Genomic DNA, 260788 nt, shown 5'->3' on the forward strand with positions numbered 1-260788 from the left:
TGAACAGTCCGGGCCTCTCAGAACACACACCGAGCTGGGATCAGCTGCATTCAAGCTCTCGTTCGCCTGTTTCTCGCAACCAAACCGCTATGACTCAGCACTAACAATCCCGCAGAAACAACTGGTCAGCCCTTCTGATCCTACGGAGGTAAATGCCAACCGAGACTTCATAGGCAGTGGCCACAGGTTTGAAACGGGGCTTGGGAGAGACAGTCAGGACCCACCCGTTGCATTGGTCACCCGGCAAAGGGAATGAACTGTCACCATTTGCATGGGATACCACCATGACAGAGAACTGACGTCACCAAAACGCGGAGGAGGAGATAAATTCATTGAAACCAGCGGCAACAGGTGTATAATCCCCTAGCCTTTTCTCTCCACACAGTGGGGAAACCTTAAGGGCCCCTCCCTCATCCCAGCTCTCCCGTGAGCGCGATAGCCAGACCAAGGGAATCAGGAGTGGCGCGGGACTCACGGGGCGGAACTCCTGGCTACCGCTCCCACCAGTGCTGACAACTGAGGTCCCTTGCACCAGCTACCGGGGGCATGGCTACTGGAGGGCAAGCAAATTCGCTGGAGGTTCTCAGCCCCAAGCTCTACAAACTTAGGGTCCGACGGAATGACAAACAGGGAGAGTGTGCCCAGGTGTTCATGAAAACAGAGCTCCCAGGAGCAGCAGACCTGGCCTGGCGTGTAGCTAATATTGTGGTGAGCGTCACCAGTGAGCGGGGCCTGGCTTGAGGAAAAGAGGGGAAGTGTATAGACACAAGAGAAGGCCCTAGGCACTCAGGATTGGAGACCCGCCCAGTCTGGGAGGAAGAGCTGCTGCACAGTGATTGGTTACCGCCTATTGAGAGGAGAAGCTTGGCCCAGTGGGCAAAGCTCCACCTACTGGAAGAGAAGTTAATCAAACTCTAAGACTGCATTTATTAATTTTTTTTTTAGAGAGAGAGAGAGAGAGAGAGAGAGAGAGAGAGAATTTTTAATATTTATTTTTTAGTTCTCGGCGGACACAACATCTTTGTTGGTATGTGGTGCTGAGGATCGAACCCGGGCCGCACGCATGCCAGGCGAGGGCGCTACCGCTTGAGCCACATCCCCAGCCCTTAATTTTTTTTTTAATTTGGGTTTTTTCTTCATTTTCATTTTTTTGTTGTTTTGTAAATATTTTTTTAATTATTTTTTAAATTTTTTTATTATTTTATTTTTTTAAATTTTAATTTTCATTTTTTTATTATTATTATTTGTCTTTTCATTTCTTTTCAATTCTCTTATTCCCCCTTCCTTGAATTCTATCTGCTTACTCTCATTCTCTTTAGTGACTTCTTCCCTTCCCTTCTAATACCTTTTCTCCAACAAGCATCAAATAAATTTATAGGAGTAAATAGTAACTCAGCAGTCAAACAGAACCAGAAGTAACATGAGCAGCATGAAAAAGCAAGGAAGAAAAGAAGTACAAACAATGCAGGACAGCCTAAATATTCAGGAGGACCTAGAGCCATCAGAAAAATGGTCATATACGGAATTCAAAGAAAACCTTACACAGATGGAATGGAACCTTAAAGAGGATACGAGACAGCAAATTCAAACAGTGAAAGAATACATTGAAAATGAATTACATAAACAGATAAAAGAAGAAGTTAAACATCTTTATCAGGAGATAGAGATTATAAAAAAATCAAACAATAATTCTATAAATGAAAGAAACTATAAACCAAATTAAAAACTCAAATGAGAGTATCACTAACAGAGTGGAGCAAGTAGAAGCCAGAACGTCAGATAATGAAGACAAAATATATCATCTTGAAAAGAGTCTAGCCAACTCAGAAAGGCAGGTAAAAAAATCACGAGAAAAACATCCAAGAGATATGGGATAACATAAAAAAACCAAACTTAAGAGTCATCGGGATAGAGGAAGGTATAGGGATTCAAACCAAGGGAATGAGCAACCTGCTGAATGAAATAATTACAGAAAACTTTCCAGAAATAAAAAAGGAAATACATATACAAATTGTAGATGCATACAGGACACCGAGCATACAAAATCACAGTAGACCAACTTCAAGACACATTGTTATGAAGATATCCAATATACAGAACAAAGAGAAAATATTAAAAGCTACAAGAGAAAGGAGGCAGATTACATTCAGGGGTAAACCAATAAGGTTAACAACGGATTTTTCATCACAGACGCTGAAAGCAAGAAGGTCATGGAACAATGTATTTCAAACACTGAAAGACAATGGATGCCAACCAAGAATTCTGTATCCAGCAAAATTAAGCTTCAGGTATGACAACGAAATAAAAATCTTTCATGATAAACAAAAGTTAAAAGAATTTGCAGCCAGAAAACCAGCATTGCAAAGCATCTTGAGCAAAACACTACAAGAGGAAGAAATGAAAAACAATAACCATCAGTGGGAAGTGCCTCGGTAAAGACAGAGGGCGGGGGGGAAAGATAATCATGGAGAAACAAACTAAATTTTTTTTTAAAAAAAGGATAAATAATCAAACATGGCTGGAAGTACAAACCATATATCAATAGTAACTCTAAATGTTAATGGCTTAAACTCTCCAATAAAGCGACATAGGCTGGTATCATGGATTAAAAAACCAAATCCAACAATATGCTGCCTCCAGGAGACACATCTGATTGGAAAAGACATACACAGGCTGAAGGTGAAAGGATGGGAAAAAATATACCATGCACACGGTCCTCGTAAGCAAGCAGGGGTGGCCATCCTCATATGGAATAAAATCGACTTCAAGACTAAGTTAATCAAAAGGGATAAGGAAGGACATTATATACTGTTAAAAGGAACCATTCACCAACAAGACATAACAATTATCAATATTTATGCACCAAATAATGGTGCTTCGATGTTCATAAAACAAATTCTCCTCAAGTTCAAGAATCAAATAGACCACAACACAATAATTATGGGTGACTTCAGCACACCTCTCTCACCATTGGACAGATCCTCCAAACAAAAGTTGAATAAAGAAACTATAGAACTCAATATCACAATCAATAACCTAGACTTAACTGACTTATATAGAATATATCAACCATCATCAAATGGATATACTTTTTTCTCAGCAGCACATGGATCCTTCTCAAAAATAGACCATATATTATGCCATAGGGCAACCCTCAGTAAATATAAAGCGGTGGAGATAATACCATGCATTTTATCTGATCATAATGGAATCAAACTGGAAATCACTGATAAAAGAAGGAAGGAAAAATCCTACATCACATGGAAAATGAACAATATGTTACTGAATGATCAATGGGTTACAGAAGACATAAAGGAGGAAATCAAAAAATTCTTAGAGATAAATGAAAATAGAGATACAACATATCAGAATCTATGGGACACAATGAAAGCAGTTTTAAGAGGGAAATTCATCGCCTAGAGGTCATTCCTCAAAAAAAGAAAAAACCAACAAATAAATGAGCTCACACTTCATCTCAAAGCCCTAGAAAAGGAAGAGCAAAACAACAGCAAATGTAGCAGAAGGCAAGAAATAATTAAAATCAGAGTGGAAATCAATGAAACTGAAACAAAAGAAACTATTGAAAAAATTAACAAAACTAAAAGTTGGTTCTTTGAAAAAATAAATAAGATTGACAGACCCTTAGCCATGCTAACAAAGAGAAGAAGACAGAGAACTCAAATTACTAACATACAGGATGAAAAAGGCAATATCACAACAGATGCTACAGAAATACAGAAGACAATTAGAAATTATTTTGAAAACCTATATTCCAATAAAATACAAGATAGTGAAGACATCGATAGATTTTTTAAATCATATGATTTGCCCAGACTGAGTCAGGAGGATACACACAATTTGAACAGACCAATATCAATGGATGAAATAGAAGAGCAATCAAAAGACTACCAACAAAGAAAAGCCCAGGACCAGATGGGTATACAGCGGAGTTTTACAAAACCTTTAAAGAAGAATTAATACCAATACTTTTCAAGTTATTTCAGGAAATAGAAAAAGAGGGAGCTCTTCCAAATTCATTCTATGAGGCCAACATCACCCTGATTCTGAAACCAGACAAAGACACCTCAAAGAAAGAAAACTACAGACCAGTATCTCTGATGAACCTAGATGCAAAAATCCTCAATAAAATTCTGGCGAATTGGATACAAAGGCACATCAAAGAAATTGTGCACCATGATCAAGTGGGATTCATCCCTGGGATGCAAGGATGGTTCAATATACAGAAATCAATAAATGTTATTCACCACATCAATAGACTTAAAGATAAGAACCATATGATCATCTCGATAGACGTAGAAAAAGCATTCAACAAAGCATCCCTTTATGTTCAAGACATTAGAAAAACTAGGGATAACAGGAACTTACCTCAACATTGTAAAAGCTATCTATGCTAAGCCTCAGGCTAGCATCATTCTGAATGGAGAAAAATTGAAGGCATTCCCTCTAAAATCTGGAACAAGACAGGGATGCCCTCTATCACCACTTCTATTCAATATAGTTCTCGAAACACTGGACAGAGCAATTAGACAGACGAAAGAAATTAAAGGCATAAAAATAGGAAAAGAAGAACTTAAATTATCACTATTTGCAGATAACATGATTCTATACCTAGAAGACCCAAAAGGGTCTACAAAAAAACTACTAGAACTAATAAATGAATTCAGCAAAGTGGCAGGATATAAAATCAACACGCATAAATCAAAGGCATTTCCGTATATCAGCGACAAAACTTCTGAAATGGAAATGAGGAAAAACACTCCATTCACAATATCCTCAAAAAAAAATAAAATACTTGGGAATCACCTAACAAAAGACGTGAAAGATTTATACAATAAAAACTACAGAACCCTAAAGAGAGAAGTAGAAGGAGATCTTAGAAGATGGAAAAATATACCCTGTTCATGGATAGGCAGAACTAACATCATCAAAATGGTGATATTACCAAAAGTTCTTTATAGGTTTAATGCAATGCCAATCAAAATCCCAATGTCATTTCTTGTAGAAATAGATAAAGCAATCATGAAATTCATATGGAAAAAATAAAAGACCCAGAATAGCAAAAGCAATTCTAAGCAGGAAGTGTGAATCAGGTGGTATAGTGATACCAGATTTCAAACTATATTACAGAGCAATAGTAACAAAAACAGCATGGTACTGGTACCAAACCAGGCGGGTGGACCAATGGTACAGAATAGAGGACACAGAGACTAATCCACAAAGTTACAACTATCTTATATTTGATAAAGGGGCTAAAAACATGCAATGGAGGAAGGATAGCATCTTCAACAAATGGTGTTGGGAAAACTGGAAATCCATATGCAACAAAATGAAACTGAATCCCCTCCTCTCAGCATGCACAAAAGTTAACTCAAAATGGATCAAGGAGCTTGATATCAAATCAGAGACTCTGCATCTGATAGAACAAAAAGTTGGCTCCAATCTACATATTGCGGGGTCGGGCTCCAAATTCCTTAATAGGACACCCATAGCTCAAGAGTTAATAACAAGAATCAACAAATGGGACTTACTTAAACTAAAAAGTTTTTTCTCAGCAAGAGAAACAATAAGAGAGGTAAATAGGGAGCCTACATCATGGGAACAAATTTTTACTCCTCACACTTCACATAGAGCCCTAATATCCAGAGTATACAAAGAACTCAAAAAATTAGACAATAAGATAACATAACAAATAACCCAATCAACAAATGGGCCAAGGACCTGAACAGACACTTCTCAGAGGAGGACATACAATCAATCAACAAGTACATGCAAAAATGCTCACCATCTCTAGCAGTCAGAGAAATGCAAATCAAAACCACCCTAAGATACCATCTCACTCCAGTAAGATTGGCAGCCATTATGAAGTCAAAAAACAATAAGTGCTGGTGAGGATGTGGGGAAAAGTGTACTCTTGTACATTGCTGGTGGGACTGCAAATTGGTGCGGCCAATTTGGAAAGCAGTATGGAGATTCCTGGGAAAGCTGGGAATGGAACCACCATTTGACCCAGCTTTTGCCCTTCTCGGACTATTCCCTGAAGACCTTAAAAGAGCATGCTACAGGAATGCTGCCACATCGATGTTCATAGCACCACAATTCACATTAGCTAGACTGTGGAACCAACCCAGATGCCCTTCAATAGATGAATGGATAAAAAAAATGTGGCATTTATACATCATGGAGTATTACGCAGCACTAAAAAGTGACGAAATCATGGAATTTGCAGGGAAATGGATGGCACTAGAGCAGATTATGCTTAGTGAAGCTAACCAATCCCTAAAAAACAAATACCAAATGTCTTCTTTGGTATAATGAGAGCAACTATGAACAGAGCAGGGAGGAAGAGCAGGAAGAAAATATTAACATTAAACAGAGACATGAGATGGGAGGGAAAGGGAGAGAAAAGGGAAATTGCATGGAAATGAAGGGAGACCCTCGTTGTTATACAAAATTACATATAAGAGGTTGTGAGGGGAATAGGAAAATATACAAGGAGAGAAATGAATTACAGTAGATGGGGTAGAGAGAGAAGATGGGAGGGGAGGGGAGGGGGGATAGTAGAGGATAGGAAAGGTAGCAGAATACAACAGTTACTAATAGGGCATTGTGTAAAATTGTGGATGTGTAACCTACGTGATTCTGCAATCTGCATTTGGGGTAAAAATTGGGAGTTCATAATCCACTTGAATCTAATGTATGAAATATGATATGTCAAGAGCTTTGTAATGTTGTGAACAACCAATAAAAAAATTAAATTAAATTAAAAAAAATAAAATACTCCTATAGTTGTAAAAATAGTTCAGTTTAAGGGGCTATTATGTAGCTCAGTGGTAGAGCATTTGTCCAGCATGCATGAGGTCTGGGTTCAATCCCCAGCACTGAAAAAACAAATGACATATGACATATGACAATAACTTATTATTATAAATCACATGATGTAAAAATCTAAATTCTTTTTAGAGTGTCTAATTTCCATAACACCCCCACCAAATTCTTCACTCTTATTTATACATTAAGTTTTTATACTTCCCCATACCAAGTTCTGGGCTATATCTAATTAGTTGGGTTTATATTTATTCTTCAATCAATACTACACTATTTTAATTATTTCATTTTTAACTATTATCAGGCTGGAAATGGGTGAGAGAATGTGATCCTCTCATTAAATAACCATATTCTCATTAAATAACCATATTTTCAACAACACTTATTCTTATCCCTTTTTTTTTCTTTTTTTTTTTTCCCTAGACAGATTCTAGCGTTATCTTTGTAGTTTCTTAAAAAGTGCAGTTGAGATATTAGTTAAAATTTGATTAAACAAAATGATTTATTGGGGGGGGAATTGAGATCTTTAAAACACTTAAACTTTCTATTCAGGAGGAAATAAATAAAATTTTCTAACATCCAAATAATTTGAGAACCTGGCTCCTCTCTCTTCATATTCTGTATTGAGCATCTGTTTTAATTTCCAAAATGGTTCCCAAGATAGATATGACTAGCAGAATGAGGTTCACATAATTATGAATAAATAAGTTACCCCTTTAGTTCCATGACCAGCTGTCATTGTCCCTATTGTCAGGGACTCAAAGCAATGAATTGCTCTTAGTGAGGGAGGGTAACATTTTCTTTTTACTCAGCTTCGATTTATATATTGAAGTAAGATTTAGTTGTGCATGTTTATGTTTTTAAAATATAATTTAAAACAGATATAAATCTTAAAACCATTAGCTCATTAACAAAAATTCTGGACTCGAGTAATACACTAATAATAACATCAAAAACAAGGGAAATTCAGAAAGTTCCAAAACCCAGGGTTTAAAAAGGAAAATAAAATGAGTGAATGATTATAAAAATAAAAAAAAATATGTAATCAATGTTCAAAGCACTATTTTTTTTCTTTTTACAAGTCACTATCCTTTGCAAGGAATAGATAATTGCTTTGAGGACCTCCAGTAGCTTCCACTGTACCCTTCCTCTTCAGCTTGCTTATTACATGGGTCAGTGATACAAAGAAAAATTCAATTGCCAGGAATATTCATTTGAGACCAGGGACCAGAGAAATATTTGTAGAAATGGACTCTGGGATCCATTAGTCCTTTTATAAGGTGACTTAGAGTAGAACTCGGCTTCAGACCATCTAACCCTCATAAGATCAATACAGTGGTATTTGTAGGAAACAACAAACTCGCATGGGTTAGGACCCCAAATCCAACAGACTCTCCTCCCCAGTGTGGGTATTTCTCTTTTCCTGAGTATAGTCATATTGACCACAAGTCCCTTTGGGGAAGGAGAAGGGGAGATTCATAATGGACACAGCAGAACCCTTATTAAGGGGGGTATTCTGTCTCCTCTTCTTTCAGTGGATTCCAAATCTGGAAATTTGCTCAGGTCCAGAAATGGGTGAGAGGATGTCATCCTACTGTGCAGTGGCTCACATAAAGCCTGTTTACCAGACCTGGAATGTTTGGGATAAAGCAGATTCAGACTTCAGTGGGTCACCTGTTAAATTAATTTCTGCGAACCCATGATTAATTTACTTTATCTGAGCTCTTCCTTTGGTGATTTCTCTAACCAGGACTACTGATCCCACCTTACTCCCTATTTTAATGACTATACACAGTCTGCTGCATGGAACCCATCAATCTAGTATTTCTCTAGCAATCAGAATGCTTTTGATCACCAATGACAGAAACGCTGTTTGAAAAAGCACAATCAATTAAGATGAATAACAGTAATGTAGTTTCCCCTTCCTCACCCTCACTTAGCTTTCCAAGGTTTCAGTTACCCATGGTCAACTGTGGTGTGAAAATATCAAATAGAAGTTTCAGAAACAAATAATTGATCAATTTTACATTGGAAGCTATTGAGTCATGTGAGGAACTCTCACACACCATCCTTCTCCATCCCACCCAGGACTCCAATTATCCATACTGAACATGCTGGTTAGGCACTGAGTGGACTGTCATGATGTTGCAATGCTTGTGTTTAAGTAAGCTGTATTTTACTTAATAATGGCCCCAAAGCAAAAAGAGGAGTGATGCTGGCAATTCAGATATGTCAAAGGGAAGCCATAAATTGCTTCCTTAAAGTGAAAAGGGAAAAAAAAGAGAAACAAGAAAATTCTTGACTTAGTAAGGGTTGGGGGAGAAAAAATGCTATGCTGCTAAGAAAAATCTTCTGCCCAAGAAATTGTGAAGAAGGAAAAAGAAATTTGTGTTAGTTTTGCTGTCACATCTCAAACTACAGAAGTTATGGCCACCATGTGTGATAAGTACTTAGTCGAGGCGTAAAAGGCATTAAATTATAGGGTTCGGTACTATCTGTGGTTTTAGGCATCCATTGGCGGTCTTGAAACGTACCCTCTGTGGGTAAGGGGGGCTGGTATTACTTATATCCTACACTGATAAAAACCTAGCAAGGCTGAGGGCTGGGATTTTGGCTCTGCAGTAGAAGCTTGCCTGGCATGCACGGGGCCCAGGGTTCGATACTCAGCACCATATAAAAATAAATGAATGGAATAAAGGTATTGTGTCCAACTACAACTAAAAAAATAAATATTGGGAAAAAAAATAAAACGAGCAAGGCTGAGGGTTTCTGGAAGCAATGTTTTGATGCTAAGCAGCTCTGCTTTTCTCCAGTTATCAGCTTCATTTTACCCCTGGCAGACCTACGCAGGGATATGTCTAGATTCACAATCTGCCTTCCTGGGGATCCATCAGTATTGTCTACCTAAGCACAAATGGAAATGTCCTAGGAAAAAAACTCCAAATGATCCAACTCGAATTGCTGAGCCCAGGAGTGGAGAACCCAGCTGTCTGGTGTGGACCTCAGTACCTCTCTTCACGCTCTAATACTCTGACATGGGAAAGTGACTTAGCTCTCTAAGCCAAAAAGCTCTCATCTTAGGGTTCATGTGAAGATTCAATGTTAATTTGTATAAAGCACAGAGACCACTGCCTGGCACATGTAATTGTTCCAGCATGAATCTAGTCTCCCCTTTGGCCAGGGAGAAGATCCATTACCAGGGAGAAGAGCATGTGTAGTCCAGATGTTGCTGCTGAGAGTCTCTAAGAGAAGAACCCAACTCCCTCCTCCCTTCACATGCACATTTCTGAAACAAGTATCTGCACAACTGCATAACCTTGAGTCCTAGCAGAGCCTCTGTTTCTATCTGGGAGAAAAGAGGGGAGAACAGATGTGGCCAAGACTCTTCAGAAACTTAAAAAAATGTCCACAGACCTTATACAATAGTAGAAGCAAAAGGAAATGGCTGAGTCTGTGGCTGAGGGGCAAGCTTCAACATGAGGGCACAGAATGAGAGTGACAGCTCCCCATACAGATTCACCAGGCTGGGAGAGAAGCACTGGGTAGGTCCAGCAAAAGCAGACCCTCCTACACACATAGCAGAAAGAGAAAGTTAAGAAAAGATGGTTGGAAGCAGGACTGCAACTATATGTAGTAACCTTGCCTACTATAGAACAGGTTCAGGACCTGTCCTCGTATCTGAGCAATCAGATTAGCAATCCCTCAGTTAGGGGAGAAAATCTGACATTTTGTAGTGCAATGTTATCTTATTTTTTGCAGTACAGGGCATTGAACCTGGGGTTGTTCTCCCACTGAGCTACATCCCCAGCCCTTTTTATTTTTTTATTTTGAGACAGATTCTCCCCAAGTTGCCCAGACTGGCCTTGAATTTGTAATCCTTTTGCCCCAGCCTCCTGAGGACCTGGGATTATAGGCCTATGCCATAAGGAAATGAACATGTAGAGGAGGAATTATGTTCCCTCTGATGTGGATAAGAATGTTCACCCTGAGATCAGATGTTCAAAATATGCAGTCCATTTCTAGCTCATGTAACCCACTGAATTCATAAATCTTCTGAATTTTATGTAACCCTATAAACCTTCTGGCTAGGAGAGGTGGTACATGCCTATAATCCCAGCGGCTCAGGAGGCTGAGACAGGAGGATTGCGAGTTCAAAGCCAGCCTCAGCAAAAGTGAGATGCTAAGCAACTCAGTGAGACCCTTTATCTAAATAAAATTTAAAAAAGAGTTAGGGATGTGGCTCAGTGGTCAAGTACCCCTGAGTTTAATCCCCAGTCCCCCCACCCTCCTCCCCCCCCCAAAAAAAAAACCCTTCTGGTACTATATATGAAGTATTTTATGGATATCTCTTTCCCTGGAGGAAGTGTCTATAGCTTTCATCAGATTCTCAAAGTTATCCCCAACTCAAATAATATTAAGAATTTCTGCCTTAGATCCAACCTCCAGTCACTTCTCCAATCCTCCAACTCTACTCTGATGATCATGGCTTCAAACCATTTGCTTAGAAACACAATCCATCTGATTTTTTTTTTGGTAGCATTTGCAGGGCAGATAACCTTTCCATCTGGAGATTTTCTTTCCTTGACATTTTCAAATTCTCTAGTTCCTTAACCTTTGCCCTTCTTCTACTCCTTTGGCCATTCTCCTCTCTATTTTGCTGGCCTCGTTTAATCTGGACAGCCTCGGAAAGTGGATGACACTAACATTTGACATCTCTCCTCCACGCTCCCTTTTCTCCTCACCCTCTCTCCCTATGGCAAACCCGTCCAGTCCTAGAGCTCCTCATCTCCCCTCTCTGCAGAGGGCTTCTAAACCTCTCCTGCAGAACCAGTTTCTCCCAGCTCTAATCCTCCTTCATCAGTTGCCCACTGAGCACTTCCACATGATTCTTCTGCTGACTCATGAAACTGAACAAGTCCCAAAGCAGACTCCTGATGAATGCCCGACCCAACTCTCTCTTCCAACTCTGCTCACCACATGGCTTTTTCTCTGACTCTTAGGATTATCACTTTGGAGGCTCACCTTCCTCTTCTCTTCCTCTACCATGCCCAGTGAATTGCCAGATCCTATACATTCTGACCCTACAGTGTCTCTTGAATCTATTCTCCTTTTATTAGAAGGAGACATACATTCTCACTCTTACCATTCTAATAGCAGCTGTGGTGATTGTGACAGAGAATATTCTTCTCACTTTGGCCATGCTATGAGCCTCTGTGATGGCATTGCTTCTTCTGGTCTTTACTTCACCAGTCCCAAGCCTTTCCAGAGAAATCTTTCTAAAGCTTAAAGACTTTTTCACTTTTCTTCTCAAAACCCACCAACAGCAGTTTATCTTTCCAAATCGCATGAGAAATCACCTTGTCAGTCATACTACACTTTGTACAACTACTACATACTCTTTTAACCTGGGTTCTACACAGATATGGCTTCAAATTCTGACTACTTCATAATCATGCAACTTTAGGAAAAATTCCTCAATCTCCGCAAACCTTTTTTTCTCAATCTAAAAAAATGGAAATAATAATAGTATTTATCCATGGTAGGTTGCCGATAACTGGCAGATCCTAAATCTCCTGCCTGTCAAAATTTGTACTGAATTTTTCCACTCCTTGAATTTAGGTTGCTCTTATGACTTGTTTTGGTCAGTAGAATATGTGGAGGTAATCTTGTACCATTTTCAAGCTTAGATCTCAAGAGGCCTTGAGGATTTCTCTCTCCACATGTGAAATGCTAGGCCACAAGATGGATGAACTCAAGTCAGACTTGTGGAAGAGAACCACAGCTCTAACTAACTGCCAATCACTGGACATGTAGCCAAGGTCACCTTAGGTTATGGGCTCTAACCAATCCACTAGAAAGCCCAGGTGAGATTAGCTAACATATCTCCCAGATGAGCAAATCCCAACTGCCAACCCACAGAATCGTGAGCTAACTTAAGCCTTTTTTGAAGTGGTTGTTATGTAGTAAAAGTTGACTGATACATCAGCTCAGAAGGTTGCCAGGAGCGCTCATGAGTCATTCCACATAAACTTGTGTGTAAAACGGTTTCTGACCCAATGAAAGACTGGATTAATAGCTCACCACCCAGGCTCCTTGGGCCCATGTAACTTGACCATTCACCATTACCTCTACTCGTTCTATCCTTACCTCTGTACTTCACTTGCAATACCAACAAAGATGTTGTATCCGCTGAGAACTAAAAAATAAATATTGGGACTGCAAATTGGTGCAGCCAATTTGGAAAGCAGTATGGAGATTTCTCGGAAAGCTGGGAATGGAACCACCATTTGACCCAGCTATTCCCCTTCTCGGTCTATTCCCTAAAGCCCTAACAAGAGCATGCTACAGGGACACTGCTACATCGATGTTCATAGCAGCTCAATTCACGATAGCAAGACTGTGGAACCAGCCTAGATGCCCTTCAATAGATGAATGGATAAAAAAAATGTGGCATTTATACACTATGGAGTATTACTCTGCATTAAAAAATGACAAAATTATAGAATTTGGAGGGAAATGGATGGCATTAGAGCAGATTATGCTAAGTGAAGCTAGTCAATCTTTAAAAAACAAATACCAAATGACTCCTTTGATATAAGGGGTGTAAACAAGGACAGGGTAGGGACGAAGAGCTTGAGAAGAATATTTACAGTAAACAGGGATGAGAGGTGGGAGGGAAAGGGAGTGAGAAGGGAAATTGCATGGAAATGGAAGGCGATCCTCAGGGTTATACAAAATGTCATATAAGAGGTAAGGAGGGGTAAGTCAAGAGAATACAAATGGAAGACATGATTTACAGTAGAAGGGGTAGAGAGAGAAAAGGGGAGGGGAGGGGAGGGGAGGGGAGGGGAGGGGGGATAGTAGACAATAGGACAGACAGCAGAATACATCAGACACTAGAAAGGCAATATGTCAATCAATGGAAGGGTAACTGATGTGATACAGCAATTTGTATACGGGGTAAAAGCGGGAGTTCATAATCCACTTGAATCAAACCGTGTAATATGATGTATTAAGAACTATGTAATGTTATGAACGACCAATAAAAAAAAAAATAAAAAAAAAAATAAAAAATAAAAAATAAATATTAAAAATTCTCTCTCTCCTCTCTCACTCTCTCTTTAAAAAAAAAAATGTTAAGCATAATGGAACCTACTTCTCTCTCCCTCACTAATGTCTCATCCATGATTCAAGCCTCATCTTAAATACCCACTTCTTCATGAAAACTTTCTTAAATCTCTAAATGTATAAGAGATTGTGGAAAGAATGAAACTTTGAAGCCAAACAGACCTAGATCTGAATTCTGATTCTCCACTACCCCTTAACCCAGGTATACAAAGTTGGCTAATATTTTAAAAACTTTCCTGAATCTTATCTTCCAGCCCTATAAAATGAGTTGATGTGAAGACTAAGCGACAATACATAGCCTCCAGTCTGTTGGTTTCCCCTTCCCTCCTCCAATCCCCACCTCAGAGCACAGAGCATGTACTGCATTTGGTTATAATTTTGAGTACTTATTTTATACCCTACTTAGAGAGAGAGAGTGCTTTATTTATCTTGGAGTCCCATACAGTACCTTATATGGTTATTTTCACATGGTAAACACTCAATAAATATTTATTACTTTGGAATTTTTTAAATTGCCAAATTACACAAGCAATGTCGGTGGAGGGAAAGCTCCATTTTGCTGGGTGGTCAGGGTAGAATTTATAGAGGACTTGGATTCAAACTAGGTTTTTTAAAATGGGAAGGATTTGGAGAGGTGGAGAAGAGGGAATTCGAGGAAGATAGGGTAAGATTAGCATGGATGGGGAGGGCAGTTAGAATCCAACAGTCTGACTGCAGCTGGGGACTGAGGGGCACGGCTAGAAGACAAAGCAAGAAAAGCAGAGAGCAGCCTGCTTCAAAGAGCAAGGCAACTGGATTTCATTCTGAGCAAGAGATTGTTATTATTATTTCTTTCTCTTTAAAAAACTATATTGGCATTATAGAAAACAAAGAAAATGCAAATAAACGGAAACAGAAATTAGAAAGTGTGTATAATCCCCTGAGGCAGGGATTACTGTTGTCTTGGGAGAATAACTTTTCACCACACACACACATACCTTTTATTTTAATTTTTGTTTAATAATCAACGGGTTTTAATTTCCTAAAACTGAAATTGTCTATGGTTCTCAGAGCTAAGCTTCCAAAGCTACATAGTCAGCGATTTTTCAGGAGAGTCTAAAGGAAGGGGCAAAGAGAAGAGATAAGAGATCTCTAATAAGAAGCTGGGAAAAGGCACTTCTCTGTCCTCTCAGTGGGTTACTAATCAGATCTGGTGGCAACACCTAGGGGACCCAGTCGGGGGTGGGGGGTGGATGGGAAATGACACCAGAAGGAACACCAAAGCCCTGCAACAAAAGAAAGTCATCAAACCCCAAACAGAAGGGGGAAACACCCAGTGCAGTCTCACTGGGGGCAATCATGGGGAAGAAGGGGGTGGAATGGGGAGCACATAAAAGGCTGGAAGGATTAAATTTTTGTTGTTGCAATTTTCTTTTATTAAATCATTTCCTTAAAAAATGTGTTTTTTTTTTTCTTTTATGTCTGGGGGACTTATGTGACTGTAGACTGGGCTTGAGCTCTGTGGGGAGAGGGAATAGGGCAGCTAGGGGTCTTCCCAAGACATCCCATCTCTGACCCCAGAGATCTAAAGGGGAACAGACTCTCAACCCTCCACCTAAATGGATGAGGTCAGCTCTTCAGATCGCATGTCTTTGGCCCAAATAATTTGGAAACCCCAAAGTCTTTTGACAATAAACCACAACTCTCAGAACTCCTGGGGTCAGCAAAAGAATGGGTGTTGTCAATCATCAAGAATTTCTGGGACCCCTTCCCCCAAAGCTGCCCCACTTTCCCCAAATGGAGGCAGCTGAGAAAACAGGTGTGGGAGCAGGGGACAGGAGCTCAAGAGATGGCCACCTTCCTGTTCTCTCCCCTCAGTTTGAGGATTGCCCCTCCCAAGCCCCAGGAACCACCCCTGCTGTTCATACTCCTTCTCTTCCACTCCTACCCTGGATCTTCACCCAGAGGTGCAAAACGCCTAGGGGCGGGGAGAAGAATGTTGGGAGGAAACAGGGGGCCCAGGCCTCAGTGGAAGCTCTGGGAACCAGCTCCAAGAAGGAAGGAACACAATGGCCTCATCTCATCTTGGGGAGCAGAAGACTCGGCCCTGACTCAGATCATGAGGGTATGCAGGAACCTGGAGGTGAAGGCCAGCTCAATCTGGGGGGCTGGTCCTAAAGTATGGATAATGAATGGAGGAGAAGAATGGGTTGGGTGGGAAAAGGGTTCCCAGTTTGCAGGCCACGGCCAGTTTCCCTAGTAGCACCCAGATACCAGCAGGAACAAGGCAAGGGCTCCTCTTGAAACACTGGGGGCTACAGACTATGGGGGAGTCTGGGGGGCGGGGTGAAGAATTAATAGTGTGGCCTTGGCCTGGCCTCCCCCAGCCAGTGCTGGTCTCCTGGGAGAACCCACCCTGCCTCCTAGGTGGGAGGCTGACTACTGCAGGTCCTTCTTCTCTCTGCAGGTGGCTACACACCCTTTTTAAACTTTAACTTTTGATAACTTCAAGATCACAGCTAAGACACAAAAGCGCTTAAAATTTTTACGTTTCCTTTACTAAAAGTTTTCAAATGCTAACATTTTACCATGCTTACTTTTTTGTTCTCCTTTCTTTTCTAAACCACTGAAATAAGTTTCATGTATGAATTCCAATTGCCCCTAAATACTTTATTGTATATTTCTTAAAAACAAGGATGCCTTTTTCCTATATAACCAAAATACAGCCATTAAAATCAGAGAATGAACATTGGTATAACCTACCATCTATCCATAAAATTCTTCAAAATTTGCTGATTGCCCAATAATTTCCAGGAACCAATTCTATATCCTGCATCACATTTTGCTGTCATTTCTTTTTAGAGACTCCTTTAATCTAAAATAATTCTTCAGTGTTTTATTGTTTTTTATGACTTTGGCATTATTTGAAGAGAACAAGTTGGAGCCCTTGTATTTGCCCCTCAGCTTATATCTATCTGATATTTCCTTGTGATTGGCTTCAGGTTGTATAATTGTGTCAGGAATATTCCAGGACTGATGTCAATCAGAAAATGACAACGTCAATGTACCTCATTATTGGTGACTGAGTGGATCACTCAGTTAAACAGGTGTCTGCCAACTTTCCTCAGGGTAAAAAATCACTATTTTTCCTTTGTAATTAATAAGTATTTTATGGAGAGATTCATTGAGACCAGGGGATATTTCTTTCCTTGTCAACATTTAACTTACTACTAGAGCAACCCATGCTATTTCTTGCCTAAATCAACACTCACTATGATGATTCTCAAAGAGTGATTTTCTAAATTCATCACTCTTTACACTGGTTGGCTTTAAGAAAGTTTTCCTATTTGTCTATCTATCTATCTATCAGTACTGGAGATGGAACCTGGGGGTGCTGTACTGCTGAGCTATATCACTTGTCCTTTTTATTTTGTTTCGAGACAAGGTCTCACCAAGTTGCCCCAGCTGACCTCAAACTTGTAATCCTCCTGTCTCGACCTCCCCAGTAGCTGGGATTAGAGGTATGAACCACCATGCCTGGTTCACAGTCATTTATTTATGTCAGTATTGTCACATGTATTCTAATTTCATTTGATGAGTTATAATCTGTTACTATCATTATTAATTTTGGTGCTCACGTTGATCAGATCTGATCTAAAGCTGTTCCTTTGACCTGGTTCCTGTGTTCCTTTGACATGTTGCCTAGGTTCTTTGAGTAAGCCCTTCCACAATGTTTTCCATTGGGGACTCAATTACATAAATTTTAAGAATAAAATTTATTTTTACTTTATTTTTTTAATGAATTAATTTGTTTTGAGGTGCTGGGGATGGAACCCAGGGCCACAAGCATGCTAGGCAAACACTCTGATTGGAAGCAAAAAAGGAAAGAAGGAGAAGAGGAAGCTCTCCTGGTATGCAGAGAGCATAAATGTGTGCCTCATGCTAGCATAATTAAAGGTAAATAGCAGGTATTTGCAACCCACAAAAGGTCTATCAGGCTGAGGCCGGGGCTTAGAGGAAGAGCGCTTTCCTAGTATGCGTGGGGTATTGGGTTTGTTTCTCAGAACCACATAAAAATAAAATAAAAGTATTGTGTCCACCTACAACTAGAAAATAAATGTTTAAAAAAAAGTCTGTCTCCCCAAACCTCTGCAAAAATTGCTAAGAACATGGTCTGATTCATCATATATGCCAGAAAAGTAAATTATATTCCAAATTATTTTTATTATTTTTCTAAAATTTTCTTTCTCTACAAAATTGGAATTGGCCACCTCAATTCAGTTCTCCCATTGACTTGATTAGAGCATTCAGATCATCGCAAGACTAGAACAAATTTGAAGAGACTTGATTTAACAGTAAACACAAGAACATTTGTCAGGGCATTTTGCATTCTTTTTTGTTATTAGAAGTTGATTTTTCTATTGGAAAGATTGTGGTGTGAATTATTTTTTGTTTGTAGATTTCTAAAAGGCTTGGCATGTGTCAAAGATTTCTCAGCGCTACTTGTGTTAAAGACACCTGTGATGCTACCTCTCCAGGCCAAGGTACTCTCAGTAAATGCAGAAAACTATTTTATTTATTTATTTATTTCCGTGTTGGGGATTGAACCAGAGGTCTTGTGCATGCAAGGCAAACACTCTGCCAACTGAGCTATATCCTCAGCCCCAGAAAACTATTTTTAATGCAACATTTCATGACAATTGTGCATGTCCATTAAAATGAAATTAGTCTGGGAGGAAGTTTGTGAAGGCACGAGGCTGAGTACTAGGGAGACTATGCCTCTGAGGACCTTTGCTCCCTCTTGGCTGAATGTGACCAGAATATTTCTTTAGTGGATACCAGAGAATAATGGAAGTTTCTCAGAAGACATTGTGTTCTAGAGTGGGACAAGGAAGAGAAAGTAGATCAACTAAAACACTGGCCCTCAAAGCACTCTAAAAACCCGTAAATAAAAGAGTAATGAAAAAGAATGAGCAATTAGAATCATGTCCATGGCTAAAGGACTGCTCATTATGAAATACTAAGCAGCTCTCATTCCTACAGTACATCCTAGACACGTCTCTAAGGCCCAGGGAGCACGTCTTCAGACTCAGCTGCTTTTCGCACCTGGTGGTAACCATGGCTTGGCCAGCTGCACTTCCTTCCCAAATCAGGTATTCCTCTCTGCAAGTCCCCCTCAGCATTCCAAGAGGATTTCCAGTGCCACTTCTCTGATCCATCCAGGCCAGAATGATCTCTGCCATTTAGAAATCCCATTGGCACCAGACTTAGGAGGGGATCATTGAGAGCCACCTGAGGGTCTGTCCACCACAGATGCATCTCACAGACACAAAGATTTAAAAAACCCACAAAAGTTTAGACCATAGGATTCCATTTATGTGATGCTCAACAGTAGTTTGAATGAATTCATGGTAATAAAAGACATGATTCCTGTTACTAAGGAGGAACAGCAACTAAGAAGGGACATAATGAAGACTTCTGAGGTATTGGAAATATTTTAGATATGGGTGGGTAGATTTTGACTTGGTGGTAGCTACATGAGTGCTGGTGTTTGTAAAAATTCATTAATTGCACACTTAAGATCTGGGCACTTTATGTATATTATAATTAATATAAAATTAATTTAAAATTTTCTAACATGCCATATGGACAATTTAGCAGAGTCTGTAAGAATATGGCTTTGGAATAATACAGTCTTTGGTTCAGATAATTGTATCATTTTACTATCTAAGAGAAATGTCCATTACTTCATATCTGTGAGTCTTCCTCAGGGGCTAACTGTAAGGATACAATGAGTTAGTTTTATAAAATTCTTGATATATTGTTTGGCAAAGAGTACAATATTCTAGAAATGGTACGTATTATTAGCAGTGCTTACTATTACTATATTAATCAGTTATTAAGTTATTATCATTAGTTAATAGAAGTATTAGCATTATTGAGGATTATCAATTGATAATTAATTGTATCAATAAAACATTTGTATTCATATAAGAACAGAAAAAGCATTTGGGAAAGAGAATGATATCTTAGAAATGTATGACTAGCAAAAGCAAATTTCCTCCATGAAATGTAAATAGTGCACATCATCAATTAATCAGAACATTCGTTTCTTCTGAGTTTAATAACTCAAAATCCCTCTGAACAAACCATGTATGATGTGGCACATGCCTGTAATCCTAGCTACTCAGGAGGCAGGAAGATGGCAAGTTTGAAGCCAGCCTGTAATATTGTCAGAATGAATGAAGTTTTGTTTGTTTGTTTGTTTGTTTTTGTTTTGCCATTATCTCAAAAGTTAAAAAGTTTGTAAAAGGCCCAGGGGTGTAGGTCAATGGTAGAGTGCTTGATTAACCTATGTGAGACTCTGGTCAAAATAAGAAAATACAATCCTTTCCAAAATGCACTCCTAGCAGATAATACCTATCAAAAGGAGATGGTAATAGAGATGAACCTCTTTATCAATGCCAGACTATAATCTAAATAGAAGGCAAAGGTAGTATGCAATTGAATGCTTGATAAGCCTTCTCTGATGATGTATATATATCCTGTAAGCTGTGTGATTAACTGTCCTCATGAAAGGAGAAAGTATAAAGGAACTATAATTTAAAGGAGTTTTCATTAAAACTAAGCCTTCAAGCAGATAGTAACACCAGGATCGTTGGTAACCAGAGCCTTGGATATAGGGCAAGGAGCTGGTGGGGTTTAGAAAACCTGTAGCTAAGTGTGGCTTTCCATGGAAAAAGTGCAAATAAGTGCAGAACCTGGAAACCAAAGCGCAAAGCAAGACTATAGGTCTACAGCAGCTTAACGCAGGAATAAGCCCAGTAAATCAAAGCCAATTTAATGTTAGAGCCAGAACAAGTAGCGAAGCCAGGGCCAGGGCATATAAAAGAAGCAAAGTCAAGACTGTCATTAGGCCCCAAACTGGGAAGTCAAAGGAATCAGGAAAACACATCTGGGAGGGCCAACAAAAGTGGACATACTTAATTTGAGATACCTGCTGAACATCTAAATAGAAAGAGCAAGGACATTCAGATATTCTAAACTGATGAGGCTGGAACAGGAGAAAGACTGCCAAGGTACAGAAAGGCATAGCACTGAGTCAGACTTCCTGGGAAAACAGACCTATGACTGAGCCCTGAGACCCTCAACATATCAAGATCAGAAAGAAAAGGAAAAGCAGAGGACACTGAAGAGAAGAGGAGAAGCCACTAAATTAGGAAAACATCAGTAGTTGATGGGCCAAAAAAAAAAAGAAAAGAAAGAAAAAAAAGGAAAAAGTGAAGAAAATGTTGTCAGGAAGTTGTCTGAGTGCTATCAAGACATCAATTAAAGGCTAAACATTTGCTGGGCTGGGGATGTGACTCAAGCGGTAGCGCGCTTGCCTGGCATGCGTGCGGCCCGAGTTCGATCCTCAGCACCACATACAAACAAAGATGTTGTGTCTGCCGAAAACTAAAAAAAAATTCTCTCTCTCTCTCTCTCTCTCTCTCTCTCTAAAAAAAAAAAAAAAAAAAAAAAGAAAGAAAGAAAAAAAAAGCTAAACATTTGCCACTGCATTGTGCAAGGTAGAAATCACTGACCACCTTGGCAAGGGCTTCTCCAAAGTCTTAATTAGAGTGAGCTATAGAGAGATCTGGAGTGGCTGGAATTAGAAGAGAAAACACATCAAGAGTTCAATGAACTGTGAAATGTCACATGTAGAATAATTTTGTCACAACTGGTCATTATGGTAAAAATTACTTAACCTTAGTGCTTAAGGCTTGTTGGTGTAGATAAATTAATATTTAGTAGATAAAAATTTTTAGTTTACGCGGGTGTGGTGGTGCACACCTGCAATTCCAGTGACTTGAGGCTGAGGCAGGAGGATGGCAAGTTTCAGGCCAGGCTCTCAGCAATTTAGCGAGGCCCTATCTCAAAAAAAAAAAAAAAAAAAAAAAAAAGGTTGGGGATGTGGCTCAGTGGTTAAACACAGCTGGGCTCAACCCCCAGTACCAAAAGGAAAAAAAAAAAAAATGTCAGGGGGGTGTGGTAGCACTGATCTGTAGAGGCTGAGGCAGGAGGATCACTTAAGCCCAGGAGTTCCAGCATGGTCTGGGTAATATAGTGAGAACCTATCTCTAAAACAATAATATATATATTTAATTTTAAAAGATGGTAGGTTGGTGAGAGGCAGAGCGCGACAGACACAAATCTTACCAACACATTAAGATTACAAAAACGAGCTGAGGGTGTAGTGGTAAAGCACTTGCCCAGCACACGTGAGGCACTGGGTTCAATCCTCAGCATCACATAAAAAAAATAAATAAAATTAAGTTAAAAAAATAAAGAATGCAAAAACAATTTCATTTATTCCCTCTGTTCCAAATTTCTGTGCTTTATTAGGAAGTGGCTGGGAGTGGTTGACAGTGCAGTAAATGCAAGAAAAACAGGTCTTTAAAGTGGAATTGATGCGTATGTAGATGTAGAATTTGTACATTTGTAGGCCCAAGTATAAACACAAGCAAAAATTAATCATCTTCAAATTTTCTTTAACATTTGGTTCATTAGAAACCATTGCATCTTCTTGCAGATATTAAATTTGATAATCCATCTAACAATTGGCAGGACAAAGGCAATTACAGACTTTTTATGAACCCACATCATTTACTAAAATATTGTTGAGACCCAGGTATATTGGTTGTCACCTGTCATCTCAACTACTTGAGAGGCTGAGGCAGCAGGGTGACTTGAGACACAAGTTTGAGACCAGCCTAGGCAATATAGCAAGACCACCGTGTCAAAAACAAAAACCAAAAAAAATTTTTTGTTTTGTTACATGCCTACTGTAAGGTCCTCTGAGCTAATAATCTCTACTAGTAAATGTAGTCAAGTTAAATATTTCATTGCACAAAACTCAGAATATGTGAGAGACTTTGACCTTGTAATTTTTTTTTTCTGATGAACTTTAAGTTCCTCAGCGAGACAAAAGGAAAAAATACACTTATATACATCAAACAACAACACTTCTCAGTTAAGTAAGTCTGTTTAGCTTAAATTTACTCTTTAGGGTAAATACCTGTCAGGAATGTCCTCCTTTCCCCCATCTTCCAAGGCAAGCCTTGCTTGGAAGATAACTTACCTGTCTGCTGGTGTTAGAAGGGTACCTGGTCCCCATCTAATTATCTGGGTCTTTGCCAACCTTGGACGCTGGTGGCTGTTCTGTTCTTGTCTCTGGCATCTGACTGGTACCCACTATGGCAGCATTCAGCTAAAGAAACATCTGGTCTATTCAGGGATGGCTTCAGCTGATAGTGTCCTCATGTATTCCTGTCTCTGGAGCTGGTGGCATCTTGCTGCGGTCTCTCAGATACCCCATTATACATGCCCTCCGAGAACATTCCCCCTCAATCTCTAGGCTTTAGGAATTGTACAGAGGCAGAACCAGGGCACCTCTGCTTCCTCCTGGTAGGCATATCCCACAACATGTTGGGGAGCTAGTGGACATGATTATGTCCAGCTATCTTCCGCAGCTTTTTCTAAGTCCATAGGAAACCTAGGAATACTCTCCTTGCCAACCTGATGAAACCAGGGAGCTGTGGCATCTCCCATCTTGCCATGCCTTTCTGCCATATCTGTCTTACAGCTCAGTGGTGGGTCCTTCCCAAAGAAACAAGGACAAGCACCCAGATTTATGTCTCCATAGACTCACCTGCTTGTTTTCCAGAAACTCTCCAGCCCCGCACACTGGGGTTTCAGGCCATAGCAGGCACATAGGTTTCACCTCCTTACTTGGCTATACTCCCCTCCTCCAAGCCCCTACTTCTCAGTGCCAGGAGAACTCTTCTTAAGGGCTTTGCCACAATCTCCTCATCTCCAAGCTGATTTATATGACCCTTTTCCTGAAGTCAGAATGGCAAAAGAAAACTGATAAAACAAGAAAGAAAATCCCCTGGGAGATGTTTTTTGGGGGTTTTGTTTGTTTGTTTGTTTTTTTGTTTGTTTGTTTTAGGAAACATAATTTTAATTTTCTCCAAAGAACTGAATACATGAGAGATTTCATGTTCTCGTGGACCTTGCAAGCTAATCAGAGAGAAGAGCTGGTGTGCAAAAGATGGAATAATGCACAAACTGCCTGCAAGTTGCAGGTACTGGGGCTGCTCAGGGGTCAGCTCAGCTGGCTGGAGAGCTGGGCTGGGTGGAGGGCAGCAGAAGAAGCCTCTCTGAACCCCACCGCTATGGAGCAGCAGGCCTCCATCAGGTGGCAATTCAGAAGGTTGCCCAGGGCCTCGTTGGAGAACTCTGAGCAGCTTTAAATTAACTTGATTCTTTTTTTCTTACTGAGTGGTCCTGCCTTGAGCTGAAGGAATTTGGGGGCAGACAGTCATTTTGTAAACTGATAGATGCAAACTGACTTGGCCCAGTGGAAAATATCCGTTATTACTCGCATAGTACTTTCAGCTTAAATGTTAACAAACATGGAACACATTCTATTTAATGCTTTTCCAGAAAGGAACTTGAGCTTTCAAGGTCCATTTAGACTTTTTCCTATGAAGGAATGTCCTTGTAGAGAGCTATGTGCCTATGGCTTATATTTCAATCATTTTTGCTTAGGAATTTGTTAGTGTGGTGATTGCAGTTACAGATATAACCAAGGCAATTAGATTTCCTTACTTTGATAAAAAATTAATTCTTCTGTTTGTATTTATTCTTTATTCACTGAGTTGGGCTAATATGTTATAATGGCTAAAAGGAAAAAAAATGAAGACAATATGTATGCCTATATTTACACACATAGCGCACATATGTATTATGTCTGTATTTATATGCAAATACATGCATGCATAGTGTCTCTCTAAATCATAGGTATGTGATTACCTGTGTGTAGGGATGAAAAACACACATTTCTTTGGGTAAATGTAAAAGTCCTGAGTTTCATAATGAGGATCAAGCAACACACCCCATTTGATGCAAGTATAATGTTTTGTGTCTTTGAACTTTTGCTTCCTTTAGCCTGAAATGTTCTTCCAATCTCCCTCACTTCTCAAACTCCAACTTCAAGAACCAGTTCAAGATCTACCCCTTCATTATGCTGCTAATGTGCTGAATTTCACAACAGTATTTCTTGTAAGTGTGCTTTCATTATTTTATATACCTGTCTCCCCTCCTAGACAATGAGCTCTTTTGAGTACAAGAACAGGTTCTCATTCATGTGTGCTTTGCTCCAGACCCTAGCCCTTGGGCACATACTAAGCACTCAATAAACATTTTATGTATGAGAGAATGTGGTCCTTGAATAATAATTAAGACTTTGATGTGAAGGGAGGTAAAGGGCTCCCCTATCCCAGGGTGGGAAGATACCTTGAGGAAGGCTGGAAACTTTCTCTAAGGCAGAAGTTAAAGGACATCAGCCTGCTATGGGGAGGCATTTGGAAGATGGAGGCTACCTACTTGGGTAGCAAAGAGTGAGGTCATAGAATAGCTTTTGTGACTAGACCTTTGGAAATCAACATGGTAAAATGATTACTTTTTGAAAGAAAAAAATCCAGAAGATGTTCAAGCTTTTTGAAAGTTGGATATAAAGGCAGTAGTTTGGAGTGGAATACTGTTCACTTACCCCCTGACCTTGGCAGGTTATATAACTTCTGGGGTCCTCAGTTTCTTCAGAGGAGGAAGGAGAGTAGTAACTGCCCAACAGGGTGAGGAAGAAATGAGAAATTTTATTTAATGTTCTGTGTATGTTAATTTGAATCAGAGCCTGGTCAGGGAAACTTCAACTGCTTCCAAGTATTCAGCATAGAGGAAATTTAATGCAGGGAATTAGTTAAATGGAGTCTGGAGGAACTGAAAGCCAAAAAAGTATGGTGAGAAAATTCAGAGATCCACAGCAGCAGGAAGCAACCCCCATCCGGAAAGGGAGAGGATAGTGCTATGGAGCCTGAGAGCTGAGGTCAACGAAAGAAAACCATGTCTAGCAAGAACTGGAACTGTGGAGGAGACGCACCTGTTGTCAGGAAGATGCCAACTATAGTGACAGGAGAGTGAGAAATACTTTGGCTCCTTCGCCCTCTGTCCTGCCTCTCCTGATAGAAAGCAAAGCAATGGTGCTGAGTGTGGTGGCGCATGTCTATAATCCCAGCAGCTTTGGAGGCTGTGGCAGGAAGATTGTGAGTTCAAAGCCAGCCTCAGCAACTTGGCAAAGCCCTCAGCAACTTAGTGAGACTCCATCTCCAAATAAAAAAATAAATAAAGAGCTGGAGATTTGACTCTGTGGTAAAATACCCCAGGTTCAATCCCTAGTACCAAAAAAAAAAAAAAAAAAAAAAAAAGCAAAGCAAAGCAGTGTATAGGAATTTAGATAAATGGAATTCAAACCAGACACACAATTCATTAGCACAATCAGTTGGAATTGGTTTTGGACATGAGATACAGAAAAATCAAAATGAGAAGTCTCAATAAGCTGGACATTTGTGTTTCTCATGTAAAAGCTCAGGCAGGGGATTTAGGGCTGTTATGGCATTTGATCTTGTCAGAGACACGGGTGTCATCCATCTTGATACTTCTTCATGTGCCCTGGAGCTCAAGGGCCCAAAGGGTACAACTGTGTTTCAGGAGATAGGATGGTGGCATGGACAAAGAAAAAGAGAAGAGCACCTAGATATTGCCTGGTCAAGCAGAGAATTTTGAAATGTAGATTATGACTCAGAAGGGGATCATTACATCAATATAATGGTTAACTTTAAAAACATGAAAGAGACAATATCAGAGTGTACCACACAGAAGATATATTTCTGCTTAATACTTTTGTTTCAGAAATTTAAATGTGAGTGTGTATGTGATAAAGACATAATATACTCTGTATCTCTTATGACAAGAATGCCATAAAAAAATCAAAGCCACCAATGGAACAGAATAGAAGACAAAGAGACACACAAATACAGTTATCTCGTAGTAGACAAAGGCACCATAAACGTACACTGGAGAAAAGATAGTCTCTTTAGCAGGTGGTGCTGGCAAAACTGGAAATCCATATGTAGCAGAATGAAATTGAACCCAATCTCTCAGCCTGCACAAAACTCAACTCAAAGTGGATCAAAGACCTTGGCATTAGACCAGAGACCCTGCACCTATTAGAAGAAAAAGTAGGCCCAAATTTCCATCACGTCAGCTTAGGAACTGAATTCCTCTACAAGACCCCTAAAGCACAAGAAGTAAAATCAAGAATCAATAAATGGGATGAAATCAAGTTAAAAAGCTTCTTCACAGCAAAGGAAACAATCAAGAATGGGAACAGAGGGAATTGGAGTTGTGGCTTAGTGGTAGAGCTCTTACCTAGCATGTGTGAGGCACTGAGTTCGATTCTCAGCACTGCATATAAATAAATGAATAAAACAAAGGCCCATCAACATCTAAAGAAATAATAATAATAATAATAATAATAAATGTAAACAGAGCTGAGCATGGTGATGCCTGCCTGTAATCCCAGTGGCTCGGGAGGCTAGGAGAATCGTGAGTTCAAAGCCAGCCTCAGCAATTTAGCAAGGTCCTAAGCAACTCAGTGAGACCCATTCTCAAAATAAAATACAAAAAAGGGCTGGGTATGTAGGTCAGTGGTAAGTGCCCTAGTTCAATCCACAGTATAAAAAAAAAATAAAGAATGTGAACAGAGAGCCTACAGAATGGAGAAAAATCTTTGCTACCTGTACCTAAAATAGAGTATTTAATCTCCAGCATATAAAAAGACCTCAAAAAACTTAACAACAAAAGACCAAATAACCCAATTAATAAATGGGCTAAGGAACTGAACAGACACTTCATAGAAGAAGAAATACAAATGGTCAAAAAATGTTCAACATCTCCAGCAATTAGAGAAATGCAAATTAAAATTACACTGAGATTCCATCTCACTCAAGTCAGAATAGCAATTATCAAGAATATAGGTATCAATAAATGATGGAAAGGATGTGGGGAAAAAGGTACACTCATACATTGCTATTGGGTCTGCAAATTGGTGAAACCACTCTGGAAAGCAATATGGAGATTTCTCAGTAACGTTAGAATGGAACCACCCTTTGACCCAGCTAGCCACTCCTCTGTGTATATCCAAAGGACGTAAAATCAGCATACTACAGTGACACAGCCACATCAATGTTTAGAGCAGTTCAATTCCTAATAGCTAAGCTATGGAATCAACCTAGGTGCCCTTAAACAGATAGATGGATAAAGAAAATGTAGTACATATACACAATGGAATATTCCTCAGCCATAAAGAAGAATGAAATTATGGCATTTGCTGGTAAATGGATGGAACTGGAGAATATTATGCTAAGTGAAATAAATCAATCCCTAAAACCAAAGGTAGAATGTTCTTTCTAATATGTGGATGCTAACACTCAACAAGGGAATGGGGAAGGAAGAATAGAAGTTCATTGGATCAGACAAAGGGGAATAAAGGGAAGGGAGGGAGATGGAAATAGGAAAGACAGTAGAATGAATTGAACGTAACTTTCCTATGTTCATATATGAATACACAACCAGTGGAACTCCACATCATGTACAACCACAAGAATGGGAAGTTATACTCCATGTATGTGTAATATGTCAAAATGCACTCTACTGTCATGTATATCTAAAAAGAACAAATAAAAATTAAATTAAAATAAATTAAAAATAAATAAGTAAATATTCTTTAAAAATTCAAAGCCACTGGTATAAAGAAAGTTTCTAGAAACTGCTCCGCTTCTGTTTCATCCCACTGGGTATACAAAACTGAAGGAAGGGCTGGGAAATGTGCTCTGTTATAGGAAACCATTTTACAAAAAAAGCTGGGGGAGCCTGGGAGTATCTGGGTATGTAGTTCAGCAGTCACATGCAAGGTCCTAGGTTTACTCCTTGGGACCTAAGAGAGAGGGCCTTCATATCCCCAAATACCTGGGAATCTACCACATTCACAGCCATTATTGTCTGTTGTTATTGTCACTATTGACAGTTCTTGCTGACTAAAAACCAACCCCCTCAGGGAGTTTAACACAGTGATGATAAGTTGGTGCCTGAACCCACAAGGTCTGTGGGTGAATCTTACTTTGCCTATTCGTTTTCTCCTCTACAAAATGAGGATAATAATAGTGTCTCCTTCATCAACTTCTTGTCAGCACCAAATAAGGATGGGAATCCCTGTGTTCAGCAGACACTGCACATGGCTCTTAGGAGGAGGTCCGTGGTGCCAGCTGTGGACATCAGCCCCAGAGCCCTGAGGCAGCATGTGAGGGAGGGCATCAGGGCAGAGATGCACTGTTCCCAGCCAATGTCTAACTGATCCAGAAGTAGTTGTCAGATTTATAGTAAGCCACCTCTGCTTATAGAAGTAGATAGGATTAGGACAGTAGAGAACAGCAAAACTACCAGGAACTTCTCAGGAAGAAAGTAAAGGGGCACTGAAAGGGTTGAAACAGAGTTGGGGTAATAACCCCTGACAGGCCTGACATATGGGGAACCCTGCATTCATTCATTCACCATTGGATGAATGAATGAATGAATGATCAAAATAAGGAAGCCTATGAACAGAATTCCTTTTGTGTGTGGTGGTGACGGTAGTGGAGCAGGTGGGTATTTGGGATTGAACCCAGAGATACTCTCCCACCAACCTTCATTCCCAGCCCTTTTTATTTTTTATTTTGTGATAAAATCTCACTAACTTGCAGAGGCTGATTTGGCAATCCTCCTGCCTCAGCCTCCAGAATAGTTGGGATTACGGGCGCTAAATAGATTTTTGATTGTGACATAAACTTAACTTTTCTCCTGTTGCTGATGTGGTGTGGAAAGACAATGTTATATAAGTAAGAAATCACATTTATCTTGATTGTGTATTCCAAAAGAAAATTGTTATTGAACTCTTCATTAAAATTGCACAACTTTTTCTCTTACCGTCTACATATTATGATTAGTCTTTTAACACTAATTAAACACCCGCCATGTGCTAAGTGATAAGCAGAACATGCGAATAACATGGTTTTTGCTCTCCTGGCGATGGGGAGAGAAACTCAGCAGAAAACACAATAGGGTGAAGATGAATTTGACATTTTAATATTAATCTTTACTGGCTAGAACTTTGGGAGAAAGTTGCAAAGCCTCCTTATATGGAAATTTTTAAAAAGGAATAAATTTTTGCCTATCAAAGAAGAAAACATATGGTTTATATAGTTTTCTTCTGCATCTTCAAGGAATATCATGTGTCTAAAGAAGAGGTCATGTTAGGTACGACATGTGTCCCACATGGCCAATTATCTGCCTGAACCCTGTGAGTATGCACTATGGTATTTCTGTAAACACTTAATAATCCCCATGATGTAGTCATTCATTCATTTATTCACTAATGTATTTATCCATACATTCTTTAATTCTATAAATGTTGATTAAGCTCCCACTATGTATCATTTGCTGCTGAGAGATGGAATATTTAAAAAGCTTCAGAGAAGTTGTTTTTCCCCTAAGGGAATGGACTATCCTCTAAGAAAGCATGCAAGGGCTAACATGTGCCATGCAGAGTGAAAAGGTGATTCCTGGTGCAGGCTAAGGGAGCATCAAGAAGTGGCTTCTACCTTTGCTTGATTTTCCCGGGGTTGGGGGATGTCCAGCTGTTATGATTTGGATTTGAGGGGACCTGCAAAATCTCTTGCTATTGCAGAAATATTCAGATAAAATTATAGGATTGTGAGAGCTGTAACCTCATCAGTCCATCCTAGTTTGAATTGACTGACTGGACAGTAACTTTAGGCAGGTAGGGCATGATTGGAGAAGGTCAGTCACTGGAGATATGCCCTGGAAGGGTGCATCTTACTGTGGCCCCTTCCCCCTCTCACTCTGTGCTTCTTGACCCCACTATAAACTGACCCATTTTCCTCCACTAGGTCTTTCCACCTCACCTTGGGTTTGGAGCCACCCATCCATGGACTGACACCTGTGAAACTATGAGCCCCAAATAAACTTTTCCTCCTCTAAGTTGTTCTTGCTGGTTGTTCTGGTCACAGCAACCATAAAGCTAGTTAAAATAGAAATTGGTATTAAGAGTGGGATCATTGCTGTGACTTACCTAACTACAAGTTTCAGAAGCCCTTGGAAATGGTTTGTGAAAGGAATTTTTGAAAAGTTTGGAAAGGCAGGCTGGAAATTTTTTAGAATGTTGTAGGTAAAACCTAGTGAGTGATTCTGGTGGGAGTTCAGAAGAACAGAATGCCAATAGGAATGGAGGCTCTGCTCATAATGTTTCAGAGGGAGTGAAGGAATAGTCCTCCATTATTGGAAGTTGGACTAGAGGCCACTCATAGCGATGAACTTGTTTATTTTTTTCCCTATGTCTGGAGATTTTGTGTGAGGCTGAAAAGTGATGGACTAATTAATCTGGTGAAGGAAATTTCAAGGCAGCATGGTATTCAGTTAGTGAATGGATATTGCTGAGAACTTTTGGCCAGGCTTACTATAAGAATCAGGAGCAGAAAACAGAGCTAATGGATATTAAAACTTACAGTTTTGCCAGAAAAAATATTTGCAAAACTGAGGCCTAGGAAGTTGTGCTTGTTGAAGTGATTATATTCCCTATAGAGATGCTAAGTACTCTGCACAGGAGAAAATAGGAAAGATGCTTTGAGAAAACCTCAGGAGTTTGTAAGAACACACCATTGTAGGCTTAAAGGTCTAGAAGAGAAAATTCTCTTAAGAAGAGATCATGTGGTGCCCTGCTCACACAGAGGTCTTAGAAAGTTTTTGATCTTACTGAGGTCCACAGGCACTCAGAGGCTGCTGCAACTATGATATCAGGGGGCCCAGATAATGCACAAACTGGTAGCAAACCTGCATCATCCAGGTGATGCTGGTTCTGCAGGAATACAGGATGCTGAGTTAGAGTGTCATGAAGGTTTCCACCAAGATTTCAAAGGAAGGGATGGGAGGTCAGGAAAAATGTACCCGGGTCAGAGTCCTTATAGCCTATGGCCCCATCCCTACTTTCTATGCCCCTACTACTCCATTTTGGAACTGGAATATTTGCCCTGTGCTTCTGTATATTGGATATATGTAACTTGCATTTGAATCTTACAGGGGCTCACAGCCAAGAGTTTGCCTTCAGTCTCAGAGAAGACTTTCAACTTGGAATTTTGGACAATGCTGAAACTGTTGAGACTATGGAACTCTTGGAGTTGAACTAAATACATTATGCATTATGAGATGGACATGAACTTTTGGGGGCCAGGAATGGGATGTTCTGGTTTGAATATGAGGTCCCCCCAAAAGTTCCTATTAATGCAGAAATATTCAGAGGTAAAATGATTGAATTATGAAAGCTGTAACTTAAGTAGTCTGTCTTAGTTTGAATGGACTGACTGGGTAGGAACTGTGAGGTGTGGCTGGAGGAGGTGGGGTCATTGGGCATATGCACTGGAAGAATCAGGAGTCCTGTGGCCCCTTCCCCCCTCTGCCTCTCTCTGCTTCCTGGCCCCACTATGAGATGAGCAGTTCCCCACTGGGCCCTTGCTCCATGATGTGCTGTTTCATCGTGGGCCCAGAACAATAGAATTGTTCGTCTACGGACTGATATCTCTGAAATCATGAGCCCCAAATAAACTTTTTCTTCGTCTTTTTTTTTTTTAAAGAGAGAGTTTTTTAATATTTATTTTTTAGTTTTCAGCAGACACAACATCTTTGTATGTGGTGCTGAGGATCCAACCCAGGCCGCACGCATGCCAGGCTAGCACGCTACCGCTTGAGCCACATCCCCAGCCCAACTTTTTCTTCTTAAAGTTGTTCTTGTTGGGTGTTTTGGTGATGGTGATGAAAAAGCTAACTTAAGCACCAGCTAAATCTCCAAAAATAAGAGATCCTTAGGTAGGTAGGAAAAAGAGATTCCAAGCAGATGAAACAACTGTGGACAGACAGGGAAGTGTAGAAGCAAGACATTATAGTCAGAGATTTGAGTAGCTTGTTTCAACTGATGTACAGAATATAGGTGCATGCGGGCAAGAGGTTGGTTAGGGAAACAGGGAGAGATGTTAGATCTAGATTGTGCAAGTCCTTGTGTTATTAAAATTTTTCATTTCATCCTGAAGATAATGTGGGTTCACTGATAAATACATAATGGAGAATAAAATTATTTAATCAGGTTCAAAAAAGAGAACTAACAAATGAATTTAATTTCAACCTTCACACCCTCAGGTTGAACTTTGAATCCACTCTCATATGAGAGTGGCCAGGGAGGAAGCAGATCTGCCCAGTCCGTGCTATGAGTTGAGGGGAAGGATGACTAGTGCCAGAGGGTGAAAAATCCAAATGTGTGTGAGGGGAATACTGAAGGAGTGGGTCCAACATGGCTTATCAAACCCAGGAATGCTGAAGGTGAGAATCTGGAGTCAAGAGTGCACTTAAGTGGACCAGGGAAAACAGGAGTGATGAATGGCAAGTGAAATGCAAGTTCCTCTGGACTTGTTTGGAAGCTTCCCAAGGGTGTTAATATAGTGCTGGCCAGGGCTTACTCAGGCACTAAGGTTTCTTGAGCCCTGAGGATGTAGGTGAAGTCACAGTACATACTGCAGCAGGTATTCTAGAATTCCTCAATACTGTGGAACAAATGAGCACTTATCTGAAAGTGTGCACCATAGTGTCTGCCTTTCGTAAATTTCCTCACTGGTTGTTACCTGTTTTTGCATCTGCTGATTCAGCATCTGTCTTTACCATGAAGCTGTAAGCTGCTAAGGGTATGCCTTGCTCCCTAGTATGCAGCAAAGTCCCTGGTGTGAGTCAGTGTTAAAGAATTTTAAAATCTGAATTTAGTTTAAAATCTGAATCTGGTTTGCTCCATTTACCATAAAGTTACTCATATAATAACTCAAGTTCAAGTTGGCCAGATGACATTGATAAAATATAACGTTTATAGCATCAATGTTTCTGATCCTTCAGGTTATTTTGTGGTTAAGTTCCTCTAGGTTGGCTTTCAGATGTGTGCTCATAAGCTCACTTTTCTGAATATTCGTTTCCTTCATGAAGTGGATTTGATCATAATACCAACCTATTGCCATACAGCATCATAATTTAGAGAGATGACCTGGATTTAAATAATGACACCATTACATGTTACTTCTGAAACTTTGGGCAAAATTTAGTCTTGTCTTAGACAGCTTCGTTTTTCTAATTGGTACAAAACAGGTTAGTTGGAAGGATAAAATAAAACAAAGCATTTAAAATGCTTGGGCTAGTGCTAGAATTTAGAGCTCAATACATGTTAGCTATTGTTACTATGACTCACAGAGTTGTAGGGATTAAATGTGATCACTCCATTTAAAACACAGTATCATGCGTAGAACCTAGTAACAACTCAAAAACTCAGCCATTAGTACTATTTCCATATATAGCTATAATTTCACTATTCAACTAGTGCCTGTGCGATTCGTTTGCTTTGTTCCTTTTCTCCTACTGCAGCCCCAATATAGGGTTTGAATTTTTCATTGCTGTTTCACTTTGTGTATTTCTGAGTCTTGCCTCCCTACCCAGTGGAAAAAAATACCCAGAGAAAGTAGCACAGTGTCTTGCATACAGCAGATGATCACACCACAGTTGCTTTGCTTTGATTTACTGATTTTTCTACTACACTGAAACTTCTTTTTTAAAAAATTTTAAACTTTGGTAAGATGAAAAGAACTATGCTGCTCATGAAAGGAAATTATCACTTGACTTCAACATAAAGAAATGAGTAACTGATAGTTAATTCTTACTGTGTGTGTGTGTGTGTGTGTGTGTGTGTGTGTGTTTTGTTTGTTTTTAGTACTGGGGATTGAACTCAGGGGTGCTTAACCACTGAGCCACATCTCCTGATCTTTTTATTTTTTATTTTGAGACAGTGTCTTACTAAATTGCTCAGGGCCTCGCTAAGTTCTCAGAGCCTAGCGAAGTTGCTGAGACTGGCTTTGAACTTGCCAACCTTCTGCCTCAGTCTCTGGAACAACTGGGATTACAGGTGTACACCACCACACCTGGTCTTGCTTCTTGCTTTCAAAGGTTACCCAAGTTATGTTTAAGTTATGACTATTGTGTTTATTATAAAGCCCTGAGGAATCTGGCTGAAGCTCTTGGTGTGTTTTTATTTTTTTGTTTTAAATAAAAACCTATATGAGACATTTCCTTTAGAAATTTCAATGGCCTCTTCAGAAATATTTAGGTACATTTTCATTTTTAAGTTTAGCCACTGAATCTGTGGATCAGGATCCCTGTCTTAAACCCATCATCTGCAAATTAAAATGTAATCTTTCTAAGTCACTCTCCCACTTAAAAACCCCTTATGCCACCCCGTCGCTGACAGGAGAAAGTTCAAGTCCTTTGGCCAAAAATCAAGCCTTTGTCTTTACCAACAGCCTCATTTGCTGCCTCTTCCCACTGATGCTGTAGAAATCCCAAGTTTCTCATTTTCTTCTTTGCTTGTATTGATCTTTGTATATTTTTGGAATGCTTTTCTCTTCTCCAGGGTTGGTTTTTTTTTTTTTTTTTTTTCTTTCCTCCTGACTCATACCTATTTACCCTTGTTGACACTCCTCAGCTGTCATGTCCTCTAGGGATCCTTCTGTGACCTTCCTACTCAGTTACATTAAGTGCTTTCCTCCTACCTTCCCAGAATAACAGGTACCTAACTGCCTCTCTCAATCTTCCCATATTATTTTATTAATTCAGCAAGTATTTCTTGAGCATTTACTATGTGTCGGGCACTATTTTATACACTAAGGACATGTTGCCAAAGCACACAAAAATCATTGCCTTCATGGAGCTTAAAGTAAATAGAATAAGTAAGCAAATCTCTATTAAATGAAACCACATAAGAACAATGAGAGGAGGGGTGGAGGGAGTTTCTGGATAACAGGGGTTACAATCCTAACTGGAGTGGCCAGGGAAGATTTCCCCTCACATTTGAGCACAGACTAGGTGATGTGAGGAAACAATTTTCCATGTTTTTTTTTTTTGGGGGGGGGGGCTTTCTTCATGCCTAGTGAACAAGGTAATAACTGCTCTTTTGTTCTGAACTATATTTTCAAAAATGTTTGCTTAGTGAACAGTCTTGCCAGATAGAGATAGTGTCTCTCTTTGAAGCAAAGGGGAAATTTGCTTTCTGTCTAGTACATTAAAGATATCTCCTTCTAGGGCAGTGGGCACTTTTGTTTGCATTTCATTATAGAAGATTCAGGTTATCTAAGCTTGGGGTTCCACTCCTTCAGTGCTGCCTGCTGCATACAGGTATCACCTGGCTCTCTTCACATTGCCTGTGGGAGTCAGACCTTGGAGCCTAGGCATGGATGCTGATGCTCTGGATAGTGCTGTTGCTGTGAGCACTAAGGTCCTTTGTCTTTAATGTGGGAATCTCATGTCTTCTGTCAGCATCCAAGAGGCTGTAGTGGACTGAATTGTTGACTTGCAAATAGGGTAAAAAGTCTCAAGTCCTTCATGGTTCTTGACAATGAAGTTCAGATATTTGGAGGAAGAATGTTCAAGACACAGGGAACAACAAGTAGTAAAAAGGCCCTGAGATACTTGCTGTAGATAATATCATCTCTTAAAATTCTCTTTTAATCCCAGTGGCTTGGGAAGCTGAGGCAAGAGAATCATGAATTCAAAGCCAGCCTCAGCAAAAGCGAGGCACTAAGCAACTCAGTGAGACCCTGTCTCTAAATAAGATACAAAATAGGACTGGAGATGTGGTTGAGGTGTCAAGTGCCCCTGAGTTCAATTCCTGGTACTCTTGGACCACCTCCCCCATCCCCCCCAAAATTCTCTTTTCTGGACACTGAGGTGCACACATGTAATTCCAGCTACTTGGGAGGTTTGAGGCAGGAGGATCTCAAGTTTGAGGCCAGTCTGGGCAACGTAGTGAGACCGTGTCTCAAAATGAAAAATAAAAAAGGGTTGGGGATGTAGCTTGTGTCAAGTGCCCCTGAGTTCAATTCCAAGTACCAGGGGGGAAAAAATTCTGTCTTCCCCAGTGACTATTAAGTTTTTAAGGACAAGCAATTGTATTCATCTTTATACCCCTAACATCCAGCAAAATCATTGGTACATAGCAAATGCTCAAAAAGTGCTTGTTGAAATATATAGGAAAAAATAGTGATGCTTTGGATATAAAGGTGTTTCTTATGCCAGGATCTATGTTGCCAATTACTTTGGATTGTCTTTCCTTTTTTTTTTCCAGAGAGGTACACAATAAAATTGGCAAAAGAATTGAGTTTGGGGACTGGAGTTGTGGCTCAGCGGTAGAGCACTTGACTGGCATGTGTGAGGCCCTGGGTTCAATGCTCAGCACCACATATAAATAAATAAATAATATAAAAGTTCCAACTAAAAAAATATTAAACAAAAATGAATTGAGTTTGAAGTCATAAGTTTCCATCCCAGCTCTACCGATTAGTAGTCTGTACATATGGTCAAGTTCTGTACTTTCCTGTGAATAGATTTAGAAAAATCTTGTCTTCTCTGTTTTGATACTTAAATGCTAGGATATAAGAAATATACTAAGGGCTCAGGAATGAAACATTGCTTGCCATATAGTAATACCCAACCCATGGTAATGTCTCAGAAACTTACATCTACTACTGTTATTCCATCTTCACTGGTCCCCAAATGGAAAGGAAATGGGAAATATGATGATTTGCAACATCTGCAGGAGAAATATGAAAACAGAGAGGATCTATTACAGGATTCAATTTAGATTATTAGCCATTTCCATTTATTTAATAATAAATCATAATTGCTGCCATTCATATTCTCATAGAAGTTAACAACCCTGTGCTGAATTCTGCTGAGTTACTGGTTCCACTTTTTTGAGCTCCCTGAGTTCCTTATTAGTATAGTTTGCAGTCACTTATTGTTTTGTATGGGAGGTTTGACAGCAATATGGGACTGAGCATTCATTGCTAACTTGGGCCTTTTTTTTTTCACCCCAGAGTATACAAAGGAGAAACCTGGTGGCTTGGAGACTCCATTCCATATTTTGGGAAATCTAATTAAGAGTACCTCAATACAGTTTGACACAGAATTTTTCTTGGTGAATGTTTCAGTCAATCATTATGAGAAAGTGAGAAAGTAGCCTGTCACTGAATAGCTTTCCACCTCCTACATGTAGAAGAGCAGCCAGTTTAACGAGGACTCTTGGTTCATTCTTTGTTGCATTCAAGGAACAAAACTGTCAGTGCAGTTTTTTTTTTTTTTTTTTTGCACAGTATTAGTGATTCATAGCTTTTCCTAAATTTTTTCCAATTTTTGATTCATCATTTCTTGAGTTTCTTACTCCAAGTGTAAAACTGTGCTAGAGACTGTTCCAGTGACCAAAGTAGACACAGTAACTGAGAGTTAATTGTGCTGCAGTTGGTGATAAACCACACCTGGAGAAACATCAAGATGGGAAAACATTTGCAGATAGACAATGCAGGGCTTCATGTTCAATACTAGAACTTGGAGAGGAAGCAGATAGTGAACTGTTATCTAGCTTAGTCATGAGCAAGGGCTACAGGAGCAATCTGGGGAGGAGGTAAGGCCATTAGAGAAGTTTCATGTTGGCCTATGGTCTTCTTGTTGTGACCCTTTTACCATTTTTTTCCCCTCCATTGTTCCATTGCTCAAATAGTTGCATAGTTAATAGTGTCCTCTTTATATAGAACAAGCAATTGATCCTTTGATACATCATGACAAAATGGGGAAAGATTCTACTATTAGTTGAACATGTGGATTGGATTTGGAATGGGAATGTTCTGAAACAGAGTTAGTTTGGTCTTGGTGATAGTCTCTGTAATGGGTCACAGGTCCTGTGCACTCCACTCTCCCTTCCCTCTCATTGGCTTTCTTGGCTGATTTTTGTGCCATTGTAGGTCCTACATGTTATGCTAAGGGCTTTATGAACCTTTTCACAAAAACTCTGGGTGGTATAGTTAATGCAGAAACTGAGATGTAACAATCAAAGGCATGGGTGTGGAATAGAGATTTCCAAAAGAACTTTAGAGTTCTTGCTTAGCATGTGCAAAGCCCTGAGTTCAATCCCTAGTAGTACCACAGTTGGGGGTGGGGATAGTAAAGGTTCAAAAAGAACTATAGAGTGGGGAAAAAATGATAAAGGATTAGAATCTCAAAAAATACCAATACTCCAGAGGAGCAATGGAAGAGAAGCCATTGTGAAGGCCTTTCAGGAAAGTTTAGAAATTTGTGACAACTTTGGATCAGGTGGAGGTGAAGGGATTGGCCCTGCACTTACACTCCAGTTCTACTAAGTAAAACAAGCATTGCAGATACTAAATGATGGTCTGTAAGATTCTGATGTGCCTGTTACATGGGGATATAGGGTTGAGAGTGTCACAAAATGAAAACACACTAATATAACTCAGAATACTGACTGAGGAATTCACAAGAGAGAAACATCAGAGGTAAGCTGGACCAGGAAAAGCTTACAAGAGAAGGTGGTTTTTACCATAATATGATCAAAAAATTAAGACAGAAGATTTCACTGTAAAGTGAAGAGAGCATTAAATCCCAGGTTCTAGTCGTGGGACCATCTCTGGTAGGTAGCCCTAGGCAAGCTCTTCAATCTTTTTGGACATGACTTGGTTTTCTAGGAACTCACTAACTCTAAATTCAGAGTCCATGGAGAGGAGAATAGCTGCTTTGCATAAACACTCACATAGTGCCATTTACTTGTATCAGATGCTTTCAACAGGTGATTTCTCAGAGGGCCTGAACCAGGAGTCAGGAGCAAACAGGAAAGCTAACCCTGCCTGCCCAAGCTTGGGAGAACAGGTATTGTGTACGATGAGATCCGGTTCAGTTTTGGTTTTGCTTTGGCTCTTGATGGAATCAGATGGTTCATTTTTTCCAAGAGAGACAGAAAGAACAGTCGGGTTTAAGAGCAAGAGCCTTGGAGTAAGACTTGTGTTTATATTCTGGATCTGCCTTTTGTACCCTGCATGACCTTCAGCAGTTTATTCCACCTTCTTAAGCCTTAATCTTTGTTACCTAAAATTTTGGGATAAAGATATGTACTTCTAGGGAGGTCGTGAGGATTAAAGGATAATGTATACAGACTCCAGAGCACAGTGCGGGGCACACAGTAGCTAGTTACAAAAAGAAGTCGGTTGCTTCCACGAGGGCGAGCTATTGTTAGTAAGAACCTCGAAGAAAGGGAGTGAACGTTCAATGGCAGTTGCCGCTTTCCCAAATCTCTGCCAGGCCGAAAGCCAACGTCCTAGAACTTAAAGGGACTTTTGACGGGTGGAACCTAGAACGGGTGGGACTCCGAATCTCTCGCGTGGGCGGAGGTGGTGACAGCGCAGGCAAGGAGGTGTCTCTGTGTCCCGCCACGAGAAGGTCCAGCGGTCCCCTTCCCTCGGGAAGTTGGTACCTGAGAAGAGGCTGTCCTCGGGGCCCCCAGCGTCTCAGGGGCCGGTGCTGAGGCGGGATCCAGAAAAAGAGAGGAGGGGCGACAGGGGGACTTTCCCCGCCTCTCTCCCTCGTTCCATAAATCACCGCAGCCACCGCAGCGGCGGAGCCGGGAAGTGCACGGAGCCAGAGCGCAGCGTGGTGGCACCAGACACCTCCCTTTCCCCCACCTCTTTCTCTTTCTTTCAGTGTGCGTTTTTTAAGCCTCTCCTCTCCCTCCTCGTTCTGTGGCTGCCCCAAGCGCGCAGCCGGTCGCCGCTCCTCCTCCGGGTGCGATCGCCCGCCCTTACCGCCGCGGCTGCAGCCTCTTTGCGCCTGGACTCGGGAAGCGAAAGCGGCGCGGCTCGCGGCTGCTCCTGTCGCCCCACCGCCGCCCGCGCACCCGGCCTTGGGCGCCTTTCCGAGTCGCCCACCGCGCCGCGGAGCCCTGCGGGTGCCCCGCGCCCTCAGTGCGCTCGGGCGGCCGCTTCCTCTCCCGCCCGCCGCCGCAGCCTAGCGATGGTGGCCGCCCGCGCTCCCGCGCTGTAGCCGGGCGCCCCCTAAGTTTGGGAGCCGCCGCCACCGCGGCGCAGAGACCAGAGTGCAGAAGAGGAAGAAAGTTTTGTGGGGTGCGCCAAGCGGGCCCTGGGCGCACCTCCCGCTGCTTCCTTCCCGCTTCCCCACGCCTGGAGCCGGTCGGCGGGGAGTGGCCCAAGGCAGCATGGCCCGCGAGCCGGAGGAAGAGGAGACGGTGGGGACTGCAGCCCTGGCCCTCCGCTGTCCGGGCTCGCCTGGTTGGGCCGGGGCCGGGGCTGGGGCGACCCGGCCGCCGCTCTGGCTGCTCTGCCTGCTTTCGTGCTGGCTCCTGGGCGCTGTGGCCAACGCCGACTTCTCCATCCTGGACGAAGCTCAAGTACTGGCGAGTCAGATGCGGAGGCTAGCGGCCGAAGAATTGGGGGTCGTCACCATGCAGGTAAGTGACCCCCGCCCCTTCGTGCACCGGAACTTGCCAGGTATTCTGCCTTTCCTCTTTGCCCAGGGCCGACCCTCCTTTTGCATGCACAGAGCTCCCTGTCCTGCCGGACTCCTCTGTCCTCTGCACAGATCCCAGACTACAACCAGCTCCTCTTGCATGCACTCATCTACCCCTCTTTCTCCTCTGCAGAATCCCCTGCCCTCTCCATGGAACCCACTTTCCCCTGCACCGCTCCCCTCTTCTGAGCACCAGATCATTTTTGTCGGCCTGAATTCTCCGGTTTCCTCGCACCTTTTCCCCTGATTTGTGCACGTTTCCTCAGCAGGCGTGTTTTCACCCTGCCACCCCTGCAAACTCCCCTGTTTCTTTGTGTCCCCATCCCGGAGCACCAGGCCCCTCCTGGCTTGGGCGATTTTCGAGGACCCCACCCCTTTCACAGCCTTGTATGTCCTCCAGACCAAGGCGCACCCCTGGGCGCCGGAAGGGAAGGTACTAGATCTTATACCCCGTTGCTCTGGGCCACCCTCACTCACATAGGAGGGCTGCCCCGGAGCAGCCTCCGCGCCCCCTTTCCCCTCCCGGATGCTTTGGGGGAGGGGCTGGCCTGATAGATTCCCGGCTCTGGTCCTGGTGTGTGTGTGTGTGGGGGGGGGGACTCTATTTGTTGCTTTCCGCTTTTGCTGCTTTTTGATTTTTGTTTTGTGTGTGCCTTTGGGGAAAAAGGGACAAGGGAGCAAAGTGAATAGGATTCCCATTTCTCCAGATTGTTTACCGTGGCAGTCCTCCCTAGAAGAGGGGCTTACAGAAAAAAAATTGCCCGCGGCTAATAAGGAATCCTGATGATGTTACAAAAATAACCCAGAGTAGTAAAAATTGCTCTACAGTAACCACCTGGAGATTCTATCTCGCCGTTATTTTAATCGTCTTGGCCGAGAAGGCCCACTCCATTAGGAAAGGTTGAGATGACATTCCGAGTCTGAAACCTTTGCTGTAACATTCTTACTACAATAACACCGTTCTCTTATACACTACATTCTAACAATAATGGTGGTGAATGGGGTCTTCGAAAGAGGAAGTTTCCAGGAATGTGTTCTTGGAATAGGTTTCTAATTTCCATCCTGCTGTGACTATTCCATCTCCCAGGGGCTAGGTATTTGGAATTACTTTGGGATTCAGGTTTCTGACATCTACACACACACACACACACACACACACACACACAGACACACACACACACACACACACACACACATATATATATATATATATATATATATATATATATATATATATATATATATTTAACCCCTACCCCCATCCCAGGCTTCTATCAAAAGGATGCAGTTTTCCTAAAAACAAGCTCTACAGACCTTCCCTACTGTAGCAATGATGATTGGATTTTTTTAAGAGTGAGGGGAGGTTGGGTAATGGATCATTTGCTTGAAAGGTAATTTTACATTTATTTGCAGACAACTGGCCCTGAAGTGCAATAGAGTCAGATTTTCTTCATTTACATAATAATAGGTACACTTTTAAGAGACACCATTAAACTGTCCCTTTCTATGTGTATCTTTCTGGGTCTGGTTCATTTATAAATTTTTTTCCATGTGCATTTTCTAAGTTCTTAGGAGTGAAGTGACTTTTTTTTTTTTTTTTTTTGGAAGAGAGGGAAGACTAGGGTTCTCTTTCCACTGGTGAGTGTTTCAATTCAGAACACAAACAGAATTGTGTTTTCGAACAGAGGCACCTCTTTTAACAAAAGAAATTTAATATACTGCTGTTTTCAACTTTTCTTTTAGAATTAGGTGGCATTTGCCTCCTTCATCCCATCACTGGGGCCGTTCAAGGGATCTTAGGGTTTTCCCCCTTCCTTCTGTAGGTTAAGGAGTTGCTTTTGCTAAGATTCTGACAGCCGTTTTACTGTTTCTCACCCCGTCCTTGACAAAAGGTGAAATCGGATCCCAACACATTGTCATTCAGGTAGGGATCCAAAGCAAATGTAGTTTTAAAAGGCTTCCCTGTTGAAAAGGAGACACTTTAGGGGGGGGGAAAAAAACCCCTCTGAACCATGGGGGGTTTGTGCCCAAATGGCCCTTTATCTCCTCCCAACTGGCTTCTCTCAAACACCTTTGCAACCTCATTGTGGAAACCGACCTCCTGTGGACAGGGTTTTGTCTGGCAAAATGTGAAGTGGCTTCTTTCCTTTTTTGAAAGAAGATGCACATACTGTATTTAAATTCCTCTTCTTGAGCTGTACATTGATCTGCCACTTGCATTTCTCTGGGAAAATCGGGGAAGTCTCTTTTTAATTTAGTTAGACTGCCAGCATTGGGAGGGGGAGAACTTGTAAAATGAACTATAATGCCGTTTGGATTTCTAGCTTTCAGGATAAAGACTGTGAACCTCACATTCTTCTCTGTAAACCTTTGGGCCTTGTTCAGCAGATTTGAAATTAATGTGGGGTTAGTTGCCTAAAGTGTAGATTATGTAGCCCTCCCTTTTGGAATGTTGGCTTTTGCAGATACAGAGCTAATCAGTGGTTACAAGGCAGATAGCCCCATCTGAGCTGGGGCAGACTTCCACACAAAGATGAGTGGGACAGGAGCTTACATCTCTTTGCAGTGGGGGGAGGGGTGGGGAGCCTTTTTCAGTTCTTCATTTGACCTTGACATTTTAGTACAGTATGATCTTTCTGATCAGCACATCATTCTACTTATTTATTTAAATATATGTTTTTAGTTGTAGATGGACACAATACCTTTATTTTATTTTATTTTTATGAGGTGCTGAGTGTCTAACCCTGTGCCTCACATGTGCTAGGCAAGTACTCTCCTACTGAGCTACTGCCCTAGCCCAGCATCTCATTTTATGATAAAATTTCTGAGGCCAGTTTATTTGTAAAAAGCAAACTTTCAGACTTTTAAAGAGCTGTGCTGCAGAAATTCTCCAAAGACATTTATTTATTTATTTATTTTGGTTTGGCTCTACCAACAAGTGAACATCCCCAGCCTTTTGTATTTTTTTTTTTAATTTTGAAACAGGATCTCACTAAGTTGCCCAAGTTGGCCCCTCAAACTTGTGATCTTCCTGCTTCAGCCTCCTTGAGTAGCTGGGATTAGTGCCATAGGCCATGATACCCAGCTTCCAAAGACAATTTTTAATTTTGAGAAATTGCAAAGTAGCACTCAAGCCAGGCTTGTTGTTCTGTAGCAGTTAAAATGGTAGCACATACTGCTCAGAGGAGGTTGTGAGTAGTAATTCTACAAAAGCAAAAATGAGGATGTCTTTAGCACCATACTTTCCCATGATATGGTTTTTATGCTTGCTGATAGAGAAGACAGTTTGAAAAGAGGTCTATCTTAAAATTTTCTTGGAAAAGTTTTCTAATAAAGGCAACCTACTCATGTCTTTTGTTTTGTTTTTTATTCCTTTTTAATAATGGGCGAAATTTTTTAAAAAAAAATCTTCAGACAATTTGCATCAAACAATTTTGCCAGTGCCCTGGGAAAGCTGCCACTGAATGCTACCCCCAGGCAGCAGACATCCATACATCATGGGTAAAAGTCAAAAACCTAATCATCATCTCCTCAGGGGTCCCAAGGAGTGAAGCCATCAACACTGTAGTCTGGGGAGCACAAACTGTGTCCAGGGTGACTTGTTTCTGCCTATTCATTCGTGCAAGAAGTTTTTATCAAGCAGCATCTCCATTCAGTAGAAAGAAACCCTACATTAAGTATCTGGAGGCCTGTGTTCCACTGTTGCCATTTGCAAGTAGGGTGATTTCATTTGTAAAATTGGGGATGGCAACTCTTCCTAGAGATTTGCTTTGTGGATTTAACGGAAGTAGAGCATGCGAAGTCATCTGTTACGTTAAGCTGAGGCTGAGAAATGTTGATGGATGTGGTTGCTCTTAAATGGAGAAATAATCATTGAAAGCTTACTGAGCTCTATGCTAGGTGTTCAGGGGGTTTGCAAGGAAGTGTTACAGCACAGACGTTTAGGAGTTTGGCTTCTGAAAGAGGGGGTAAGATTGCACAGGTAAAACAGTCAAGCAACAATGCCTGCTTGTTAGAAGGCATATATGCCTTGGGAGTCATTTCACCAGGCACTTATAGGGCCCATTTAACATTATATGACAATACAGGCTTCCTAACAGCAAGAGCCTGGCAGAAGGCCAGTGTGCCCGCCTTGGTGAGGGCTCTAACACACTCTGCTGGGCTGGGCACACTCAGTATGAATTTGGCAAACACACCAGCAGGTGGATCAGACAGACAGCTGCTGTATGGGGCCTGGGAAGGGAAGGGGGAGGAGAAGCACGAACTGGAGCTTCATCTCAAGTTGAAGAAAGAGCAGCAGCCAGGACACAGAGTGACTTCAGGAACTAAGGGATCAGCTGGGCAGACATGTCTATTGAAAATAGAAAGCAATGTTGTAAATAGTGACTCCAACTGAATGTGAAAAAGCAAGTCCCCAGTGTATGCAGTAAAACAGCAATACAACAATACAGAAACTCAATGTTTGCTTTTGCATATGTCCAATAAACTTTTGGGGGAGTTCTACTCTGAGAGATCTTGAATTAGACTGTGCTAGTGTTAAATGGTAACCAAGATCTGGTACATATCCTTCATCTTTCAACTAATAATGAGAAATAGATACAAGAGGCATTATGATACAGGGGGATAGCAAGCGGCATAGAGGCAGTAGACAGAAGCAGGTTAGTGCAGTGGTAGAGAAGGAACAGGATGACCACAGAGAAACCTTGCTTGAGCCCTTCTGGAGGTCAAGGAAGTCAGTGACTTTGCCCTTGGCCTTTTCAGTAAAATGTCCACATGTAAAGGGTAGTTCAGAAAGCAGTGGCTGCAACTTTAGATGTGAAGGGTAACCACATCAGCAGTCATCAGACATTTCTAATTCTGTTTGGTGGCACTAGACAAGGTAGTTGGTATATCTTGAACTCAACAGGAGAGTGGCTCTGATTCTTCCCATATTTCTCTGGGCATTTACCTGGCATTTCTGTGGTTATTAGACATAAATGTCTTGGTGACTCCAGTATAACTGGAAGCTGAATTGTTGTCATGTTTAAGTAAGGTGCACATTGTCCCTGGTCTCATGTATACCATATCAGGAATGGTGTGGTTTTGAATGAATTGAATGTGGCTAAGCAATATAGAATATTTCAGGGGATTAAAAATCACCTATATCTGTAAATAATTCTATGATTCTCTGCCTGTGTACAGTATCACTCTTAGTGGGAAAGCTGACATATTGCTTTCTTCTGAAATTGAATATTTGGAGCAGGAGAAAACTGAAACCAACCATTAATAGATAACTCTGAGTTGAACTTGGCAAAAATAAGCCCCCTGTAGAAAATATATTGAATGACTTATGATGGACTGTCCCTGTTGTGCTTAATCTTTCTTTGACTTCCTTCTCACTATTGCCTGCATTAGCTGGCTCGGTTCCTTGTGCTTATTACATTTTCCCTGCCAATAGTACTTCAGTCTTGGAAAGTCTTGGGGAAGGAGATGGTTTCACACTTTGTAACATGCTGGTGTTATTTTTGGTTGCTACTCGAAGAGGTGATTCCTTGAGCTTAAGTGGATGAGTAGGCAGGAACCTTTCAAAACTCTGGAATTTGGGTATTAAGTGGACTGAGATTTATTTTGGATCTTCTTGAACCTGGCATAAGAACTTATTGAAATTCAAAATATGAAGGAAAATAGGGACACGAATTTTGACTCAGCTGGTTATTCATTGTGTGACTTCTGGCATATTTTTGAATCCCTCTGAACTTCAGTGTCTTCATGTAGTTCAAGGGGGATTTTTTTTTTTAAACTGGGGGTTAAACCCAAGAGCTCTCTATTTTTGTGATCGGGTCTCTTTAAGTTGCTTAGTCTGGCCTTAAATTTGTGAACCTCCTGCCTGAACCTCTTTAGTAGCTGGGATAATAGGTGTGCCCTACTGTACCTGGCAAAGGAGAAATATATCTTAAAAGACAACAATGTCTAGCATAGGGTCTAACATGAGAGCAGTCAGTAAATAGAAATAGAAATATGGGAGAAGTCTGTTTAGTGTTAGTGCACAGAACATGGAGTTCAGCAAACCTATCTCCTGAGTTTGAGAGAAATCTAATCTTTAAAAACTTAACATTTCAGTGTGGTCAGTCCCCTGTCCCAGTGTTTCTAGAGAGCAGTGCAAAAACCTCAGACATCTGGTGCCAAACCATCCTTTGAGGTTTCTGAAGAAAATATTAGACCTGCTATTTATAGTTATTTGTTAACTTTTAAACTTTTTACAAACATTTTTTTTAAATATGGAAAGGTAAAGAAAATAATGTAAGACAGTACATCTGTTTCTTACCCATCTTAAACAGTTATTAGCTTTCGGTCAACCTTAGTTTTATTTTTTTCTCTACCTCTGCCTCCACCTGCTTTTCCCCTTCCCCCAGATTGTTTTGAAGCATGTTTCAGATATCAAAATTTCAATTCTTTTTGTACTGAGGATTGAACTCAGGGTGCTTTGTCACTGAGCTGCCTCCCCAGACCTTTTTATTTTTTTAATTTTGAGATAGTCTCAGTAAACTGCTGAGATTGACCTTAAATTTGCAATTCTCCTACCTCAGCCTTCTGTGTAGCTGGGATTATGGATGTGTACCAAATTGCCCAGCTCATTTGTGTCATTTTAAAATTGCATTCTTATTTCTATATTTTTCATGTTTCATTTTATAAATGGTGTTTGGTTCACTAGTGTATAGAATTTTCAATTGATAATATATATATAATATATATATATATATATATATATATATATATATATATATATATATCTCCTTAAATTTTTTTGAGGGGGGGTGGTACTGAGGATTGAACTCAGGGACACTCAACCACTGAGCCACATCTCCAGCCCTATTTTGTATCTTATTTAGAGACAGAGTCTCACTGAGATGCTGAGTGCCTTGCTTTTGCTGAGGCTGGCTTTGAACTCATGATCCTCCTGCCAGGTTATCCTTAAAATTTGTTATGGTGCTAGGCCTGAACAAAACCACTGTATCATCTAGGCCTTTATAAATAGCTAGTACCTTTTTAGGGGTGGGGGGTAGGAGTGTGCTGGGAAATGAACCCAGGGCCTACCACTGAGCTATGAGAATCTCCAGCTTTTGAAGAGCTAGTACCTTGACTCAGCAACTTCCCCAGTCTTCCAGATGTGATGCCAAGATTCTCTTGAAGCTCCTCTGGATTTCTCCCTGCTGGGACCTTCTGACTGTCATTTTCATGCCTGTTTCCCCGTAAGGTTGTGTAGTTCCTTGTTTCCTTATAGCTGTCTGGCAGTCTGGATATATGTTGATGCATCATGACCCACATCCTCACTTGCTCCTGTTCCATCCCCTTCCAGAAGAGGCAGGGTGAGGAAAGAAAGAGGCAAGATAAGCTATAAGTGGAAGACAGGGGAGGACTGAAGAGGAAGAGCTGACCTGTTCAATGTTTGTCTTCTAACCAGGCTGTCAGCAGATGTTCACAGGCAGTGTTGGGGTGGGGGAGGGGTCCTCACTGCAGAATCAGGCCAGAAGACTGCAGGAGTCACAGGGGGTATCCTGTGCCTCCCTTGGGAGCTCCTGCCTCATCAGGGAGGCTAAACCAACTTGACTGGTTCAAAACAGAATATACAAAGAAATGCCAAACTATGGGAGACAGAGTATTTCCAAGTTTGCTAAAACTAATGCACACAGAGGTCAGTTAGACAAAATGAACGAAGCAGGTATAGGTCAGAAGAGAGAGGTGTTAAATATTATCAGCCAGAGGGTTACAAGCCAGGGCAGCAAGAGGGCAGGTACTACTCAGCCTGGTGGCAGTCTGGGGCCAGTGTTATTACATCTCTTTGTTTTTCAAGAGAAGCAGAATATCAGGTTTTTATATGAAGTCTCTTGATTCTTAAACTATTGGCAAGTAATTCAGATTTAGGAGGGGGGGACCCTACAAAACTATTGGGGCCAAACCAAACATGTCTGCATGCTGGATGAGGGCAGAGGCCACCAGTTTTCAGTGTTTGGGTTAGAATTACTCAGTGGGTTCTGGAAAGTAAAGCTGTTGCTTAGGCACAGGCCATGGGGAAACACATTTCTATATAATATAAAGGAGAACTTTGTGAAGAACAGCTCTAAAATGAATTGCCTTGAGAGATGAGCTCCTTGTCATTATAATTACTTCAAATATTTCCTCTAAGTTTATTTTGTGCCAGGTACTATGTTAGACCTGTGATATCTACCAGTTAATTTCTGACATAATATGATTATGAGACAGGAGGTTCCAGATGCTTGGAGAAGTATGTCAGGGATATTAACTTACCTGGGATGAGGAGGAATTCGAGAAAGCTTTCCTGGAAAGTGGAATGGATAGAAATGGGTTGGTCAGAATGGAGTTCCCAGAAGTCTCCTTGTGGAGGGAAAGTGTAGCACCTTTGAGGAATGGAAAGATGGCATTAAGGTTTGGCCTTCAGAGAACTGAGGGTAGGAGGCATGAGAAGAGGGTGGAGAAGGAGAGAGAGGTCAACCTGTGGGATCCCTAGAATCTTCCTACCAGTCAAGACTTGCTTTAGGGCAGGTTTCAGAACACCCAATTCCCACTGGCTTGAACAAGAAAGAAACCTACTGCCCTGTGCAATTTAACCATCTGTGGTAGGTCTTTGGGCGGTCTAGATGAGGCCTCCAGGATGTGGCTAGTACACCATTTCTCTCCCTTTGTATGCCACCTTGTTAAGAAGATTCTCGCCTATTCAGTATGGTGAGAACCATGTTTCACATGGCTGGCAGAGGCTTACCAGGTAGTTGAGAACTATTTGCTTCTTGGGCTTCAGCTCTTTGTATTTAGAAATGTTATGCTTGGGGAAAGGAAACAAGAATCTGGAAAAAGCTTAGAAACCCAGGAAACACCGCAGAAATGATTTAAGATGCAAATATTGTTAGTAATCATCAGTTGTTAGAACCTGTTACTTTTCTGGGTTCTATGTCCCTGAGTCCAGTTCAAGAAGGAAGCCCAAAGATAGGCTGTCTGACCGCCCACCTGCTGAGATGGATCCCCCAGGCTTTGTGCCAATCTAAGCTCAGCAGCCCTGCTCTTAACAAGCCTTTTCTCCCTGAATTGTCAGATCACTAGGTGCCATGAAATCTGGGAGGGACCACCCTCATTTTACAGTTGACCATTGTCTGGAAGCTGAGACCCAGTGAAAGTACCTCTCTGGAGATTATACCAGTCCAGTAGTTAAGTGGTGGGTTTGGACTCAAGGTGTGATCTTAGGACTTTTGTTTTATTGAGTCTTTTCATGATATTAAACTGAGGGAACCTCTTTTTCCATTTCCTTAGGTTGGGAAAGGGAACCTGACTTCATAGTATACATTCTTATTTGTGCGTGTGTGTGGTACTGGGAATGGAACCTGGGGCCTCCTGCATGCTAGGCAAGTGCTGTACCAATGAGCTGTCCTCTCGGTTCCCACATTCTTCTTTTGAAAAGAAAGTATGCTTAGTTATTTTATGGTTGAGAATTTCAAGCTGATAATTTAATCTGACAGCTGACCAGATTAGATTTTTTTTAAAATTTTAAGTCTTTACTTAAATACCTAAAAGTCAGTGAGCCACTAAAGAAAGTTCAAGCTTCTGAGACTTGTAGAATGTTGTTAGATACTTTAAAAGAACACGTTTAATTGGTCAATGACTATTATTGTGAACCTGTATTGTCAAACTAATTTTCTTATTACAAAGGGAAAGCATTTAAAGCTTAAGAAAAAAGAAAGAAAGAAAAAGAAAAAAAAGAAAAAGAAAAAAATTGGGGGGAGGAGCAACTTTGGTTGTTTAGTATTTGTTTATGTAAAAATCCACAGAAAGAAATCCCACCTGTAATTTTCAGCCAAGTTCTATTTTGAAATTGGATTTCATGACTTAACAGCTCTCTCCCTAGTTATTAGGAGTATGAAGTCAGAGTCTCTCTCTCTCTCTCTCTCTCTCTCTCTCTCTCTCAATCTCTCTCTCCTTGCAATAATATTATTACTTTGGAGGAATTGTTTATTTGATTTAACAATAAAACAAAATAAGTGTGATTTGAGTATCTTTTTATCTTGCCTCTTTTTTCTGAGTTCAAAGATACTTTTCCTCTACTTAATATTCACATAGTCAACTGAGTTAATTACTGTTTGAAAAGTTCCAACAACTAAATCCGAGAGTAGATCAGCTGAAAAATAGCTTATGGTCCATATTTCCTTGGAAATATTATGCTTTATTGCAATTGCAGCGTAGCAGTCAGTGGAGTAAATTCTTATCTTGTGAACAATAATGTCTTGGTTCTCTTCCAACTGTAACAAAGTCCAAGATAGCATACTTTTTTTGCTTGATTCTCCTTGAATTATTTTTTTAATTTTATTTTTTGCATGGAGTATTTTTAAAAATACTTCAAGGTCCTGGTGGAAGGTCAGTAAAAATGGGCAAGTCAGTGAGAACGAATCTGAATTTTTAATTAGGCTTTGAGTTGTTGCTTCAAAGTGTGGAGACATCATTAGTGATGTAAGTCTTGTTGCATTAGCAGAGACTGACATTTTACTTCAAACGCAGGGAGTGCAGCTGTCCTGTGCAGATAAAAGTTGCCAAGTGCGGAATAGCAAGGTGGATTGGTAGATAATTAGCTGTCCCGCATTACTGCAGTGTGGAGGAAGCCTGCCAGTCATGGGCAGGAAGGAGGAATTATTAGCAGGAGAAAATCCAAGTGTGTCATAAAGCAATTTGGAATCACTTCAGCTGTGGCAGAGCTGATAAGGCTTAAGTTAAGGGAACAACACAAACTGAGTCTCATATATGATGGCCAACTTTGCTTGCTTTCTTTCTTTAAAAATCTTCATTCAAAAGAGGGATGGCCAGAAATTAATGATCCATGAATACCCCAATTCATGAGTCCACCCCAACTTCATTTATAAAAATAATCAGCTTAAAAGAGTCATCATATTTCCACGTTATTGAAAAGAAAATGAGGATTCTATAGAGGAAAAAAATCACAGAGAAGCCATAAAGACTTGGCAATTACTATGCTGTATATAACCATGAAAAAAAAAAAAACAGTTGGAAGTGTATCACTTCTCTGATACAAATGTAAAGTATTTATAAGTGGTTTGAGGATTTTTTTTTTGATCCATGTTAGTGGACCATATTAAAAACAACAACAACAACAACAAAAAAAACCTCTTCTGTGATAATCAACTCATCTCTGAGAAATTCCTATTGGAATTCTAGTCCATCCTCAATCATTTGCTAACTCATAAAGCTTCATGAGACCTTCGTGTCTGCTTGGGTTGGTCTCTGTGTGGCCACCTTTGTCTTAATCCCAACCACTTTATTAGTGTCTCTAAAGCCAATGCCCCCCTCCAGTGGCCCAGAGATGGGGTAGTTATGGGGTTAGGTGCCATGTCTTCTCTGAATGAGATGTCCTTGGCCATTATAGAAGAGAGCCAGTTGTATGCCTTTTGCTGTTTGTTCTGTCCCCTTACTGGGAAACTATTAGTCACAGAGTTGTTGCTATCCTTGGTGGGTTTGGAGGAAAACCTGGAAAACAGGTTTTTGGTTTGGCAATATTGGCTATTTGATCCAGAATTGACTTCACTGATGCTTCTGTGGAAGGGGGAATTGCACTTTTAGTAGACTTGGGAAGGACCATACTGTGTACTGATTGTGATTGTTATGGATGTTTTAAATTTGAGATCTCTGGATATAGTGTCAATTTACCAGAAAAGAGACTTGGAAATTTATTTTTTATTTGCATGCGTGTACATTCAGATGATAAAGATGGGCAAGAGTTACAAAAATGAAAGCACATACAGATGAAGAGTTGTCAGAGTCTGAGCTCTTACAGGAAAGAGCCCAGACATTTGTCTGTATAGCCTCGGTGTGGTTAGCACTGTCTGTGACATACTGGGAGTACTCAAAGTCGGGACCACAGGAACTGCCCAGCCATTTTTAAATGGTAGACTTTGTAACTTTGTAAGTTATTGTAGCAAAAAAAAAGAAGGACTTTGTAACTTTGTAAGTTATTGTAGCAAAAAAGACTTTGTAACTTTGTAAGTTACCTTTTGCTACTTTTAGCAAATTACCTTGGGCTACCATTTAATGTGTTAATTTCATTACTTCCTCCAGACTTATTGTGAAATGTCTATGACCCTTTACTTGCTACTAAAGATTTAAAATGTTTTAGATAAATAAAAGTACCTAGAGCAGTATCTAACACTAGGATTCCAAGTAGTTATTTTGGACCTGATGTCTAATTTATTTGTGGTAGAGAAAGTGGGCTACATTTAGAAATGTAAAAAAATAATTTTTTAAAATGTGAAAGTACTTTAAAATTATATATATGTGGGCTGGGGTTGTGGCTCAGTGGGAGAGTGCTTACCTTGCACATGTGAGGCACTGAGTTCGATCCTCAGCACCACATAAAATAAATAATTAAATTACATAAACAAAATAAAGGTATTGTGTCCATCTACAACTAAAAAATAAATTGAAAAATTAAAAATTACATATATGTGGATCTACTCTATCATAGAGGTTAGAATTTATAAGTTAATTTAACAAATATTGAGCACATACCATGGGCCAGATACTATGCTTTGGTCTTGAGTTTGAGAGAGAGATGATTCCTTCTCTTGTGGAATATATAGACCACTAGTGGAAATACATTAAACAAACAATTACAAATAAATATAAATTATAAAGTTTTAGCAGTGTTGTGAAACATAGGACTTTTAGAAAGACTATGGGGGGGGATAATTTAACAATTTAAGTTGGGGGCTAAGGTTATATCTCAGTATTCAAACTTGCCTAGAATGTGTAAGACATAGGTTTGATCTCCAGCACCTCAAAAAAATATGAATATAAGTTATATTATGTATGTCATTGCTGTGCTTAAAACTCTCTACAGGTTTCCATTTGACTCTCTGAATAAAACCTCAAATTCCAGTGGCCTGCAAAGGGGGATGGGATCTGGTCCCTGCATCCCCTCCTTCCCCCATTCCACATAGTACTATTCTTTGAACACTCCAAGTGTGCCCTGTCCCAGAGTTTTTGAAATTGCAGTTCCCTTGGCTGGAGGGGAAAGAAGGCTTTCTCTCTTCAAAAAGCACTCTCTTGCTTTCCCTCCTTCTGCCTCCTCACCCAGTTCATGTGATGATTGCTCTCCCAACCTGTCACAGTGAGCCTTGTGTTCACTGCTGTGTTCCTGTAGGATAGTGCTTACTGGAGGTGGGTGGGTCAGGGCCACAACTAGCTGGGTGGTGTAGGAAGGAATCTGAAGAAGTGACAGGGAGGAGGAGCCACTGAGGAGGGACTGGCAGTTAGCATTCCAATAGGGGAAGAGCCTCCTGGAGTTGAATGGCCAGGACCTTGGGGTACTCAAGAACTGAAAGAAAGCCACTTGGTGACAGCACATCAACAGAAGGGTGTCATTAAGTGAGAACTTGGATTCTTCTTCCCCATCAGCACAAATAGAGTTCTCCCTTTGGGTCTAAAGAGGTCTAGAAGGTAGGGAATCTGTGGCAGGCCATGTTTCTTTTCCAATTGAAACAAACCAACCTCTCTAGTTTTGTTAAAATGTAAAGTGGAGAAGAATATAAATGTAGTTGAATTGTTCTTAACATATTTTTAAAAAACATTCATGTTTCCCATGTTAACTCTTTTTTTAAAAAAAAATATTTTAGTGGTAGATGGACACATACTTTTTATTTATTTATTTTTATGTGGTGCTGAGGATTGAACCCAGTGCCTCACACATACTAGGCAAGTGCTTACCACTGAGCTACAACCCCAGCTCCCCCCTGTTAAGTCTTGATGAAGTAAATGTCTAGGACCAATTCTGCACATGGTAATGAAATCCTGCACTAAGGATTCAGGTGTTCCTCTCTCCCAGTATATTACCTTTATTTATTTTTAGATTTGTATACAATAAAATGTACTATTTTCTTACAGAAGAAAGCAATGATTCCTTTTAATATGGCTTTGAAAGTTCAGAACAAAGTCCTTGTGAAGTGCATCAAACATTCATTTTTAATTTTATTTTTATAATGGTGGCAAAATACACATAACAAAAATTTCAACTGTAACTACTTTAAGTATAAAATTCTGTGCCAGCAAGTACATTTACATTATTGTGCTACCTTCACCACCATCTGTCTCCAGACCTTTCTTATCTCCCCAAAACTTAAACTGTACCTATTAAACAACACCTCTTCATTTCCCACTCACTCCTGCCCCTGGTAACCACAGCTCTACCTTTTTCCATAAAGGGATTTGACTATCCTAGGTGCGTCATGTAAGTGGAATAATATAGTAATTGTCCTTCTGTAAGTGGTCATTTCACTTCGAGTAGTGTCTTCAAGGTTCATCTATACTGTGAACGTGTGAGAATTCCCTTTCCAAGGCTGAAAAATATTTCATTGTATGTGAATACTGCATTTTCTTTGTTCATTTGTCCATTGATGGCACTGGAGTTCCTTCAACCTTTGGGCAATAATATTATGAATAACATTACTGTGAATGTGGCTATACAAATATCTGTTGGAGTCCCTGGTTTATATCCAAAAGTGAAGTTGTTTCTATGGTGATTTTATGTTTTTGTTGTTGCTGTGGTCATTGTTTTGTTTTGCAGTCCTGGGGATAGAACCCAGGGTGCTTTACCCCTGAGCTACAAATCCAGGCCATTTTACAAATTTCATCTGGAGACAGGTCTTACTAGGTTGCCCATGCTGGTGACCTCCTGCCTCAGCCTCCCAAGTAGCTGGGATTAAAGGCATGCACTGGTCCCAGATTTGTTTTCTTAATTTTCTTGATAGTGTATATGAAAATATATCCTTGTTGCACAGTTCTGTGAATTTAAAAAAATACAGTCATATAACCACCACACAGATAAGAACCACAAGAGTATCCCTGACCCTCAAAATGGCCTGGTGCCCCCTTTGTAACCAGTCGTTCCCGATCTGGAATCTTTAAAAACCACATGTATATTCTCTCATCCTTTTCCAGAAGGCCATATAAATAGAAGCATTATGGTATACATCTTGAGTCTTAGCTTCTTTCTGTTAGTACAGTGCATTTGAAGTTTATCCATGTTGTGTGTATCAATAGTTCATTCTTTTTTATTGCTGAGTACTATTCCACTGTAAATGGATAACCACAGTTATCCATTTACCAACTGAGGAACATTTGGGTTTTCTGTTAACAATCCACTATTAAACATCTACTTACAATTTTTTTTGTGTGAATATAAATTTCTATGTCTCTAGGGTAGAATTGCTGTGCCCTATGTTAAGTGTATGTTATACTTTATAAGAAACTGCTAGTCTATGTTCTAAAAGGTTTTGTGTCACTTTGCTTTCCCCTTAGCACCATCAGAATCCTAGTTGCTGCATAGTCTTACCAAAACTTGGTAGAGTCTGTCATTTCCATGTTAACCATTATAACATGGATGAAGTGGTATCTCATTGTAATTTTAAAAATATCACGTTAATAGCTACCTTTTTTATAGCAATAATATTACTATGATAGTTTTTTCTTATTTTTATTCAGATTAGTTTTTTCAAGATTAACTATTACTAACAATTTTGATTTTTAGTATGGTTGGATATTTCTGATTAAGAATGCAACAAAAGCATTTTGGATTTTGGAATATTTGCACATAAATGATAAATTTTGGGGATCAGACCTAAGTCAAAACATGAAATTCACTTATGTTTCAAATACACCTTGTAACATAAGTTGCTTAGAGCCTCATTAAGTTGCTGAGGTTGGCTTTGAACTCTCGATCCTCCTGCCTTAATCTCCCTAGCCACTGGGATTATAGCCATGTGCTGCTTAGTTTAGCTCCAAGGTTTTTTGTTTAAATTCTATTTGCTTAGTAAATACAATTTTAATCACTAAGTTCTTCCGCATCACTGAAAATATGCACTTTTCTTTATCCTTGGGCATCTTGAATCATCTGATGTTGAGGGACCCCTTCAATGCTTGTCCTTTAGTTTTGTTCTTCAATTTTCGCCACCTGGAATGCTATGGCCTGGCTGGGACTGTCAGAAGCAGAAACTTCCCTTCCCCTTCATCTTCACTTTCTTCTACTTTCTCTTCTCCTTCCTTTGTTCTTCTGGTTCAGGATTTGTCTCCCCCTCTTCCTTCTTTGGAGGCTCACATTCTCCGAGCTTACTTTCAAGACAGGTGTAACTTAAGTGTCCATTTTCACTGCATTCATAACACTTGGATTTATCAAAGTAGTTTCTTGTACTTTAGTGTGACTTCAGCCACTCTGCCATTGCCAGTAGCAGTGCTTGCCTTTATCTAGCAAGTAACTGTGGTTGTTTACTGCTCCAGTGCAGTTTTGTGTAGTCTTTATCAAAAAATAAAATAAATGCAACCCCTTTCTCCTTCCCAGTATCTTTGTCTTTGGTTATAATAGCACTGAGTGTCAGGGAAGATGAGAGCACAGAACTTGTCCCTTCTCCTGCCATTTAAGCATCTCTAGTCCTCCAGGGTCCTTTTAACCAGATGCCATTCGTAGGACTTTTTGGAGAAATGGCCCGTTCCAAGGCTGGAGCAGGGTGGATACCAGATGAGCTTGGAATGTCTTATAAACTGAGGAATATAAGAGTTGATTTTACTTTCTAAAGATATTTTTAGTTGTAGATGGGCACAATACCTTTATTTCATTTATTTATTTTTATGCAGTACTGAGGATCGAACCCAGTGCCTCATACATGCGAGGAGTGCTCTACCACTGAGCCACAACTCCAGACCTCATTTTTACTGTTAATGAGATGAATAATGATGCTGCACATTTTTTTCAAGAGTCTTCTTGTCATTAATATATCTTCTTCTTCTTTTTCTTTTTCTATTTTGGTGAACTGTTGCAACATTAATACATTTTTTTTTGAAGAGTGATTTTTTAAAAATTTTTTATGAGTTCTAATCAGTTATACATGACAGTAGAAAGCCCTTCCATACATTGTACGCATATGGAGCAGAATTTTTCGCTTCTCTGGTTGTACACAAAGTAGAGTCACACCATTCTTGCAATCATAAATGTACCTAGGGCAATGATGTCATCTCATTCTACCATCTTTCCTACCTCCTTATCCCACTCCCCAACATTAATACATTTTAAATGGGGTTTTTGTTGTTAATTAAAAAAACAATTGAATGATGGTCTTTACAATTATAGAGTTATACAGTGACCACCACCATCCAGTTTTATAACATTTCTATCACTCCCAAAAGTTCCAATGTGCCCATTTGTTATTGTGTTTTGAGTGTATATGTATATATGTATATATGTGTATACCTATTTAGATGTAAATATTTCCCTGTGAATGCTAAATCCTTCCATTGTAAATTGATTTTTTTCCAAGTGACATTCTCACAGGAAATTTTGATTCATTATTTAAATAACAATGACATCCAATATTAGCAAGAATAAAGTATAATCCAAGATATATTAAAACCTCGATAAGAGAGTTGAAGATTTTGCAGCTCTCATTTTCAAATAAAAATAAAGAATTTTTTCCAGTTTCGGGTTAACTGTTGGTTTTTTACTGCTCCAGTGCAGTTCTGTGTAGTCTTTATCAAAAAATAGATGTAGATTCTTACACGGAGTCAGCCAGCCAACCTGTTAGAACTGTTGTTTGGCTCTTGTACCAGTTCACTGAACAGAGTCCCTCCCTGCCTTTAGATATTCAATAGACATAATGTCAGCCCCTGACTCCAGTGAAGGATCAGGCGTAGATTCATGTGTTGTTCACCAGAGGCTCTTGGGGGAGCTGATGGGTGGGTGAACTGAGGCTGGAGCTAAGGAAAGAGGACTGCACACAGGACCCTGTGGAGGGAACGGGGTGGTGTTTGAGGGGCTGAACGAAGGAGTTGAGGGAGGATGTCAATGAAGGAAGACAAGAGAGAATAGGATCACTGTGGAGACTAGATTTTATTCTGGCAGAAATGGGAAGCCATTCCAGGGTTTCAGGCCCAAAAGTGGTGGGGTTGACTTTTGCTTTAGAAACAGGCCTCTGGCTGGCTCCATGGCTTTCTTCTCACTCTCCTCTAGCTATTGGCTTTGCTTACAATAACATAAGTGCAGCAATCCCAGTCCTCTTTGGGACACATCACATTCTTCAGAGGAGGGTGCCTGTCTCCCCACTCATTGAAGAACACCTCCATTCACCCTGATTGCACCTTAATGAATACAGCAGGATGGGGTTCCATGTGTTTAAACCACAGTACAATCCTGGAACCAGAGATCTTAGATTTGGATCAATTCCACCCACATTGGACTGCTGCATAATCCAGTGATTTGTACAGCAGCGAGGTATCACAAATGTTCACTGCAGTTAACACCGTCACCGTCCAATCAATGGCAGTAGAGTATAAGGAATGATCTTGATTGTTCTGACTTATGTTTTAGTTATGATGGACCTCTCTCTATCTCTATCTCTCTGTCTCTGTCTCTTTGTGGCACTGGTGATTGTTTTGTGTAGTCTTTATCAACAGAGGTTTTCTATCACTGAACCACATCCAGCTGATGGGCTATCAAGCACATGTTACCATACCTGGACAGGTTCCCCTCTCTCTCAAAACAGAACAAAACACCCCCCCCCCAAAAAAAAAAAATAGTGGGCTGGGAGTGTGTCTCAATAGAGCACTTGTGTCTCTGTAGAGTACTTGCCTAATAGTCTCTGAGACCCTGGGTTTGTTCCCATCCTGCACATACATATGTGTGTACACACACACACAGACACACAATTAATTGATTATAGACAGTTCCCAAATTAGAATTATTGACTCATGGTTTTGTTTTGTTTTGTTTTTACTTTAGGATGGTGCATATGTGATATGTATTCAGTAGAAAGTATACTTCTTCTCTTATGGATCTTTTCTGGGGTTAGAGGTATGCCATAGGATAGTGTACTGATTCTGGGAGCTACAGTGAGCCACAAGTCCCAACCAGACATGTGATCTAATCATGAAGGCAATCAGCCAACAGTGCACAGTGTAACATGTTGCCAGTATTTTTTTATATTGTATTTTCACATCCCATCGTGTCTCCAAAATTCCCATCTGTGTGTGTACATGAGATACTCAACACTTTGTTACAAAATAGGCTTTGTGTTAGATGGTTTTGCCCAAGTGTAGGCTAAGAGTGTTCTGAAGTGCTTCAAGCAGAACAAGCTAAACTATGATATTTGGTATGTTAAATCTATTTTTGACATAATTCAATTTATGATGACTTTATCGGGATATAATCCCTTTGTAAGTTGAGGAGCATCTGTATCTTCTGAGTATTTGTCATACCTAATCTCAAGGGAGTCCTGAGACATAGTACATACATGATGATGTTAAGTCAACAATGAGTATCTGGGATAGCTTAATCCATTAGGTTAGTGCAAGAATCCAAATCAATTAGTTTAAAAGGCAATTTCAATACTTAACATATCAGAATATAATTTTTAACTATTTATAAAATGATTATGGTTTGGAATTGCCTGTTTACATTTTCTAAACATTATTACAGATAGAACTTAACAACATAACATGTTTTATAGACAGAATCATGTTCTTAACTATGTAGTGGCAGATACTTTTCTAATCTGGGTTTTGCAAATTTCCATTTTTTTTTTTGTTTTCTATCAATCTCTCTTTTCCTATCTCTAATTTCTTGTTTGATTGTGACTGTCTATGATGATGTTCAAAAAGTTACAAACAGATTTGCTACTTTAGGGTGTAAACTTAACCTACTGTTGTTCACTTAGTTATTGAAACTAAATAATAGTTAATATATTTTCAAATAAATGAATACAAATTTTATTTAATTTTAATAAATGATTTTTAAGAATTGTACAGTTTCCAAAACAATTAGTATCTCTTTTGTACATTTATGTTTTGGTCATTTATTTAGAATTCATTGTATAGGGGTTCTCATTATGACATAGTAAAATATTTTCAAGGAGATAAAGTGTGAGAACTTTCCTTTTTAAATTAATTTTTCTCAAAGTCCATTTTCTATTTGATGTTATTCAAGAGTTAATATAAGACTTGTAGGTAAAAAAATGCTTTAGTTAGAAATTATTGTGGTTTTTGTTGTTGTTTGTTTTTGTTTTAATATCCCCAGCACTTTTTACTTTTTATTTTGAGAGAGGGTTTTGCTAAATTGCCCAGACTGGCCTGGAAATTGCCATCTTTTTGCCTCAGCATCCCCAGTTGTTGAGATTACAGGCGTGCACCAGCATAACTGGATAATCATAAATTGTATTGTGTTGCTATTTCCCAAAATACCTGATATTGAATGAAAAGGTGAGAGGTCTGCTAACTAACTGCATTGTTCTCCTATTATTCTTTCTTTCAGCTCACTTGAAAAGTGCTTAAAATCTGTCAAGCAGTATGGCTTATTCAGTATTAAGCACATCCTTGGTATCTGTGGGGGATTGTTCCAGGACTCACCACAAATACCAAAAGTCAGGGACACTCAAGTCCTGTGTATAAAATGGCATACTATTTGCATATGAACTACGCAAATCCTCCTATATATTTTAAATCATCTCTAAATTACTTATAATACCCACTATAGTACAAATAGTTGTTATACTGTATTTTTGGGGAAATAATAACAAGGAAAAAACCCCAATTCAATATAGACACAATTTTTTTCTAATATTTTCTCTTGCTTGGTTGTGTCCCTTTATGTGAAGCCTGTAGTTCTATATCTTCATTTCATTAGTATCTGACTTTTACACATTGGTTCCCTTAGTTATTATACTAAAAAAATATTATCTAGACACTGGACTATTCTTATATTTATTGTCACATTAAAATTCTATAAATGCCTTTTTTTCCTCAAAAGCATTCACATCATGACATAATACTATTAGAGACTTGGGGGGGGGGGGCTAGGTATGCAGTGGCAGAGCACCGACCTAGCTAGTGCAAGGCCCTGAGTTTCATCCCCAACACCGCTCACACACACACACACACACACACACACACACACACACACGCCCTGGGTTCATCCCTAACACCACACACACACACACACACATACACACACACACACACGCATGCACGTCCTGGATTCATCCCTAGCAACACACACACACACACCCACACACGCGCGCCCTAGGTTCATCCCTAGTAACACGCACACACACACACACCCTGGGTTCATCCCTAGCAACACACACACACACTCACACACACACACACACACATACTCACACAGTGTTTTGTGGGGGATTTACCAATGATTTTCACAATAAAACAGTCCAAGCAGGAAAATTGGGTAAATACTGAAATGAACAAAGATTCATTTAACATAAAGCTTCATTTAATGTGTACTACCAGCCGAGCATTCTGGGAGATGCTGAAGACAGTCACCCAAACACAGCCCTGATTTTCTGGAGTGAACATTCTGCTGGGGAGACTAGTTGGCAAGCAGGCTGAGAACAGCAGGGGACGAGGGTCAGTTCAGAGAGATGATTTGTAAACAGTGCTCATAACCTTTGCTTCGTGGATACAGATAGGTCATGTGCCCTGGAGGACCATTTCTGGGGGATTAACTCTCTTCAGGCTAGTTTGTCTCGAGCTGTATTTCTTATTTATGGCATTTTTAGACAACTCACAAGTGGCCTGTAAACAATTACCATGCTTCACTCTTCCTCTGTGTGTTTCCTGTAAACTCTCAACTTAAGTTTTTTTCTTTCTTTTATAGCTCAGCTGCCAGTTGCCCTGAGACTTTCTCCATTCCACACCCCCCTAGGACTGCCCTGGCAGGAATACCTACCTTCTGGAAGGCTCTGTGGATCTGCTTTTGAAGGAGGCATGAGTCCTTCAAACTAAAAGCCATTTTTAAGTAACAGAGGCCTTCCCTGAAGGAAGCAGGGGACATGAATGGTTCCAGCAAGCCCCAGTTTGCAAACACGGGCTTCCAAAGCTCATTTAGAAGTCTGTTGCTTGGAACAATATTCACTCAGAGAGGTTATAAAAGCAGACCCAGTTCTCAGGCCAACTCACAAAAGCCTCTTCAGAGAAATGGATTTTAAGCCAAGCTCTCTCACTGTCCTTATGAACCTCAAATTCCTCACTGAAAAAATTGGGGATATGCTCATCATTGTTGCAGGGTTGAATGAGGAGATTTGTTAGATTATCTAGCACAATGCCTGATGCCAGAGGTCTCCAGAAGTGTTAGCTTTTTTTCTTTATGTGCAGGCAGATATTACTGGTTCTTCAGAATTAAATGTTCCACTCCTCACTTCTGAATTTTGAACAATTGGTAGGATCATAGGTTTGTGGGGTTGAAAATTGAGTAGGACAACTCTCCAATGTCATTCAAGTGGGAAAAGAGGGAAGTGCTATAATACAGGTAACTACCATTTATTGAGCATTTACTATGCTGTAATGCCCCTAATAAGTACAGGTTAAATACTGGCTAGTATCACGTAACTCAGACACATGTCAGTGGACCAAGCTGCTTGCCTAGTGTGTGTTCCTGATTGCCTTGGCTGAAGGTATAAATAGCTCCAAGTTCTTTCAGCTTAGCCCCTGTCCATCAGTGAAGAATGATTATTTGGGGATATTTTTTGTCTGTCACTCAGCAGTTTCAGCAAAAAGATGCATTTCAAATTCCCAAAGGGCAAAAGCGACATTCTCTCTGGTTCCTGCAGGTCTGACTGGGCCTGGTTTCCTCTTGAAATGCCTCCCTGTGATGTTATGACTTAAAAGATGGAGGGCTGTTTGATCCAAGCCCGGGATTTGTTAGCTACAGGGTTTTTGTTAATAGAAAACACTCACACACCTCTAGGGGGGAGAAATTAAAGCACATACTTCCTTCTCTCTGACCTCTGAACCTTTGCCATTTACATCAAACACTCTCTGGGAGAGAACGCTAAGTTAATAATCTGTGATAGTGCCCTGTCTAACCGGTCTCAATTTCAACTTGGCATTTTCTCCTCAAACTGATGAGTTCCCATCTCTGGAGATGTGTGTGTGCTCCAGAGGTCTAAACAGAGGCAATGTGCTTGGGAACGCAGAGCATGGCTCACACAGTGTTCTTCATGCCCCAGGATTCAGAGTTCTCTCAACTTTCAAGAATTAACTGTGCAGTGGTTGTACAATGGCCAAATGACGTGGCCTCTCCACACCTTGATTCCTTTATCTGCAAAATGGGGATTTTACCTAACCTTGGGGGCAGTTGTAGTAAAGACTAAAGGAAAGAATCTGTATGAAAGCACTATGTTCTGTGCTCTTTAGTTACAACCTTTTGTTCTCAGGGGAAGTCAGCAAATTGTGGTGAGAAATAGGTCCAGAGCAACATTTGCTCTTTGAAAAGGTAGGCCTAAAAAAGCACCGGCCCTTTAACTTCCAGGACACTTTCAAACCTGTGGGGTTCTTGTGTAAAAATTTAAAGACAAAATTTAGAAAAAGTTTGCTTAAGTGATTTTTAAAAAAGTTATTTAACCTGTTAAATAATCAGTAGAGACCAATATGATCTGACTCTAATATTAATAATGCCTTAAATTTGCTACCTTGCTTTAGGGCGTGGGCAGGGGTTACTCTCAGCAGTCCAAACTGTAAATGTTCAGAGCAACAAATGTCAAGGTCCTTCTATCTAGTAGCCCAAAGCAGTGGAAAAAGAGGTGCCTTTCTTCAAAAACTGCTCCCTCTTTTTTTTTTTTAAATTAATAAAAACTAACAGTGAGACACTATGTTTGCTGTATTAAAATCATGTACAGTGTACACCAATTGATTTTCTTAAAGATCTTTTATTCACTTTTTTGCTTGGTTTTTTGCTGCTCTAGAGAATGTCTACAGAACTTCACACACACTAGGCAACTACTTTGCCACCAAGCTACATCCCCAGCCCCTTTTTGTTTTGAGACAGGATCTTACCAAGTTGCCTAGGCTGTCCTCAGACCTGTGATCCTCCTACCTCACCCTCCCAAGTAGCTGAGATTACAGGTGTGTACCACTGTGCTTGGCCATTACTTTTCTTTCTTGACTATAGGAACTCAGAAATTCCCCCTGAATATATCTCCATAAATTAAATAAGGGGGGAGATTTTTTTTTTCTTTAGAAGTTTGGAAACAGAGGTAAAGAAAATCGGTTCCATCTAGGCAGTATTATTCATTTGGAAAAAGAAGAGGAGGATTGAAGAAGTTACCGTATTCCTGCAGTAAAAACAAATCTGTATTTGCGAGATATTTCTTCTCAGTGAAAGTCCATTGGCAATCTTTGCTGCTTGCGGAATAAGGACATTTTTTATAACTTGTGAAAACTCTGGGGAAAGGCAGCCTTCGTTCTGATAGCATGGCGTTGGGTGCTGTCATTGTTATTACACATGCCTTTGGTCAGCAGCGTTGTACCTGGGTACCCCCTTTTTCAGGCTTTGTTCATGTGTCTGTTCGTGTCCTGGCCAACACCAACTGGATCTCTGCAGTCCAGTCTCACAGGAACACCCTTTTCTGTTCATCACAGTGCTTCCTGGGGGTGTCCTCCAGTTCTAAACCCTCATCCTCTGCCACACACAGAGCCACTGGCCTCCTTCTTATCCAGAACCTGTGCTGATCCTAGCATGCTGTGGTGGCACCCTGCTTATTCAATCTTTTGAGTTATCATAAATGCAAAAAAAAAAAAAAATAGGTAGCATCTGCTGCTGGGGCTCCCTGAGTGTATTTATTGTCCACTTATCTTCTACCATAAAAGTGATCATCAGGTCCATTTTTTCTTAGCCTGGCTTCTTACTGGTGAGTCATGGAAAACACTGGTTTGAAGAGGGCACTGTGTTCATCCATGAGGGGTCAGCCCTGGTGTTGCCTTCTCTAGATGGTTGCCTCTGTTTTTTTTTTTACTGCTCCTTTGTGACCCCCACAGAACTGTGCCCTTGTCCTGGTGAGCTTCTTGGGGGTGGAGACTAAGTCCATTTTCCCTAAATGTTCAATACCTTCAAGAGAACCTAGGACCAGAGTGGGTGCTCCGTCAGGGCCAAATGAATTAGTGAATTTGGAATCAAAACCTTGGGGAACCACCTAATCTCTCCAGATCACTTTCCTCACCTAGTACAAGGGGGTAAATAATACTTTCTTCACAGAGCTGTTACATCGAACCAGATATCTCTGAAATCCTTTTGTGAATTATAAAATAATCTATCATAAGAATTTGGAAATACTTGTTCAGCCTTCTTGTTTTATCTTTTCCACATCTAGGTAAGAGGACATTCTATGTATTATTGCACATGAGCTTACTCTTTGGTAACATTGATCCCCAGGAGGACGTAATCATAAAGAAGTAACCAGGTGAAGAGCTTAGTCATTTATTAAGCCATTGATAATCTGGGCACTTCGGTTAATATATTCTGGGGAAATGTATCATACATTTTATGGGGAAATTACTTATTACATTTTGTACTTCCCACTCCATAGATTTGAGGGACAGGGAACCATTAGGCCTCTCTTCTCATGACTTACACATTGCAAGGAACATTTCCAAAGTGTTATGGCCCATAACCGGGCCGTGTGAGAAAGTGTGCCAATGTCTGGAGGCATCCTTGCAGATACCAACTAACTCAGCCTGCGAGCTGCAGCAGCCTCATTGGACATTTTATCTACACCTTTCTTTCCCTGGGAATTACCAAGGAAGGGGGAGGCTCCCTGCTACTCATTTTAAATCTTCCCTCTTCCCAGCCACGCACACCTTTTCTCCTCCCTGCAGTGGACTTAAACACATTTTTCGGGGCTGCTTTAGTGAGCTCATGGTCCTCATAATCTCCTTAGAGAAGTGTATGCACATTAAGGGGACGTATTTAATAGACACAGCGCCTCTGTGAAAGAATGCTTTGTGGAAGGGAGCCTTTGTGTATTTCTCCATCTCGCAGCAGTTCCTGGGGCGCTTCCCAAGTCTCCCTGACACTGAATGGCAGGGCTGGGAAGGACCTTGCTCCAGAATAATGGGAGGGGGCGCTGGGGCAGGGGCAGGGAGGAGGCCAGCATTGGAATGCGGAGACCATGGTATTGGCTCTCCAGGGTTGAGCATCTTAACATTTTCTCTTCTTCTTACCCCCAGCTGGGGACTTTGCATTTTCAATGAGAGCCCCTCTACCCTGAGCTCCAGTGAAAGTGGATCACTTTAAGCCTGCAACAATGATGGTTTCTTATCCTCTTAGTTAATGCTTTAGATAACTTTCTTTTAGACCAGGTAGGGGCTTGTAATGTGGGACAGTGGCTCTGGCTTTGCCTGGTAAGGCATGTGAAATTTTCTCATCTCTTCTAACCATCTCTCCCCATCCTCCAGCTTTCTCTTAATTTTAAATAAATCTTTGCATTTGTATATGTGGATGTGCAATGCTCTGTTAGTGTCCTATCATGAACAGCTGTCAAAGAGAGAATTTACTTTTAAATGATAACATCCCCCACATCTCAAAGCTGTTAGACAAAGGGATTACACTTTCTCTTCCCTTAAATTTAATTTGTAAACTCCAGTCTAGACGTTGACCAAGGGAAGCTCTTTAATTCACTTATGGTAAAACCACAAAGATTATGCCTGATAATGGTTCCTCAAATATTCAAGAAAAAAATATTCTCAATATTTTAAAGATAAGACTTAGCCGTAGTGCTCATTTGGGGGGCACCTTTCAAGAACCAGGTTAGAATTTCTCTTTTTAATGCAGATGGCTATTGACTTCAGATAGAGTAAATATTTTATCCAAGATGTGAAAGTCACAAAGCAGTAGAAGTGGGATTCAAATGTAATCAGCCTCTGCCTGAACACTTAGGTTAATTACATTAAATGATTCAGCACTTAATGAGTCCTGTAGTATTTGCTGTTTGCTTGAATCTTATTTCTTGGTGTAGAAAGCTCTGGAGAATATAAGCATGGGTTAATAGAGAAACTGTGTTTTTTGTGCCACTCAGTCAAGAGGAAATACTTTACAGATGCAGCAGGGAAGGCATGTTTGTGCATCTCACTCCTCTCTCCTAAGGAGGCTCGCTGCTCAGGGAGAATGGAATAGATGTGGAAGCAATTTGAAAACCGGAAATGAATGCACATGTAAAGTTTTATTGTCATCCCCGATAGGATGGGAAGAGAGAAAAGGAAAGAAAACCTGAGAACAGAATGCTACATTCCAATCTCAAGTAAGTTTTTTTAGTAAGCAATGTCTACCGTAAATTCTGAAATTATTTCCTGATATATTTGGAAAAGCTCTCCTGTGTACTTGAAGTTGATTTCTTCTTTACTTTCTCCTTTGAAATAGATAAAGTGACTGCTGTTAGGGCTCACATAGTCTCTTTGTAGACTTGAGAGACTGTCAAGGGCTTCCTTGTGAAGTCCAAGTGATTTATTGTGTGCAAAGGTGTATCCCCAGTGTACTGGTTCCATCTACCTAGATTAAGTTTGGTGGATAGAATCTGTCCTCAGTTGTTGATTGGGAAAGACACACATGAACAGGAAGAGAAGTAATACAAGGCTATTTTTATTTGAATTAGAGCTAAAGAATCATGCTTTTTTGTTTTTTTGACCCCAAGTTAGTATAATGAGCTTTCAAAGTGTCCCTAGTAAGTACTAAGTCACCATCTTCTTCTTATCAGTCTACTTAGTTTTCCCTTTTAGCTTTCCTACAGGTTTATGATTGTTTCTCCCCCTTTGTCCATTTCTTCTCAGGATTGTCATTTACAAGGAAATAGAACAAAAGTTGAAATATCTAATTCATTTCTTTAAAATAAAGAACATGTATGGACTTCTCACCCTTTTTGTTGGCTGGGACATTGGTAGCTCTATTTTAGTTTTACTATAATATATTTGAATAGCTTTGAATGTACTGCCAAAGGCAAGAGGGCACTTAAAACCTTTGCATTTTATAGTGATTTGTTTGCCAAGCTGGCTGCTGTCCCAGACAGTGCATCCCTGAACATGGGTGGTGGTGAAAGCGACTTGATGTTTAGTGTTTGTTTGAACCACATTGAGAGTAGGCTTTGAAATATATGGGATAGTTTGCTTCTGCTAATGAGCTCAAGGTTCTATAAAGGATGCCAGGATTGTATGAAATTGCCCCACCTTAGTCTTACTGGAAATATTTTGATTGCTTTTTTTTAAAAAGCTTCTTAGTACTAGTAGGATTTAAATTACTCCTACCTGGAATATCTGAGGCATTGTATGCTGGAGAGTGGAGAAAAATCTAGTAATCTTTGAGCTAGGAAACCATCTTCTGCATCTGGCTCTACATCTGGCTGATCACTTAGCTTCTCAGTGATATGGTTTCCTCCTGCAATCTACTAGAACCCTTCCTGGTCTAATTTCCTAAGATTATGTGCGGACTCCAAGTTTCCTAGTCCCTTATAGCCAAAGGCATCACACTTAAAATACTTGTCATACTTGAAATTATGGTAAATCATAGTGTGTAAAATTCACTGACTTGAGGTGAAAATGGAATGAACCGTTATGGTTTAGATACGAGGTGTCCCCCAGAAGCTTATGTGTGAGATAATACAACAATGTTCAGAGGTTAAATGATTAGATTATGAGAGGTGTAACCTAATTGTTGGATGAATCCACTAATGTGGATTAATTTGATGGTAACTGTAGGCATGTGGGAGTGTGGCTAGAGGAGGTAGGTAACTGGAGTCATTTCTTCGGGGTTTGTATTTTGTCCCTGGAGAGTGAATCTTTCTCTCTGCATCTTGGTGCCATCTCTTAAGCTACTCTCCTCTGCTGCACCCTTCTGCCACGATGTTCCACCTCACCTCACTTTGGGCCCACAGCCATGGAGTCAGTCAGCCGGGAACTGAACCTCTGAAACCATGAGTCAAAATAAACTTCTCTCCCTTCACATTGTTCTTGTCAGGTTTTTGGTCACAGCAACACAAAGCTGATAAAACATGTAGAGTAAATTTCTGTTCTACCTAATAAGTTTTACTTATTTGCTTATATTTGCGGTACAGAGAATAGAACCCAGGGGTACCCTTCCTCTGAGCTACATGCCCAGCCCTTTTTATTTTGTACTTTGAGACAGGGCCTCACAAAGTTGCTCAGGCTGGCCTTGAACTTGTGATCCTCCTGCCTCATCCTCCCGAGTTCCTGGGATTACAGACATAAGCCATCATGCCCAGATACCCAATAAGAATTTTAATAAAAGAAATGGTATGCTGGGAATTGAGAATGAAAGTAAAGTAAGCCAAGGTCTCTTCCAGCTGAAGCAAACTGGGAAAGCTTTACTCATGGGTCAATTTATGGGTCAGTGAAATCAGATGCCTTGGAGTACCTTCCTATAGGATAGTCATGCGTGGAAGCCCAATTTCCTCGAAACCTAGTTTTTCTCTTAGAAGTTATCTCAAAAAGAGGGGAAAAAAATGAGCTTCACTTAAGTGGCTTCCTGTCCTGGGTTTCCATGGAGAGAACATTTTCAAGATTAAAGGACTCTAGCTGTCATTTTTGACCTGAGGGGTCTTAAGATTTATGTTTCAAAGCAGGGTGGGAATTGAGTTCTTTTTTTTATTTTCTTTTATCATGTGTGTGTTTGTTTGGACAAATTTACTTTTTCTTCCAAAAAATGCTGAGAATTGAACAATTATCAGCCTATTGGCTACTGTATGTATTAGCTTTGTCATAAAGAGAGAATAAGAAATAGAAATATAGCCTGTCAGATTTTATAGGACTTGTGTCACCAAAGTGAAGGCAGAATTTTTCTTTATTTCCCCCTGTCACCTGATAATACTTGCAGGGCTTTGGTCAGTAATGATATATATATATATATATAATATTTTTAGTTGTAGATGGACACGATGCCTTTATTTTGTATATTTATTTTTATGTGGTGCTGAGGATGGAACCCAGTGTCTCACACATGCGAGGCAAGTTCTCTACCACTGAGCCACAACCTCAGCCCATGTAATGGTCCTTTGATCAGCCATTGGTTCAGCCAGTATTTTCTAGCACTCATTCTGAGCTTCACAATGCCTCCCGAGGACCTGGGGTACATAAAGAACAGGACACAGGCTCTGCATTTGCTCACTGCTGGCGGGCTGGGAGAAGCCTAAGAGTCCTTCTCAGTTTTGAAACTTCATTTCCAATTAGTTATAGCCAGCAGTGGTTAGCAAGGAAAGTAGGGAAGAACAGAGGAGACCCTTAGCCACCAAGAATAAAGTTTCAAAGTCAGGTGAGATTAACATGATGGATGTGAACACCAAGGCTATTTGGAGTCATGTAGTTCAAGAAAAAAATACCTGGGAGAGAGCCTGGATCAGCTGAGAGTCAGCCCTGATGGATTCTCCTGCTTATTTGTACGTTCTCTGCTCTCAGCAAAGAAGTTACCCATGTGAAGAAAATAAACCCAAACAACTAGGTAGCAGAGCAGCAGAACAGGCAGAGGCCAGGAGAGTGTGGACTGGATCTCAAGTCCTTTGACATGACTCAGGCATTCTTCTCTCCAGAATGCCCTCCCTGATTCTTTGAATAGATCCCCAAGTGAGACAGTAGTTCACCCCCAGAAAGCTGGTTACACATAGTTCAGTATAACTTGTAGAGGGCTACCAGAGAGAGAAAGCAGAGGAAACTCACATCAGCATATAGACACCGACTAGGGCAGCTTTTAAAATCATGTATGTACGTGGTTCAAGAATCACGTATGTACCTAGCACAGTACTGCAGTTCAATAAATGGAACCTATTCATTTCTCCTCTGTATTTTCTCACTAACTGAAACCGAAATATACTTTGTCCTATACAACATTCAGTATAAATTTGTATTTGATCGTATTTCTACTGTAATACTTTGTATTTCTTTAATCATGTTTTCCTGAGATTTCCAGAGTTTACTGAAGCTTCATTTTTGCACTGGAAGGTGCCTTCAAGGCTCATTGCCTTTTTTGAAGAAGAGGTATCTGAAGTTCAAAGCAAAGGGTTGTTTTTTTTTTTTTTTTTTTTGGCTCACGTTTGCTGAAATAATTGGTAATGGGACCTAAATGAAAAGCCCAGTCTCCTGGCATTTGATCCAATGACACTTCCGTCACCTCTTGGTATTTGAAATGCAAGGGAAGGTTTAGTTCCAGGCCTCAGCCTCTTGGATATCAAGTCTTGCCTACAGAGTTCATTATTCTATTTAAGATACTCTCCCTGTCCCTCCCTCCCTCCCTCCCTCCCTCCCTTCCTTCCTTCCTTCCACTCCCTCCCATCCTTCCTCTCTCTCTTTCTTTCATTTGAGATCTGCCTGTTTCAGCCTCCTGAACAGCTGTGAAACACTGTGCCTGGCTCAAATACTTTCTTGATTCTCTGATCTCTTGTCTCGGGACTGAGAGCTACAACCCAGTTGTCCACTGTGTCTCATGGTCTTAGGTAGGGTGTTGACTATATAATGTAGGGATGATTGGAGTGGTTTATATTAAAGTACATGAATTATTTCTCTCCCTTCAGAACTTGAAGGAATGCCTTAAAAGGTGTGAATGACTTAAAGCCTCCTTTTACCCAGCCCTTACAGGCTTATTAAATAGGTCAAGTTCCCAGTTAGTCCGGAATGTACATCACTGGAAGTTCTGACCCACAAGGGCTACGCACCAGTCCTTATCAGCAGTGTTCACGTGTCTTGTGTTTGGTCATGATAAGATTCCAGAGAGACTTTTTTCCAACTGCTTTTTGTACAACTATTGGTCCACTCTCCCAGACTGGGTGTGGGATCTGATGTCTTGTTCAGTCTCCTGTGTGTGCTGATTACTGTCAGTTTTCTTGGCCATTGCCTTAAAGGCACCTACGCTTCCATAAAATTGCCTTCTAACAACTTGAATGACACTCTTCCTCAGTCACTTATCTTCATGTTCAAAACTTTTGACAATCCATTTGGAAGAATAAGAGACTGAGAGTAACCAAAGAAGTACTAAGCAAGAAAAGCAAAGCAGAAGGCCTCACAGTATCTGATCTGAAATTATCCTATAGAGCTATAGAAAACAAAAAGTATGGAATCGGCATTAAAATAGACATGAAAACCAATGGAACAGAATAGAAGACATAGGGACAAATCCACATACCTACAGCCATCTGATATTTGACAACTGTGCCAAAAATTTATTTTGAAAATAAGACAGCTTTTTTTTTTTAAACAAATGGTGCTTGGAAAACTGAATAACTATTTGTACAAAAATGAAACTAAACCCCTATATCTCTCCCTGCACAAAACTCAAGTTGAATTGGATCAAAGGCTTAGGAATTAGACCAGAAACTTTACAACTGCTAGAAGAGAACATAGTCTATACTCCATATATAGGCTCTGGCACGGACTTCCTTAACAAGACTCCCAAAATGTAAGAAATAAACCCCCAAATCAATCAGTGGGAAGCCATCAAACTAAAAAGTTTCTGCACAGCAAAGAAAACAATTAAGAGCACGAAGAGAGAGCCTACAGGATGGGGGAAAAATTTGGTCAGCTATTACTCCAATAGGAGATTAATATCCATAATATACTCAAAAAAACTTAACAACACCCACCCTCCAATAACCCAATTAATAAATGTGCAAAAAACTAAATAGCAGTGTCTCACAGGAGAAACATAAGGATTGGGGCTGTAACTTGCCTGGCATGTGTGAAGCACTGGGTTTGATCCTCAGCACTACATAAAAATAGAGTAAAGGCATTGTACCCATCTATAACTAAAAAAATAAAAAATAAAAAAAATTAAAAAGAAGAAACATAAATGGCCAATAAATCCATGAAAAAATATCCGAGATATCTAGCAATCAGGGAAATACAAATGAAAACTACACTAGGATCCCATCTCACTCCAGTCAGAATGGCAACGATCAAGAATATGAACATTAATAAATGCTGGCAAAGATATGTAAAGAAGATAAAATTGTACATTGTTGGTGGGACTGCAGACTAGTACAACCACTCTGAAGAGCAGTGTGGAGATTCCTCAAAAAAACTAAGGCTGGAACTACTATATGGCCCAGCTATTCCACTCCTTGGTGTTTACCCCAAAGATCTAAAATCAGCTTACTATAGCCGTACAGCCACCTCAGTGTTTACAGCAGCACCATTCACAATAGCTTAATTATAGATTCAACCCAGATGCCTGTCAATAGATGAATGGATTAAGAAATGATGGTATATATATTTACAGGGCAATTTTACTTAGCCATAAAAAAGAGAGCATTTGCTGGTAAAAGGATGGAAATGAAGTAAGCCAAACTCAAGAAACTCAAAGGTTGAATGTTTTCTCTCATAAGTGGAAACTAGAATAAAATCAAAGAAACAGGGAGAGAAGGATAGGATCACATAAAGAGCCAACCAAATATAAATGAATAGATGAGCAAAAAAGAAGTCTAGTAAAGGAAGGAGAATGGGAGAGGGGAGGATGGGAAGAAAAAGGGAGGGAAAAGGGGGGGAATCATGAACTGAAATTGATTTCCATGCATATATGAGTTTTCCTGGGATAAGCCCAACTATTACTTATAACTATAAAGCTCTAATAAAAGAAAAGAAAACTGTTGGCAAGTATGCAGAATAAGTGACAGAAACTCAACAGCAGATGAGAAGCCAGGAAGGAGAGTGGCGTACACGCTGCCGAGCACCTGATTCTACGGAGCCCAGAACTCTGCGTTGGAGTTGGAAGATGGAGAGGGCATATTGTAAATGGTCATATTAGATACACTGGGAGAAGCATCTCATACCTCCTTGTACCTATCATAGGTAGCTTGAAATAACCCAATCCTCAGTGCTTTGAAATTACAGTAGTTGTTAGACACACTGCTAGTTCTTATTGACTAATACATTAATAAACTTATAACTTAAAAATATTTTATGATGGTTATTCTTTACAGTCCTGTGTGTTTTAGTTTATGTATTTCAACTTGTGATTTTGAGAAGAGATTCACTGTCCTTGAGTTCTATGTACAAAAAAAAAAAAAAAAAAACCCCTAGGACTCTCTGACCCAGGATGGGCTGCGGCCACAGAAGAATCCCTGCATCTCAGTGATTCTATCACCTATTTTTCATTTAGTTAAAAATGCCTTCTAAAGACTGAGGTGGCTTTCCTTGACCTTGAAATATTAGTGTCACAATTTGTGACCTCCAGGTTTGCTCCAGAGAAGAAGGGAAAACTCACTCTTTGTGTGTTAATGGCTTTGGCTGGGTAATGACACAAGTCACTTCTGATCACCAGCCCTTGGCCACAGTTGGTCACATGACCCCACCTACCTGCAAACGAGCTGGGGCTGTGGCAGGGTATTTGGTAAGTCCAGCAGCAGCTCCAGATCTGTTTTGCAGTAATTTACTTTTCATGGATCCAGAGGGGTCAGCAATTTTCAACCTTCCAGGTGCCTAATACATATCTATATTCTAAATAATAACCTTGATTAGACATGTTAAAATAAAGCAACCACAGAAGTGAAATTTCTATGCATGCTAGTCCAATATTGATGTTCATACACTAATTATAAGAATCAGCCTATTGTCATGCATATAATAAGAGTTTACTAGAATTCTATAATTAAACTATGCTTACAAATTAAGATTCTCTATTCCCTCCTCCTGCATTTTAATAAATAAAAAGAAAGATGTGGTGGACTCACGATCATTTTATTTTCTGGGAAAGAAATTAAAGGGAAAACAGTGAGTTATGACCAGAATATTAAAATGGCCTTGCTACTCTGACTATATCTCTACTCTATTCCTTGCTTCTCTTAAAGTTCATAACCTCTCCTCCTACCAGCTCCATCATTGTTTTATGTATTGTTTCTCTTGGGAAAAACCCAACTTCAGTCCTCATGACCAGAGGCCTTCCAGCCTGGTTGTAGCTGCCTTGGTTTGTTGTAGTAAGTCTCACTACCTACTTCTTTGAACTGATTTATGCCTTCTTGTGTTGATGCCTTCAGCAATTAATTCCATATTTTTAACTACTTAGAAAATACTATTCAATTGGTTTCTAGAAATTACTTCTACTTATGGAAAAAAATAATTTCTGGTTAAATTACTTCTACTTCTGGCATTTTGTGCACATAAAGACCAAACCATAATAAGTATAATGTAAATACCTATGAAATATTTCCTACAAGTAACTTTTTCCTGAATTAGGGATTTTCTCCCTGAAAGGTATTGAAGAATGAGTGTTTCACTTTCCCTGAAGGCTGATAAAAAAGGAACAGGAGCGGTTTCCAGTTAGAAGTCATTAGCATCATCTTATATTTTTGCTTTTTTTTTTTTGTTTGTGGTGCTGGGAATCAAACCTAAAGCCCTGTGCATGCTAGGCAAGCACTCTGCCTCTGAGCCACATCCCCAGTCCTACTATCTTAATAAAACATTGTCAGTCTCTTAGGAACAAAAGTGTAGATTTTGAGAGGAGGAAATCATGTGACTAGGAGAGATGTTGTGGATAGGCTTGGCCTAAATGCCTCTTTGCTGGCACTGATTAAATAACACAATGACTTAATAATAGATTAAAAAGTTCTAGAACTCAGGTTATCATTGCTAAAAAGGCATCCTCTTTTCCCTTCATGTTTCTTCTATATAGAATTCTCTAAATGGCCAGGTGCAGAGGTACACATCTGTAATTCCAGCTATTCAGAAGGCCGAGACACAGGAAGATCACAAGTTCAAGCCAGTATCTGCAATTTAGGGAGACATTGTTTCAAAAGGAGAGTATAAAAAGGGCTGGGGATGTAGCTTTGTGGTGGAGTACCTCTGGGTTCCATCCCCAGTACTAGAAAAAGAAAAAAAGAATTTCTCCAAACATCAAGATGGATATAAGTAATATGAGGCTTAGCTTACTTTGTATAGTATTTAAAGTTTATTTGCTTTTGGATGTTTTCTCAGTTGTTTGTTTTCCTTTTTAAGGCTACGAAAAAGAAACAACCAATTTTTTTTCTTGTTTTGAATAGAAAAGCCATTCAACAACTAAGCAAGGGTAGAAAGCATGTCAAGTAGATGCCTTTCCCACAGTCGAGCTGTGAACTTATTCTGTAATGCACACTTCAAGGCTGTCTTATTTAAGCAAATCCTCCTGAGCCCTAAAATTGATTTGTTGTATTGCTTCCACATTTTTTTTTTGCCAGCAGTTATTTAGACAGAGCTGAAATGTATTAAACACTAGTTGAGCTCTCCATTGTCCTGTCTGGCACTGTGTTTCCATCCTTAATGTTCACTGGTACACATTAGATCACTAAGGGGCTCATTAAGACTGAATTCCAGCCAGGACTTCATCTCCTCCACACATGTTCTTGCCTGGTATTACTTGAAGTCTTTAAACTCCACTTTTCTTCATGAGTGCACATGTGCACACACATGCACGCGAGTACATGTCATGTGCCGCACACACACACACACACTTGTGCATGTTTTGTTTACAAAGCATAGATAGCATAGAATCTTTTCAATTATATTACAGTTGTTTTTTCTGTTATACATTCTCTTATGTTGAGGGCATTTCAGGTTAAAAAGGAAAATACCAACTGCCTAGTTAATGTCAAAATTGGGGTAAAATAGAATAGATAAGGAGAGGTTGAAGTTTTATTCTAAATGGAAGAATATTGCATAAAGTGAACTGTAATTAAACTCACTTAACCCGTAGATACATTTTCCAAATCAGAGTGACAGACAGTCTTGAAACTGACCACTGAATTACGGAAATTGAACTGAAACAAACCTTGGTTTATTGCATCAATCAAAGTACCTTTCTTTTCCCATTTTGGGCGCATTGATCTCCATATATTCCCTGGTGTTAGTGGGAAAACTTGGTCAAAAAGGATAATTACTTTTTTATTTAGTTGCATACTCTTCAAAAGGCAACAGCAAGTATTCATTAATTTCCATCTGATAGAGCAGAACTTTTTTTGTCGCTAAACAATTGAAACAGGAAATGACCCAAGATACAGTTTCCATGACACCCTGTCACTTGGATCCAGTTTTCCAGAAGATGAAAGACCAAAGCCGGCTTTTGATAGTGAGTAACTAATTGGACTGGCTGATAGTGGGAGTTTTTTAATGTGAAAAATAAAGGAGAAAAAACTGGAACAGCTGTGTTTTGGTACAGTTGTCTAATCCCCAGATAAAACACTCCAAGGACATTGAAATTGAATAGTGCCTTTAGTTGAGAGGAAAAATCTAAAATCTGTCAAAGCACCAGCTTACTTCAGAGAAAATGCAGAATATATTTTATGTGGAAAAGCAAAACAAAAACAAAGAAGGAAAAATTTTACAGAGCAATGATACTAAGTAATGCTTTTTAGGAATTTATTTTTGTTCGCATAAAATATGATTCCATGTTTTTCAGATGCACTCTAGCATGTGAAAGAAGAGATGACATTTTTGGTCAAGATTTTCAAATGTGTTTCTGTAGGGTGGTGGGTAGAGTTTTGTTGGGAGGTTTAAAACTATTGGTAATTTATGTTGAACAATTGGGACAATTAGAAATCTTTTTTATTGACCAGTGTCCCCCATACACAGTAAATTTAAGCTTCAATTGTCTATATTTTGCAACTGAAGGGCCTCTCTAGAGAATTAAATGTGACTAAGCCAGGGGTTTGTTAGACTAATAGGTTCAATTTCCTATATACTACTGGAAAGATCTTTGGCTGGGAAACTTAGATTCTAATTCCTGACCTTGCCAGGCCATCAAGTTCCAGGACCTGAACCTCTATCACTATTTCGCTTTCTGTTGTAAATGAAGAGGTTGGAGGTAGCACTTGCAGCTCTGTCTTTCTGTGTCCTTTTGAAATGCAGGCCAAGTTTTGACAACTCTAATATAAAGGGACCACTGATGAGCACAATAGAAATGTACTTGAAAAGGTTCAAATTTTTAATATGAAGGAAACACCTGTTTTAGATAAATATTTCACCAAGAGACTAATATCATACATTAGAATCGTGTTTTTTTTTTTTTTTATACTTGAACCTTGGACTTAATACATTTATTACTAATTTACAACCTCTTTGTTGTGGGTGTATCAGAACCCTATCACTCTGATTTTTGCATTTGGATTTACGTATTGGGTTTAATTCTTTCATTTTATGTATAGGTTCCTCTTAGTTTATTTTGCTCTCCCAAGCAATGGGGTAGAAATGGATGTCTTTAGGAAGCAAGATATGGTAGTGAAAATACAAACTTATCTGGACATAACCATGTGCAGATTACCTATTACATAGCTCCTTTCCATATTGTACCCATCTTTGGGTAGACTGCAAGTTCCATGAGGCCTGGGACCTCCTGCCTGCCCTTTGAGAAAGTCAGTCACCAGCACTGTACCTGTCCCAGGGAAGGCACTAATTAGATGTTTGAATCATAGGATTGTGAAGACAAAGTGATAGGATGTTCACAAGGCACATCTAGTAATTGTTGGGTAAGTGGTCATAGTTCTTATTTGTAGTTTCGTTTCCATGAATCAGTCTTTTAGGATCGTGTTGATTTCAAAAAGCAACTCTAGACACAAGATTTCCAAATTTTTCTGTGGGGGAAAAAAATTATTTTGCCTAGTCAGAAGAGCGTTTCTTTTCTGGTTTGTAGGTCCTCAGTCTTCTGGATCCGCATCTCACTAGAGCTTTTTCTACCACCACCAACACCACCACTCAGTTTTAAACTCCCTATGTCCATGTGCGGGAGTTGCCTCCTCTTCTCCTCAAGGTCGTCATACCCAGTGGAGGGGGGGAAGCAGTCAAGTGCATTGGTGAGCCCGTGGCCTGGTGTTACTGTCAGGGTAGTTGTCTTACAAGGTCTGGAGGGAAGAATACAGGAGATTTCCTCCATGCACCCCTGGTGACCACAGCAGAAACTGTGCTTTCCGGGGACTGCGCTAGACATCCCTGGGAAGATTCGCCTCCGGGGCCCTTCCGCTGCCCCGGCTCCTGTCCCAGCCTGGGACCCCGCCCCTCCAGGGAGTGCGCCCCTCCTGCTGCCCCTCCTTTTCTTGGCAGAGTCCAGCACCCTTCCTTGCAGCCTTGTCTCCATCACCTCTTTGGACCCTCATCCTGCTTGAGACTTTGCCTGGTAGTGGGGCTGCATCGAGGCTAGTGGACCAGCTCTTTGTTACCCCCTGTGGCCCATGCACTCCTCCCCGCCCGGCGCCGCCCAGTCCCCACTGTCCACTTTTCTCCGCCTTCACTGCTCTGTCTGCCCTTTGTTTTCTGGGCGGGCCCCTCGCCTGCCCCTTCTGCTCCTCCTTCCCAGGAACTCTTTAGGGACAGTGTGACCTGGCTGCCTCTTCCACCTCTGCATCCCTTCCGCTCCTATCCAGTTCGGCTTGCTTTTTATTTTTTAACCGGGTTACAACGTGCAGGAGACGATATGGGGTGGGGGAGGTACTCTTTTAAATGGGGCAAGGAGTCTCATGCATATCAAGATGGTGCCTTGAGGTCCTGGGAGTCACTGTGTTGATTCGGTGTTTGTCATTTTGCCTACTCCTAAGAAGTGCCAGGTGCCAGGGATTCTCTGTTAGTGATAAGCTTACGTGCCAGACTAGGCTGAAGCCTGTCACTTGGTCATTTAACATGTAATAAGCACTGGGATGTGCTTGGCACTGTGTTAAGCTCTGGGAATTAAAAAAAAAAAAAAAAGAGAGAGAGAAGCCAAAGTTGCTGATCCATGCAGAGACAGACAGGTAGTACTATATCATTGTCATTTATTGAGCACTTGCTAAGTGCTCAGTATTCTTATCTGCATTACCTTATTTAATTCTCACAACCTTTCTTGGAGGTCGATGATAAGATTGACTCTTTAATTAGAGCTAATGAATGAAAGAGCCAGCATTTAACCCCCTGGGCTCTTAAATACCACACCCAAGAAGAGCAGTAAAAGGTCACCATAAAGTGAATGCTTACCATGTCAGGTTGTGTTTAAATCAGTTTATGTGCAATAATTAGCTTAATCTTCTCAACCAGCAATGAGTTAAGTACTGTTTTTTTTAATACAGAGGAGGACTGGAAGACTAAAGATGAAATGACTTTTCATAGAACCACTACTAATGACAGTAGAACTGGGGTAAACTTATCAGGCAGGGTGAAGTGGTTAGAAGGGGAGGGAAGATTTTTTTTTTTCCCCTACTTGGAGGGGTGAGGGGTGGATGTATTAAGAAAGATCCAGAGAATGTGACTTTTAAGCCTAGCTGTGGCACAGAGCATCTGTTGTACCTTATGTGATGGTTTTGCTTCTTCCCAGTATACATTTTGATTTTGGATAAAAGATGTTCTTGAATGGTTCCTAGAAAGTTGTTTCAAATGCCAATAAAGCTGTTTAGGATTCTGGCATGAATTTTTCCTGAACAAATACTTTGAATTGCCTGCTCTTGTTCAAGCAGCTCCATTACTATGTTTTTTTGGAGCAATTAAAAAAGTAACAGTTCTAAAGTGGTCGGACACCATTGGTAGACAGGAGTTGCATTTGCTTTTGGGTTCTTTCTGTGATAGCTTTTAGGGAACAAATTCAACTTTCTCACCTGAAAGGTGGAATTAATAACTCTACCATCTCTCTTGTGAGACGTGAATCCTAGGAAGAAAGGTAATAGAAGATCTTTTTCCCTTTTCTCCTCCTCCTCCTCCTCCTCCTCCTCCTTCCTCCTCCTCCTCCTCCTCCTTCCTCCTCCTCCTCCTCCTCCTCCTCCTCCTCCTCCTCCTTCTTCTTCTTCTTCTTCTTCTTCTTCTTCTTCTTCTTCTCTCTCTCTCTCTCTCTCTCTTTTTTTTTTTTTTTTGTGGTACTGGTGATTGAACCCAGGGCCTTGCCCATACTAGACAAGTGCTCCAGTGTGCTGAACTACATCCCCATCCCTTTTTCTTTTATTTTGAGTCAGGGTCTCTCTATGTTACTCAGGCTGGCCTTGAACTTGTCCTCCTGCCTGTGCCACTATGCCCACTTATTTCATGCATCTTACTTTGAAGGTTGTTCTTGATGTGTTTGGATCAGAATAGGACACTTTTGAGCCACAGCCACTTCCTTCAAGGGAGCCTCTCTTCATTTCCCTCAGCCAGATACAGTTTCATTTACTCTACTCTTTGTGTCTCTGGTTTGTCTCTTACAAGAGTTGTGCAGTATGATCGTATCCACTTCTGTCTGCCTCACTAGATCACGTGTTCCTTGGCAGCGCCTATCCAACTCATCTTTGCCCAACTCATTGAGATCACTGTTGAGACTATAGCAGATGCTGATTGAATTGAATTAATGGGTCACCTGGCTGATATTAAAGTGGAAGACGATGTTTTACTTTTTGTTTCTATCCTTTATTCTCTGAGGCTGAAAAGGAACACCTTGCACAGATGGGCAAGGAGCAGAGGTTCTGAGGCTCCAGGGAGAGCTGAAGTAGGAACCTGCTGGCAGCCCAGGAGACAGGGAATGTGGAAACTCAACTTGAATTCGGAAGATGAGCCAGAAATAAGACAAGAACAAGCTTTTAGGAGCAGAGAGTGAGAGAGGAACTTGAGCTCCACCAAGAAAATGACTTCTTTGGATAGGTCAAAAATGTGATACTGGGGCTGGGGATGTGGCTCAAGCGGTAGCGCGCTCACCTGGCATGTGTGCGGCCCGGGTTCGATCCTCAGCACCACATACCAACAAAGATGTTGTGTCCACCGAAAACTAAAAAATAAATAAATAAATATTTTTTAAAAAAATGTGATACTTAGAGGAAAGGGCACCTTTAAAGAGTCAGGAGACTCCAGTCCAACCTTAAGTTGTGTGCATGGGCAAGTCATTTAAGGGTGGAAGATTTGTGTCATCAGCTTTAAGGTGGAAAAAGTAATATATACCATCTTCTTCTTCCCCATGTCTTTTTGTAGGAATTGCCCAAGAATGCCTGTAGAAGCATCCTTGTATTAAGTGTAAATAAAGCACAACTCAAGGGTTGTCCTCTGCTCCCTCTCTTTCCCTTCCCAATTCTGTTTTTTTCCATCCATGATTGGCAACAACTCCCCTCATCTTTGCTATTCAGAAGGCAAGCAAAGAGAAAAAAGTTCTCCTGTTTTCCCCTTAAGGTGTTTATTGTTAACTATAAGAGAAAAAGCAGAGGACATTGCAGAAAGATAATACTCAGAGTTATACAGACTCAAAATTCAATGAAGCTCAAACTTTGTTTGTTCCCTCCTTTCTAACAAAGTGTGGGTGAAGAATGTTCTCTGCTTTTATTTCTGCGTGCCGGGGCTCATCATCTCTTCCAAGCACCATTCTCAAAGATCTTATGGCTTCCTTCACGTTGGTGTCTTTCATGCCTGTGGTACGCGCTCCTTGAAGCAAGTGTGGAGTTTTCATTTTTTAGAAATCTCCAGACTGGGTAATAACAAGTTCACTGGGCCTCGGCTCTGCCCAGAAGGGAATAATTGCAAAGTAAATCCCAGGCCATAATAAAGAATTGTTGAAAGCACGCCATCTTTAATCCCTTTTTGGCTTCAGCCACTTGTTATTAAAAAGGTAGATTTGAATCAACTAAAGATGAACAGCTTTAGTTCATTTATCTTTCTTGGCTTAAAAAAAATGGGTAGGAAGGAAAGGGGAATTAGGGTAAAACACTGAAGTTATTCAGTGATTTTTATAAGATCTATTTTTTCTTTGACCATATAATCAGCTCTAGTGGACTTTTTAAAGTGGAGAAGTTTTGTTAAATCTCCAAGGATAGAAGAAAAACACTACAAAATTATATATAAATTGAAGTTACAACTATGAGGTAGACTTGTGAAAGCATATTTTTAAAAATCCAGACATATTATACCTATTTTAATTTTAGCAACGTTTGCATTCCCTTCCAGTTTATCAATGAGGTAAATGTAAGACATAGAAAATGATCTTCAACCAATACTCTTAGATGTATTTTGTCTTTACAACTATTGTTAAGTTTTTTAGTTCAGAATGATAAAGAAATGATAGGTTTCAGGGGAAAAAAATCTTTATCAATTCATTTTTGACATCTTGCTGAAAAACGGACAACCCAGCAAGCCTATGTCCCTTTCCCATACACACAAAGTCATGTTTATGACAATATTGAAGACAGATTGCAACATTCATAGAAAACCTGCACTTAGGGTGCCTTAGTGTGCTAGTTAAAATGGCATTTTAATGAAAGTCAAGAACCAGGAGTCCTAGTTGGACTCTCAGTGCTGGCATTTGTTCAGCTGCACGAATCTGAGCAAATCTGTATCTTGTCAAAAGACGTGAGAACTCAGTGCAACTTCAGATAGTGATTGCTATTATGGTGGCCCTGCATCTTAGGCATCCTTTTGGCTCTGGAGGCCCAGAAGCTGCTGGGCGAGGACAGGTGATACTCCTTTCTGCCCCACAATAGCTAGGGTGACATGTGTGTTACTTTCTCTAGGTGAGCAGAGACTGTTGCCCGTGACTTTGAACATTCAATAGAAATTGGGTGATCTGTGATCTCAAATGTATGGAGAAAGAGAAGATGTTATTGACAGATCAGCCAGCTGTCCACAGCGGCCTTCTTGTGAGGCCATTTTGGTGGCTGGATCTCCTGGACAATGTCCTCAGCTACCTAACCTCACTAAACAGACTGAGTGTCTGCTTCTTGTTGCGTTTCTAATATCTGTCTGATAAATTACTTCTGATTAAGTTAATTTATATCTTGATAGCCCTTGTGAAACTTCTGCATGATTATTGTGTGATTAAGATGAGATGGTCCAAATTGGAATGCTCTGGAACTTGAAGGGTATTCATTGCTTATTATTCCTGGTTGAGAGAGAAATCTATGGAATTAATATGGCTGTGGGCACACCTGGCATTGAGAGTATCAAAGAAAGGCCACACTTTTGTGTAGGAAAGGATTTGATAATGGTTCCCATCCTTATAGTGGAGAATGCATGTTCCTTTTACCCATCTGTGTGTGGCAGGAACAATGCCTGTTAGATGATAAATATTGGGGGTTACTCTTCTTATTTATATTGTACCTAAGATCTTCATAGGCACTGCAGGACATTAAAGCAGACAGAATGTGACAGTGTGGTAGGTAGGATTGCAAATGAAGGAGAGCAGTCACTGTTTTTTTTTTTTTTTTTTTTCTTATTTAATGTTACTTCCCCCTGTTTTATAGATGGGGAAATCCTTCCTGAGAGGAAATCTTAGTACCTTGCCCAGCCTGTGTTGCAGGTAATCACTTTAGGAGAGACCTTTCCCTTATTCTTTCTTTTAAAAAAATATTGGGGGACAAGTTCAGCCAGTCTGTCCCTACTTTATACTGTTCATTTCCACCCACGTTTTACTTTCTCCGTTTGAAACTTAGCCATCAAGATAAAGTATGGATCTGAAGTGTTGACCTAGCTTACATGAAATCATGTTTTTGGAGAGCATGAATATCCCTCACTTAAGAATTCTCCAGGGTCTTCAACTAAAAGTGAAACCTGTACTGGTGCCAGTAAATGCCTTTTGTAGCCTTGGAAATTCAAAGTGATTTATCGCTTGGTGGTAATAACTGAAGGCCTCCATATACAAGAAAGGAGTTAAAGGTAGAAAGGCCAAAAATAACAAGTATAACCATATGGCTTTTTTCAAGAGGTATCCATATGGCTATCTAGCTAAGAGGGCCTCTTGCCAGCTTGACTGTGAGTTTTCTTTTTTGTAGTGCTACATAAAACTCTTTAATTTCTGCTCCTCACACTCCTTTGAAAACATTGAAACAAGGAATGGGGGAGGCAGCAGAGCTGGGATCATAGTTGGCAATAAGATTATTGGTACTTTCTCAGCAACAAAGCTGTGTGATCTCGCCTGTTTGTATTTTTTTAGCCTCCAGCAGTAGATTAACCTTTTATGATGGTGCCTAAGTTCAAGTCTGATGGTGTCAGCTCATGACCCATGCTTAGCCATCTTCTCCAAGCATAAAGCATGAAATAGGCTGTCAATGTCCTGATGAAATCAGTGTATACATTAGTCCATACAGTATCTACACGTATGAATGACAAAATAAGTGGCATAATTTGGCCGGAATTGTCATTTGTTCCTAGAAATTACAATTAGATAATCTGTAATTATTCTGAAAAAATAACATGAAGTCAACCAGATCACAAGTTCCAGAGCCTCGTATTTTCTTTCTTAGGTGCAATGGAGATAGAATTCCCATGTCTAACCTCTCTGGATCTTCTTCTTGGTGTGCTGGTGTCCATGTGATTTTGGTCATATTACAGAATTAAATAACTTGGGAGGAGAGTACCACTCACAGTAATTAACCAATATAATCTATGTACTTATAGCAAAGAAAAGGAAAAACTAGGGATCTGGATTAATCTGAATGCCATTTTCTTGGATTTTTCCCCCTAATGAATCTTCTATTCCCATTAATGCAAATCATTTAACAATGTTAACTTTTAACAATTCCTACTCATCTTAACTGAACTAGATAATTCTAAAAATAATTTCTCTGGGATACACTTTGAAAACAGAATAGGAGACTGGGAAAATTACAGATGCTCCGGTTATATTGAAAACAGGAAATAATACAAACTACCATTTTGTGTGAGAGGCAAAATTTAAATTACTCCAACAGTTACCTAAGTCTAGACATATTTCTAATCTGATTGGTTTGACATTTGTTTAGGACCTTTGGAATATAAACCAATGCAATTAAAGACAAAAATGAGTTTTTCTATCATTGCAAGTTTGAACTATTGCAAAGCGTTTTTCCCTTCTTAAATCATTTTGATTATTAGTGTTTGTGGTGGTTTGGCTTCCTCGTATGAAATAATGTTATTATGCAACAGCTGTAGTTGTGTTGTTGGAAAGCATGCCAATTCTGCTCAGATTGAGCCGCAGGGACTGATTGTTAGCTCCCTTGCTGCCTTGGAGAGAGGGTAATGTAAAATTAATGTATGAGGAAAGGCCTGTTATCTGACACAATTTGGGGATGCAGGTGGTCTGAAGTGTTGTACAGAAATTAAACTAACATGCTAATCTGTTTATGTTTAGGCAAAAGCAGCTGATATTCACGGCTTCAATTCCATTGCTTTTAATTGTAGTAATTGGGAGGCATTGATTTTACTCCTTCCCTTGACCAACCCTACTTCCTGAACTTAAAGCATGTATAAAACTTGAAAATTTTTAGATCTTTTTTCATTTTTGAAATGTAAGGTGTGCTTCATAAGGCTGCAGAGGAAGTGGTGAAAAAGATTGCTAATAAGATTCTTACATGAATCTCTGAGAAAATGCTGATTTATTTAAGCAGGTTTTTTTTTTCCTTCATAAGAAGCATGTAACCTAAACCAACACTGAATATTTGCAAATTAATTTTAATCCACAGGTATTGCAACACTACCCACCCCGACCCACCTCCTAATCAGCAATGCAGTCTCAATTTTTTTTAATTTTTTGGTATCAGGGATTGAATCCAGGGGCACTTAACTGTAAAGCCACATCCCCATTCCTTTTTATGTTTTTATTTTGAGATAAGGTCTTACTAAGATAGGGTCTTACTAAGTTGCTTAGGGTCTTACTAAGTTGCTTAGGGCCTCACTAAGTTGCTAAGGCTGGCTTTGAACTTGCAATCCTCCTGCCTCAGCCTCCTGAGTTGCTGGGATACAGGTGTGCACCAACATGTCCAGCCCAATTTTTAATATATGTATCTTCTTTATGTTCCCCCCCCCCCCCGGTGATTCTGCAGTTATCACTCTCCACTCTCATTTTAGCCAAAGCAGTCAATTTCAGTATTAAGTGTCCTATGATATCCAGTGTATAACTCAATAGTGTCATTTCACACACATTTCTAGAATAGCTGCTTTGCACCTCTGCCTCATCCTTGGACCTGGAGCCTGTCTTACACTGTAATATACCATATTATTATGTTTGTAACCCTAGCACCCAGCATAATGCCTGGCACATACTTGGTGCTTAATAAATGTTTGTTCATTTACCAGATTCTAACAGTGAGTGTCACGGTAGAAAGAAGGAAAGACCAAGCAATGAGCTAGACACCATGTTCTGTGTTTTCATGAGCATCTCATTTAATCCTTAAAATAATCTCATATGATAAACATCATTATCCCTGTTTTTAGGATTATTAGCCTCACATTAATCTCAGAGTTGATTAGGAGAATTCTGGGTTTGAGCTCCAGTTTTTATCCTCTGAGTTTTGTTCTTCCTGCTCTCTCACAAGGGGATATTCTATAATAGAGAAACACATCGAGGGAAATTTTGTCATAAGGATTTCTTTTAAATCCCATTGAATTCATAGGAGCAATGCCTTTTTTGTCCTTCAAATCCTTTCCCTCTTAAACAAAACCATGAAACTTGTCTAGAGCTGGATGAGAGATCTAGCATTGGAGTTAGTTGGAGCCAGACCTGTTTTCATTCTGACTTCATCACTTAACTGGTAACGTAATCCTAGATCAAGTAATTGAAGCCTCAGTCGTGTCGTGTAAATTGGGAATACTGTTATAAGTTCATCTATTCTGAAAATCCAAAATCCAAAATCCACAACCCCCCCCCCCGCCCCCAATCAGCAACGCAGTCTCAAATGTTTCCAAATCCGAAACATTTTGAACCTGACATGATGCTGCAAGTGGAAAATTCCACACCTGGCTTCATGTGACATGTCACGGTAAAAATAAAAGGGCACTAGAAATATTGTTTAAAATTACCTTCAGATTGTGTACAAGGTGTATATGAGAACACAAATGAATTTTGTGTTTAGACTTGGATTTTGTCACCAAGATATTGCACTAAATATATGCAAACATTCCCAAATCTGAAATACAAAACACTTCTGGTCCCAAGATTTTTACATAAGGGACAATTAACCTGTAGGACCTGTCTCATAGGTTTGTGAGGATCAGGGTTTGATATAGAGAAAGCACTTGTACCATTTCTGAAGCATAGTAAATGCTGAGTAAATGCTAGCTGCTGCCAATGTCAGTAAAGAGATAACATTTTATTCATTCATTCAGCAAATATTTATTATGCTTGATCTTAGCCAAAAGGGGAAGACATGATCAGCAATTTTTGTTTGGTGCTGGGGATCAGCACTCAGGGCCTCATGTATACTAAGCATGCATTCTGCCCCTGTTCTACACTCCCAGCCCTATCATAATTTTCTCTCTTTCTTTTTAATGCATACTGGGTGCTAGGCACTTTCTGGTCCTACCAATTCATCACTTACTAAAACAGACAAAAATCCTCTTCTGCATGGAATTTACATTCCAGTCACATTCCATCAGGTAGAGCTAAGCAACAGACATAATGAATACTGGGAAATAATTACATGTTGGAGGATAGCTAGTCCTAATAAATAAGAAAGAAGTAAAGGAAGGTAAAGAGAATCAAGTGGGTGTGGCAGGATGACTGGGGGAGGCGATGAGGTTACAATAGGGTATCTACTATAGGCCTCACTGAAAAAATGATATTCGAAGAGAAGGGAGTTTACCATGTGGGTAATTCTGGGAGATCCTGGCAGAGTGTGGGTGACCTGCAAGGAGACCAGTGTAATAGGAGAATGATACGAATGGTCACTAAGTCCTTAGAGACCACTGGGAGAGTAACAGGGAACCATGGGAGGGATCTCCAGCAGGGGAGTCACATGATCAACTTTGGATTTAAGTGGGCAGTCATCACCACCAAGAAGCTTCCCCTCAGGAAGAGGGCCCTGTGAGTAGCACCTTTACCTGATCACTCTTTTTTCTCCTATTAGCGTAACCCTTTTACACTTTAAAGTATATACCACCACCCTAGGGTAGCTTGCCCTGCCTTCTCTATGTCATTGATTGAACTTGGCAGTCCTGGGGCTGAATTGGTTGTATTCCTTGGGAAACAAAGGAAATGATTAGATCTTAAGAGGGAAGGAAAGTGGAGTCCTGTGGTAGCACAGCTTGTGTTGCTCTTTGAACATGACTTGATCTTTTGCAGGCTTCTCTTACTGAACCAGGAAGCCTTTGTAGAGGATCCTGGGAGGTGTTGGTCTGGTTTAGTGTCTTTTTTTTTTTTTTTCAATGTTTGTATCTTCTTAAAGGGAGGATCCATTATGCGGTAGGAGGAAAAGCTTAAGTGTAGTAATTTGTCAGCCCACGACCTATGCTTAACTTCTCAACTCCAAGATAACAGCCACAGATGTACTCTCAGCCTCATGGGGGTGGTTTTCTGTGCTGCATTTCCAGTGAGAACCAAAGACTCTTAAGCCCAATTTTCAATATCCACTTTTTCATTGATGCTCTGTCATTTTCAACCAGGTTCATTTATATTCTCCCTTCTTTTCAACACAATGCATTGGAAAGGGTGATGTGTAGGGAATAGAGGGGACAGGAGTGGGTCATGATGTAGCATGTAACACAGTGACACTTGGGGTTGAAGGCAGAGGATCTAGATCTATGCCCAACTTTGTCAAAGTAACTGTGTCACTATGTCGTGTCTGAGCCCGAGTTTCCATGTCTCCAAAATGGGTTGTGTCACATGTATCCTTTCTGACTCATAGGAAAGGGAAAAAATGAGGTATACAGATGTCACCAACTCACCACTTTGTAACTCCAGATGCTGGGAACCACTTTCAGTGACATTACTGTTGGCAGAGAGAAAAAATGAGATGGTTCTTGTTAACCTTTTGTAGAGAACATCAGCATGCCTAGTATTCCTCTATTGCTTCACTCCCTGGGAGTTAAAGCGTTGGCTTCTTGTTGTATTCTGGAGCCCCAAAGATAGATAAGAACCTGGTCTGTGTTTTCATGTTCATGAGATGTGCACCCCAACAGGGCTTGTCCTCTAGCTAGGGTGACTATGAATATCTCTGTGCCCCTCACCATGACCACTTTCCTCCATTATGTTAATCATTTGAGGTAATGTCAGAGATAGTTGTCTCTTTATTGTGTTAAAGCTTTCACAATTGAGAGTTTACTCATTAGCAGAAACTTCTTCTTTTTTTTTTTATCATCTCATTAGCCCCTTGTTATCCATTTGATAACAAATCCCTAAAGGAAGAATTTGCTCTAAAATCTCTGGCCAAACACTAATAGCTTCTTGAGCCTGATTGATAACCTTTCTCCCTTTAGCAATGGAAATGTGGGGAAATTGCAGATGCTAAATAAGTAATCTGGCTTGGGGCCAGAAGGCTGAGGTGTGGGAGCCTTTGATTGAGGCACAGCCAGGGACTGCTGCAAGGAGAGTCACATCAAATACCCTGGGGAGATCTGATTTCAGCTATGGAAACCTGTGGAGCACCTTACAAAGATTATTCATCTGCTCCAGGCCTTGGTCTCCTTATCTCCAAAATGAAAGGATTGACAAACTCAGTAACAGAGAACTCATTATTTTATTTTAATACTTTAAAACATACCTACCCAACTTTTTGGTAAGTCAGAATTAACTTTTTTCCTTCTAGCAAAAAGAAAGTTATCAGTGACTGCCCATTAACTGTCAAATCAGATCCCCTGAGTGCTTCACGTTAGCTAGAATTATGACACTGGGTTGGTATAATTCGAGGCCTAAACTGAAAACTTGACATTTCAGTTATTTTATGAAAAGCACATTTTGAACTTTTAATTTCATTTTATTTTTAAAAAATTTTAAAATAACTTTCTTTCCTTTTTTATTTATTATGTAGTTCTGAGGATCAAATCCAGTGCCTCACCTGTGCTAGGCAAGCACTCTACCACTGAGCTACAGCCCCAGCCCTCATTTTATTTTTTAATATTGCAAACAACTCTCCATCACTCCCCCCTGTTGTAAACTAACCTAAGCCAGTTTGTTTAGGCACAAGTCCTAGTGGTTTAGGGGGGGGATTGATTGTGATAACAGTCAAGTGGTTTAAGGGGAGTGAGGTTTAGCTACTATCCCACAACCTTGCCACCTAGTTACAACTGGTTCTGAGACACAATTCTGCTATACGAACAGCTGTATATCAGCCACTGGCCACAAAATTGTCCATGAAAAAATGACTCTATATGCTTAAAAAAGTCCCAGGTCTCATCTTTTAATTGCTGTGATTACAACTTTTTCCTTCCTTCCTTCCTTCCTTCCTTCCTTCCTTCCTTCCTTCCTTCCTTCCTTCCTTCCTTCCTTCCTTCCCAATTTACACTTACAGGCTTGCCAACATTCTGGAGGAGAGTTCTGTAGTCCTTATTTGTCATAACTGTCAGTACCTAGCAACTAAAATTCCTCCAACTATTCAGGGGACATACTTACCAAGGTTCTGCCCTTATTCATATAAGGAGAGGTGTATCTCTATGATATTCTGGCCAATTCTCTTACCTTGAATATATCTTTAGTTCCACTAGAAAGGGTCCATTTCTTTGACTCATGAGGCTAGCAAATAAGCCATGCATTTCCCAGACACACAAAAATCTACTTCTGACATTCACTTTGCTAATTGATTGACAAAGGATGTAGTGTTGATTAATGTGGATAATGGAAATATTTGCAGTGCCTCCTTCTGTCTTATGAACCTCATGCTTAGAACATGAGCTTTCTATGGAGAGCACCTTCCTGGAAAATGAATTCCTGGTATTTTCTTCTGGTATTTTCTTCTCCCTTCCAGGTTAAAGAATGTTACATCTAGGCTGCAAGAGAAAGAGAAGACTCTTAGTAAAATTTGGAATGATTTGTACCCTTTCTATGTCACAAGTGCTAACACAGTATTAAAGCAAAAACACAATTATGAGATCCTGCTCTTTATTGCTGCTTCCATCCATCCCAGTAGTGTAGCTCTAAGTGTAGCAGATGAATTTAAATATCACTAGATATTTGATGATATTCTGGAATTGCTAATTTAGTGTGCTCATGGTATTGTGGTCTTTCTCTTTTTTTTTTTTTCCTTTGTTAGGATTTTTACAAACTAGTTATAGATGAATGTGTTAGTCAGTTTTTTATTGCAAGACCAAAATATCTGGCAAAAACAACATAGAGAAGAAAAAGTTTATTCGGGTTTCATAGTTTGAGAAATTTGGTCCATGGTCAGCCGACTCCATTACTATGGACCCAAAGTGAGGCAGAATATTATAGTGAAAAGGCATGGTGGAGGAGAGCTGCTTAGGTCATGACAGATGAGAAGCATGGAGAGAGGGAGAGAGAGAGAGAGAGAGAGGGAGAGAGAGAGAGAGAGAGAGAGAGAGAGAGAGAGAGAGAGAGAGAAAGGTGCGACTGACAAAATATCAATCCTACTTCCTCCTGTCACACCCCACCTGCCTATAGTTACCACACAGTGAGTCCACTCAAATTATTAATCCATCAAATGGATTAGTTCACTAATTAGGTCGCAACTCTTATAATGTAATCATTTCGCATCTAAACACTTCCACATAAACACAGGAGATATTTGGGGGGAACACCTGATATTAAAGGTGAGGGAATGCCTCACCTTTAATTTTCTCCAGAAATAATTTTAGGTTGGGGAAAGTAGTCATATGGAATGACAAGGCTGACTACAAGTTGGTAATTACAGAAACTAGGTAATGGATGTACAGACATTTATTATAACATTTTGTCTTCTTTCATAGGCATTTCATAATTTTAAAAAAAGTTTTGGTTTTTTTTAAAATATATTTTTAGTTGACAGTGGATCTTTTTATTTTATTTATATGTGGCACTGGGGCCTCACACATGCCAGGCAAGCGCTCTACCACTGAGCCACGACTCCAGCCTGGGGTGGTTTGTTTTTAATGTAGCAGTGGAAACATTCGAGAGAGATTTGCATTAGGAGCTGAACTTTCTTGATGTAGAAGTGAGTCTCTCTGAGTTTAGATGGGCTTGCCTAGGCTGCTTTGTTTGTTCTGTGTGTTATAGATGCAAGGGTATCCGTCATGCCCTTTGTTTCCTAGTTACATAAGTTTGTTTTTTTGAAGCTTTTTTAAAAAAATCCCATGATTTTGTAAATCTTTGCGCTTTTTAAAATGTAAGTTTATATATAAAATGTAAACTTACAACGTATATGTAAATTTGATAACGAGAGAAAGTCAGAGATATTCTCTAGGGAGTGTGGTCATGTGGGCTGTATTCTTTTCCAGTCACTGTTTGCACTGTCTGTAGTAGACTCTCTCATGCTTTATTCTCTCGTGCTCTTTCTAATAGCTAGAAACCTCAGTAAATGGAGTATATGAGTCTATTTATCCAAGAACAAGATTCTTGCATAAAATTGTTACAGCTCTGTATTCAGATGACTAAAGCTTTCAGGACAATGTTGAATTGAAAAATTTGTACAAAAAAAGGACACCATCTGGAAATTATTCTGTGCTTTATTCTTGGTTTTGCTAGTATAATGAAACATGAGCATTCCAACTTCTTTCGATTGTTAAACTTTGTGATGTAAATGGTGCCAGGCTCTGAAAAGGCTTGTAAAGGTTTCTGCTGACTTTTTGTTTTTGTTTTGCATGCTTTCTGCGAAACTCTGTGCACTGCTTTAGCCAAAAGGAAGAGCAGCTCTGAGCAGCTCTGGGTTGTTCTACTGTTTTGAAAAACCATAAAGTATGTGAGGGATTATTGGTCACTATGTAAATGATTTACACTTAAGAAGATTTCCCCCTCTTTCCAGAAGTGAGCTCAACATCTAGTGTTTTGTGATATTGGGTCCATGCTGACCTTTATGAATACGTTCAAGATCAGATAAGCACCATGTGTTGGGGTTTTAACCCTTGATGATGTGACATTACCCAGATTATACTGAACCTCCATTCTCCCTCACTCATGGGAGGGTGAGGGTGATAGGACAGTAGAATATCTAGCACTTAACTTTGTAAAGCACTTAACTTTGTAAAGAAGTACTTTCAAGTACACTCTCTTTGCCTTTCTACCTCACTAGTTTGTGTGACTAATGAGAGCTAGTAGGACATTAATACCAAAAGCCAGGAAGGAGTTCTAGAAAAGAATGATTCCCTTAGATGGCTTTCCAAATTGAACTGGGGAAAAGAAAGAAAGAAAAAACTCTTAAATGGCATAATTGGAGGGTTATCTTTGGAATAGTTTCCTCTTGCTCCTCTCCTCCTCCAATACCTTTTCTTTTTCTTTTTCTTTGTTACTTTTTTTTTTTTTTTTTTTTTTGAGAAAGAGCCCTACTGTGTTGCCCAAGGTAGTCTTGAATTCCTGGGCTCAAGTATTCCTCCTGCCTCAGCCTCCTAAGTAATTGGAACTACAGGTGCAGGGCACCATATCTGATTCCTTGGAATCTTTTTAATAATGTTTTTAAATTACAAATTAATTATAACAACAAAGACCCTGAGGAAAAGGGTAATGAGTTGATGATAGCTTTATTTATTATGCTTACTACATCCCTGGCACTTTCCTTTCTGCTTTGTTCCCCCTGCCCCAACACACACACACACACACACACACACACACACACACACATAATGTAGCCATCTTATAGGCAAAAGAGACTCGAAGATGACTGAGAGTAGTCAAGTAAGTAGCCTGAGGTTGCATTGCTGGTGACCAGGGAGCCGGGATTTGAACTTCATGTGATTGAAGAGACCCAGCTACATCTCTCTACATCCACACCCAGTACATCTATAATTCTACCACCAGTCCATAGTCTATGCAGATGTCTCCTCACTCATTGCCCTCTGCTTATGATATATATTATAATATCAAAATATCATAATATCACTTTGTATTTTGCTTTATGAAGCTTCTTCAAATCTAGACAAGAAAAAATTCAGTGTTAGGTTTCCTACCAGGAATGACATTGATAAATTAATACTCAAGGTCACAGACAGAGGGAATAAAAATATGAACCTTCGAGGTTTTAAAATGACAGAAGTAGTGAAGAATTTTTCAATGATGAATATATAGTCAAAGAATGTCAACGCAAAATTTACCCCAAGATTTGAGATTAATCTATGGTCCTATTTTTTTCTTTCCTGTATGACAAATGGGTTGTCTGAGAAGCCTTGGCTAGTTTTTACATGCTTGTTCTCAATGCAATTCACTTATCTCCTTACCCATCTTCTTTCTTACCACACTGTGTTATTGATGATCAAATACAGCTTGAAGGGCTTCAATGTTGGGAATCATTGTAGTTCTTCAGTTTCAGATACAAGTCAGACATTAGTAGGGCTGACTAGCATTTGAGTATTATCCCAAATACAAAGGTCTTCTGCACCTAATTGACCCCACATGTGCAGTGTGCTTTGATTGGTTAGGTTTCCCTCTGGACCCTAAGTTTCCATTTGATAATGACAACAAAGTATGCTTCTGCCTGCTTATGACACTACAGGATGAGACCTGTGTGCAGGGAAGAGAATGGAAGAAGTAGACCCCGTCTGACTAGGTAAAACATTAACCATTGCTTATTTTATTTGCTGGCCCAGAAAAATATTGGTGAGGACAAACATACTGACTATAACATTTTCATGTGGTTATGAAATTCTTAGAAATGTATGCAACAATGCTTTTTGGTTTTGTTTTTGTTCTGGGTGTGTGTTTACTTTTAAATTTTTTTTTATTCCTTTTAAATGGACAAATGAGCCAGGAACCGGAAAGAATTGCATCTGTATTAAGTGCTAGAAGGTCCAAATAAAAACCTGACCCAGTATTGCTCTATTAGATTTATGAACTATATTAATTTCTGGAGATTTAGGGTCAAAAAAATGGGAATTTGAGTTTGAGATCAGATCATTTTGAACAAGCCATGTTGGATGGCAAAGTAGGTGTAGTTGCAATAGAGTGTCCACATCGTACCCCTCCCACCCCCCACCCGCCAGCCATTGGTGTGCACATCAAGGAAGACTATGTGACATGGTCATTTTGTTGTAAGTCTTTCTGTGGTGTAGGTGTTGGAGCTGTACTTCCAGTGCACACAGGATTCCAAACTATGGATGGTTTGTCCCCTCTGCTGCCCACTCCGACCTTTTCATTCATCTTTAGCTGGTGAAAAACTGTTGAAGAAATTATTCACTTTACCAAAACATATGAGGCCACAGGACTGTGAGTGCCAAAAAAAAAAAAAAAAAAAAAAGCAGTTTGAGAAAGAGATAAACAAAAGTAGCTAATAAGAATAACAACATTATTCCCAGAAGAAAAGAAGGTTCAAGCCTGCTATAACTTGCTGTGGAATCTGCGTCAGTCCTGAGAGGGCGGATTGCCCTGTAACAGGGTTTCTTTTAGACTCAAGTTTAAAGAGACTGGAGGTGAGCGGAGGGCATTAGTGAAAGAAGCAATTAAGTTAAAGTTTCAAAATTGATGAAGTGAAGCAATTTCCCATTCCTACTAATGTGCAAAAAGCTCTCCAGATTTATTTATTTATTTTCCATGTAGGTCAGAGAGTTGTTCTTTTCCTCATAGGTGTCTGGAGCCTTGCAATATGAGAGCCCCAGCCCTTGGTGAGAGCATTTCTTCCATCTTCCTTTCCTTTTTAACTCTTCCATTTAGCTGGAGGGGCCTGAATAGATTAATTAGTGGAACTTTTTTAGGCACTTTGAAACCTTGGGTCGGTAGTGCAGATCTGAAATCAGTAGAAATGCCTGATTGCTCTTGTCAGATTGAGGGGGGAGCAACAGAGAGAGTTAGAGATGGTTTGGGATTTTAAGGACATCTGTGGCAAAATTGATGCAAAAGACAACTTGATTCTTATTAAATGTCACAAGATGGGTGACTGCAGGACAGTGGAGCAGGGCGGGGCAGATGCTGTCCTGCTTCCCTGTCCACCTACCTATCTCTGCAGAAACGGTTGCAGATCAAGGACCCATCAAAACCAGAATCACCAAGTGCAACACAGGTGAAATCTAGACTTCAGTCCTTGTTAGCATTTCCAAAGCGTGCTGTTTACAGTTACCAAAAGCCACTAGATTCTTGATTTGAGCCATCAGAGCAAATCTGTAGTTTATCTCCTGACTTTGTAAGAGACAGTCCTTTCTTTGGGAAGTCTTATGATGGCTTGTTTTGTGCTGTAACATTGCAAACACACTTTACATGGCCCCACTGTGAAATCATTTTGTATGCTAGCATTTTCTGAGTTTTTAGGGTCTGGAGGAATAGAAAATAGAGATTTTCTATTCTACCTTTTCGTTATACTTTCTTACATTCTCCTTATTATCAGCATTTAAAACCAATTTCCTTTCTTTGAAAATAAAGTACATTTTAACTGCCGTGTCTACTATTGGAATGAGTTCACAAACCTATAAAATATATAGTGTGTGTGTGTGTGGGGGGGCAGGAGTCAGCAAGTACTGAAGGTGGTCTATACTTGTTGACCCCTGACAATACCTTGGCATTAGAATACTTGCTCCATAGAAAAATGAAAATGGGTTTCCCAAGCCCCCTTTGTAATCAGGGACTGACTGGAGCTGTGCTGCTCAGTTGTCATTGTATTGCTAATTGGCCCAGGGCCTGTGGAACCTCACTGCCCAACTTCTGCTGTGCTGACTTATCACACCCATCCTAGATGGTAATGTATGTTGCATAATGCTGGATGAATTCTGGAAGGCGGACTGGGATGAGTTTCTGAAAGATTATCTCCATTTATAATGTGAGCAGCACTACTTTAGAATTCTGCAATACCTAATAAGCCTGGTATTTAAAATTAAATCCCTTACATGGTCTAATTATGTAGATCGATATTACCTCAATGTCCTAATGTGAGTTAACTTTAAAGACCTTTTTTTTTTCTCTCTCCAGTTTCTGAAGGGAGGTCCAGCTAATTTACTGCAAATGAAACAAGGAGTATTTTTGGAGGACTAGGTTGACATTTAGCATTCTGGTTTGAAAACCCTCTGACTGCTAAATATTTAATGTGCTGCAAAGCATCCTTAAAAATTAAATATGAATGAGTTTTAGAAAACCTTGCAGTGGTATAAAAAATTGAGATTTTCCCCCCTATTTCAAGTGTGTCTGCCTAGGGAATCTTAATTATTTTTAATGAAGATGACATTATGTATTTGATCAGCATGGGGACATCCTAAATAATGAAGTTAATATAAAGAGGATTCTTCTGAATAATATCACAGCAGAGATTTACTTTGAATAAATTTTTAGTTTTGTCTCTGGAGGTTAATCACTCTACCTCCTTTTTATTTTTTGTTTAAAGTTAAGAGAGAGAGAGAGAGAGAGAATGCCTTTGTTGCAAAGAAATTTTCCTAGGTTTGTTGTTTTGCTATTAAGTAGAGTTTACTCTTATAGATTCATGAGATTTAGAGTATTACAAACATTTTTTGTAGGATCTCTGAAAAATGTTGATGGTATTATTCAAGAATAACTTTGTTGACCTTGATTTTTATGATCACATATATTTTTTTTTCTTTGAAAAAAATCCTAATAACTGGGAGACTCTTGAATTATTCTACAATGCCAGCATATGATGTTTGAAAAAAAATCTTTCCTTTATTTTCTTGTCATACTTTCCTGCCTTTTATTTGGTTATTATATTCTATTCTAGTTGCAGCCTGTATTATGAATTGGGAAAATGGGATTTGAATTCATGAGTCTATAGTCTGAAGTTTGCTTTTATAAAAGTGTAAGCTATGTATGGTGTTTCAAACAATGTTTTTAATTAAATTCCATGAATTTTTCTTGAGAAACCCCCCTTTTCTAAAAGGGGCTTAAGTCTGTACCTTGTCTGTTTGCAAAAGTGGGGTCACTTCTGTGAACTTTTTTTTCTCTTTGCAGTGATTACCGAGAATATTGCTTATTTCTCTTTCCTGTTTCTTTCATTTTTGACTAGGTAAAACTAACACACTCAAAATGGAACCTATCATTGCTGGTCCTGTAATTACCCAGCTTTCGAATGTTTCTGGCATCTTCGATGCACTTCTCAATACTCCACATCCAATCTACAAGTGAGAGCTCCAAAATGCCTCTATTTTCCTTCTTTATGTCCTACAACCATAGCCTCATTCTAGCCCTTCATTTCCCTCTCTCTGGGTTTATTTTTAAAGTTCTTTATTGAACAACTCAGCATGTGCTGGCTACTGACTCACAGTGATAAATAAATTACCTTATTAATACTAACAATAGTCTTAGGATGTAGCTGGTTGGGTACAGGAGGTGAGGTTGTGTGCCCCCGGCCACTCAGCTAGTAATTAGGAGAGCTGAGGTTTGAATCCACCACTGCCTTTGGCCCTAGTACTCTATTCAGTCCTCTATTATGTTTTCATTTTCAATAGGCCTCACTTCTATCTATTGCTGCCAAATTGTTCTTCTACAGGCCCAAATCAGATCACTTCATCCACCTGCTCTATAACATATTTTATAGTTTCCTTATCACTTTCAAGTCTTCCAGGTTTTGCCTTCTAGGAGTTTGCCCAAATCCACTTTTTTATCCTTTTCATCGTTTCTGATTGGTAAAGATTGACTGGCTAGAATAAAGCAAAACAAAAGATACCTTCCAGACTGACACTGATGGTTCCTTGGCTAAGACCCTTGGTTGTTTCCTGACTTACACAGTGCCTGGCCTGGCCATCAGATCAGATGGCCTTTGTGGCCAGGGTTTGACATCACAGAACTCTTTTACACTGAAAATTACGCTCAGCGTTATTCCCTGTGGTTTAATTAGAAGAGCGCTGAGTGCTGCTTCAGTGCTGAGTTCTGGGGCTGGTACAACTTCACATTATCTGGGGCCAGTTAACTTTTCCAAATCCCAGCCTCCACACTGAGTCCCATCATTCCCTCCTAGAAGTTTGAATAGAAATTTACAGATCAGTGAAAACTTAGCTCTGAGAAACAGCATTGGTTTTGAATATCAAGGTCATTGACAACATCTTAGAAATCATCTGAAATGGAAGTTAAATAGAGAACACCTAAGTTTAAAAATAGTAAAGATAGCCTTATTTACATGATGAAAAGTGATCTCATGTTTGTTGTCACTGTTGTGTGATTGATTGATTGATTGATTCATTCATTCATTCATTTTTGGTACCAGAGATTTAAACCCAGGGGCACTTAACCACTTAATCACATGTGGCTAAACCACTGAGCCACATCCCCAGCCCTCCCACCTTTTTTTATTTTGAGAGAGGGTCTTGCTAAGTTGCTGAGTACCTCACTAAGTTTCTGAGGCTGGCTTTGATCTTGCAATCCTCCTGCCTCAGCCTCTTGAGCCTCTGGGATTACTGGTGTGCGCCACTGTGTCCAACTGCTGTGTGATTAGTGGATTTTTAAAAAAATTTTTGTTTAGTTGTTGATGGATCTTACTTTATTCATTTATTTATATGTGGTGCTGAAAATTGAACCCAGTGCCTCACATATGTGAGGCAAGCACTCTACCACTGAGCCACAACTCCAGCCCTGATTAATGGATTATTAATAGTTCCCATGGAATGGTCAATTGAAGAGAATTAGCTTGGCTATATATTATTTCATTCTCTACTTTTTTAAGGAAGGAAGAATGAATTAAAATCAGTATTTCTTTCTTAAGCCTCATTCTCACTAACAGAACTTTGCTTGAAAAAAATTTTTGAGGAAGGCTTCTTGCAGGTAACTGTGTGTTTGTCAGCCAGTTCTGCGATGCAGTGCGTCTGCTCACTGCACAGAGCACTTCTCTGCTGGCCTTGTTCCTTAAACTTGGAATTAATGCACTGTGGATATAATGGAAAGTGTTCTTGTTTCTTGTCTGCCCCACTTAAAGAACACTCCAGAAGTCTGTAAATCAGACAGCTACTGGGGAATCCAGCTGACTGCAGTTCAGTTCGAGTATATACCACTGACATTAAGCTGATTTCACCTGCGTGCATTTTCATAGTGTTTATGAGTTCTTCCAGGTTCCTGCATTATTACTTCGGGTTAAAGAGATGGAGGAGGGGGAATCCAGGCAAACATCTTTCTTAATAAAAGCCACATCCCAGGACTCTTGATTCTGGCAAATAGCTCTGCCTTCTACTGTCCCTTTGATTGTCAGTAGTTAGTGAACATGATTGTGTGTAGGTGGAATGGTACATGAGAGAGAGAGAGAGAGAGAGAGAGAGAGAGAGGGTGAACCTGAACAATTACAAAAGAATCCCTTTGGAGAACTTATTTGGGGAAGATTAACAAGGTCAGCAAAACAATAAACTGTCAGAATAATATCTACAAATGAAGATGTGTTTTGAGTGATTCTCAGCTTGTTAATCTGCTTATTACTCCTTGATGTCTCTTTGTTTCTCAAAGGCAGAAAAGTGTTTGCCACACCTGCCCAGGCTGGGCGTGTTTCTACATGGACCGGTTGGCTTGGTGCTGCTCCCTCTGGTTGGAAAATCTTTCATGTTACAGTTTAGGTGAATGCCAGACTCATAGACTATTACCTAAACCCTGGCAGCTTATGTGGGATACATTAGAAGGCAATACTAGACCATATATTCAAAAACACCACCATGCACTGGGAAAGTAAAGATGAACAAGAACCAGTTCTTGCCTTCAAGAAATTCATGGAATATGAGTCAAGGGGGAAACCCTAGATATGTAAATGGGGATACGTCAATGGGAAATTGCAATGCGTTTTAAGTGTTAGAATAAAAGATCAGGAAAGATTTTTCCAAGGAGGCAAGCATTAAGGGAGACTTACTGATGAATTTACAAATAAACTGGAAGGAAGACAGCCTCTTGGATGATGCTTTGTGTTCCAGTTCCTAGTAGGGTATGGTTTTCTCATGGTGACTGTACAACTTTGTCCCTCTGAGTTGAGTGCCTACTACTTGCTGGTTCCAGGTGCTAGAGACACTATGAGAACAAAACAAAGCCCTTATGCTCACAGGGTATACTATGGTGAGACTGACAGCAAAGAGGGCGTGGCAGATATGCCAGGAGCTACTGGAGTTGCTATTTTGAATGAAATGGCATTTGAGCAGAGTCCTGGTGGTAGGCTGGGAGCAAGTCTACCTAAAGGAGATGTTACAGAAAGAGGAATAGGGAGTACTGGGACCTGCAACTGGAGAGTACTGGGCAGGTATAGTAGCAACCGGGAGGCAGATTGTGTCTGGGACGGATTGAACCAGGAGAGAGGGCTGGGAGAAGCTCAAACGGCCTGCTTCACAATGGTGGAGCTTGAGAACCAGGGAGAGAACTTCAACTTTTAGTCTGAATTTGTTGAGAAGTCACCTTGGAGTTTAGGGTCTGGAACTGACAAGAGCCTTGGCCTTAAGAGTCAATCTACTCTTAAGAGTTCACATCTTAGCCCTGCTATTTGATAGCTCTGATTGTCCATGTATAACATGGGGCTTATGGTTCATACCTTGAAAGGTTGTAATGAGGATCTGGAGGAATAAGTAAAAGCAGAAGTAGTAGCAGCAACAGTGGTAGTAGATAACAGTCAGAGGATCCTTTACAAGTTAAATGGCATCTTTTGGAGGGAGAGGCAGGGCATGAATGTGGTGAATTCTGTACATATATGATAGTTATTTGAATACAAGCTTGAGTTCCTAAGAGACCCCCAAAAGAGACCTTGCAGACACTGGGCAGTGGTGGCCATATATGTGAAATACTCTAAAAATTTGGATAGCCAGGATTCATCCTTGTGTGTTCACTGTAACTGAATTTTCAGAGGCTGAGAGTGGTTCAGCCCACTTCTAGTTTTTAAAGCTGCTAGAATGTTACTAAATGCAGGTATGTTGCTATCATTGCCAGCATCACCATCATGCTCATTATCTTCCTAGGTACCAGAGGACCAGAGACCAATTTATATAACTGGTACTGAGTGCCTACTCTGTGCTCCTTATCATATTCTTCAGGTAGTAACTAAGTCCTCACAGTTGTGATTATAAAGTACATATTGTTGAGATGCAATCACCATTAAGAGTGTACAGTTCAATGGTTTTTAGTACATTTTTAGATTTGTGCACTGATTACCATGATCTAATTTTAGAATATTTTATCATTCCAAAATGAAAAGCTGTTCCAGTAGTAGTGGTCCCTCCCTCAAAGGTAGATATTATTATGCCCATTTTTTACAGACAGAAATTTGGAAGCTCTAGGCGTCTAAGCAACAGGCCTCCAAACCCACAATCTGCATGGAGCTGAGAGCCAGAGCAACTTCCTGTTTCCAGACCCATGCTCATGCCTCCATACCATGCTCCTTTCTCAGAACCAAACCAAATTAAATATTTATTTGCTGGGGAGAATAATTTGATATTCTGGTTTTGTTCAGTAGTTTTAGATAATGTATTTTTCTTTCCTGTTCCAACTGGCATTGTGGTATAAATAAATACGGTTTAGTTTTAAATTTGGTGTGTAGTGAAGTCAGATTTTAAAAATGACATGAGACATTAGCATGGCAAAAAAATAAATAAATAAAAATTAAGAGTGGGAAACTAAAAGCTGGGAGATGTATGTATTTGGTCCTGTCTCTGGATGGTGACCTCTTATGTACCTTCATGAGGGCTTGATTTCCTCTTTTGCCAAGTGTCTTTAAGTAATACCAAATCTTTTATTTATTCATTAAATATGTATTAGATTTGTGTTGGTGAGTATTCTAGATATTGGATATTCAGAGAAAATGACAACAGTTTTAATACTGACGGTGCTTAACTATTCTAGCTGATTGCCCCATTAATTCTAGTTGCAAATCTAGTAGGTAGCAATTATCCTGTTCTGCCTCTGTGGTCCTAGAGGCATGTTGCTTAAATTTCCATGAGGAAATTGGCTCAGAAGGCTTAAATAATTTGTTCTGAGTCATAGATAGCTGAAATCCGATGGTTCCAAAACCCAGTGATAGTTCCCATATTAGGCTGCCTCTCCAAATGAGCGAAGAATTGTTTTTGCCCTTTGTGAGGGTGGCTACTAAGGCTTATAAGTAAATATTTGCACTAAAACATGAAAATAAATATCCAGTGACAGTACCAAAGGGGGTTTAAATTTTGAGTCTGTTGGGTAGGTCTGGGAAGACCAGCCATGGATACTATTTGAAGTGTAGCTGATATTGCATTTCCCCCTCTCTCATATCACCTTAATATGTACTAGTTGGATTATTAGACTTCTCATCTCCCTTCTCCAGATACTGGTTCAACTCTGAACAAAGGAGTTATTTGTTGAGCAATGCTAGATTGGGAGGGACCAGCACTTCTGCAACATATTTCCCAACTTCAGCTCATTTTCCTGGGCTCTTGGGCATATGCTCCCAAAGCCTTGGGCTGAAGTAAACTGAAGATTTAGAGTTTTCTCAGATAGGTGTTCCTCCTAGCTACTATCAGTAATCAAGGGATAAGTCCCTTTCTCAAGGACTCTATTTGCATGTGATTTTCTAAAGAAACTTAGTTTGTTCAGACTAGGAACCAAACATATAAAGTCATGGGTAGCTGCAAATGTCACAAATGGATCTTCAGAGTCAAAGTCATTTACTGAAACTAGTTTTGGTAAAGGTCTGGTCACCTTGGAAGGCTTCAGAAATGCTGATTTGAAAGAGTTCCTTCTTTTTGAAGGATTTTTTTAAAGTTACAGTTTCTTGATCTCTGAAGGTATTTAAGAAATAAAGTGCTGCGTATTTATTGAACTTCACAAAATCCCTCACAGGTTGCTATTACTATCACCTCCACTTTACAAATTAAGAAATTAAATACAAGTCTAACCTTTTCAAGGCCAAAATTACTGGGAAGTAGCAAAAGAGGAATTTGGTTTTTTTAAGTCCTTTCTACCCCGCCCCCTCCTTTTTTTTAGCCCTAAAAACCTGAAGAAAACTTCTACCAAAAAAAATTTTTTTCATGCAAATATTGCAATTCTGAACCCAGAGAGCCATCATTCAACCAAGATGTTAGTTAATAATTATTGTTGAGAATCATGGCATGTTGTACTGGAGGCTTCACAGGCAAGGACTGTTACCATGGTATTCAATATGCGTGACAGGCACCCTGCCTGTGAGATCTTGAAATGATACAGTCAGGAGGACCTGGGAGACATTTTTTATGTAATCTAGCATCACATTTACTCCATAAAGGCTAACTGCTTTGATTCATGTCCTAAATTTCCACATTTAAACTCATTATTTTTAAGAATGAATCTATTTAAATTTTCATCTTAAAAAATGTATCCCATCAATTCTTGGCCACTCTCTGTGCAGCAAATTTCAGAGATATATCTATAATTATGTAACAATTTAATGTAGATTTCATCAGAAAATAAAAGTTTCTCCAAACATCCATATGACAGAAAGTTTTTAGCATTAGTAGATTTCCAAAAGCCTGAGAACTGGCATTTCAGTAAAATTCTTGCACAATTGTAGAGTAGAAATTTTAGGCTCACAGTATTTTATAGAATCTAACTTAGTTTTCCATCTTATGAGTAAAAGAAACTGCTTAGGAAGGTTAAGTGACTTCCCCAGGCCAAAGAACTAGTTTGTACCCAGTTTTAATTTGACATTAGTTGTTAAGATTTGTGATTAAGATTTGCTTGATTGTTTGTCATTACTGATTGTACTGAAAAAGCATCTATTTAAATAAAAGAATATACCAGAATCATACTTATAAAAACAGTATAAATAAACAATTCATTTGAAAAACATCCCAAACTGCGCAACTGCAATTTCATTGTAAATTTCAACAGTTGTTTTTCATTAACTTATTTTAAAATTGTTTTAAACAAGTATTTCTCATTCTGATTCCACAAGTCCACCCCATGCAAGCACTACAAGGATTGCAAAATTGAATAAAACAGTCCCTAAGAGGATGTTGTAATCTTACAAGGGAGATAAGACATGTGGGAAACTCCAATTCGAGGTCCTTCTCACACTAGCAGATGATCCATTCATTTGGTTCTTAGAGTTGTCCTACATACTTGGGATGCTAACCCCTGATTTTCTAAATGGACTAAAAATTTCTTTTTTCTTTAGGAGAGGGCTTAGGAAAGTGGGTCTATGGCTCTGAGCATATGGAATGTAAACATTCTTAAAGTACCTATCTCATCATATGACTCTCCAGTTAAGACCCTTTGAACGTCTCTTCATTTCTTAGCAAATGTATATTCATTTACAAAAAAATATGACTAAGTGCCTACCCATCTGCATAAAATCCAACTCTTCTTCCTGGCTTGAAACCCTCCACCACCCATCCCCATCCATATTACTCCATTTAGTTCAGGTTCATTTCCAAAATATCCCCTTAAGATACTTGACTTTCTGTTACCACGTGTGATTGACATCATAAGTACTGGCTTCAGATGCTGTCTAGAAAGTGAACTTTTCCAGGCAGGAAACAGTGTTCTTATCTTGAAATACTCGGGCCAATGCTTAGTGAGCCCTTTCTAAAGCTCTTTTGAGGCCAAAGGGTCTAGAATGTAGAATCCATACAGACAGTAGTTTTTGTCTGTTAGGCTCACTCTTGACTCCCTCCGGTCTTGAATAGTACTTGGCCAAAGTAGGGACTTCATAAATATTTCTTTATGGATGCATACTATGTGCTAGGCCCTCAGTGAATTCTTCAAAATGTTCTTCAAATGTTCTTTCTCTCTTTTCCTATTTAAAACCCCACTTCAAAGTCAAGCTCATGTCCCATTTCTTTGGAATTTCCCCCTCTGCTGAACTCTGACAGCAACCTGGGTCTATGCCAAGCAACGGAGTTCATGCCAGAGTCTGTATTACATTGTTCACTGTTAATTCTTCTTCAGTTTCTTCATTAATGTCTTCTCCCAATGGGAGCATGAACTCCTTAAGGGCATGGGACCATATTTTACATGGTTTCCAATTCCTTCAGAAAGGACTTGATTGACTCAGATATTAATTAAACATCAGCTGTTTAAGTCTGGAAGGTAAAATAGTTCAGTGTTTCCATTCCCTTTGTCCTTAATGAATAGATTCCCTGGGACCTGTGCATTTGGGTGGGTTTTTACATACCCAGAAAACTGAATATTGAAGGCTAGTACGAATAAGTACTACCCCCAGAAAATAAATGTGCAAGCATTAAATACCTCCTTTAAATTTTTTTTTTTTTTTCTTTCAAGGTGAGTCAAAATTTGTCTCAATGGAGATCTGGAGGTGTAAGGGAAGGAATTTGAATTCAGGAGAGTAAAAGTAAGGGAGTGGAAATTTGGCACCATCTGCAAAGCATTTGGGCAACTCGACTTTCCATTTCTGAGAGGTTGCCGTGTGCACTGTCATGAATGTTGCTTATAGTCAAGTTACATTGGCTCAGCTGAATCTTTCTAACATGTGGAACTGATTTACTTGCCTTTTCCCCCCTCTTTCTCCCTTTGAAAACCAAAACAACAATAACAACAACAACAAAAACCCCAGTAACCCTTCAGAAGCTTTATTGTATTTGCATTCAAGGAAGTATTTCTGGCGTGTTTTGCTGGCCTTTGTTCTCTGTGTTCATGTTTGCCTACCCCCCTCTCCTGCTTTTTACCCCCTCTCCAGCTTTTGAATGCTCCAACAGGAAATCAAATGATCAAGACTAGAAACTTTGCTTGCTGAGATGATTGCCTTAGATTTTCCCTGCTAAATCAGAGTGCAGGCTGTTTCTTTTGAGGGATAGAGTGGCCCAAAACAGGCAGCCCTTTGTAAAGGTGACACTTATCACCAACTGGTGACTCTGCCACATGCTTTCTTACTATTCAGAGCTCATGTTGGTTTGAAGGGTATTGAAGGCCATCAGACTAAGGAATTCATAATTTCAAGTATCCAAGTGGCTGTGTGTGTGTGTGCACACGCGCGTGTATATGTGTTAGAGCCTAAAGGAACTGGGAAGGAAGAAATTGGGGAAAGGACTTTGATAATACAAAGAGAGTTAATAGATTTTTTTATCTTGTTTTTTTTTCTTTCTTTTTTTTATTGATTTCATTTTTTAAAATACACGACAGCAGAATGCATTACAATTCTTATTACATATATAGAGCACAAATTTTCATATCTTTGTATATAAAGTATGTTCATGCCAATTCAGGCAAGCGCGCTACCACTTGAGCCACATGCCCAGCCCTGTTCATGCCAATTCATGTCTTTATACATGTACATTGTTTTTTGGGTTTTTTTTTTTCATTAAAATTCTTATTACACATATATACCACAATTTTTCATATCTCTGTATATAAAGTATGTTGACATCCAATTTGAGTCTTCATACATGTACTTTGGATAATGATGTTCATCACATGTACTTTTCCCTTTTTGCTAGCTGGTTGAATAACCAACCAAAATGTAATAATGATCCATGTGATTTAATGTGTAGATTAATGGGTACACACATGCTTTTCATACTTACTATGTGCAATACAGAGCTTTAAAGAATCATGGTATGGACCAGTTTTCAAAAAACTTATAAGGCTAGAACCTAGAAAACCAAAACACTTGAAGGAAATAAAGTAAAAGTAAACAATATTATTTTTTTTTTCCTGAGCAGTCAGGCATCAGGTTTTTTCTCCTTCATGTATATTTAAATTTTCTATAGTGAATATGTTTAATTGTGGCATAGGTAGTCTTTGCTACAGAAATTTATGGAAAGGAGAAATTGCCATTACCACCATCTCCAACTGAGATGTGGGACTTAAGTTGGTAAATATCTATGCAGGTATTTTTGGTTTCCTTATATCTACAACTATCAAAGAATGACTGTCATTAAGAGCTTATTTTTTAAAAATTATTTTTAGTTGTCAATGAACCTTTAATAAATATGTGGTGCTGAGAATCGAACTGAGTACCTCATACATGCTAGGTGAACTCTCTACCACTGAGCTACACCCCAGCCTAAGAGACTATTCTTCAAGGTTAAATATGATAAAATAGAATAACAGTATAATAACTATAATAAAGGTGATGTGATACATGTGTGATATTTTAAAAACACTGTATAAATTCATCTTTACATTTATGAAATGGATGAGTTCATATATATACATAAAACCTACCATCTGACAGATGTAAGATCTATGTAAGTATTAGCTATGGGCATTATTTATAGCAACCTTAAAACAAAATAAGGAAGTCTGTGGGAGCTGGGACATGTGTACCTGGAATACAGTTGATTTGTACAAGGTCATCCATTGTTGTCACTGATTAGTTTTGTTTTAAACTCCCAGTGTAGGCCTCTTCCTCTGCCATGGTTTTCAGTAACTAAGCATTTCCCTTCATTACAAAATTGGAATAGCCCTCTTTCTTTCCTGGCACTGTGACATTCAAGATCTAATTTTTATGGTGAGAGTCAAATGTAAGCACCTGCATTTACTTTCTCCACATGTTCTTGCAATGGTGATCCAGTGCAAATGCTTCTTTCTAAAATCTACTTATATCTCAGAATGTAGGCCATGTTCTGAATTTGATAAATCTTTGAAAAATGGTCTATCTGTTATAAGGGAAGTATGTGTTCAGTTTTGAGATGGGAGAAGAAGGAAAGAAAATAAGAGTTTAGAGTCTCCATGCACAGACAAGCCCTATTACTATTTTGGCCAATGTCTCTAGTTTCCATAAGTTTTTCTCTATTAGAATGATCTTTGCATGGAGGACTGTACATAAATGTTAGATTAAAGCTGGCTTTGCATCCAGACCTGGCCACATACTTACTAATGGTCAACTTTGGACAAGTTAAACACTCAGAACCTTAGTTCTAAGGACTTGGTTGCTACTATGAAGGATTGTTGTGAATGTTGTAAATATTGGAAAGTGTGTTGTAAAGCACCTGCCCCTTGTCATATCCATAACATTATTATGTGTAGCACACGGGCACAAACATATAATTAGGACATTTAAATACTGATTTTAAAATTCAAACAAGAACAAAAATTATTAAAACATGCATTTAATAGCTACAAAATATGCTTTTGATTGGCTGTAAAATAATCAGTTCCCTGTTGTTGTATATTTGGGTTACTTTCAGTTTTTTCTTTTTAGTGGTAACTTTCCAATACTCTTACCAAACTATTATCTTGAGCCACCTGTATCCAGAATTAACAAGTTCAGAGATTTAAAAAATGACCAAGATTTATAAGACCACATTTGTGACCTCAGAATGCACAGTGATTGCTTCCTCGGAGAACGTCATTTCTTCTGGGCCTTCCATATGTGTAATGATGTGAGGTTAAATAGTCTGGTAAAAATCAGACAGTGTCCAATCTAGGCAGGGAGGGTGCTTTAAAACCTGGTAAAAGACTATTCATGGGGTACATATAGAGGAAAATAAAGCCATGCATGTTTTCTTTCTTGAAACACTTCAATTAAGTTCCTTTTAATTCCGTTTCCAGTGATTTTTTTTTTTTTTTTTTTTTTAGTTTGTTTAAATGACAGTCTTTCTCTTTTAGTGGTTAGCGCTGGCCAACTTCTTGAGATAACAATGGTGACCTCTATTTTTCTCCCCTTTGGCCACAATGCCTAGAATCAAAGGAACAAATCCAGAGCAGAATGAAGCTGTTAGTGAACTGCCAGCCATATGGGCTGGCCACAGAGACCCATAAACAGCAAGAGAATACACTTTGGAATAAAAACTCAGTCCACATTTTCTTAGCAAAGATCAGGGAGGGAGATCAACAGAATCTCGTTAGCTTGTCGAGGTATTTATTTCCTCGCTACGGTATTTTGCTGTAGCATTCATTTAAATATCTAGTTAAAATTTGGCAGGGCTATTAGTGGAGTGGAGGTGGGACTGACTGTCTGGACTGATCATCTTATTAAACACTCATGCAATTGTTCCTGTTCCAGCAAAGTGAGATTCTCTTGCCATCTGTTAGGCAGGCTCAATTAAATAAATTTGGGAGGGGAAGAGATGGTGGATGGGAGGGTGTATCAGCAGAGTGGGCAATGAGGATGGGGAAGGGCAAGGGACAGCCTTCAGGAGGTGGAGGGAAGCAGGCTTACAGTTCCCACTCCACCCACAGGACAGAATGTTTGTCTCCCTGACCCCTCCTTAAAGTAAAAGTAAGAGGAACTATATACATTTGTTACTATTTTTCTCTTTAATTTTTTAACTTCATTTGAGTTGACCATAATCTTTTGAGAAGGGGTGGAGGCAGAGCTTAAGAAATGAATAGAAAGTACCAAGGGTAAGCTTGATTAAATTGTGTTATATACCTTTAGAACATTCAGGTTGGATAAAACTCAGGTAAGAATACCTTTTTTTCTTGTTGAAATCAGGTTTGTTCAGTACCGTTGGATGGAATAAGTAATGTTACATACTTAAAGATTGATGGAGCAATTAATATGTAGCCTCAGGGAAGGCTCAAGAGACCTTACCTCTAAATTGCCAGGTGACTCTTCAATCAGTACAGCCTCAGTTCCATTGGGATTAGGAAGACAGTTTATGTTTTTCTTTGAATACTTAATAATAGCCAGTTAATATTTTTTAAAAAAAATTCTTTTCTTTTTTAAAATTCAGTTTTAAAAATATATGATTGTATTTGAGTAGAGTATATTTTAGACTGCCTAGCATATATGTTAAAAGTACATTTGTTGAAGTCTAGTGTAATTATAAAATGTGTACAAAGTTAAGTGTACAGCTAAATAAATTCTCACACAATCCAGGAGCCAGTACCGAGATGGAGCATTGGATCATTTCAGAGTTCCAAAAGCCCCTTCATGTGCTGTTCTATTCATTCTCCACAAAGAGTAACCCCTATCCAGATTTCCAAGAGGATAAATTAGCTTTTTTTGGTTTTGAATTTGACATAAGTGGAATTATACACTCTGTATTCTACTGTCTGGTTTCTTTCACTCGATACTATTTTGTGAGATTCATCATGTTGATGAATGTGGCAATTGTTCATCCTCATTGCTGAATATCCTATTATGAGAGTGTATTGAATAGATCACAATTTGTTTTCCTGTTGCTAATAGGACTTGGGTATTTCCTAGGTTGGAGCTATTATGAATAGTGCTGCTATGAACATTTTTGTACTTTGATGAATATATGACCACATTCTGCTGGATATTTACCAAGGATGGGAATTGCTGGGTCAGAATATGTGCATTTAATTAACTTTAGAAGATACTTCCAGTTTTCCAAAGTGTTTGCATTAATGAGAGAAAGGTCAGTTTTGTCTTCAGATCAGAATATTCAGTTCTCATGAACATAAGAATAAGGCATTGTTTTCTTTTAATTATGGAAATCAGTAATGAGGATTTATTATTAGAAATTCATTCATTATTAGAAAGATTTCCACTGTAAAACTCCACATCTATTTTAGTGATATTTTTACCATACAATAAACCATTTTTACTTTTAGTATTTGAGAACTGTTTAAAACAGGAGCAATGAATGGGCAGTGGTGGGCAGAATCTTTGGCTTTACTTCTAGGGATTTGTAAACCAAGGACAGTTTTGACTCCCCAAGGGTTCTGTGCAAAGTAAGAGCTCAAGTTTCTGGGATTCTTTTTGGTTCTTCAGGAAGTTTGAATAGGGAAAGTAACATCTTGGAATAGAGTGCAGACTACTCACCTGCCGCCCCTTCCCTGAGCCCCGTTAGTGGGAGTAAATCATCATAGAGGACTGAAGAATCTGACCTGTTGGGATTACTCGTCATTTTCATGTTTTAGGAAAACTCTTCTTTTCCATTTTCATTTTTTTAGTCCTCTAACAACCAGGTCTAGAATAACCTCAAGATCACCAAAATGTAGGCTAAGTTATATAATTTTGAATTCCTGGATTTTACATTACCCCTACCACACTATAAAAATCCCACTCACATTCTGTTTCTTCTATAATTCACATAGCAATAAAAAGTATAAAAAAAACTAAAACCTTTGTCTGGGACTTTTTAATTGCTTCTTGACATAGACCTTGCTTAAAATAAAATAGGTATAAGGAAATCAAATCTTCATTTTCTGTTCTACATACAGGCATTAGGATTCCTAGAGTATACTGAACAAAAAGGTATTATAAATAAAAATTTTAATAGTTCAGCTAAAAGCAATGCCCATTTTTAACCGAAGACCTTGGTTCAGAACTCAGCACTTCAATTTTTTTTTTTTTTTTAACCTGGGATATATTTTCTAACCTTTGAGCTGTAGCTTTTTGAACCTGTGAAGTATGGTTTCAGATCCCTGCCCTGCCTACCACATACAGTTGTGAGGAGCAAATGCAATAATTCATGTGAAAGTGTGAATCATAAAAGTGCTAAGTTTTTGAGAGCTGAGCTTAGTAAGCAGGTTTTAAGAAAGAAGATTACTGTCCCTTGACCTAGAGCACAGTGGAAATTCACTCTGTACCCTGAGATCTTGTGCACATCCATAAGGCTGACCTTTTAACCTTGTACCCACCATGGCTGGTTGGAACATGTCTAGTTGTCCTGGCTTCTCCCTAAACTTTTGAAACTTAAACTAAACTCCAATACTGAAACATGGGGAAGGAGAAGGGACAGAATTTATTTGCTTTGGTGATAGCACCAAACTATGACCCTAACATGTTATTTTTCATTGCCGGGTGATTAGAGGGTGGTGCTTTCATCTTGGACTTCTTAATTGCTTTTAAATTTTTCATTTACTCAACCACATTTATTAGGTGTAGAGAATATAAAAATGTTTACATGCCATGAAAGGATCTACATAAAAATATTAGTCATCATAACTGTTAAGATAATAAGTAAAATAGGATTTGGAACAACCTCATGGACCCATTCCCAGCATGTATTCTTTAGTACTACTGAGTAGTTTATCTTTCTTTTAACAAAAGGAGATGAAGTATCTGATTTGGCCCTTGTGGGTATTGGCTTGAGCAGTGGATCTGGTTTGCTTCCTGGAAGTAATCCAGGCCTCATTTACTAGTAACTTCCAGGAGGACCACCTTCCAAGTTAGGACAGGTACTGTGTTCATTAGGATGTCACTGCCATAAAAAAAATTAAAAAAGAAATTGATTGTATTTATCAAGATGAATGTAATCATTAATCACTACTCCATCAATCACTACATGAACTATGTTACTCTTGGTGCCAAACAATTTTGAAAATCAAATTTTATAAAAATATTGAATATTTTCTGGGAATCTGAGTGGTAATGACATAAGCCCAGCCTCCAGAAAATTGGGAGTGCAGGTGTATAGGTTCATAATTCCTTTTTCAAAACGAGAAGTGTTTTATGATTCAGAATCCTGATGCCCATTGAGATCTGGAGTAGAACCATATCATTAAGTGCATTAGCTGGTGTGTACATCAAAATGAATGACTTTGTGGTTTTGTAAGGGCTATAAATACACATCAATTCTCATTAGCATTTATTATCAGGTAAGTTCAGGATATGCCATATTTTGCTAACAAATATATTACATAAAACTTGATTTTCAGAGCATTTGGAATTTTGGAATACACATAGGGATTGTTGATCTACCATAAATCATGTTAGCTCCCAATAGGACTAATTTTTATCTGTATAAAGCAACAAGCTAGAAAATTCTAAGACAGAGAACCAGATCTGGAACCATACTTCCTGGCTTCATATTTCAGTCTTGCCAAGTGATTTTGAGCAACTTCTTTAAATTCCCAGGGTCTTACTTTTTCATCTTTAGAAACACAGCACTTTTTAAATGACGATTAAGTAAAATATGCACACAAGACAGACTATGTGCATTGCACTAGGCTTCTAATAAATACACTTCTTTCCTCATCTCTATAATGGAGACAATAGCACCTATCACAGATGTGTTTTGAAGACTGAAATAAGTAAGTAGATGTGTAATGTGCCTAGATGTCCATACCAGATAAGCACTCAGTAAGTATTAGCCAGCATTCTTATTATGAATATTACAATAAATCTATTTAAAAAATCCTATCAACAGAGTCATTTTTGAGAAAAGAAATGTACAATCTGTTGAATGAATGAGTGGCCTACTGGAACATGATGGGTGGCACCATGACGATTCTCAATGATAATTTTCCAAGCTGTGATTCCATTCCTGTCTTTCCTAAGTTTATTTGCTTCTCTTCACCTTGTATTCCCCCTTCCCCTCCCAGCCCCGGCAGCTTGATCTTTCTTCATTTGCATTCTGTTTAGATTGTACAGAGCTTGATGAACTTGGCACTTATCTTCCTCACCACAGCCATGCAGGTGTGTAAGGCTGCCTGGGAAGCCATCCCAGATGCTGACAAACTCTTGGCAACAGGATAGAAAGGAAAAAGGATATTTTGGCTGACAACTTCAGATCTGACTCCTTACTCATCTGGAGAGTTCAGTGGTATCTTTAAAGCTTTAAGATAGAGGATGCGGTTGCTGATCTCTTTTTGTGCCTCCCATAGAGGCCTATTACTTGGATTCTCCTTTTTCAGTTAGTTGTACTTTCATCTCTTGGGATTGCCCGGTTAAAGCTACGGATTGGTCATGTCCTAAGTCTGTGAAGACATGTTAGCTGCAGGCGGTGTGCCGAGGAGTAGGAAGGTGTGAGGTAGGCAGGGGCTGCTGGAAGAATGTGTGTGTTGTGTGCAGTGGCTCGGCCTAACATCTTGGCAAGGCTGTCGTGTTTCCTGGCATGTGAGAACTGGATCTTCTATTAAGGCCACACATAGTTGGCAAGCCCCATTATGTTACTCTCCCAAGGGGGTGCTTGAGTAACGAAGGTGATAGGTAGGTAATATTGGGTAGGTATTGGCTGGATGGGGCCATGAGAGAATGTGGAAAAAATCCTTTTTAAAGAACTTTATTGCATTAGATTTTAGTGTCTGTAAACAATTACAGCATTCAGGGAGTGCAGGATTTAAATGAGAAACACAACTTTGTCAGATTATACCAGTCGGATAAAATGGCATGGGCTCCGGAAATCTATAATTAAATGTATTTTTTGAAAATGAAAAAATATAGTGTAACATCTGGTTTATTTCACTACAGAAGTGCCTGGGTAATGCTTATGTAAGTGTGATTGACTTTGGCTGATATTTGAGTTCTTCTCTGTAAAATTACTGTATTTTAATTAAGTTTTTTTTTCTACTTGATTCTATTTATCTTGTATGTAATAAATTACTCACATACAGAAAATGATGTCTTATTTAGAAAATCTAATGATGGTTTTTTTTTTTCTCTTTTTGTTGCAGCGGATATTCAACTCCTTTGTTTACACTGAGAAGATCTCAAATGGAGAAAGTGAAGTACAGCAGGTAAGAGCAGTAGAGCACTTGGCATTGCCCAACTTTGCCTGACTTTTAGCTGTGCTTTGTTACTCTTTCCTCACAATATCCACCAGAGGTTCCCTGTCACTCTCATTATATGCTTTTGTGGACATTTCATGCATAAGGATGAACACCTTCTACTTGAATTTCAGCGCAATGATTATGTGGAAGGTTTTCTTCTGTTCGTGTTATATCTTGGAAATATTTAATCTCTTTTGTCTTTAACATCTCTAAACTATTAAAAAAATATTTCATCTACTGTAGAAAATAAGTGCCATGCTTTGGAATCAGACAAACCCCACATGAAATTCTGCGTGTCCCTGATAAACAAATTTTCTTTTTTGAATCATGGTTTCCCAATCTTAAATAAGGGGATCATAAAATCTAACTCTATGAGGTTGGAGAATTAAATGATGTCAAATTAACTGAGAATGAAATGGAATCATCTGTGTGGAAGGTACTGGCATAGAGGCAGCTCATTAGATGTTGGCTTCTTTTGTTCTTTCTTCTTTTCTAGTATTTTCTCTTTGCTTCTTTCCTCCCATCTTCTTTCATTGCTCTGTGGAGTCATGAAGCTTTGAGGCCAGATTCTATTTACTTTATTTATAGCTGGCTTCAAATGGACTGCCTCCTAAATTAAAACAGTGTTGGTGAACATGGTCATAAATAATTGATCTGTGCTAGAAATGAAGAGTGGGAAAAAGGAGTTGGTTTTAATTTCAGCTCATCTACCAACTTCATTACAGTATGTGACTGTCAACTGGTCATTTGAAGCTAGGTTTGAAACTTAAGTAAAAGACAGAACCAAGCTAAAAACCAGACAGTGGTAAGGTGCTTCCATAGGATAAAAAAATAACCATGGTAAAATGCAAAATAACGTTAACTTTTGAAGTTTCTGTCCTTATTATATTCGTGGAGAAAAGCCTGACTTGATCTGAACTTCAGTGCTATACAAGAAGAACAAGCTTTGCAAGTGTCATTAGAGTGAGGTTATTTATAGGACAGTTATTTATTTACAATGAATTACTGTGGTTTCATCTTGAAGTTCAGCATTTCCTGTTCATAGACACTGGCATTTTTATTGGTTTCTGCAGGTTAAATTTAAAGTAATCATGCATATAACTTTTTCTTAGCTTTAGATATTTTTAAATACTGATGTCTTGAGATTGTAATGAATATGATGTGGTTGGCTGCACCAAGTCTTATTTTCATAATTCCTCTCTTATTTTTATTTCAACAAGCTAAAAAGTATTTTAGGATCATTAAATCTAGGAGGGTTTTAGAGGAGAAGATTGCTATAAAAAGCGTGAGGAAACTTTTCTGTAGACCGAAGGCCATTTGATAACCTTTTAAAGAAACTGATCCAGGGATATCACTTTTGCCTCTTTCCTCAAAGTAACAGATACAAGTTTGTACTTTGGCTGTTTTTAGTTGTGAAAGCTGCTTTGTTTTCTCAGACTGATGCCATTGCTTTACTTGTCTAGCTATGAACAAGTTTGGAAACCTTTAATATAGAAATCATAGCAGCTGATTAGCACTTATAGAACACTGGCATGAAGGCCATTTCGGTATTACCATCACATTGATGTTTACAATGTAATCTTGAAGGAAAGAGATTATCCTATCACAGATGAGGAAACTGAGGCTCCAAGAAGTAAAATAAGTTACCTTTAGTGTCAGGACTATGAAGTAGGAGAGCTAGTTTTTGCCATGAGTTTGACACAAATTTTTGTTACCTGTATTTTTAAATTGATAAAATTTAATTTAGAAATGTATGTTTTCATTCAAAAGAGAAGTCTTTGCTGAACTCTTTATCTAAATAAAGAGGGATTATCACGTAGTCATGTGTTCTTTTGTCTTCTCACCATTGGTTAAAAAGCTCGCTCTTAGACTGAGCCAGGAAATACTTACTTTAAAAAAAAAAAAAAAAAAAAAAACTTTTTTTTTTAGTTGTAGATGGACACAATATCTTTATTTAACTATTTTTAAGTGATACTGAGGATTGAACCCAGTGCCTCACATGTGCTAGGCAAGCGCTCTGCCACTGAGCTACAACCCCATCCACAAAAGTACTTAACCTTTAACTTCTCTGCAATTTTGCCAGTCCTAAGCTGAACAAATGGATCTTAGGTCCCTTTCCTATCTAGAATATCGAGATTCGTATATAATTATCATTTTTATTTATCCTAAATTTTAATATATTCAGATTCTAAATAATTTCTTCTCTTCTGACATCGTTTCTAGATCTTTTCAGCACCGCAGTCACTATAACAACCACCGCCACCACCTTAACTGGTTACTTTTGCGTAGCTGATGAAAAATTTGCTATCTGTTCATTATGATAAAAATTCTATGGGTATCACCATTTTATAGTGAGGAAACAGATTTCTGATATCAACTTCACATAATTAAAAACTGTCCGTAAAACTCTGGACTCCATGATCCTGGACAGCAGTGAGGATGAAATCTGTGGGGAAGTGCCTACCTCCTACACTTCCCATTCTGTAACATGTTCCCCAACACTCACACTGTTGTCCCCTTTGAACTTCAGAACACCAGGAAGCAATTAAGCTGGCTTTTTAAAAATTTGGGAAATCTTTTCATACATGTAAAGCTATGTATAAAACATATAGGTATAGGAAAAGAAGTACACTAAAATGAACATCCTAACCTGCTACCCAGCTAACGAAATAAAACATTAACAAACAGAAAGCCCTTGTGTCACCAAAGGGTGTCTTTCTCCCAGAGGCAAGTTTGTTCTGATTTGTTGTTGTTGTTGTTGTTGTTGTTAGCCATTTCCTTGTACTTTTTGTGTTTTAATTTGTTTTATTCATCCCCAAATTAATTTTCATTTTGGTTATTGTTTTAGTCAGCTTTCTCACTGCTATGTCCAAGAGACCCGACAAGAACAATTTTAAAGGAGGTAGCAAAACTTCCTTTGGTAGTCACAGTTTCAGAGGTCTCTGTCCATAGATGGTCAACTCCATTGCTCACGGCCTGAGGTGAGACAGAAAATCATGGCAGAAGGGTGTGGTGAGGAGGAGAGCAGGTCAGGACATGGCCACCAGAGAGAGGGAGGAAGGGAGTTACGAGAGAGAGAGAGAAACTACTCTAACACTGTGCTCTCCAGGGACAAAATATACACCCCAAAGTCATGCCCCCAATGACCCACCTCCACACCCTATCTACCTACAGTTACCACCTATGTCCAAATGCCCTAAATCTGTGTGTGTATGGACAGGATGACTGTTCAGTTCAGGTTCAGTCACCTCTCTGAAGCAGAGAGGTTTTGAGTGTTCTTCTTGACTGGACAATGCCAGCTGCTTCCACAGCATTTCCCATGGGTTACTTCCCTGAGACCCTTTTATAAATGTGCTAATCTGCATCTTCTTCAGTACTCCTCCATATATCTGATTTTGAATCTTTTGCCAATTTGAAGTGTCTTAAAGAGTGTCATGTGAGTTTAGTTTGTTTTGTTATGATTATTAATAAGGTTGAAATGACTTTTTACATGTTAGTATACTTTTATGGATTTTTTTTTCTTTTTTTACTTTTTCTTTTCTTTTTTTTGGTGTGTGCATGTGTGCACATGCATGTGTGTGTTGGGAATTCAACCCTGGACATATAAATTCTAGGCAAGTGCTCTATAGCCACAGCCCATTTTGTGTTGTTATGTCAAATGTCTATTAAAACCTTTTTCACTTTTTTTTATTGTTGCTGAAATGTTTATTTTATAAGTGCTGTATATGTTCTAGATCAGTGGTATCCAACAAGAACTTTCCTTGATGAGGCTGTTCCATACTCTCTAGTACAGCCAGCCGCTAGCTACTGTGACTATGGGTCATCTGAAATGTATTATCTAGAGCTACAAGTAATTACATTTAAAACTTAATACTTGACTTTAAAATAGCTATATATGGATGGTCATTATCATTAAATTGCCTTGTAGATGTGTTTTATAAATGTATTCTTCCATTTTTTAGCTTGTCCTTTACTTATTATTAAATCTTTTAAAAATTTTTTATTTTGTTGTTGACGGACTTTTATTTTATTCATTTATTTATATATGGTGCTGAAAATTAAGCCTGGTGCCTCACACAGGCTAGCCAAGTGCTCTACCATTGAGCCACAACCCCAGCCCCTTACTTTAATAATATCTTAAAGAATTGAAGTTTTAATTTTGAATCAATTTTCAAACATCTGTCTTTCCTTTTGGTCTCTGCTCTCTGTGTTCTGTTAAGGAAATTCATTTCTACTCTCAAAGGTATGAAAGTGTTCTGCTATATTTTCTTCTAAAATGTTCACCTCTCTCATTTAAGATTTATCCACCTAGAATTGATTTTGGTGTTGGATGTGAAGTAGATATTCAATTTCAGCTTTTCCCCATATGTGTTTCCAAAGGTTCTAACACTCTCTATTGAACAGTCCATGCTAACTGTTTATGGTATGTTTCTGTTGCTAATCAAGTTTCCATATGTGTGCAAGTTTGATTTGGTTCCACTGGTCTGTTTATCTCCCGTCATGCTAGTACCCCGCTCTCCCACTGACTTTTTATATCAGATTTTGATATCTGGCAGAATAACACTGTTCTCTCCAATAATATTTCTTGATTTCTCCCAGAGCGAAGACTGGACATCTACCTGGTGTCCTGGGTAATCATTAAAGTAGAAACTCAGTCTCCAGATTGTGCCCTTATTCCTAGACTCTGCAACCAGAGTTTGGCACTCTCTCACTTCTTAGATTTCTTGCTTTCGCTTGCCCCTCACAGTGATTTTTTTCCCCCATTCATGCCACTTCCTTTTACCAATGATAAAAACAGTTAAAACTGCTTGAAGGATATGTTTGAGATACCAAAAATAGGCTAGCTATTCAAAACAGATTATTGACTCTTAATTTGTGCTCAGACGAGGGGGGAAATCATTCTTTCCACGTGTTTGTACGATCTAAAATGACATGAATTTTCTATTCATCAGTATTTCTTCTCCTTCTCTATGCTGGGGATCAAACCCAGGGCCTGGTCCATGATAGGCAAACACTTGACCACTAAGCTACTGCCCCAACCCCCTCTGTCTATCATTTCTCTTTTGGGTTAATGAAAACTAGAGTCCCATGGATTCTTACTCTCTCCCATTATTAATCAAATCTTGTTGAGCTTTGGATTGTGTTTGCACATGCTATATAAAGTGGCAGGAAATCTAAAGTGTTGTTAATATCTCTGGTTAAGGAAGCAAAGTAATTAACACTAATAAAAAACATTCTGTGATTCCTGACTCTTACCACAGAACTCTTTATGGCATATGCATTCCTTGCTTTTACCCATTATTTCTTTCTTTTGGGTTAACCCTCAGAGTGTGGGTCTAAATTGCCTAACAATGTGTTTTAAATCTTTGATTAGTTCACTCTACGTAGTTTTGCTGCCAAGAAAACTATGGCAACAGTCTCAGAAAAATAAAAACCCCTGCTCACATTCTTGCGTGAAACACTGCCCAGGGATTCCAGTTTTGAATATTTCAAGAAATTAAGTTGCATGTGCACATAAACACTACATAAAATGGCATCTGAATCAAGAAAAATAGATTTTTGTACAAATGTCCCAGAGAGTAGCAAAATATACTCCCTACAATACAGAGTAGTGAAGAGGAAACCAAAGGATACAGAGCTTCTTGGGACTTATTTCAAGAGTTTCCTTGGAATTTTTCTCCAGTACTATATAGTAATTATGCTAATAATTGACTTGATGAATGCAATGCCAGGTATATTTTCACAATTAATGTTTCAGAAACTACTGAATTTCCAGCTGCAATGATGATAGAGGACTTCAGATTTTTTGAAATGGAAAAGTGTGGTACAGGAACCACATGCCCAGGAAGTAGGCCTGAGGGCTGGTTGAGGACATTCCTCTAGCCATTCTTCCCCTTCTTCCTGACTTGGTTTTCAGGAACCCACACTTGCTTCCTTGCCTTCTGTGTCACATTGCTATCTTTGTGAACCTTTGCCCTGGTGCTAACATGTCATTTGTCCTCATGGGCTCTCACCTCCTTCAAGTCTTCTCAGATGTCACCATCTCAAGAGTAGGATCATGGTGTTTAAAACTTGAACCCATCCCACTCCTCATACTCCTGATTTTCCCTTCCTCTGCTCTACAATTTCTTTTGTCCACATCATTTATACCCTTTATGGTTATAGGACATTGATTCTATACAACTAGTTTGGAAGCAATCCCTTCTCCTTTACTTTCTGAAGAAATGTAAGATTGGTGTTAGGGCTAGGGATGTGGCTCAGTGGTAGAGCGCTTGCCTGACATGCATGAGGCCTAGGGTTCCATCCTCAGTATCTTAAAAAAAAAAAAAAAGATTCATGGTTGTTTCTTCCTTAGTTGTTTGGTACAACTCATCAGAGTACCATCTAGACGTGGGGCTTTCTTTGTGGGGAGTTTTCCATCATTCAGGTTTTTTTAAATAGATATAGGTCAGTTTGGGTGGTAGTGGTAGTTTTGATTTTATTTGCTTATTTGTTTCTAAGATTTTTGTTTCATTCTTTGCCAGTTTTGGTAAGTTAATTCCCACCCTCCCATACCTCCCAAGAAAGTTGTCCTTTGAATCTAAGTTATCAAATTGTTGGCATAAATGTGTTTATAATATTATTATCTTCTTAATATCTGTAGGATAGTGAACAATAGAGAAAATCAATAACATGAGATGCTGGCTTGCTCTTTGAAATGATCAATAAAATGAATAAACTTTTAGCTAGAAAGACAGAGAATGAGAGCAAATAAAGGAGAAGACTTATTAATGACAACCCAACTTTCCAAACATGACCACCACTTCCTTAATTTTCTGTTGTGTGTTTTCTCTTTTACAGATTTATGTTCTTTCCTTCCTTGTACTTCAGATCAACTTTGCTTCTCTTCTGGTTTCAGTGGGAACATTAGGTCATTGATTTTTATACCTTTCTTTTTCTTTTTTTAAACAGAAGCATTTAAAGCTATAATTGTTCCTCTACGCATTACTTTAGTTACATCCCACAAATTTTGATGTGATATATTTTCATTCTCATTCAGTTTTAAATATTTTCTATTTTCCTTGTGATTTCTTCTTTGTCATAGATTGTTTTGTTCCATTTCCAAAATATTTGGGGTCTTTTGGATACCTTCTTGATTTTTTATTTAATTGCCTCAAAGTCAGATAATATAATCTGTATGTTTTCAGTCTCTTTTAGTTTGTTGAGATTAGGGTTTATGACCCAATATATGATCGATCTTGGTGTATATACCAAGTGAACTCGAGTGTGTATTCTGCAGTTTGGATTGTTCCTTACGTGCACATGAGGATAAGGTGGTTGGTGCTGTTAAAATCATTCTTGATTGGGTCAATCTTTATTTTGTCTAGTCCTATCATTTGCAGAGAAGGATGAAAATCTTAAGCTATAATGATGAACTTGAATACTTTTACCTTTAATTCTGTACATTTCTTGTCCTGATATGTTTTAAGGCTTCATTCTTGTATACATACACATTGAAGATGATCGTGTCTTCTTGATGAATTGTTGAGTTGGGATATCACGAAATGTGACTCTTTGTCTTTGGTAATCATGCTCAGTCCTTGAAGTGTTTTACCCGTGAAGTGTTTAATACAACATCTCCCTCCCAGGTGTGCTCAGTGTTTATATGGTGTGTCTTTTCACAAGCATTTACTTGTGTTTCTTTTGTTAAAAATACATTTCTTATAGACAGCATGCAGGTGTTATTTGCTTTTGTTTGTTTGCTTTTAAAAACCTAGTCATAAAATTTCTGCCCTTTAATTGGGAGTTTGTGGGTAGTGTTAGTTGATATTGTTGAACTTGGGTCAACTGTCTTACTATTCATTTTCCATTCTCAATTTTTTTTCTTAATTCCTTCATCCTCACCCTCTTTCAAAATGTATCTCTGTTTTTTGTTTCTTTATTTGGTTGGCAGTGTTAGAGGTTGAACACTTTATTCTACCAGCAAACTACATCTGTCACCATGAATCTTTGAATTAAAAAAAAATTAATCTTTTTTAGCTCCTTGGCTACATTTCTTCTTTTTAAAATGTATGCTATAGAAATTACTATGTATATATGTATGTGTGTATATCCATCTACCTGTAGATATATTCTTATAATAATCTAAAATTAATATTCTCTCACTTTGCATAAAATCTACAGCCACTGCCACCTTCTATGTCCATTGCCTAACAACATCCTTTGAGCTGAAGGTATCATCTCTATTAGATCTACATATGTGATACATAGGAGGAGACAATGTCGTAGCTTTTGCTTTAACCTGCCATGTTTTACTTGGATGTGGTGGTGCATGCTTGTAATCCCAGTGACTCAGGAAGCTGAGACAGGAGGATCGCAAGTTCAAGGCCAGGTTGGGCAACTTAGTAAGACTCTCAAAATAAAAAATAAAAAGAACCGGGGGTATTGCTCAGTGGTAAAGCACTTACAAGTTTCAATCCCCAGAACCCCCGAAAACAACAAAAAAATCCCTGCCACATTTATCTATTTATTTTATCTATTTTATCTATTTATCTATTTATTTTTAAATCTTTATTTTGTTTATTTATATTTATGTAGTGGTAAGGATTGAACCCAGTGCCTCATATGTGCAAGGTGGGCACCATGCCACTGAGTCCCAGCCCCAGCTCCCCCTGCCCCATTTTAAAAAAATATTTTTTATTTAAAATTATTTTTAAATATTGTATGTTCTTGTATACTTGTTTACAGTGCTCTTCATTTCTTTCTAATGATGTCAACAAAATAAGGTGTCTAGAGAACATCCTATTAATATTTTTTGTAGTGGAGATATCCTTGTGACAAACTCTCTTCATATTTTATGCATTCAGAAAGTGTTTCTACTTCAACTTTTCTCTTGAAGATTGTTTTTTTTTTTCTTCAGATGGAATTCTGGATGGGCAGTTTTTCTTTGAGCACTATCTACTGGGCACCTTAGCGTCTAATGACAAGTCATTGAAAGTCATTATCATATATACTGCATTTTTGTTTGGTTTTATTTTTCACTCCCCTGGCTGTTCTCAAGATTTTTCTGTTTCTTGGTTTTTAGCAATTTGACTATGGCTATGCCTGCCTACCCATGGCAGTCTTACATTTATCCTGCTTGGTGTTTTGTAAGCTTTTGGAATATGTAAATTTATGTCTTTCATCAAATATGGGGGCATTGGGGACGTTATTTATTCCAGTATCTTTTCTATATCATTTTCCATTCTCTTTCTTGGACTCTGACTACATGTATTCTAGATATTATGTTATTTAGTATAAGTTCCTGGGAGAATGCCCTTTTCTCTTTATTCTTCTGATTTTCAGATTAGATTATTTTTATTGATCTGTCTTTAAGTTTATTCCTCTCATCACTATTCTGCTATTAACCTCTCAAGATATTTTTAAAATTTCAGATATAGTACTTTTCAGTTCTAGCATTTTCATTTGTTTCTTTTAAATAATAAACTTCTCTGCTGAGATTTCTCTTTTCATGCATTGCAAGCATGTTTTCCTTCATATCTTTAGTTGTAGTAGCTGCTTTAGAATTCTCTCTGCTAATTCTAATATCTGAAAATGTTTTGAAATTTATCTCTGATTTCTTTTTTCTCAGGAATTGGTCACACTGTATTTTTTTGTTTGTTTGTTGTTTTTTTCTGATATGCCAAAAAAATTGGATTGTAACCTGATATTGTGAAAACTTCAAATTCTGTTATATTCCTGTGAGGAGTATTTTTTATTTGTTTCTTTGATTTAGCCAGCAATTAACTGGATTGGACTCAAACTGAGAAATCTGTCTCTTTATAATGCAAATCTCAGCTCAGTTTATCCTTAGATGGAATTTGTCCAGGTTCAGGATCAGGAATGGAGTTTTTCAAGCTCCAAAGATATTTTAAATCAATTTTTATTATTTAAAATTCACTCTGGTAGAAGCTTTAAAATTATTTTTCTGAATTGTTCTTTGTTAATGAAAATTTTACCTAAAATATTTAACATTTGATGCTCTGTTTCACTAAATGTCAGTCTCTGGGACATACTGAAAAAGAAGTAGCATTATTGGTTTTATAAAAAGATGATATTTAGCAGATGTCAATAATCCAAATAATTTTTTTACCCAGTGTAAACTCAGGGTTCAGTCATGAAAACAAAGTCAAAACAATAAAGCAGAGTCTACCTGAATGCGAGATATGGAGCTAGATGTAGACTTTGCATACAATTATATCACTGTTGCAGAGAAGAATGGTGTGCTGTAGCAGAATTATTTACATGTGGCCCACAAACACCAGATAGCTTTATTTTTTAAAGAGATTATGAATTGAAAGTCAACCTTAGAGACTCTAATCAGTCCTAACTAAGATAACTTTTCAGGATTTTTTTTTTTTTTTAATGTTTTAGGATTTTAGAGCTGGGAGGAACCTCAAAGACAAGGCAAAGCCAGAAAGGTTAAGAAATCCCCCCCCCCCCTTTTATTTTTAGGACAGTCCTAGAAGGAATGGCTTTGGAATTCCAAACTAAAGACCCTTATCTTTTGAGATGGAAAACTCTGTCATTTATTCTTTGGTTTTTGGCAGAGTATTTTACTTTCAGTGCCTACATTAATTTTATTTTATTTTTTTAAATGGAGTTAATTGTCTATCTTGCAAGGTCATTGAAGAGATTAAGTGGTTGGCACAGAGTAAGCGTTCAATATTTTGTTTTCCACTTCCAGAGTGTAAGGTGTGTCAACATAAAGGTAGCTAAAGAGAAGATTGCTTATTCTTTTTCTGTTGTGTAAATTCTCTTGGGTAAGTCCTCAAAGTTCTGTCAACATTAAAAGCAGAATTTTCAAAAGAAAATTATCACAGAAAGGCCACAGAAGGGCCTAGTAGTAACTTTAAATAGAGGTCACACTAAATGAGAAATGTGAAACTGAGCATGGGATTTATAGCTTTGCATTTCCAATATTTCCTCATTTCCACTCTCAGAAACTCTCCACCATAGGAAAGCTTGGTGATGTACTAGACCACAGGAAGAAAAGGGATGAGAAGAGGAGGCACAGAAGAGCTGAGCTCTAGGCACACTTGTCTTTAAATTCTGGCACTCAGAGCCCAGCACTAGGCAGGGTTTAATAAATATTTGTTGAAAAATGACTAGAGAGACTCTTGTGCCTCAACATTCATATTGACAGAATCTGGATTTATTTTGGGGTTGCCCTGCCAAGTGTAATCTAGTGTGGTGGTAGCCTGAGGGCTCTCATTTTGTTTATGATTACCTATTGAAGTATGTTCAAGGCTCAGACTTGTCCAGACACGAGGAATCCCAGAGGTGGGGAGATGGATTCCATGCATTTCCTGCTCCCAAACTTTATTTCCTCCATCTGTCCCCAGGGGATTTGTTCAGGCTGGGTCCAGGTTTAGTTCATCCCCTTACCCAGATCCACGCTGGGCTCTATGTTTATTGTAAGTATCCCTAAATGTTTATTGAATGAGTGAATGAAAGGCACTAAATCAGTAGGAAGGCAAAAGAAAGGTTGAGGGGCACTGAAGCCACCCCGATGGGAAATTTATCATGAATCAGCCAAGGACTAGAGTAAACAGATGGCTGCTCTGTTGAGCCAGAGCCCCAGCAAGTTTACCTGGTTAGATCTAGACTTCCTTGACTAGGAATCACCTAGGTCTGTTTCAACTCTAACTATTCTTGGCCTGACTCTCCAGAAAAGAAGTTAATTTTTAATCTCAGAAACCTTCTTTCTGGGTTACCTATCTGACTGCCTTGTGAATGAGATGATAATCTGTCATTTTGGAATAGTAGTCCTCTAAGAGGAGATGTGATAAGTTATAACATCTGCTTCTCTTTATTGATTTTCTTTGTGCTTTCACATATAGTTTCTGGTTTTATCATTTAAAGACACTGTAAGAAGAGCAGGTATTTTTACCTGGCTCATCTTCCATATGAATAAACTGCATCACAGAGAGTCATTATAAATGATGCAAGGCCTCATAGAAATGGCAAGTGGCAGAGGCAGGATGTTTAACCCGAGTTTTGTGTTTCCTTTGTTTATAATGTACAGGCTAAGATAACAATGAGTATCATTTATTGAACTTATATTATTAAGCACTGCAATTAAATCTTTTCTCACTTAGCCACATACATGGCTTGTTCATTTACATTCTTTCAGTCCTGGCTTTCAGTGACACCTTCCTTAAGCTCATTTATGAATTTTATTACTAGCATATCTCTTTACTTCTTATCATCTCTCTGCTTTATCTCCTTATAGTACACACACACACACACACACACACACACACACACATATATGTTTTGTATCGGGCATTGAACTTAGGGGTACTCAACCACTAAGCCCTATTTTGTATTTTACTTAGAAACCGGGTCTCACTGAGTTGCTTAGCACCTCGCCGTTGCTGAGGCTGCTTTTGAACTCTTGATCCTTCTGCCTCAGCCTCCTGAGCCACTGGGATTACAGATGTGTGCCACTCCACCCAGCTTGTATTTATATCTTTATTGTGTATCTTCCCCTGATAAAATATAAGCTCCATGAGGGCAAGGGAGTTTATTTTTTTCATTCTTTGATCTATACCCCACACTATTAAAGGTTGCTTGGTAAATATTTGTATGAATTAACAATCCTAAAAAAAAAAATACAAGCCTTATCAATAAGAAAAATCACGCATAAAATTTTCCTGTCTAAGGTCATCAAAGTAGATTACAGAACCTGATTCTTGGTTCAATGCTCCTCTGTGTTTTCAAACTTTTGTTTCCTAAGGTCTAAGGGAGGTACTGCAGATGCTATTACAGAACATAAGGGTCAGCTTCTATTTTCTTCACTTTTTTCTCCATCAATTCATCTGACTTGTTGCATTTATTGGAGTTTAGTATGGGATTTTATTTTCTTAAGTAGCTTATTACTTTAGAAAAAAAATGAAAAATTTACAAACTACTACTACATGCCACCCCCTTCCCCCCCCCCAAAAAAAAAAAAAAAACTCCATGCACAATTTGAATTTCAGTTTGCTTTTTATATGATGCAAAAATTTTGTGCTCAGGGAATATTCCTTTTGGTTTGGAAGAGGCAAGAAATATCAAGAATTTTTACTGCAGAGAGAAAAGTTGTGGTTTTTGGTACTTCCTCTAAAAACAGGAATCAGATTTCTTCTTTGGGAAGTTCATCTCCTGCTTGTAGGGATAACATGGGAATAATTCTCTATGTGATGCTTTATAGAGATAGGGGAATGGATGGATAAACAGGACTATGATCTCTTTGAGGAGGCAGATTCTGAGCATACCTCTGGTAAGTGGCAGGCAGGTGATAAATTCAGCAAACATTTGTTGAGGACTTATACACTTGGCTTTGGAGGAAGAGAAACAAAGGGCTTATCCCAAGGTCTTGTTAAATCACAGGAGACATTTGTTCATACATTTAATATATCTCGCTGATCTCTTAAAGGTGATGCCCCAAAGGACAGAGATGCCCTCTTTGGGAAATCTTGGTTATATTCCTGAGATATAGCAGGATGGTGGGCTAAATCGACAACATTTCTTCCAGTCTGGCAGTACTTCCTATTAGGTTTAAGTTACAGATGTTTTTCTAGAATCCTAATAAATGGTGAACGGATGCAAGAATTAGTACCTAAGTAAATCACTTGGCATGTTGGAAAGGATCATTTATTTAGCATAATAGTTTGTGCTCACTTAACAAACATTATTTCATATGAGTCATTAGTTTTTACCACAACCTTGTGATATAAATACAATTATTCTTAAGACTGAATGTTAAGTAACTTCCCCAAATCATACTGAGTTAGGTGATAGGATTAGGATTTTAGCCAAAGTGGTCTACCTCTAAAACTCACATTCTTCACGATGTTTTGAAACTGTGTGCTGGTATTGTGCACATTTTCTCTGCTGCAAAGTCCTCTGTATGTTTTCAGGTTTTTAAAGAAAGGTGGTTTATTCTCTCCTGAGAGTCTTACACATCAACCAACGCAAGATAAATAGTATGTCTAAACATCCTAAGTACTATGATGAAAACTCAGCTGCTAAACGAGGAAAAGATGGAGTTTAAACGCTGAGTTGACAGGGGCGAAACAATGATGGTGGTGCTTTCCGAGCTATGGGCCACAAGCCTTTTAGCTCTCATAAATCAGAAGGATATATTGGGGCCTTATGAGGAGGCCCTATATTACTAATGGGTTGTCCTGCAGAAACATAAACAAGATATAAAAATGAATGAAGCCCTCGATGGCTCTTTTGTCTTTCTGAACCATTCGTCATTATTCCATTATTACCATAACCTGAAGACAGTTGGTTATAATTTCCGTCATTGTGGAATTTCTATTGGACTATTGGGGCTTTGTTTTGTTTTTAAATAAATAGCCCCTAAATAAGAAAATTTAGCTAATTGGGTGAGTGAAAAACTGCAGCTGTTGGGCTAGTAGGTAGGATTAAAGTCTCACGTAGTGCGCTTCTTTTCCATCACACAGGAGATAGTGGAAACAATTTGGCATTGTTAGTGTGGAGCTGTGGTGGCAAATCTCTCTTTAGTACAGCTTCCCGGGAATCGTGTAGCCTTTAGATACTGCTTGGGATTCCCACATCTCTTTCCTCATATGAAATTTTGATGATGATCAGAGATATTTGGAAACTGCTCAGTTTGTTTCTTAGGTAAAGAATAAGGTGGTCCTGACAGCTACTCGTCTCATCATTTAAAAATGACAATTAGGAATTTGAAGTATTTAGCAGTCTTGTTTATGTTTTAGGGAAAGTATTATGAAGCCCATGTCCTGTATCCTTGTATATGTTTGGAAGTTAAAATATGTGTGTATGCATGCATGAAGGCTTAAATTCCTATACTAAATATAGACCAACTGACTTCAAGGGTACATATCATACATTAGCCGATATGTGTGTCTGTTGTTACACATACACACACGTACACTCATTCATTTTAGATAATATTCTCTCCTTAGACACAAAAAGCGTATATGGATTGTTTATTACATATGAATTGTATTCTGTGCATATATTTATACTCTATATGAATAGTGTTTATTTTTGCATTTGTGTGTTTGCTCCTTTGGGGGGTGGTGGTTAGGGATGTTTGGGATTGAACCCAGGGTCTCATACATGCTAAGCATGTGCTTTACTACCAGACCCCCCCACACACACCCCAATTTGTGTAGATATACCTGTACCCACTATAGGAAATGGATTCATTATAAATACTATCACCTCCACACACTATTCTCTAAGGCTTGAAAATTCTGCTGATACATTTGTGTGTGCTGTGATTGCTTTGGCGGAAACCCTAACTAGTTTACCTCCTCATTCCTTTCATTCCCTCACTTTCTGTTCCCACTCTTGGTAAAGAAGCCAGTGAAGGGGCTGGTACTGTTTCTCCAGCAGTATAGGGGACTGGGTGCTGTATGTGGGCACAGCTGGAGGGAATCGGCTGCAGCCAGGAGAGAGGTGGGGGACCTTTTGGGGCAAGTTCTAAAAGGCATGCCAGCTCCCACTCTGATGTGCATCTTTCCTTGCATCCACCGAAACTTCAGCTTTTCACCGAACTCTGCAATCCATATGTGTGCAGATGCCTTCTTGTCATGAAGCAGATCCTTCAAACAAATATGGGCTTGCACTTTATGCTCAAACACTTGGGCTTCGTTTAACTAGAGATGAATAGATGGAGTCTAAGTCTTCATTCTGGAGATCAGAAAGACTTTATCATGAGAAATGACTATTCCACTAAAAATGGAAACAAATCCATTTTATTCACAATTTCAGTATTTCAGGACTGAATAGTATTAGGAAATGCGAATGATTTCTCCAGCCCTTTCCTCACTCTTCACCCCTAACTCCATTCTGCACACAAAACTGCTGCTCCTTTTAGAAAAATAAAATAACCTCAAGCCATCTGTGATGGCAGAATGTGCAAACACAAACGGGGCTCAGAACATTTTCTAAAACCTGGTGAGCAAATTAAGAATGACCATTCCTTCCCTAAAATATTCCTTGGTGCAATAGGAAATACTTTGGTAATGATGTGAAGGCATTAATTGCTGCTGATATGAGGAACCCCTGAGCTGGCTAAATGGTTTGAAACTCTGGACCCATGGAATAACATGTGGTATGATGGAATTGGAAGGATTCCAAGAGCTACAGCTTTATTTTTATATTAGAAGACTGGGCAGGTAGGGATCATGTTGAACTAGCTGTTCATGGGCATTTGTGCTGGGTGTTACTAAGCAGCCTTTAGACCTTTTATATGCTGCAGAGTGCATGCTGGGTCTTCTGTGAAACCCTCACAGAAATTTCACTATCACATCCACTGACTCCCAGGTCAAGCCTGCCATACACCAGTCTCCCTGGGAAGATGCGAGCCTGCATCCTTTGGAAACAAGCCACCAATAGAGAGAAGACATGCTCTGGTTCTTGTGCTAGCAATCTGCCTTGTCATCAGTTAGGGGATGAGAAGACCTTCCTAAATCCAACTGTGAGTTAAGAGAGTGATATTAGATACAGCTGGCAAGGGAACACACAGAATAGATCAGAGAAGGATATAATAAAATTATTGTGGTTGAGGAAAATATCCTCATTCCTCTAGTGTGGAACTCACATGGGAAACATTTCTTTTGTTGTTGTTTCTAGCCAGTCTTAAGAGCAGGCAGTGTGTTTCTCACCAACATTCAATGTTTAAGTGATGTGTGGGGGTGGTGGTGTTGTGTGTGTGTATAGATGAACTTGGACCTCTGAATCTGCCTGTATAGTAAAGGCCCCCACATCTCAGAGCCGTTTGTCATTGCTCAAGAGCTAGAAGGGCCTTTTCTCAGTTGAGTGATAAGCACTTACTAGCTGGCTTACTGATTCAAAGAGAAGACCTGGAGGGAAAGTGCTCCTACCCCATAAGGTGGTCACAACATAGTCAAGATTCCAGTAACATGGATATTCAAAGGTAGTCTTCAATAGCTTAAGAAATCAAATGCTCACAAAATGCTTCATTTTTGCACTGTTTTTCTTCAGTTTTAAAGGGAATCTACATTGTGGAAGTTTATCACTCCAGACATGGAAACGCCTTGTGCATTAGGCTCTGTCTTGCACTCATCTACACAAAGAGAAGTAGCAGAGACATTATCCTCACTGATATAGAGCTCTACTGCGAGTCCTAAGATGGCATAATGTTATACTCCATTGGAAAGGTTGAATCAAGCTAATGTCATTAAGAAAGAGCAATTGGAATCATCCAGATTTTTGCAAATTTTAGAGAAGGTCTCAAGACTGCCTTCCCAGGAATTGCATTCAGTAGCAAAATGGTCAAGGTAAAGAAGTGTTTTGTGTAGCAGAGTTTTGTTTCCTTGCCAGTGTCATCTTTCTATTCTATTGCTGAGCTAATTGACACTTGCTGGCAAGTGTTTGCTCAATATGCTCTCAGAGGTGCCCGTGAAGAACAGCAAAGTGCTCCAAGTCAGGTTTCATCCTTCATTAACACTGCAGGCCAGGCTCTGGCCCAGGCTTCCAGGCGGGTTGGTGATGAGATGTTATTTGCATTGAATGTGGGGAAGGTGGTCTGGGCTGAACTGAAATTTCAGGTTCCCAGCCTCTCCATCTCCAGTGCTTTCACTTTGTGTTGGTTAAGTGACACAACAGATATTAGTACTCTAAATAACAGCCTTTCAGAGTAAGAGGAGAGAGACCGGGTTTGCTTTTCTTTTCCAGAATTGAGTGTGTCTTTCATAGGCCATTAGGGAATTCCTAAGTTTGTGAATCCATGGCATATAACCCCCACCCCGACCCCCCCGCCGCTTCTTCTGTGATTAACATTCTATACAAATTTACCTTGGAAGTTGTGAGATAAATGTTAGAGGTTTATTCTATATGGGATGGCTCCTGTTCTCTCCTTCCCCAATTCTCAGCCTGTCCATTATTTTGAAGGTCACGATGAGGTTGGAACTTTTTTTTTTTTTCTTGTAAAGGGAACAGGCTGAAAACCTTCAAGGCCTGAACTCTTGCTTTTTTCAGATTTAAAGGAGCTCAACAGCTCCCATTACAGAGTGAAGTGAGGAGAAGTGGGCCAGAGCCTGCCCTTCTCATTGTTTCCTTTGTTGAGATCTGGTGGTTAAGGGTAGAGTGGGGTGAAAAGCAGGGCAAGAGCCCATTGAGCTCCTGAGCTGACAACCTGGCTGTCAAGGGGACTGGGAGTGCAGACCAAGACTCTCCTGGAAAACCGAATACCAACTGCCACCCAAACTAGACTCCATCAGGACCTTTCAAGCACCCCTGTGTTGTGCTTCAAGAAAGAAGCTGCTGCTCTCAACATTTCCCAGGGCCCCCCCTCCTCCGGGTCTCTGGCATGTCAGCGCTTGCCTTCTGTTTTTTCCATTGTACTCTGCCCCGCTCAGCTCAAGGGCCCCCACCTCTCACAAGATCAGGATATGTGACCCTGGAGCCCAGACAGCCTTGCACATAAATCTTCCTGGTCCACCTGCAGATTATCTGTCAGCGGCTGCCCTGCTTCTCCCTTGGATGGGCTATTCTCACACATCCGTCAGACAACCTGCAGCCTCCATGGGCGACTGAAAATTCAGATTGGCCCCATTCCACCTCCGTGTCTTCATTTGTCTTGTCACATATCACTGTCTGCTGTGGGCAGGCTCTGCTGTAAAGGGTATTTGATGAGGCCCAAACTCGTTGTGATGATCAGCTGTATCAGGATAATGACTGTCTTAGTTCATTTTCTGTTGTTATAATGGAATACCAGAGACTAGGCCATTTATAAACAATAGAAGTATATTTCAGCTCATGGTTCTAGAGGCTGAGAAGTCCAAGAGCTTGCCACTGTCATCTAGTAAGGGCCCTCATACTGTACAACATGAGAGAAGGGCAAGTGACCACGTGCAGGACATACGAGAAGAATTCAGCCAACCCATCCTTTTAATCCAGAACAGACTTTCCCAACAACAGCATTAGTCTAATCTTGAGGGCAGAGCCCTTGTGACCTAATCACCTCTTAAAGTTTTCACTTCTTAAAGTTATCACCTCTTTTGTTTTTGTTTCTGTGTGATACTGGATATTGAGCGCAGTATCCATGGATGCTCATGAAATTTTTGAGTTTCAAAAGGGACATAACAATGGCCACTTGCCACCAGGATACCTATCTGAATGGGTGTTTTCTTCTAGTCAAGGGTTATAACCTGAACATTCATGTCCCTGCAAGTTCATACTTTGAAGCTCTAAACCCCAATGTGATAGTATTAGGTATGTGATAGTATTAGGTATAGGGACTTTGGAAAGTTCAAATTAGGTTCCAACGAGATCATAAGCACAGAGCCCCATAATGAGATTAGTGCCTTTATATAAGAAAAGACAGAGACCTCAGACCATTTTGTATAAGAGGAGGAAGAGACAGAGATACACTCTGCCATGAGGGGATGCAAGAAGAAGGTAACCATCTGCAAGCTGGGAAAGGGGTCTCAACAGACATAGAATCTGCTGACATCTTGATCTTGGTATCCCCAGCCTACAGAAACAAAATGCTTGTTTTTTAAAAACACCCAGACTATAGTATTTCATTTTAGCATCAGAAGCTGACTAAGACAGTGAGGCTTGGTCCAGAGCAGCAGATGCTACCTGGGAGGCAGACAGACAGGGAAATTAGATAGGCCCTGAACTTTCTAATCAGCTTGCACCAGATATGAACAGTATTCAGGCTAGCTGCCTTTTCCTAGACTCTGAAGGTTTTTCCACTATGCCAAATAATGCATGAGGGCAGATGCATACAGTGATTAATATCTTCAAGTCTCCTCTAGGGCAGGGGTGTCAATGGTAGAATGCTTGCCTAGCATGAACAAGGATCTCCAGCACTGCAAAACAGACACAACAAAAAGTCCCTTCTGCATACTAGGTACCCTACTGAATAAAAATGCACAGTGCAGTGGTCCAAGCACTTGAATTTGATCTAATTATTCTGTTTATCAGCTGGGTTACCTTGGGCAAGTTAATCCATTGGAAGCATCTGTAAAAATAGCATATAGGGATTGCTGAGATGAGGATTCAAGGGTCACACTTTGCACAGTAGCTGGAATATAGTAAACAGTTAATGCTAACTATTACTATATCATTGGTTTATTGGGAAAACAGGGTCTCAAATGAGGTAAGATCAACAATGTGAAGCAGGATGTGAGTGGAGCAGATGTTTAATCCTAGGAAAATTTTGGAAAAGGGGAGCCTGAGATGGCTTTAAAGGGGCTGTAATTGGGCTTTGAGCAGAATTTAGATAATTTAATTTGAGAGAGTTTGTGTTTGTCTGCAATTTGAAGGAGTTTGGAATTAGGAGAAATTATCTGTTTATTCTACTTTTACTCTGTGTGAACTTGGCCAATGCCCTGAGCCTTGATTTCCTTGCTTCTTAAAGTGCAACAGGGAATATCTGATTTTCCTAGCCTCCAGAGTTTTCATAAGGTACAAATGAGACAACTCCAGGAAAAATGCTTTGAAAGTGGAGTCATTATTAGATTCTTAAATTCAGAAGAAGAGGATGCCTGAAGAATCCCAAGCTGCCCGAGACTGTCATTATCTCCTCTCCCCTACACACTATGGTGTGTTGGCCACTCATCTTTTGCAAGCATAGAGAGTGCTCTTTGGAGCCTCCATTCGAGTACCTAAGCCAATTCTTTAAGTTTCCCAAATGAAATCAACTATGTTAATAGCAAATAACAGCAACAAGAGTAAAAACAACAGCCACTACCATTTATTTGGCATCTCTAATACATTCAACACTCTTAAATATTTTGCATACCTTGTCCTACTTTGTTCTCAAACAACTTCGGGAAACAGCTATTATTTTTCTCAGTTTAGAAGCAATCAAGTTGCAGTTTAGTGCAAATTTTGCCTAGTTTCCTTTAGCCCGGAAATGATGGAGTTGAATTTTACTCATATTTATTTGTCCCTAGAGCATAAGCTCTTTGTGCCATTTGCTATTAAACTAAGGAAATATTTTCCCCCAGATCTGATGCCAGTAGAAAGATGAAGATGTGCCAAATGAACAAAATGGCTAATATTCGGGTGGTTCCTCTCCCTTTTCTTCCAGCTGTATTGTTGGAAATTTGGACTCCGCCATGTTTCCCATTCAGGACCACACGTACTTTGTAGTCCAGAGACTGAGGTATAACAATAAGAGTGAACCCTGGTCATCATCCTCTGCTTTATATATTCATTGTTTCATTTGAACTCATGAGAAGCCCTTTAAAAAATATAATTATAATTTTACTCATGAAGAAACCAATGCTATGGGAAGTCAAGGAACGTGCCCAAATTTCCAACTAGTAAGTGGTAGAGCTTTATGTCTATCTGGATTACAATGATTACTACTAACTATTTAGCCAGGATTAAAGAGCATTTCCTATATCCCGTGTACCTGTGTGACAGAAAACAATGAGAAAGTTCTACCTGAAGAACCTTGAATGTGAACGGTGTGATGCTGTTCAGAGATGTTATATATTTGTGCTTGGCTTATACTCAAAATTATTTCTATGTTGCAGACCTTTAAACAATGAAACCCTGACACTTGCTGGAAAACAAAACAAAAGGTTTACTCTCGAGTAATAAGGCTGGAGTTGAAGGAAAGAGGGACCCGCTATTATTAAATTCTTATCATGGCATAAAGGTTTTTGAATGTCAAATGTTAAACTCTTCTACATTCGATAAGAATTTTGCTATGAATCCTGAGTCCCCTAGGGTACATTTCCTGTCTGTGCTTGTCAGCTTCATTGTTATGTATTTTAAATAAAGCTTTCCTTAACATTGAAACTCCTTCCTGCCCTTCCTTTTAGGAAGCAGACATAAATAAAGTGTGTACTGGTCCTTTGCGGGGGTTTTGTTTTTGTTTTTGTTTTCCTTTACCTTTTTCTGACCGTGTGCCCATCCCCCACTCCCAAATCTTCAGAAGTGTAAAGCTAAGGTAAAAAAGAGCTTTCAAAAAGGGGGCTCTGGGGAAGCATGCAAATGACAGAAATGTCTATGGGAAAATTAAGGGAGAGGAAATTCAGCGAGAAAGAAATTCATTGATGTTGTGATGAAACGTTGTCACTGGAGATGATGACAAATTAGAATCCGTTCCCATGGGGACCGTGGGCTACCTACTGATCATTTGACCCATGGCTGGATGTTGGCTAGTCTAAGAATTGACCCAAAAGATGACAAGATGGTTTTAGTCCTGTTGTCTCATCAGCATTCAGGAACCCCTTAGGGGATGAAGGGGAAAAAGGATAAAGAAGGATAAAAGATGAAAGCTGAGCTGTGGAAAGAAAAATGTTTTTAATTACACTGAGGAGGATTGTGGGTCCACCTGTAGCTTTTTTGTTGAGAATGTCCTTTGTTTTCTCCTGTCTGCAGGGATCATGGCAGGATACAGACCCAGAGTCTGTCTGGCCTCTTGGAAGGTTTCACAGTGGTTAGCTGGTCCTCTTCAGTTTAACAGGCACATTCAGGATTTAATCTCTCTGTGGGCTGTCTTTACTCGAGGAGATTCTGTTATGCTTGCCGAGCAACCTGGGTTTGGTTAGCATGTTTAGAAAGATTGCTTCTAAGAGTGTGGTGGGGAGGGGTGGGGGCAAACCCCTGCAGTGGAGCATGGGGTGAGGTTTCCATAGTGAGTCATCATCACACTCCTTGTCAGAGAGGGCAGGAGCTCACCTCTTAAGGCCAAGGGTCCAGGGAGGCCAGAGCACCCCTGCAGACTGGAGACCTTTAAGCTCCACAGGCCTCAGTCTCTTCACTTGGAAAATGGGAATTACACTTTCCTGTTATGATGACAGGTGTGTAATTAAGGTGAAAATCCTGAGGAAAATATTGATGTCTGAAATTCATCTCCTGAAGGAAAGGAACAATATATAAACCTCTGTTCTCTTTCCAGGTCACAAATAGACTCACATTTTTAAGGCCCTTGAGGCCTGGGGATGTAGCTCAGAGATAGAGTGCTTGCCCAGCATGGCAAGGCTGTGAGTTTTATCCCCAGTAAATAAATAAAGACCCTGAGTCATTAGAACAATTTAAGTTAGGTAATTTGAAATAAGCATTATTTTGTGGATTTGGGGGGTTTGGTGTTTTTTTTAACATTTTTTAGTTATACATGGACACATTATTTTGTTTATTCATTTTTATGTGGTTTTGAGGATCTAACCCAGTGTCTCACATGTGCCAGACAAGTGCTCTACCACTAAGCCACACCCCAGCCCAGGATTTTTGGCTTTGGAGGGAATTCACTTTATCACATTTTTCTCTATCCCTTTTTATGTTGGTGATTAATGCTAAACTTCCTCAAAGTACTTGATTTTCATAGGAATTATGAAGAATTCTAAATGAAATCACATTAATTTTTAAAATTCAATTCTTTTTATGAAATAATGGGGCTGCATAGATTATAGTATCCTGCCAAGAATTCCATAGCATTTGTTCAAACAGAATTGAAAAGAAATGGGGAATATAGTTGATTTCTGTGTATTACAGAGAAGCTGTGTTGAATAGAAGTTGAAGCTTGGGGTCTACAGTCAGACTGCTAGGTTCAGATCCCAGCTATATAGCTTTGTGACCTTGAACAAGTTATTTAACCTTCAGTGTCTGCTTCTGGGAAATGGAGGTATGTACCTTATAGAAGGGTGTGTGTGTGTGTGTGTGTGTGTGTGTGTGTATGAGAGAGAGAGACAGACAGACAGACAGACAGATAGATAAACAGAGTCTTCCTATGTTGCCCAGGCTGGCCGAGAACTCACAGGCACAAGCAATCCTCTTGCCTCAGTTCCTGAGTACTTAGGATATAGGACAAGGCCACTGTTCCCTGCTGTAAGGTTCTTTAAAGGGTTAAATTGTATATGCATGTGAAATGCTTTGAACAGTGACTTAACATATAGCACTCAGCAAATGCTGTCAACTGGTTTTTTTGTTTGTTTGTTTTAATAGGAGGCAGTATAGGATGTCACTGCATGAAAGATTGGGGAATTTCAGACTGAGAGGTGAAGGGAGCATGCATGTGAGACCTGTCGTCATGGGTATCTGGACTCTGTATAAGCTGCCTCCACTGAGGGGATCCAGCTTGGGGCCCTGGGGCATGGCTCAGTGGTAGTGAGTGTTCAGCCTATGGAAAGCCCTTGGTTCAGTTCCTAGCATCAGTGGGAGCAAAAAAGCATTCAGCTTGAGGTCAACCCTAATCAGAAAGCGGGAAGAAGAAGTCTTCTCTCCCATCTCTCACCTAACCAAGCCCTCCTCTCTCCCATCAGTCAGACCCACCATCCCAAGGAGCAGTCAATTCCACAGCCAACCCAGGGCCAGGGGCCTCCTCACAATCTCTTCTGTGCCTTACCTGCTTATGTTCACAGGATTTCCTGACCTGTGAGATTTGTTGTATTTTAATATCTTAAATCACCATTACAACTCTTTCTTTCTTTTTTTCTTTGTTTGTTTTAAGATTTGTTTTACTGAGGTGCCATAGCTAAGCAAGAAAACACAGAGGTTTTACAGAAAAGACACTCCTGAGTTTGAATAAGTGAATGACTCTCTCACTTATTTTGTGACTTAAAATGAGAATGCCTGCACTGTAGAGTCATCATGCCTAGTATACAGTAAATAAGTATCTCTATATGATAGCTATTATAATTTTCTGAAGAACCCTGAAGTCTCTTGGTGACCGGAGTACAGTCCGCAGGATACAATCTTGATCATTTTGATGAACTAGATGCAGTGCTTGAATTAGAGCAGCTTTGTTCAGCTTCACTTTAGTATATTTCCCTTAGGATAGAATTTCTGTGTATCCGTGGATGTTTCAGTTATCTGTTGCTGCATAACAAACTGCCCAAATCTTAGTGGTATAGGAAAAAAAAAAATTCTTTATGCTTAAAGATTCTAGAGCTCAAGAATTTGGACCAGGCCCAGCAATGATGGCTTACTTCTGCTCCATATAGTCTAGAGAGACATCAAGGGGAGACCCCAAGGGCTAGAATTATTGGAGACCTTTTGACTCATGGCCAGAACCTGTGCTGAGAAGACTTGAAGGCGTGTTCTTCCAAGGTCCCCAACCAAGCTCGTACTATTGCCTGTCTTGGATTTTTTACAGCATGGTAGCCAAAAGCTACCATGAGAGTGAGCATCCCAAGAGACACCGGTGGAAAGCTGCATGGCCTTTCACTATCTCTCTTTAGCAATTACACAGTATCACCCTGTCTATACTGGCAGAAGCCATCATAAACCTACTCAAATTCAAGCAAGGAGGGAGGATAGGAAGGATGTAGACCCCACTCTCAAAGGGGAGACATGGTTAAGAATTTGCAGCAAAATTTTATAAAAAGTGCCACAGTGCATTTATGGTTCCATCTTGAGACATGTTAGGTCTCCTGGCTTCTACTTATAGCAAAGCAAGCCATATAACCTGTATGGCAAGTTCTCAGTACTACCTTTATATAGCGAAAGCAGCCAATACAATATGCAAACACATGAGTGTGTTCCAATAAATTTTTGTTTGTGGATACTGAAAGTAGGATTCCATGTAATTATTAAATGTTATAAATAGTATTTTTACAAAGAAAAACATTTAGCTGGGGATGTAGCTTAATGGTAGAACTTACCTAATATGCCCAAGGCCCTAGATTCAATCCCTAGCACTGAAGGGGGGGGGGGGAGAGGAGAAAGTCAAGCAATACAGTAAAGGGGGAAAACAATACCAAACAGAATCCCAAACTTTAAAATGTGAGAATCATTCTTAGGTCATGGCCTACATAGAAACAGGCCTTGGACCAGATGAGAATATTTAACTCTTAAAAGATTTGACTTTTTATGGTTAGAATTTACCAAATGTGTAAAAGAAACTCCTGGGCATTTCTTAAGTGAAGTTGATTCCAAATTTTATTGTATTTTAATGTGAAATGGCGAAGATACTGTTTGGAAATTCAGTTCTTTCAAGTATACTTTATCTTCATTCTGTTCCAAAACATTTGTTACCGAGTGATAGACTATACTCTTGATACCTCTAGATAGCCACTCATGATATTTATGTTAATCAGAAGTCGGAACCTAAAAAAAGATAAAGCTTCTTCTTGATGGTGTATCTATAAACATATATTGTTGTATATTCTAAAAATAAATATCCTGTGGTTTTAAAGAAATTGTTCATCATTAGACCAAAAGATAAGCTTAATAACTCTTAGTCATATATATATATGTATATATATATATATATATATATATATATATATATATATATATATATGATTCATGAGGTGCTTTTTGAATGCCTACAGTACTAGATGCTGAAGATACAGAGGCAAACATATATGGCAACTGCTTTTGCAGAGCACACAGTCCAGAGGGAAAACTGGTCATTAAACATGTAATAGCATTAAGAAGCAGTGTGCATTGTAAGAGGGGTGTGCCAGGCACTGGGAGAGTATGTATTAGGTCTTCCAGCTGGACCTGTTGCCTCCCATCCTTAAGCACCCACTGAGTGTGAGAATCTAGAAGAGGACCATTAGATCAGTGCCCGTGCGGTTGTAGAAACCCAGCTGCACATCTACTGATAATGCTGAGCAGTCCTATCTTTGTATTTAAACTATGTTTAAAGGTGTAGGCACCTACGATGGCTTCTTTTGTATTACTTTCAGGAAGGAACAACATAGGACAAAATGGAAATTTGTAAATTTGAAATTTGTTACACCCTCCCCTCCCCCCATGAAGTGCCACTTTGAATGGGTACAGAATTAAAATAGAAGAGTTTCGGAACTGTTAGCTGAATTACACATGGGGATAATTATTTTCGATTTTTCTCTAAACCCAGGTTTCTCAACTGAGACACTACAGATATTCTGGGCTGGATAATTCTTGCTTATGGGAAGCTATCCTGTGCATTGTGGAATGTTTAGAAGTATCCTTACTGCTACCTGTCTACTGGTACTTGTTTCCACTGAGTTTTGACAAGCAAAATTATCTCCCAACATTGGGAAATGTCCATTGGGAGGCAAAATCACCAATGGTCTGAACTAAAATTCAAGTGTTTGTATGTATTACTGTAGTGAGCCCAACAAGGAAAATCTGTATGTTATTAATAAATAGTAAGAGCTGTAGTTCAAGGAGTAGAATAGCAGGTAGACCGGATCATCTTCCACATACACAACTCCTCCTTTGAAAATGATGAAATGAATTTAGGCAACCCATCATCCAATTAAACATCACTTTTATATTCTTTTATGATGTCTGGAAGTTTTTCTAAACTTTATAATTTGTGCAGTTTTTAGGAAGGTTAAGAACTTCCCTTCTTTCATTGAGACTTCAAAAGCTCTAGAATTTCTCTGCAACAAAATCAGCATTTAAAAATTGGCTTGAAAAATAACAAGTGAAGATATTCTGATTTGACTCCGTGTTCTCAGCCTGTATACTATTGGATTGTGCGAGACACATAACCCAAAGGAGATGATTAGTTCTCCTCTAGTATGCTGATAATGAATAGCTCTACAAAACCAATTAGCTATAATTCTATCAGTCATTTCATTTGGGTAACATTTTGTTTAAGGGGAAGAAAAACAACACTGTTTTCCTTGGAGATCTGCAATTAAGCTGTGGTGTTTGATGGGAACAGTGGAGGAGAAAATAGTGTGCTTACCAATTTGCTTTCATTATTCCCACATGAAAGTAAATCATGATAAAGTGTTCTGTTCACAGCAGTTAAGAAAGACATTTGTCCATCTTGAAGGTGTAATAGGCCACAGACAATGCTATTTCTACTTATACATTTTGTTTTATATGGATGTCTGCGTTGTAAAACTCCCAAGAATTGCCATTCACATGGAAGACTGAGAATGGTGTCCCTGGGGTTGTATATATAGCAGGAGGTAGTGAATGTCCTTCCCTTCCATCATGTCTCCTCCTCCCACCCTAAGTTCATGTGAATCCAGAACCACTAATAATGGAAAATGATTCTCCTCTTTTTTTTCTTCCAATCATTATTATTGCTCTGTAACTTGCAATTCCTACTGTCATGCCAACAATAATACCTGACTAGTCTTTTTTAAAAAATATTTATTTATTTTTTTAGGTGTAGATGGACACAACACAATGCCTTTATTTTTATGTGGTGCTGAGGATCGAACCCGGGTCCTGCCCATGCTAGGCGAGCGCTCTACCGCTGAGCCACAATCCCAGCCCCACTGGCTAGTCTTTATTTCCTTTTTCCAGCAAGGCATTTTATGAATAGCTATTAATCCATTTGAATTTGTACACATGACAAGTTTGTAGTACATCATCATCTGTTATGAGAGAGAAACACTGTTTTATTTCTGTCTGAGTTTTCTTCTGCAACTTCGGGGCAGTTTTGCAATTTTTGTCTTAGCCCACATGGTGGAAGAAGACCTTGGTGGGTTTTTTTTGTTGTTGTTTTACCGGAATTTTAACATATGCAGCTTGTGGCACAAATTAATTATTTTATTTGAAGGAGTACAATGGGTCGTTGTCTTGAACTTGCCATTTATTCTGCTTCCTGTCATCCCACAGCTAGCCAAAAAAATCCGTGAGAAGTTCAACCGGTACTTGGATGTGGTGAACCGAAACAAGCAAGTTGTGGAAGCATCCTATACAGCTCACCTAACCTCCCCGCTGACTGCGATTCAGGACTGCTGCACTCTTCCACCTTCCATGATGGAGTAAGACTAACATTCTGTGTTGTTGATGCCACAAATTGAATTGCTCAGTTTAGTATTCAAAATACCTGTGTTTGGCCTGGAGTGGCACAGGCTGGGGAGGCTGATACAGGAGGATCACAAGTTCAGAGCCAGTGTCAGCAATTTAGCAAGGTCCTAAGCAACTTATCTAGACCCTGTCTCAAACAACAACTTAAAAAAAAAAAAAAAAAAAAAAAAGGCTGGGGATGTTGCTGAGTGGTGAGTGCCCCCTGGGTTTAATCCCTGGTACTAAAAACAAAAACAAAAACCTGAGTTTGTTTATTGAAAAATATGCAGTTTGTGTCCTATTATTTAAGCTAAACCCTTTTTACATAGACAAGTGATTAAAAAAAAAAATAAAGTAATGTGATTCAGTGTTTCTGTAGCTACCAGCTTCCTGGATCTTCCTAGTCACCTTTTTGTGTGGTCAAATTCAGGTTCAGGAGCATTGACTATAGATTAAGTATGGATTCTACTAAATTTAGAAAACGACAAATGTTTTTGTCATGAGTCTGGTCTTAAGCCATGAAGAAGATAGTCCCACAGATTTACTTTAAGGGAGAGCTTTTTATCTTTGAAAGAGTAACAAAAAATTCAAAAATCCCACTTCACACTATAGAAGATATGATCTTTAAAGCTCCCAAGGGAAATGTGATTTCAGATATTATTAAAAGAGGATTTTTGCACATTTGAGGATATTTCTGTTTATTAGCCTAGCAGTGTTTCTTTCTGGAGGAGTTTAGGGTCTTAGGATGCTGGAAATGTCATTGGGAAGTATCATTTGTGTAGAAAAACACAGAACTTAAGTTTTAATTTTAAGTTTGATTTGTCCTCTCTTTAGCCATGTGTCCTTAATCTACTTCTTTAATGTTTATTTTTGTGATTAGTTTATCGGTGTTGACAGTCTTGATTATACCAATTTACTAGAGCTATTTATAATAGGTAAAAATATTAACATACTTTAAAATATGAGCATAAATGTTAATAAGTATATATTCTCCTCTTACATAATTAATGCTTTTGAGATTAGACAAGGGATGGATACACGACATCGGTTTTGGGTGGTTAAATGTTGTTTTGCTTCCACAGCAAGTTTTTACTTTTGGATTTTAGGTGGGTTTTATATGTAGCAGAGCATGGTCAACTCATTTTATTTCTCCATTTGTGTAGTGTTAAGATGAATCTTTCTCTGACTTGCCCTGGCTGTGGCCTCAAGAAGCTCATTCTAGTTGTTCTCTAAACTAAATGTAAAGCTTACACAATTTGGAATGATACTGTCTGGGTAGGACATCTACCTCCAGCACATAATCCCCACAAGGCCTGGGATATTTGGAGTCTTTTTTTCTGGAATGAGAACATTAATTAATTAACATAAATTAATCCTTTATTTCACAGGGTGCTGTGAGCATTCAGTGAAATCTAGTATGAAAATACTTTGTAAACTCTGATGTCTCAAATAAACACTAGCCAAAACACTTTTATGTTATAATGTTTCATATGAAGTATAATTTTCATATTGTAGTTTATTTTTTCAATAAACAAACTCAGGTTTTTGTTTTCATTTTTTATTAAGTTTTATCATAGGAACCTACACCTTCTATAATTGGGGACCAGTAACTTAATGTGTTGGACAAGTTTATCTCTTATCTAGAAATGAGGGTCCAATTGACAGGGTTTGAGCCCCCAAGGAAAAAATCATACTTAGGAAAGGAAGAAAATATAGTAAGAAAAAATCACTTGAGTTAGAAATAGACCTCCAACCCCCGGGTGGCAATGTCTGAACATATTTTCAGTTGTCACAACTGGAGGTAGGCAGGGATAGTTGCTACTGGCATTTAGTAGTAGCAGCCAGGGATACTGTTATGTATCCTAAAACGTACAGGACAGCCCTCCCAAAACAAAGAATTGTCTAGCCCTAAAGATCAGTAGCGTTAAGATTGAAAATCCCTGTCTTAGAAGATTAAGAATATTTCCATATATTCCCAGGTAGAACTAGTGCTCTTGATAAGATAGATAGACCAATCAATCGATCAATCAATCAATCTATGGATCTTGAATTGACAACTTGCTACTGGGAAAATCTACCCTATTACTTGCCTACCTAGTGAAATTCTGTTGAAGTTTTAAGAAATAACTCTACAATTGCCCTTTTAACTCTCCCCCGGCCCCTCCTTATTTTCTTTGCCTCTGGAAGAATTACTAGCTCCCTTGTGTTTGTTCTCACAGTAATGTGCATACAACTCTATATAGCATAGAACTTAATGTATCATACCTTGCTGGTGGTGAGTCTGCCTCCTCTGCTGTTTTGGGCAGGAATTACACCTCTTCCAGTTTTACTCTTGGTACTATTGAGGTTAATAACTATTTTTTTGGAATCTGAATTGTTTTAAATATAAGGATGAGCAAGAAGATGCCCAGTCTCAAGAAATGTGTGAGTTATTGAAGGGTGGCAAATCCTAATAGGGCAAATTGTGATACAGCAGAGTGGTTCCTCAAAGCAGAGAACTGTACCAGGCAGGTTGTATCAAAAGTGATTCTGTGAATTTCAAACTATGCATTGTATTTGATCTGGCCATTTGGAGGAATGTCACACAAAAATAATCAGACATGTTCATAATGATAAAGAAAGTTAATGTAGTACCATTTAGAATATAGAAATTTGTAAATTCTCTAAATTTCTAATAATAGGAGGTTGGTATCACTTTCATATATGTAAGATGGAAAGATGTAGCCATGCTGTTTAAGCTGACTTGTGAAAATGGTCAATACACAAACACATGTGCACACACTGCAAATTCAGGACTACTTATATTAACATGTTTTCAAGTAAAAACAGTGACTTTTATTTTGACTAGGTTAAGATAAGAGTTCAAGTCTGAAATAAAGACCAACTTATTTGGCAAAGCCAATCTACCTTTTGGTTACTATAATGAAACGTAAAATGTAGTTTCTGCCCCCAGGAACTTCTCATTTAGTTCAGGTTACTCCAAGAGATCTTTGTGGCACTACTTGAAAGATGTGGACTGAGCCAGCAGATTGGTTTGAGTTTTCCCACTGAATATTGGATACCGCCTTCTCCTCTTGCTAAGAATAGCTGACAGAGCCAGGAACTGCTGTTTAGGGAGAGTTTTATAAAACCAAGGCAGTCCCAAGGGTAAAGCTGCATGATCAGAAGATGTACAAATGAGCAAAACAGGGATCCTCTGGTGACAGGTGAAAGAGATAACTGACAACAGCTGTTTGCAGCAGGAAGTGACAAGTGGGAACTGCCCTTCTCTTTCTCTTCGACCAAGGCTACTTGGCATGGCATAGAGCTCCCTTTCCAGGAAAATATGTGTAGGAATTTTTGAAGTGAGTCCTGAGAGGTGATGTTTTTCCAATGATTGCTGAACACAGGCACTCTCTAAAGAATTCCAGGAGCTCTTCAGCTTTTAAATGAAGATGCAAAAATCAAAAGAGCAGTAAATTGGTGGGATAATAAGGGTAGGAAACCTCATCTAGCTGCCACTGCCCCAGTCCCTCATAAACACTTTTATGGCTCATTCTGTCTGTTGAAGTATCCTGCTGAACACGTCTTCAGTTCATTGTTTCCTATATTTCAGTCCTGCTGTAAATGTCTACATTTTAAATTTCAGGGAGTTCACAGTGGAGTTAAGTGTAGAAAGAAAGAACTCTCAGTCTCACCAAACAGCCTAAAGGCATGATGAAATATAGTGGGTTTTGTTTTTTTGTTTTGTTTTATGTCATAGTTCTTTGACTCAGAGGTTGACTTTGGAAGTCACAAATTCTGAACTTTGTTTTCCCCAAAGTTATGAAAACAATAGTACTTATCTCACAGGGTGGGTGTAGGGGAGGTGTTTTAAGGTTGTATTGAGAGCAGCTTTATTATTGGATTATTATGTGCTCATTCTAATTTCCTCTTTTTTTTTGGCAATCACCCAAATTTTTCTTTTACAGATAAATAAAAAAACTGAATTATTCTGAGTGAAAATACCCACTTGAATGTGACCAATATTGTGAAAGTGGTAGATATGAAAATGATTTTGTGAAAAAATGAGCTCAATATTATTACAGAATTCCTTCTGAGCTGTGAGATATTATAATTCTGAAAGCAAACTCTTCAAACTTTTTAATGCCCATCGCCTGTATCTGGCCATAGGCACATGTATTAATACTGCTCTTGTAATAAATGTAAGCAATTGGACCTCAGATAAAGGATCTCCACTCTTAGTTCTGGATCTTGTCCATCCTTAAGTCATCTGGGCCCTATAAACATTTTTTTTCTAAAACTCAACCCTGGCCCAAAGCTACAATAGCAGCTTGTTACTAACATTTTAAGAGCCTGTGACCTACTGACCTGGCTTCTTCTCCAAATGTACCGAGGATGAATTAGAACTAAAACAATGTTTTTATAAATCATTTAAACCAATGGCTCATTTTTCACTTTTTGTTCTAGGCCAAGCTTTTCATTTCTACTGAGTTATAATCTATATTTGATTTTCTTCACTTTGACTTAATAGTGCATATTGAAAAAAAATAGAATGTCCAGCTCTGAAGACCTGAGGGGTTTTAAAGAGTTTATTATAAAGGATTCTGCCCGATATACCCTGAAGGTTATATTATGATGACAACAGAGAGAACCTGCAAAGTGGCAGAAAATTGATTTTTCAGATCGGTTTGATACTTTCCTGCTCAGACTAGTCAACTCTTAAAAAATTCTTGCTCAGGAGCCTTGGAAGTTAATGATTTTGCACAGTGCCTTGCATAGTGATTAGGTACTCTGTCAATGTTTATTAAAGGAATGATCTGCAGAATTAGCATTCTCTAATATGGAAAAACAAATAGGTTAAGGCTCAAAGACAACTCATTTTCAATGCTATGACTTCACATAGCTTTGAGAGTGGGTTCATTTATTCATGTAACTTAATTAACAGCTCTCTTTGGGTTGGGTTAGTTGATGGCGGCAGCGGGGGTGGGGGTGGGGGGACGTCTCTTGCAAGGAATACACAAACACAGAATTATGCCCAGGGACTCTATCTGGCATGTAGGTATATTTTGTTTGGCCCTCACAGGTGTTTGAAAGTTTTTCAGATTTTTTTTAGGTTTTTAAATCCATTGCCAGCATTTAAACTTGGGGAGATTATATATTTTTAAAAGTCAAATATCTGTGATCTCTTGAAAAATTCACATTCCCACTTGACAACAGTCCACTCTCAAGAAATGCCCCTCCGCTTAGAAGGTGTGTGCTCTCCCATTCACTACAGTTCCCACCAGTCCATGGTCTGAGGTATGACACTCAACCCATTTCCCCAGTTTTTATCACCTGCTTGGCCTATGGCAATATGTAAGTTTGCAACTCTTGATTTTAAGAGTTGTATGATGTTAATAGATTTGACTTAGAAAAATGTCTTGTCCATGTGAATTCCCTGCAATGCCAGCTTGAACTTCCATCTCCTTCTTTCAGGCTTTGAAAACTCTAACCCTTTTGCAGAAAACTAAAGTTATCCATCCCTGAAACCTGGTTTGCACAGAGATGAGGCTTATTGTGTGCTTCTGCAACCTTTGTTCAGTCAGCAGACCCTGCTGATTCTGGGCTTTTATATAAACCAATCAATAATTTTATCTTCCACATTTTTTAAGCCCTTTCTCTCTTCTGTTCCGAATTTCTCCTATAGATGTTACTGCCTGTTGACATTTTTAAAACTTTTGATGCCTTTAATAAGGAGAGAATAAAATAGGATATCCTGGGAAAATGAATTTAAGATTTTTATTCTTTTTTTTTTTTTTTATGTGTCCAATAGAGTTCAGTGATGTTGTCCTCATTCACTTAAGGCTTGTTAACAGCCAGTCTTGGCAGGAATTGGCATTAGGGCATCTAGGCCTGGTTTGATGGGCAAAGTGATATTCTGGTGGAGCTAGAATCAGTAAGCACCTTCTTTCCAAGGATCTGAAGCCAGCCACCTGGAGCTAGGAGACTTCAGCTGAATGATAATTCTCTATGCCCATCAGGGAGACATTAAAAGCTTCACTGATTCCAAAAACTGAAGAAACTCTTGGAACCATTGACAATTGGATTCCTGCTATTTTATAGGGAGCTTTTGAGTTGGGCATCCACAAAGAATTATCCAGTCTCCAGGGAAGGCAAAAAGAACTAATTTCATTTTTAAGGAACCCAAATTTAGAGCATTCTCGGCTGGTACTCACTAGAACTTTCTGATTTGAGGAGTCAAGTCTTGTCACTCAATCTCTTGAGAGCATTGTGCTTCAAACAGGGCAAGTAGCATAGGTTCTGAGGTAAGAATCACAGGCTCCTGGTTATATTTTTCTTGAATAACCACTGTCAGAATCCTTTGTGTCAATCTGGATTCTCCAAAGAAACAAAACCAACAGGGATATTTGAGTGTGCATTCATGTACAGAGAGAGACATAGTTATTTGTTTTAAGGAATTGACTTATGTGATTGTGTAGGCACAAGTCCCATATCTGCAGCACTGGTAGTCTGGAAACCCACAGAAGAGCTGTAGTTCAAGCCCCAAGACAATCTGTTGGGAGAATTTCTTGTTGCTTACGGAGATCATTGTTTTGTATTTTTTTTTTTTTTTAATTTTCTACTAAGGCCTTCAACTTGATTGGATAAGGCCCATCCACATTTTGGAAAGTAATCTGATTTTCTCAAAATTCACAATTTAAATGTTAATTTCAGCCAGAAAAGAAAAAGAAAATCCATCACAGAAATATCTAGAATAGTGTTTAACCACATAACCACATATCTGGATAGCAAGTGATACATCAAATTAATCATAATATCCTTAGAGACAGGATAGAAAATTGAACTGTAAAACCTACTGTGGAAATTAAAGTTTTATTAATCTTCAGATTGACAAGAGGCTGCCAGCTGTTACTCCTAGAAAGTTCTGCTGTGTTCTTCTTTATTGCTCCCTTTTAAAGGTCAATGCTCATGTTAATGAATCCCTAGAAAGGAGTCTCAGTATTTAAGAAATTTTTTTCCCATGTAAATTGGTTATATATCTTGTAACATGATTTAAATAAATTTCTATATTAGTATACCTGGTTCTTTAAAAGCATCATTGATACCATACAAGCCCAAAATAAGTTATTAAAGAGTTGTGTTTTTTTTTTTTAATTTTGACGATTAACATGCTGACTCATAATATTCAGATTCTTATGCTAGGCTCTTTAGGAATTTATAGTAGATTTAAATGACATAATTTCCATTCTTCAGGGACTTAACTTCAAGTCAGGGTTTTTGTTTTTAAACTAAACTCAAAAATGAGCTTTCATTTTGAAGGAGAAAAAACTCTTTTAAATTTATTTATTTAATGTTCGTATGTATTGGCTTTTCTGTGGTGCTGGTGATCAAACTCAGTTGCATGCTAGGCAAGTTCTCTACCACTATGCTACAACCCCAACCCTTATTATTATTATTATTTTTAATCATCTCAGACTCTACCATGCTGGAAATGAAATATCTTAAATAGTACAGAAAGTTTTCTATTCACTTTAAGTTCAGTTGTGATACAGATTATGCAGTAGTAATTTAGTGCTAAGACTAGATGAACCTCTACATTGTGCTACTTTGCTGTGTCAACTTAAGAAGTTCATTTAACTTCTTTGGTCCTCAGTTTTTTTAACTCTAAAATGTGCAGTTTGAATTACACTCTAGAAACCCTTCCAACTCTCAAGATTTATTTAATTTCCTCTAAACATCTTAGGAGGGTTGTTTTTTAACTGGAGCCATTTGCCATTAGAGGCAACTTTTCCTACTGTTCAAATTAGTAAATTCTGAATTCCACGAGGGCACTTGTTTTCTTTCCTTTTTGAAAGTTACCTAGACAAAAAGAGAGATACTATGCAGCAGAACCTACAGAACTTAAATCAATTGATCATTCATTCATTATTTTTTAAGTAAAGCTTTGTGGAATGGTTTATGAAAGAAGTACTTCTGCTGCTTGTTGAAGTAGGGGAAAGATCAGAACATTTGGAGATATGGAGGAAGAGATTTCCTGGAGCAAGGGGCCAACGTGAAGAAAATCCCATGGATGGAAATGGCCAGGAGCGCTGAGATGGACCTGTTTGGAGCAAATGATAGAAGAGGCAGCTAAGGAGTTGAACTGCCTATAATCTGTAATCCCAGCTACTCAAGAGAGTGAGGCAGGAGGATTGCAAGTTCAAGGCCAGTCTGAGCCACTTAACGAGACCTTGTCTTGAAATAAGAAATATAAAGGGCAGGGGATGTAGCTCACTGGTAGAGCACTCCTGGTTTTGATCCCCACTACCATGGGTAGGGGGGCGGGGAGAAGAAGTTGGATTAATATCAGATCATAGAGGATCTTAAATGCTAGACTGAAGAATCTGAATATTGTTCAGTAGGTTTCAGGCTTCATACATGAAGTAAAGGAAAGTGTGTATCCTTCATCATATCTTTACAGTCTGACACATGGTAGATAATAAATATTAGTCACTGAATGAGGCAATTAATTTAAGAATTTTCAGAATGGGAGTAAATGAATGAGACAAAATTAAATGAATTTTACTTGTTAACTATGTAACAACTGGAAGACCTGTCCGATTTCATTTATGTAGGCAGAGAGCAAGAACAGACCTAAACTTGGAAGTTGGTACACACTGTCTAAGGTTTGGAAGAGGCCTGGGGAACTATATGCATGGCGGTACCACAAGCAGGGGGTTATTTATTTGCATTTTGTGTGCTCTTTCCTCTTAGTCATTTGAATTCAGGGACCCTATCAGATTCAAGTTGGCATCAAATACCTTGCTTAAATGGGTCTTGTATAAATACATGACAAAGAAGTTAGTGCACAGTAGCATATGTGAGTTTTTTCCTTAGTTTTTGCCTAACAGCACTGATGGTGCTGTCAGATTTATCAAGGTACTTTACCTCTAGGCAGAAATCAAGCAGTTTTGTGTTTTTATGGCCTTTAATAATGGTCTCTGATTTCATCTGAGCATTATCCAACGTTATAAGCTCTGATATAAAACTTACATTGAAAATTGAAAATAAGAAATATAATCCGTTATACCTTCAGGCGCGCCTAGGACACAAGTAGAGCAGGCTGTGGCAGACTGTGGCAAGTGCGTGAACAGCCATGAAAGACCGTTTCAGAAGAGAAAGAGAATATGATCAGAGGCCTCTGATCATTTTGATGGAGAAGTGGTAGGCAATTACAACTTGAAGAGTGGAGCTTCCACAGACAGATCTAGAAGAATGCTTCAGACCAGAAAACAGCAGCACGTGTCCATAAAGCAATTGAGTATGGTGAGATGGCAGGCCCAGCTGGAGCAGTGGACAAGGGATATACTGCAGTGGGCTCAAAATCCTAGGTGCCTTAAACAGGTTTCTCTCTGTAAACAGTAGATTTTTAAGCAAGAAAAGGCTGTGGACAGGTCTGTCATTTGGGCAAATTAATTAGTGGGCAAGTGAGGAGTAACCAAGACGGAGAGGCAAGTTGCCTCTCCATCAAGTTGGGCCAATTTGGTAATCACCAAGTACTGAAGCTTGGAGGGACAACTGCAGGAAAGCAAGTGGCACTGTGAAACCGAGTGTAAAAACAGGGAGTGCAGAATATGTAGAATCTGGCAACTAGGTTTTACTGGAGGTTTGTGTGAGGAGGAAGATTTTTTTTTTCTTTTTTCTTTTGGCGGTACGGGGGTGTTCAGTTTGAGTGGTGTCCCACATCTGGGACGATGGAACTTAACAGGTTAAATTGAGCATCTTAGAGGATGAGGGTCTGCTACTAAAGGGCAAAAAGAAGAGCAAAAGATTTTTAAGAGGAAAAAGGACTTAGTATGAACATGCTGATTTGGATTTTGAGTTGCATGAAAATCACCCTTCGGAGATGTTTGGCAAACAGTTGAGATTAACATACAGCATCATTTTATTTTCATCACCAAAATATTTTTGCCCCATAACTATGTTATGTGCATGGCAGCTCAGGAGAGAAATGTGTAGACTTATTTTTAATGCATTCTTATTTTAATTGACACATAGTAATTTTATGTGTTTATAGGGTACACTTTCATGTTCTATTACATGTATTCAATGTGTGATGATCAGATGAGGGTAACTGTTATATCTACCCCCAGGAATGTCTACCTTAATGTTTTGTATGAATGAATAGTGGAGTTTTTTTATAAAATGTTTCTAGATGTAATAGCTGAACCAAATATAGGCAACACCTTTTTTTTTCTTTTTCTACTCCATTTTAAAGATAGTGCACATGGATGAAGTAAAATACCTAACTCCACATGTTTTATTTATTATTATTACTGTTCTTATGTGAAATAAAACATTGTGGCTTAGCACGGAACTTTTATGCTTATGACTCTTGTTCTTTTGTTCTGTGTCACAGGTCAAATAATCTGACAAGCTTGGTTCTGGACAACTGAGTTGTGTTTTGTGTTTTAGTTGCAAAGTACAGTGTGACAGTATGACAGATCTTACTTTTTCATGTTGGTCTCCCTCCCTTACCATCTCGCACTCCATTTCCAGTTTCTTTAACAGTTGCTGTTACCTGCAGGCAAAGTAAATGTTACCAATACATCCTTTATGGATAGGAGTGCCAGAAGGACTTGGTTGAGCTCAAAATTCAATGAAGCAGAGCACTTTGTCTTTCTGAAAACCTACTCAGTTACATTGTGTAATTTATATAAAATGAGTAACATGTTTATACCTCAGTAAATACTTTCTTATTTTTTTATTTCTGTAAATATTAATTCATTTACATTACATCCTCTGTGTGATTTCTGAACAACCTAGTTGGATAGGAACTATTTCTGCCCAAGGTGGGGCCCTTTCCATCTTACACATACAGAAAGAGGATCACAGAGATTGTGGTAGAGCTCAGGGGAGTGAGTTTCGTTTCCTGATGCGAAATGTGGTTCTCTATTAATGATAAAATACTTTGACCAAAGGTAAAATTGGAGTGGTTCTTCTGCCATTGAAATGCTGAACTATGTGTTCCTTCTTGGAATTTCTGTTGAGGCTACTGAATGAGCATTCATGATTCTAAATTGACTGAGTAGAAAACCCTTGTAGTCTGGCTAGTTTGTTTCCCAGTCTAAAGCCATGTTCCCACAGCAGTTTGTGTGATTTCTGTGTGTGTGTGTGTGTGTGTGTGTCTGTCTGTCTGTCTGTTTGTCTGTCTGTGTCTGTGTGTGTCTGTGATACTCTGGGTGAGCACCTCACAGTGCGGTAGAAAGCACCTGCCTTTGACTCTGCTGAGAATTTGCTTTCTGGATTTCTCTGAGTGACCTTCACTGGCAGAGGCCTGGGAGACCTGCCTCATGGCTTCCAGCATTGAATTTCACCAGCTGCCTTTTATGGATTTTAGGCAGAGTTGGTTAGGAATTTTCTTTCTTTTAAAAATCTGATTTTTAAAGCAAACTAGCTAGTCAACTAAGAAATAGATCCCATCATAGCTGAAAACCAAAAACCTCCCCCTAAGCTTTTTGTGTGTTTTATTGGGCTGAAATAGCAAAGTGTTTTCAAAGAAGACCTAGATTTAAAAACCATTCTGCTTCTTTCTTGGGACTTGCTTTATCTGGTATGGTGATTTGCATTTCTATCTTAATACTCATTATTTTATTAACTTTTTAATGTTGAGTTAAAGTCTCAGCCCTCTAGGTTTTCTACTTTTATTCATTCAGCAGATAGTGACTGAACTCTTCCCTGGTCTGACCGTGGGCTAGGCCTGAGATGAGGAGGCAGAAGCAAAGAGCTCTCTCCCTTTGTGTCCTCCAAGCAAGAAAAGCATCCAGATAAATATCTGTAAAGTGAGTTGAGGCATTACCAGAGTGGAGGTGACTAGTGGTCAGAGGCGCTAGGTAGCAGCATAAAGAGAGCTTGTGGATCCCACCAGGCCACTACTCCCTGCCTGTTTTTTCTTTGCAAAGGTGCCCTTATTTCTTATTCTTGTGTCTACATTCCAACCTGCTGATGAGGAAGACAGGGATAAATGTTTGACATGGTTGTGGACCCACTTCCAGTTCCCCCTAGATACCACCCTGTGCAATCTCCCAAGCTTTTGTGAAAAACAGATAATACTACCTGTTGGTGTATGGAAGGAAGACCTGAGATCACAAAGTCAGGGCCTCCTTGGTGATCTGCTGTGATGGGGAAATGGTTAAAAAGAAATATGGTTGTCCCTGTGATACTGAGACCTTGCTAGAGAGAGAGGTACTTTTTACTCTGAAAGCCTTACCTTCCAAGGGCATTTGAAGTCAGCCCTTGTTTCCAGACTGGCTGAATTGCTGAACCCTGAAAGTTTAATCCTCCTTACTGATAAGAACAAAAAGAATGTGACTTATCACTCCCATCTCTGCAGAGATGGAAGGAAAAACCATTTCTCGGAACATGATTACACGTTATTTGACAGCTTTTCACTTTGCCCATTAATTTAGGTGTTTGAATAAGTAAATTCGTGGGGTGGGGGGAGTCGAATATCATTGACTTTATAAATGTGATGGTTCCTTTTTGAAGAGATCCTACTCTTACCCTTTTCCTCCACCATTCAAACAGAGTTTAAATATTTGCCAGTGCAGATGTTTGATTTTTATCTTAGTTCTTTCTTTGTTTAACTTTATTCTCATGGGTGGTTAAGTGGAAGATAAGGGGGTTCTTGTTTAATTCTTTTCAACTGGTGTTGCTCAAATATTTGGAGAGCAACCTCTTCCCAGAAAGAATGAGCAGGCGGGAATCTGATTGAATGGAGGTGAAGAGCTGTGTCTCCAAGTCACAGCAAGCCAGACACTGTGAGGCTGTCACTAGGGCCAGGCTGTTTCTAGTGTCCACACCTTCCTTTAGAGGCCCCGGCAGCTACCAGTGAGGGCTTTTGGTCTCCTTTGCTTCCCAGAAAAATGTGTGATGTTCTTAAAACAGCAGCAGCCACCAACTCCATTGAGAGCCTCGTGGGGTTTGTTTTACAGTTACTCCTGAACTGATAGCAGGTTTTGCTTTCAGTAGAAAGGATATTTTTTTAACCTTTTGCACTTGTCTCAGCATTTTAGCAGTGATTAGAAACAAGCAAACAAGTAAAAAATATCCCCTGCCCCAGTAGCCATCATTATGTTAGCTTTGTATATGGACTCACTCGCTTTAAGCCTTGCTCTTCAGAGAAATCCACAGGGATTTGCTTTTTAAATCATTGCCTTAAAAACGTATCCACGAACAATACCGCATTTCACCACCACTCTTGCAAATCCACACAGGGGTGTGGTTTTTGTGCGCTATATGATAAATTGGGCAGGCTTCCCTGGAAATGTTAAGGAAAAATCCAGGATTCAAAGTGATTTGCCCGGCAAATCACCTTCCCTAGGAAATTTAAACAAAGACCAAATAAGATTCAGGAAGTAAACCCCAACTGGTGTGTGTGTGTGTGTGTGTGTGTGTGTGTGTGTGTGTGTCTTTCATATCTTTTTCTTTCTAAACTGGGACTCCACTGCAAAGTTGATTTACACTGTGAATCGAGGCTGAATGAAATCCAATTGGAACTCACTTGAACACTGTTTTGATGTAAGATTCAAAGCTTCTGCAAATTTATTTTATCTTCTACATTTGCTGATCTCCTGCTTGTAAATCCTGTTGAAGGAGAATAAAAATGACTGCAGCCTGATGGGAATTAAATGTCTGAAGTTCAAAGCAGTTTGCACATCAGAGCAAACGTCAATCAAATGAACATCTTGCAAGGCAGGCAGGGAGTGAATTTCTCCATGGAGAAGAGATCAAAGTGGGAGTCACAGTTCTGTTTTCTCCCTCGGGATGCAGTTTCGATCAGTTGTTCATGAAAGTAAATCCAGAAGGAAGTTTTTTTTTTTTCTTTTTCTTTTTTTCTTAAGGGGGTAAGAGATGGAGTTATTTCTCTTGAAACTGAATTTCAGGAACTGGTTTTTTTCTTATGAAAAGTATAGGAAGCAGTTTTAATCCAATATCTCCAGTTTTTAGAGCCAAGGTCTAAAGGAGATTTAGATAGGATTTTTCTATTGCCATTACTTTTTTTTTTTAAAGCATGCATATAAAGAATGAAGTATACAAAACCTCTTAAAGTGAATTGCCACCTCATTGTACATGATAATCTATGATTTTTACTAGTTCTTGACCTTTTCATAAACCTGGAATTATATAAATGTGACTGGCAACTAATATACTTCTCAATGTGAAATCTTTTCATTTACTCCAAAGAGTAATTGACCTGCTTTATAAAGTATCTCAAGCGTGAACTTGATATTTCCCACAGTCTCCAAATCAGGGTGAACAGCATACTGCTTTTTATAAATCACTTTCCTCAAAGGCGCACGTGCATAAAACACATTCCTGTTTTTGGCTGAGGCAACTGTTCCTCCAGGGCCCAGAGGTAGCTAACGAGGATGGCTAAGCGTGTTTCACTCCTGTGCTGGAGTCAAGTAGGGTCTGGAATCCAGACAGAGCAGCAGCATTAGCGAGCGAGAGTGAAGGGCAGAGAGATGATCCCCTTTTACATTTGCTTGGAAGAATTCTCCTCCTAGCCTAGGTGGCCCACCTTTTCCTCCTATGTCTGGACACACTTTTCCTTCTGTATCTCTTAAGCCCCTACTGACACTTACTTCCTTACCAGACTGGCAGGTCAGTGGTGCAGTTAGTGAGAAAAGCAGCAGAGTAGGGCTTGTTTCCAGGTTTTTCATGTGAACTTGGCTGGTGGATGGGTGTGTGTTCCGTGGCTGAGGTGCAGTACGCGTGAGAGAACTCAAAGTCATCCAATCTATTGTGAGATTAAGTAGCTGTTCAATGAATATTACTGAACAAAATGCCCAGAGCCTTCTGGTGACTTAGCTCTCTGCCCTTTCTCATTATTCAATCAGCCAATAAAAATTTATGGCATACCCCACATTCCCAGCAATGTGTTAGACCTAAGAGAGAAAAATGAATTCTCAAGTAACTTACAGTCCCATTGGGGGAAACTAAGACCACTCAAGTACATGAAAGGTTCTAGAGAGAATTCAAGAGTTTTCAAGAGCTCCCTGGAGCAGAGAGGGGTATCAGTTCACAGGGATTCCATAGCAAAATCTTTTGGCATCTCATCCCCACTTAATGCACCTTTATTTGGTAGGTGAGTCAAGCAAAATAATTGAGATAATTTGCTTGTTGTTTACAACAAATCTTTTCAATGTTTGCATATTCACGGGCCTTCCCCTACTAAAATTTGTATGTTGAAACCTAACCACCAATGTGATCATCTGAGGAGAAATATTAGGGGCCTTTGGGGAGTGATTAGATCATAAAGGCGGAGCCCATGGGTAGGATTAGTGTCTGTACAAAAGAGGCCCCTGGGAACTGCCTGGCCCCTTTCACTGAAGAAACCGTGAGAAGGTGTCATCTCTGAGCCAAAAAGTGGGCTTTCACCGAATACTGAATCTGCTAAAGCCACAATCATGGACTTCTTATCTTCCAGAAATAAATGTGGGTTGTTTATAAGTCACCTGGTTTATGGTGATCTGTTACAGCAACCGAAATAGACTAAAGTAATTCATTTGTATTTTGTTGATAAAAGCAGAATCTAAAAACAATCTGTGTCCAATGGATACGACTATGATACTATGATAAGCCCGATTCCAAAGGAACATAAAAATTAAGGGAAAAAAAGTCATATGTTTAAAAAACAGACTCGTCAGCTTGAAGGAGGAAGGACTTATTATCAGCTGGACTGATGGGAGGAATTTGAGAGAGGAAGATGAGTTGAGCTGAGCCTTGAAGAACAGGTGCAGTGGACTGGAGAGTCTGAGGTGGATCCAACAGGAAGTACCTGTTGAGGGACCAGTGTGATAACAAGTGTAGGCTGGGAGTTAGTGGAAGAGAAGGCTCTTAGGTTATTTTTATTTTATTTTATTTTTGTAGTTGTAGATGGACAGAATGCCTTTATTTTGTTAATTTTTTTTATGTGGTGCTGAGGATCAAACCCATTACCTCACGCATGCTAGGCAAGCGCTTTGCCACTGAGCTACAGCCCTAGCCCTGGGTAGATTATTGATGACAAGTACTACATCATGAAACTCTTTTATGACTGACAAATGTTTACTAAGCACGGACTTTTGTTAATGAGTCACTTCCATTTTTATTGTTGTAAAATGTTCTCTTTAATGTTTTTAAAGATGATCTTCGCAGTGAAGGAAGTAAAGTGATCCATAGTAATAGTTCCCCTCGTCTCCTTGGTTCCCCTGAACCAGTTATCATTTCACAAAAGCCCAAGGAATCTAAGCCTCCAGGGTGATCGCAGAGGTCCTGGCCATGGACGCTCCATCCAGGCAGACAAGGCTCTTATGCAAGCCTACCCTTTTCCTGGGATGATTTTTCAGTACCCATCCTGAGTTGCCCCTTTCTGCAAGTTCTCCCTTATGCATCACTTAAATGAGACAGAGTGGTGTGTGACTCATCCCTGGAAAGGAGTTGGGTTGTGGATTCAAGTCTGTCTTAGGTCCCTGACTTGCTATGTGACCCTTAGTGCCATTTTTCTCTACCATGAAAGGGGTTCATAATTTGTATAGCAAAGTTCAGTGGTGAGATTGTGAGATGCAGACATACCTAAAAACTACTCTGTCCTCTTTGAGCCCAAATCAAACTGGAAGATCCTCTGTCCCTAGTCTCTTTAAGGCATACTGGAAAACTGAGAAATTTGCTTTATTTCTAAAAGAATTTTCATGGCAGAAGCAAAGGACTCTTCATCTTGATTTGGAAGAGTGTTTCTTTTTTTCTCAGAGGCTGTCAAAAGTCAAATTCCTGTACCGTACCCCAGCCTCACTAAAATCAAACTCTCCAAGGATAGATCTAGGAATCCACATTCCAGCATGCTTCCCAGGTGACTGTGGAGTAGCTAGAATTTCAGTCATTTATAACCATTCAAATGAGTCACATGCCTGCCTTGCTAAGATTTCTGGATCCTGAGAAGAGTCCAAAAACCAGGGCCAGGCTCCATGGATATTCATGAAAGACCAGCTAATATGAGCACCTACTTTTGACAAGAACAGTGCTAAGTATTATGTACAAAATGATGAGCAAAACCAACAAGATATAGTGTCTGCCTTCCTGGGAAACCTTTCTATTTATAGCACCTGATCTATAAAATCTATCTATAAAAAGTACACAAACAAGCCAGGCACAGTGGCCCATGCAACCTGTAATCCCAGCAACTCGAAAGGCTGAGGTAGGAAGATGGCAAGTTTGAGGCTTCCCTCAACAATTTAGTAATACCCTGTCTCAAAACAAAATACATAAGAGGGTTGGGAAGTAACTCAGTGGTAAGTGCCCCTGGGTTTAAAAAAAAAAAATACACAGAACCATAAATTTAAAGTTGTCTTTTGAGAGAATATGGAAGTACTCTATACAAGCTTGGGAAGTCACCCACTGTCAGAATAGGTCTTCCTAAGGAACTGGTGTGTGAACATAGCCCTGAAGGATGAGGAGGTAAACAGTCAAAAGACCCTTCTAGACTTCCCTTGTCCAATACGGCAACTGTTCTTCAGTGACTATTCATCTTAAAGATTAAATAAAACAGGAAATTTGGTGTCTGACTTAACACTAGTCACATTTCCAATGCTTAGTAGCCACATGTGGGCTACACTATACTGGGCAGTGCAAAGACTGTGCCTATTCATCATCTTGGAGAATTCCCTCGGCCTGCCCTGGTCTAGACCCGGGGTGGTGCAACAAGTCTGACACACCACCTACTTTTGAAAATGAAGTTTTATTGGAAGCCAGCCACACTCAACTCTTTATATATTCTCTGTGGCTGCCTTCCCACTATAATGGCAGAGTTGAATAGTTGCAACAGACCTTATGGCCCAACAAAGCCTAAAGTATTTATTTTCTGGCCTTCTATAAAAGTGTTTCATAAAGAAACTGCCTTTTCATGGCTAGCTAGCACATGAAGAGGAGTGAGATTATGGTGATGCTGCTTTGCCAGCACACACACACACGGGCAGCTGCTGCTGTGTTAATCTCTTCTTTTTTCTCCCCATCTGTGGCTTTTAAGACAGCAGTCTTCTCGTCTAGACAAATTGGAGCAGGTCCAAGGAAGAGCAACTTTGTTGGTGAAGCAACTGTGTCCTTTGAGGCACAGTTCATGTTGGTGTAATTTTGCACTGGGCTAGAGGCTAGACTAAAGGACTCCATGTTTTTCCCCTTTTTGTGGTGCTGGGGGGTGGAAGCCAGGGCTTCATCCATGGTGGGCAAGTATTCTACCCATGAGCTACAGCCCTAAAGGACTGTGAAATTCAGTTATCTCCTTCTTTGAGGTGCTGGGTAACACAACAAAACTTTTAACTTCTGCTGTTGAAGCTGACGTACTTCGTGAAATTCTAGCTTCCTTGTTTATTCAACCAATGTGATTTTAATAATTCATATCTATTATGAGATGTGACCAACAGACAATGGAGTTCAAGATCAAATGGATCTTGATTTTGAAGAGCACCTCTCCTAAGTTATGTGCTCATGGAATTTCTTTAATTACACATTTTACCCCAAGTTTTAAAAAATCCTAATATCAGCTTGAGTTCTCTTGAGTATCTCAAAGAAACTTCAGGAGACCTCTCATCTGAAACCTAAACAAGTTACATGGAAGCTTAAAATCTCTTTTGATACATTTGGATTAGATTTGCTTAAAAATACTCTTAATGACTATATATAAATTTATTGGCCCATGTTCCTCATACATTTTTTTCAGATTGTTGTTTTCTCTTACAAATGAGCAATTGATTACTAATAGGTATTGTTGATCTGCTATGATCCAGAGTTGTACTGCTGTTTTGCCTATGATAGTAGCATTGTACTACCACACTGAAAATCAAAAAAGACCTTGGCCTTATTTGCGTTACCGTCTAGCAGGTACAAGTTCTGTGTCTGTACTGAGAGAGGAACTGACATACATTATTTCTAATCTTTCTGACAGCTTTGGAAAGTAAAGTTTATTATCTCTCTTTTTTCAGATAAAGAAACTAAGGCTCAGAAAAAATTATTAAATTTCCCAAGGTCACACAATTTAGTAGAGACACAGAAGAGCTTCAGATCCAGACTTATTATGTCCCTTTCAATGCTATCTATTTTTGTACTATTTCATTTGTTTTCAAATAGGACAATTTAAAGTATATGGTTTCACAAGAGCTCAAGTCTGAATTTTCATGATTTTAGTCAGTCTGAATTTTGTCATATATTTTTTTAATCCCCTTAGCATTGAATTTGATTTCTAAATTTTTTAGACACAGATGTTTGTTTTTCCCATATTATATTGATATTTTGTTTTGTTTTTAAAGGCTGGGGATAGAATCCAGGGCCTCATGTATCCTAGGCTGGTACTCTGTTGCTGAGTCACATCCCAGGCCTGAATTTTTTTTTAATATTTAAGTTTTTAATGTTAAATTACTATTCTTCTGTTTATTGGCTGAACTTTTTTGTACATAGTATGAACTATTGTATTTGTTGGTTGGTTTTTCTAGATCAGAAAACCCCCAAATAAGCATTGTTAATCTTACTTTACTTTTGTTTCAGATTCGATGGGAACTTTAATACCAATGTATCTAGAACAATCAGTTGTGATCGACTTTCCACCACTGTTAATAGCCGAGCCTTCAATCCAGGACGAGACTTAAATTCAGGTCAGTAATTTGTTTGTTTTATAAGGGTGAACTATTTTCTATCAAGTTTAAGTGGAATACATGTATTGCCTCAAACATTTTCCCTCACATTTTGAAGAAAATTATCACATACCCAAAATTGGATATTTCTTTCTGATAAGTTAACCCTCAATAGAGAGAGGAAAAAAATATCAAGCTGGCATCTACTGTCTAGTTATACATATGGCATGTGCCAAGGACCTTGCTAGACTCTTCAATCCATTATCTTGTTATGTGTTTTATATTTGTATTTTAAAGGTTACTTTAGAGACCTACTTATGTTTGCAACAGAATTGTTGGACTTCATTTGCATTGTGTATTTATAATTTTAAATTGGGGGGTTTTCTGGAAGAATGATGGAAGAGGTTTTCTACCAGTTAATGTTACCACATAATATCATAGATTCAGGTTAAACTTTCTTCCTGTCTCATTGGAACTCAGGTCCACGCAGTGGGAATAACTACTAAGTACCTATGTTTATCTAGCTCCTGACAGCGTCAGAGTAACATGATGTCTCTGCTTTCTTGCCCTGGAGTTCCACTTCATGTTTCTCCCATTTTGTCTTGTGTACACTTGCTGATTGATGGATCTCAGAGCCTGGAGGCTTCACCTTTTTGGAGCTGGAAGAAATTTTAGAAATAATACCAGCCTCAATTTTTAGATATTACTGAGGAAGAAGCCAAAGCCCAGAATGGTCCTAAGTTTTCCTTTATTACTGGGAAGTTGAAGGATAAAATCCTTGAACATGAGAAATATATTTCCCAAAGCCCACTTCTTTTGTAGACATGCAGAACCCAAGAGAGAAGCCATAGGATGAGAACATTTACTTGTAGGGCCCCAACCAGTCTCTGGGAAAGAAATATATAATCATGAGGAACTGTATACACAAACCAGGCAATCTACTAGGTCTGGAAAAAAAAGACTTATAAGTTTTATATTTCTTAGAGATAATAAAACTATAGCTGCTAGATAAATGGTCCAATCCAAATATGCCACGCACGTATTCTCTGGGCCAGTATATAGTAGAGTCAATAATTTTTAAAAAAATTTTGTTTTAACATTTATTTTTTTAGTTGTACTTGGACACAATCTCTCTATTTTGACTTATTTTTTAATGTGATGCTGAGGGTAGAACCCGGGGCCTCACACGTGCTAGGCAAGTGCTCTACCACTGAGCCACAACCCCAGCCGAAGTCAATAATTTTTTAATTGGTCAGAGAAACTGAAAGCCTTCAGGAGCAGGTAAGGTTTACTGCTAGAAAGGAAGATAAATGAGAATATTTTTCAGTAATAACAGAAAAAAGTAGATAAAAGTATGGAATGGCCAAAAAAAAAAAAAATTAAGTGTGGAAGATTTCATAACTGACACCGGGCTCAGAGCTGGTACATTATTCTCCAGGTTCTCAAATTCAGTACTTTACCTCTTTCCCTGAAAAAAAGTTCATTAACACAAGACATGTGACTGGGTCTGAAGATTTGAGGTTGAAGCAGCAATCTTTTAATAGAATCAGATCTAAGTGTGTCCCCAAAATGTACAAGGTAATTTAATATTGTATGTAGTTATTCTTTTTTGCAATTCATGCAAACTTGTGGGATTATTTATTTGAATTAATAAAGAAAACAGTGCATTACATCATGTACAACCACAAGAATGGGACGTTATACTTCATGTATGTATACTATGTTCAAATACATTCTACTGTTATCTATAACTAAGGAAAAAAAAGATATTTTTAGTGCAACTGGTAACATCACAGAAACTTTATAGTATTTCTGGAGAAAATGATTATTACCATAAATGATGAAATATGAAATAGTTTGCCATTGGTAATATAATTTAATCATATTATTGGTAATATGATTACCTATGAAATATACAAAATGCAAGTACAGTTGCCTCCCAAGCAGCACCACCAAGTCCCTAGAGTTCAGCTGGCTGCGTCTGTCTCTACACTGTTAATAAATCTTATTCTTGTTTTCATAATTTGATAAAAAAGAGAGAGACAGAGAGAAAACAATGCATTATTCATTCAAACAAGATCTAGAAGGATCTAGTCATTAGTGATAGTGGGTATATTTAAGTGATGTAACAGTGGTGTATTTTATTTTCTTATTTTAATTAAGCATTCATAGCTTTTATAATCAGCTTATTATAAATCAGCTCCTGATTATTTATAATACCTAGTATTATGTAAATACTAAGTAAACAGTTGCTATACTTATTGGTTAGGGAATGATGACAAGAAAAAAAAATTTTACCTGATCAGTACAGATTCAGTTTATTTCTGAATATTTTTAATCAAAGTTTGGGTGAATCCACAGATATGGCTGACTAACTGTACTTTCAAATGTTTGTTCTCTATTTTGGTAACTAATACCTTGCTTAACATACCTCTGACAACAGATCCTCAGTCTGGTGCTGAGTTTCTAGCAAAGCTCTGTTATCTCCTGGCTCTATGATTGGGACCATAAGAAAGGGCAAATTGGGGCAGGCGGGTGGTGCATGTTCACTTGTGTCCAGAATGAGGCTCCCCTGCCACGGCCACCAACCTCAGTGGGTAGGCCAGACCTTGGAGGATCTGGAAGCTTCTGCAGCCAGGGCCACATCCCCATTTCCTTATTTTGAAGGATCAAATCCTTAAACATGACAAAAGTATTTCCCAAAGCCCAGTTCTCTTGTAGACATACAAAACTCATTCATGCATCATTACTAGTAGTATTATACCTTTTTCTTAGTGGATACAGAAAAAGCAATTTTTTCCAAGCTATTGCCTCTTCTCTACCAATTGGAAATAAATACATAACAATGTGTTCAGCAGTTATTTATTAAGCATTCTCTACATGTTAAATTCTAGGCCAGGAGCTATAAACAAAACAAAGAACAAAATTCAGAGGTTAAGAGCTGTAGATTTTGAACAAATAGACAAGTAAATGCTCAGGTCGATGATGAGGAGTGCCTCTGTGGTTCCACTGTGTCCCAGGTGAGCCTGATGAGAGGAGCCTAATGCTAGGTGTTCAGATCTTGAGGCTTCACCCTGCTGAATGGGTGATGCCAATTATCAAAGCGCTTGAGGCTGCAAGTTGGTCTCATTCTCTCTTTCACCCATGTGATGCCTTCCACCATGCTTCAAGAAGACCTCCAGAAGATCCTGTCCCTGGACCTCAGATTTCCCACCTCCAGAGCTGTGAGCCAAATAAACCAAATAAGTTACTCAGGCTGTGGTATTCTGTTGTAGCAGCACAGAACAGACTAAGACAGATGCTGTCAAGGAAAAATAATTCAGAGTTGAGACAGGGAATGCTGTTGTTTGGGGTTTTGGTGTGGAAACAGGAGGAGACTTACTGTTTTATGTAAGGGCTCATTGGTGAGATCTGAAAAAGTGGGGGCTGTAAGTCATGAGAATAACTGGTGGAAATATATCCCATGCAAGGGTCTTGAGTTAGGAGAATGTTGGGTGTGCTCCAAACTGCAAGAAGCTGTGATGGGGAGTGAATGATGAAGGAGAGTAGAAGATTAGGTCAGATAAGTAGTTGAGGGCTGGATCACCAAAAGCCTTTCCTTACTGGCCATTTTAAGGATTTTTAGCTTTTGTCTGAATAAAATTTAAGGCCATCAGAGGGTTTGATGCAGGGAAACAATCTACTTAATTAGAGCTGCTGTGATAAGAGAAAGGCCAAGATACAGGCAGTTAAGTGAGATGCTTATTAGATGCCTAAGGAGAAAGGACTTTGGACAGTTGGCTATACAGGCCTATAGTCCAGGAACAGGGTCAGGCTAGAGATTTAAATTTGGGACTTATCATGTCTAGGTGTAGTAATACCTCAATTATGGATGGAACTTGCTAAAATCATATAGCAGATGACTGGAGTTAGAAAAGAGAAGAACTCCAGAGACTGTCTTGGGACACTTTGTCACTTAGAGGACTCTCAGAAGCAACCCAAAAGGAATCAGAAGGGACAGTCAGTCTCCTAGGGAGAGAACCAAGAAGAACATCTCCCTGAAGCTAAGTGATGAAAGTGTTTCAGAACACTTTCTTGGGGAGAGATTGACTGTCAGGCAGTCCCAGTAAGTGAGGGTTAGAAACCTGACCACAGGATTTAGCAACATACAGTCACTGGTGAGCCTGAGAAGAGGTGCTGGGTGTAGTAGCAGCATAGAATGAAAGGCTGATGGCGATGGGTTTAAGCTCTTGAGAATGGAGGAGAGACGTTGAAGACAGTAATTGCATGAAGTTTTGCTTAAAGAAAAACTGAAGGGCCTTAGGAGTCCAGAGTGTATTTTTACATTGAACGAAGTTAGAGCAAGTTCATGTGATAAAGGGAATGATCCAGCAGAGAAAAGCTAATGATACAGGAGCCTTCTCCTCGATGAAGTGAGAGATGGTTGCATCACAGGTAGAGGAAAGGAAAAGTCAGTGATTAGAGATGCCCAGAGGATGATAGGTGTAGTGTCACAATACCTGGAAACTGGGGACATTCCTGCTTTAGTAATTCTATTTTCTTGGAGAATCAAGAAGCAATATCATGAGCTAAGAGTTAAAGACCTATTAGCTGAACTACAGTTACATTCTGTTACTAAGATTTAGAGTAAAACTTAGCTGCACAAATGATCAAAACCCCTACAAGAGCTGGGGTACGATTCACCAATAGAGTGCTTGTCCAGCTTGCATGAGACCCGAGGTCAATCCCCAGCACTGAAAAAGTAGAAGAATCTCTATGAAGTGCAGTGTTTGTTGTTAAAGGAGAGTTAAGAGGATTTGAAAACTAGAGTGAAGATGACAGGGGTAAGTAGAACATAGAGACTTGAATTTTGACATTTCTAAGAGCATGACTCAAGTGTAACCTACTGCCTACCAAGAGTTGTTCTCGGCACAGTTGACACAGCTAGATTTACAAGCAGCCTTTGGCAATATTTAGGTATTTAAGAACTGATTTGCTTTTGAAGTCGTGTGTCGCTCTAGCAGGCAGCGGCTGACTCCCAAAGTCCACATACTTGAGCAGTTATTTGTAATATGAGAGGAGTGGTAGGTGGTGAAGGGTGACCTCAGAGTTCCCCCTATTCCTCCTCCTACAGCACATACCCCCTTTTCAGAGCAGAGTTAATGTGCTCCTGGGCTATCACATGTCCGATATTTACATCTGTAAGATGTCCAGCCTCAGGCTCTTTCAGACTGTATATAATCCATCAATGGGCCCCTAATTGATAACACAGTTTCAGATTGCTGTTCAGACTAGCTGGAAACAGACTCACATAAATTATAAACCATTCTTAGATTCATTTATCCAAAACTAGGTCATGTGTTCATCCATTCAACACACATGTGCAGTCTTTTTCTTAAAACCACCCCTGCCAGATCTCTGCTTTCTAAATTGACTCCTTGTCCCTGATTCCATTCAAGTAACTAAAGTTTGACAGTGCATGTGTTATATTATGGTGCTGCTAATGTTTTGCTCAGTCTCTTTCCTGCTTTTATCCCTCATTTCTCACTCTGTCTCTCTCTCTTTTTTTTTTTCTTTAAAATTCCTGCTGAGCTATTTTCTTGTACGTGGCCTGATCCCTAAAGAGAGTTTATTTGAAGAGTCCAAGGAAAGTTGCCTCTTGCTCTCTTGAGTTATGCAATTGAGGTGAGAGTGGAAGTGGGAGTTAGTCTTTCTTGCTGAAAGAAAAAGTGTCTGGACTTTCTTTATTGTGTTTGATTTTTTAAAGAGTATTTGAAGTTACAAACTTCGATCTTGGTAACGTTGCAGTCTTCATTGAGATATAGGATTCATGGGGTGTAAGGGGCATTTAGAAGTCACGTTACAGAGGTAAATGCTACAGGAGGTACAGGTGGGCCCCAAAGGCTATAGACTGCTCATTTCAGTAACTTCAGCACTTCTGTGGTGAGTAATCACTGTTCTCCCTTCTGTAAAATGCACATGGTCCTCGGGCTGGGGTTGTGGCTCAGTGGTAGAGCGCTCGCCTAGGATGTGTGAGGCCCAGAGTTCGATCCTTAGCACCACATAAAAATAAATAAATAAATAAAATAATGGTGTTGTGTCCAACTACAATATAAAAATATTTTTTTTAAAAAAATACACATGGTGCTCAATTTACAATGGTTTGACTGATACTGGTACAAAGGCAAAACTCATTCATTAGAAAATATATTTGAATGTCGATCTTTTTCCAGGATAGCAAGGTGAGGTTTGACACCCACTCATGATGCTGGGCAGGGAGACAGCTGCAGCTCCCGGTTAGTCACCTCAATCAGGAGGAGAGACAACTAAGACTCCACACTGTACTATGTTCCTTAGCTAGGATGTACAGTAGGTTAAGTGTATTAAATGCATTTTTCTACTTAACAATACTCTTAACTCACAGTGGGTTAATCAGGACAGAGCTCCATTGTAAGTCAAGAAGCATCTGTTTATTGAAAATGAACTGCTAAATAAGAATTGGCAAATTTTCCTAGTAAGGAAAAAAAAAAGAACCATGCTGTATCTAAAATAAAAGAACAACACTCAGCCAAACTAGGAATCTCTGGTTCTTTTTTATGCCCAATTACCCCAGCTGCACAATTGCATTAGTTTCATAAAAGATGTGGTAATTACTTATATAACATCTAAAAAACTATTCAGTTTCTCAATTCTTCTACTCCTATGATTTGGTTTATTTTCATCTATTTATGTGTATATGTACACAAACAAGATCAAGTAAAAAACAGAAGGTCCTTTTTTAACCCTGACTTCCCCCCTCAAGTTACTAGTTCAGAGTCTAGTCTGCTTAAAGTTCCTCACAACAACCCTATTTTATTGATTTCAGAATTTTTTGTAACTTTATTTTATTTATTTACATTTTTTAAAATGTGATACTGAAGATTGAACCCAGTTAGGCAAGTGCTCTACCACTGAGCCACAATCCCAGCCCCAATTTCAGAATATTTTAAAAGCTATATACTGATATATATTTATATACATAGGATCATAATGAAGAGAATGTGCTAGAGCACACTATATGAAATATTTTTAGCATATGAGATCATAATGACTAGAGATGATTTTTAACTTAAAAATGTATGTATGTGCACACATACTCATATATACATTTTTACATTTTCTTATATCATTTGGTGATGATTGTATAATATTGTTGAATTACCAGTCCAATTCAGTTTAACACTTAGATTTTCCCAGTTTATCACTGTATGTAAGATGCTTTCAGGCACAGTGGCACACACCTATGATCCTAGCAACTCAAGAAGCTGAGGCAGGAAGATGGCAAGTTCAAAGTCATCCTTAGCAACTTAGTCAGACTTTGTCTCAAAATACAGAATAAAGAAGGCTGGGGATGTAGCTCCCTGGTATTGCAAAAAAAGAAAAACAAAATCCTGGGTAGAATTTAAAGTGACTCCTCTACAATTGTACTTGACTTTTTTGTAGCCATTGACATATAAACCTCATTTTTGCAACTGTCATCCTTTGGTCTCTTAAAATTACTTTCTGCTATTTAGCCTCTTCTCAGATCTTTTTGTCTTTCTTCCAGGGCTGCTTTTCCTCTGTCTCTTTCTCAGGGTAGATGCCCCTACACACCCTCACTAATCGTCACCCTCGTGAAAGTTCTCAGTCAGGTTAACCCACACCCCAGTTTCTGCACGTGCTGCCAAATTCCAAATCTCTAGCTACAGCCCTGGCCCATTGATGAATTTATTTACTAAACAACCACCTTCAGTTTATCTCTCTATGATTATCTTATTGTAACTTCAATAATCAAACAGAAAACAAACTTGCCTCTGACCTCCCCAATCTGGGTCCCCAGTCCTGGTCACTGGCACCTCCATCCTGGTTACACAGTGAATCCTTCCTCCCCTTTTCCACCCTTCAGAGTTGTATTGGCTCAGCTACCATTCCTTTGTGTGACTTTGCTGCATGACATATTCTTATTATAGCATGTTTATTTTTTTCACGCTGGACATCTGCTAGACTTTGTGCTACTTTCTGTTTGCTCCTTTGTATATCAAGTGCCCAATCCAGGTTTTTGCCCATAGCAAGTACACAGTAGGTCCTTATGGAATGTTAAAATGAAAGGAGCTAGAATTTTCTTTATGCTTTTGTTTCTCCATTTTTATGGTGAAGTAATCAAGACTTCTGAAGGATCTCAATGGGGATGGGGGGGGCTGTGATTTTGATTTGTTATAAAGTAGCACCTGATTTTCTTAGCTTAACAGCAAATCTGCACACATAAAGGTCCCAGTATATAGAGTGACACAGGCTCTACAGATGAGTAATAGTCTTCAACATTCATAGGAAACTCCCTGTGATGAGTCCAAACACACTATGTATACAAGGTAACCAGTCTAGTGCCTCTTTATATGTCATAATTGATTTTATACATTCATGTTATTCTTGCCATAGATACCAAAGACAAGTGTCAGCATCATTTTATAGATGAGAAACAGGCCAGAGAAGTCAACTGATCACCTACAGTGAAATACCAAATTCTTGTAATTGACATGGCTAAATATTATGGGTCCTGACTCCAAGTCTAAAGGCCTCCCTATAATAGATCAATAAAGACAAGACATGTTTCTCTATTGCTATGTTTTGCCTGCTGACACTTGAAAATCTTAACATCTAAACCAAACCTAGAATCTCTGCACTCACCCAGACCTCCTTTTGGCCTGTGCTCCATATATCAGTTATGAGCAGTTTTGTTTTGCTGCTTGCCTAAGCTTGAGACCCAGAAACAACCCTGACTCCTTCCCCACTCTCCTTTATAAAAAGCTTCTCTCGGCTGGCAATTGCATGCAGTTCCTGTGCCAGACACCAAAGTAATGAAGACAAAGTTTTTGCCTGTAGAGTTTAAAACCTAGTCGTGTGTATGTGTACATTGGTGGGAGGGGAGTGGGGGAGAAAAGTCAAAACAGACAGTAGGGTGCTAAGTTAAAAAATGATAAAAGTAAACTGGTGCACGTGACTCAGGCCTTGCGCTCTGATCTGAGTCTTACAATGTGAATGGAAATTTCCAGGTGAGACATTTGTAGCAAGTGCATATTTTGAAATCTGAAAATGAGTTGCCAGAATGGATCTTTGTTTAAGAGGGAATGAGCATCAGAAAATAGAGCAGCACTCAGCCATATATGAATGGATCATGTATGTCAGTTTGGGTTTGGTTTGTTTTTGTTTGATTTGTTTATGTTTTTACTCTGAAGGCAACCAGCTGAGGGGGCACTGGAGGGCTTTGAGGATGGCAAGAAGTGTAGTTAGTCTGGCAAGGAGGGGAGATGGGCGTAGACTGTTCTATTCATCCAAGAGTGGGTGGTGGAGAGGGACCAAGGCTTATGCAGGATGGCTGGGTGAGGGTTGAATGGGATAGGGAAAGGGGAGAGTTGGTGTAGACCACTCTTTGAAGATGTTCGAGAAAAGTAGAGAAATCCCTGGTAACTTGGAATATAGGAAGGTCTTCATTGTTTTTGCTGCCATTAATATACTTTTTAAAAGTTAGATAAATTTGAAAATATTTTATGCTAAAGACACAAAAACAGTCTGGGAAGCCGTTTAATGTCTTGGGTTAGTGGGCCCTAACCTAGCTGATGATTTATCTGAGTTATCTTGGCTGCTTTGTTTAAAACAAACAAAAACTATTCTTTGGCTGCCAACCCAGACCCAATGGATCCAAAGGTTGACTTGGTAGAGACTGGAAATCCATAGGTTTCAGACAGGCTTGGGAACGACATTTTTTGTTAAATTTCTGTTATTCCTTTCATGAGTGAATTTGGAGATCTCCTCACCCTTTGGGCTTCTTGTAAGTGTGTCCTAGGACAGGAAGAAGGTAGGACAGTAGATATTTCCTGATTATGAATGATCCAGAAGTTTATCCTAGGTTTTCTGAGCCCATGAGCAGGCTGTCTCAAATGAATCAAGGACAGAATGGACTGGTTAATTTTGTGTAATATACTTAACCTCAAATGGGTATGAAGAGCCCTGAACTTGGGACAGAATCTGAGATTTAAGGATGTCCTTTCCTAACTATTAGTCTAAAATAAATACAAGGAAGTAGGAAAGGATCGCTGAGTTGTTGTTGGGAGCAAATTTGGTCAACTGTCCCTAATTCAACTTGACGGTGGGCATGTGGTGATGCAGTCTCTGGGTCCCATTCATGACTCTTCCCTTTTTGAAACAGAATGTCCTTAGCCATCAAATGGGAATAACGCTACCTCTTAGTCAACCTACACATTCTGACTCTTGCTGGCTAGTATGTCCTGGAAATTTAACCTCTCTATGCCTTGGTTTTCTGAATGATAAATAAAACCTACCTCATAGGGTTGTTGTAAGAAAGAACTGAGATACTGTATTTAAAAGAATTAATAAAATATCTGGTACGTGGTTACGTACTTAATATGCTTGCCAGTCCTGAAGCATCATACAGAGGACCCAGGAGTCTCTGAAATATGGCCTCTCCAGATTACATGGTAGCACTACTCAAGGTGGAAGTGGAGAGTGGAAATTTGAAAAGTAGAATAGGTTATGAAGCCAGGAATTTTATTTAGAGTCCTCAGAGGGTTGATTGACTTCTCCAAAATGTTTGCTATTTCACAGACTGTTCCTGAGAGGTGCTACATAAATTCTGGTCTGTTGAGGATGTGTGTGTGTGTGTTTGTGTGTCTGTTAGGATAGCTCTTGGATGTTCTGTTCATCAGGCTGTGGGAGGTGCGCTGCTTGGTGTGCTTGGCTGAGTATTGTTGGGCTGGGCATGAGAAAGCCTAGAGTTCTTGAGTTGGCACAAACTTTCCACTACAACTGTTTTCTTTTTGTCCCTACCTCTGGTGAATAATATTGAGAAAAACAAAAGTCTCCACCCAATTATAATTGGTTTCCCATAGATGGGGTGGTTTAAGGATTCAAAAAGTCAGGTCAGGAATTTTGGGGACATGGTTACGTTTTGTTTTGACTAGGGAGGCCATGACCAAAGAACTGGTTAGACAACGTGGATGGTAAAATTAGAAGGAAAATATTTGGGGGCTAGAGAATCTGATGCCCATATATTCATATGATTCACAGAAAATTTGTTGCACTATATGCTGGTGAATCTTGAGACTCAATAAATGAGAAATAAAGAGCACCTGAAAAGGGGAAAGGCATATTTTTTCAGCTGCTTATCTGATAACAGTTTGCAGTGGCTATTACGAAATTGTTGGTCTTTGTTTAGAATTAGCATGGGAACTAGAAGAAAAATAGTCAGCTCGTCGAAGTCCTTACCTGGAGAGCATAGAGCTTGCTGGAAAACCCGTTTCCATTTTGAGATATTCTTTCATCAGCATTTGATGGTGCAGAAATAAAAGAGCTCCTATACTCAAGAGCCTTACCTATGGAGGTGCTCTGGGCAAGAACATGCAGCACCCCAAGAATGGTGGTAAGCACCTCTCCACTGTGGCCTCTCTCCTGCGCTCTCACTGCAGCAAGCAGGGGATCTTCCATTGGTTTAATAGAAAGTGTTCTGGACCCAAAGGCAAAAGGTATGACTCCTGCATCATGCTTCACACAGAATGGAGACTCAATAAATATTTGGAAGGCAGGAAGAAAGTGAGTTTACTAAATCCACTGATTGAACTTACCTCCTACCATTTTAACAACTTTATGGTCATAGTTAAGTCACCTCCCCTGTCTCGTCTTCGGTTTTCTCCTCAAAAAAAAAAAAAAAAATCATGTTTTCAGTTTATCACCACACAGAAAACATAGATCAACTCTTATTTTGGAAATAAACTGAGTTAATTTAGATTTTTAAAAATATAATCATGTCTTTTAAATAGGGTTCTCTTCCATGGAGGCTCAATATTCTGTAAACATTTAAAAAATCATAGTGAAGTGGCTTGTACTAAATCTCACTATTTTCAATAGGAAAACTGTTGGAATTTAGATTTCCAGTGTCTATTGTCATGGAGAAAGTAAGAGAAGTGTGTCTGGTTTGAGTTTTTTTAGATTTTTCATTATCCAAACTTACCACAGGTGACTGACTTATTGCTTAAATGGAGATCTGTTGTGTGATTTTGAAAGCTACAAATAAATTTGAAATTTGAATAAAAAAAATCAGTAATTATGTTGAATTTATAAAATATATTTATAACGTTTCATAAAAAAAATAAGTAAAATGTCTGACCCATCATTATGATTTTTATCTAAATCCCATCTCCATCTGCTGATGGCCATCTGCTTAGCACCCTGGGAATTTTCAGTTGGTAGAGAAAGTTCATAACCTGCCAGTTTCTTATTATAGGCCTTTGATGTTTTTGTTTTTAGAAGTATTTTGTTTTTTCCTGAGCTGCTGTAAACTTACTCGTATTGATATAAAATAGGGTCAACACTGAGTACCTTGATATCTACATGTAGCTATTCGAAAGTGCATCTTCATAATAGTGGACCTCATGGTGAAACCTTCTTGATAAGCTGATTTCTAATCCATACGAATATTAAAAGGAGCAAGAGTCTCTTAGCATAAGGTCTTTTTAATCTGGTGATCACAAACCCTATCCCCTCCCAAAGGATTCCTGAATCGAATTAAAGGTATTCATGGATTAATTTGGATGTTAAATAAATTAGGTCCTTAATTTCACTACCCTCTAATTCACTGATTATATTGAGGCAACACTCCACAGTGACTTGCCATACTAGTGGCTGCCATTAAAGAAATCATGACTGTTTTTTATCCGAGAGAATGGTTGCTAAAGATGTCTTGTAGTACCATCATATGCTCATCTTGATTTCCCAATTATGGAAGATAATGGACTAATAGATTGTATTATTCCATTGTTTTACCACAGCAAAATACATGAGGCAGGCTAATGTATACCAAAAAGAGATTTTATTTTGGCAGGGGTCTGTATATAGAAATGGCCTTTCTTCCGGCAGAGCAATGAGGGAGCACGGGGTATTTTATAGCGATGGCAGAGAGCGCACATGTGTGTCTGTATTCACTAGTCAGTCTGTCTCCTTACTCAGCCACCAGTCACGGGGGCACCACCTTGAGGACCTTATCTAATCCTAATTACTTCCCAAAGGTCCTGCTTCTAAACACCATAGTCAGATTTAAGTTTCTGCCTTTAGGTCTCACAATAGAGATTAAACTTCAACACATGAACCCTTGAGGGACACACTCAAACCATTTCCAAAGATTAGCATGGGCCTACCATTAAATCTTTCTTGATGCATTAAGAAGGAAGCGCGTATAATGCTATAAACCTAAATTTTTAATATTTCTGAAAACCATTTCACTGTAATGGAGATATTAATGTCCTCTGACTTAGAGTTGGTTGGAGGAGGATTGTCCTGAACTTGTGACCAGATCCAAAGGTTTCCATTACATAGTCTTAAGCAAAATCCAAAAACAAAATTTTTAGGACTAAACACAATTTCTACTGGCTTCCTGATGGTCTGCAGGGCTTTATCCAAATACTTTTAAGCTATTAAGCTTCATTCTGGCTTTTAAGGGCTTACAGTAAAAGAGATTCTATAATGCTTCTATAATTAACTTATTACTTGAGATGGGAAAACACTTCCTCTCATTGCTCTTACTCATCAGAGATCACAGCTTGTGATGGCTCCTCATTTTTTAAAGGCTGGCATTAAGTTTTCTCCATCATGCTCATCTAAATAACATTTCCTGATATGTTTGCACATTTTGTACATAGTGCTGACATAGCTTTTAAATTAATAGGAAGTAAAGTTGCTCCCTCTTTCCTCTTTCTTTCTTTCTTTCTTTCTTTCTTTCTTTCTTTCTTTCTTTCTTTCTCTCTTTCTCTCTTTCTCTCTCTCTCTCTCTTTGTTTCTTCTACAAACTTTATGAAAGCCAGTTGGAACTTTGTTCTTCCTCTCCAGTTATAAATATATGGTTTCTGACTTATAGTGGTGCCACTTAGTATTTTTCAGCTTTACAATGTCACAAAACTGATACACATGCAGCAGAACTCATCCTTTACATTTGAGTCTTTTTCTGGACTTGTGACATATGGGATGATATTCTCTCCTGACACTGGGCAGTGGCCTGACTGGCTACCAGTTAGTCATATGATCCCATGAGCAAGTGTCCTGTACTCTACAGTGTACTCTGTTTCTAGTGCCTTTTGGATATTCTGTTCAGGGTGTTCCATCTTACATCTACAAAATGTCCATCCAGGTGTGTGCATGAGATAGTCAACACTTGATTATAAAATATTTGTGCTCAATGCCCAACTGTAGACTAGCACAATGCTATGCATGTGTTTGAGGTAGGCGAGGCTAAGCTCTGATACTCAGTAGGTGAGATGTCTTCATCATTTTTATTTTATATTTTCAGCAATGCAGGGTTTATCAGATGTCACCTGGTGGTAAGCCAAGGAGCATCATCCATTCTTCCTGTTGACATTCATTCTTTACCTTTTTACCACTCTTTTCTTTTGAATTCTAGAGGGTTTTTAGGAACTCCTTGTCCAATCCATTGCTTTGCACATGAGGAAATAATTGAAGTAATAAAATTTCATAGGGGACAGAAGTGAAGAGACTTAGCCAAGATCTTGGTTCACTCAGCAAACACTGGCAGTGCTTGCTAACATCCAGGCCTGTGGGAGGCCCTGGGAGTTTGATGGATAGAGCTGATTGGTTCCCGCCTTCACATAGCTTACTGTGCCTCTGCATGTGAGGTGTTAATAAAATATCCTTATAAATAAATACACAGAGCACTACCAAGTTTTACTGTGAAAGAATTTATTGGGTATTATACAAGAGGGTGAAAACTGAGGGTGGTCAGGAAAGGACCTCTGTGAAGGTGAGATTTAAGACAAAACTTGAAGGATACAAATAAAGCTAAGTGGGTGAAAAGTGGGAGAAAAGAGTTATCTCGGCCCTAAGGCTTGCCTTACAAAGGCTCTGGCCCATTTGTGGAACTGAAAGAATGAGCTGTTGATGCTCAATGTAGTGAGCTAACGAGGAAGAAAGTGAAATTGGAGCATTCAGAGGAACCAGATTGTACAGGGTTTGTAGAATTTGGATTAAATGGTAGATACAGTACCATGGGGAAACCTTTGAAAGGTTTTAAGTAAAGCAACAGTGGGATCTGTTTTACATTTTTGGAAGATGCCTCTGGAGCTCTGTGGAGAGTAACTTTAAGGTCAGATGTCTTGCCAGGCTTAAGATGGGATTTGAACCATGGCTGCTCATTCCCAGTCCATTCTGACCTGTCACAGTCTTCCTTCTAGTACGTAAGTGCCAGCATGAGGTAAATAGAAAGTGCACAGTAGTACTGGGCCCATGTCCAAATGGCCTTCTCAGTTTTGCTCAAGTTGACAAAATGCAAGAAAAAGAGTCCTAAGGCTCCTATCTCTAACCTGTTGAACACCTATAGAAGATTAAAATGTCTCAGCTATAGAGTTTCTCGGTCACATTAAAGCCTCCTCTCTCACTGGGCACTGTGGTGCATGTCTTTAATCCCAGTGGCTCGGGAGGCTGAGACAGGAGAATTGAGAGTTCAAAGCTAGCCTCAGCAACGGCCAGGCACTAAGCAACTCAGTGAGACCCTGTCTCTAAGTAAATACAAAATAGGGTTGGGGATGTGACTCAGTGGTTGAGTGTCCCTAAGTTCAATTCCTGATACCCCCCAAAATAAATAAATAAATAAATAAATAAATAAATACAAGCTCCCTCTCTTGTCTATCTTGTCTAAAATATGCTATTTGTTGTTCAGTGTTGCTCAGAGTCATGCTCGCTGTGATACAACAGATGTCTGTGCCATCCTCAGCTAACTAAAGCTGGTGGATAGTGGCAAACCCTTGGGCGCTGGCCTTCCCAGCTTATTGTGCTAGTCCTAGCAGTTCAACGGTGTGTTTTTTCTCCCATAATTCATTCTTATTTCAATTATAAAGTTATTTCTCTTTGTTAAGTATCTCTTTAGTTGTACCTATTTACCTTGTATATTTACAAACAAATGCAAGTTATTATTGACAGGGACCTGTATATTCATTCATATATTTATTCTGCTTCTCAAGAAAGACTTAGGTTTGCCTGTTGACTGCTAACTGATTCAGAATGTATTGCAGACATACAGAAGTACAAAAGTGTTCTAGAAAGAGTAAGGGCTGTAGAGCCAGACACCTCCAGATCAAGTCATGCCTTTCTGGCCTTGAATAAGTTCTGCATCTATGAAGTGAGAATAAAAGAAAAAACTCATGGGGTTTATTTGTCTGCTTTCCATCATGGTGACAAAATACCAGAAGAAAAAAATGAAGTTAATGAAGGAAAGATTTATTTTGGCTCAGTTTGAGAAGTTTCTGTCCATGATTACATGACTCCACTATGTCTAGATCTGAGGTGAAGCAGAGGCAGAGCATCATAGTGAAAGGGTGTGGTGGAGAAAAGCTGCTCAGCTCATGGAATCAAGGAAACAGAGAAAAGAGGAGGCTAGGGACCAAATATACCCTTTGAAGGCATATCCCCAGTGACCTGCCTCGTCCAAATAAGTCATACCTCCCAAAAAGTTTGCACCACTACCTAGTAGTGCCACAGGCAGGCAATAAATCTGTAGCACATGGCCTTTGGGAGATATTTCAGATACAAACCATAACAAGGGGCGATTATGAAAAGTGGCATGCTGTATATATAGATTGATGCTCAATAAAATTGTGAGTTTTATTAGCAAAACAGCTTTATGGAGGAATATTGATATCCAATAAATTTTACATTTTAACGTGTACAGTTACAACATTTTGGCATGCATAGACCCGTGAAATCATCCCATGAGCAGGCTTTCTATCTCTCCATTTGCCTGTCAATTTCTTTGTTAGTCGTATAGGCAAACATTCTCAGCAAGTCAGTGGTATTTGGAGAGGGGAGTGGTTAGCATTGTAAAAAACACTTTAAATTGTCATTGCTTTGATATTGATGTAATTAAAATATTTATTTTGATTAGATTTGGTGTTAGAGGAAAGTAAGATTTTTTTTTTTTAACTTATGGACACAAGCGCAAATTGTCTCAGCCTGTGTGCGGCAGACACTAGCTGCGCAGCTCTCAGAGAATATGGGCCTGGATGTGAAAAGAACTGGGGACCCCTGCTTCAGGGATACAGATACAGGTCCTGCTCATTAATAGCTTAAAGCTTGATGCTGTGTATTATGGGCCCATGGGTTGGGCATCTGCCCAGATTTTTTTCTGGATAACTTCCAGCATGTGTGAGGAATGAGTGTATAGGACCCTGTGTTTGGACACCTGCCCGAGTGGCTAGAACATGTAACTGGTTCATATGAAAGGGGGATCCCCTCTGGCCTGCTCTTGTTCACCACTACATCCAGGTCAGAGAAGGGCCTATGTGGATTGCACACCACAGTGATAGATCACCGCTGGATTCTGGGGACCTCATTATCATCATATCCATTATCTTCTGCTAGTATCAAATGGTGGATTAAGTTTAATCAGATGCCAAAGGAATCCACAGCAGGATTTGAACAACTTTGCCTGATACTGTGCTATAATGTGGAATGATGATAAGGACCCAGAGTGATCTTTTGTGGTCAGACTAAATGAGTCATGCACTGTATGAATTCTGATTTATTTAAAAAACACTCTTGGTCTCATTGGCTCGCCTTTTAATAGTTTCACTGGAGTCTATTTATTGTTACAGATGTTACTTTTAAAAGAGGTCATTGAGCTTTTCTTTACATCCAAAAGCAGTGTTTACCTTTTTGTTGTGAGGTAGGCAGAGCTGCCTGGGAAATGGTGTGAATATGCGATCAAGGTTAAGGCTTCAGACCCCAGGAGACAAGCAGAAGCATCCTCATCCATGTTTGCACATGCTCACATTAGCCGAGGCCTCGTGAAAGAGTGTGGCTGCTGGTCCAGGACATGACCTTGACAGGGGCACATTCCTCACAGAGGCGGGGAGCTAAACATCATGGTTAAAGGCCAGATGGACTCTCAGGTCCCCATCTCGTCCTAAGTTAAACCTCAGATTTGTCAGAAACCCTTTGGAGATGATAATATTTGCCATTAGGAATTTTGTGAAGCTAAGCCCCATGTCTGGGACTGCCTTATCACTACAGTGGCAAAATTCAGAAGCCTTGAAGAGGGTCTGTGTCATCTACAAAGACACAGTGACCATTATTTGGCCCTTTACTGAAGTTTGTGAGCACTGAACCAGACTGAATCAGTGTTTCTATGCTGAGAGCTGGTCATTTAAATCATCAATGGGTAGGGGATGGGTGGGAAGTCTGAAGTGTTCCTGCTCATCTGTGGGGTTCACCTTATTTTGATTTAATTTAAACACCTGAAACCTTAGTGTATATTAAAAGTTTCATTTGTTGAGGTGAGAATTTAATGGCCTTATGGGAGGCCATTATTACAAAATTCCTATTAGCACAAAGCTTGTCACATACAGTGCCTGGTAGGCGTTTGCTAAGATAGATTCTTGATTTTGTTTCATGGGACCCTACCTAGGCTTAACCCTGGGTAGCCCCAGGCATATGTTCCTGGAAGTAAGCAGGTTGACAGAGGTGGCACTGTGTGGCAGTTCAGTGGCACAGTCTCATGTTGTCTCATCATTTTCTTCTTCAAAAGTTTTAGTTAACGATCAACATAAAACAAGAGGTTTACTGACCAACATCTTAATGTTTGCTCCATCTTTGGAATGGTTCCAGTGACAGGTGGAGCTGGCTCTAATAGCAGACCTACATCTGTACCTGCCAGGAGGAAAGACGAAGCTGGCATTTTAACATCAGTCAGATATTTTAATTGCTGTCACGTTGGTTAATTTTTGAAAAGCAATCAAAATATTTGCCATGGCTCACAAAGATAGCCCTCAGAAAACATATTGCTGATGGCTGGAAGATGTCTGCTAAGTCAATAAAACTTTAAGCATAATGAATCTCGCTCTGATGGAGAAAGGAACAGGAGCCAAACAGACTGTCACTCTGTGTTCCACTTCATACAGGGCAACTGCAGATGACATGCACCTCTGTGCACTGTCTTTTGACAAGGTGGAGAGTTCTTGGCCTCTGGCTGGCCTCCTTTCTTGCTAAGGCAGGCTTTCCCATAGTGACCCTACTATAATGTCCCCACCCCTGCACATTGGTTACCTCACAAGAAGCAGTTAGGTATTCACACTACATTCCCAAGTGACCCAAAACTCCACTGTAGTGTGTGCAGGACGCCTAGCATCAAACCTGGTAGGTGGGATGCTGTTTCTTGTCCCTAACACCTTCTAACAGCCACAAGTAGATGTTCCCCACTTTTGGATAGCTCTCCTATGTATCTATCTAAGCTTTTAACCAGATAGAATGATAATTAATAAAAGGCTTAATGTCTATTTTTGGTCTCCCTTGCTAGTCTGTGTCTTTTGTTAGGTATAAATTTGATCTTTTGGAATTCCTTGTTCTCATCCCACCAAGCAGTTCCTGCCCATTGTTGCCAGGAATGAGTGAAGAAGAGTTGATCAAAAGCTAAATGGGCATCAGGATGATATATGCAAATACAGCGAGTGAAAGACAGCAGGACTTGGGACCTGAAGCAAGGGCTTCTCATGCCAAATGGGAATTCAGTCCAGCCTATATAGTGAGCCACCATGGCAGGCCAGCAGGTGTATAGAATGCAAAGAAGCAGACTAGCATCTTGCCTTCTTGAAGTTTGTGATGCTGTGGAAGAAGAAAGGCAGGTATATGTTTATCGTCCACACTATTAGACCACCAAGAGTACCATTAATCCCACTATATCCTGCCAATCTTTGCCTCTCCCATTTCAGAATTCTAATCTCTTGTATTAAATATGGCATAAAAACATAATATTGTAATTAGTTCACCCTTTTGTATTCAGGGCAGAAGGATTTGCTGACAGTATGCATTAGAGTCACAAGAGCTGTGTTTGAGATGTGACCTTACCACCTACCAGCTGTGGAATCAGCACACTGACCCGGCAGGCATTGTTGTAGTTACTGCTTACACAGACCTCAAGATGTAGCTGGGGATGAGGAAAGAGAGAAGGGTGAATTGATATTAAACAAATAAGACAATTTCAGATGTTGGCAAGTGTGCAGTGAAGAAAATAAATTGGGGTGATGTTATAAAGTGCCACCTCACATCTTTGAGCACCCGTTTCTTCATTTGTAACATGGAAATGAGACCACATGTTGCATTTGATATTTGTAAAAATTCAATGGAATTAAATAGCCTGTGTGAAAACCCTGTCTACAGTGGAAGTCATGGTTCGTCATCATTGTTAAAGTCACATCTCAGACCTTCAAGCCATAGAAACAGATCTTTAATTTGTCACCCAGGCATTTAGAGCTCTGTGTGTTTTTGGTCAAACACAGCCCATTCCTCTCTTCCTTTTGGCCTTTCCTCAGGCTCCTTCTTCCTTTGAATTGCTTTCTGCTCCATTTCCATCCCTGTAATTCTGTGCCAGTTGTGACCATAGGGTTGAATTCTTGCTCATTTCTGAATATCTTGCAGGATGTGAAGCAGTGACTGGCATTGAGTAAGTGTGTCACGAATGACTGAGTTGGTGTGGAACAGTACAAAAGGGCAAAAGAGCTTAAGGAAGGAGGGAAATTTTGATTGTGAGAGGGGGTACAAAAGACTTGCTGAGGGAATAGCAGCAGATGTAGATCAGCAGCAGGGAGGCAGCACACACAGCAGGACCACTTCACACAAAGAACACAGGAGATAGAACACCTGGTTTGGACTCCAACTGGGTCATTTACTGATGAAGTCTTTGGCAAACTGCTTACACTCACTAAGCATGTTTCTCAAGTTGACTCCAAAGTGGGGATAATAATATTACTAATATCCTAGGGTTGTTTCATGATTGAAATGATATGAATAACGGAAAGCCTCTCTCCCATCAGCTGGCACATAGGAATCATTTTATATGTAACAGCTCTCCTCAATGAGGATGATTCGAGCCCTTCAAGTGCCATCTGTGCTATCTCCCTTACTGTGAGTAAGACAGGTGAAGGCAAGGTCAATGCCATAGGTCTAGTCCTTCTGGAGACAAGGCCTAGTAACATCACTGTTTCCATAGTAAGAGAATGGACACCAGCCCAACAGGGACCAGCCCCATGAGGGGAGAGATTAATGCAAATGAATCATTTGTGCTGGAAAAAATAATCCAGGACATAAAATGTCACCCTACAAGGTTAAGAATCATAGCTTCACTTAACTGAAACATTGCATTTTCTATTCAAAGGATATTTTTTTAAGAAGCAGAAAAAAAAATGTTTTGTAGAAAATTTACAACCTCGTATCTAGCAGAATTTCTTCATACTACAAGCAGTTTATGCAAGACAGATGCCTGCAGAGCCAGGCCTGTGTACACCTGTGCATTTGGCGGTTATATTTCATTTTCTTTACTTCTCTAGTTCTTGCAGACAACCTGAAATCCAACCCTGGAATTAAGTGGCAGTATTTCAGTTCAGAAGAAGGAATTTTCACTGTTTTCCCAGCACACAAGTTCCGGTGTAAGGGCACCTATGAACATCGCAGTAGGTATGTAGACTTGCTTAATGAGTTTTTAATTATTGCTTAATAGTGATCTATGTTGAGCAGGCTGCAACTGTGGTTCCACAGAGCTCTTGCCTAGCATGTGCGAGGCCCTGGGCTTGATCCCAGGGCCACAAACAACAAAGAAAAAAGAGAATCTACATGAAATATAGATTTCTCATTTCCATACACAGCTGTGCCTGACAGCTCTAGGTTGAGAAGCTGGTTCTTGTTCTGAAATTATTTCACACTTTGATAACTGGAGATGTGGAAATGCTAGAATAAGGCAGATGATAAAGCTCAGAGCTTTTCAAAACTAATGCACCAACTACAGAACAGATAGATACTAATGAAATTGAATTGTTTGAAGTACTTAGAATGTGTTGAACTTCAGATGTCTTTATTGAAATATAAATAATGATATCGCTATAGCACAATTCTAGAACAAAACTCTATTGCAGTAGAGTTCATGATTCTCAACTTCCCTTTTTGTGATAAAAGACTTGGTTATACTTTTGAAATTTACATACCAATTTCAACTACCAGAAGTTTTAAGGGTATTCAGAAAGCATTGGATTAAAGATCACACTACCATCCTGCTTTTCTCACGGAAATGACTTGGGATTGTACCACATAGCCAGAGGGAGAGTAATGGTGAGATAATTTGTATGACAAGTCTCATCAATTTGCAGAACCCTGAAGGCAAAGATGCTTTCCTTTGAGCCCCGACAGTTTCCCATTTGCAGTGTCAGGTGTTTGATGCCAGAACATCTGGAGCTAGTGCGAGGAGGTGCCCACGTTCCACGCCATTTTCTGGAACCTAAATAAACAATGACTTTAGCTTCCTTTCATCTTGCCTTTAAATTGTGTCTAGGATTTTTCCCCACAGAAAATACTTCTGCCTTCTTCCTAGGAAGAAAACTTTTTATTGTTTGTATTGTCTCTTCCATCCCTCCCTAGCCACTCTGGTGGGGACTTGGGGAGTGTCTTGGAGACTGGACCAGAAGTCATGTCGTTGGCTTCTAGTTAGCTGTCTCAGGAGAGCAAAGGCTGTGGTGAACCATCTGATTCTCATTTGCTTCTAGGAGACAGCTTAGATGGCGTGTTGCTTCTAACGAAGCACCTGTGAGGGATAATCCAAAAGGGAGAGCAAGCCCTTGACACAAGTCAGCATTCACCAACGCCGCCCAACTGGGAGGTTTCCCTATATCTCCAGCCTAAGCCTTATAGATTGCTATTCCCATTTCTCCTTGTACCGACTGTTGTCCTCTGATGCCTTTGTGAGATCTCTGCAACCCTCAAAAGAGTGGAGTGTGTTTCAAAACATAGCAACATGAGAAAGAGATCCTGGATACCAGTCATGCGGAGTTGGCCTTCCCATTTATACATTTAACCTTGAATTTATGTATCCCACAGAAGCAGATTTAACAACATCATGAGACAATGTTAATGCATATCCCACTTTTCATTTGCATTGAGTTCAGTTGGAATGAAGGAAGTATTTTGTTTTAAAGAAAATCCTCTGCCCTCATTTGGAGAACCTCAAAAATGAAGTATTTAACCTAGTTGTCTGTTGGGATGGTCAGATGTTCCTCTTTTTGTTTCTGTTTCCTGTTCCATTTCTATGGTCACCTCTCCTGGATTCATTTCATCCCATTTCCCTCCTGGCTCAATGGTATTGACCAGTGAAAATGTAATAATGGTACTTTAGTATTAATTCAGGGCTGTTGGCTTGAAAACAATTAGTGTAAACTTGGCCAGCTTTTGAGGGTTTTTTGTTGTTGTTGTTTTTTGTTTTTTACTTTGCGTACATTTCTCAATTTGTGCCCAGGCTTTTGTGACTCAACTGGCATCTAAGATTTCACAGAAAAATTTAGTGTTTTAGGAGTATCAATAAAGGAGAGAATTCTCTTGAGGCTGCTTTGCTTTCCTAAACTCCCCTTAATTTGTTCCAGCTTTAAAACTGTGAATAGAGACCTCATTAAACCTCTTCTCACAAACCCTTCTGCACTGCACATTAGCAGAAGGCTGCTCTGGTTGAAGGCATTTCTCCTTTGTGGTTGCACTCCACCCTCTCTTTCTTAATGTTGGCAAACAAAAACCTAGCAGAAAGAGTGGGGATCATAGGCTTGGACAAATCTTGGTGGCATGGTCTTAAACGCTCAGATAAGGGGCCTTTGGGAGGCTAACCTGTGTGGATAGTTTCAGCACAGAAAGGAAAAGGGGTCTCTTAGCAGGAGTGTTTATGTGCAAAGAGGGAAACAAAACCTGCCATTCAAAGCCGCTTAGCACATCCACCGGTTATGGACTAGCTCACTTCTTGCACTCTGTCAGTCTGTGAAGAATTCAACAGTGGCAAGTAGACCTTCTCTCCCTCTTGGCTAGTTTCTATAGTCCAAGGGTCCACCAGTTCATTTCCTGCAGCAGAATGGCATTGCCATGAAGAAATGAAAGGTGATTTTTAAGTGTGCTAAAAAAAAGCCAGCTTCCCAGAGGATTTGCTTCCTAAAAACTCCCCTCATCATTAAAGTCATAAATTCCCAATCCCTGTTTCAACACAAAATGTTGTCTGGAGGTGGTATTTTCAGTGCACCAATTTGGTTTCTCCTTCCATGCTGATTTCTCCCTCTTTGTGCATCAGAAGAACACGTAAATACCGCCTTGCCCACACATCTGTAGTGTCCAGAGTCGTGTTAGGTTGAGGCCTTTCACCTGTACCAGAACTGACTCCAGAGGGCCTTTTCTCCCTCTAGACCCATCTACGTCTCTACTGTACGGCCACAGTCCAAGCACATCGTCGTGATCCTGGACCATGGGGCTTCAGTCACAGACACCCAGCTTCAGATCGCCAAGGACGCTGCTCAGGTCATCCTCAGCGCCATCGATGAACATGATAAGGTGACATGGTCGTACTGGTCCCTATGGCATGGGGTCTTCCTTGAAGGTCTTTTTAAAATTATTTTTCTGTTTTATGATATACTGTTATATGCCACATAGCAACACTGTAAGTCCATAATGGACCACATATACACCAAGGGTCCCATGAGATTGTAATATAGCCTCAGTTTATAGTAGGTAATAGATCTAGCTTTGTGTAAGTAGATTACGCTGCTTACTTAGAACATAGAGTGTAACAGAGTGTGTGATATTCACACAAGAGCAAAATTGCCTAATTATGCATTTCTCAGAACACCTCTCCATCATTAAGCAGCACATGCCTATGCATTTTTAATCCATCTTTTTAAAATGATTGTGGGGACAGGAGTGATTTAATTTTACTTTAATATTTGTGAAAGCTACTGCCAATCTGACAAACCTCCCTTATAACTAATACCACCATCTAGCAGAGTCCCACTTCCTTTGTGATGAGCTAGAACTTTCACAAAGTGATGCTGTGGAGGAGAAGGGTAAGGGAATCTGGGTGCTAATGGGTGGCTGAACTTTATCTCAAGATTAGTGGGAAGTGAGGGAAAAAGGAAAACTACTAGAGGTTACTAATCTCAGAGCACACCTTAGCGATAGGTATAGCTAATGATAATCTATTGCCTTCAGGTATTTTCTTCTTCATCATTCTGACGTTTTCATCTCCAAGGGTTTTACTCATGAACCCAGTTGATTAGAGTACACCCACCATGCCCCTACCCCCAGCCTTAACTCCAGTTTATAAAACAAGATGGCTAGTTCCTGCTAAGGTTATTCTTTGTATGAATTTGGCTTTTTGTTGTTTTTTAATGTTACACGTGAACACTGTACTACTACCTCATTTGGGGATCAAAACCAAACTCTACAGTCCCCTCACCTTTTACTAATCCTTTTCAAATTTGATAGATCGGTGCCTCCAGGCATTTACTTTTAAATTCATAAGCTGTTCTATACTACTTCTCACTGATTGGGTTTTTCTGATTCTTAAAAATCCTGGCCAGCACAGTGGCACACACCTATAGCCCCAGATGTGGGGTCAAGAGGATTGCCTGAGCCTAGGCAACAGAGCAAGACACCCCCATCTCTAAGTTCTAAAAAATTCTTTAAATGGTGGGGTAACAAATTTTGTTGTGTTATTTTTCTCCCATTCCTCTAGATTTCTGTCTTAACTGTGGCAGACACTGTCAGGACTTGCTCACTAGACCAGTGCTACAAGACCTTCCTGTCTCCAGCCACCAGTGAGACGAAAAGGAAAATGTCCACCTTCGTCAGCAGCGTCAAAGCTTCAGACAGTCCCACACAGCACGCATCAGGGTTTCAAAAGGCATTCCAGCTGATTCGAAGCACAAACAATAACACAAAATTCCAAGCAAGTAAGTGTCTTTTGAGAACTCATAAGCATAACATAGGAATCAATAGGACTATTGAGTTCAGAACTGTGTTTGGAGAGTTGTTGTTTTTTTTTTTTTTAATCACTTTGGGATAAAATTTTCACTTATTGTCTTCATGGTCATTTAATACGAGGATCTTACTAGATTTTCTCATCCTTTCCAGCCAGAGGTGGTCAGTTTGCATGATTTCTTGACTCCCAGGGTTTCCTTTTCCTGTGTCTTTATTAAGAACATGTCCTCACTTATTTCCTAAGGGAATATCCACATCCTTTTCAGTGTTAATTGGCAGCTCTGCCTGCCCGTGGACCTGGGGTCGATGCCTGCTTGTGCGCATGTGCACTTGAAGGGGGCTGCTGGAATTCTTGCCTTGATCCTTCCTTCTTCTAACCAGCTGTCATTTAGATGAGCACAGCCCTTCAAATGTACAAAGACACTCTAATTTAATTTTCATGTATTAAAGAAAATCTGGAATCAGGGTGCATGCTAACATAAAGGAAGGAATATTTGAAATGGAATTCAAGCTTTGAAACTACTGGAAGGAATCTGTTTCATTTTCCCTTTTATATTCAAAAATCTGTTTGGAGCTTTTTTTTCTTTTTTTGAAAACATTAATATATCCTATTGAGATAAATTTAAGGAATGCATTTTCAGGCTCTTCCATGTGTCCGTGTTTAAACGAAGACAGCGCTGATAAGCACAAAGCATCGTGCCTGGCACATAATGGGCCCTTGAAAGAAGGAAGCTGCTGTAATTGTTACAAATGATGATACTACGTGCAATAATGGCTTTGTCTTTCTTTGTTAAAAAAAAAAAAAATTACCCAAAAGTTAGCAGTTTAAAACTACATACATTTATAATCTCATATTTTCTATAGGTCAGGAGTCCAGGCACATCTTTGCTGGGTCCTCTATTTAGGGCCTCATGAGGCTAAAGACTAGATGTCAGCCAGGGATATTGTTTCATTTGAGGTTCTGAGCCTTCTTCTGAGCTTGCATATTTGTTGGCAGAATTTGTTTCCTTGCAACTATAAAATTCGTGTTGGTTTGCTTCTTCAAGGCCACTGGAAGAACATCTCTTCTGCTTAAAGTTCCTATCTTGAAGGAAGGCTTGGACCTCTTTTAATGGGTTCATCTGATTACATCAAACCCACTGTCTTGCCAAAAGGACCTTAATTACATCTCCATGATTCTTCCATCTCAATCAGATATGTAGCATGACCCACAGGAGTGATGTCCTATCACATTCGCCACATTCTGTTGGTTAGAAGCAAATTATAGTTTATGCCAAGAAAAAAGAATGACACATTGCTCTGGATTCTTTGGATCATCTTAGAAATTTTTCCTGCCAGCATTGGCAAATGCCAGCTATCCACAGGCCCATATCACAGGATAGCTAAGTGTTAAATTGAGCATGGTTCAGTAGGGCTGGTGGACAAGACAGATTGGCTAGTTGGTCAGGGCTACAAACCTGTCAGTGTTCTTTCCCAGAAGCGTTGTTTCTACCTAATTCTTAGTTATCTGGCCGTCATTAGAATTTAAGACCAGTTTTGGTTGTTACATTTCCAAATAATGGAGAGAAATGTTAGACTAGCAGTTGCAAACTCAGATGCCCACCGTGACCAGGCAGCCAATGTGGGACCAGCAAGGCAGGAGTATGGTAATGAGGATCAGTTGGAGAGCATGGTAAGCCTGAGAGTGTGTGATCCACCAGAAGGGCAGGTGCTTTTGTGTCCAGTCTATTTTTGGCATGCAGAAATACCTGCCCAGTGCTGCCAGATCTTCTGACTCAAGAGAAGCTAGAAATGTGGATTTTTAATGTGAAATTCCTTAGTTTTCAAGTGTTGACATTCATCCAGCTTTAAAACCACAAATAAAGACCTCATTAAACCTCTTCTCAAACGGCTCCCTGAGCTGGACATTAGCAGAACCCTTTTTTGATGGGAGGCATTTCTCCTTTGGGATTTTTTTTTTTTGTGTGTGTGTGTGTTTGTTTTTCTTAATGTTGGCAAACAGAACATGGCAGGAAGACTGATCATCAAAGACTTAGACATATTTTGATGGCCTGGGTTTCAAAATGCTCAGAAAAGCCTCCTTTAGGCCAAGACATTTTTAAGGTTTAGGTCACTATCCTCCATTTGGCAGCATGTACTGGCAGTTCAGAGAAACAAATACAAATTAGTTTGTATAAAGAAATGCTCTGGGGATTTGCATTGTCCTCTTCATCTAGGAGAGGTTTTAAGGTGCTCTCAAGCAGTATAGCCTAGTGATTTAGTATGTGTTTTGAATTTCAATTGGGGTTCTAGTCTGAAACTTTTCTATCCTTGTGAGCTAGAGTAAATTAATTGACCTCTCCTGTCCCCATCCATAAACTGGAGGTGACAGTAAGTTCAAGGTTCCCATCATAAGTATTCAATAATGTTAGCTGTGGTTATTATGATATTCCATTTCCTACAAGACTTCTCACTCCAGCCAAAGTAAACCAGATTCCTCAGGGGTCCTAGGTTGACCTCAAGCCCAAAGATGACCAAGGACCACTATAACCTTGGCAACAGCAAGTGAAGGGTCTGTATACTACTCTTAGGAGCTCAAACTCTACATCATTACTTCATGCCACAGATGATTATTTAACATCCACTGTGTATCTGGTGCTGCTTCATATGTCATGGGGCAAGGTTATTTAAATGAGTAAGACCTACCCTTTATGATTGTTGTAAGGATTAGCCCATGCATGGAAGCAAAGCATCTGCCCCATGTTAGTAGTCATATAAACAGAAGCTACATGTCATAAACCACTGTAGCTTTGCATTAATTTGCTTTGTACTAATCTGCAAATCCAAAACTTTTATTCAAAGCTGGCTCTTTTTCAGTCCCATAGTAGATCCATTAGTGCTACCAATAACCCTTTTAGATTTTTTATTCCAAGTTTGGAGAATGATTGATTAGGGAATCATTTTATAGCCGAAGGAGTGAGATGATTAGGAATGGGAATCAAATTATATGGGCAGAGCTCAAATTTGAATTGCTTTTCCACTTTCATATGGATCCCCAAAAAACATGATGGTGACTTAGAGAGTTTTCAAATGAAGAGTCTGCAAAATTCTTTTCAATTTCCATACTGTGTCTTTTCTCTGCCCCAAGTTTCAATAATTAACCATCCCTAACATTACCATTTGCAAGTTTTAAATTTCTTTGAGTGATTTGGGGGAAAATATTTTGATGAGTCAAAAAAGTCAGCTCAGGGGCTAGGGTTGTGGCTCAGTGGTAGAGTGCTTGCCTAGCATGCATGAGGTACTGGGTTCGATCCTCAGCACCACCTAAAAATAAACAACTAAAATAAAAGTATTGTGTCCATCTACAACTAAAAAAAGTTTTTTAAAAAGTCAGATCAGATTTGACAAATCTGATAACTAAGGATGGAAAAAATAAGTGTAGGAGTGGAGTCAGGGTTTGGAAAGAACCAGTGAGGATACTTACAGAATATATGCCTTATTGTCGGAATAGAACGAAACTATGCTTGGCTGCTCAACAGCCTGAGGGTGCAGATCTTCTGGCTTTTCAGTCATGACCCCTGCCATATAACCCAGGTCTTGGTGACAGTGAATTCTATCCAGAACCATAAACCTAAGTAAGAAAACCCAAAGTGTTTTCTTTTAGGTCAGTCCAAGTCTCACAAGGAATTGCCTCGTACTGTATATCAGCCCATGGTACAGCTGAAGCCTCACCTTCCCCTTCCCCAGGAGGAATGGAGTGGTTTTCATTCTTTCATTTGTTTGTGTTTTTATTCTGGAGCTTAAATTTTTTAGGATCGTAATAAAATAATTTAATAAAATAATTGACAGGAATGTATTTACAACCCTGAAATAAATATTGACACCTAGTTTAAGATAGGAATTTTCCTAAAACTTAAGGATACACACACACACACACATACACATTTGCATCATACATTTGCATCAGTACTCACTTTTCTAATCTCTGAAGACCACACAATGGAATTTTCATTTGTACTTAAGGTTTGTTACAGGAGTATTCAATCATCAAAACTGACTTTAAGACTTGCTTATATATGAAGTGTTGGTAGTATGTAAACAAACTTTGTATTTATTTCTTTGAGTCACATTCTATTAAAGTCACTTTAATTGTCTACAACATTGATACAACAAATTAACATTTCAATTCTGCATATTAATGAACACTTCAAAACCTAAAATGGAAATTTTCAGACTGAAAGAAATTCTAGCATTATGTCTTACTATTAGGATAATTTTCAGGGTAACTATATTTGTCATCTATTGTTGTATAATGAATTACCTCAATACTTAATGTCTTAAAACTATAAATATGTATTGGCTCATAGTTTCTATGGGTCAGGAATCTGGACACAGCATAGTTGGGTGCCTCTGATTCAAGGTGTCTCAGAAGGTTGCCGTCAAACAATTACTGTCATCTCTGAGTCCAACTAGAGGAGGATCTACTTCCAAAGTCACATTGCTGCTTGGAGGACTTTCAGTTCTGAGAGCCTCATTGCTTGCCTCTCCATAGGATAATTCCCAACACACCCGCTGGCTTCCCTCAGAGTGAGAAAATACCCACAGCAGGAGACACAGTCTTTTTATAACCTAACCTATCTTGACATCTTACCACTGCTGATGCATCTGCTCACCACAAGCAGGTTACTAAATTTAGTCTAAACTCAGGGAGGCAACCTCCCAAGGACATGATTATCAGAGGTGAACTTATTGATGGACCAACTTGGAGACTGTCAAAGTGATTCCAACAACAAAAAAAAATGACAATGATAGGAACCCAAAGAAATAAATATATAACAAATATTTATTTCCCAATAAAAGGATAATATGCAGGGTGTCCTAAAAATATCAACTGAATCAAAGAACCTTAGATTAGAAAGAAATATAAAATTCACGTTCTTACTTCCCTCCTTTTATTAAAGTGATTGTTCACCCTCCACCTGTGCATCTGTAGTGGTAAGAAGCTTATCACCTTCATCTTTGAGTCCATCTAGTTGATGTAAGTACTTCTCACTTAGCCAGAACTACTTCTCAGTCACTCCGTCCATTAGTCCATTTAGAGAGTAATTTAAATCTCACATCACAGGCACTTCTTCAGACCAAGAGAAGGGTGTGTGTGTTGTTGTTGTTGTTATTATTGTTGTTCAGCTTCTTCCTCTTCTCTTTTACCCTCTTATGCTATTACCCTTTTACTTATACTTTTTATATGAATTAACCCACTAGTCCTCACAGCAATCCTCTGAAGTCATGGTGCCATTACCCCATTTTATGGATAAGGAAATGTCTGGTAGAGAGGTTCAGACATTTGTCAAATGACCCCAACACAGGACATAAGTAGCAGAGCTGGATTCTGAGCACGTGGCTCTATGTCCCTGTTTTTACTGTTCCACTGCATGATGCTGATGAGTTTTCAAAATAAAAAATCTACCTGGGGCAAATAACCTTGCATCCCTGAAGAGCCTCTGGAAGAACCATCATCTTAAAGCCTAGTCCCCCCAAAAATGTGGTTCATGGTGATGATCCTTCATCCCTGAGGAAAGAATAAGTCATGTTTGGAATCCTCTGGTTCAGAAAGCGGGAGAGCCCTCCACCTGGGCTGGCTCACATTACCACAGCCAGCGGTGTGTAAAGGAAATCTCCTCCTTTTATTTAATAAATGGATCAGGCGCATCTTTCCGTGATGCTGGATTAAATGAGGCTGCAGTGTCCAGAGAGGACAGGATGGAAAGGAGGCGGGGGTGGGGAGATGAAAGCCACCCATCACTCAGGGAGGAATGGGAACTGGGGGCCTGCAGGTCCTCGGGGTGGGCACATCCAGGAGAAATGAAAAGGTCGCTGCACAGCTGCCACCAGCCGGAGTCCAAGCATAACAGCAGTTTGTATGTTTTTGTTTAGATACAGACTTGGTCATCATTTACCTGTCAGCTGGCATTACATCAAAGGACTCTTCGGAAGAAGATAAAAAGGCAACTCTTCGTGTCATCAATGAAGAAAATAGCTTTCTGAACAACTCCGTAATGATTCTCACCTATGCCCTCATGAACGGTAGGCAGTGATTCGAGATTTTTCTTTCAGATGAAAGTTCCCTCTAAGTGAATGCTGGGTTTTTTTTTTAAAAAAAAAAAGAGAGAGAGAGAGAGAGAATGAGAGAGAGAATCATGACCAGGCTTTGATGAAGGCTATCAGAAGAGGCGAGCAGCTCTTCTACCTAATGCTGGTGTTCTGGGCAGCTTGGGGTGCCCCTTTCCCTTCATCTCTTTGTCCCGCCGACTGCTCGTTCCTAAACCTCCACTTTCATGGTCTTCAGAGGATTTTGTCCAGCTCCCTTTTTTCAGTTCTTCTTCATAGTCTAGGTGATCCAAGGTTTTGATGCTACGTGGAGGTCATTAACTTCTCTCATTGGTTTCGGCTGCGGGAAGCCAAAGCACTGGCCTAGATTCTTCCATGTCACTGAGGCTATGAATAGCAACTTTTCCTGTGGAAACTCCTCCTGAAGCCTCTTCAGCCTCTTTCTTCACCTCAGCTTCCATGGCTGTCACGTGGAGATAAGAGCGACCTACTTTGCAGGGCTGTATTAGCCGTGGGGCACGCAAACACTAAACTAGTACCTGGCCCTTCTCAATACTCGTTAATAGGAATCGTGTTCCTGATAAGTGACAGTGTTTCAAAGAGGCTTAGTAAACTGACAAATTCAAGGAAAGATTTCATTTGCTCCCTCCTGCTGTCCAGCATGTCCTTCAGGATGTGTGCAACTCAATTTCCTGCCTCTGCACCTCATTGCTTTTCTTTTGCAGTGCCTTCCTCCTCGGGTCCTTGTCCTCGGTATTCCTGGTAGCCGACTTCTCTTGTGGTTCAGGGGCCACATCTTGATCATTCAGTCTCCCCCATGTTCTTTCCCAGAGTTTCTTCTTTAGAGAATCCCTGGTTCTCAATTTTAATCTGGTAAGGATTATTTGGGGAGTGCCTTAATGGTGCAGATTCCCAGACTCCGCCCTCAGATTCTTACCCAGATCCTCTTAAGGAAGGACCTAGGAACCTGTTTTCACCAGGGTGAATTTTCTCTTGGTGTTTTATGGCCAGGTCTGAAAGAACACAAGCTCCTCTGTCCAGCTTCCATATCTGTAGGGTTGTTGTAATAAAAAAATAAACTATTAAAAAATAAAAATAAAAACCCATAAAAATAAATGATGTGTGTTCAAAGTTGTTAACATAGAACCTGGTAAATAAATAACAAGGCAGCTGAAGGAATGAATAGAGGAGGATGTGGTTTCCTGTCAGACAGCACAGCTAAAGGTGGAGGATGTCACTGCTGTTCTGGTCGGGCTCCCTGTTCAGCATGGCGTCCCCACATGCCATGCTTTCTACTCATGAGCAAGTCCCCCACTGTATTGCAGTGAGGTGCTCACACAGTGTCCCCTTCCCTGTCCCTCCACTTTCCCCTAGTATGTGAGCTTTGCAGACATGAACTGTGTCTTTGTTTTCTCTGTACCCTGAGAACTTGGTACAGGACCGAGCACAGTTGAGGTAGGTGCAAGTCCCTCTTTTTGCCTGGTCACGTAACCCTCGGGGTCATCTCTGACTGCTTGCTGCTCCTGTTACTTCTGTGGTGCCCTGATAATTCCACACTTTCAAACCTCCAGGGACTTCATCCACCCATCCTTATCTCCTTCTCTTTCTCCTTTTCATCAAACCAAACACATACCCACCAGTTGTCTCTCTTCCCTCTTTCCCAGAATGCAATTTCTGAGGGTTGTTCACCAGGGTGGACATATGCCCTGACTAGATCAGGCATGGTTCAGACAGGTAAGCAGAGCCACTCTGAGAATTTTGGAATACAATTTTATTATTGGAATTAAATGTACACAGTTATAGGAGAAACTGGAAAGGTAAAGATCCAGAAAAGAAAGCTGACACTTCAGAAATTATAGTCACCCCAATGAAAGCTTGTAAAGAAGTCTAAAATTGGGAAGTCTGAGGACCATTTAGGAGCCTGGTATAGAAGCCTCTGGAAGGTTGTTGGCTTTTCATGGCTGCTGGTCCTTGTGTGCTCTCCGTGAAATATCTTGAACATGCCTAGGGTTGCTGTTGATGAGCAAGCCAACCGAAGAGTGGGACAAATTGGAACATTCTATTTCACATTCTATTTCCTCTCTTACTTCATCACCCAAAACTCAAAACACTGGCTTTTGTCATCTTTAACTAGAAAGCATGTAGTTTGGAGAACCTGGGAAATATAGTTTCCAGCACGACCATGTTAGCAGTAGACAATCCAGCATACTTATCAGTCTGCCACCCTACAGACCCTACCTTCTACCAGCCCTAAATTTCATGAAAAACCAACACTTGATAACTTTCCACCCCACACTGTACTGCTTTGCCTAGCAGATACTCTTGTCAGTTTTCACATTTCGAGTGAGCCAAGCAATACATGCAAAGAAAGGAAACGTATTTACTGCCTGATATATCACTTCACCTCTGCAGGCTTCTCAAGGGTATAAGGTTGGGGGTCAGTCATGGCTTTTTGTTGTCATTTACTCTGGAGCATACCCCTGGCCTCCCAATCTCAATTCATACCAAGCAAAGGAAACAATAAGTCAATTCTGACCTAATTTGTCCCAGGTATTATTTTCCTTTCGTTTAGAATTGTATGAGTGGAGTAAAATACAATGTTTTTCTAAATACAATGTTTTGTGAAAGAAATCATATCCATTCGATTCTGCCACTACATGAGGAATAAACGTCTAATGCTAGAAAAGTCTGTATTACCTATATAGAAATGATGAAGACACATATGGTAGGTGAACCATGAAAGCTTCAGATTCTTTTCAATGACTGAATGGTTCATGGTTTGCTATTAAATCTTCAAGAATATGAGGCAAACCCTTTTCAAAACACAATGGTAGAATCTCAATAGTGATGGAGATCATGTGAATTTGTTTACAATGGTACCCATATGTGATCAGTTACTAATCCTTTTGACTGTGTTCCAACAATAGCAAACTAAAAAACATGGTTTATTAAATTTATTTTTTGCTATAGATTACAGATGTTGTAGAACAATACATCCCAGTATGCCTAAATCTTTTTACAAAGTTTTCAAAACCCTCTAAATATAAAAAGTATACATTAAATAAATCGAATTCAGTATTATCCTAACAATATCAAGCATGAAAACATTTGTAATTAAAATGAGCTTAAGGAAACAGGGTTTGGAGGCATCACTAAATGCAATCCATAATTCTTTCATTTAGTTTCATGAGATTTTGGCAAGTGGTTTTGTGGGGAAAGTAAGGAATGAAATGGTAAACTTCTTTAAAACTCTTACAATTTCATCTCCTACTTTAAATTAAATACAGACTTGTTAACCGTTACTTTTGCTTTCACTTATTAAATGCAGCAAAGGAATCTAAATCTTATAATTAAGCTTTTTGGAGAACACATCCTTGCTGAAGAGGGTTCCTTTATTTACTCACATGTTTTTCATCACTGACCTTTGAAGAATCCCTTTACCCTCTTGGCTATTTAAGGGAAGACTCTGTCTCAAACTTTGTTCCTCAGCAGGAACTGGTCTTTGTTTCCTGAGTCCATATTGTGTCTGAAAAGACCCCTTTGACTTTGTAAGACCTCATCCATGTCCCTATTGGATCTAAGTGGTAAGACGCTGTGCATATTAACCCTTTGGCTTTCCATGGTTTTCCCTTGCCTTTGATTTCAGATGGGGTGACTGGTTTGAAAGAGCTGGCTTTTCTGAGGGACCTGGCTGAACAGAACTCTGGGAAGTACGGGGTGCCGGACCGGACCGCCCTACCCGTGATTAAGGGCAGCATGATGGTGCTGAACCAGCTGAGCAATCTGGAGACCACAGTTGGCAGGTTCTACACAAACCTTCCCAACCGGATGATTGACGAAGCTGTCTTTAGCCTCCCCTTCTCTGATGAGATGGGAGATGGTGAGTTTGGAGAATACCTCCTACTAGAGGAAGGGGGAAAGAAATGAACAGGAAGAAATGGGCACCACTTTCTGGGGATCCCAGGCCTGTGAAGCCCTCTGCCATATAACCTGTAACCCTGTATTCTACAGCAGAAATTCCCAGCCCTTTTTCTCCTTATTGCCCAAGCCTCAGTAGATAGAATGACATGTTTTTTGATGAGACTTTGTGAGGATTCTTCAGTATCCAAATTTGGTCATTTGGAACCAAGAGGTAGCTTTGCATCACAAATAAATAAAACTCAGAAGTACTTAAAGTTTAGCCTCAAAAGCCAGGCACCAGGGCCTACTCAAACAAATAGAGGGAAGGAAGCATCAGATGGGATCCCAAATCCCATCCTTCCATTAAATAGTTGTCCTTGGTAACTTATTAATCTCATTAATTCTCCATTTTGTCATCTACCAAAGAAGTTATATTTCTAGTTTTTAGGTACTAGATCCATTATCTGTAATAATTAATTAGCAGTAACTGGCATACCATCCAATAATAATAACTGCTTTCATTTATTATATATATAAAATAGGTGGACCTATTATCTTATTTTATTTTTATGTAGTACTAAGGAGCAAACCCAGTGCCTCACTCATGCTAGGCAAGCACTCTACCACTGAGCCACAACCCCAGCCCTTTATTTATTTCTTAATGTACTATTTTACCTTTGCTGTTTTCATCATCGTCATCATCCTAATACTCATGATATGATGTTGGATAAATCGTTCAGCCTTCACATGATTCAATTTCCTTATCAAAAAAATGGCAATTATGAAGATTAAATGGAATATTATATATATCCAGTGTCTAGGAAAATGACTGTTCAATAGTATATTCTCAGGGAAATGCAGTCTGTTTCTTTCCCTCCTCATGTCCACATGCATTCTTTTTCCTACAACCCTGACACCAAAGTTTGAATAGGCAGCTTATTACTGACCAGACAGCATCATGAGTCGAGATCTTGTTTTAATGTGCTGTTAACTTGGAACTCTCACAAATACAGATATTCAAAGAAAACACAAATATAAAAAGTAACAAGCCTCGCCAACTCTGGAGGCTGAGGTAGGAGGATGATAAGTTCAATCACAGCTTCAACAACTTAGGGAGACCCTAAGCAATTTAGTGACACCCTGTTTCAAAATAAAAACTGAAAGGGCTAGGAATATGGCTCAGTTCAATTCCTGGTCCCCCCAAAATAGATAGATAAATAAATAAACAAACAAACAAATAATAGCAAGCCTACAGAGAATGTGTTTTAAAGAAGCAGGTAAACATGTTCTTTCTATAAAGAAGAAATATGGCGCCAGGAGTGGTGGTGCCCACCTATAATCCCAGCTACCCAGGAGGCTAAGGCAGGAAGATCACAAGTTCAAAGCCAGCCTCACCAACTTAGTAAGACCCTGCCTCAAAATAAAAATGTAGCTCCATGGTTAAGTGCACCAGGGTTCAATCCCTGGTACCAAAAATAAATAAAAGAAGAAAAAGAAACATGGCAACTGCTATCACACCTTGATTTTTCTATCCTTCCTCTTTCTGAAAGGGTTTACAGATGTATGTAGGACTGAAAAGTACATCTGAGATTAGGTTATTTTATAGTAAAAACACTGTGTCTTGAATGCAAGTGACCATTGCATTAGGCTGTGTTACTAAGAGCCAGCAACTCGTTGTGCCAGGCAGTGGTAGATAAGGCACACAGTTCACCCTTGCGGAGATCTTATGTCTGCTAAGAGAAGGAGAGATCAAAAAATCCAATTAATATTGTGTGAACAGAACAAAGATAGATGTAGATACCTAGTCCTGTACAAAGTTGGGATTAAACAGCCCAATTTTACTACCAATTAGTGGTGTCAGGAAGGGTGGGACCCTTCCTAAAATTTAACTCTGCAGCCCAGAGAGCTACCCAGAATGCTTTAAACCAAATCATGTGTCAACCTTTGGTCACCTGTTGGCTGTGGTAATCCAGATCTTAGTATTGAGTCTTGTTTTATGAGTCCTGTACAGTGGGTTTCAGTCATTGCTTTATAGATCTGTTGAGTTCCCCACATAGAGTGTGTCTTTTCATTTTGTGTTTTCAATCCCTAGAATTATTGGGTGACACATCCTCTAGCTCCATGACATGAGGACTTCAGTCTAGGGAAACCCATGTTTACATGGCTCTAATTCAAAACCACCATGGATTAAAATGTCAGTTACTGAACATGTATTGCTTTGAAAAAGCAAATCTCTGTGCTTTTGGTTCACAGAGAGTGTTGCAGGATTTTTGTCAGTGTGGCAAGAGCTTAGCATACTTCATTTGCCACAAAGGGATCAAGAGTGTTCTGTCCAAGTTGATAATTGAAAAGTGAGATTGTGTTTCTTTTTTTTTTTTTTAATACTTTGTTCTCAACAAATCCCGAGGAGAATAGAAATTTGAAATGAACATTCATCTTAGTCACAGGGCATTTCTGTAGTACTTTACTGAAATCTATGAAAATAGCTTTAATCTTAGACAAAAGCTCTGGAAAAATGTGGCTTGCATTTGGGGACCTCTGTTTCCATGTTGGCGCTCACTGTGCTGCTCCTGCCACTTATAACCCATCCATCCAGGGCGACCTGAACAAAAGTTTCCGCAAAATGCATTCTTAAAATCTTCTTAAATACCTGTTTTTCTTAAGTGTTTTAAAACAGAGCTGGGGGGTGTAACTCAGTGGAAGAGCACTTTTCTAGCATATGCAAGATCCTGGGTTTCCTTTCCCAACTCCTCAAAAAAAAAAAAAAAGAAGTTTTAGAACAGACAAAAGGCATTCTAACTCTGAACTGCTCAGTGAAGGATTTTTGACATAGAAGAGACCCTCATTGCATGACTTTTCACACCCTTCCCCTTCTAGGTGAGGCATGTAGTGAGTCTCTGGGACCACCTCGATTCAACAGTATCTCAAGTAGACATTATGGGCAAACCCTGTGAGGAGGCCTGTTCTTTGTAGAGTCTTCATGAGCGTCCAGATCCCTTTCCTGAGTGTTCTAGAGAAGAGATTTTCTGATATACCACTAAGGCAGGCAGGTGCTCCCAAGTGCAGGAAAATACAAGGTCAAGTAGAGATAAACAACCCACCTTTGTCTTTATAGTTTTGTTTACAGCCATAAGAGTGTAGCATTGTTAGGAATCATAGAGATCATTTTGTGTCAGCTCTATATCTAGTACATGAAGATGCTTATTCATCAAGGTGGCACAACCTTCCCAACCTAGTAATGGAGCCGAAGGAGAGCCCAGGTGCTCAGATTGGGCCTTCCTCCACCACTTACACTCTCTACTTCTTCCTGTGTGCTTTTCTCCTTTTTTAATTATCCTTAAATAGCCTATTGTTTTTATATGGAACTAAATATGGTTTGTATACTTTGAAAGGGGTTGTGGATTTTTTTGTTTTGTTTTCTAAGAAGAAATGTAGGGGCTGGGAATGTGGCTCAAGGAGTAGTGTGCTTGCCTGGCATACGCGGGGCGCTGGGTTCGATCCTCAGCACCACATAAAAATAAAAAAACAAAGATGTTGTGTCCACCGAATAATTTTAAAAAATAAATATTAAAAAAAAGAAGAAGAAATGTAAAAGAACATGTACCAGAGACTCTATGGCTGACAAAGCCTGAAATGTTTACTGTCTGGCCCTTTACTTACAAGTATAGGAACTTGCAGCCTAAGTGACTGGAGACATTCCTGCAGAAGCTAAATTTCTCCTTTATACTCAGAGTGTCACGGGTACAATACAGAAGGAATACCGCTGGACTAGAACCCGGATTTTTAGATTCCTTGTTCAGCTGAATTTCCACACCCCAGGAAACAGAATGACATATGCACTGCTGAGGTTTGCACTGATCCGCAGTGTCATGGCTTAGATGAAAAAGCAGTGGGAAGCATACCAATTGCCTCCGTTTAACTCAGTACCTGAACTGCCAAAGGACACTCTTTCCCTCTCACTCTCGATTTCTACCAAGAAGAATTAAGATGACTGATATTAGCCTTTGTATTTCACGGGAGCACATCTCTAGCCTTTGTCCAGAGCCTTCTCTGATACCCTTTGGGTTTTTTGTTTGTTTCTAACCCACAGGTTTGATCATGACCGTGAGTAAACCATGTTATTTTGGAAACCTACTTCTGGGAATTGTAGGCGTGGACGTGAATCTGGCTTACATTCTTGAAGACGTGACATACTACCAAGATTCTTTGGCTTCCTATACTTTTCTCATAGATGACAAAGGTAATTTGCTAAAAGTTAATCATAGGAAGGAAAGGTTTCTTTAGCAACCCAAAGACAATAGTCTGTAGGTATTCTGGTACTAAATAGGACGAAGATGGTATTGACAGAAAAGCAGTGTGACTAGGATAGCTTCTTTGAAGTAGAACACACCAAGATGCAGAGGGAATCTACAAACTACACATTTATTTCTATGTTCTGTCAAGATGTCACAGTATTTTGCAACATCAGGAAGTTGAATTTGAGGACTGACTCACACATAGGATGTGATCCTTTAAATCATTTTCGCTTGTATTTTTATCTTTAGATTTACCAGCATTAAGGTTTATGTGGTGGATTAGAATATTTAGTGAAATGAAAACCAAATAATTCCTACTTCACTCATATTCTTAATTCGAGAAATTGTTCAGTGGTTTAAAATCTCTTTCTGTGTTTTAAGAGTTTTACACCAGCATACATAAATCAGGTTCAGTTTTTACTGGACTGATGAGTTACAGGCTGAGAAGCTGAGTCTGGGCAGCCATCCCAGAGTATCCCACATCTGAAATCAGCAATCAGCACTTTGATTCCAACCAGAACTTCTAATAGCATGTTCTAATGGTATGCATTGTGTCTTCTGATTTCAGGGTATACACTTATGCATCCGTCTCTCACTAGGCCATATTTACTCTCAGAACCCCCCCTTCATACTGACATTATACATTATGAAAATATCCCCAAGTTTGAGTTGGTTCGGCAGAATATCCTAAGGTAAGAAAAACGTGAGGGTGGTTGTATTTTTGTTTTCAGAAAATGGGACCCATCAAGGTCAAATATGACTTGTTTACTATAGTGTATAAGGCAAGTATATAAATCATTTTATTGTCATCAAAAGCATTCTGAGTTATTTTTCCATGAGAATAGTAGCCAAGATTTTATCTGCTGCATATAACAGATAAGATCTCTCAAAACTATTATGTGGGACTATTGTCTTGTAAATAAAATTCTATGTTCATATTGACTTTAATTGTAAAATAAGGTACATATTATCTCATTAAAAAATACTTCAGTTCCACCTAACTAGAAAATAACAGCAAAATAAAAGGTTAAGTTGAAGACTAGCTCTACTGTATTTGCCAAAAAAATAGCTTGGCAAAGTAACATCATTCCAAGTTGATAGCACAGTCTTAAACAACATTTTCCCTTAAAATAAAAACAGATTGGATGTTTTCCAACTGTGATACATTATTTTGGCAGATGGTAACCTATAGAGAAATGGGTCTTTGTGCTCATTGGTTGAAAATTAATGACTGAGTGATTTGAGACAGGTTAGTCTCTGGAAAGAATTAGAATTGGGGGCAGGGGTAGAGAGTAAGGAATGTTTTTAATGCAGAGCTGACATCATGCTTTGACAGAATTGAAAGTCTCACATTATGTCTTTCAAAAGTGATGAGCTTCATTGCTATTCAGAATCGGGAGGTGGCCATTGACTCACAGCTTCTTCCTTGCCTTTAATTAAGTGCTTAATTTTATCTTTTGCCTCAAGTATTTAATTCTGTTTGGCAACACAGCCTCCCTCTGGGCAGCCAGATTATCGCAGTCCCTGTGAACTCATCCCTGTCTTGGCACATAAACAAGCTGAGAGAGACCGGGAAGGAGGCCTACAATGTTAGCTACGCCTGGAAGATGGTGAGTGGTGGGAAGTCACTTTTGCTTGAAGGGCTATAGCGCTTGTCCTCATGGGGACTCTGGGGGACTTGAGTCAGATAATGGGACTGGTATTTAAAGTGATCGTAGAAAGAAGACATTCACAGATGTTTTTTATTTTTCCTTTTTTGTTTGTAAAACTAATAATTATTCATGATGAAAATAAATCAAACCATATTTTATATGGATATAAAGTAGAAAGTAAACTATGGCCTTTCCTCCTTTATGCCCTTGACCCCATATGTAACCACTTAGATTAATTATTCCCCATATGTAACCACTTAGATTAATTTCCAGAAAATTTGTATATGTATATGCACACACATATATGTGTACGTAATGTATATATGTGTGTGTGTATGTACACGTTATAATAACTGTATAATATTGAGTTATATAGATAGACCAAATTTCTTTACCTCATCTCCTATTAATTCAGATTATACCTGTTAGTTTTCTATCGTTTAAACTCAGATTGTGAAAGTTTGAAGTTAATGCCTTCTGACATTCTTCAAGGAAAATAAACATTAGGTTAGAACTCGAATTATTCATATTTAACACAAGTGGATTAACAGTTTAGCTGTAACTCTTGGTACCCTTTCAACTTTCTCTTACCAACCTCATTTAGACACTGGGCCTCAAAGAATCATAGAGAAACAGAATCCAAAACACATTGTCCACTTTACCTGTTTCTCTCCTTCCCTCCCCCTATATACCACAACAATGCTATTGTGAGGCACTAAATTCTGTAACTGACCAAAAGAGTAGACTTTCATTTTTATCATTAAATTTTAACCATTAAACTTAAAATGCAGCCATACCTGAGATTTGTTTGGGTGAACGTATCTGAGGCCTAGCCTATTGACTCCACAGAGATCCATTTACTCATCCCTTTAAGAACTACTTATGGAATATGTAATATACACTAAGCATGCATAAGAGTGAAGGTCCTTGCCCTTGTAGAGTATCCAGCTCCGTGGTGGGTGCAGGTACACAACACCTGATGGAATATCCATGTCTGGGACAGAAATGACAGGAAATGAGAGGGAGGAGCCAATATCTTGCAGTGCTGGGGATCCCACCCAGGGCCTGGCTTGCTGGTCAAGTACTCTTCCACTAAGCCACATCCTCAGCCCTTTATTTTGATTTATATTGTTTTGGTCTCAAACTTGGGATCCTCTTGCCTCAGCCTCCTGAGTAGCTGGGATTACAGGTATGCACCACCATGCCTCGTGGTAGTACAAATTTGAAGGACAAAATCTATTTTTAAATTCTCTTGGCCTCATTTTCAGAACTATTTATTTATTGATTTAGAATATTGCAACTTCACTTGTCTTTATTTAAATTTTAAAGACAATTGCTCAATTTTTACCTCAGAAAAGGGTGAGCCAGCCACCCTTCCCATTAAATTCTTAAGTGAAAAATAAGTTTATATTTGAAATTGTAGACTGTTTACTTCTAGCGTATTCCAACTGAAAGCAGCTCAATTACATCTTGGTGGAATATCTGCATTAACAATGGTTGGTGTTGTAACAGAAAGAAGGAAATGTAGACATACGTGTGATTTTCTTTGCATAGTAAATAAACCCACCATTAACATTTTGGGCAGAAGTATTATTAGGGACTTTTTTCAGTGATGCCAGTAAATTCTGGCCACTCGCCTTAGGCAGATATAGTCATGCAATCATTTCAGGGAGAAGTTTTGCTTTCTCAGAGTACTAAAATTTTCAAGCAGATCACTGTTAAGTGAAAAATTAGGGAGATAATGAGATTCAAGATAAAAGTGACTTGCCTGCTTACCCAGGAATAAAGGCAAATATTTTTAAGCTATCTTCAGTTACTTGGAGGAGGAGAGCAGATGCTCATCTTGTCCTAAGGAATAAAATGGATTCTTCTACTAATAGAATCCAACAGAATTCACTTAGGCTGAGAATAATTGGCTAAACTGCTTAGGATCCATAGATACTCCAGATACTGATGGACTATTTCATTGAATTCATTTAAATATAATTTGAGAGATTATGTTAGCAATGTTGAAGGATCACTCTCTCACTGTGTAACACAGGTCCATCTTTGAGCATATGAGGAGGCTGGCTGTGGTAGCAGAAGGAAGTTTTGACTGTTGGAAGGGATGAGAATGTTCACGTTCTCGGGCGTGACTTCATTAACATGGATCCCCTATGTTATCTGTGGGCAAAATCACTTCCCCGTCATGGAGAGCTCTTCCAGACAAATCCAAGTTCCCTAGCTGTTTTTGTTGTTGTTTGTTGTTGTTGTTTAGCTAAGAACATGATCAAAAGACCTATATTAAAATGTGCTTTCCTAAGGATGATTTTACAGTGCAATTTTTAGAAGCGTAGGATAACTTTTAGTTTTTCTCTTAGAGAATAGACCTCATTATAAAATTATCTTCTGGTCATTCTGGTAAAGTTTTTGTTTTTTTTTTGGGGGGGGGTATTTTTTTTTTTTTTTGTCTTTGGTTCATTGGAATATACAACATAGGAAAACTCAAAGGATGACTGTGTGAGATTGAGAAGAGAGGAAATATTGAATGTCGTTTCACAACACACTGTCACTTTCTAATTTGAGGGATGAAGGCAGAGGATTAAATTTACTAATCTAATTGAATATCTTTGCCAGCAGTACTTGAAAGCAATTCCAGGAAGATGTAAATTGCTTCTGTATTTAAAGATTCTGGAACCATTTTCATAAACCCTAAATTACACTTAACTCTAACCTGCCTAGTTAAAATTTTCTCCTTGATCACTAAGTAAATCATTTGAGTTGCTTTATAAGGCATTGTCCTTTAGTTCTGACATAGTGGGTCCTCACCCTCTCAGGTATTTATAAGCCATCTTTTAAATAGGCTCTTTCCATCTTCTGTGTAATAGACTTATATGGTAATGCACTGCTTAATGACCCAGACACATTCTGAGAAATGTATCTTAAGGGTATTTCATCATTGTGCCAACACTATGTACTTACACAAACCTAAATGATACAGGTCAATCACCCAACCTGGCCTACTAATACAATCAAGATATGGAATGAACAGATGTATGAGGCTGTCGCTAGTGTAGCATGGCATGTTTTACAGTGAACTATCATCTTATAAGTAGAAGAAATATATTCTTAATAATAAAAATATACTATGGTAAATACATAAATTAGTGACATGGTTGTTTATTATCATTATCAAGTAATGTGAAGTATACAGAATTATATGTGTAACACCTTCTGTATGACGTGCAGCACCGTCAGTAGATTAACACCAGCTTCAGCCCAAACACATGTGACGATACCAGGCATTAGAAATTTTTTAGTTCCATTACAATCTTGTAAGATGACATCATGTTTGTGGTCAGTGTTGATTGACTTTTGATTCTTTGGTGGACATTCTCCTCATTACATTTTGTTCAAACATGCCTTATTGGAGCAAGGTAAATCTGAAAGCACAACTGTTTCCACACTTGAACTTAGTACATTAAGCTAAGCCTGCCCTGGTCTGAGGTATCGAGTTGGGAAGGCAGTGCAGGGTACCGTGGGGTCTGGGTTTCCCATGCGTTTAAGTGGTGATGTTGGCCACCTTCAGTCTGGAAAGGACGAAGTGTCACCTGGAAATTGAATAAACTGGATTCTATACTGGCTGCTCCTTGGTCCTTTTTCTTAAAGTGTGCATTCACAATTAGCAGTTCTCAGAATACTTACTGCAAAACTGGTTATGTTTTTTAGCACATTTCCACTGAAATAAAAATGAATGTTGTATTGTGATGCTCTGCTGTATCTTGTATCCATTAACCTATGTAAGCAAAACATGGTTAGCAGGTGTCACAGTTTCCAAAGGACTTCTTTGTTATCCTTCCATTAGCTCCATGATATCCTGCCACACACATTAAGATCCCTCAACAGGAAAGGGAAACAGAAATACCTTCTGTTACCTGAAGATATCCTATCTTGATATCTTCATTCATTCATCAAGTATTTAATGAACACCTTCCAAGTGAAGACAGACAGCCGAGAGCAGAAGATAATGTATGCAATGTCCCTGTCCCTGTAGAACCTTCATTTTCTATTTTAGAAATATTTTTGCTACTTTTTACAGGTACAAGACACTTCCTTTATTCTGTGTATCGTGGTGATTCAGCCGGAAATACCTGTCAAACAACTGAAGAACCTCAACACCGTCCCCAGCAGCAAGCTGCTGTACCACCGGCTGGATCTGCTGGGCCAGCCTAGTGCTTGTCTTCACTTCAAACAGCTGGCAACTCTAGGTAACGCCCTGGCTTCTCTGCCTCCTGCCTCATCTTGCTCAGAGCAGCTCACTGTAACTATCGGTTTGACTCTCACTGCTCCCCCTTGCTCTACCCAAACGGTGAATGCCTGCAGCGCCAGGTGGTCTGCGGATGACAGACAGTGTGAAGAAGACTGAAAGTCTTGCCTGGGGTCAGGTTGCCCAGCAGACACTGAGACAGGATTTTTGTGTGAGTGATTTATACAGGACAAGATCTCAGCAGAAACCAGTGAGAAAGTGAGGGAACAGAACAGAGGAAAGACAAATTAGATATCAGGTGAAATCCCAACCTCCCCCTGAGGCCCTAGGTGGCTCTGGAGTGTGTACGGCACCACGGGGCTTGCCCAGACTGGACAGGCAGACCCACCTTCACATTTACCTTCAACTTTCTCTTGTGTTTAGCAAAGAGGTTTCATTAGTCCAAAAGGCAGTCAGTACAGGTGTGGGGAGATATGAGGGGAGGCGGGGTGGGAAAGCAGTTAAGAGGGATCCAGAGGAACCAATGGACCGTGCTGATGGTGTCTTCCATGATCCCTATATGCAGAAGAATTTGGAGGAGGCCAAAGAAAATTTATATTTAATATAACAAAGTCTTGCATTCATCACCTGAGTTGGCCTCTGATAGAGGAACACATTTAGGATTAGCACAGATAAATGATTTTCCCATAAACACAAAAAGTAGAAAAACTGAGATGTTTTACCTTTTTGCCATTGTATAATCCTGGTTTTCCCTGATATTTTTCCTTATTCTGAAGTCTGCTCTGTCTGATATTATATAGCAACTCTACTTTCTTTTGATAAGTATTTATCCTTCTTTACCCATTTATTTCTCTAATCTATATGTGCCTTTAAATTTAATGTGAATATATTAAGACATCTTTTATAAATATATCTTTTATTTTAAAAAACACCTTTCTTGGTGTTTTTTCAAACTGATTTTTTAACTGATGTATAAAAACATAAAAATTGTGCATATTGAGGGGGTACCATGCAATGTTTCTTATATATATTTAAATCATTAACATATTTAACTCCTCAAATATCTATCATTTCTTTTTGGCTTAAACTTTCAAAATACTTCTTGTAGCTTTTCAAAAATTATAGTACATTATTATTAAGTATTCATCATCACCCTACTATATTATAGTACACCATAATCTCTTGTTCCTATATAATTGTAACTTAGTATCCACTCAATCAGTCTTCTCCCCTTCTCCCTCCCTACCTCCTATACTCTCCCCATCTTCTATTCTCAACTTCTGTGGAATCAACTTTTTGAGATTCCACGTGTGTGAGATCATGCCATACTTGCCTTTCTGTGCCTGGCTTATTTCACTTAATATAATGACCTCTAGTTCTGTCTTTATTGTCACACATGACAGGATTTTATTCTTTGTACAGCTACACAGTATTCCATGGTATATATGTACCACATTCTCTTGATGGACACTTAAGTTGTTACCTATCTTGGCTCTTGTGGATAGTGCTATAATTAACATGAGAATTCAGATGTCTCTTTAACAGACTGATTTCACTCCATTTAGATACATACCCAGGCTTATATGGTGGTTCTTATTTAGGTACTTCTCCTTTTAATTTTGTGGGAGACCTCCATAGCGTTTTCATAATGGTTGGACTAACTGACATTACCGCCAACCGTGGGCAAGAGTTCCCCTTTCTTCATGTCCTCGCTAGCACTTGTTATCCTTTGTCTTCTTGATGATAGCCATTCTCACTGGAGTGAGGTGATACCTCATTGTGGTTTGAACCTGCATTTCCCTGATGATGTCAAGCACTTTTTTATATTTCTGTTGGCCATACTGAGATTTGACTCGTGTACCTCTGGCCTGCCATTCTGCGGTATGTCAGACATAACCGAGGCCTTTGTGACAATATACCATGGGACTCTCAAAGTACAGTAAACAGGTATTCTCTTTTTCCTTGTGGAAAATACTTAGGATTCAAAAGACTTAAAAACTAAGAATCATAACTGGCAAACAGAGTTAGAGAGGACATAGGTCGGAAGAGGATTGAGGAGAGCCATCCCCACCCACTCTAGATTCCAAATCAGAGCACTCAAGTTTAGATTCCTCCTTTAAATTCCATTTTAGAAAATTCCTTCTGAACATGAGATCAGAAGAGCAGACTGGACCAAGTGATCTCTTCTGTGACACAGTCCACCAATTAGAGAGAGCTGGATGTTGGTGAAAGAAGGCTGGGTTGATTTGTTTGTTTAATTTAGGTTTGGGGGTTATGGTTGTTTATATATGAAAAGGGTATAATAGTTTTAAGAAATGCTTGACTTCATAGTTTTAAGAAATGCTTGGTTCATAGTTTTAAGAAATGCTTGACTGAAAAGGTAATGTGGACATGACTCTTCCAAGTTCTGAGTCAGTTAGCTAAATTCTATTGCTGGTAAAAAATGATCTGAAATTTGGGATAGTACAGTGCAGTAGTTTTCTCAGTAAGAAAGATGTTTGTGCCTAGATCTTTAAAATTTCCTTTGGATAATCCCTCATAGCTACCCTTTCCAATCTGGCAGCATTAGCCACACGTAGCTATTAAGCATAGAATGGGGCTAGTCCAAATCAAGGTATATGTGAAATGCACACTTAATTCTTTATATGGATTACATGTTAAAATGGTTATAGTTTTGAAAAACTGAATTCCATCCATATTTTATTTAAATCAATTTAAATAAAATATGTATGGAATGACCTTTTTCCCTTTTTAATATGGTACCTGGAAATTTTTTTAAATTACATTTGTGGATTGTACTGCTTTTCAACTAAATACTACTGCCTTTCCCTGTGCTATTTCCCAGCAATGTAGAGTTCATCAACTTAAACACTGTTCATAAGATTTATTGACTGATCCCAGGTCACATAGGTAGACCTTAGGATCAGTTAGCAATAAAATGACCCAAGATAATTAAAATACAATAAAAAGGGAGTGGAAAATGTGGGAAATTATGGCAAAGTGACTTCTATCTTATTGCATTGATGAATTAAAGATTTTGAGGCAAAGTATCAAATATGTCAGAGCTGCCTTAAGAAGAGTGATAGAAATATAATCTTTTTTGATGCACAAAAAGACAAAGAATTTTTTTGAGAGCACGTCATCAGAGGTAGTTAAAGCTGTATGCAAGTATTTATATAAGTATATATGTCTACCTCTTTGACATAAAGCTTTGAGTCCTATATCTTGACTCTTTCTCTTCTTTTATGTTCCATCTGTCTTACTGTATCAGCCTTTTCTAAAGAGCCAGTCTCTGTTGCTACATGAAAGGGCCCCTTCCTGGGGTGTCTCTTCTCTTCACTCGGGCCCCTTCTGCAGCTCTCCTGACTTTGAAGCATGTGTATGCCTTGATACATCTTATATTGTGTTTTTCTTTCACTGTGGTTTTCCTCTATTGTTCTTATTCCTGAGCCTCTGACCAGATCCAAAATTTTTTGAGCTTAGGAGCCATCCTCTCTGTCTTTCTGGCCATCCTTGCATGGACAGACCACAAGAGTGTCTGCACCTAAATCTAAAGCATGCTGCTGAACAGCCTAGTCTTCACAATCTTCTATTTTTTTTCTCTTTGATTATTTATCGTTAATATAAGAACCTCCCAAGATGCTCTAGGAAGACATCATGAAAATTAAATGAGAAACAAATGAGAAGCCACATTGTCTGAGAATGGTAACTTGGACCCATCCTATTAAGGACAACTAATAATCCTGGATTAAGACATAATCCAAGATTAAAATCTTCTTGAAAAACACTAAAATAGCATGATAGTGAGGAATTACTGAGCCAAAACCTAGAAGATACAAACCCAGAGGAAAGAGCAGCTCTTAAAGCCACTTTAGTGGTACACACATTTCCCAACCTAGAAGAAAGAGCTGTGAAATGAAATTCTCCTTTATGTAGCTTCTGTTTTTATTTTATTTTATTTTGTAGTTGTAGATGGATAGAATACCTTTATTTTATTTGTATATGGTGCTAAGGATTGAACCCAGTGCCTCACACATGCTAGGCAAGTGCTCTGCCACTGAGCTACAGTCCTAGCCCTTTAGGTAGGGGTAGGAAGAGGGATTTAAATCAAATCCAGGGTCCCCAAAAGGTGGAGCCTCTACCAAATAGAACCAGTCTTTTTTGCCCCCACAGAGATCCAGAAAAGCTGCATCTGTAGCGTGAGAGGGGCTGAGAGTCAGGCCTTGCCTTGTGGGATTCCACTGTCTGAGTGGAATGGGAAACTTTAAGCATTACTTTTTGAACATAAGATATGGGATAGTGAAATACCAAAGTCACAGTGTCATGCTGGGCCAGTATCCTTGTTCTTTATTGGAACCCTCCCTGCCTCATCTGGTAGCATGGCCCGTGGCAGAATCAAACAACCATCTCCTCTGGAGGAAGACACTCTCATCTTCTAAAACTTCAAGCTCTTTCCCCAAATTAGTGCTGTTTGTTATTGCTTTGTCTTTTTTGTTTGTTTTCTCAGTGCTGGCTGTTAAACCCAGGACCTTGCACATGCTAGGCAAGCACTCTCCGACTAAGCTATACCCTCAGCCCTGAATTAGTTTTTTTAAAATAATGCCCAGCACAGACAAAGATTACCAGGCTATGAGGAACCAGACACCATGTGTGACTACTAACAAAAGGTTTAGAAAATGACCCACAAATATCAATGAGATAGGTCAAATATGGTAAGAGCTGGGGATGTAGCTCAGTGGTAGAGCACTTGCCCAGCATGCAAAAGGCCCTTGGTTCTCTCCCCAGGTCAGAAAAAGAGAGATGGTAAGACTGAACCTTAGAAAATCCCAAGGGTTTCAAGTTTTTGTTTCATACTGTAACTCATTGCAAGGATTTTTGTCTTAAATAAGGAACTGTGCCTTTCCTGTAAGCATCAATAATTAAATATGTGTACATTGACTGTTCTATTTCTACAGCTCTTGTTTATATCAAATTTGGCTGTACCATCTGTGAGAATAACTTCTTAATTTGATTCCTGCATTTTTCTACTGTGTCATCTTTCCTTCTTCCTAAATAATAATGCTGCTGTGAATAATAAGGGCAAGCACTTACCAAGCACTTGCCCAGTGCCCAACACTGTTCTGTGTGGTTTACATTATTGTCTCCTTTGCTTTACAGCTATTAACTCATTTAGTTCTCACTCTAAGTATAGAATTGATGCTCCTATTGATCCTCCCTTCACAGATGAGAGAAATGTTACCTGGATCCCAACCTTTCCAGCGTTGTGGCATCACACATGGAGCCCAGATCCAGTGTAGTCTGGCTCCATGTCATACACAGTGGCCTCCTTCCTAATAAATACAGAATGTTATATGTCGATCTGAGGTGCATTTAAGACTTTCCACCTGCAGCTCCTGAACTTATTTGTGCAGGCATGTACCTGTTCTGTTCACTCTTAGGACCATAAGCTCCCTGAAGGGAGAGAATGTGGCTTTTCCCTTCTTTGCTGCTCTCAGAGTCAAGCTCTTTGTTGCCTGATGGAAGACGTTAAGCCACCGTAGCAGACGGATTGGCAGAGCCTGAGCGATGCTTTTGTTGGGGCCTGAGATGAAGTCCTGTGTTCTCAGGCCTGCTTTGTTTGCTTCTCTTTCAGAGAGTCCAACTGTCATGCTGTCTGCTGGCAGCTTCTCCTCCCCCTACGAACACCTCAGCCAGCCAGAGACAAAGCGCATGGTGGAGCATTACACAGCCTATCTCAGTGACAACACCCGCCTCATTGCTAACCCGGGGCTCAAAGTGAGTTTTGGCGTGGGGCCCCCGTTCCTGGCGCACCCCTCTACGGGCCCAGGAGGGAGTGCTGGCAGTGACCCTTTGAAGTGTGAAGCCGAGCTTTGCATCTGGGCCTCTCTCTCGGCTGGAGAGCCAGAAAGGCGGAGTGGGTGGCCCAGGGGAGGCTGGTCAGAGATGACCCTTTTGATGGATTAAGAAGCCCCTGTGGGCCACATGAAGAATCTGTTTCAGGTCTCAGATGCACTGGGGGTTTCCAGGGTCGGGGTAGGGGGTGTGTGATTAAGAGACCAGTGAGATTTTCCCACCCCCACTTTCCCAGGGGAAAGAAGTAAAGTGCCCCTGCTGTCTGTCAAGATAAATATGACACTCAGAAGAGCAAAGATTTGGAGCACAGGAGGCTGTTGGTGTATGAGTCTTTAATGCTACATCCCAAGATTTTTTTCCTCTAAAACTCAGAATGCCTAGCTGGGGTGAACACCGAGTAGTCACACATCCCTTGACTAGATTTCTGTAAGCTTTTGTTTTTTGCCAAAAAAACATCCGTCTGCTGTGGAAAGATTTTTAAGAAGTAATTGGGTTTGGCTTCTCTGCGAGAGAGCCTTGGGAAGCCCTGCCAGCGGCCCACGCTCTTTTCATGTGAGTTTTAAAGGAGCCCTGCTATGCCTCCCTTTGTTTTCCCAGTTCTCTGTCAGAAATGAAGTAATGGCTACCAGCCACGTCACAGATGAATGGATGACACAAATGGAAATGAGTAGCCTGAACACTTACATTGTCCGCCGTTACATAGCAACGCCCAATGGCGTCCTCAGAATTTATCCTGGTTCCCTCATGGACAAAGCATTTGATCCCACTAGGAGACAGTGGTGAGTTCGAGGGGCCTCCATTGTCAGCACCGACCCCCACCCCCCCATCCTGGAGAGACATGATAAGTACACACAATAAAGCAACTTCAGGCAATCACATTAAAGAAGACACTTTGGAGGGTGGGGGAGAAATTGTCTTTGAATGGTTTTCTTAACGTAGCATCACAACTTCATGTCTTCTCTCTGCCTATAATGTTTCTATCTCCTCAGTGAAGTCCTGAGGCTGACATGCTCTGGGCTTGGCCATTTCAACACCTCATATTTGTTTAATTCCTACCTTGTGCACAATGTGTGGTCCTTCGTGGGTATGCTGCATTTTTACCACACATCTTTATGGCATCCAGTTATAGCTCATGTATGACCTGTGGAAAATGAACACGGCTATATACTGCCTTCAGTTCAACTATATACTGTGCTTCCCCATAGCAACCAAGAAAGACCATATTTTGACTGGTACCTGAAATGATGCCTTAAAATTTATAGGAGACAGATTTTCAGAATTTCAGATTCTCTGAAACTTAATGAAACAATCAGACCTAAAAACTAAGAATCCTTTTGAATTTTAAGGTAACAGAAGCACAAACTGATAGTAGACTTTTTTAGACTTGCAGGTTCACTTTTCTTTGAAATTGACCAAGTAGTTGTTCATACCTAAAATAACATGACTTTCTTTGGGCTCCATTAGGTATCTCCATGCTGTAGCTAATCCAGGATTGATTTCTTTGACTGGCCCTTACCTAGATGTTGGAGGAGCTGGCTATGTTGTGACCATCAGTCACACAATTCATTCATCCAGGTAATATTTTAATTATTTTTTTTAGTTGTTTCTTTAAATCCACCAAGGATATTTTTAAAATTCAAATAGAATAGGAGACAATTCAAATAATGGCAAAAGCATGACCTTTGAAGTGAGGCAAGCTGGAATTTGAATATCTTCTGCAGCGGTGTCACCTTGGATTGCCCAAGCTTCCCCCTGACATCTGTAAAATGGGGCTAGTTCCCCCCTCATGAGGTTAACACCTCAGTTAAGTTGATGAAAAGCTCTCAGCCCTGTTCTTGGCAGCCATGGTGCTGTCTATGAAAAAGAAAAGGACGTTAGAGTCAATAGAGCAGTTTGTCGAAATGCCACTTTTACACGGGTTAAATGTCAGCAGGAGCATTACAGCTTTCACTGCCAGAGTGTTCTCCAAGCAAAGGAACAGTTTTTTTTTTAATGAAAAAAGAAGCTAGGACATCAAATTTATTACCTCTTGTATTTGGATCTAACTCTTTAGAGTAATGTGAGTTTTTGTTTTGTCTTGTTTTTTTCACTTGTCCTTGAAACTGTCTCTTGAAAAAATAAAATGGCTCTTTGAAAATTGATTTTCCCAGAATGCTACATGATGTCAATATCACTATAGATATATTTAGATTGCTTTATAGATCCTGCCATTTGAGGCTTCAATATTTAAGCTACCAATGTCAGTAAAACATTGGGTGGAGAGGCAAGTCACACACATTGTTTTCATCCGTTCATTATACAAATCACTGCTTCCTCACAGCAACCAAGAAAGACCATATTTTGACTGGTACCTGTAATGATGCCTTAAAATTTATAGGAGACAGATTTTTTTTTTATTTGCTTAATTTATGCTTTTCACTGGCGCTCGTGATCTATAAAATGATAGATATTCAGTAGAATTCCTCTAATGCAGGTTCACTGGGAGTAGGAACTGGAAAGCAGTGTGGTGTGGAATTTCCATATCATGGCCTGGGTCTCAGTGGGAAGCAGAGCCTTGCAGCTAGCCAAATGTTGGTTCTTTTGTAGGGCACAGTATCTATTTGACTCTGTCAGCTGCTCCCATAACATAATATTTCACATTATAAACAAGTAAGCACTTGTTTATTTAGAACAGATTTAGAACAGATCCCTAAGTGTTTCTGCCAACAGACTAGGTGTATTTGGGGCATATACCTGTAAGTATCAGACTAGTGAAACCTTTCATCCTTCCCATATATTCCAATTGATGGAGGAGAAGTGAGCAAATTCTGTTTCTTTCAGAGGACATCATACACCTTGGTCTTTGATTAGAATAAAATAGGCCAGAGCTGGGCTCTTTAAAGTGCTGTTACAGTGAGGAGAATTAAAACCCAGGTTTTTGCTCAGTCTTCAGGTGTCCCATTGGCTCCCCCAGTTGGCACCTCTATACCAGGAGCCATTGGCTTTTCCTTCTGTGTAGTGTTCTTTTGGTTGGGAAGGGCGAGGGAGAGACAGTTTGGATGCTTGTGTCTATGTATATTATATGCATGTTTTGTGGGGGAGATCTGGATGAATGGAAGAATTTTGATTTGGTTGATGTACAAACATGTATGATGTCTGTCCAAATGAAGCATGATGGAAATCTGATGAACTTTCAAATTAGAAAAGCCTGGGTTTAAATATCCCTTCTAGTTACTTTTATAATGTATGCTTAACCTATATTAAGTTCAATGAGAGAAATGGCCATTTAATCCTGGATTCTGTCCACCAAGTCCCTAAATGAATAAGTATCTGCTTTTGCCCAGCAAAATATGCAGTCCATATTTCTCACCAAATTTGAATATTTTCCTTAGCTGAGTGTGATTTTACTATTTAAAGCTGTGTGTTTTTTATTCAATGTAGTTTAGATTGCAAGTCAGCTTCTGGTGCTCAAAGCAACACTGGCTTTGTGGATCTATTGATAGATGGGCTTTGCAAAGGTACAAAAAGTAATGCAGTGATTTGGGCCTCCTGTATCAATTTGAGAACCAAATTCAAACTTTTTTGACTTTGTTTCCTCACCTAAGAAAGAGGAATATCAGGAACTATTTCAAGTAATTATTTTAAGAATTAAATAACATGTAACATATAAAGTTTTTAGAATAGTATTGGTTCGTGGTAAGGACTCAATAAATCTCACTTTCATTATTATTATGTTCCATAACCTCTTTGAGCCTCATGTAAAACAGATATAATAATGCCCATATTGAACTGATGCAATGAGAACTGTAGGTAAACAAGAAAAATGCTTAGCACTGTACTTGACAATGGCAAGTCCCCCCAAATGGCAGCTATTTTTATTATAATACTATTCGCCCTTTAAATTTGCGGCATTTTAACAGGTCAAAAGAGAGAGCTTTAGCGAATATTCAGCTTGTTGTAAAGTACTCCTATTCACCCTTGGTTTTCAGAAGTGGTGTGGCTGAGAGTTAGGTGAGGGGTTTTCTAATTCAACACTCACTTGTCAGTTACTCTCAGTAGCTCTGTTGCAGTTCTTCCATAAGCATGCTCAGGGGACTAAGAATGTAGCTTTGCATTCTTGGAGAATGATAATGCTGCTAGAGATGAAGTACAGTCATTGATTTAGGGACTGGTCACGTGTGTTTGGGGCAGTGAAAAGCTCATACAAGCATTGTGAACAGCCTAGTCTGTTGTGCTTAGAAATGTAGGTTTGGTTGGATTTTTTCCTATGAAATTCCTTATGAGTTGCTATGGTAACAGTATATTTAATCTGAAATGCAGGTAAAGATATGAGTCCAGACATAGAATGGCAGAGATAGGCAAGATGCATGCTGTTACTTCATATTGATCATATTGGAGCAGATAGTAATCATACAGAGAAAGTTTAAAAATAAGATCAATTTATCCCCAAACACCCCACATTCACAATCCCACGTCTCCCCAAGCTTCAGTGTTCCTAAACTGGTAATGTTTCATAAGATTGCTATGAGAAATAACTAAGGTTTCTGTTCAGTATTTTCTGTATAAAGAAATCACACAGGGGCGGGTTATAGCTCAGTGGTATTATGCTTGCCTAGAACATGTGAGGCAATGATTCTGTTTTCAGCACCACATAAAAATAAATAAATAAATAAAACAAAGTTTTGTATCCATCTACAACTAAAAATTTTAAAAAAGAAAAGAAATCAGACCAGTAGATGATGATAAATGATAGATTCTTAAAAGTCCCATTCTGGGTAAACCCTGCAAATTCTAATCAGAAGAGTGCAAGAGGGTCAAGGGTCCCAGGCCCCTCCAATTAAAAAACCAGATGAGAAGTCCACACTTCTGATATTATCTAGCAATTTCTTAAAGTGTGTTTTCTCTGAAAGAGAAATAAGTTCATTCTCAACCCAGGTCTGAGGGCTTAAACTCACCATTTGCTTTCTTCTGAGTAACTCCTCCTTATGGGGTGTTTTTCTGTCAGGCAGCTCGCTAAGCACTACAAATGCGCTCTCTTATGGAGTCTCAATAACAGGTTTATGAAGCAGGTCCAGTTAGGCCTCCATTTTTCAGATGAGAGATCCGAAGTGTAGAAAGTCTCAGTAGCATCCCAGGAGTCACCTAAACAGAAGCCATCAGGACTAGGATTTGACTTCCTGTGTACTTAAAAAGTTAGCGCCATGTCATGCTGCTCAACTCCTCCTTCTGAAAGTAACTTGGTAGAATGGAGAAAGCACTGGTGGATGAACCAAGAGAGTCTAGTTCTTAAATATAATCTGTGCTTTGAGTAGAGTCAACCTTAGCATTGTAGAAAGAAAACTAGAGTAGACATTGTTCCTACCAAGTTCTGTGTGACCTTACACCAGTCGGGTCAGCCTTTGGGATCTTCATTTCCTTATCTACAAAATGAAGGAAATAAGTAAGGGAATTGCATAATAGCCAAGCATCCAACCTCCCAGTGGGATACCTATGTACCTATATTTTTGCCAAATAGTCTAGCCACTCTCTGAACACATGTGGCGTCAGGGCTAGCCACATTCGGCCACTGCCTGTGTTTGGGACTGGTCTTATTCAGAAAGTCATATCTTAAGTCTTAACGTTTTCTCTCATGAAATATCAAGTTATAACAAATCAGTTACTTAGTTTTTTCAGGCATGGGAAGTGGGGAAGAACAGTAGCAATGTATTTCTGATACTGTACAACGTCCCTATTACTGAACAAATCTCTTTTTAAAAAATATTTTTTAGTGGTCAATGGACCTTTATTTTATTTATTTATATGCAGTGCTGGGAATCAAATCAGTGCCTCACGCATGCTTGGCAAGTGCTCTACCGCTAAACTACACCCCCAGCCCCCAAACAAATCTTTTATGCTTAAATAAGCCATGCCTCTTGTCCTCATTAATCTTTTTCACTTGAAGTACACAGCTGTCTTCCGGGCACACTGTGGCTGTGATGGGCATTGACTTTACACTTAGATACTTCTACAAGGTTCTGATGGACCTATTACCAGTTTGTAACCAAGATGGTGGCAACAAAATAAGGTAAGCCCCTTAGGGACACTGTTTCCCATCTACTGCTAAAATAAAAAGAAACAGCTGTCAGATATCTCCAGATAAATGGCAACTACATAGATATGGTCAAGATAAGAAGTCGAGATCATGGTTTGGATTTTCTATTAAGAACCTTATATTGAAAAGATGTTTCTCCTTTTTCTCATCTTTCCTTTCTCTAAGATGATTTAGACAAATAGATGTTGCACATAACAAGATGAGTAACTGGCACAGATGCACCAAAAGCTCTTGTTTCCCTAGAAGTCAGTAATTAGAGGTTTCCCATATCTTTGGTACTAGAAAGACCGGAGGGTACTCTTGGGTAGTACTTTTGATGTTAACTTAGTCATTAAACCAAAGTCCTTGTGAAATTTCAGCTGCTTAGACTGCTCCTTTTACATTTCCCCAGAAAGATGCTCATGGAACTAAAAGTCTTTGCCTCCTGAATTTCAAAAGAACATGTCTGATCAAAGCAAGGGCATTCCCTTGATTTAATGCAGGCTGCTTTAAAAATAGCTTTCTTAGTTCAATCTCATGGTCCGTACTTCATGTCAGGGCTGAATTTCACATTGGCCCTTAATGGGGAAGTGCAGGATTCCTGGCAAAGTGATATAACCAATGTAGAATAAAATAAAGCATAATGTAGCCTTGATTAAAGCAGTTCTAGCTTTGCTTATATAATGTTTTTATAAAATAGAGTTTATATTTCCCAAGAATGTTTTATTTTATATATGATTATCATTGAAAAAAAATTATATGGTTTTTTTGAAGTTCATGCCTATAAATACTCAAATCACATATATCCTTGCAAAAGGTCTTCTCAGTTCATCATGCTTGGATCAAGTGGGTACATTCTGTATGAAATAAGTAGGTGACCACAGAGGATGGTTTAACTCTGACCTTATCCTTCATCCCAGGCAGTCCACCACCTCAAAAATAAAGTGTCTATCTACATACCAGCCAGCCTGCCTACATTTTTTTTTTCAATGAGTATTTGTTGAGAACTTGAAATAAATGCAATTTGTTTCAGGGCTAGCAAGGTAAATGCTCTCTGAAAGCACAGAAGAGCAGCTCACGTGAATGAACATCACTTGTTTTGGTACAGATGCTTCATAATGGAGGACAGGGGTTATCTGGTGGCACATCCAACTCTCATTGACCCCAAAGGACATGCACCTGTGGAACAGCAGCACATCACCCACAAGGTATTTGTTGCAAAGCTGATAAGCTCAGTTCTCCAGCAGCCTACACCTCATTCCATGGCATTGTCTTCTGTTCTGTTTGGTCTTATTAGGAGCCCCTGGTAGCAAATGATATCCTGAACCACCCCAACTTTGTAAAGAAAAACCTGTGCAACAGCTTTAGTGACCGAACAGTCCAGAGGTTTTATAAGTTCAACACTAGCCTTGTGGTAAGTTGATTCCTTAGCACTCTCATTTACCAACCTTTTACAAGATATGAAATGGAAAAATGGGTTAATGTCTGAATATTGCTCTTGCCTCTTTCATTGCCTTAGAATTACAGAATGGAACACAATCTTAGTCCAGCTCGTGATTAGATAAATGTGAGATAGAAAGCCCAGGGTAGAGCAGGGAATTTTTTTAAAGTCTCACAGTTGGTATTTTGTTTTGGTTTTGTTTGTTTGAAGACTCACCCTATCTTTCCCTTTGAAATATCTGCTGAAGCCTTTTCCCACACTCTTGTATAAATATATGTGGCACCATGTGCTCATCTCTTCCTGTCTTACAGAGATCACTCTGTCTCCTTAAATTCCTAAGGCCACTTTGAGTCAGTTCTTGATCACCACCCTGTTAGATGGGAACTGTTATGCAAATCACCTGAAAATAATTCCTTTTTGCCCTTAGAATACTCTGCATAATTTGAGTTGCTGCAAAATATACCTGGTTGTGGTTAAATATCTTAAGGACATTCTTACTAATATGTAAAAAATAATCCTAATTGGGAGCAATTATAATAGGGAAATAGAATTAACATTCAAGAAGTTATTCACAGAAAGTTTTTAATTTAGAATAAGTATCATTAAATATGTAACTTATTTTTTTTTTTTTTGTACTGGGGATAGAATCCAGGGATGCTTTGCCACTGAGCTGCATCCCATGCCCTTTTTATTTTTTATTTCTGGACAGGGTCTCACTAAGTGCTGAGACAGGTCTTGAACTTGGAACCCTCCTGACTCAGCCTTTCAAGTCACTGGGATTACAGGCATGTGCCACCATGCAAGGTTAAAAATAATTTTTTAATGTAGTGGGTTAAGTTGAAAATCTTAAACTAAGTGTTAAAGAGTTGATTACAAAAAGCAATTGTACAGTAGAAGAGAGGAGTTTAAAAAGTGAATATATTAATAATGCATATGCATTTTTTTCAGGTAGTTAATTTATTAACTCTGCAAAGCAAGGGAGGTCATTACCACCCCATTCAGACCCCATACCATTTTGAGCAGCACTCTCTTTGGGGGGACACTGACAAACTTGAGGAGTGGTCAGAGGAAGGCTGGAAGGTTGTCATAGGAAAATCTGGCGTTTTCTGTGTGCCTTATATTATTTGTGCAATGATTTTCAGAGTTTTGGGTAGACAAAGCCAATATACTCAGGTAGAAACATGTCAATGTGAATTAGAATAATTTCTTAAGGGACCAAGTTAGAATTGGAGCACCCCTGGTTATTGGAGCTAACAGGATGGGAAGCCTGTGTTATTGCACACACACCAGAGGTATGCATCATCCATATAGTGAAAAATGCTTCTAAACCCCTAAGAACTCACGCAGTGCTCTGATTCTCAGAGTTAGGCTTCTCCTCACCGCACTCATATAGGCAATGAATAGCTTGCAGACAGGCATTCATTTGCCTTGGGGTATATGACACATGCAGGAAAATGGTTATATACAACTTTAGAACATGCTTTTGAGTCTTTGGCTTTTTAATATAATGAACAAATCTGGCCATCCAATCAGCTGGCTATCCCAAATTTGCTTGTTATGGAGCAAAAAAAGGAGATACCTACTTTAGTTAGATTGTTTCAATATTCTGAAAGCAGCAAACTAGCCTCTTAAAAAGACTTTGGTTTTTAAATATTATATTACTCTGGGAGAAAGGTTTGTTAACCAAGGGAAAGAAATCTGTTATGTGGTTAATTGGGTTTGACTTTGAATAAATTTTAAGCTATTCCTTACCTGAAAGTCATCTTTTATTGCTTCTTAAAATTTTCATTTTTATGACATATTGTTATGTGTTTTTAAAAAGATTATCCAATCAGCTATAAAAATGTGTTTTGGGGTATAGATATAGATTAAAATATTACATAATATGTTTGCAGGTGATAAATGGAAATTATGTCTGACTGATGGAAGTGAGTAATTTTTCCCCATATTTTAACAGTGACTGTGTACTACTTTTACAACAAAGTTTTATTTGAAGCTGTTTTCAGCAGATGGTTGAAGGGTTGTTTTTACCAAGGTAGGACTGAGTCTTTGCATTACTGTCTGTCACTGCTGACACCTTGATTGTTCTATAGGGGGATTTGACAAACCTTGTGCACGGCAGCCACTGTTCTAAATACAGACTGGCGAGGATCCCAGGAACCAATGCATTTGTTGGCATTGTCAATGAGACATGCGACTCACTTGCCTTCTGTGCTTGCAGCATGGTGGACCGACTCTGTCTCAACTGTCACCGGTAAAAATGCCATGGGTCATACTCTCTGTTCCCCACACTGTTTAAAAATTTAACTGATGCCAGTCATTCAAAATAGCATAGAACAATGAACAGAATAGGCAGATGTGTGTCCTGAGGAAAAGGAAAGTCACAGTTACAGAAACATTTAGAGCTGTATTGTTTGCAACATTGTTGTCCATGGGGCACTGGACCAAGGCCAATTGAGTATTTAAAACTTTGGTCACCACTTTTTAATTTTAACTCTCATTTTAACTGGCAAAGGGTTTCATCATTTTACTTCTACAGTGCATATACAATATACGATTATCATTGACCCTCTGCCTAGTAACTTTTCCTTTGCTTTTTAGAATGGAACAAAATGAATGTGAATGCCCTTGTGAGTGCCCCCTAGAGGTCAATGAGTGTACTGGCAACCTCACCAATGCAGAGAATCGGTAAGAGGTGTGTGTGTGTGTGTGTGTGTGTGTGTACATGTGATATATGATTTCCTTATAAATGTACACATAACTATGTACAAAATGCTACGAGGTTTCCTATGGATTTGGTTTGGGTTGGGGTATACAAAAATGATTCATTCCAATGATGAACCTGTTCAATATGCCAGATTTCCAATGATGTACGCTTTGAGGTTAAATTTAAATACTGTAAAAATATGAAAATTGTCAGTGCTGTGTACAAAAAAATGAGCATTTTACTAAGTATATACCATGTGTTAGGTACTTTAACACATTAAATCACTTAGTTTTGTAATTAGCCCTGTGATTCTCATATCTGTTTAGGTATAGAAAAACAAAGTGTCCTTATTGTGTTGCTAACAATGAGAACCTCAGAAAAGTAAGACTGAGGAAGAGATTGAGCAAGAGAGATTATATTCACTTTTAATTTTTTACTTTCCTGTTATGTTGAAGGTTTATTATTTTATTATGTGTGTGTATGTTCTATTGTACATAAATATAAACAAATTGAAGCCCAGGTAGTTAAATAATTGGTTACATTAAGTGCAAAAGCCAGAATTCAAACTCAGATTTGTCTGACCACTGTCAAGGACCAGGGCATGATGAGTTTGGAATGTGGGTGATATAGTCCTAACCTCCAGACTTGCTTCTTGCACAGAAACCCAAGCTGTGAGGTCCACCAGGAGCCAGTAACATACACAGCCATTGATCCTGGCCTACAAGATTCCCTTCACCAGTGTGTCAACAGCAGGTGCAGTCAGAGGATGGAAAGTGGGTAAGCAAACCTCATAGGGAATGGTGACCAGCAGCCTCACTGAGCTTTTCCAGCTAATACTTGATCATTCCCATTCTTGCTGCTTTGAAAAGAATATCAGTTTTTCTGATCTGAAATGGATTTTTTAGACACCTTTTGTCCACCAGATTAAATGTTTTCCAGCTCCTGCTTGTTACAGCTATTTGGCATTTGACCATAAGCTGGGAATAAATATATCTTGAAATAAACACAGGGTGAGGAGATGTGGTGTGAAGAAGCAAGGCAAGGGAACAAGATCTCCTGGGATCCAGAAACAGAACACAGCCTCAAGGCTCTGCATGATATTTTGAAGCTCATTAACTTCCCTGTCTTAGAAAGCAAGTCTGCTTCATGGCAGTTTGGAGAACTAAGAGCTGCATGTCCCCTGCTCTCTTTGCACTCCTCCCTAGGATTTGCTGCACTAAACATCGTGGAAATAGTGGCTGTGATTGACTAAGCCGGAGTTGGGCGAGGTGGGAGGAGTGTTTGATTAGTTCATTATAGCTTTGGTTACCCTTGAATTAAGCAGAGTGAGTGTGTACAGGGGACAGCTAGCCCTGCTTTTGCTGTATACTCTAGCAGAGGAGGGTTGTGCCATCAGACTGATTAATTTGGGATGTTATGCAGTAGCCCCCATTAATTAGGCTTGGGAAGCACTCCCTTAAGAAAGTCATTGTGAATGTAATATATTAAAGGCTCTAAGAAATTGGCAGAAAATCATTTTAAGCAGCCTCAGTTTTCCTACCTAAACTTATTTGATTATTCCTTTTTTTTTTTCTTAAATAATGACCACACACATGGGGGATATTAGACCAAAATCAAAGAAACCTTTGGGTCATTTTCATTTGGTCTTTTTTCAGGATGATTTTGAATAACCCTGCACTAATCCATGATGTGTGGGTGTCATAATTTAAAACACAGAGAACAGTTTTACTTCTCTCATTTCCGAGTGGTCAGGAGGCAATAAAGCAGCTATCCCCAGGGCAGACTATTGCTGTTCCCATTTTGAAAGAAAGAGAAAGGAAAAGGCAGGTCATCCACAGCACAAGTCAGTACTGAACTCTGGGGACTGTCTGTGCCCAGGCTCATGTGGCCTTTCGCCCACACGGCTTTCTGGAACATGAAGTGTTGTCTCTGACAGGGACTGTTTTGGTGTACTGGATTGTGAATGGTGCATGGTGGACAGTGACGGGAAGACCCACCTGGACAAATCCTACTGTGCACCGCAGAAGGAATGCTTTGGGGGCATCGTGGGAGCCAAAAGTCCCTATGTTGATGACATGGGAGCAATAGGTATGTTTATGGGGGGCCCAAAGTAACTTGATTCTTAAATACACATTTTCCCACCTACATACTAAGACAAAAATCTTTTTTTTTTTTAATTTAATGGTTCTGGGAATTGAATCCAGGGGTGCTCTACCACTGAGCTACATACATCCTCAGACCTTTTTTATTTTGAAACAGAGCCTCCCTCAGTGACCCAGTCTGGCCTCAAATCTGTAATCTTCTGGCATCAGCCTCCACAATAACTGGGATTACAGGTGTGTGCCACGATACCCAGCAAAACAGAAACATGTTAAAATAATAATCCTCTGCCCAATTTTCCCCTATTCCTTTGTCAGTAGTCTTTAGTTACAAAACCAAGGCACATAATTACCTTCAGAGCTGGCTAGATATTCCGTTCAGAGACAGCAAGCAGCCCTATGACCTGCCAGATTTTGAGATACTAGAATTCACTCCCTTAAAGCTTGTTCTGAGAATACAAGGCTGATTTCCTGAACTCCAGGCCTGCGTGAATGTGCTTCTAGCTGTCAGAAGTGCGGGGCCAGTGACATGCAGTGACCAGTGCAGCCTCTTATTTCCCTTTCCCCTTGCAGCCTTCACAAGTCTTAAAGCTACACGTTGGTATTTCGGGCCTCCAAGTCAGCAGTTGCCAAACCTACCCCTGTGTAGCTTCAGGTAGGGTACAGAACACCACAGGGAAGAGAGCCTCTGGGGTTGGGCTCCAAGACCTTGAAGACACCATCAACGACGCTATTTCCCTCATTAGATATTTTTTCAGTCTTCCTGGATTTAGCACCAAATCCTAATTCTTAGCTGACAGTTGAGTCAAATATAATTAATACAGATGCTCCTCAACTCATGATGGGATTACATCCCAGAAAAACCCACTGTAAGTCGAAACTATCCTAAGAGAGGATGGATTTAATACATCTAACCTGTTGAACATCATAGCTTAGCAACACAGCACACGGTTGTGTGTCAGTTGTTTGCCCACAAGTCCATGTGGCTGACTGGGAACCAGGGCTCACTGCAGCTGCCCAGCGTCCTGGGAGAGTATCCTACCACATATCACCAGCCAAGGAAAAGATGGAAATTCAAAAGGCAGTGCACATTTTCTGCTGAATGCGTTATTGCTTTGTGTCATCATCAAGTTGAAAAATCTGAGCTGAATCATAGGAGATTGAGGACCACCTATACCTTGACTTACCCACCACATTATTTTTTGAGCTCATGTGTTGCCATGGGGCCAGTTGGGAGTATAGTAGAGGCACATGTGCTCCAAGCAATTATTTTCTATGTCCACCTGCAATTTCCTACCTGCAAAGAGCAAATAGCGCTTTAAAGGGAACCCATAAGCTCTGAAATTTGGTCTGTTTAGCACATATTTATTGTGCCTCGGTCCCTTGTTTCAGTGAATGGGTGACATGACCCCCAGCGAGGCCCACATTGCCCTTACCTCTGTGCTGAGTACGGTCTCCTCTCCTAGGAGCTAGGGCTCTTACAGCACTGGGTGCTGTCTATTTAAGTGATTGGCATCCACTTGAACAGTCCTTGCCTTTGTGCTCTTGCTCCAGTTTGCAACCATTTTAGAACCAGGAGCTAACGCAAGCTTCTATTCCCACATTCTGGTGGGTCTTTTGGAGAATTCAGAGTACCACACGACTGTTCATCAGAACCCTTCCCGCTCTGTCCTTCCTATCCATCGTCATCCTTCCATCCCCACCTCCTACCAACACACGTGTTTGTGTATTTGCTGAAGGTGACGAGGTGATAACCTTAAACATGATTAAGAGTGCACCTGTGGGTCCTGTGGCCGGAGGCATCATGGGCTGCATCATGGTGCTGGTCCTCGCTGTGTACGCCTACCGCCATCAGATTCATCGCCGGAGTCACCAGCATATGTCTCCGCTTGCTGCCCAAGGTGAGTGCAGAATGAATCCCAGTGCTCCCCTAGGAGGCAGCTGCCTCCTTTGGGTTGTTCCAAGGCTGGAAGGACAATGACCAATTGGTTAAGTCTCTTAAGAAATTGCAAGGACAGCACTATATCCTTAGCTTCTTTGGGGTCATCTCAAAAGTCCCCAAAGCCTGTTTTCTTTAATGCCTAAACCCTGCAAGCCCCATGTTGATTCCCTAGAAAAATCCCTGAATCTTCTCTTTTACCAACAAAAGCCCACCATGGCCTGCCTCTAGTGAGACAGCCAGGAAACTGGGGGGCTGAGTGTGAAGTTTTCTGTGTCAGATGCACTGGTGATTCCCCACGTCACTGTTGCCAAGAACATGGATCTGTTGTATTGCAGTTGCTATTATATGAAGTGAAGGAGCACACCTTGGAATAATCACATCTCTTAAAACAGGAAAAGTAATCAAATTCAAGTGAAAAAAAAAATCTGTAATCATGACCTTGATACTGAGATATCAAGTTTTAAGTATGCTGTATTACTCATTTGAAGGCGACAAAGCCAATTAATGGCCATCCCTATTCCTCCTAAAGCCCCAGGGATGTGTTAACCTGACTCTCATGGAGATAAAGTTAACTGGTAAGGTAGCTCACCCTGGCAGCAGTAATAATGGAATGAGGTTGGAAGGCTTTTCTATGACTGCAGCTGAAGGGGACCAAGGGGCCATGATCTCTGTTAGTAGCAGGGATAATGATAATGCACCAGCCCTTGGTGAGATTTGGCAAGGCTGAGGATGACCATCATCCCAGTGTGACCTGTGCCTGGTCTTTTATAGGGATTTGTAACTCCATTTTATCAACATGGTAGGTCTTTGGTTTCGACCCTGTTGCTTCTGTTTTGTCACTATAGTAGAGGATTAAAGATCATTTGATCTCCATAAGCTTCTTTTCTCCTGTTTCTTCAGAAATCAACCTCAGTGTGTGTGTGTGTGTGTGTGTGTGTGTGTGTGTGTGTGTGCAAGCACATGTGTTTGTGTGCTTGAGTGTAGAACTAGGGATAGAATCCAGGCTTGCTCGACGTCTGGGCTATACTCCCAGCCCTTCTTATATTTTTATTTTTAGTTGCCAAGCCTAGCCTCAAACTTGAGACCTTCCTGCCTCAGTTTCCCTAGTCTCTGGGGTCACAGGCCTGTGCCACTGTGCTTGGCTTGTTTATTCACTTCTTGTTCTCCTTTTGATTACTGCTCCTTCTTTCATTAAAAAAAGCACAGAAGGGTTCAGCTCATTTTCATCCAAGATAGAAACTCTCTACTGCCTCTGCGTGTGTGTGTGTGTGTGTGTGTGTGTGTGAGCGTGCGCACATGTGCTGTGCCAGTGCTCTGCCACTAAGCTACCCCCCCCCAGCCCAGGATTCATTCTTGATGGAATGCTGTCACCCAGCCATCAAACGAGCACTCAGCAGGGTATTAAAGCGGGTGATTTTGTTTGATTAAATAGTCATGTTTCTCTCTTTTTAATGATGGGTAGAAATGTCAGTGCGTATGTCCAACCTGGAGAATGACAGAGATGAAAGGGACGACGACAGCCATGAGGACAGAGGCATCAGTGAGTACCGAGCGGCCTGGCGGCAGAAGGCGTCAGCAGGAGGCTGATCCAAAACAAATATTCTTTCTTATGTCCTTTTGCCTTGTATGAAAATTTAAGAAGCTTTGACATGGTGGGTGTGGTTTTTTTTTTCCTTCCTTTTCCATTAGGGATAAGTATAGGTCCTCGCTTCGTTTTAGAAAAATCTCAAAGGACTCTATGTTGTTATTCTTTGCAGTAGGTGCTCTGACCTGAAGCTGCTCACCTTTTCCTTTCTTTCTCTCCCTCGTTACTTTCCCAAAAACTGTTTTAGGAAAGGAATGTTCCAATATGCATTTTTTTAGTCACACACACACACAATCACACACACAGAACTCAGAAGGGAAATGACATTTTCTATATCAAAGGAGCATTCCTTGAGATACCCTGGCCTTCAGCTACCTGGAACATGGCCTCTTGGTACACGTTAAAGCTAGATAATTAAGTACCTCTCCCTGCCTCAGTTCTAAGTCACCTCCCCTCATCCTCAGAGTTTTTTCCAAAAATTGCTTATTCTAGCTCTCCAAAGAATACCTTCCCCCGGCATGCAAGTGAGCATGCGCAGAGCCAGGGGGTTGAGAGGATGAAGGTGCTGGCATGAGAGTGACGTTCACTGTCCTTGACTTCCTGCAGTCAGCAACACCCGCTTCATAGCTGCCGTCATTGAGAGACACGCGCACAGTCCAGAAAGGAGGCGTCGTTACTGGGGCCGGTCCGGAACTGAAAGTGATCATGGTGAGTTCTTGCTTCCTGCCATAGAAGACCAGAGGAGCCTGCTCTGCCTGTGGGATGATGCTCGCACCTACTCCCTCTCTCACCTACTCTGTGCTTAAAGTTAGTTATTTTGACATAGTTTCCCCCAAAAGATGCACATCAGCATGAAGCCCTTTTGTAGGAGCCCAAGGGTAGTTTTGCTTGTACCTCAGCACTTCTAGGCATAAGCCAGATGACCTCTGGGCATATGGTTTGCTTCCAAGTTTTTCTCCACAAAGGATTCAGGGCTGGGGTGTAGCCCAGCAGTAGAGCACTTAACTGGTATGCAAGGCCCTGGGTTAATTCCCAGCACCACAAGAAAAGGAAGGAGGCTGAGGATTATTGTTGACTATGTGGAACCCGACTGCTAAGCTTGGTTCTCAGCACAACCAACACCCGTTGAGGTTCAACCACCCAGCGTTGTTGTTGTTGGGCAAACTACAACATCATTAAGGGCTCTGTTGGGGCATGACAAGAATCTGGGCTGTCTCTAGCACTCTCCACCCCAATCTCTGGCCTTGTCTAGGAAAACTCAGAACAAAAATTTTGCCAAAGATATATTTGCACTGAGCCTTGAAGGATTATTAAAGAAAGTTAGGAACCAAGGATATTAGAGGTAATTAGTATGTACAACATACCAGTAAGATGCTAAGGGACAATCTAGGCTGAGTAGGTGCCAATGGAGCCCAGGACTAGCAAGGCCATGTGCTCCACTGGAGACTCGGCCATACCACATGGCTTCTCACCTTCTAAAGTCATGTTGCTTATTGTCATGAAGAACAGTAGATATGTCCTGGTCTGTGAGCATCACTGCCACCATTTCAAAAAAACATAAGAGGGATGAAAAAATCTCTTGTAAAATCTCTTTTTATTTTCTAAGATAGTTATCTAATTTTCCAGAAATCTTTATTTTTCTCTCAGAAATAAGTCTTTTTATGCATAAATAATATATTTAAGTCTTTTTTATTTAGCTTTTCCCACACCTATCCTAAAAGAAAAAAAAAAAAATCTTTATTTGCCTCCCCCCTATACTAAAGTGGCAGGGTCATTTTCCTCCCAGCAACCCAAGGCACCTTTTATACCACTGCCAGGTATTCAAACTCCCTTTTGAAAACAGGAGAAGCTGAAACTCTGCTATGTAAATTGGAGACTCTTCATTTGGACTCTGAATAACATTGTTTCCACCAACTAAATAGAACCTTAGGGTTTCTATGGAGAGCCAAAGCAGAACTTAAATTTTTCAGTTTCTTGACTTTCTGGCTTTTTTCCCAAAAAAAAAAAAAACCCTTTGAACCTGCATAAATTTCTTCTGCTCGACAGTTCTGTGCCTTCTCCTCTGAATAATAAAACAGGTTTGCGGCTACTAAAGTTCAACAGAAATAATTTCTTATTCAGCACTGAATCCTTTTTCTATCTCTCTCCCTAGTTGCATCCCTGCCAAATTGGGATTCTGAGTGATGTTTCCAGTGGTCCACAAGCCCCTCCCATTGTCTCAGTAAAATGGCAGATGAAGCAACAGCTTAGATAAAGAGAATGGTGTAGTGTCAGTATCTGAAAACCAAGGAATCTAGCTAAGGGCTTGGTTTCTTTCATTTTTCACAGTAATTGGATCCCTGTTATCCCCAAGGGTTAAAAAAAAAAAATAGTTTTTCATGCAGACAGAATGCAATACCAGAAGTGGAGGGCATTGATGTTCCACATATTTCCAAATGCATCATGAAATTAATAAAAATTAACTGGGTGTTGTCTTATTTCTGAACTTGTACCATGGGTCACAGAGAGTGGTGGTGTCAAGTTAATGTCCCTGTGGTGCCTAGAGGGTAAGCATAATACACATTCAGCAAGGAAGTTTAGTTGCTGGCACACTCTAGCTCCTCTGTACATTCCCCTGTGTGGGGTATCTGTTGTGTGCCAGGCACTGCAGAGTAAGTTAAAATGGGAGACTTGTTATTTCTGCAATGCAGGGTGGTACAGTGGAGAGCTTAGGAGACAGGGTTAAGGGTCAAGCCAAGCTCACTTCGGATCCCCCCTCCCTCCCTTTAACAAGCTGTTAGATGTTAGTGAGCTCCTTTGGACCTGAATTTTCTAATACCTTAAAATAAAATTTAAAATTCCTACCTCGTAAATGTGTTGTGAGGATTAAGTCAAATAACATATGATAGGTTTGGCGCTCAGGACTCACCTGTTTGACCTGAAGGAATTACAATCCGGGAAGAAAGCAGAAATGAATGCACATATTCCTGAGATTGGTTAAAGGTGGTATGTGACAGCTTCTGTAGAGGAGGCACTGGGACTGGCCGTGGAGCAAACAGGATCACAGTGCCATGGTTCTGTGCTGCCCAGTGTGGGTTCTTTTCACAGGAGTCTTTGGTGTGATACACAAAAGCAAATTTGAAATACATAAATATAAAGAGCTGCTGAACAGACTAGACCCTGGAGTATGGCTTAGAGTAGTGATGCTTCTAGAATTAAAACTAAATGTTACCCAGGCTGCATTTTTATTTAGAAATATTTATGTGGGCTGGGTGTGATGGCATGTGCCTATAATCCCAGCAACTCAAGAAACTGAAGCAGGAAGATTGCAAGTTCAAGGCCAGCCTCAGCAACTTAACAAGGCCCTAAGCATCTTAGCAAGATCCTGTCTCAAAATATAAAATTTTAAAAAGGGGAAGACATGTGGCTCGGTGGTTAAGCACCCCTGGGTTCAATCCCTGGTACTGAAAAAAAAAAATATTTATGTGACCAATCAACTTCTGTATTTTAAAGGAATCCAATTTTAATTTTATATCACAAAAGATGAATTACTCAAGTTAAGAATATATATTTTTAACAGGGCCATTTTTGTCAATGTTATTGGTGTTTGGTAGGTGCTAGGTAGGTGCTCTACAACCAAGCCACATCCCAGCTCCATTTTTGTCTTTTGTTTTTGTTTTTTGCAGTACTAGGGATTGAACCCAATGGGGATTTACCACTGAGCTGCATTCCCAACCTTTGAATTTTGAGCAAGGTCTCTCTAGATTGCTGAGGCTGACCTTGAACTTGCCATCAGGCACTAGGCATTTTTGTCAGTATTCTAAGAATACCTACAGTGAATGTTTTTCAGCAAACTGTTACACTTATAAGTAGAGTTACACCCTGTGTGTATTTTTAACCATAGATGAGTGAAAGGTAGAGGAGAAGAGTTAAGGGGAGGGAAAAGGGAGAAACCGGGAAGTGAAATTGGAGTAGATTAAATTCCATATCTGTATGATTATGTCAGAATCAACCTAGTTATTATGTACAACTGTAATGCACTAACAAAAGAAAAAAGCAAAAGAAAATATATTACAAAATGCAAATAAATGCCGATAATTAATAAAATAAATGCAAATAAAAGGCAAATAAATGCTGAACTTTGAAAACCTGGTCAAAAACACAAGACCCTTTCCTGAAGAGGCAGAAATATCCTACTGCAGTTACTCTCTGTGGCCACAAGATGGTGCGTGAGATCCCAGAAGTACAGAGCATTCCCCTGCAAGCAAGAGGCTTCTTAGGAACCACCCCAAAAATACATAAGCAGATTGCCAAGGCACAAGAGCCTCTTCTTGGCTCTTGTGTTCCTTATGGATGCCTGGCCTCGTTCCTGAAGTCACTTTCTCACTTGAGATAGTCTTTGCAGACACTTCTCTTCATATGCCTTTGGGAAGCACTGTTTCCTTTGAAAGTGTTAGCTGACAACCTTTGTGTTTAAATACTGCTTCCTCCTCCAGAGTCAGGGGCCCTGTCTGCCTTCATTCATCACTGCTCCCAGTGCTCAGCAGAATGGCCTGGCACTGAGCAAGCAGTTAATGTGTGGAGTGAGAAACTGTGTTGTCTTTCTCCTGTTTGCTCCCCCCTTCAGACTTCCATTAATTTTTCAGGTAAGAGGAAGTTACAGAGGGATTGAGCAATTATGTTGTAATGAGGACATTAAATGAAATGGCTGTAGTATGAGGGTTTTACTTTGGAAAGGCCTCTACTGGGATGCTCATCAGAAAGCAGTAACAGAAGAATTGGAGGTACCTCCAGTTGCCATGGAGACAGCTACCATTATTACCACCCTGAGTGAACCCAGGTACTGTGACCACCCAGATTCAGAGCATCACTGGGCTTTGTCAGAAGCCCCGGACAGGATTCAAAGAATTCTCACCTATCTTCATAATTACGTGAGACTAGTGAATCTCATACCAGGCAAAGTCTCAAATTAAGAAAAAATAAAATCCCATTGATACCATTGCTTGGGGGATATAGCATGCAGGGGTTGTTTGTTTTTAAGTGCCTGCTTTGTGTTCTGGAATTTAAGAAAAAATTTGCTAATGAACAGCCCTGGTTTTTTTTATAATACAGTAAAGCAAAGAGATATGCACAGAATGCTGTGTAAACTCATAGAAGGAGCACCAGAGTCCTGTGGCTGGCAGGACTGGGTTTGGATTTGGTTGAGAAGGGTTCTCAGAGGAGATGTGCATATGGAAGCACAACAGCAGGATGAGGGAAGATGGGAGAGCAAGCCAAGCAGAAGGACCCCATGTGCTAGTCAGCTTTCTATTGCTATAACAAAATACCTGAGAAAATCAACTTAAAGGAAGAAAGGTCTACTTTTGGCTTATGGTTTCAGCACATGGTCAGCTGGCTCCATTCCTTTTAGGCCTGTGACAAAGTAGAATCATCATGGCAGAAGGGCACAGTGGAGGAAAACTACTCATGCTCATTGAGAGCCAGGGAGCAAAAAGAAATAGAGATACAGAGAGGTGGAGTCAGGGATAAAATATCATCCCCAAGGACACACCTCCAAAGTTCTACTTTCTCCAACTAGGTCCTACCTCTTACTATTTCCCCCACTTCCTAATAGTCTACTCAGGTATGAATTAGTGAACTAATCCATTGATGAGGTTAGAGCCTTCTTGATCCAGTCAGCTCCCAAAAACCCTCCTCTGAACACTGCTGTATTGGGGACCAAGCCTTCAACACCTAAGCCTTTGGGGAACATTCCAGATCCAAACCGTAACACCCAGGAATGCTAAAATGAATGAAGCATTACCATGGGTGCTTGTAAGTATGCAGAGATAAATCGTATTTTCTTTTTTTTTTTTTAAGAGAGAGAGAATTTTTTAATATTTATTTTTTAATTTTCGGTGGACACAACACCCTTGGATCGAACCCAGCACCCTGCGCATGCCAGATGAGAGCGCTACAACTTGAGCCACATCCCCAGCCCAAATTATATTTTCTATCACAGCCTTTACATGTATAGCATAAGGTGGTCTGAGTGTACCCCATACTTGTTATTGAGGTTTTGGAATCTCATTTCCAGTGTCACATCGTGGACTTAGCACAGTCAAAGCTGAGAAGCTGAGGTTCTTATTCTGGCCTCCCAGTCTCTTCACCATAGGTAAAAACATCTCTGTTTCCATGGCCTTGGAACCTAGAAACCATATCCAAGAATGTCAACTCACCTGGCATCTTGACCAGGCACATCCACTGGGTCACCAAATCCAGTCTGGAATAATCCCCTTGAAGCCAGCTGCTTCCCTCATTTCCAAGTACTGCTACTATCCCTCTTAAGGTTCTTGCCTTCCACCTGTCCTGTCCTCCAGCTACCTGCAAGTGCACATCACATTACATGGTATAGGAATGGCCTTACATTTCCAAGCCTCTCTTTCTTGGTAGCTGCCTCCTGTTTCTTTACTCGTCTCCACTTATTAACTCCCATTTTTCTACTTTGGCCCAACTGAAATGAGTTGTGATGCTTCCTCATTTCCCAAAATTGGAATTATTTTCTCCTCTGCATTTAAATTATATCTCAGTTAAAATCATTAAGGAAAGAAGACATTGCTTATTCATGTTTTGTCATCTCCCCCTCCAGCCCATATGGTCTGCAATGTATGAGTAATTGAATAACTTGTACAAGTAAATTTTTACTTGTTTTATTTCTTAAAGACTAGCTTTGAGCTTCCTTTACGGGACAGGTTTTCATCTGTGTGTCGACCCCAGTGACCAATCCAGTGACTTGCACATAAGAGGTGCCCAATAAATATTTGTTGCATTGGATGGTCTGTGCTGTCATTTGAGTAAGATTTCATTGAGGACAGAGAATTGCCTTTCTCACGTTTTCACAGAGCATACATTTTCAATCACAAACACATCCTGCTCGGCTGTTTGCAAGCACATCAATTTTTCAGCCACAAATGTGACTAGCACTACCCATGGGTGGGTGCTGATTGATGCTAACTGTAGATGCAGTGAAGATATTAATGAGCTGCCACTTCTGAAAACGTTTAAAGGAGATTTTTGCAATATTTAAAAACATGCCAGGGTTCTTGGAATGGAATCCTTTGATCAACAAGGGCAATTTCTTTTGAAACATGAATGAAAGAAATGAATCTTTCAATGCAGTGAGCCGGCTTACACAGAGAATAGTTGATTCCTTTTCTAGTTGGTTATGGGTAGATGTGGAGTATTTGATTAGGTGCTAGAACCTTGGGAAAGTTCCTTAACTTCTCTGATCATCGTTTCCCTCCCTTATAAACTGGATATGAATGTGCATGATTCTTGGGTATGTCAGAATTGCCTGACACTGTGCCTGCCATGGGGCAGGTATACAGTGATGGTGACATTGGCTTTGTCCTGACTGGCATCCCTGTGGACATTTCAAAGCTCCTTGCCCCACTACCCCTGAAGGATCTGAGTATTGTTCAGATCTTTCCCTTGAAGCTACCTGTTGCCTACTTCGTAGATTTTTTTAAAAATTTTTTTGGTTGTTGATTGACCTTTATTTATTTACTTATATGTGGTGCTGACAATCACTCCCAGTGCCTCACACATGCTAGGCAAGCACTCTACCAAACTGAGCCACAACCCCAGCCCTGTAGATTTCTTTAATAGGAGAGAAACTTTTAATCTCTGGAAGGAGTTCAAGAGAGAGCTCCCCAAATGAATGGAATGGGGGGTGATTTCGGGTTTTGTTTCATGTACTCATTTTTAGGAAAAAAAAAAAAAACTGTTAACTCCAGGTCTTTTTAAAAATAAGTTGCTTCATGTGAGGACTGAATCTAACAAATTATGCTCTGTCCATATATGACTATAACATGATGAATGTCACTTGTTATATAATTATAATGCACTAAGTGAAATGACAATAGTAATAGAAGGGAGACTATAGAGTAGAGCAAGCAGATCAAGGAGAGGGAGGAGGAGAGGGAAAGGGAATGTACCAGGGAATGAGATGAATTGAATTATGTAACGTGCATGTATAAATATGGCATAATGAATCCCAGTATTGTGTATAATTATAATGCACCAATTCAAAAAAAAGTTCATAGTTCTTTTGCAAGGAAAAAAAAAAAGTTCCTTCAACATCTGCAGGCAGCATGCAAGTGTCTGTGTCTGCACCTGTGTATCACACAACAGGGGTACCTCCTGGCATCTCTCCTTTGTCTGGAAGCTCTCAGCTGAACTTGCTCTGTTCCTTTTCCAGGTTATAGCACCATGAGCCCACAGGAAGACAGCGAAAACCCTCCATGCAACAACGACCCCCTGTCAGCCGGGGTGGATGTGGGGAACCACGACGAGGACTTAGACCTGGACACGCCGCCCCAGACTGCAGCCCTACTAAGTCACAAGTTTCACCACTACCGCTCACACCACCCCACCTTGCACCACAGCCACCACTTACAGGCAGCCGTGACCGTACACACTGTCGATGCAGAATGCTAACAATCTCCTCAGCTCTAAGAGAAGACGGGGTCTGGGAGATACAGAATGTTCTGGAAAGAAAAAAAAAAAGAGCCAGCATAAAACCTACCATCAGAGACCCTTTGTGTGTGTGTGTGCTTTGTCCAGAGTGGTTCAACTCACTGCCTGCCCATCGGCATGTTTAAAAACAGAGAAGCAACAACAAAATCACCTTTGTGAGGACGCAAAGCTGGTTCCTAAACGGAGGGGGAGAGCCTGATTAATGAACCTGCCACGATGCTAATGGAATGGAACAGACGGCAAACCTCCAAACACAGACGAAACGTGTCACTGAAGCTGAGCCAGAGGAATGTTCCAGGGAGCCAGAAGCTTTCAGCTCTCCTTAACTGGAAGAGGAAAATCTGCTCAACCAGAGACTGGGAACGTGGCACCTCCCGTCACCAGGGTGTGCTTTGAAGATCGTGCTTTGTTTCTTAGCGGTACCTGGATACCACGGTTGTTGTATGGAACTTAAGTGAAGCTCTCTAAATGATGCATCTCAGAATTTCTAAGTAAAGGATTATTTTTCTACTATTTATTGAACTTTCAAACATTCTCAGACTTTGGGGGAAAGCAAAGGAAAACACATTGAGAAATTTCCAGCGATTGTCACTAGCTGTTGTGTGCGTGATGAAGTGGTTCTTTGATTAAGGAGATATATCTCTTATTTAACTCAGCATCATCCCACTGCCCCACTCCAAAAAAAAAAAAAATGGGAAAATGAAGAAACCTTCTCTCTGACTTGTTTACGTCATTTTGTGGAAAAGCATCTTTATTTGTAATGCAGTATTCTCTCTGTGTTTGACAGACGTGGGAAGGGGCAGAGAAACCCAAGCTGTTTTAAAAGAAATTTTTATGTTTCTTTATAATTCATTTCCACTCCCCTGTACAATACTTTTCTTAGGTTTCTACGAAATCTAATATTACCATTCCAGCCCTTCAGCTAAGGGAGGGTTGGATTTATTCTCCTTGTTTTAAAAAGACTATAAATTTTAAAATGTCCCATTTTTGACTCTGAGAATATTAAACACATAAGGGAAGACATTTTAAAATTGTGAAATTTTGGTTCTTAAGATTTCTTTTGAAATCATAGTTAAAAGCTGCTGCCAGTTACCCAAGAACTTACCCACCAAACTGCTTTTGATTTACACGGGGATTAATCAAATCTGGCTACTATGACATGGGGCATTGTAATTTTAAAGTAGTGTTCGAATTACAGTGATGTATTTTAGATTCACGTTTTGTGATTCAAATATGTTATAAAGACATTCTTGCACCGTGTGTGTGGTAAATCTCCGTTTATATGTAGTTGGAAAAATTCACTGAATAGGGTATTATGATATAATGTAAAAAAAAAATTGGTTCTTCAGCAGTACAGAAAGTAAACTATATATGTGCTATCTGGAAACCCCTTCATACTGTGTATAAAATTACAGTCTAGTGAAATAAACTGTATTCAACGGACAGTGTGAGTGGCTACACTGATTTGCTTAATGTATCACTTCTTATGCTTCAAGGCAAGTTACATTCATATCAAAACCTAGGAGGTCTGTTGACAAGCTGTAGTATGCATCCTTTCAATGACTACAGTCAACTTGAGGCCCCCTGAGGATCTCAAACAAGCAAAGCAAGTGAAAGGTCAAATGGGATAAGCCAGGCATGGTGGTACACACCTGTAATCCCAGTAACTCAGGAGGCAGAGGCAGGAGCTATCCTTAGCAACTTATGCCCTAAGCAACTTAGCAAGACCCTGTCTCAAAGCATAAAAAGGGCTGGGGATATACCTCAATGGTTAAGCTCCCCTGGGTTCCATCCCTGATCAAATGAGATAAACTACAAAGCAAACGTTTAAAAATGTATAGAACATAGTTCCCCTTTCCTAAGCAGCTAAATCTATGTCATCAATATTAAATGGTCAATTCTACACTGAAGGGAATGCATGGGTTTCCTGTTTTCCCAGAAAAGTAAACTCTTTTCATGGGATGCTAGTTTTTTGGTTTTTGTAAAGGTGAAAATCTCTGTTATGAAACTAGCTTCTTTATTGAGGATGGAGAGGAATTAAGTGTAGAAGTCTGGTGTTTTCTAGAAGGGAATCACAAAACTTAGAGCTTAAATTTTATATGTATATACTACTCAAACACAGTCACGAAACACATTTTGTGTCTTTGCAATAAGACTCTCTCCTGTCCCGAACTCAGGGCGAAAGTAATAGGATGCTTACATCTGAGCAAGAAAACAAATGAGCTTTAGACACTGCGTGGAGTATGACATACAGGTTTGTGAAGTTTGGGTTGAAGTTTCAACCTTCCAAGTTACCTCTTCTCATATTCCCCAAGCTTCTCATAGTAATGTTGTTTAACTTTGGTAGTGGTGGTGGTCATGTTGGTTTCTTTTTTTTGTTTTAGAGTGGGAGGAGGTTATTTTGCTTTTTGTACCGGGGATTGAACCCAGGGGCACTTAACCACTGAGCCACATCCCCATCTCTTTTTATTCTTTATTTTATGACAGGATCTTGCCAAGTTGCTCAGGGCATTGACAAATTGCTGAGGCTGGCCTGGAACTCATGATCCTTCTGCCTCTACCTCCTGCGGACTGGGATTACAGGCATGTACTACCATGCCCAGTTTGGTTTTGTTTTGTAAAATGAAAAATATGGGGCTGGGGACATGGCTCAGTGGTGGGGCTCTTGCCTAACATGAGCAAGGTCCTGGGTTTGATTCCCAGCACGACAAAAAGAAAATATGTTTTTAGAAACTTTATTATGGTGACCAACACTGGTTCCTTGGCTCCTCGGATAAGGTTTTTTAATGGAATGCTGAAGAGACATCTGATCATTCATGCCTTCTCATTTCCCAAGGCCTCCTGGTACCTGTGACCAACCTTGCTTATCAGTGTTGGTGAGTATCAGGGGCTCAGGACATTCCAGATCACTTTTTAGAGAGGAAAAAAGGAAACTTTCTATTTGCGGCCTAAACCAAACAAAGTTCAAATACTTGCCCTCATAGTATGTGTTCATTGGCTTCTCAGATAAATGTATTTCAGAAATTTTGGAGACTGCGGTAGTATTGTTTTCCCTTTACTTCTTGATTTAATGTGAATATTCAACTAAGCCTTAGTGATATTTTATTTGAAAAACTCTGTCAAACTTACTCAGGTTTATTTTGCCAGTCAGAGTGACCATGATACATGAAAAGAAGTCCTGGAAGTTCACTTAAACTCATTCCCTGTCGATGCACAGCTCCAGGAGGGGAGGATTTTCTAATGCATGTCTGGTAGAATCATCATATTCTTAAACACACCCGTCCCGTCTCGTCTGTGTCCTTTCTGGTATGTTTCTGAACAGACAAAGTGCTGGTTTTCTTGGCTGAGATAGAATACCATACTCAAAAATTATTTTTATTTTTCAGTTAAAAGAATTTTAAGTTGAAAGGTAACATTTCTATATTTGTTATTTGTAACTATATAAGATGGTCTTCTTAATAACTAGGGTGTGTGTGTGTGTGTGTGTGTGTGTGTGTGTGTGTTGTGCTGTGTACATGAGATTTTTGGAGATTTTCTTCTGGTTTTCAATTTCCCTCCGTTCTAAATTGCTCATCTCTCATCTTCCATCTCTCATCCTTTAATTTGGTGTTCCTTGTTTTTTATTCATTACCGTTCCCTCCCTCTAAGAAGAATATTTTGATTTCATTTAAATCCTCCTGAGATTTTGTTGGATAAGGTTACACTTTGGAGAGGTACAAACCTTTGTAGTATCTGATTTCTTTTCCTTCCACAAGAATCCATTTTTACCCATCCATGGGTGATGTCTCCCCTGCCCAGCATGCCTGTCCTCCAAAACCTGACTCAGCCCTTCCTCAGTGCCCTCTGGTACCCTGCCATCTCTGAGCTACACATGCTTTCTTCTTGCTTGCAGTGACAGAGCTCTGAATGGAAAGCAAAGAGGACTGAAAGTTCATCCCAGTGTGTCTAATCCCAGGCTCAAAACTGTTTTGGAATTCTTCATCTCCCTCTTTTATTTCACAAATCCAAAGTCTTTGACTAAATATCACTCACATTTACCCATTCCTTCTGTGTGTGTATGTGAGAGACAGAAAGACAGGGAGAGAGACTGATTTGCAAGCCTTCTGTATATACTTCTTACTGACCAGTGGCCTCTAAACTGCTTCCTTGATTCTCTTCCTCCAATTCATCATTAAACAAATAATGCATGAGTTCTTCCTTGTCTGACACTGTGCTAGGAAAGGAGTGCACAGGATGAATTAAATAGACATGATCCCTTCTCTTACTGGATGTAGAAATGTAAATGAATAAAAAGCTTGACTCCCCAGTGTCATCCTACTTTTGCTTCACAGTGGAGTAGTGAGTGTGATTCTATTAGTTGACTTCATTCCTAGATTTCTTATGAGTCTTATAAAAAGCTGTGCTAGTCAGCTTTCTGTTGCTGTAGCAAAATGCCTGAGAAAATCAGCCTAAAGGAAGAAAGATTTGTTTTGCCTCACAGTTTCAGGCATTTAAGTTCCTGGTCACTTGTTTCCATTGTTTCTGGGCCAGGGGTGAATCAGTACATCATGGCAAGGAGTGTACCTATAAAACACAGAAGGGTGGGATAAAAATATCTCTTAAAAATCATGCCCCTATTGACTAGTCTCTCCAACTAGGACCCATCTCCTACAGTTTCCACCACCTCCCAACAGCCCATTAAGCTGTGAATTCATCGAATCAATCAATCCATTAATGAGGTGCATGATCCAATCACCTTCCAAAGGCTCCACTTCTAAACACTGCTGCATTTGAGACCAATCCTTCAACACAAATTTTTGAGAGACACTCCAGATCTAAACTATAACTAACACATAATAAACCCGTCCTACTTATTTGGTCAGAAACTCAGACCCAAGATACCCAGCATAAAGCCTTCTTCCTGATGATAGTTGGGTGAAGGGCCTACCTAATTTAGCCCAATGTGACTGAAAGAACTAGTTACAAGGAGACACTTTCCATCTCTAGTAAATGTGAAAAAGTCAGTGGGTCACATCTATCCCCAAAGGCTGCCATTTTGTTCCACTAATGTTCACAGCCTCCAGATGATACTGATTCTGTGGAGTAGAGAGAATGAAAGAATAGGGTAGGGCTGGGGTTGTGGCTCAGCGGTAGAGCACTTGCCTAGCACATGTGAGGCACTGGGTTCGATCTTCAGCACCACATAAAAATAAATAAAAAAATAAAGGTTATTGTGTCCATCTACAACTAAAAATATATATATTTAAAAAAATAATGGGATATCATAAGCTTCTGACTCAACCAGCTCTGAATCCCATCCTATCTCTGGATGTTCATTTGCAGGATGTGATTTTAAATAGTCCTTGTTGTTTAAGATAAATTTAGTTGTTTGTTTTTAGTATCTGCATTTAAAAATATCCAGTTAGTCATGTAAACAAACAGATATAAGACACAAGTATTTCCAATAGGGAGATCTGCTGTAAAGGCCAAGGAAGGTGATGGGTGAAACTACCCACAGTATGAGCAGGGAGGGGATCTACTTTAGAGTTGATGCTCATGGGAACCTCTGAGAGGGTGGTATAGAAGTTGCTATCTAAGAATGAGAAAGGCAAACAAACATGGGAATAGAACATGCAGTGGGCCTAGACCAGAAAAGAGTATCAGATCTAGAGCACTGGTCAACAAAGAGAAAATGGGATGTCGTCGGAATGAGGAGGTAGGAAATTGGAGTCCTGTGGTCTGTGGCAAAGAAACGAACCCAGAGAATCTTTTGAGAAGGGAGAGTAAGGTGAGGTTATCTATTCTATATTTTTATTTTATTTTTTTCACCATGAAAATTTTATTGCTTTCCAGATGTTACATGTTACATTTGCAGATGTTAAAGGTACACATATTTGGGAATGAGTAAAATAACATTCACTTGTGATGTTTCTAAATACACTGTGATTTCTCTAGAGATGTTTCAAGTTAGTCTATATTATAAAAGACTAATTTTTAAAAGACTAATCTGAGATGAAAATATATTGCAGAGTAGTAAAAATAGGAACGTGGACAGGAAACCCTTGCAGAGGTCTAAATAATGCAAAATACTGGCTGTAAAGAGGGAGGAAAGTGGGATGGTGGAGAATATATTTTGAAAGCAGAAACAACAGGGCTGGGTTGGTGATAGGGTGGTGAAGAAAAGGGTTCCTGTCTGGAACAATTACACCATTGGTGGTGTTGCTTTCTATGCTGGGAAGACAAGAACAGGAGCAGTCTTTTTAGGAGGAGGGTAAGGAATGAAGTATCCAGGTCTGATCTGTCTGGTGTAAGGTGGCTGGAGCTGTCGGTATCCTGCACAACTCAGCCCAATAATAGTGACAACAGTGACTCAATGGAACACTTCCTTGGGGTGGCATTGTAGTGGGGTCTTTCCACGCACTAATTCATTTAATATTGTTGAATCTGATGATTTATGTAGGAGTCAGGCCATACCACACAAGAGCTTTCACTCTTGCCTCCTTACTTTCCTATTCCCTAAGGGAAGGACCCACAGCTTGTATCCTGCTTCCATTGAAAACCTCATCCTGCTCCCCTTACACCTCTGCTCCGCTCCAGCCAACTGTTCTGCTGACCAGATCGCCTCTGACTTTCTTGCTCTACTGTATGTGTTTGCTTCTGTATTTTGATCTTCTTCTCTTAAGAAATAACCACTTCTCTCACCCCAGAAAAAATCTCAGTTCAAATCTCCAGGTTTCTTAACACCCTCACTTACCCACACCTCTGCCTAGAAAAAAAGTGAGATCTGACCCTTCAGATCTTCTAAAACTTAATTCTGCACCAGTCATGAGCTTCTACTTCATCTTGCTAGATTCATGTTTAGCAAACTGTTTTACAGTCCCAATGAGGCTTCAACTTTCTGAATTTAGGGACTATTTCTTATTCCTCTTTGTAGTATTAAGATCTAGAGCATTCGTCAACAAAATGGTAGAGCACTTGCTATACCCTGTACTTGCAGGGCCTTAATGTTCATTGAAAAAGCCAAATTCTGGAGCTGTAGCTCAGTGGTAGAGCGCTTGCCTAGCATGTGTGAGGCAATGGGTTTGATCTTTAGCACCACATAAAAATAAATAAATAAAACAAAGGTATTGTGTCCATCTACAACTATAAAAACGTTTAAAAAGAGAAAAAGCTTAATTCCTAGAGTGTCAACTACAACCATATTAATTATTTATAAGTTATAATAGGTATATAGTACTTAAGGTAGGGAATAAAGTTAATTGATTTCTCCAAAACATGCTTATTCAATTAGGATGACAATTTTTTTAGTATATGACACTAACAATTACTATAAATTTTATAAGTTTGAGAATTTTCATGTTATCCCTGGCATAAAAATCCTCCACAACTTTTAAAAACATAGTTTCAGTAGATAGGCTTTTAAAAAGCTGCCTGTATCTTATTATAATTTATATGGTACATGCATACATCTAAGTACAAAAATAATTCCTACTGGCTAATTTAACATATAATTACTTATCCAATATGGCTTTCAATCACATTTCTTTTGAAAAAGGAGCTTACATATGGAAGGTTTTCAAATCCTACTTTTCGTAAGACTACTTGTATTTCTTTCACACTATTCCCATTCTATTTCGGGTACTGCTTCATTAGTGTTTTATGTAACAATATACCCATCAGGATTACTGCCTTAGTTCCGACTTAGCCCTGGTGCTTTTGGAAAAAAAAAAAAATTACATAACAAGTAGCTTGGCTTCCCTACAAAGCTGTGTTCTTAAATTTCAGGGTTCCTTGGCAATCCTTCATCCAGACCAGTTTACTCTCTAGCACATTCTCTATAAAATCTGTTCCAAAACTTTTCCACATTCTGTTGCTATGTTCGTCACCTTTCTGTCAATATAACAAAATACCTGAGATAGTTAACTTGGAAGAGAAAACGTGTATGTGACTCACAGTTCTAGAGGTTCCAGTCCGTGATCAGGCAGACCTGTTGCTTGGGGCCTCTGGTCCCAACAATGGCAGGGAGTGAACTGTGGAGCAAATTGTCCACCTAATAACCAGGAAGCAAAAGAGAAAAAGATTACTGGGTGGGATGCCACAGTCCCCTTTGAAGGCATGCTCCCAGTGACCTAAGGACCTCCCGTAAGGCCCCATCTCCTAAAGGTCCCACCACCTCCCATAGTGCCATTGTGGGGACACAGTGGACCTTTGGTGAAACACATAACATCCCCTGAGTATTTGTGGACTGGTATTTGAATGCAGGTTTTTAATTCTTTGAGGTCTATGCCTAGGAGTAGAATCGCTCAGTTATGTGGCAACTCTAGGCTGAGCATTTTGAGGACCTGCCAGATCTTCCAGAGTGGCTAGAGCATTTCACATTCCCAGCAGTCATGTCAAAGGGCTCCAGTTTCTCCACTTTCTTGCCCATACTTGTTATTTTCCTTTTTTAAAAAATCACAGTGATCCCATTAGGTGTAAAGTAATGTGTCATAGGAATCTTTTTTAATTGTTTTTTGTTGTTGCTGTTGTGGCTGTGGATTGAACCCAAGGCCTCGTACATGCTGAGCATGCTCTACCACCGAGCTACACCTCCAGTCCACAGTAATCTTTTTTTTTTTTTTTAAATGTAAAATTATAGCCTGTTACTTATTTTCTAAACACCCTTTAGTGTTTTGTCATTTCCCTTAAGATAAAGTCCTCCCCACTCTCTTCTGCTGACCCAATCTCTTCGTTTCTGCAGTCTTGGTCCATCTCTGGGCCTTTGTATGTGCTGCATATTCTATCTGGAATATTTTTCCAAGCTCTAACCTCGCCTCATTTTATTTTTATTTTTTATATCTCAGCTTCAATGCCACTTCTTCCACGAATGCCCACATTGTATTAGTGTCCACTCTTTAATCCCTCTCTTGGGGGAGAAAGGTACTCAAAGCTGAGTATGGCTGCTTCTGTCTACTAACAGAGGGTAGCATCTTTCTTATCAAAGGGGAGATTCATCTGTAAACTGGCTCCTCCCACTAGCAGAGGGATAAAGAGACCAAAACTCTGGCTTGACTGCAAGTTCTTCTGTGCTGCAAAAGGGCATGATGGTTAGTGAAACTGAGCTGTATAATAACCTGGGATTAACTGAGCTGATGAGGGGCCTGGCATCAAGAACCTGGGAGATGTGTCAAGAGTCTTGTGGCAGACAGAGGAAGGACACCAAACACAAAGGCCCTGGAGCACACAGAATGCTGACCGGGGAAATGATGAACAGGCACCAATCGTGGGAAGGCTGCAGGGAGTTGGATGTGAATTTGTCAGGCTGACACACAGATACCTCCTGGCTCCCCAAAGCTCCACTGGGGGTTTCATAAATGCAAGTCTTGAAGGGCCAACTTGAGGGGAAATCAAGGAGCACGAGCCAAGGTCCACTAACCTGGGACAGAGCAGGGGACAACTGCAGGGGTAGGAAGCAAGTGAAACAGTTGAGTGACGCCAGACTTAGAGGCCAAGATGATAAAGCCCCAAGGAATTCACAGGAATCAGGGGAAAGTTATGGACTTCCTGCAGGACCTGGAGGAAAGGTTCAGGCCAATTGTATATGAGTATCTGAAGTCACTTTGACCTCAACAGACATCTTGGAGACTTGACAGCACTCTGCTATACATCTCCTTGGCCCTCATCACATTGATGGCTATTTGCTTTCTTCCTGCTTTCAACCGGCTTCTACATGGTGCACAGCTAGGGACATGTTATGGTTTAGATAGGAGTTATCTCCCAAAAGCTCAGGTGTGATACAGAACAAGAAGGTTTAGGGTAAAATGATTGGGTTATGAGAGTCTTAGCCTAAATCCGTTCACTAATCCCCTTGAATGGATTACTGGGTGGTAACTGTAGGCAGGTAGGGTGTGTCTACAGGAGGTGAGTCTCTGGGGCCATGCCTTTGGGATTTATATTTTGTCCTGGTGAGCTAGGGTTTGTTCTATGCTTCCTGGTGCCATGTCTTGAGCTGCTCTGCTCCTCCACACCTTTCTGCCATGAAGTTCTGCCTCATCTCAAGCCCAGAGCACAGAGTCAGCTGTCTCTGGACTGAGACTTCTGAAACTGGGCCCTAAATAAACTTTTCCTCCTCGAAAATTGTTCCTGTCAGCCTTTTGGTCACAGTATTGAAAAAAAAACTTCCTAAAAGAGGGTACCTGTCTGTCCATCTTGCTGTGTGCTGATGCCTGTCTCAAACAGGCACATAAAGATATTTGCTGGATGAATAAGTTTGTTTACTTTTCAGAATTTAAGATGGATTTAAGAAGGAACGCAAGCCACAAAAGTGGGATAATCTCATGGTGTTTATTTAGTCAAACAAACACACACTGAACTGGAAACAGGTTGAAAGACACCCTAGAAAACTCAAGATCCTCAAAGTGATAGGAGTAAGTTTGCTTGCTGAAGCCGGGAGGAGATTGGAATGGCCCTCATCTATCAGAATATCCCATAAGCCCATCAAAATCAACCGATACTATAGAAATATCAGAAGGAAATTGTGTGCTTATACCCTTAGGATGATTTTTTAGGCCTTTCTTTAGAAGGGCCCAAAAAAGCAAAAGTGATAACTAAAAGATGTATGTAATTTGAAACTTCTGTACTACAAAAGTAGCCTCCAAAATTGAAGTTTATCTTACTTGCAAAAAAATAGAAGAATTGGCCCTGAGAATAATAATGTGTATTAAAACTAACTCCTATAAACCCCCTAAGCAAAGGAGAAATGAGCCAATAGAAAAATTGGGCTGAGGGACAGCTGAGAAGATGGTGGGTGTGGGCTTGACTGCTATGGCTGCCTGGGTACCCTGTTGGAGCTGGGGCTGAGCAGCGGTTTCCTTTGGTCCACACAGTGACCTCAGCTTGTTACATCCATGAAAGCCCTAGAGGGCACCCTGGTGGCTCCCAGTTTGCAGACTGAAGACATCAGTCTCTTCCCTTAATGGACTAGACCTCCCCAAACTTACAAGCTTTTGCCTTTTAGCTTATAAGAGGATTTATCTTTTATTACCTTTATCCCTGGCTATCTTTCCAATATGAATGGTACAAAAGTATTGGCAATGGAGGAGTTTTGCAAATCTCTAGATCATGCATGTATAACATTTGATTACTCAGGAGTTAGAGATTCAGGTGGTAAATTAGAATAATTCACAGTGAGGAAACAGAGAGAAGATGTTCTTTCCATAATTGATGAATTAGCTGTAGGACCACAGATACTAGTTGGATCTAGCCTTGGTGGATGGCTTAGGCTTCATGCTGCAGTTGCATGACCTGATAAGGTCATGGCTCTTATTGGTGAACCTGCAATCTCAGATGGTCTAGTGATAAACTTTAATCAGCTTCCTGTTGAGGTAAAAAAAGGAAGTAGACATAAAAGGTGTGTGGTCTAAGCCATCAAAATACCATGAAAAAGGATTTTATCACATTCAATAGTTCCATTAAGGAAGCAGAATATCATTGCTTGTCACATAGTTGGATTCCTGTGAACTGCCCTACAAGATGGCTCCATGGCATGAAGGATGACATCATACCTTGACATACATTCATGCAGGTTGCTGACTGAGTAGTCAGCAAAGATGTAAATGTCATCCTCCAAAATCACAGTGATCATAGATAAAGCGGACATTCAACTTCTTGTTGACACTATTGATGACTTGATTGATAAGCTTTTGACATAGTTCACTAGAATCACATTTTTAATAGATATGTAAATTGTTCAGAAGATTGAAAGAGATACAGCAAATCAGAGACTCTGAGACTGTAGGTTTTACGCTCTCACCTCTATTTTGTAAATATCAGCAAAGTATTTATTTATTTATTTATTGTGGTACTGGAGATTGAACCTGGGGCCTTGTGCATACAAAGCAAGCACTCTACCAACTGAGCTATATCTCCAACCCAAAGTATTTATTTAATGATGTTTTTGTACAAATAATAAAATTTTAAAATAAAATTTTAAAAGATAAATAAAGGACTGGGGATGTAGCTCAGAGAGCGTTCGTAGGTTCGATATCCAGTACCAACACCACAAAAAAAAAAAAAAAAAAGTATATTTCTAGGCACGTATTATGGCAGAAGTACTGGATGCTGTTTAGAAAAATTTCTCCTTCCTTCAATCTTTTTTTTTTAAAGACAGAGAAGAGAGAGAGAGAGAATTTTTTAATATTTATTTTTCAGTTTTCGGTGGACACAACATCTTTATTTTATTTTATGTGGTACTGAGGATTGAACAGAGCACCCTGTGCATGTCAGGTGAGCGTGTTACCGCTGAAGCCACATCTCCAGCCCCTTCCTTCAATCTTTTACTGTTTTTCCATTAAAATATTTCCTTTTTTTAATTCAAGAGATGTTTACTTTTCTTGTGAATATGTTAGCCTTGCCAGTTCTTATGTTCTATTATAAATAAAACTTGAATATTTTGGTTTTTTGTTTGCCACCTTAAAAAAAATGGGCTGAGATTTCAGTGAAAAGAAAGAAAACAAATAGTTGGTAATCACATGAAAAAAATATTTAATCTTTCTTAAATCAGTGGAATACAAGTTAAAATGAGGAAAAATTTTTTTTTCAAAGTTTGGCTGAAACTTCAAAGATTCATGACACTCTAAGCCTTGGTGGGAGTATATAAATTTATGTAGATACTTTGGCAAATCTATTGAAATTAAATGTACACTCTGACTCAGAAATTCCACTTTTCCACACCTATCCTACAGAAACACATGTGTACACCAGGAAACTTGACAAATATTTTTATTGCAGCATGTGTTGAAATGGAAAAACTTGGAAACCAGCTTAGTACTAGATTAAAAATAGAGAATATATGATGCAGTGCTATGCAGCAGTTTAAAAATAGAGTAGCCAGGTGACAGTGTGCATGCTTGTAATCCCATCTACTCAGGAGGCTGAGGCAGGAGAATTGCAAATTTGAGGCCAGCCTCAGCAACTTAGCAAGAACCTGTCCCAAAATAAAATTTTAAAAGTAGCTCAGAGATAGAGAATTCCTAGGTTCGATACCCAGTACCACCAACACACACACACACACACACACACACACACACACACACAGTAGATTTCTAGGCACAAATATGGTTTTATCTACCAAACATAACATTGAGTTAAAAAAGCAATTGCAGAGCCAGGCACTATGGGGCATGCCTGCAATAATCCCACCAGTTTGGGAGGCAGAGGCAGGAGTATCCAGAGTTCAATGCCAGCCTCAGCAAAAGCAAGGCACTAAACAACTCAGTGAGACCCTGTCTCTAAATAAAATAAAAAATAGGGCTGGGGAAGTGGCTCAGTGGACTAGTGCCCCTGAGTTCAATCTCCAGTACCACCCCCCCAAAAAAAGCAATTCCAGAGATAGATAGAATGTGATACCTACTATTTAAAGATACAAAATTACAGTTGGCTTCATGTCCACAGGCTCTGCCTCCATAAGTTCAAGAAACCTTAGATCAAAAATATTTTTTTAAAAAGTGACCTTTATACTGAATATGTGCGACTTTTTTCTCTTTTCTTGACATTCCCTAAACAATACAGAATAATAATGATTCACATAGCATTTACATTGTATTAGGTATTATAAGTTATCTAGATATGATTTTAAACATATGGGAGGACTGGGTGAAGTGGTACATGCCTGTAATTCCAGTGCCTCAGAAGGCTGAGGCAGGAGGATCACAAGTTCAAGATCAGCTTGGGCAACATAGTGAGACCCTGTCTCAAAATAAAAAGAAAAGAAAAGAAAAAGGGATGAGGATATAGCTCAGTAGTAAAGTGTAGCTGTGTTCAATACCCAGTACCTAAATAAATAAATAAATAAATAAATAAAGTTTGGGGGGGGATGTGTACAGGTCTATGCCCTTTTACCTAAGGGTGTATGCATGGGTTTTAGTCTACAAACCAATCTCCCATGAGTACAAAGGAAGGAATATGCATGTTTTCTAAAGAAATATTTACATGTATATGAATGCAGAGAAAGAAATATTATAAAGATCTGCACCAACAGTTTCCAGTAATTATGTCCAGATAATTAGGAATAGGAGCAAGAAGGAGTAGCAGTGACCAGAGCCCTATTAGACTTCTTATCTATCATGTTTCAAATTTTGCAAGAAAAAAAATGTAAATTTATATTGTTTATATTGTGAAAAATAATTTGAAATTTAAAATTAAATGCTTAACACTGCAGAAAGAAAAGTACCACATGATCTCACACTCATGCAAAATCTGAAAAGGTTGATCTAGAAGTTGAGAGAGGGGGTAGGGAAAGGTGGAGAGAAGATCGTCAATGGTGCAAAGTTTCAGTGAGGAGCAAGAAATTTTGGTGTGCTATTGCACTAGGGTGACTATAGATAACAATAAATCACTGTGCATTTCAAGAAAACTAGGCAAAATTCTGGGGATGTGATTCAGTGGAGAAGCACTTGCCTAGCATTTTTGAGGCCTTGAGTTGAATCACCATTAATGCAAAAGTTAAAATTAGAAAAAAAAAAGTTAGGCCAAAGGGTTTTGAATATTTACAGAAATGATAAATGTTTGAAGGGATAAATTTATGTAAAATGATTTCAACATTATACAATGTACATAGGTGTAAGACATCATATGGTACCCAATAATATGTGCAACTTTTATTGTTTTAATTTATCAGTTAAAAAATAAATTTAGGCATTATATAAAAATGTAGATGTGTTACCGATGTGATTCTGCAATCTGTATTTGGGGTAAAAATGGGAGTTCATAACCCACTTGGCTCTAATGTATGAAATATGATATGTCAAGAGCTTTGTAATGTTTTGAACAACCAATTAAAAAAAAAAAAAAAAAAAAAAAAAAAAAAGACTGTCTCCTCAACCAGCTGTCACATCTAGTCCAGGAGAAGCCTCCATCGGTTCCTGACCTGCTCACTGCGGTCAGAGTGAGTGAGCATCCGCTGATTTTCAACCCTAAGACTTGACACTCTAAACCTGGCACTTGAGCTGAGCATGCAGAGGGAATGTCTGTAATGAGTCTGTTTGCTGTGCTCAGACTTAACTTAGAATTTTTAGTTTTGAATTGATTATGTGTATTGCAGTGCCCAGCATTAAGGATTATCATTTTCTTGATTAAGAACCTATACAGTGAAATTGTATTGAGTGATTTGAGTGAATAAAGCATTGAAAAAAGAAAAAATAATAATAAATAAATAAATTTAAATAAAAAAATAAATGTGTCATAAGTTATTACTTAGCAATAAGAAGAAATGAACTCTGCTGGGCATGGTGGTACACAACTATAATCCCAATAATTCAAGAGACTGAGGCAGGAGGATCACAAGTTCAAGGCCAGCATCAGCAACTTAGCAAGACCCTGTCTCGAAATAACAATAATAATAATAATAATAAAGGACTAGGGTATCTCTGGATTCAAAACCCAATACCACAAAATAAATAAATAGAAATAAAGGATTGAGAAAAAAATAAAGGGCTGAGACTGTAGTTGAGTGGTATAACCCTTGCTTAGTATGCACAAGGTCTTGGGTTTGAATCTCAGTGCTGAAAAAAAGAAAAAATAAAGAATGAATTACTGATACATACATGGTCATGAATGAATCCTACAAATGTTAGAGTAACTAATGGAAGCCAGAAACAATACAATGCCCTCCAGATAGGTCCAGGCAGATGAACTTCTAGAACAGGCTAAATTAGTCTAGTGAAAAAAAAAAAAAAAATCCAAGCTATGGTTTCTTCTAAGGGTGAGCATGACTGACTGGTGAGTGGCAGTAGATAGAAAGAGAGATACTGGTCACAGGAGTGAAACCATGTGTTACAATTTTCCAGTTATGGAGTCTAGGGGTGTAGCTCACCGGTAGAGCACTTGCCTAGCATGTACAAGGACCTAAGTAAATCCCAGCACTGCAAAAAAATAAATAACTCCAGATGTAACTCATGCATTTGAATATATAAATTTAACCTCAACAAGTAAACAAAATTGAGTGTCTCGTGTTGTGTCTATCGTGATAAACTGTTTTAGAAATCCATTTTGTGCAAAATTAACAGTTCCCCATCAAACATGCTCATCCTTTAATTCCATGCACCCAGGAATAGAATAAAATGATCTGCCATTCACCCAGGACTCCACCTGAGAGTGGCCAGGCAGCCATGGCCACACACAGGAACATGTTCAACCAGGACAGTGGAGTGTTAAAGTTGTTCAGTGTGATCTGCTGGCCTCAGCTTTGTGAAGAATGACTCCTGATGCTTCCAGGCCAGCCCCACCCCCAGACAGAGGAGAGGAAGCCTGGGTGAGTCACCTGCTGAGCTGACGAGTCAGCGTGTGTTTAGTGTCCAGGAATCAGTTTACAGAGGTGAGAAGTAGAGTAGATGAATAGGAAAGGGATACCAAGTTCAGCCTTTTAATTATGGAAAAGTTGGAAAGGGCAAGGAAACAAAGGGAATGGGCATACATGCCTGAAAGAAAAAGCTGCAGCCTCAGACCTAGAGTTCTCGGTTGGCCTCCAAAGGGCAATGGCTTTTTCAGATTAAGCCCTTCCTTTATAGCAACTGATACCAAATGCGGAATTTCAGGAAGGTTGGGACCTCTGGCATTGGGAAGAGGGGCAGGGTGGCTACCCTCCCTCCCAGGCTGATGTCTAGAACTCCTAAGAAGGAATAAGTACCTTCAGCTAGTTTAATCATAAGGTTTACAATGTAAAATACTGGACCAGGAGGATAATATAAGGATTCAATGACTCCAAGCATTGAGGACCTTTCCTGTCATTAAACGGCAATCAATCAATGTTTCCTGGTAGCAGCAGCTGTTGCTATGTGCTTTATAACAATATGTGTTTTATAGCAAACTGAAATTCAGACTATTGCTTGGTTCCTTTCAATGTTAAATTCTTTCTCAGCTGGAAGAAACAAAAAGAGAGAAAAATATTGTTACAACTTCATTAGATCGATTGAAGATATAGCAGTGGTTCCTCATCAGCGTCAGAGGTAGATGGCATGGACAGCCTGGGGATTCAGCCTGTCCCTGACATGAGGGACCGTGGGGCAAACCATGGAATAGCTTCCAGGCCAGAGGGCTAAGGGAGCTAGGGAGGCCAGAGCACCTTTTAAGAGCCATCCATCTTTTAAGCCTAAACTGGTGGCTACTCTCTCCATTCCTCACCATCCCATAAGACTCATTAAGTAATTGATTAAATAGTTGATCCTAAGTGTTGGAGGACAGGGTCCAAATCTATGCAGGACCTTATCTTTTAAAAATATTTTTATTGTGGTGAAAAGCACACAGTCATGTACCACATAATGATGAATTGCATATGTGATAATGGCCCCATAATGACATCATAGTCATCTTAGTTTGCATAAGTACATCTTATATTGTTCACACAGTGACAAAATTGCTTAATGACACATTGAAACAATGCATCCTCCTCATAAGTCATGTATAACTGAATAACATAAAATTCTATATTTTCACCATTTTAAGTGTACAATTCAGAGGCACTAAGGGCTTCTGCAATATTGCACAACCATCACCATTATTTCCAAAACTTTTTCATCATTTCAATTTGTGGGCACTTTTTAACTCCCTTGACTTGCGAAATGATAATTCCATAATTGAATGTTGGAACTAAAAAGAACTTGGAGATTATCTCTAATCCCTGCATATGTATGAATAAGGAAATTGATATTCATCAAAGTTTTACTCAAGGTTGCAAAGCTAGGTGATGCTCAGTCACCAGGGAGCTTTCTACCATGCACTCTATTCATTCTGTCCCAGCTCTTTCCAACTACCAGATGAATTAACCTAAATGCAGACACCATCATGTCAAATGCCTATCAGGACCTAAAAGGCAGACATTCAGTTGGTAAATGAGTTAGTATGCCTAATAACCTGGAGGGATTAATAAATCCCCCTAGCAAAGTAAGCCAACTTTATCTTATTATTGCCACGTAGATTGTCAGATTTTTAAAGAAAAGCAAAAAAATAAAAATAAAATAAAATCTGTGAATGAAAGGTCTTACTATTAAACCTGGGAGGGGCATATTTGGAGGCTGTAGTGTTTAATTTTATGAGTCAATTTGACTGAGCCACAGGGAGTCCAGATATTTTCTCAAACATTTTTTTGGGTGTTTGTTATGATTTAGATATAAAATGACCCCCAAAAGCTTATGTGTGAAGCAATGCAAGAATTTTCAGAGGTAAAATGATTAGATCATGAGAGTTGTAACCTAATCAGTAGATTAATCCACTTATATGGATTAATTGGGTGGTGACTGTAGGCAGGGAGGGTGTGGCTAGAGGAAGTAGGTCACTGGGGACGTGACTGGGATTTATATTTTGTCGCTGAGGAGCAGAGCTCTCTCCCTCTGCTTTCTGGCTGTCATGAAGGGAGCTGCTTCCCTTTGCCACGCCCTTCTGCTATGATGTTCTGCCTTCTCTCAGGGCCAGAACTATGGAGTCAGCAGACCATGGGCTGACATCTTAAGCCAAAACAAACTTTTCCTCTGGAAGTTGTTCACTTCAGGTCTTTTGGTCATGGTGAGGTCATGGTGAGGTCATGGTAACTAAAACAGTGTTTCTGTGAGGGTTATTTTTGGATGAGCTTTACATTGAAATTGATAGACTGAGTAAAACAGATGAGTGGGGCTCATCCAATCAGTTGAAAGGTCTGAATAGAACAAAACAAAAAGGCTGGCTCTCCCCAGAGGAAGAGAGAATTTTTCTGCCCAACAGCCTTCAAAGTGGGTTATTGGATTTTCCCTGTCTTCTGACTTGAAATAAAATGTGAACTCTGAGTCTTGAGCCTTCTGGCCTTTGGACTGGAACTATACCATCTGACCTCCTAGTTCTCAGGTCTTCTAGCTTGGACTGCATCTACCCCACCAGCTCTCCTGAGCATCAGTGCCCTGTGCAGATTTTGGGGGTTTATCTGCCTCCATAATCAGGTAAGCCCAACTTTATAATAAATATCTTTCTGTACACATATATGTGGTTCTGTTTCTCTGGAGAACTCTGACAGTCCAAGACAGTTCATGGTCAATATTCAGATGCCTAAAGCCCCAGAAATTCAAGTGCTTGAAATTCTGTATAAGAATCACTAAAGATCTGTGACTTCTCAGTCCCTGGCATGTAATAGACAAGGGATAGATGGTTATTGCATAAACAAATTAACATATCATGA

The 260788-nt window shown here is 39.5% G+C and overlaps 1 protein-coding gene and 2 pseudogenes across 1 annotated transcript; 2 read left to right on the forward strand and 1 right to left on the reverse strand.

Annotated features, from left to right (window-relative positions):
- The first annotated feature begins 41074 nt into the window (after window positions 1–41074).
- Cachd1 (cache domain containing 1) lies at window positions 41075–241605 on the forward strand. The gene is made up of 27 exons (XM_026411015.2): window positions 41075–41326; window positions 117041–117103; window positions 145652–145800; window positions 165365–165471; window positions 186837–186963; window positions 189711–189855; window positions 191036–191252; window positions 197194–197343; window positions 201014–201247; window positions 205358–205507; window positions 206131–206254; window positions 207055–207172; window positions 211293–211461; window positions 217093–217235; window positions 217911–218092; window positions 218778–218888; window positions 223234–223356; window positions 224471–224570; window positions 224660–224776; window positions 226897–227057; window positions 227405–227491; window positions 228171–228287; window positions 229447–229598; window positions 231349–231510; window positions 233014–233091; window positions 233743–233844; window positions 241355–241605. The coding sequence occupies exons 1-27, from the start codon at window positions 41075–41077 to the stop codon at window positions 241591–241593; spliced, it is 3879 nt and encodes a 1292-aa protein (XP_026266800.1). The 3' UTR covers window positions 241594–241605.
- LOC113198345 (zinc finger CCHC-type and RNA-binding motif-containing protein 1 pseudogene) lies at window positions 57254–57842 on the reverse strand (annotated as a pseudogene).
- Window positions 241606–252390: 10785 nt separating the features above from the next.
- On the forward strand, window positions 252391–253301 carry LOC113198338 (palmitoyl-protein thioesterase ABHD10, mitochondrial pseudogene; annotated as a pseudogene).
- The last annotated feature ends 7487 nt before the right edge of the window (window positions 253302–260788 follow it).

This window comes from Urocitellus parryii, chromosome 11 (assembly GCF_045843805.1).
Source record: "Urocitellus parryii isolate mUroPar1 chromosome 11, mUroPar1.hap1, whole genome shotgun sequence".
NCBI classification, from domain to species: Eukaryota; Metazoa; Chordata; class Mammalia; order Rodentia; family Sciuridae; genus Urocitellus; species Urocitellus parryii.

Bases quoted from the DNA above. Each gene is read 5' to 3' on its own strand.
- Cachd1 (XM_026411015.2), top strand. From the start codon at position 41,075: ATGGCCCGCGAGCCGGAGGAAGAGGAGACGGTGGGGACTGCAGCCCTG. The intron at 223,357-224,470 runs GTAAGCCCCTTA...GTTTTGGTACAG, and splicing joins GATGGTGGCAACAAAATAAG to ATGCTTCATAATGGAGGACA. The intron at 233,845-241,354 runs GTGAGTTCTTGC...TTCCTTTTCCAG, and splicing joins CGGAACTGAAAGTGATCATG to GTTATAGCACCATGAGCCCA.